The sequence below is a fragment of the Podarcis muralis genome, chromosome 2 (assembly GCF_964188315.1).
Source record: "Podarcis muralis chromosome 2, rPodMur119.hap1.1, whole genome shotgun sequence".
NCBI classification, from domain to species: Eukaryota; Metazoa; Chordata; class Lepidosauria; order Squamata; family Lacertidae; genus Podarcis; species Podarcis muralis.
Window position 1 is genome coordinate 96,837,245 of NC_135656.1, and position 288,358 is coordinate 97,125,602.

General features: G+C 44.0%; 2 protein-coding genes across 6 annotated transcripts in view; both read left to right on the top strand.

Moving 5' to 3' along the window:
- EOGT (EGF domain specific O-linked N-acetylglucosamine transferase) overlaps positions 1-35,803 on the top strand; it is a 37,029-nt gene extending 1,226 nt beyond the window's left edge. For 3 of the 5 annotated variants that reach the window (XM_028719438.2, XM_077925050.1, XM_077925051.1), the window contains exons 2-17: positions 259-407; positions 2,923-3,147; positions 4,702-4,802; positions 5,446-5,554; positions 5,666-5,760; positions 6,928-7,032; positions 9,796-9,902; positions 10,784-10,887; positions 15,044-15,136; positions 16,200-16,271; positions 16,496-16,582; positions 17,937-18,005; positions 18,148-18,209; positions 19,805-19,924; positions 22,132-22,234; positions 22,643-27,301. In XM_028719438.2, coding sequence (XP_028575271.2) covers positions 2,938-3,147; positions 4,702-4,802; positions 5,446-5,554; positions 5,666-5,760; positions 6,928-7,032; positions 9,796-9,902; positions 10,784-10,887; positions 15,044-15,136; positions 16,200-16,271; positions 16,496-16,582; positions 17,937-18,005; positions 18,148-18,209; positions 19,805-19,924; positions 22,132-22,234; positions 22,643-22,789 — 1,584 coding nt within the window. In that variant the 5' untranslated portion in view covers positions 259-407; positions 2,923-2,937 and the 3' untranslated portion in view covers positions 22,790-27,301. Of the gene's footprint in view, positions 1-258; positions 408-2,922; positions 3,148-4,701; positions 4,803-5,445; positions 5,555-5,665; positions 5,761-6,927; positions 7,033-9,795; positions 9,903-10,783; positions 10,888-15,043; positions 15,137-16,199; positions 16,272-16,495; positions 16,583-17,936; positions 18,006-18,147; positions 18,210-19,804; positions 19,925-22,131; positions 22,235-22,642; positions 27,302-35,641 lie in introns of those variants that run through there. The other 2 variants (XM_077925053.1, XM_077925052.1) reach the window with 2 other exon arrangements.
- A 26,080-nt stretch (positions 35,804-61,883) lies between these two features.
- LOC114591851 (uncharacterized) lies at positions 61,884-203,528 on the top strand. The gene is made up of 6 exons (XM_077925055.1): positions 61,884-62,380; positions 120,905-121,040; positions 123,485-123,600; positions 183,446-183,601; positions 196,431-196,514; positions 200,808-203,528. The coding sequence occupies exons 2-6, from the start codon at positions 120,961-120,963 to the stop codon at positions 201,173-201,175; spliced, it is 804 nt and encodes a 267-aa protein (XP_077781181.1). The 5' UTR covers positions 61,884-62,380; positions 120,905-120,960; the 3' UTR covers positions 201,176-203,528.
- The last annotated feature ends 84,830 nt before the right edge of the window (positions 203,529-288,358 follow it).

The following is a 288,358-nucleotide window of genomic DNA, read 5'->3' on the forward strand; positions in this document are numbered from 1 at the left end:
GAGGGATGTGAATGGGGTCAGTACACAGGTATTCTGGGATCCAAGCAATAAGAGGCAGCAAGAGAGAAAAAGTCGGGCTGTAGAACCTGTAGCTCTTTATGTGCAGACCATATATACTAGATCCAGATTATTCTAGGGTGTTGGGTGAAAGATTCCTGCATTGCAGAGGGTTGGACTTAGATGACCATCATGGTCTCTTCCAACTCTGTGATTCTATATTATACATATGCTCAGAAACACTTTTCTTTATTGTTACAGGTATGAACCCTGGCACTGAAAAATATTGTGGCAATGAGCCTTGGTGCAAATTAAGTCCCGTTTGAAAGCTTTGCAGCAGGCGGGGAGGCTGACAGCATCTCTCTCTCTATCTTCCCAATCCTAAGGACCCAGAGCCATTAACCACAGAGGTAAGGTTTGTCAGGTGTCTTCCAGCATAAATGGACATAGAGATCAAAATCCAAGAAGATACGGAGTTGCTGTACTTGATTATGTTTTTCATGGAGACAGAATATAATGCTAACCCTATGCATTTTGTGGCATGGTGTGGAATAGGGGCGAAGCTTTGCATTCATAAAACTTTCAGGAGAAGGAAGTTCGGTTTCAAAAAGCTCAAAAATGTCCAGATTATGGTAGAGAGAATTGCGTTAGGCAATGTAGTCGATAATAAACAGTATGCATTGAAGTCAATATATACTTTACTCCAGAAACTACTTGTGTGGTCCTTTTTCTTCCTCTTAGTACAATTAGTGGGCCATAGACACTTTTTTTGGATGAATAGCTGTGACCAACTGGTATGTATTAAATTTGGAAAGGAAAAGAGCATGCTCTGAAATTTTTAGCACAGGAAAGGCATAACCGAACCTGAATACGCACTCTTCTTTAAGAGCAGAGGAATTTCGACTGCATGCTAGTGTTTCTGTCAAGGCACTAATCTCATTGTGCAATGGTGAGATGGGTGAGATTATCCACATGATCTCCTGAGTGTCCTCTCCATCATAGTGCAGCTGCAGGCACTGAAACAGGTAAGCCAGTAGCTAGAGCACAGAGCTTGGAAATCTCACAGTGAATCCCACTGAACGGAGGTGCTAGTGAATAATTGTACCATGTGGCAGTGGCCAAGAGAGCCCAAGTAATTGTCCAGCTGAGCTTTCTGGGGTTGTGAAAGGGTTGTTTGGTTTGAACTTGTCTTCAGATACAGTCATACCTCATGTTACGTCCGCTTCATGTTACATTCTTTCAGGTTACGTCCTGTGGCAACCCGGAAGTACCGGAAAGGGTTACTTCCGGGTTTTGTCGCTCACGCATGCGCAGAAGTGCAAAATGATGTCATGTGCATGCGCAGAAGTGGCGAATCGCAACCCGCGCGTGTGCAGACACACCGCTGCAGGTTGCGTTCTTTTCATGTTGCAAACGGGCCTCCAGAACGGATCCCGTTCGCAACCAGAGGTACCACTGTATGTATAAGGCGGTACCCTTGACCTAAGTTGTTCGGTACTTTGTGCCGTAGTACAAGAACCCTATAGAATCATAGCACTGTAGAGTTGGAAGGGACCCCCAGGGTCATCTTGTCCAACCCCCTGCAATGCAGGAATCTCGACGAAATCATACATGACAGGTGGCCACCCAATCTCTGATTAAAAACCTCAAAGGAAGGAGAGTCCACCACCTCCCAAGGGAGACTGTTCCACTGTCGAACAGCTCTTACCTTCAGAAAGTTCTTCCCGATTTTTAGTTGGCGTCTCCTTTCTTGTAACTGGAAGCCATTGGAACGAGTCCTTCTCCCCCCCCCCCCCCAAGAGCAGAAGGAAACAAGATATTAAGATATTAGAAGATGGCTATCATATTTCCTCTCAGTCTCTTCTCTAGGCTAAACACACCCAGGTCCTTCAACCGTTCCTCATAAGGCTTGAGTTCCAGACCCTTGAACATATGCACACATTCCAACTTGTTAATATCCTTCTTAAATCAAGGCACCCAGAACTGGACGCTATTCCAGGTGTGGTCTGGCCAAGGCAGAACAGAATGGTACAAGCGGCGACCATTTTAGGCATGTCCAATTGATGCTCAACTGCTGACTCATGGGCCCTTTTTGACCCAGAAGACATAGGAATGGGGGCAGGGTAGAGGTGTAATGGGGCGTAACATTGGCTTATGCATTGACACACGCGGGGACCAGGAATGGAATCCCTGTTCAAAATGGTACACTGTTTGTACTATTATTTCCCTTGATCTGGACACCATACTGCTGTTGATGCAGCCTAGATTAGCATTGCCTTCAACCTGGCCCAGTAGAAAAAGGTCCATGTGGATGATCATCCATCTTTATGGCTTTACGTTTCCATATTAAATTCCCACTTTTTCTTACATGTTGCTTTAGCTATGGTATGATTATGTTCCCATTTGTTTGCGTACACGAGAAACATTTCAAAAACTACTGGGGTAGTGGAAAGTTGTATCAGAACTGCCTCTCACCCCTTGACTTTTAAGAGGTTCTCAGGGACAGAGTTTGAACCATGAAAGCACTAACCGCAAAATCCCATGAATTCCACATACACAAAAGGCAATGTGGCTATCTGATCCGGCATTTTCTGCCCTCCGTTTGTTTTGGTTTCCATTCTTTTCTTGGATGCAGAGGAAGCAAATCCCTCGAGAGTCCTGCACCGTTTCCTGACTTGAGTTCCCAGGCATCTCTTGGGAGCAAGAGTTTCCCTTCGCCTATTGGCTCCGCAACTGCGACAGCGATAAATGCTATATGAACACATGTTTACGCCAAGAGGAGAGAGTTTCTTGCCAAGAGATCTATAGCTGCATGCTTTTAAAAAACACACATACACAGACTTTAGGTTTATGGTTGAATAGAATCAATTAACTGAAGTCGTAGGTATGTCATTCTTAAACCGTTTTTCTGTGTGTTTGCTTTAGGTTTTCCAGATTGCCATGTTAATGCTGCTTGCATTTGGAGTCCTACTTCAAGAAATCTTGGCCAGGACCCAAGGTGAAAGTCTTACTGATGGCAGCAACATTCCACGAGTGCCATTGTATAGCTATGGAAACATCAACTTGCCCGAAGAACATATCCCATACTTTTTGCACAATAACCAGCCTTTTGCCACAGCCTGCAAGAACGATCTGCATTGCCCATATAAAGTAAATACTCCTTTTTTTTTTAGTGGAGCCTAATGCCGATTTGTTGTGTTCTTAGAATCAAAGAGGTTGAAAGTGATGATAACTGGCTTCTTTTCCAGAAACCATGATGGTGATGATTCCAGACTCCATGTTAGGTCACTGCCTTGGTTGGGCTATCCAAAATGTCACAAAATAGTGTGCAAGCTTTCAAGTTCTCCATAACGCTTAATGAGGCTTGGAGTTAAAAAAATGTAAGGTGCCAAAAGAGGGCGTGGGAAGAGAAAGAAATACATTTGACGGGTGCCCAAGCTATCTGTGTCTGCATCTGGTAAGAATATTAGGATGGAGTGCACAGGGAGGCAGCATCAGCCCGAGCCGATGATCAGGGTTGACATCTGGAGGGCACTAGGTTGGGAAAGGCTGCTCTAGAGCCTTTAATCTGATACATGCTTCCATGTGTGTTTAATTTCCTCCGTATTCTCTTTGGCTGCTGCTAACAACATACTTGTTTATCCAACCCTACCCAGATACATAGGGACGCGGGTGGCGCTGTGGGTTAAACCACTGAGCCTAGGACTTGCCGATCAGAAGGTCGGTGGTTCGAATCCCCGCAACGGTCCCTGCTCCTGCCAACCTAGCAGTTCGGAAGCACGTCAAAGTGCAAGTAGATAAATAGGTACTGTGCCAGCGGGAAGGTAAACAGCGTTTCCGTGCGCTGCTCTGGTTCGCCAGAAGCAGTTTAGTCATGCTGGCCACATGCCCAGGAAGCTGTACGCCGGCTCCCTCGGCCAATAAAGCGGGGTCCCTTTACCTTTACCTTTTACCCAGATACATAGAATGCTGGTGTGTTTTTAATTTATTGCTGGTTTTAACTTTTAGAACGCCTTGATTGCTTTTACTGACAATCTTAACTGTTTTTTTTAATAGTCTTTATTGATTTAAATTACGCACATATAGAAAATATTTGGAAAGGATTTACAATCTCATATTGCAATTATATAAGATCATATTGTACCAACCATACCATATTAGCAGAACTCGAGTGATAAAGGTAAATAAAACACATAACAAATATTGCTTTTGGAGTAAATAGGAACAATACTAAAGAATATGAAACTGTGTGACAAAAAGAAGGACATTATAAACAGTACAATGAGAATGATCGGAAAACTTGTTTTGTCAGAAGTCTTTTTATTTAAGTGTTTATTAAGACGTTAATAGGAAGCTTATGTATGTAAATTTGTTTCTGTTCTCTTCTTTTTCTCTTTCTTCTGCAATTTCTTCTCCATTTTCTTTCTCAATTGTTTTTCTTTCTTGACAATCTTAACTATTTTATTCTTTTCGTAAACAGCTTTGAGGTTTCCTACAGTCAAGCAGTATATAGATTTTATGAAATAAACACCTTGATTGACTTACAGTATGTCCATGTGTAGAACTGGAAGTAGGCTCAAATCTTTAGAGGCAAAAAGTACACACAGGTTATTTGTAGATCACTTGTGCATTTTTGCAAGCTTGCTCGTTCGGCAACATGGCACCAATATCCAAAGCAAAGTTGGCATTTTCCTGTGTTTCCAGAAATACTTGAAGAAATTGAAAGCCTGTTGGGGTTATGAGAAATCATGCAAGCCTGAAAACCGTTTTGGATATCCGAGATGTGATTATGCTGAGATTGGATGGTAAGCACACATTCCACGCCCCCATGCCTCCTGCAAACTCAGGCCCAGGCCAAACCCAACACTCAGTTGCATATAGAGAACTTCTGCTGGTATTTATTTGTTTTGGTACATGAAACAAGACCCAAATTAGAGCAAATGCCTCCCAATTTATATGCTGCCATTTGTTTTTCCAGAGCCACAGGTTCTGATAACATATACCAGGGATATAGTAGTGCAACATTTTAATTTATAATAGATAGATAGATAGATAGATAGATAGATAGAGATATAGCTATAGGTATAGATATGCATATGGGGTCACAAAGAGTCGGACACGACTAAACAACATATATATATATATATATATATATATATATATATATATATATATGCGCATAATAGTGCTAACATCTCCACTACTGATCTATTCCCATCCCAAATGCCAAGCAGGCGCCCCTGTGCCTTCTTGCAGATCAGTTAAGTGGTACCCTTTTTGTGCTAGGCAGAATATGTTGAAACTCGCTCTTGTTCATTGTTACACTCCGTAAACCTAGCTTATAAGGCTGTGCAGCGGCATTTATTAACCCATAGACTGGGTTTATTCCCATAGTTAAAGCTTGATGTTTTCTCAAATGGACACACTTGCATTATTTCACCATGTAAGGGCTAACACCATTGAGGAGGCCCAGCATGTGTTCTGGAAGCAAGCTGACTTTGGTTATGTTAAGGAGAGGATGAATGAAGTGAAGACTCACTGCAGACCTCAGGCAAAGGTAAGTATGCTTGTACGCATTCAGAGAAAGTTGTTTCCTGATGCTATGCTCCACTTCCCCCTAATTCTTCTTAAAATATATATATATGTTGCTTTTGTCATTTTCTTATAGGGAGATTCTTCACTTCAATGTTCTCGTTACCTCCAGTATTGCAGAGCAACAAATCTATACATTGATTTAAGAAACCCCAAAAGAAACCATGAGAGGTACATACCTTACTTACATTTCAACAGGAGTAACAGACACACTAAATATCCCTACAGAGGTATCTTGGATTACAGATGCCTCAGGTTACATACTCTTCAGGTTACAGACTCCGCTATCCCAGAAATAGTACCTTGGGTTAAGAACTTTGCTTCAGGATGAGAACAAAAATTGCATGGCAGTGGCAGCAGGAGGCCCCATTAGCTAAAGTGGTACCTCAGGTTAAGAACAGTCTCAAGTTAAGAACAAACCTCCAGAATTAATTAAGTTCTTAACCCGAGGTACCACTGTATTAAGCAATTCTGCTCATCTATAAAAGACTTCTATTTTTTTTAATACTTCTCCAATAGTCATTAACAGATATATGCCAGGACTCAGAAATCTGCATAGGTTTAATCATCCAAGAATGATGTCTAGAAATCTCTTCTTCTTTTTTACTTTTTAAAGAATCATTTGCTGGCCCTCATGATTGTAGAACAGACATGGGGAACCTTGAGCTCTCCAGGTGTTGCTGAACTACAATGCTATAGCAGGTTCTGCAAACATCTTTCTGAATTTGGAAAAACACAGTTATTTTCTAGTTGGCTGGTTTTATTCAGTACTTGCTTTAATTCACGAAGCATGCTTTTGTTCTTAAGTTTGTTTCGGTTTTACGTTCATACCGTCAAAAGTATGTCTATATATAGTCATTGTATGACCGTTACACTTATTTCTTGAGAACCTTAAAACATTTGCAGCTGTGTTGATTGAACTGTAGGCTGGATGCATGTTGAAGCAATGACATCACCATTTTGGTTCACGCAAGACACTTCAGGGATCCATGCAACCCATGTTTCCAGTAGATCACATGCAGTGAAATCCTACGCTTGCTTACTCAGAAGTCAGCCCAGCGATATTCAGTGCGGGGCTTATATGGAAGTCACGGTGTTTAGGACCGTAGCCTTTGACTGCAAGCTTGTGCTCAGTGATCTGGCAGTGAGCTTCATTGAATACCACAGAGTTTAATTTTGAGTGAGCATGCTCGTTGTACAGAGTGACAAGTTAAAGTGTGATGATGAATCAATGCCTTGATGTACATCATTAATCAAGAGAGTGCTCACAAGGTAGTCCAGTTTAGAACTGACACTTGATTTCAACTTCTGCTAATAATGTTTCCCCTCTTTAAACAGATTCAACGAAGACTTCTTCCAGAAGGGTGAAATTGGAGGCCACTGCAATTTAGACATTCAAGCTTTCCTTGCGGAAGGGCAGCGGAAGAGCCCTTTACAGTCTTGGTAAGATTTGTAGCTGTCTGCTATTTCTTGTTTCTCTACGATAGACATATTTGCAGAAAAGCTCAGCTCCCAGTACTGTGCTCAGCTGAGTACTCCCCTTCTCTCCCACCAGGCACACCCATCTATGGGGGCGGGGTGGAGGCCCCCCCCCCCAATTTTCAATGTGGGGGCCAGGCCCCCTCGGTGTTCCACAGGCAGGCGGGTCCCATTGGGCCCTCCCGTGGCACTGCAGGCTCTGTTGGGCCCTCCTGTGGGCCCCATACCACGTCATGCGCACTTGCCAGGCGCATATGGGGCAGAACCCAGTGTGCTTGGCTCCCACCACATGTCACAGCAGTAGTTAGGGGTGCAGTTGTTTTTTAAGGAAGAAACAGGCTTCTGTGATGGTGGAGCAAAGGGACAATGACTGAGATGATGGTTATTCCGGTCTAGAATGTTAGCAACGAAAAGCAGATCATTGTGGCTGCATTACACATAATCAGCCTCGGTCCATTATACCTGAAGGAGCGTCTACACCTCCATCGTTCTACCCGGACACTGAGGTCCAGCTCCAAGGGTCTTCTGGCGGTTCCCTCGCTGTGAGAAGTCAAGTTACAGGGAACCAGGCAGAGGGCCTTCTCGGTAGTGACACCCGCCCTGTGGAACGCCCCCCCACCAGATGTCAAAGAGAAAAACAACTACCAGACTTTTAGAAGACATCTGAAGGCAGCCCTCTTTAGGGAAGCTTTTAATGTTTAACAGGCTACTGTATTTTAATACTTTGCTGGAAGCCGCCCAGAGTGGCTGTGGAAACCCAGCCAGATGGGCAGGGTATAAATAATAAATTATTATTATTATTATTATTATTATTATTATTATTATTATTATTATATTCTTTTCTATGCAAACTGTTTTTTTTTAACATGAAAATCCGCAAGTAACAGGGGAACCTGGGAAATGATGTGGCCTGTTTTGTATAGCCTGTATCAAGGGTGGGGAACCTTTGGTCTGTCAGGTGTTGCTCCCAGGTCCACAAGATCGAGCGTTATGAGAGAGGGAGAAAATCTTACCTACTTTCTACTTTCCCCATGCCATGTGTAGTTCTTCTGTCATGTTAAAGGTAAAGGTAAAGGTACCCCTGCCCGTACGGGCCAGTCTTGACAGACTCTAGGGTTGTGCGCCCATCTCACTCTATAGGCCGGGGGCCAGCGCTGTCCGGAGACACTTCCGGGTCACGTGGCCAGCGTGACATTGCTGCTCTGGCGAGCCAGAGCCGCACACGGAAACGCCGTTTACCTTCCCGCTAGTAAGCGGTCCCTATTTATCTACTTGCACCCGGGGGTGCTTTCGAACTGCTAGGTTGGCAGGCGCTGGGACCGAACAACGGGAGCGCACCCCGCTGCGGGGATTCAAACCGCCGACCTTTCGATCGGCAAGCCCTAGGCGCTGAGGCTTTTACCCACAGCGCCACCTCCTGCTCATCTTCCCTCTAAACTAAAAAGTCCCAAATGCTGCAGCGGTTCTTCTTAGTGGGGTTGTTCCGTCCCTTAGATAATTTTGGTCGCTCTTTCCTGGACCTTTTCCAACTCTACAATATCCTTTTTGGGGTGAGGCAATCGGATCTGTACACAGTAAAGTGGCACCTCGGGTTACATACGCTTCAGGTTACAGACTCCGCTAACCCAGAAATAGTGCTTCAGGTTAAGAACTTTGCTTCAGGAAGAGAACAGAAATTGTGCTCTGGCAGCAGGAGGCCCCATTAGCTAAAGTGGTGCTTCAGGTTAAGAACAGTTTCAGGTTAAGTACGGACCTCTGGAACAAATTAAGTACTTAACCTGAGGTACCACTGTATTCTAAATGCAGTCACATCATAAATGCCTGATGAGATCTTCAGTTTTGTGTTCAATTCCTTCCCTAACGATCCCTAGCATGGGATTTTCCTTTTTCATAGCCACCGCACACTGAGTCAGCACCTTCACTGAGCTGTCTGCTACAACCCCTGATTTGGTCAGTCCCCACCAATTCAAGTGCCATGTCTGTAGTAAGATTTACAGGCCATTCACTCCGTTCGGAGACATGCATTGGAGCTCTTCATCGTTCTAACTACCATGAACAATTTGGTATTGTCAGCAAACATGGCTACTTCACTGCTAACTCCAACTCTAGATAATTTATTAAAAAGCCCTTTCTCCATTTAGAGAACTGCCAATTCATACCTCCTGCTACTGAAGCAATACCTGATCCAGAAGAGAACCCTCTCCTCTTAGTTATCATCTTCTAGAAAAATCTTGCAGGGCTCATGTTCCATTAGCTGAGCCCAGTACAAATGGTATTACGTCATGGCGGAGACTTGCTAGGCTGTTAAATGGATCATGCTAATTGGTCTTGTACCTGCAGTCATGAATAACTTGTGTCTTTGCTGAGATGCCTTTAAAATCATGGTCAGTGCACTTGGCATGAGCGTAGATATATTCAAATTAACTGGATATTGGTAACGCACGGACAGACAGATTCTCTCTCTTGAAACTTTTCCCAGCTCTTGATTTATAGATCAAAGAAGCTGCTTGCTCCTGAGATCAAAGGCAGAGTTTAACCTTTTGAAGCCTTACTGAAGAAGCTTCAGTTACAATTAAAAATAATTTTAATTGTCAAACTTTGTCTAACTTCACCAGCATTGTGAAGAGAAGTCTGCATGGTGCATTGCTTAAATTACTGTCTTTGGATACGGGTGGTTTTTAAAAAAAATAATTATTTGCAGCTTCTATTAAATGACTGTAATTACAGGTTTGCAGAACTCCAGACATATACGGAACTGAACTCCAGGCCTATGGAGGATGGTAGTTGTGATGTTATTATTGACAAGCCAACTTATTTCATGAAGCTTGATGCAGGTACAAGCCAGTGTGGTTTTTGTATGTGCAGACCTGTATGACTCCAGGCAGTATGTCAGGATGATATGTTTGGAGGTGATCATGTAAAGGTCATTGATATGCACAGCATTCTGCATGTATTGCATTATTTTGTAGCGTGCTCCAGCAAATTGGATATTGCCCCAGCACACCTAGGGGCAGGCTAAAAGCCAATTGTGATCAGATTATTAGTAACTCTTAGTGGCTTCATTTGGTTAAAAGGACACAGACAACTTGGAGATACAATCAAGACCTGCATAAATTGGGGGAAAAAGTTTGGTCCTTTTATGGCTTCTCTTAAATTTCTATCATGTCACCACTTCCTTTTCTCAGAACTAAAGAGGCCCAAATTTGCAACCTTTCCTCATAGGAGAGTTGCTGTATTCCCTTGATCATTTTGGTTGCCCTTCTGCATGTGCAGTCTTAGTGAGGTTTGTTTCTGGGTGTGTAGCCTAATCTTTTCAGATGCTGCAAATAATTGTCTCATGCAGATAATGTTGATATGCACACACACACACACACACACACACACACACACACACACATACTGTATCTTATGATGGATTGTTAGCAACCATGAAGATCCACAGGGATGGAAGAACACGATAACAACTGTTTTCATGGGTTAATAGTCAGAAAAGCTCACAAAATCCAACTGGCCAAAGACTCATCCTTGCAAATAAGACTCCGAATGTGACATTCATAGTCATCTTGGGTCTTATGCATTCATAGAAACAGTCATAAATGCTAAAGATGGGCCTGGTGTAAAATTCTTCCAGTGAAATGAGGAGAAAGTATTAAGAGTACTCAGAGGTTTTGAAATGAAAAACCATGACAAGGTTCGTTTTTCTTTCTTCTCTCAGGTGTTAACATGTACCACCATTTCTGTGACTTTGTCAATCTTTACATCACTCAGCACATTTCCAACTCGTTCAGCACGGACACCAACATTGTCATGTGGGATACCGTGAGTAAGATCTTCTATTCAAAACACACTGGTGTTCATAGGCATAGTGTATTCACTGTCTGATGTAAACCACAGTATTAGCAAGGAGCATAGTTACTCCTACCTGTGCCAGATGCTCTGTGCATAGACTGGTATAAATCATTGTCACTAGCGAACTGGATTAAGTGAACTATCCTTCCAACAGGGTTGTATAGGAGGGATACAGTCAGTGTTCAAAATTAGCCAGACGCCAGGCACCTGGCTGTGGACCACTTTGCGACCAAGTGAAAATGCCTGGGTGCCAGGATGGCTCCTGCCATCTCCACCATCGGGGGATCATTGGATCCTGACTGTTTCCACACACTAATACCCCACCCTGTAGAATTCTATCAGCTTTATTTTATCTGCACCATCGGAATGAGTTTCTGGAACCAAATTGCTTTTTCTGCACAGCAGGAGCAGGAATCACCATTAGGAAAAAGAGGTAGGAATAGGCCAATATATACGTGGACTGTCCCAGGTTCAAGTGGCTTTTCTTCCTTTAAGTTCTCAAAGCTCTTAAGCTACCTCAAGGTTGCCGTCTGAATAGCCAGATGTTTAACTGTGAATCAACCACAGTCATTTGAAAAATAAGACTCGAGAGCCATCTTGCCCCAAAATGGCAACTAGACATTCCGTTATGGCAACTGCAGCCTTGGTTTCAGGAGCCATTTGATGCCTAGTTTAGATATCTTATACAGTGGTACCTCTGGTTACGTACTTAATTCGTTCCGGAGGTCTGTACTTAACCTGAAACTGTTCTTAACCTGAAGCACCACTTTAGCTAATGGGGCCTCCTGCTGCTGCCACACGATTTCTGTTCTCATCCTGAAGCAAAGTTCTTAACCTGAGGTACTATTTCTGGGTTAGTGGAGTCTGTAACCTGAAGCGTATGTAACCCGAGGTACCACTGTGTATCAGCCAGAGTGGGTGGCTGCCTTCTGTCTTAGCACTTGAACATTACTTCCTTATGGAGGCTTCTCTTTTTCCCTTTTTGGGGGTATAATTTTTATTAAGTTTTTCTATTTTACCTTTTAGAATATTCATTTAAACAACCTTAAAATATCAATGACTTCCCTTCTTCTCCTTCCATGGTTCAGTTTTCATGCCATAGATCAGGCTTCCTCTACCTCGGCCCTCCAGATGTTTTTGGCCTACAACTCCCATGGTCCCTAGCTAGCATTACCAGTGGTCAGGGATGATGGGAATTGTAGTCTCAAAACATCTGGAGGGCCAAAGTTGAGGAAGCCTGCCATTGATCCCTGCATATTTTACATAAACTAAACCATTCAGTATTCCGTTTCTACATCCATCAAAACTTATTTACACTGTTGAATTTATCTTAACGCTGCCAGTGTTTTCAAATGTACACAATTTTCATCCGTATATTCATTAAACGTTTTCCAATCTTCTTTAAACGTATATTCTTAGTGTTCTCTTATTCTATAAGTTAAGGCTTCTCTTTCCACCACCCCCAGCCCCAGCCCCTGTTTTCGACACCACCATTTCCCTCCCCTTCCCACAAAAAAATAAAATAACTCTTAGGTTGTAAATATACTACAAACAGATGCACTTCATGATTACTAGCACATCTTTCGTACCTACGGGACCGCCTCTCCTGGTATGCCCCGCAGAGGACCTTAAGGTCCACAAATAACAACACTTTGGAGGTCCCAAGCCTGCAAGACAGGGCCTGCAAGACGGAGCTATTCCGCCAGGCCTTTGGTTTGGACTCAGTTTGGCCCTTGTGTTTCCCTCCCCTGATGGTTCTGATTTATGGGCTACCATTAAAACGAGGCTGCATTTTAAATTGTATTTTAACCCGTAATTTAATAAACTGGTTTTCTTTTTCCCCCTCCCCCCCCCAATTAATAACCCCGTTTTTGTAATTTTATTGGCCCTGAGCCCGGCTCTGGCCGGGGAGGGGAGGGGAAGGTATAAATAAAATATTATTATTATTTTCTACCCACGAGTCACTAGTTCGACAGTGTTTTAAAGACTGTGTGTATATTTCTGTATAGAATCATTACGTGAATATCCTGCAGGAAATCACTGCATGAAAGACTGGAGTTTCCTGTTTTTCTTGTGTTATGCTCCCTGTCTCTCGCCCTCCTCCTGTCACCAACTGATGCTTAAAATAATTGTGTCCCTGCCACCTACTGGACAGTTCAAGGAACTGCCCACACCCTTTTGCCAGGCCTACCAATAGTCTTCAGAGTTCTTTGCCACCAGCATTTGCTGGATATTTTCTTCACAAGGCCACTTACAGCAGATTTTGTGCCACTGTGAGAAAAGGATGCTGGACTAGATGGGCTTATTGGCCAGTTCCAGCAAACTATTCTTATGGTTTTTCTCCCCCCTGTACTGAAGCTGCCTAATCTATCTAATATATATCTAATTTCAACTCCCACCAGCCGTAGCCAGCATGGCCTATGGTCAGCTGGTGGGAACTAGTGGCCAAAAATATCTGGAGAGCCACAATGTCTTTGGAAAACCAGCAGTACCTGCAATAGAAGCAACGGGGAACCCATGCTTTATTTGCTAATGGTGCTGATCCTTGGCATAGAAAGTGGTGCTCCAGGGTGGAATCTACACACATATGAAAAATGCTGCAAAAATGCTTTTAAAAAACCATTTTAAAAAATACATTGAATTTCCATGGTTCACTGTCGCCATCTAGTTTCACATTTGTATATTGAACTTTACAACACACTTAAAAACATTTTTATGTACACCTGTATATCAGAGTCCCTGGTTTCATCCCTACCCAGTCCAGCTATACTTAGCGCTCTCCGTTCTAAGACTGTCAACTGCATATGACGTGGGTTCCCACCGCACTACCTTTTCTTGGGAAGTGGCTCTGTTTAAGAATGTGTGCTGCTTCCCCGCAGTCACTCTGAAATTCTGTAATGCCATTCTGAGCGACAAAAGAGATGCATTTAATTCCTTGCGTTGCCAGACGGTGGTGCCAAGTAACTGCTTAAACTAGCTGAACAGAGGCGGTGAGGCTTCCCCCCACTTTATGCAATGCATGTAGCTTTTGGCTCTTGCAAAATTACAATTCTTACTAAATGTTACTTTATTTATAAGTGAGTGAAACAAAGCAGGAACTCAATGACGGACATGTACCCAGCATGTTTCCCAACAAACAAACAAATGTGGCAAGGTGCACAATGTGTGTGTGTGTTTGGTGGGCTGGGGGTCATTTTACTACCCAAGGGCCACATTCCTTTCTGGATAATCTTCCGAGGGCCACAGTGCCTGGGGAGGGGGAGGCCAGAGGTAAATGCGGGCAAAGCAATGAATAGGATGATCAAAGTCCCCCCTTTTCAAATTTTGTATGATCCTCAATTTAAGGTTCAGAGACACCCTTGTTATAGCAGTTGAAAACGTTTCCCACTGTGTGGTCGAAATTGGGATCTCTAATTCTTTATTCCAACCCTCCCTCAGTACCTGTATGTCAAATTGGTTTGCTCATAACAAAGATTTATATAATGTTGATGGCCTGTTTTTTTTGTTGCATAACAATCAATCAACTGCTTCAATATCTCTGGGGTCTCTGAGGCTGTAAAAGCTGCTGGTCCGTAGATGGCAGTTAGCAAGTGTTTTATCTGGAGATATTGCCGTTGAACATTTGTAGGTAATCTGTATTTGTCTCTTAAGATGGAATATGTATAAAAAATCCATCCTCTTTGTTTATCAGCTGGTCTAACGTTAATATACCCAAATTCAGAGTTAGGATCTACCCTTTAATTTTGGGAAACGAAAGAGCAGGATGCTGGTGATTACGGACTGTTCGATGCTGTGCATGCTTTCTTGGGAGTAAGTTCCATAGGGCTTGTTGGGGATACTCTCTATTACAAGGATGGGGAATGTGTGGTCCTCCAGAGGTTGTTGGACTCCAGTTCCCCTCAGTTACAGCCTGCATGGCCGATGCTCATGAATGATGAGAGCTGCAGTCCAATACAATCTGGAGGGCCACAGGTTGCTCTGCCCTGCCCTGCCCTGCTCAGTGTGTTTACGATTCTAGCCTTAAGGCAGGAGGGTTATAGATAAGCCTGAAAGCTGTGAAAATAATCACCAGTCGTTTCTCACTAAAACCTCACTTGCGCTTCCATTTGTTTTTGTTTTTTCACAGAGTGCCTATGGATACGGAGACCTGTTCAGCGAAACGTGGAAGGCATTTACAGACTACGAAGTAATACATTTGAAATCCTACGATTCAAAGAGAGTGAGGAATATTTTCCGTTTTTTTAAAAAACAAACAAACAAACTGATGGCTGTACCCAGAAGTCAGTGCTTTTGGTTCAGTTTTGTGACCATGTTACCGAATATGTATGGGTCCTTAAACTACAGCTGAACCACCCTTGCTGTAGAGCAGGGACATCCGACTCCCAATGCACTGTGATCTACTCACAGTATAAAAAAACGGGCAGTGATCTACCCATTGTTGTTGGGGGTGGGGAGGGGATCACAGAGATCTACCGGGATCTACCAGGAACACTGCACGATCTACCAGCAGATCTACCTGTTGGACAAGCCTGCCGTAGTGGGTTTTAAGATTTTCATTCATACTATAAGGTTACACCTGCACGGTCCACTTCCGCAGGTGCAGGTGAGAGAAAAGTACCTTGCAGCAGACCTGTTGCGCACACACAGGTTTACGTTTATGGTTCTGCATAGGATTAAATAGGAGATTCAGTAATCTGGACAGGAGCACCAAAGGATTCTGCACATTTTATGCTTTCTCAATTTGCCGTTCGTTAAGAGAAATAAAAACAAAGGACGCTAAAGAATGACTTCTAACCTCCTTTAAAAGAGTGTGGTTTTAACAGCAGTTACCCCGCCTAATTCTAGGCACGTAGTCTAAGGGTGCTGTGCATATGAGCATAGGTTCAGGACCTCTCAAACCTTTGCATGTCTGTGCTCCAGGAATGTCGGAGAGGGGCTCCACTGCCACCCAGGGGCAAGCTGCCATTGTTTTCCATTGTGTCTGCTGCGCTTAATTTCCCCTTCCCCTTTTGTTTCATGTAGCCCCATCAGGAAAGTTTTCACCTTGCCCCCCCCCCCCCCATTATAAAGTTTCCTCATCTTACCCTCTCGGGCCTTTGTGTCAGATGCTGTTTCTGTTTCAGTCATTTGTTCAGTGCTTAACGCAAGGGGTGGGGGGGAGGCTCAGATTGGTGCTGTGATCTGGCTTCTGTTGCAGTATTAATAGGTCCTGCTTTATATTCACCTCTTTTAATTATATATCAGGAGTTCTGCTGTAACTTGTTAATGATCTCCTTTTTCAGGTATGCTTCAAAGAAGCAGTTTTTACACTGTTGCCTCGAATGAGGTACGGCTTATTTTATAATACACCATTGGTGAGTAAATACCTTGGGTGCTACACCCAACCACCTTTTTTTTTTTGTAATAAAAAAAGAAATTTTGAATAAGATTTGTGAGCTTCTTAAATAGATATGTTAAAGAAGAAAGGACTTCAATGCATAAAAGCTTTGTTTGGAGGTGGGGGACGGTTTGTTACTAGCAAAAAAATATTAACATTTGAGCACATAGGTGCATTTTATTCTGTCTGCTGTGATTTCAGATATCCAGCTGTCATGGTACAGGATTATTCAGAGCCTTTTCCCAGCATGTGCTGCACAGATTAAATGTCACACAAGAAGGACCCAAGGTATTAGTGATGCTCTGCCGTTCTGTAAGAATCGCGAATGAAGCTTGAGTTTGCATGCGCCCTCTCTCTTGCTTCGGATCGTGCTCACAGCTTGAGAAGTTCTCTTTTCCGATGCCCACAGTCCTAAGTTTCATTGTAGCTTTGAGCCCTCCTGTTTCCACTGACTTGCATATCTTCCTGACGAATGAAAGCTCCCTTGCAATGGCGAAGGGGATGCAAAGAATTTAAATACTGAGGGAGATGCCTCTTGCCTGCAGTACTTCTGTGCTCCCTGCGGCGTCTTGTACATGCAGGGTGATAAATGTACACCAGCTCTCTCGCCGTAGCGAATTCTATCTCTTTATGAAGACAGGAGGCATAGCTCTGAACCCTTGAGCCATTTCTGCAGTTGCATGGTTTGCTTGGTGCTGCCAGAACAAGTTTTCCAGCAGCAACAAGCCCAGCAGAGCCACCCAGTAAATCCTTGGCTAAATCAGGGGGCGGCATTTGCTTTTTGTCCAATATCTGAATCCACAGGAAGATGCTGGCTCCATTAAAAGGGCTACAAGTGTGTGTGTGTGTGTGTGTGTGTATTCACAGGGTGTATACTGGGGGGAGGGAATCAATTTGGCTGCTTTTGAGTCCTTTAAAATATTTTCTGGAGAATATACTTTCATGCTTATCACAAGGGGCTGGTGTTTTCGAGCTGTGTGCAACCATTTGGCCCTAATTTCCTGCTGGTATTAATAGGTGCCATGCAGTTAAACCTTTGTAATTATTTCTTTCTTCTTCTTTTTTACACAATTTACCCCCGAGAGTTCGATGGATTTTTAAATTGGGAAGGGAAATAATAACCTTGTTAGGTGGGCTAACACCTCCCCCCCCCCGCACCCCAATAATTCATCGACATATAAAGCATACTGTGTCTGTCTGTGTGACTTCCACTTTTTCAGATACTGCAGTGGTTTGTGGTGGCGTGGGCCATTTTGTCTTGAATAAAACAAAGGGGTTTGGAAACCTTTGCTGCTGGTAGCGCTATCAGGTTCTCTGTGGTTTCATTGGGAGTTGAGGGACTTGATCAGGTCCATAAGGGGGACTCTTAAATGACTTACTAGTTGTTGGTTGCAAATACTGCTTTTGGGGAAGGAGGATCGACAGAAAGTGCACATTAGAACAATCCATTTTAAGGAATGTGCCTCTCTCCTGTGTGTGATATAAACGAGGTGATTAAAAGGAAAAGACATTTTAATCACTCTGCTAATTGTTTTTACATCAAGGGCACTAATTTATTCATTGTCCGTCAGCTGGTCTTTCTCCTCCCCAGCTTGCAAATGGATTCATTTTGCTACTTTTTGTTTTGCTTGTTCCCCAACAGGATGGGAAAATCAGAGTTACAATACTCGCCCGGAGTACAGAATACAGGAAGATATTAAACCAAAATGAGGTTAGATTATTTTCTGTTGAGTAAAGGCTTCCAAAGAGCAGTGGGCACAAGGAAGCCGTGGTTGGGTACAGGAAATGGATGGGAGATAAAAACAGCAATTATCATGCAGAAATGTTGCTTTCCCCCTTCCCTCCCTCTCTAGCTTGCCAACGCTTTGAAAATGCTGCCGTTATTTGAAGTCCGAATAGTGAACTACAAGTACAAGTAAGTACACCTGCAAGGCGTAGCAGATCTGCAGCTGTTCCTACCTTGATTTTCACCTTTCTGCACCTGCATGACGGGTTGTGGCCCATGGTGGTTTTGCACTAGCGGAACGAGCTTCTGCTTGCTTCAGGTGATGCACTCAATTTTGTCAGAGGAGTTAATTTTGAGGGAGCCCAGAAGGCTACAGGAGATCAGTGAAAATGGCCTGCCCCACCTTGCCATAAGGAGAACTGCCTCTTCCGCTCGTGTAAAGCCATTACTGGATACAGACTAGTTTCTTGTAAGTAAATCCTGTTGAAATCTTTGGAACGTTTGCAATCCCAGACATAGTTAGAGAGTACAGTGGTACCTCGCAAGACGAATGCCTCGCAAGACGAAAGGGTTTTTGGTTTTTTGAGTTGCTTCGCAAGACGATTTTCCCTATGGGCTTGCTTCGCAAGATGGAAACGTCTTGCAAGTTTGTTTCCTTTTTCTTAACACCGTTAATACAGTTGCGACTTGACTTCGAGGAGCAACTCATAGCACGCGGTGTGGTAGCCTTTTTTGAGGTTTTTGAAGACTTTGGTGATTTTTGAAGCTTTTCCAAAACTTTCCCGAAACCATGCTTCGCAAGACGAAAAAACTCGCAGAACGAATTAATTTCGTCTTGCGAGGCACCACTGTAATTCCCACTGAACGTATTATTAGGACTTGCAAACATGCATAAGTGTATGCTGTTAAGGATCAATAAAGAGAACAATAAAACATTTCCCCCCTCCCAGCCTCAGCGCTTTGTGGAAGGGCAGGGCCACGGCCACATCTGCAGCCCTATTGCTCCCGGTGACTTGGGCAGAAAAGGGGCGGGGAGAGGATTGTCAGCCCCTGGTTGGGACCAATAGGGTTTCAGGATCCAGGGCTGTCTCAGCCCTGTCCTTGCCCCTTCCTCTGGCTCCTGCCAGCAGCCCACCCGCTCACATGTCCAGCAGAATGAACAAAGGAACACCTCTGCCTAATCTAGAGCTTTTCTTGTTGGTGACACACTTTTTAGACGTGCATCATTTCACGACATGGTAATTCAGTTTTCTTAGCAATCTGGAGCTTAAACTAATCCAGCCCCGGGAGGAGCGCAGGGAGTGTTTGTGTGACACACCTACACACTGCAGCCGACACACTAACATGTCGCGACACACAGTTTGGAAATCTCTGGCCTAATCTAGTCTCCCCTGCCCCTCACCCAACCCAACATGGAGGGCAGGTCGGATTGCTCTGCTGATTGCCCTCTGAAGTACAAGTTTGAAAACTATGAATGAGCTGTACGTTATTGATGTTGAGGCTAGTAATGGATTTGAGTTTGAGTAACATTTGTTTTTAATAATGTACATTTCTTTAAAAAATAAAAAAAAGGACTAGACTGGGTGCATTTGCATGGCAACCTTTTAATTTCTCCATTGCAACAATATGCTCTCCTAAGATCTTGAGCATCACCAGGAATTTTATTTCGGTGTATAGCTTATTTCCTCACCCAATAAGATATCCTTGACCTATCTGAACAATGATCTGTTGTTCTATTTACACATACCCATGTTAGAGCCATTCTTATTATACGTTTTCTCTAGGGAGCTCGAATTTAAGGAGCAGCTGAAAATCACGCACAATTCTGATATATTCATTGGGATGCATGGAGCAGGACTCACCCACCTTCTCTTTCTGCCAGACTGGGCTGTCATCTTTGAACTGTAAGCCTCCATGTGCTCATGTGTTTAATAGCTCCTTTTTTTGTATTTGCATGAAAATTGGGCTGCCGTGTCCTGATCCGAAGAAGGGCTTATAAACCGTGCTTTTAAGCAAACACATGTCACAGAGGGTGAGATGGCGCCTCTATATTTCCATCAGAGCAGATACTGAACTTCCCTCGGTCATACCGTTAGAAGAAGCATTCCTTGATGTGTACCAGGTGGAGTGTGACAACTCTGTTCATTGGCCAACTTGTCTGGGCAGAGGTTGGCAGCTGGAAACCTCCACTTTAAACCCAGCCAGTGATGTGGAATGCCCCGGGGGCAAAATGAATTAGAGAAATAAAACCATAGAGAGCTGAACAAGTCCTTAAAAACTTATAGTTTAATTCCTTGCCCGAGGCCTGTTGATACGAACCCACAGAAGTTCTATAAAGATTTCTGACAAAGTGTATTTTCTTTGCCAGTGTGGTGTAGTGGTTAAGAGCGGTAGACTCGTAATCTGGGGAACCGGGTTTGCTTCCTTGCTCCTCCACCTGCAGCTGCAGGGTGACCTTGGGCTAGTCACACTTCTCTGAAGTCTCTCAGCCCCACTCACCTCACAGAGTGTTTGTTGTGGGGGAGGAAGGGAAAGGAGAATGTTAGCCCCTTTGAGACTCCTTAGGGTAGTGATAAAGCGGGATATCAAATCCAAACTCTTCTTCTTTACTGTATCGATCTGGCCTCTCTAAAGTTTTCTTCATGAGGATATGGTTCTTGGATTACTGCTTGTTGCTCTAAAACTGTGTATGGCAGGTCTACATTTCCCTCCTCGCCATCTTATCTTTAAAGCCATTGCTTCCAGCTGAGTTTCACCTTACTAATAGGAAAGGGTCTTTATTATTTGAAATAACCCTCCATGGTATAGAAGCCAGACACAATGAAGCGTGCCATCATTTTTTGGAGTCCTAGGATGGGGGTAGCTGAACCCTAGATTTAGAGGTACTTTAAAGCCCAGTTTTATCTAAATTATCGTCATACGAACTGTAACTTCCATGTTACCATGCACGTACGCAGGTCCTTGACCTCTGAGCTGTATGTTAGTAAGTTCAAAGTTACTGTATTAATCTACAAAGCTTGGATCCAGGTTATATTAAGGACCACCCAATCCTTTGTGTCCCTCCCCAATCACTGAGATCTTGAGGGTGTGGGTGTGTGTTGCTGGTCCCCAAGACTCAGGTGCATGGCTTTTCTCCACTGAGTCATACATTCAGTCCTATGGGCCTGATTGAATGAATGAATTTATTAATACGGTCACAGACCAGAATGGGCCTGATTCTATGGAACGCTTTCCTGGCTGAGATTAGGCAGCCCGCTCCTTCCCCAGTTGAACACTGACAAAGCCCTTTCTTCAGCAAGTATTTCAAGGATGTTTTCTGGGAGTTTTGTATGAACCATCATGATTTATTTTATCCATTGCATGCTTTTAATGATTTTTATATACACTTATTAGAGACTTTGGTTCATAAGTGGTAAATAAATAAATAAATAGCACATTTCCAAGCCCTCCCCAAAAAAGTTTGAATCAAAGGGGGTGGGGAGGGAGAGAGACAGCTTGAATGCATTCCTTAATGCTTGTTGCAGGAAATGCTAGAGCAAAACCCAAGTATCAAGGGGATTTGGTTCCTTGGCTCTCTCTGTAAGGTAAAAGACCCCTGGATGGTTAAGTCCAGTCAAAGGCGACTATGGGGTGTGCCACTCATCTCGCTTTCAGGCCGAGGGAGCCGCCGTTTGTCCTCAGACAGCTTTCCGGGTCATGTGACCAGCATGACTAAACCGCTTCTGGTACAACGGAACACTGTGACGGAAACCAGAGTGCACAGAAACACTGTTTACCTTCCCGTCGCAGCAGTACCTACTTATCTACTTGCCCTGGTGTGCTTTCGAACTGCTAGGTTGGCAGGAGCTGGGACAGAGCAATGGGAGCTCATCCCGTCATGGGGATTTGAACCACCAACCTTCCGACCGGAAGCCCAAGAGGCTCAGTGGTTTAGACCACAGCGCCACCCTGGCTCTCTCTGTAGCAAGAGCTGTAACAGGGGAAGCCACAGCCCACCTGTTTCCAATTGCTAGTAGAATGATTCACCTTTGCGTTTCCTGCAGGAGAAGGGCAGGCACTAAAGAGGACCGTTGCTCCTTTTGCTAATGAATCCCCATTATTGCCTCTCCAGGTACAACTGTGAAGACGAGCGCTGCTACTTAGACCTTGCAAGGCTGAGAGGCGTCCATTACATCACCTGGCAAAAGAAGGACAAAGTGTTCCCTCAGGATGAGGTAGTGGGTGGGATGCAAAGGTGTTTTGGTTCTGTGTGTTGTTTATTATTATTATTATTATTATTATTATTATTATTATTATTATTAAAAATGTTTTACCCATCTCAGTTCTTCCACATGAAATATGATTCTTCTGCTTCAGCCCAAATTAAATTCTCTGCTCTGATTAAAGGATCATTTTATATGAATAGCTGGAGGAGGGAGAGAAATGAAATTAATTGGCCATTAGTTCAGACTATCAATAGCAGTGCTGTTAGGTGTTTTCTTACTGACGCTGCTGCTTTAGGGAGGATCGATAAATCAGCGGTTATGAATTCAAATGCGTGCTCAATTTGCTGCTTGTTTTCCAGGGCAAAAGAGCTGACTTGTTTCGCTTCCTTAAAACCATCTTAACTCCCTTTTCTTCAGGGGCATCACCCAACACTAGGAAAACACCCGAAGTTTACAAATTACTCCTTCGACGTGGAAGAATTCGTCCGCCTGGTGCTTTCGGCGGCTGATCGTGTATCGCAGCATTCCAAATGGCCGTTTAGGAGAAAACGCGACGAATTCTAGATTAATTGCCCAATTTCACAGGGTATTTTAAATACAGCAGCGTTATAAAATGTCAATTGTTCTGATACACAACTATAAATTCTTAATTTTTTTTTCTCTCTGGAGGAAAAGTGTTAAAAGGATTGGGAGTTGCATATCACGGTTCCCACCCTCACGCTGTTATTTCTCTGTGTGTGCCCCACCCAATAATGTTCTCAATTCCTTTCCTAATTTTACTTGAGAAATTTGCATTTTGCAAGGTGTATTTATTAAGATGACTAATATTTGCACTGCTTCCCTCCCTATTTATTTTAGGGGGTTTGGCCCCATTGCTAAAAAGAAGGGTGAAGTTACAAATAAGTGCAGTGGGTCCGTTTTCCTTCTCTCTGCTTCTTCTTCTTTTTGTTTAAGACTTCCAGGTTGAAACATACTTGTCCCATTTAACTCATTGAGACTTACTTCAGAGTAGACTTTTATAGCATCACACTCCTGTTTTTGCAAGGCACTCCACAACACTAAGAGAGACCGTGGAAAAAGAACTCAGCTGAACCTGGGAGGCCTAACTACACATTACAAACAACGTGGTTTTTAAATGCGAGCTTAAACTAAGCACAGGGCCACCAGGAGGCAAGCAGTGGCTCGGGTGAGTAAGTGGATTTTTAGTAGGAACCCCGTGCAGGGCCCTGATCCAGATTAGGAACCTTCTGGCTGCTTTTTCTTCAGAATAAAAGTGGTTACCTAAAGCATGCTTTCAGGAAAAACTGTGTTTATCATAACATATTGTTTGGTCCTGGTGTATTTCTCACTCCTGCGGGTTTTTAAGCAACCCTAATCTGCTTCCTCATCTTTTCAGTTCTGTTACTTTGTTGTTGTTGTTTAGTCGTTTAGTCGTGTCTGACTTCGTGACCCCCTGGACAAGAGCACGCCAGGCACTCCTGTCTTCCACTGCCTCCCGCAGTTTGGTCAGACTCATGTTTGTAGCTTCGAGAACACTGTCCAACCATCTCGTCCTCTGTCGTCCCCTTCTTCTTGTGTCCTCCATCTTTCCCAACATCAGGGTCTTTTCCAGGGAGTCTTCTCTTCTCATGAGGTGGCCAAAGTATTGGAGCCTCAGCTTCATGATCTGTCCTTCCAGTGAGCACTCAGGGCTGATTTCCTTCAGAATGGATAGGTTTGATCTTCTTGCAGTCCATGGGACTCTCAAGAGTCTCCTCCAGCACCATAGTTCAAAAGCATCAATTCTTCGACGATCAGCATCCACCCATTTCAAAGTTAAGACGAGTCATGTGCAAACTGAATGAACTAAGATATCAAGCAGTAGTGCACTTGGGGCAGGGAGTGAGGTGCAGTCATGGGGCAAATGCCAAATTGCTGCGTCCCTGCCAAGAAACCTTGAAATTCAGAACTGCTGAGCTTGATGGGAAGACATTTCCTGGCCAGGAAGTTGGGTATGTCGTTGTTTTTCTTGGTAGTGCCTTTATTTTAAACCGTCCTGCTGTTACGTATGAAAACTATGGCTTAATATATGAACAATGTTTGTCTCCAAAGCTTTGAACTAACTTAACTTTTCATAATTCGTGCTTGCACTAAAATAGTGCCTTGAAAGAAATGTAACCATGTGTACATGTCTTCACGCAATCGCTTTCAAGCAGCTCCTGTTGACTTAATCAGATACATCTGGTTGAATGCTTGTGAGCCAAGTCCTTGTGCAAATCACAGTTATGCTGCAGATTGTGGTGGAGTCTCACTTGTGTGTACCAACCCATCGCCCTTGCCAGCTGTGCTTCTATGCCACAGTTCTCCCTCTCTGACATATGTTACATTTCAGACCATTCTTGTCTGGCCTACTTAGCTGCAAGTACCTGGTCAGTGTTACTTAGCATGTTGCACTAGGCAAGCTCAAAGAACAGCAAGACAAATAGGGCAAATGACAGCAGAAGTGGTTTGTTCCCCACTCGTTTTGCAACGTTTGTCATCTCATTGGCTGGTTCCCTAGCTCTGCACTATAACAAAACAGATACTGTTTGTGTCAGTGGGTTGGATCCAAGTGCATGGGGCAGGCTGGAGGATGCTGAGCTCCTCACCCTCCTCCCTCCTGCATAGCTCTCCCAGTCCTCCTGAATTCCTCTCCTCAGGTAGCCCTGCTAAATGGGGGCTGCAGCATAGGTGCTAAGAAAAAAGGAAGATCCCCAAAATCAGGTAGAGGCAAGCTGCCAATTTACTTTTGTTTATGTCCTTTATTTTCCTAGTTTGGGCAAGACTCGCCCCTCTTGTGGTCTTCTGATTTGTCTAGTTAACCGCACTGTTATCCCTCTAGATTTACGTGTGCCCTTTCTAACTTTTTCCAGAGAGGCACAGATGTTTCTCTGTTGTCACAAACACAGCCAAGAGTCTTGTGCCTATAAAACTACCAGATTTTATTTTGGCATAAGCTTTTGTGGACTCTAGGGTCACTTCCAGACTAGCATTATTTTATGAGGGGGGTTCAGTTGCACTCTGGTGAATTCATTAAAGTGGGTTTGCTGCTCTTTTGCACCTTTGCATCTTTTTAAAAATAAAGAAGGTATATCTGCAGTAAGGAAAGTGAAGGAAATTGCAGTGGAAAACACAGGATAACAATTGTTAGATGCAATGCTGTATAACCTACCTGAAAACCTATAAGAATGAACGAATGCTCGATAAACAGAGCATCTGGAAGCAACCCAGTCCACAAAAGTATATACCATAATAAAATTTGTAAGTCTTTAGGATGCCAGAAGACTATTGTTTTCTAACAATTAAGTACCGTATTTTTCGCCCCATAGGGCGCACCGCCCCATAGGACGCACCTAGGTTTTTTTGGGGGGGGGGGATAAAGAAAAAAAATTATTCCCCCCCCCCCAGGCGTGGGGGAAGCCCGAGCTTCCCCCAATCCCAGCCCCAAGAACAGCCTGCTATCCGCAAGCCTAGGGAGGCCAGCGGTAAGTCGCACCGGTCTCCCCAGGCTTCAGAATGCAGGCAGCTCTGCGCAGCCATCGGGAGGCAGGCGCGACTTCGCGTCCGGCTCCGGATGGCTGCGCAGAGCTGTGCTCGCCCCGGGACTGCAGGCAGCTCTGAGCAACCCTCGGGAGGCGGGCGCGAAGTGGCGCCGGTCTCCCGAGGGTTGCGCAGAGCTTCCTGAAGCCTGGAGAGCGAGAGGGGTTGGTGCGCACCAACCCCTCTCGCTCTCCAGGCTTCAGCGAAAGCCTGCATTCGCCCCATAGGACGCACACACATTTCCCCTTCATTTTTGGAGGGGAAAAAGTGCGTCCTATAGGGCGAAAAATACGGTACATTCTGTTTGGGCCTCTTGTTGCAATAGTTTTACCCAATTGCCAGGTTTCTAAAGAGATCTGACCTTAACTTTACAAACGCTCTAATTTGCAGAAGAATTCCCCCCCCCACACACACGTATTTTATTGTGAGTTTTTCATTAGGCATTACAGTGCTGCACCGGCTACTTGTAGCCCAGGAGAGGAGGCTGGTTTTAGGAGATCCCTCAGCACAGAGCTGCTGTGTACTGAGTTGTGTGCAGTGTCTTGGGGGCTAAATACAGCTAGCTGTCAATCACATCAGTAGTATAGTTGTCCCTTGTTCAGGATCGAAATACTGTACGGCACGGAACTTGATTTACAGAGCAACCCTGTGCATGTCTACTCAAGAGTAAGGCCCATGAGCTTCAATGGGACTTACTCTCAGGTAAGCGAATACAGGATTGCGGCCCTGTGCTACTTTTGTGTGCACAAAAATAGGAGCACAAAACGCCCCTCCCCCCAATAAAGTTATGTTGGTGCAAACGTGCGTATGATTTGAGCTTCTGAAGTGAGTTGATCAGCAGATATTGCAGCCTAGAATCAGGGCACTGAGGACAAGAATGGTATGCAGAAGCAGGAAGGAGAGTGTTATAGTAAATGTAAATACTTGAGTGGTATGTACCTGACAACCATGGCTATTATTGACATCCATTTTCTAACAATCATGAGCTAATTTATATACTGTGGGGCCTATTTGCCGCCTTGCCTATGGAGGATGAAGAGAATGAATTACTGTAAGAGTAGCTTACACATAGGTCTCTCGTGACTTGAAGTACTGCAGAGGTTGAGCTACAGATCTCTGAAACCTATTATGATATTTATCTTCTCCTTGGACCAGGGCAAGTGATTAAGAACTCGAAAGGAACTGAAAAAGTGTATTTTTTTGCATATGGAAAAAAAACTTTCTGAAATGCACTGGTTTTTTAATAAATATATATATATTGCATTGATCTGTAAGCTTCATTTTTTAAAAAGCAAATTTGTACCATTAAATGTTGGGGGATGGTGGGAGTTCAAGTCCATCTCTGTCTGCAGGGCCACAGGTCCCCCCCCCCCCCCGCTGCAAATACCTTGTCCACCATCTGTAAAACAAAGTACTGGCAAGAAGCCTATGCTTAAGGACTTCGCTTGCTAGCCTTTGAAGTAGCAATAAATAATGAGCTGTAATGAGAATAAAAAAATGGTAGCATTCAGTTTTTCATTTAGTGTGTTGGAAGTTTTGTTTGGATGAACAACTGGAGAAGGATGCTGGAAAATGGGTTAAGCCTGTCTGTGTGTTTAATTAAGCACTAAATGCAAAGGATAAGTATTGCCATGCACTTAAGAGTTAAGTGGACCATTCTGCCACAGTTTAGAATAGGAGTAGTCAACCTTTTTATACCTACCACCCACTAATGCATCTTTCTTGATGGTAAAATTTCCTGACCGCCCACCAGTGCTTGATGGAAGGAGGATTCAGCTTGTGCCATAGAACCCCCTACTGCCCACCTAGAATCCTGAAACGCCCGCTAGTGGGCGGTAGGGACCAGGCTGACAACCCCTGGTTTAGAAGAATGGATATTTTACAGGGTTATTTTTGCAAAATCATTTACTGTCTTGAACAAAGGGCATGGCACTTAATGCGCATCTCATTCCAGTAGAGAACTCAATTCCTTGGGAATTTACTCAGTGATGCTTTGGTTAATAATAATAATAATATTTCTACCCTGCCTATCTGGCTGGGTTTCACCAGCCACTCTGGGTGGCTTCCAGCAAAATCTATAAAGATAATAAATATCTGCTCTACATCTACAAATATCAACGGTGTCTCTGCTCCTGATATCAGAACTGGTTCATCTCATCTACAGGGATATTCATGCGCTGCAGCCACACCTGGAGCGTATTCATCACACTGCAAGGTGTGCTGAGTTACCACATTTGATGAGAGAAAGGATAGCTCTGGGACTGTAAGAATACCTCTTCACCCAGTAGTCTCTGCTGAGGCCAATAGGCTGCTTTGCACGTGGTGCTGAACTACTACACAGAATTCCACTTCACATGTTTACACAATCCCTACATAGAAGGAAGGCATAGGAACTGGAAGAGTTAATGTACATGTAGATTGCGGTGTGTGCCATCATGACTGCATGGACGCATGCCGGCACGCCACTGTTAACCACGTTCCCAACCCGTGTACATGGCAGTGATCCAGATATACATAGGATCATGGCTAAGGTATGGTCTATATGCATAAGATAGTGTTCCTTATGTGGAAGTCCCGTCTATGCAAACGTTTTGTGATATGTAAACCAATCTGAACTCTTTGAGGAATGGAATAGCTCATTTTTTGATTGGTTAGAATTTGGGCTTGGAAGAGGTGATAATGCATTCCAAAAGCAGTGTCCTTGATTGTCCTGCACAACTTCTGAACAAGTCAAATGAACAGAAAGTATTATTTCATTACAGTGTCCAATAATCCTTTTGTTTCTTGTCGCTGAAATCTTGACTGTTAAATTTTGACTCCAGTTTTGAAATAAAGTTAAACGTTTTACTTTTCTGTCTCTTGGTTGTGGCATTTAGGATATCTTCTGCTAATGACTCGTTAACTTTTTTGAAATGTATACAAAGTGTTATTCCGTGAAATAATTTCTCTGTCCTCACTGTGAACACTGAAATACAGCATTTTTTTAATTAAAAAAAAATGAATTGATGAATAAGAAAATTCCAACCGTTGACAGCTTTTCTTTCCAATTTCCAGTTACTTCTAAATCATAGAGGTTAGGACAGTAGGTGGAGCTAGAATACTGTCAAATATCACATCTGTATGTCCAGCATCCTCAAGGAGTGAAATTTGGGAGCGAAAAAGCATGCTGTAGAAGCATTAGTTATTCAGTTATTAACTAGCTGGTCATATAGTTCATTTGATATATTTCAGATTTATGCTCCACCTTTTAACCATCTAGGTCCTCAGGGCGTCTTAGAAGCATAATTTTAAAACTAACATACCAAGAATATCAACCCCCCAAACAAGATAACAGATTAAATAGCACATTGTAATGTATTTAACGGCAGATTAAAATGCTAGTTTTAATTGGAACTGTCCCTGTGAACAGATGTTCAGGGCTGATAGCCTTGTTACACGCAACTTCTGTACATCTCTTGATTCTCAGGTAGAAATACGTTTTCCAAACAATGCCTCAGACCCATGCCATACATTTAAAGCACACCCAGCACCCATTTAATTACCTGACTTTCCCTAAAGAATTCTGGGACTGTATTTAGTTAAGGGTGCCTTGGATTGTAGTTATGTGTGTGAGAGAGATAACTACAGTTCACAGTATTTGGGGGGGGAGAGAGTAGTATGCTTTGAATATGTGTCACATGCTTTGAATGTTTGAGAGCCAATGCTTACCTTTGTTAAAGTAGCTCAACTTTCACCTGTAGAGAGGTGCTGTAATAACATTAATCTTAATGTAGCGATCCTAAACATATTTACCAATGAAAACAAAAAACCTGCTTCCAAGTAAACACACATTATGCTTTTAGAGCAGTTTTCAGATAAAGTCTTTTCCCCAAGTGTCAGACAACCTGACTGACTTGTGAGCCAAGTGGGGTTGTTCGTTACACGACTTGTCCACATAGCTGGATTAAGGGCAGGTAGGTTTGGCCTACGTAACATGTTAGTATTTCATTCCTGTTAGCATTTCCCTCCTCCGTTGCGGATGTGTGACTGTTACATCACATGTCTGTATTTACTTTCTGGGCTTGGAAAGCCTGAGAACGGAAGCTAGCCTTATCTCTTCCGCTCTGTTGTGTTTTTGTACTTTTTACTTTCTGTTCACTCTCAGAGCTGAAGGGAGAGAACGCCATGTTCGCTTTGTCCTGTATATACTGCTTAATAAAAGCTTAGAATGAGCACACCAATCTCCACTTTCTTTCTGCTAAACTCTGCTGAGTGTGTGTGCACATAGGCATCTGCTAAGTGTCGCTGGAACGAGCTGGGACTGTTTTATGGATGTCCCGGAGCTGTGCAACTTCAGGAAGACGCCCGGAGAGGTTTGTCTCATCTCGGGCGCTGCGTGGACCCTCCAGTGTATTCTGACATAACATAGTCCCCCAAAGCAACTGCATTGCTTAAAACGACTTGGGTCCAGGACACCTCAGGGATCTACTGAATGCTTATAGGTAAAGGTAAAAGGAAAGGACCCCTGGACTGTTAAGTCCAGTCAAAGGCTACTGGTGTTGCTGCACTCATCTCGCTTTCAGGCCAAGGGAGCCGGCATTTGTCCACAGAAAGGTTTCCTGGTCATGTGGCCAGAATGACTAAATTGCTTCTGGCACAATGGAACCCCGCAATGGAAACCAGAGCGCACGGAAATGCCTTTTACCTTCCCGCTGCAGTGGTACCTATTTATCTACTTGCACTGGCATGCTTTCGAACTGCTAGGTTGGCAGGAGTTGGGACAGAGCAATGGGAGCTCACCCCGTTGCAGGGATTCGAACCACTGACCTTCTGATCGTCAAGCCCAAGAGGCTCAAGAGCAGGCTGGTTCTCAGAGTTGGTGAGGCTCGTTTGACAACAATGAGAAATCAGTCTTTAGTGTCATTGGTCCAGTCCTGAGGCATACCCTGCCACTAGAGATTCAGCAGGCACCTTCTGTTCCAACTTTTAATTGCCTGTCGAAATCACTTCTGTTCTGCCAGGCCTAGGCAGACAAATTCAGACAGAATGGTCTAGTGGTGTTTGTTTTTGGTTTCTTTTTGCTTTTAACTTTTTATGATTTTATTGTCTGGTTTTTAGGTTTTTATATTGTTGCGATATACAGTGGTACCTCGGGTTACATACGCTTCAGGTTACATACGCTTCAGGTTACAGACTCCACTAACCCAGAAATAGTGCTTCAGGTTAAGAACTTTGCTTCAGGATGAGAACAGAAATTGTGTTCCAGCGGCGCGGCGGGAGCAGGAGGCCCCATCAGCTAAAGTGGTGCTTCAGGTGAAGAACAGACCTCCGGAACGAATTAAGTACTTAACCTGAGGTACCACTGTATATTTATGATACAGGGGTATTTAAATATTGTTTTTATAAATAAATCATCAGTTGGTTAGCTACCGTCTGGATTTGGCCCTCAAGCAGGGACAGGGAACCTGTGAATCTCCAGATGTCTTTGAACTACAACTCACATCATATTTGACATTTACTATGCTTACTGGGGCTGATTGGGTTAGAGAGTCCAACAATGGGTTTTCCTTCAGCTGCATAGGCCCACAGGGTGCCTTGTGGACAAGACCAAAAAGGGTGTCCAGCCACTAGTACTGGCTCTCAACATGGTAAACTCTTTGGCCAATGGGGGCTATACAGACTTGCAACCAGTCAGTAGCTTCATGTGATGCCTCCATTGCTGGATTGGGCCTCCAGACACAGAGGATTACAGACAATGCTAGTCCTACTCAGAGTAGATCCTTTACGATTAATGGATGTGACTACCATTATTTCCAGGGGGTTAGCTTGCGTACAGGACTGGGTGTAGGCCAAGGGAATTTCATATTTGAATGCTCTTGTCTTTCATATTTAAAACTCCCTGTGCATTCAAAATGAGCATGTTGCGAAGATTTGTTTCAGAACCTTCCTGACATGCCAGCTTTGTATGTGCAATGAATTTTTTATTGGGCCAGGGGAACAGCTGAACATCTGGTATCTCACCTAGAGTCTGCAGTGGAATAATCCAGCAACAGAGACATCAGATGGGGCTCCTGATCATGAGTACTGCAGTTCTTAAAGTGGGGCTTAAGCATCCTTTGTGAACCACCTACATCTCCCTCATGAGGTCCTTGCCAGTCAATGAAAATCAAACAGCTGAAGGTACCTATCAAAACCCCAAGCCCCAGTATGGTGTATTATGTTGGTGACTGTGTGTCCTGGCACCAGACTATGGAAACATGTTTAAATCCTCTGCTTAGCCACAAAACTCTCAGGAATGCCTTGGGGGGCATGCAACAGTCAGCCTAGCCTACCTCACAGGGTGTTGTGAGGATAAAATAGGACACACTCTGCAAACTCCCATTTCCTGCTGCATCCTATTGAAACGCAGTCTGTGCTTGGAAAGGTTGCACGATGTGATTCCTTGACAAGTCAAGTGGCCTGTTTCTTTGGAGTGATTCCCTTGGGTTATTTTTCAGGAAAGAATGAAAGTTTGGCGTGTCCTGAACATGCTTTTCAATTAAACAGAAAGTAGAGAGAAAGAACAAATTGGTGTTTTCCCATGTTCTTTGTTAAGGGGTTCTACCTGCCCAGCAGGGACGCGGGTGGCGCTGTGGGTTAAACCACAGAGCCTAGGGCTTGCCGATCAGAAGGTCGGCGGTTCGAATCCCCGCGACGGGGTGAGCTCCCGTTGCTCGGTCCCTGCTCCTGCCAACCTAGCAGTTTGAAAGCACGTCAAAATGCAAGTAGATAAATAGGTACCGCTCCGGTGGGAAGGTAAACGGCGTTTCCGTGCGCTGCTCTGGTTCGCCAGAAGCAGCTTAGTCATGCTGGCCACATGACCCGGAAGCTGTACGCCGGCTCCCTCGGCCAATAAAGCGAGATGAGCGCCGCAACCCCAGAGTCAGTCACGACTGGACCTAATGGTCAGGGCTCCCTTTACCTTTTACCTTACCTGCCCAGCAAAAGAACAAACCCAAGGTTCTAAAAATGTATAAAGTGAATTGAATAGGCAACACTCTTCCTCAAGTTATTCTACTATCAAATGATAGCCTGGGAGATGACAACAAACACTATTCTCTACAGCGGTATAAGTTGCTACATGATTATAGAAGATATTGCAAATTTTGATGGAAATGCTGTGAAAATACCATGGAGTGTTTCGACCATCATATTTGATGTTCTCAGTTGAACCCATCTTTGACTATATCCAAAGCAACATTATCCAAATAGCCTGGTTATCAGCTTCAGCCGGTCTCTGCTGTTAGGCTGAATGGGGACTGGCTTTGATTTTTCTGAGTATCTAAGCATTAAGACACACCTAAGGTAACTTGGGGCAGTTGCCAGAACCAAAAGGAACAGAAGTGAGCTCTCCTTTTCATGGCAACAATTTTACAAAGCAAAATGAATTTTTGAAGAAGGCAGTTTGAATATATTTAGTCTTTTGCATTACTCAAGCTTGGTAGATGGGGAAAGCCTGCAGTAGAGAGGGAAGAAAAAGTGAAACCATTAGAAATGAAATTGATTTGCATAGACAGCTATCAAGCCTTCATTCGCAGTTGCATAGAACCCAGATTGGTAGAAAATACCCTTCAAGCAAAAAGTGAACGTTTCTAGAGGAAAGTCAAATGGAAGTCAAGAAATGAGAGAAAGAAAGGAAAAGCACCCGTGTGTGATGGAACTGAGTGGACTTTGCATTATCACAAGGGGAAGAGTTGAGCATTGTATGTTAGCATGGATTCCACCAGAGCTCTCCCTCTGGAGAGTACTGTAATGGCATTTGGGGAGTTGGGATCCATCATTATGTCCAGTTTTTCTATAAAAATTAGACTTGTTGTGCATTGTTTGCACAGTTTCTTCCCAGACTAGCACCAGTTGGGAATGGCATACCACATTTCCCCAGGACTTGATATAATTTAGGGTGAAGGCTGATGTAATGTAAAAGGAGGACTTGGAACAGATTTTTCAGCTGTGATGTGAGCCTGTTTTCTACCTGGATTCTAGTTGAAAGGATGGAATTTAATGCTAATATAGCATCAGATAGACCCCACCTGGGAAGGCTATAAGTCTTTTATATTTTTTTAAATTAAAAGGTGTTTTATTAACTTTTTTAAAAAAGGAAATGTCTTGGAATAGAAAAACTGGTGCCATGTGTGTGTTGTCTAAGTGACATCACAGGTGCTGGCCAATCAGCACTACACACAGCCAGCTTCTGCTACAAACCTGCAGAACTGAGATATTTTTGCATCTTTTTGAATGTTTTCCTTTAATGCAAGAGAGGAAACGGACAACTGGATTGGAATAAATGGATAAAAAATGGTTGCATCATCAGGTTGCACTTCTCGTTATTACATTCACCAGCCATGTACAGCAGAATCCTGTACAAGTATGCTCTGAAGCGAGTTAGGTTGAGTTAAATGCGTTTTATGAACAGGGAAGTGTTATAAGCTTTGAGCCTTAAGGATGCCATCACTCATACACGGGCCAAATGCTCATACAGTGGTACCTCGGGTTAAGTACTTAATTCGCTCCGGAGGTCCGTTCTTAACCTGAAACTGTTCTTAACCTGAAGCACCACTTTAGCTAATGAGGCCTCCCGCTGCCGCTGCGCCGCCAGAGCACGATTTCTGTTCTCATCCTGAAGCAAAGTTCTTAACCCGAGGTAATATTTCTGGGTTAGCGGAATCTGTAACCTGAAGCGTATGTAACCTGAAGTGTATGTAACCCGAGGTACCACTGTATAGACTTGTATTCCAACGCATAGGTCTGCCAGCAGTTTGTTCCATCTTGACACTGGAAACCGACATTATAGAGATGACAGTAGATGCAAAACAAAGAGTGTGACTGGGATGTGCAAGCAGATAATACCTCTAATACAAAGCACTCACCACCATAAGTTTAAACACAGTTAAATCACATGGTCCCCCCTCCCCAGAATGCTGGGAACTGTCATTTATCCCTCACAGCACCTTTAGCAAACTACCATTCTGCTGAAACTTTGGGGGAAGCCCTGTGCTTTTAATATATGGCGCGGATGCGACCAGAGTCTCTCCAGTCCTTCACAGCTGCAAGTATGATGTAAAGTCACTTTGTGCTGCATAACCTTGACGTTTCAGATGCCACCTGTTCCTCTCCCGCCTACCTCAGGCAGGCTAGATGGCTGCCACAGGGCCCAATCCCAGCTTCACCGGGCTCCAGAAATCACAAGGCTGTCCTAGAAACCAAGTTTCCGTGACACTGTCCTTTCCTGCCACTCGCCATGCGGGAACAGAGCGCTGCCTCCACTTCTTCTGACAGGGCTTGCATCTTTAGCCAAGCTTCTGCACACCCTGTCGCTGGCTGGCTGATTCTGGCAAGGCCCATTGGATGCTCCGCCTAGCTGGAGATTCCACCCACTTTAATCAGAGCTGCTTATTATTATTCTTATTATTTTTTCACTGGGCTCCCAACGCCATAGGCTAGAAAGCAGAGGTGCCGTCTGCTGACGGAAGGACGCGCCTGTCACCCTCTGACGATCACAGCTTGAATTGTTTGTCTTTTTGCAGAGCAGGTTAAATAGATTAGCAGGCAACAAGCAGCAGCTAACCTCTTGGATGCTGTTCTTCGGTGAGAGAGATCATTATGGCTGGGATGAGGAGCTTTGCGCAGACTGGGTGTGCATGGAAATGTTTTCATTTATGGAGGGATGTGATTCTTGATGCTGTAATAATTCTGTCCGTTGTCAAAGTCGTCCTAACTGCATTTCTTTGGTTTGCAGGGCTACGATTTCATCGAAGGGAAGCAGCAATTGCCCGCGCAGGAAGTGACGGCCATCTTAGGTCTTTTATTTTATGTAAAATGCTGCTCTGTTCTTAATTTCAGGGCACTTTCCAGTGAATCGAGAACATGACGAAGGAGAAACTCGGCAGTGTAGTAGGGCACAGCCCTATCAAGGAGAATCGCAAGAAACAATTTAAAAGCCCCGTATTGCGAAAGGCTCAAAGCCCCAACTCTTTCATGAAGCGTCAAGGTTAAACATCAGACAAAATAGCCACAGCGGTAATCAAAGCACCACGAGCGCGATTTTTAAGTGTCTTGGTGAATAAAAATGTGTTTGTTATTTATGCATTTCTGAGTATCTGTACTTTCACCCTTTCCAAGGCATTTGCATGGCTCTTGTTGCAAGGCAATCCTTCTGAAGAAATAAAATAATAGCATAAAAATGGAAACAGGCTCAGAAGATAAAAAAACATTATGACATGAGAGTTTCCCCACAGGCATGGGCAACCTTTGGGCTGTCAAGGGATGCACTGCATCTGGAGCAAGCTGTTTGGGGACAAGGGAAGGGTCCGAGTCAAAAGGGGAGACACAAAGAGAACAGCCTCAGCTGATGATCTGAGCAGACATGGAAGTGGCTCCTCCAACAAATGGACCATGTTTCCTTTCCTTACCATTGACAGCAACTGTATCTCAAGTAAACAATCTTTTGGCGAGGTACTCAGAGTGGAAAGGCCACCTCATAAGACTATTCAGCCTTCCCCAATCTGGTCTTCTCCACATGTTTTGGATTACAATGCACACCATCCTTGACCATTGGAGCTCTAGAAGGCAGCAGGAAGGCTGGCTTAACTAGTGTGTCAGCCATGATATTGCTACTATTGATAAGGCCTCAAGAGCGCTATGTAATGCTGGTTCAAGGCCCTGGCATGGAGATTTTCTGCACCACCTGGAAGATCCCAGATGCTTGCCCTGGTTTTAATTTTACTAAAATCTGCTACAATAAAAAGATTAGGGCTGCCAGTTCTTTGCAGGATTCTTCACCTGCCTCTTCATTGACTTTTCAGTGTGACTAAACGTATGTGTGATTAAAGCTTTGGTTACTACTCCGTGGTAGAAGGCAAAGCCTTCTTTGATGCTTCCTTCTTCAGACCCAAAATAGCTTTTATATTTGCCCCTCACTGATTAAAATCATCCGACCATTAATCAACTCGAGCTTTAATTGACCAACCTTCAGATTTATACACCTTAAATGTTGCAGCCCTACAAATACGAGAACGTCAAAGCCATTTTGTACACTAGTTCTTTTAGGTGACTGGGTAATGCTCAGGTGAGCTAGGATCCAAAGCTTCTTGCCAGAGTTCCTTAACCTGCCATGCCACAGATATTTTGCCCTGGACAGGAGAAGAAAGAAAAGCAGGCGGGCTCCGATTGAAGAGCTGTGAGACTTTTTGCACAGACACAGGCAGCAGGAGGCGAAGCTGTGAGTGATCATTAATGCAGGCAAGGCTGCTTTTGTTTCCTACTCAGTCGGGTCACAGGTGGCGTCATAGCCTGCTTCCTGAAGTGCATTAGAGAAATGGAAAGGTACTGAGGAGATCTGAACAAAGGGAAGGCTCTTTAAGTGAACTGTGATGCAGCCAAATAAAGCAGCGGTGGGCAGAAAGAGGATTGACATCCTTTGGTAGAGCTCCAGGTGGTTCTCAGTAGATCAGTGTGGGTTTCTGACATGCAATTGTTTCACAATAGCAGCATCTAAAAAGTAGTAATAGGAGTAGTATTAGTAGTAGTGGACAGCTGGAAAAAAGAGTTGGTAGGGAGTAGACTTTGGAATGAAATAGTTTGTGCGATTGGTTCTGGCTCCAATCACCAATTTGTGGACTGCCTACCTGGCTGAGTCACTGTTTGGCACCTAGTTCTAGCTGATTGGACCCCACCTGGAGTTAAGAAAATAAGAATTGTCCTGCTAGATCGGGCCAATGGCCTGTCTAGTTCAGCATCCTGGCCAAGCAGATACACGTTTCCCACAGGTGAAGAAACCCTTGCAAAGTAGATTCTGCAAGTGAGGTCTGAACATCCCAGTCGCAGAGTCATTCAAATCAAATATGTCCTGGTAAGAGGACACGATGTTTCCATAATGTACCCCAAAACCTAAGGCTATACTGATGTGACAGATTGCACAAAGGTGAGCAGGGATGCTGGTAGAATGGCATGACTCCAATGACCACATAGGGGCTGTTGACCACATGGAGAATCGGTCCTCAGATTTCTAAGTCCAAGTGGAGGAACTTATAGTATCTAGAATTAGCTGTGTATTTGGATGGACTCCGAAGTTTCCTGTTGCCCTTTGTTTCTTTTGAAAGAGACAAAGTTCTTCTTGCGATATATGCTTTCTCAAAAGAGCCTTACCTGACCATGTAGTCTGTTGCCTTTTCTGTGTCAGTTTTCTGTGTCTGCTTTATTTGCCCAAGGATATTTAGTTCTCGCTGCTGCTGATTTAATTAAGTTTGTATTCTGCCCTATACCAGTAGATCTCAGGGCAGTTTATTGTTTGTAAGAAGAAGAGTTTGGAATTTGATATCCCGCTTTATCACTACCTGAAGGAGTCTCAAAGCGGCTAACATTCTCCTTTCCCTTCCTGCCCCACAACAAACACTCTGTGAGGTGAGTGAGACTGGGAGACTTCAGAGAAGTGTGACTAGCCCAAGGTCACCCAGCAGCTGCATGTGGAGGAGCAGGGAAGTGAACCCGATTCACGAGATTATGAGTCCACCGCTCTTAACCACTACACAACACTGGCACATCTACATCACTACATCACACTATAACATTGATCTCATTCCCCCCCCCCCAACACCCCCCATCTATTATTATTTTTTAGCTGCTCTTCTTGCTTCTGTTGTTGTTTTGTTTTTACTGCTGTTTCATTGTGTGTTGGATCCTTTTTAGCCGTTTGGAGAGTCTTTGAAAAGCGGATTAGAAATTGTCCTGTTAAATAAATGAGAGCTACTCATAGGAGAAGAAGAAAATAGAAGTCATGCTTAATTATTAAGTGCCCATTTGGAATGGCAGTCAAGGAGGACTGCCTTTCTGGTGATTATTTTTAAAACGTTTGCAGGAAGACAGGCAACGTTGCATGGGTTGAAGAGGCTGTAACTCCTGCTTGGCCATGGGTTTTCCTCAAATATTCAGCTTTGAATGAGGAATCTGGAAACCCCTTTCAGTAGACTTCTTGCTCACCCCCTTTGTGCAGCGTTAAGTTATAGTCTCAGCTGGAGAAGTGGGCAGCAGCGAAGAGCCCTCTTGGATCAGGCCCAAGGTCCACCTAGTCCAGCATCCTGTTCCCCCCGTGGCCAACCAGATGCCCAAACACTCTCTCCACTTGTGATTCCCAGCAGCTGGTATTCATCTAGCCCTATTCTCCACTAATTTGTCTAACCCTAAAGTGGCCAGTTCAGCAGCTGTCACTGCATCCTGTGGCCACTAATTCCGCTGCTTAACTGTGTGATGTGTGAACAAGCATTTCCTTTGGCCTGACCTGAATCCTTCCAGCATTCATCTTCACTGGATGAATAAGGTCTCTGCATGGCTGGGGTAGAAATGATTTCATTCAGCAGGGTGGTTGGTTATATATAGAAAACAAAGGGCTGAGTCAGACATAGTGCATATTTTTGCAGGGTTTTTGTTGTTGTTGTTGTTGTAAGCCACAAAACACCTGCAGAAGGAAATATTGCATGGAACCTGCAAGTTTATCTAGACAGCTTTGTAAGCAGGATTCCAGATTCCCATTATTCATGAAATGGAGCTCCAGAAAAAGTAGCCCTTTTCTTTTTGTGTAGAAGGACTCAAAGCATACTTTTTAAATTCTTGGAGTATGAAAATTACACCGTCGCAGGCTCAAAGTTTCCTTCTCACTAACCTCCTTTACATGCAGGGTTGTACTAAACCTTTCTTATAATTTATTTACCATGGTGTTAAGTTACTTTAAAATACCAGATCTGCCCTATCGGCCCTTTTACATCTCTTTCCTTTGATGCATCATTATTCATTATTAAAGAGGCCTGGATCCTACTTGACTTTTTCAAGCTTTCCTCTCCCCTTGTAGTTTAATGCTGTCACTGGGAATTTGCATAGTAATGTTAAAAGCATTTTGGCAAGCAACAAGTCCTGCTGGTTAGTAATGGTCTCCTTCCTTTAACCTATCTGGTCCTGGTTGTCCCCCACATATCTCCTGTTAGAAATGATACATCATCAGGGGCCTTTGAGCACATCTCTCTCTCTCTCTCTCTCTCTCTCTCTCTCGCTCTCTCTCTCTCTCTCATCGTAACAACTATACACTTGCAAAGGGGTACCTATGGGATGCTCTAGCCTTGAAAAACTCCAGGATGAATGCTTAACTTCATGTTATGTTCATTTGCAGCTCAGTGGTGGAGCATCTGCCTTGCAGACGGATGGTCCCAATTCCAATCCTTGGGCATCACCAGGTAGAGCTTGGACCAGGGGTCAGCAAAGTTGACCGGCCATGGGCTGGATCACTCCCATGGAGATTGTCCGTGGGCTGGACTGGGGCAGCACAACACTGGAAATCACATCTGCGCATGTCCACAGCACCGGAAATTGCTTCTGCGCATGCCCAGATGCCAAAAATCGTGCCTGCGCAGAAGCAATTTTTGGCATCTGGACAAGCGCAGACGTAATTTCCAGTATCTGCACGTGCACAGACGTGATTTCTGGCACCCCTTGGCAAGTCCCCGCACTGCACTGCGCCGGTTTAGCGCAGCACGTGGGGGATTCACTGAGTGGTCGGTGGGTTCGGGGTTGGCTCGGGGGCCGGTAAAACGGTCTTCTGTTGCCGGCCCCTGGCTTGGACTGTCCCGTCTAGCATCTTGAAGACTTGCTGCCACTTGTTGTTGTTTAGTCGTTTAGTCGTGTCCGACTCTTCGTGACCCCATGGACCAGAGCACGCCAGGCACTCCTGTCTTCCACTGCCTCCCGCAGTTTGGTCAAACTCATGCTGGTAGCTTCGAGAACACCGTCCAACCATCTTGTCCTCTGTCGTCCCCTTCTTCTTGTGCCCTCCATCTTTCCCAACATCAGGGTCTTTTCCAGGGAGTCTTCTCTTCTCATGAGGTGGCCAAAGTATTGGAGCCTCAGCTTCAGGATCTGTTCTTCCAGTGAGCACTCAGGGCTGATTTCCTGAAGAATGGATACGTTTGATCTTCTTGTAGTCCATGGGACTCTCAAGAGTCTCCTCCAGCACCATAATTCTTCGGCGATCAGCCTTCTTTATGGTCCAGCTTTCACTTCCATACATCACTACTGGGAAAACCATGGCTTTAACTATATTGCTGCCACTAAGTGTAGACAATAAGTGTAGAGCCAGTGTGGTGTAGCGGTTAAGAGCGGTAGACTCGTAATCTGGGGAACTGGGTTCGCTTCCCCGCTCCTCCACATGCAGCTGCTGGGTGACCTTGGGCTAGTCACACTTCTCTGAAGTCTCTCAGCCTCACTCACCTCACAGAGTGTTTGTTGTGGGGGAGGAAGGGAAAGGAGATTGTTAGCCGCTTTGAGACTCCCTAGGGTAGTGTGAGACTCCCTAGGGTAGTGATAAAGCGGGATATCAAATCCAAACTCTTCTCTTCTTCTCCTCCTCCTCCTCCTCCTTCTTCTTCTTCTTCTTCTTCTTCTTCTTCTTCTTCTTCTTCTTCTTCTTCTTCTTCTTCTTCTTCTGTATTCAGATAGCTTGACCAGTGGCCTGACTCAATATAAAACAGCTTCCTACCTTCCATCCATTTTGATGATAAACCTCCAAGTCCACAGAATGCTTCCCATCTTTGCTGAGGTTTCCCTGCTGTTTTCTTTGTTCCCAAACACGAGCTTCTTGTGCTTTAGAGGCTGCTCCTGGGATTCCTCCAAGTTTCGGAGTTTCTTGCTGAAGAGCAAAGAGAAGGACCCTTCTGTGGGAGATTAGCAGCCAAACCTAACAAATACGTATTCTTGCTAGATAGCAGGAGAAGTTCACAGAGATGTATTGCTGATAGGCAGATACTCAGACCATAGAAATACAATTTGTAGAGTGGGCTCTGTGTGATGTCATTTCCCTTGCTCTTCTGGAGAGGAAGGAGCAGCTTCTAACCCCGTAAGGGACAGCTGCATATTTCTGCATTTCAGATGGTTGGGCTAGATGATCCTCAGGGTCCCTTCCAAACAACTCTGATTCTATGAGAGATGAGCATATAGTACTTCCTGTCTCTCTCTTCTTGTGATGAGCCATGAGCGCAGATGTGCCGTGTGCTTGCTCCATCTCAGGCATGTGCCTGAAACTGGTTATATTGACAGCTGGTTATACTTCCAAACTGAAAACCTAGCAGTTCAAAAGCACACCAGTGCAAGTAGATAAATAGGTACTGTTGCGGCGGGAAGGTAAACGGTGTTTCTGTGCGCTTTGGTTTCTGTCATGGTGTTCCGTTGCACCAGAAGCGGTTTAGTCATGCTGCCACATGACCCGGAAAGCTGTCTGCGGACAAACGCCAGCTCCCTTGGCCTGCAAGCGAGATGAGCGTTGCAACCCCATAGTCGCCTTTGACTGGACTTAACCATCCAGGGGTCCTTTACCTTTTATTTACCTATATTTACAGTATATAAATATACTGTATTTTGTCCACATAGTTTTTACTGCCACTGTTGCTATGAGCCAATGCATGATTATCAAGTAAGCAAACTTATTTTAAAACTTAGTTTTACAAATTGTTGCCTGGTTCTTTGTTAGATGGGGAAGTCAGCTTTCTTCTGTATTTCTGCTGTATTGTTTTTAACACGTGATTGGAAGCCGCCCAAAGTGGCTGGGGAAACTCAGCCAGATGGGCGGGGTATAAATAATAAATCATCATCATCTTCATTAGCTGGACTTGTTCAGAACAAGGTTTTATAGCCTAATTCCTTTGCTATTAATTTTGCTGCCATTAAAAAAAAAACTTCTCTATACAGAATTGCCTTCAGACAGCCCGGGGTTTGGAAAACTGCATACCCTCCAACATTTCTCCAATGAAAATAGGGACATCCTAAGGAAAAGTGGGACATTCCGGGATCAAATCAGAAACCAGGACGGCTTCTCTAAATCAAGGACGGCCTGGAAAATAGGGATACTTGGAGGGTCTGCAATCCTTGGTCAACAACACTCTTAACCTTTCCTCTTTCTGTGGATCAATAACAGTTTAAGCATGAGTGTTTGGAAATCTCTCCTCCTTAATGCTTGTAAAGTAGACCAGGATCTTTTCAGTGGAAGGCATTGTTATCAGGGTATTAAAAGCATTGTTTTGCTATAATTAATTACTCGGTAAGATAATAAGCATCATCTGGGGGAGAAATGCTGAATGTGTGTCTTGTCAAATCTGAGAGCAGTGCATTAGCATAACGCTGGGATTTCACTTAGCAATCCAGGTTGTCTGTGGAGCACTGTGGCTGCATTCACGTCTCACAACTTCCCCCTAACTCTTCAGTTCCACATTATATTGGAGCTTTCACATGACATAAAAGCCACTTCTGGAAGCTCAGTAGACTATAAAGCGGATATATTCATGTGATTTGCTTCCAGAAAAACCCCCGTTTGCAAAGAATATGGAAATAAGTTCTAAGCTTGTGCTGCATTCCACTGTACAGTGGTACCTCAGGTTAAGTACTTAATTCGTTCCGGAGGTCTGTACTTAACCTGAAACTGTTCTTAATCTAAGGTACCACTTTAGCTAATGGGGCCTCCTGCTGCCGCCGCGCCGCCAGAGCACGATTTCTATTCTCATCCTGAAGCAAAGTTCTTAACCTGAAGCACTATTTCTGGGTTAGCAGAGTCTGTAACCTGAAGCATATGTAACCTGAAGCGTATGTAAGCTGAGGTACCACTGTAGTTCTGGAAGTGGCTGTGAGAAAGCTCAGATATAACGTGAAAAGTACCTGGTAGGGAAGTGGTGTGAACATGGAATAAACTGCTGTGTGAATGCAGCCTGTGGTTGCATGAGGAACAGAGATGGCTTTCCTTCAGCGCATAACTTGAAAACTCCATCGGAGACATACATGTAAGAAGGTTTCCAAACTGGATCTGAATCCCCTTACAATTTGCTTCATCTCCTCCCCGTTTTCCCCACTCCGAGAAGAAAGATCTACTGCCAGAATCCTAGGCAGAATATTAAGCATTTCATTAAAATACTGCTAAGTATCTGTGCAGAGGAGCACAGATGCTCTGAAACCTCCTTCCAATGCCCTTGGTTACAATATTGCCTTTGATATGATCCGCTCAGCATTTTTAGCATTCAACCCTCAGACAAAAAAATGGGAATACGAGACCTTTTAATTCGGGCTTCAAAGACAACACTTCGGAATGTTATGTAATAAATCAATCATTACTACACTTAATAACCTTAATGCTTTTCTTTGAAGTGAGGAATCCAGGAGAGAGTTTTGAAACACACAAAAAGAGAAGGGGGTGTGATATCATTCTGGTCATTTGATGTAAAGCTGTTTCATCGATCAGATCAGAAGAAGTATTTGAAACTAGCTGTAGGTAATGGCAGCAATTCCTGAACGCTGGAGAAAATGTGAAAATCTACCTATGCTCTAGAACCTAGATCAACAGAGGGTTCAGCATTATCACATCTAGGGGGCCTCCAGACTGCTGCAGTTTAGAAGGCTGGTTTTCAAGTTGCATACTGTAAATTTTAACCAATGCAATTAAAATGGTTTAAGGTGCTCTGTTGCCTTAAGTGCAACACTTTTTGAAAAAAGAAACCGACATTTTGCAGTTAGGAAAGTGACAGGGAAATGCATTGAAAAGGAATGACTAAAGGGAAGTTGAAACTGATGTGGAGACCATCTGCTTTTCATATTTCTTGACTTGTATTACTGGAATCACCACTACAGGGTCACTCAAAGTGAGAGCTACTCCATTTGCAAACAAAATCAAAAGGTGTTCTTTGCTGTTCACCCAGTAGTACCCTTTAATTACTGGATTTTGTTTTGTTGCCACCAGAGGCTGTAAAAAGGGATGCAGAGCAGCAGGGTTAGGGGGAGCCCTGCTTTGTTCCTTGATCCCAAGGCACTATTTTCTACCACTGCTGTATTGCTTTATAGACTTGTTCCCCAATTGATACGTTTTCAATTTCTAGATTAGAAATCCCCATTCTAAGCAATCAAAGGCTTTATAAGCATTACCAATACTATGAGACTGCTAGTTTGCTTACTGTGCTACGTAGACTATATTAAGGACTCACTGAATGGGATCAGAAATTTAGTGGTCTAGTAGAAACCCAATTTGATGAAAGTGAATACTTGAGGAGACAATTTGACCTAACTTATTTGGCAGTATTGAAGTGAAAAATGTTTTTATCTTGATTTCATAATGTAATAGGGTGGTAAGAGCCCATGTACATTAAATCCTGGCCAGGTTTGGGAATAACTATTATGCATGAAGAACATTCTTACTATTATTATTATTATTATTATTATTATTATTATTATTATTATTATAGAAGGGCCTGCGGGATCAGACCAGTGGCCCATCTAGTCCAGCATCCTGTACTGACAGTGGCCAACCAGATGCCTATGGAAAGCCCACAAGTAAGATCTGAGTGAAACAACATTCTCCCCTCCTGTAGTTTCCGGTAACTGGTATTCAGAAGTGTTAGCGCCTCTGATCATGACCCGCAGACAATTTCATGGAGATTGTGGACTCTCCTTCCTTGGAGGTTTCTAAGCAGAGGTTGGATGGCCATCTGTCTTGGATGCTTTAGCTGAGATTCTTGGATTGCAAGGGGTTGGACTGGATGGCCCTCAAGCTCCCTTCCAACTCTATGATTGATCCCAATACCGATCCTTGGGAGACTCCGCTTTCCTCTTCTCTCCATTTGGAGGAGTGTCCATTTATTTCTACTCTTTGCTTCCTGTTCCTTAATCTAATCCCTGCTTCCCAAGAGGACCTTGTTGGGAATCTGAATACGTGCAGCTACTCACACAGAGTCAATTAAGGTTTGGCAAAAGGTCATGTGAAGGAGTAAGTCTGCCTGGTGATACAGAGGCATGGAGACAGCTCCATGATTGGTCAAGCTCTCTCAAGGGAGTGATAATTAATGGCCTACTAACTGTTAGTTCAGTGTGTCAGTGTAGGAGTTGTGAGTTGTGTATGAGAGAGCAAGCTAAAGATCCGTGTTCTGTTTTGTTCCTGTAAATAGTCCACTGTATATAATAAACACCTAACTACAAGTTCCTGGTTCCTGCTTTGTCCATCCTGTCTGCAGCCAAGTTGCCAATTGCTTCCGTGGATTCTGTGTTTACTCTGCTAGGTCTGGCTAAGGTCCTGCAACTAGTTGGAAAGTTGCGAAACACCAAATAGGTTTTGCCAATAGACCTCGCCTCTTATTTCATGACTGCTAAGCTCATTCAGGAGCCTTGGGGAGGTACTTCGTCAAAAGCTTTTGCAAAGTCCGAGGACACTATGTCAACTGGATCACCTCTCTCTATATGCTTGTTGACACTTGCAAATATCTCTAATAGGTTAGTGAGGCAGGACTTACACTTGTAGAAGCCATGCTGATTCTTTTTCAGCAAAGCTTTTTCTTTCATATTTTTTGTTCTTTTATCTTTAACAATACTTTTCACCCTCGAGGGCAGATGTTAAGCTAACTAACCTGTAACATCCATCATCCCTTGTGGAGGCCTTTTTAAAAATTGCTGTTACACTGGCTACTTTCTCATTCTCAGGTATGGAGGTTTATCTTAGCAGCAACTTTAATACATTTTTTTGTTAGTAATAATAATAATAATAATAATAATAATTTTTATTTATACCCCACCCTCGCCAGCCAAGGCCAGGCTCAGGGCGGCTAACAAGCAATAATAAAAACAAGTTGAATGAATACAACTTAAAAACAAGATTAAAATACAACATTAAAATATTGAAACATTAAAACATTAAAATGCAGCCTCATCACAGGAGGAGAAAGGAAAAAGAAAAAAGAAAGAGGGGGAGGGAATCAAATTGGCTCCAAGCCAAAGGCCAGGCAGAACAACTCTGTCTTACAGGCCCTGCGGAAAGAAATCAGATCCTGCAGGGCCCTGGTCTCATGAGGCAGAATGTTCCACCAGGCCGGAGCCAGAGTTGAAAAGGCCCTGGCTCTGGTTGAAGTTAATCTAACTTCCTTAGGGCCCAGGACCACTAGGGTGTTGCTATTTATGCACCTTGAGGCTCTCCATGGGGCATACCGGGAGAGGCGGTCCCGTAGGTACGAGGGTCCTAGGCTGTGAAGATAAGTAGTATCTTATAAATAGTAGATAAGCTATTTCACATATGACTTCTCTGAGAACACAAGGGTGGATGCCATCCAGACCCACCAATTCACCAGTTTTCAGTTTGTCTAGTAGTGATGTATGGCATCGCATAATAGAGCCTTCTGCTGCACCCCTTTTCCAATGCTGAAAACAGTTTTTGAGACAGAGGGTTTCCCCCCCAAAGCAAATTGGAATACAGAACTGGGGCCTGTTGTTCAAAAGGAAAGGGGGGAAAATCTAAAAAGAAAATAAAATCTTTCTGAGCATGCACAAGCCCTTGAGTGTGTGCTTAAAGTCATCCTTTGGATCCCAGCTTTTATGCAAAAGCATTCTGCAGCTTTTAAAAGGCCTGTTTGAACGGCCATGTACATTTTCAATGAATATTTACTTGGGGGGGGGGAGTTGGGGTGGGAAAGGAAATCTGTGGCTAGTTTGTAATGCTATAAGCATTAATTTCCTGGGGTTAATTAAAAGATAATGTCATTGAAATTGAAGATTGCAACTTAGTAACAGGCTCCAGCCCTAAGATTAATGCAACAGGAATAAGCAAAGGATTTGCAGAAAATTAATGCAGAGGAAAACAGCTTGTTCTCTGAAACACTGAGCTTTGGTGCAAGCCACAACGGAGGCTGTGTGATAGCAAAAGAAACAGGAACAAAAAAGAGGGATGGGAGAAGAAACACCGGCTGCAATCCTAACACTAATTACCTAGGAGGTAATTCTGTTGGACTTGACATAGTTAGGATTGCAGCTTTAGTTTAAAGGGGGGGGATGCTCTTTCTCTAACATTTTATTTTATTCTGTGAACCGCCCTGAGATCTTGTGGTGAAAGGCAGTATATAAATCTAATAAACAACAGCAACAGCAGCAGCAGCATGTTTTGCCTAAGATTTTCCTGGCTTTTTACTTGGCAATGAAACATTCCATTAATATCAGATGGTTTCGGTTGCTAACCACTTGGATATAACTCCATTGAACTGAGAGCCAGTGTGGTGTAGTGGTTAAGAGCGGTAGTCTCGTAATCTGGTGAACCGGGTTCGATTCCCCGCTCCTCCACATGCAGCTGCTGGGTGACCTTGGGCTAGTCACCCTTCTCTGAAGTCTCTCAGCCCCACTCACCTCACAGAGTGTTTGTTGTGGGGGAGGAAGGGAAAGGAGAATGTTAGCCGCTTTGAGACCCCTTAAGGGGAGTGATAAAGCGGGATATCAAATCCAAACTCTTCTTCTTTACTCCAGGACTGGCGCTTCTATATAGCACATGTTCCGGCCAGGCAAAAACACTGGGGATGCAAAGCAAGGCTAGTAAAGGGTGTGCCCTGGGGAGACAGAGAGGCATGGAAGACTGTGTTTGCCTCCACCCTCCCCAGCTCTGAGATTCCTCATCACTGCTTTCAGCTGCCACAAGCACCTTGTTGTTCTTGCTGCAATGGATTAACACTGTGACAACCTTCTGGAAACTATTTAGCAATATTTGCACACTGCTTTTCAGCTGTAATGTTTCTCAAAGTAATGTTTGATGCATTACTGTATTTTAATATTTTGTTGGAAGCCGCCCAGAGTGGCTGGGGAAGCCCAGCCAGATGGGTGGGGTATAAATAATAGATTATTATTAAATTATTATATTCTCAATAATGAACCCAGTTTTATAAGCAAGTGATATATCCCTTAACAGCAACATACCTGGAATACCAGGTGCTGAAGCAATGGGACTAGGGAGTCCTGGCTCTGCTCCCCTGAAAGATGGTGGCAACTAAGAGGCGTGAACTTGGGTTGCCATATTTAGAAGAGCAAAAAAGGGATGCTATGATGACTCTCATTTTAAATACCCTTACTATACGTAGGGGGACGCGGGTGGCGCTGTGGGTTAAACCACAGAGCCTAGGACTTGCCGATCAGAAGGTCAGCGGTTCGAATCCCCGCGACGGGGTGAGCTCCCGTTGCTCGGTCCCTGCTCCTGCCAACCTAGCAGTTTGAAAGTACATCAAAGTGCAAGTAGATAAATAGGTACCGCTCCAGCAGGAAGGTAAACGGCGTTTCCGTGCGCTGCTCTGGTTCGCCAAAAGCGGCATAGTCATGCTGGCCACATGACCTGGAAGCCGTACGCCGGCTCCCTCGGCCAATAAAGAGAGATGAGTGCCACAACCCCAGAGTCGGCCACGACTGGACCTAATGGTCAGGGATCCCTTTACCTTTATTATATGGAGGCTATAGAAGCTGTGATATATTGCTGAGTGGGGTAGGAGAAGAGAAGAGGAAAGCAGATCTTCAACCATCAGTTACATCTCTGTCTCACCAGTATAGCCAGAGACATTTTGGAAAAAATTTAAAAATCCACCTGGACAGAAATTTTACCCCTGAAAAGGAGGACATGTCCTGGGAAAAGAGGACACATAGCAACCCTGGACATTCCAATAGACAATGCACAGGGAAAGTTCAGTTGCTTGGCAAACAGAGGAGCAGAACTGCCAAGTTCAGAGGTGGCAGCATAGAAAACCTCGTTTCATCTAGTTTGCTTTGGTTCCAATCTGCTGATATGAAACAAAAGTAAGAGAGGTTTTTGTGTTTAGGAATGCACCAGTACTCATTTTCTTATAATTATACTTTTCACGTTGGTTCTTATGAAAGTATGTAGATTGCACTCCAACTCAAGAACTTTATATTTGTGAGAGTCTGAATTGGTGCGTGCGGGTGCTTGCAGTGATCCTTCTAATGTAATCATATGAGCTAGAAACTTAAAAAAAAAAAAAAAAAAAGAAACCTGAGATTAATTCTAACTCAATATCCTCACTTATATTCTAACTCAAGAATCTTGAATGTGTAAAGTTTTTAATTGTGTGCATGTGTGTATTGACCACTGGGGTCTTGAGGTGGTTTTTTGTGTTTTTGTTTTTTTTTTTGTATATAAGAGATAACTGTAATTTTGTGTGTCCAGCTACATTTAACGAAATGCGAAGACTAATGAAATGCTAGCCTACCAGAAACAGCAACAGACTGCCTCATTTTAAGTTCTTAACTAAGATCTCTAGAATTTACTCATGTGCTGGATCTGATGAATGGCTGTATTTAATGAGTTCATGTGTGGTCATTTCTCTCTGTGTGACTCATGCCTTGTTTAGTCCCTTGGGGTTTTACAATTTTGCAAACTAATGTCTGTACTTAAAGGTATTTTTTTGCAGATGCTCTTCCTTTAAAAGGTTGTATTAAGGAGGAAAAAATCACTTGGCATTAAGGTTTGGATTGTGTGATGAATATTTTAATAGTTAAACATCTAGTAAGAGAGAAGAGATGAGGGTTAATGTGGTAAATAAATCTCTTTGTGGCTTTTAATGTGCAAAAATGGACAGTGGTGGTTTTAAAAACTTTCGGCAAGTGCTTAGATCTGTACTCTAGTACCCTCCATATATGTTGCCAGGAATGCTGTAACTTTTAAAAAGTTGCTGCAGGAAAGTCCTGTAGGAACTTTTCACTCTTTGCTTTAGCCAAAGTGGTGCCCTTCAAATGTTGTTCTCCATTAGTCGTGCTGGTTGCAACTGACGGGAAATGGAGTCCAACAGTATTGGTAATAGCAATGGGTATACAGTGGTACCTCAGGTTAAGTACTTAATTCGTTCCGGAGGCCCGTCCTTAATCTGAAACTGTTCTTAACCTGAAGCACCACTTTAGCTAATGGGGACTCCTGCTGCTGCCGCGCTGCCGGAGCACGATTTCTGTTCTTATCCTGAAACAAAGTTCTTAACCTGAAGCACTATTTCTGGGTTAGCGGAGTGTGTAACCTGAAGCATATGTAACCTGAAGCGCATGTAACCCGAAGTACCACTGTACATCCAGGCCCTGTCAGAAAACGACTTTGAATAAAAAATAAATAAAAATAAAAATGCATCGACGGGCACAATTCTGTCAGAATTACAATCATTATTTTTTGAAATTCCATATATTTCGTTAAGCACATGCTAAATTCTGTGCTTAGAAGTGTTCAAATTTATCCAGGTATTGGACTAAAGAGCAGGTAGAGCATACAAGGGGGAAGAGTGGAGATGAGCATGCTAACTCTCCCATTCTCCATCGATGAGTTTGAGGGCAGCCATCTTCAGTGGTCTCCATCTTCAGCCTACTTGTGGTGTCTCTCCCACATGGCATAGAAACCTGAGTGTTCTGTTTTGTGCCAAAAGCTGGGCAGTGCCCCCACTACGGAGCAGTAGCAATATTCCAGGGGATTCCAGGTGCTCTCCCAGCATCTATGTTCCTCTGAGAATCAAGACGTGGCAAAAATTGCCATCGCTTCAGGAAATTGTGAGGTAGGTAAGACATAGAGGCAGAGAAAGAAGCTGGCCCAAGGTGACACAGTGGGCTTGATGTCTGAGCAGGGATTTGAATCCAGGTCTCCTAAGCCCTTGCCTTGCTCTCATAAAGGTCTGGGGTTTATGCCTTCTACCATCAGAGGACCTAAATGGTTAAATGTCCCTCTCTCCCAACCACCATTAATGAATGATAAACTGCTGCTCTCTCCATTAGCTGCATCCAGGGAGACATTGAACAGTCTTTCCGGTTTGCTCTTCCATGTGGGTGTCATGTTGACTGAGAATAACTCATGCAGTTTCATTACGTTCTGTATAGTTTTGGGACCCTCCCTGGAGAAACTGACTAAACCCTGAACAGATGTAGAAGATTAAGATTAAATGCAGGATTAATAGCAAGATAGTGATCTGGAAGAGGGAGGGGGGGAATGAAATGGGTGACAAGGGGTTTGTCACATGGCCGGACGATTATATAATACCATTTGATGTTGTACTTAGAATCTGTAAAAGTTCATAGGGAAATGAGATTAAATAATGGCAATATGGTGGGGGCTCTTTGTCTAATATCTCAATCACAGAAGAGCTTGTTCTGCAAAGGGGCATATTTAAAACGGTCTGCCTTCCACTAGCGCTTATTCCCTCCCTTTCAGTGGAGTTGCAGTATTTTTTGTACACGAGGTAATTGAGAGCGGCTTTTGATCCCTGGCTGTTCTCATTATGCATCTCCCTTAAGAAAGGAAGATTGGAAATAATCTTACTTTAAACCAAGCGGCTTTAATCACCCAGGACAGAGAGCACCAAAACTGCGCAGAGGGGACAAAAAGCAGATATGAGAATCCTCTAATCTTAGGTTTAGTTGTAATGAAATTGTCCAGGATAAGAAGGGAAGCAGATGGATCCTGATTAATTTCTCACCAGCTCCCCAGCCCTGCCATACATGGCCCTCAACATCCAGCAGCAACAAGTGTGGCAAATGAATGACCCGCAAGCATCCGGAGCACGGATGCTATTGCTGCGATGATACGGCATATTTCATTGGTACATCAGATATTTAACTCTCAAGCGCGAGACTGTACTTACTTATCCTTTGCATTTAGTCATTAATTAAACATCCAGTTGCAGACATAGCTAAACCCCTTTCCGGTGCCTTTCCCCAGTTGTTCATCAAAGCTGGACTTTAATAAACTGAATGAAAAATTGAGTGCTGCCATCTTTGCTTCTCGCTGTGGTTCATTATTTATTGCTAGCTACTCAAAGGCTATTGAGAAGAGAGGTGGCTCCCCAAAATAGACAATTCTGCTCTCGGCAGTATTATGGACAAGGTGTTAACAAAAGGTGGTGCTGGGAACCTGTGGTCCTTCAGATATTGTTTGGCTCCAACTCCCATGTGCCCCTGCCAGATTGGCCAGTGGTCAGGAATGATGGGAGTTGTAGTCCAATGACTACATGGTGGAGAGGCTACAGCTTCCCCACCATGGATGGAAGAGGTTAAGCAAGGTTGGCCTGAGATCTAACAGAACTTGGGTGGGCTTGAACCACCAACAGCCAGATGCACTGAGCCACTGATGACAAGGTTGGTGCCAGGCAGGTCCCCACGGGGAGATCATTCCATCAGGAGGCACATGACAGTGTGGCTAAATGGGCAGCCCCACATTGTATTCATGTTGTTCCTACATTTGAGAGAGCTACTCATGGAAGCAGATTGCTGGGTCTCCCTGGGCAGTGCATCCCATAACCTGGAGGCTGCTGCCAGGAAGGCCTATTCCCTCATATCTGAGGGAATGAGGGCAATGTTTTCCCTGACATTTGGGTCTTCCGCACCTCCCAAGGCAGGGGGATGTGGAATGGATTCTCTCTTTGTGACTGCAGTGTATCCTTTTCATTTTGTGGTGTGAATCACCCTTGTTATTCGTGCTGTGCACTGCTTTAGATACTCGGATGAGAAAAGCACTTAATGGGTGCATTTTATAGAGAAACGTAAACAATAAAGATGTGTGTCTGTTTTGAGGAGCAAAGGAAATAGAGGTCATGACAATAGGGGGCAAATATGCACCTACGCAGTTACACTTATTGAGGCTTTTGTCAAGTTCTAGGTATTTTTTCTTATGCTGTGATATAACACTGCAGTCCAAATGTAAGAACTGTTGCGTTGATCCATTAATGTTGGAATATGTCCAGCCAAGAGTAACCATGTTGAAGCCAGGATATGATGCAGGTGGGCCACAAAGGCAAGGATGCTTTGTTCCGTTATCTGAATCATCACACCTGGGTGTCCCAATTATGCTTCTTACAAGCAAGGAAGAAAACTGTCCTGATAGGAACAAATGGGGTGGGATGCTCGATGTAACGGAGGAACGTCTGTTGATTTCAGTTAGGCTTACAGCATGTAATTGAATTATTTTGGGGGGAAAGTATAGTTCAAACCTTTTGAATTCTGCCCCTCTGCTCTTAATTAATTAGCCCCTGCTAGTCCTGGCAGATGATTATGCTGTTCATTAGCATTCAGTGAGGCTACAGGAGTCGGGCTTCTGAATAAAACGCCATACAAAAGAGAAAGGGTGCTTTTTAGAATCTCCTTTGTTTAGTTGTTTCTTAATTGGCAATTCTTTAATAATCATTGTTTACTTACAGTCTGCGTCATTTCGTTTAGCAAAGAGAAAATCAAAATAGAGGCAGTAATGAGTATTATGATCACTCTAACCTTCTTGAAAATAATACCAATAATAATCCCCATCCCTGCAATATGCATGTACACTCTACATTGTCTCCTCACTGGTTCCTACTTGCTGGTAAAGTAAATTGCTTCCTTTGAGCTCTTTGTTCCTTCTTCTTCTAGTTTATTTAGTTCTAGCTGTTTAGTATGAGCTAGTCTGTGTTCGCGCATCCATCTTGGTCACATGTACCTAGAATGGCTTTGCTTACCTCAGTTATAAAACTTACCGTAATCTTCCTTTATCCTTTCCACTAGCAGCCTTACCAGACTATTTCTCTCCACACATCACTACAATATAGTTACCAAACTCGAACACTACATGCCTACCTTTATATATGGACAGTTACAATCTGTGTTTAGAAAAAGTGGGGGATTCTGAGTAGAATGGTAGCCATTTTGTCAAAGGTGGAGTCCTTTTCCTTTATCTATACAAAAATGAATGTAGGTTGCTGCTTGGTGTTGACCCTGAAACTGTTTCTGACACCTGGCTCCCTGGGCCTGATTCCTGTTTGGGTCCAAAATCCCTTTAAAACATGGCAAGGATTTTAGGGAAAGGGAATTTAAAGAAGCTCAGGAAGTGAAAAGCGCCTTCCCTTAATTTTAGAGTAAAATTCCGCTAAATTGGGGGCCCTGTGAAGTAAGAAGAAGGGAGAAACAAGCTAAGAGGAAGGCACATTTGGCAAACCCTCAACGTGATCAACTCCTGCCCAGAAACCTGTGTCCCCGCTGTGGAAGGATGTGTGGATCCAGAATTGGCCTCCACAGTCACTTACGGACATACTGTTAAGACCATATTCATGGAAGACCATCTTACTCGGCTATGAGCGATTGCCAAAGAGAAAGAAAGGGAAGAAGAATGTTTCAAGAGGATTCGTTGGCAGAAGCTCCAACTGCAAGCAGTTGTTGGTGCAAATATACAAAAAGAGTCAGTGCATATTGATGCTATCACGTCTTGAGAGTGCCAGGCATCCAGTGACCCACTTCTCCTTGAACCATGACCCTTGTAAAACCTGTGCGCCTTGAAACATATATTCCGTGGAGAATACGACTCTGAAGACTCATGCTCTCAATATCAATACACCGCTTGCTAAAAGATGGTGCGCATGACAACGCAAAAGATGCACTTAAGAATAATTTGACAGCTGCATAGATAGTATTGACATAGCGTCTGGGCTCTGATGTTAAGAACGCTGAACTATCTAATATTGCGCTATTACTTCATGTCTCGTGTACCCTGTGGTTAGAATAGTCTACAAACCCCTTTTAAAATCCGAACTATATATGATTGTAAGTGACAGAAGATCAACAACGAACAGCAGCAACAGTCTGCCTCTTTTTCAGTTTTGGACTTCCCAAACCATGATTTATGCACCAGTCGTAATGGTGCAGAGAAAGGTGTGCCAATAAGGACGCGATCGCTGTGTTGCGTTTGAGCTATTATCCCATGAAACAGTACCAGGGAATTGGCTCACATGGTGAAAATCAGGGATGGTGAACCCTCTTCAGTCATTTATCCTCATGTCTTTAGTGCAAATACTGAAGGGAGGTTTTAAGAATGTTCAGCAGTTGCCTCCCTGTGATCATGAACCTTGCATTATCATAGGGACACAAGAAGGGCCTCCTGGATCAGCCCCCTGACCCATCTAGTACAGCATCCTATTGTCACAGTGGCACCAACCAGATGTGTATGAGAAACCACAAGCAAGATCTGAGAGAAACAGTTCTCTCACTTCCTGCCGAAACACCAGCAACTGATATTAAGAAACATGGTGACTCCAACTATGGAGGTAGAACACAGCTACCAGGGTTAGTGGCCATTAATGTCCCCATCCTCCATGAATTTGTCTAATTCTCCTTTAAAGCCACCCATCAATGCCCAATGATGGTAGCCATCAATGCCTCTTTTTGGGCTCAATTCCATAGTTTAAGCATGCACTATGTGAAAAGCACATACCGTATTGGCCTGAATATTCCCCCAAATTTCCAACCGTGAAAAGTTAAAAGCGCGGCATAAATTCGTGATCTTACAAAAATCGGCTTTTACAATATCACTGCTGAAACAGACATACAGTAAAATGGAACCAAAAATGTTTTCTTGCCAATTTGTGAACTTGAGACTGTTCGTTTTCCAGTGAGTGCCTGCAGAATTGTAGCAACTGAATAGCGATTTGCGATTTTAGCGATTGTACGGTAACTGTTGCGGGCTTGCACGATCAAAGGTTTAAATTGGCTCGGAGTTACAATTCTACCGACTGCAGATTTTCATCCTGTAACCCAATTTTAAGGGAGCAGTTTATATTCGGGTATTGTCTTTTTTCCCTTCCCCCCCTTGAAGTTTAAAGGTGCGGCTTATTTGCGGGTGCGGCTTATATTCGGGCCAATACGTTACTTTTCTCTCTCCCCAATCCTCCAAATGTTCAACTTCACTGTATGCCAGAATTCAGAATAACATTTATTGTGTTAGTACATAGACCACAGCAGAGTAAAGCAACAACATACAGGACAATCACAACTTTCAGAATGGTAAAGAAATCACAATTAAATTTAGTACACAAGAATTAGTACATAAAATATCTGCATGCCCTTGATGTAAACAAAGCTTGACTTGTAAAGCAAATGAACATCACTAAAACAAAAATCAGATAAAAACTTGACGGGTGGCATGAACAGATTTTATCGGGATACAATCACGCTGCAGTCACTCCTTTGTCATTCCCTTGAGCAACCAATAACCGAACGGGGAAGTATTTTATCTGGCTTGCGCTATGTCATTCTGCTTAAAGATTGTTTCACTGGTTTTTATTCTGTATTCAAGGCTGCTACTTAAGAAAAGCACCGAACCTCTCCCCACCAGCGTTACTGCCACTGAATCCTAAGGAACTCCTGCATTTGGCAAAACAGATGCCTTGTAAAGGATTAGTCCCATTAACAGAGATCAGGTCTATCAGTAGTATTAGCAACAATACCGAAATGGAACTTCCAAGTCCAGAGGCGCTATATCCCTAAATTCCAGGCGTTGAGGAAAAACAACCAGGGAGGTCTGTTACCTGCATGTCAGGCTTGTCATAATCTTCTCATAGGTATCTGACTGTCCAGTATTAAAGGATGGGGGACTAGTAGGCCCCTTGGTCTGATCCATCAGGATTTTTTTTTAATGTTATCTGTCATCCATGGCAAATATACACACTGTTTTTAATTATTTTATGTGTAGATTGCCTTGGCATGGTGGTTTAAGTGGCAATTAATAATAATGATATACAAGTGTCTGGGATATTTGAGCCAGGTTTATCCAGCCCACCCTATATAAGTTCCCTGGGCATTCAGAACAACACAACATCTCCCTATTACTACAGGACGAAAGCCCAGAAGTCACATATTCAGTCTCCAGATTCTGCACTGCCAGGATAGATACTTGTCGAAGGATGGTCTATGCCAGTGTTTCCCAACCGGTGTTCCGCGGCACACTAGTGTGCCGCGGAACGTTGCCTTGTGTTCCGTGGGAGGGAGGCGGGCGAGTCGGGCGGCGAGAGGCGGGGCGGCGAGCGAGCTCCCTCCCACATCCCATCGCCGCTCGCTTCGGCCGGCCTACTGGAGGAAGGCGCGAAAACCTCGCGCATGCGCAGGCCTTCCGCCTGCGACAGCCCAGTAGGCCGGCTGAAGCGAGCGGCGATGGGATGTGGGAGGGAGCTCGCTCGCCGCCCCGCGTGTGCTCGCCGCCAGACTCGCCCGCCTCCCTCCCACGGCACACCAGCCTACCTCCGTGGGAGGGAGGCGGGCGAGTCGGGCGGCGAGAGGCGGGGCGGCGGCGGCGAGGAGAGGCCGCCCAGCGCGGGGCTCTCGCCGTCTGCCTGCCTGGCTGCCTGCGAGCTCGGCGGGCAGCGCTTCCGCCCGCAGCGCCCGCCTCGCGGCTCTCATTCCCTGCCCCTGCCAAAGCTCACCCAGCCAAGCCGCGCTCTCCTTCCTGCCTCGCTTTGCTGCCTCCTCCCCCCCCACCCCCAAAGCTTGGAGGTTCCCCGGCAGGAAGGAGGGAACTTAATCCTCTCCAAGGGCTGCGGAAAACAGACATGCAAATGGGGGCTTGCCAGCTCTTCAAGCGCCGCTGGCTTTCTTCGGGAATTACCGCCCGCCGAGCCCGGTAACGCTGACAGGCCGAGCCGCGGGGCTTGGCAGCGCAGCCGGCAGAGTGTGGGAAAGGGCGGCCGCCACGCGCCGGGCAAGGCGAGACTCGACGGGGAGGACACCGGCATCAGCGCCCCCCCCCCCCAGAAACCCGCTCCGGGCAGGTAATTCACAGAGAGTGGACAGAAGGAAGCCTTAAAGGGCTTCAGCCTCCCAGAGTGGCGGGGAATAATAATAATAATAATGATAATAATAAAATTGACAGGGGGTGTTTTTCTAGGTGAGGGGGTGGGGACTGTAATAACAAAAAAATCAGCTCTATATCAACCACTGTTTTGCAATGAGGAATTGCAAATAAGGAAGATCAAAAGGAGAATGTCTTTTTGGGGGGGACTCTCTTCCTCTTCCTCCTCCTCCTCTCGTTCTTGCTCCTCTTCCTGGCAAAAGGGCTGCTGAGACCCCTTCTCTCTTGGGTGCCGGTAGGTGCTGTGACGTTGACGCTGCTGTGGCAAGTGCCTTTACTTAGCAGAGTGCATTCCCCTTTACACAGGAGGGGGAGGGAAAAAAATTGAAACTTACACTTTCGTGCGTCCCTCCCGGCACAACGCTGCGCGCTGACGTCACAGGGCTGTAATGGTGGTGTGCCTCGAGATTTTTTTCATCAAACAAGTGTGCCTTTGCCCAAAAAAGGTTGGGAAACACTGGTCTATGCTACAAATCAGTCCTAAAATGAAGGCCCATAATGTTAGCTCTGTATCATTGAAGCCCCACTCCATATACAGTAGTACCTCGGGTTACAAATGCTTCGGGTTACGTGTCTTCAGGTTGCAGACCGTGGGAAACCCGGAAGTACCAGAAAGGGTTACTTCTGGGTTTTGCCGCTCGTGTGTGCGCAGAAGCGCCAAATCGCATCACACGCATGCGCAGATGCGGCACTGCAGGTTACGAAAGCTGTGGGTTGCAGATATGCCTCCATCACAGATTATGTCTGCAACCCGAGGTTCCACTGTAGCTGTTTTAACTGGTCTTTTAAAATTCTTCTTTTTAGTTTTTATTCACCCATTATTTATGCTTAATCAAGTATTCTATGTATATGTTTTAATGTACGGTTGGTTCTTGCTCCCATTTATTTAATAATTATTCGCTTAGATTCATACTGTTATGCTGTTTATTTAGATGTTTTGCTTATGCTGGTCTGGGACCAAATAAAGTAAATTCATTCATTCATGTGTCTGGGGAAGGGAGCAGACTGGTTTCAGGAGTGCTTTGCTCTGCTCTGCCTTGTTGCCTGTACTGCCATTTGAGTCGTTCTTTCTGCCAGAACACAACCCAGTGTCCAGAAGTGGAGAAGCAAAGGTAGGGTAAGGGAAGTGACAGCATGGGGTGGGAACGGCTATGGAGGGAGAAACGGTACCCTGATCAATTGAGTCCCTTCTTCCTGAGTCATCTCTCTCTCTCATGCTCCCAGGCTCCAGCATGGAACTGAGCAGCCGGGAGGACATCAAATGATATAAAACAATTTGGAAAGAGGGGGAACACTATTCTAGCCAATCTGCTCCCTCTCCTCTCTCTCTTTTTTAAAATGATATTTATTAAAGTTTAACAATTACAGAGAAAAGAAGATCAGACAATAAAAAATTACAATACTTCAAAAATAAAAAAGAGAAATACAATAAAAAACAACATTACAACAAAACAATAAAAAGAAGAAAAACAAAAACATTTAGAAACAAAAACATTTTTTTTAAAAAACCCATCCAGTATTTTCATATCTTTATCTTTCATTTACTTATTTCCTTGACTTCCTCACACCTCCCTTTTTTGTATTCTAGTTCAATTAGTTGTTTCAGCAAGTCCTTTCCATCTTTCTCAATTTTTGTTCTGTAATTTACCTTAACACAATCTAACCTTAAATTTTACACTTAGGCCCATTAACAATCCATTATTACTTAGTTCTTTATAGCGTTTTTGCTAAAACCATGTAGCTTCATTCCAGCATCTTTCTAACATTCATTAATTTTACAATGTTTCTGTAAATATACTTTAAATTTTTTCCAATCTTCTTCCACCGACTCTTCTCCCTGGTCTCGGATTCTTCTGCTCCCTCTTCTCTAGCAATTTGCAAATTTCAAATACACAGATTTGGACTGCAAACATATCGCTTCAATTCAGATAGCACTGCGATTTTTTAAAAAAACAGGTAGCAACCCTATAAATGCTGCAAAATCTTAATTCTTGAATTTACCATTTAAGGTTTAAGATTGGGCAACACGCTCAGACTTCTGCCATGCAAGCTTGACTTTTGCTATCAAATCCAAGCTATCCAATGATTAACAGAGAGAGTTGCAAATGCAGAAAATAACTTATAGAGCAACCATTGGTTGTGATCAGTAAAAGAACCTATCACCAGCAGAGGTAAAGTTAATAAAACTAAAGGGTATTTAGAATAAAAATAACACAATTACTACAGTGAGTCATCAGCATATAATGTCCTCAATTAAAATCAGATTAGATGACGTTGGAGAAAGGTTCACGCAGGGACTGCAGTCCTGTGCACTCTTATGCAACTCAAAGTGGGACTTAGCATCTGAGTAAACATTCTAGTCTTATTTCAAAGGACACCCTACAATGTATCCCCTACGACAGAGAAGGGGAAACAGCTGTGGCCATCCAGATGTTGCTGGACTACAATTCCCATCATCCCCACTGGCTAGTGGCTGGGCCTGATGGGCGTTGTAGTCCAACAACAATGGGAGGGCACCAGGTCCCCCACACCTGCCCTACACTATATAGTTTCAAGGCAGCTTACATGAAAATAACAAACGCCAAACAATAACCAAGAAATGAAATCCTGAAAAACTGCTGCTAAAAGATTAAAGAGGATCCACCTGAACATGTGTTGAGGATTTGGGCTGCAATTCTAAACACACACGTAATTGGTAAAGACCCACATAAATCCATGTGCCTTCCTGGCCTTCCTAATGGAGCTTTGAACAGTGTTTTAAGTTACAATCGTTAAGCACACAAACTTGTAGGTAAATTCCTATTGAAATCAACCAGGTATTGATTTCAATGAAGAGGCGGCAGGAGCACCTTTCAGCCTGGGTACTCCTAGCACCATACTGTTGCATGCCACCCCAATCTCCAAGTAGTGTGAGATGCCAGGGCTTCCAGGCGCTTACCCAATGTTTGGTTTCCTCAGAATGAGGGACAGCGGAGACTGCAGTGTCTTTAGGACATATGGTTTATTTACACATATATACAACCTGAGTTTAGGATACAGGGGCTCAAAGCATCAACACCCCAAAAGTTCTTGCTTCTCCTAGTTGACAGCCTTAGATTCTAGCAGAAATCAAGCATCTCTTTCTCTCTCTCCCCCCTGGCTGCTCTCAAGGTCTCTCACACGGGTTTTTCTCAGTACCACCCATGTGCCCTCTGGCACAGGGCAACTTCTTTCGTTATAGGAACAATAGTCCATATGTCCATTAATGCCAAAGGAATAGCCTGACTAGTTCAACAACAGAATCCTCCATTAGATTTTAACCCTTGCTGGATCCACGACTCCAGGGATTAGTAACTCTGGCATCAAGCCATCAGACTAACCAGACTCACAACATTATATATTTCTTTATCTGACAACAGAGGAGCGCTCTAGGCCCATCATGTCCAGTCCTCACAGTGGCCAACCAGAACCCCACAAGCAAGAGAGGAGTCCCAGCCACTGTCATTCCGAGTCCTGATCCTCACCCCACAGTTCCCTCCCTTGGACTGGGCGATCACGGTGACATAGCCACGTGGGCGCGCCTTGGGGGGAGGAGCCTAAGTTGCCGTCCCCGTGGGGTAGAGGAAGATGAGTGACAGCGCCCGGAAAGGGGGCGGGCAGCCCTCGCCCTCCGCCGCCCTATCAGGGCCGCCCGCCTCGCAGCCCCTTGAAACAAGCGAAGGAGAGGCGGCTGGGAGAGCCAAGGAGCCTCGCGGTAGTTTCCAAAGCGCACTGGTGGCGCTCTCCTGCCGCCGCTCCCTTGCCAGCAGAGCCGCGCTGGGATTCTCGTGGAGACGCGTGACCCCGTCGAACTTTCCGTCGGGTTTCATTATCCCTCCTTCGTTCCCCACCCTCCAGCCTTGACGTTTTCCTCTCTCTCTCTCTCTTCCACGGATCTTTCTTGCGGGTTCCTCGGAGCCTCGGCTGCTGGCTGAGCTTTGCCTCCAGCTCCCCTCCACCCGGCGGGCGCAGGTGGCGCTGCCTGCCTCCTGGCCCCGTGAGGAGTCGTAGCCGGTGGCACATAGCGGTTTCCTAATACTGGAGAAAGAGCGCGGCTTTGGATGGGGCGATCGGCGCGCTTGCCTTTCCTCCGGCGGAGCGGCTAGGCTAGATTCCGGCTCATCTTTGCTGCTGCGCGCCAGGTAAGGTTTGCCGACGCTGCGCTCTCTAGGGCGCACGAGGAAGGAGGTTTTTTCCTTCCCGCCAGAGGGAGGAAAGCGAGCGCCAACCTCCGCGGTATCTATCTATCTATCTATCTATCTATCTATCTATCTATCTATCTATGGTGGGGCTGTGCAGTGCAGCCGGCCGTTGGTTGTCTTGCTCGGCGTAACCTGTGCAGGGAGCTGTCCCGGGGCTGGAGAAAAGATCGGACGGAGCTGGTGACAGAGAGATCGCCTTCCGCTCAGTTACCCGCTTCCCACAACCAGGTCCGCTACGCAGCCTGCTTCTTCCCGGATCCTTAGGAGCCGGGAAAGTGGAAATTCGAATCCACGCTCGTGCCGTGGGGAGCGAGGCGGTGAGGAAGTGAAGCGCGCGTGATGCGAGCTGAAAAGCACCAGCAGCAAACGTGTATGCGCGCGGGGAGGGGGGGGCGTGGAGTGGAGCCCTTAGGTGATCAGGCTCTGGATTGAAAGGGGTTTTTTTTCTCTCCCCCTGTTTAGATGGTTATGTGTATACGTCGCATACTTCAAAATGCCCTGCTGCACTTGCAGGCCTTCCGCTAAGTGGGGCTCTGGACTTCTGCCCCGACGGCATCGCTAGTTGCGCTTGGGCGTAAAAAGAGGGAACTTTTGTCGGTTTTTTGAGTCGTGGGAGCGCTCAAACTAGTCTTCCAAGCAAGGGGATGCGAGCAACTCTTACGTTTTGCCTAAGCACGCTCGTCTGCCCATCAGGTAGAGCGCTGTAAACTTGACCTATATTGATACTGTAATGCTGCCCGCGCGTGCACACACACACGCACTTACCTGGGAGTAAGCCCCATTGAAAAGGATGAGATATGTCACGTATTTCCGAGGAATCACGCACATGGTTGCTCTGTATCCGTTGTTTTCCCTTTCGCGATTCCAGAGGCTTGAGAGGACTAAATACTGTATCTGAGGCGCCGATGCGCCCGCAAACTTTTGGGGACCAGTACTCTGTCGGGTGGCGCATTTGGAGACAAAGCTTCATTCAGAAGTTAATTCCACAAAGTTCAGTGGCACTTGCTCTCCAGGCAAGAGGGCGCGTAAAATAGCAGTCCTTCCTAGGGGATTGGATAGTTGTTTTTGGGCAGGTGTGACTGGAAGCTACCTCCCTCTCCCTCTCCCTCTCTCCCTCTATGTGTGTGGGTTGTGTTGTGTTGAGTTCTGGGGCCAGATGTAGGAAGCCGTGGGGGCTGTTTTAAAATCGATGAGCTTGGAATAGTTGCTGGAGAGCAGAAGCTGGCGGAGCCAGCCACAACTGAAGTGGACCGCTTTGTGGGAGAGCCTGGTCGAGCAGCTGCCCGTGGCACTGGGAGGCCGGGAGAGCGTTTGTGCCTTGGCTCTCTGGGAGCCATGTGGCTGGCTAACTGTGATGCCCAGCCAAGTCCTGGCTGGCCAGCGCCTCTTCTGTCGTAGGAAGGGTTTAACGTGCGGAGCTCAGTCTGTTTGGAAAGCCAACGCGCCGCATTGCACTAGATCGGAGCGGTGAGACCCGGAGCATGTGCAGAGTGCACTCAGTCGCACAGAACCATTACCGGCCCTCCTACGCGCGGCCGGAATGACGAGCCAAGGTGTTTCCAGTTTACGCAGAGTGCGAGCGCCTTCTGGAGGGGCCTGGGGAAATGTTCTCGAGCGCAGCACTTCGGAAAAAGCGCGATCGTGTTTGTCCGGGAGGGGCGCGGGCAAAAAGACCTATCTTCGCTGCCACCTCCCTTGTGCAATTCCTAGTCTGCTCGAGACGGGAGTGTAAAATAAAGTCTCCTTTGTGCGTTCAGCGGCGAAGCGTGGCAACCCTGTAAAGGAGTGAGGATCCATCAGCGAGAGAGACAGAAAGATGGATGATCTCTTGTTGGTCGAGATCGGGGTGCGGAGTAACCGGGCAGGCTCTTCCCTTCCCATCCGCTGTCGCCTTTCCCTCCCTCTACCGCCGCATACGGTTTCATTTCTTGCCTGAAACCTGAAACCTATCCAGGATAAGTGGAGGTGTGAAGAAGGTGCGTCGAGAGGCAAAGACTCCCCCCCCCCCGGAAAGAGTGAAATAAAACTTTGTTTTGGATTCTCCTCTCGCCGCCTGCAGCGCACGAAGTGGGTCTCCTGCTGTTATACTCCTTTATCCGCAGACAGCCCCAGCCAAGCGTGGTTAATATGGCTGATCGCAGGAGATAAAGTGCGTGCTCGTTCATTTTATCGGCGGACGAAGAACTGTGCTTTAACAGGAGATCGTTTTAGAAATGTAGTACATGAGACGGAGGTGAGTGGAGAGTTCCCTTCTGTGTGGGCGCGGAGAGAAAATCCTTCTTCCCGTTTAGTCTTTCCATTTTGTAAGTTAAAAACAGCTGAAAAACAGAATAAAACCCACCCACCCAACCGCACAACTTTTGAGGTGTGTGCACATCAGAACTATAGGAACGTTTTTTCTCAAGGGGGAGCGGGACAGATTGTACTGTGTTGCTGCGAGGATATGTATTAAGGGACAACTTCCCTTAACATAAGGTGCATCTGGAACCACTAGCCCCAGTTTATTGTGACAGTGACTGATGTCATCACGCCTCTAAAGCCTGCTTGCTACCTGGCCTGCGTGAAATAAATTCTGCATGCATTCGTTGGCATTATTTGCAAACTGTGTACTACAGCCTGGGAGTAGAATGACTTAAAACGGCAATCTTATGCCGTATTTACCTGTGAGTAAGCCCAGTTTAACATAGTGAGCTATCTGGCTGGAGCAGTGGAAGTGTTGGGAGACAAGAGAGGGTGAGAGGGTGTATGTGCAAATCAGGGCAGTGTATAAAACTAATTGCTAGAAAGTCCAAGCCACAGATATATAGACCTGATCAGTCCTCACTTTTGTATTAGCAGTCCGGTACCCTGACATTAACATGCTTAATTGTGTTGTGTCCTTTGCTTAACGGTAAGTGCAGGTGTCTGTGGCTAGGAAAGCATTTCCTGTCCATCATACTCCTTAGTTTTCAGGTAGCCAGCTGAGATGTTGTGGGCTGCTTGCTCCCCCCCCCCCCCCCCCGATTCCACACGCTGTAAAAATAAATAACTCACGACAGCGTATTCCCAGTATGCCACTCAATATATTCCAAGGTGCGCACACAGTAATTGCATGCAAACCTTTGCACAGATGTGTTTTCAAATTGCTTTGACATACATTTTCCCTGGCACAAGTTGTATTTGCGTAGCTGGCATTCTCTCCGTCCTCCCTCCCTTTGCATGTTTTGATGGGAAGTAACTGAATTCATTTGTTTTTGTTTTAAAAAGAGCATAATGTTTTACTGATATGCTGTAGTCTTCTGGTAAACCTGTGAATATAGAGACCCATGAAAGGGTATTCTTCTCTCTTTCTCTCTCACCAAATCATTGAAGAGAGGAAACAGTTACCCCTCAGCCCAGGGAACAATACGAGTGGGTCCATTGTGGCGACTTATATTTATGATGATAATATTAAGTCTAATTAAGGACAGCAACACAGTGACCATCTGGGTGTTTGCAGTCTGTCTGGTCTTTGTAAGAAAAAAAAAAATATTGTGGCAATTCATTTTAATATTCAAAAGATATACTTAGAATCTTGAGTTTTATCATGTTCTGTTTGGATTAGCCTTCTTTTGTTACCACCATGTACAAGCAGTGGTGGTTGATGGCCATTGAGACTGGTGGAGCAGAATTCAGGGAGGCCAACAGTAGGCGGAATGGGAGCCAATGAGAGGCAAGGCCAACTACCGTAATTCCAGTTTTGTCCTCATCTTTTCCTTGCTGTAACTGAGCCTAAGTAAGAAGACAGGCAGCTGAGGTTTGGTGGGGCAGTGCCTCATTTGCCCTAATGGACCAGGCCCCACTTTTACGCATAGGCCAATGTGCTTGAAAGAATCCAGTTTAGAGATTATTTTGTTTATACAGAAAGTAAGTATACTATCATATACTCCATGCTGCCTGGTGACAAGTGCGCTGTGAGCCCTTGCTAGAAAAAAATGAAATTATACAAACCTCTTGTTGCAACATGAACTGGCTTCAGGTGCTGAATGTCAAGATTTCTGGAATAGTTGAATTTTCAGAAACAACATCTTCCCCGAATGAGGTTCTGGAAAGAAAGATGCTTTTACAAGTGGCCCTCTTAGCAAAACACCAGTTCAGTTTTGAAAATGAGGTTTGAAAAACTGCCCTTCACGTTTCCACATGTTGGTTAAGATCCTGCTACTTATGGCAGAAACTCCTATGCTAACACTTTCCTTGAGGAGATGTGAGTGATGTTGAAACTACATCCACTAGAGATTGAGTATGTGCTTGACGTCATTGCCAGCCAATCAGGTGTTTCGGAAACCACGCCCTGGCCAAAGCCATATTGCAATATGCATTTGGTGGTTTTGTTCCACTCCCTGTAATTGCGTCAAGCGTACAGATAACATCTCAGTCTGAGAACAAGTTCTGAGTGCCATTCCCAGCACCACATGCCCCCCCCCAAAACAAAAATATGTATCTGGCAATTCAGTCCCATTTACATGGAAGTATGTCCTGGGGATTTCTGCACTGCTTCTAAGTCAGTTAAAGTTATTTAATGGTAAGCAAAGTCCTAAAGGTCATGGGATCCCAAAGGATTGCCTCCTCCCAAATTAGCCGGTCATCTTTGGAGATCCACCTCCGAGTCCCTTGATGTTAGGCAGATAGTGATCAAAGAGGTCCTGCTTAGTTTATATGGCATCCTCAATGTGGAAAGCCTTCCCAAGATAGGTTAACCTGCAACAGAGTCTGATGTGTCTACCAGAAAGCCTTTGTGTTTACCAAGCAGAACATCCAGCTGTCCTCTACAGATTTTACTGACTCTTCCTCTTTGATCTGGTGCTCTTGTTTTGCTGAGTTAATCCCATGCATTATATTTTGTCACTTTGTATTACGCTACCAAGCCAAGTGTAAGCTCCTTGTAGGAATTCATAAGACCCTTAACGGCTTGGCTCCAGGATGTCTTAAGGACTGCCTGATTCCTTACATCCATCCCTGATCAATGGAATCTTTGAAGGAGTTTCTGCTAGTGTTTCCCAATGGCTCAGATCCACCAGGAGCTGTGTGTTTATGATTGTGAGCGCGACTCTGTGGAGCTCTCTTTCCGCTAAGATCAGACACTTTCCCCTTCTCTAGGTGCGTTAATGAAGACCTTTCTAGTCTAGCAGGCATTTTAAGTAAGTTGCATCATGCCTAATTTATTGAATTTGTTTTTACTGGTGGTTTTTGTTTGTTTAAGCAACTTGACTGATGAGTATTACTTGACTGATGAGTCCCCCCACCTCTCCGCCCAATCGTTCTGTGAACTGTGTGGTGACCATCTAGGACCAAAAGCTGCCTATAAATATTACAAACAAACAAACAAACAAACAAACAAACAAACAAATAAATAAATATAATTGATTCAATCAGCCATATGTTAAGCACCCTTGGGTTTTTTGTTTAAAAAAGCTGGAGGGTAGAATACCAATACCTTGGATAGATAGATAGATAGATAGATAGATAGATAGATAGATAGAAGGTAAGTTTGGCTAAATCAAAGATTCCATCTCTTGATTTAAGGACAATCATAATTTTCCTTTTGTCACAGTGATTAGAAAAGTGGACCATGTTAAATAACTAAAGATAGTTCCTGACACCATTTCAGCATCCTCTCTGATTCTGTTTGTCCATGCATTTTTGTTTTGGAACTAATTAAATTGCACCAGTGCTGTCTGAGCTGTCCTATCTAACCTATATAGTGCAGAACAGATATGTATAGTGTGGCACACTACCTCAATCTCTGAGTGGTGCGAGATTCCAGGGGTTTCCAGGGTTTGTGTTTCTTTCAGAACGAGGCACAGCGGAGACTGTGGTGTCATTAGGATATATGGTTCATTTGCACATATTTACACATATATACAACCTCATCCTAGGATGGAGGGTTTCACAGCATCAACACCCCAAGAGTGTTCTGTCTTTCCCATCTCCATATTCCAGCAGAAATCAGGCATGGCTCTCTCTCTCTCTCTCTCTCTCTCTCTCTCTCTCTCTCTGCCTTTCCATTCTGCAGCTTTTGTATCAAGCTTCTATCTCACATAACTCAACTCACCACTCTGGCCTTTTGTACTTTATTTTTAACTAGCAGACAGTGGAGGGAGGGAGTCCTACCCATTTGCGCCTTGCACAGAGCCACTCCCTTTGTTATCTTAATGACCCATGCTATGTAGTAGGCCCTTACCAGGCTGGCCTGGCTATTTCAGCAATTGAATCCATGCTGGAACCAGGAATTAGAAGGGAGGCTCAGGCATATATCCTACTCCCCTTGCCAAACTCACAACCAAAGTTTGGTCTGCTGACAATAGTTTTAAAGGCTATTCCTATAGCGAAGGGTCACAGTATGCTTTTATTGCCCTCTATTTTCACTGCTTTACTCTAGTTTATTAGTTCACCCTAATATTTTTTTTTTTTTTATAAATATTTATTAGGGTTTTTAGAAAGAAGAATACAATATTAATAAACATTGTTACTTTGTTTTAACAAAATTTCATAATATCCTTAAACTTCCTCACGTCTCCCGCTCCCACTTACATCATTAATAAGTTTTTGTCAAGCAAATTATAATCTTATTTCCAAATCTGTAACCACTTACTTAAATACAATAAAATAATTCTCCTGCAAATTTGTTTCTCTTAATCTCTCTTATCATCAATTCCTGATCTATTTTAGTGATGGCCAATTATTTATAACCAAGCATCCTTTTTAACATTCCACTAATTCACAATATTTCTGTAAGTAAGTCTTGAATTTCTTCCAATCTTCTTCAATCCTTTCTTCTCCCAGGTCTCGGATTCTGCCAGTCATCTCCGCCAGTTGCATATAGTCCATCAGTTGCATCTGCCATTCTATTAGTTCACCCTAATATTTATCCTCCCGTTCCCCACTGTAAATTGGGAAGAAAGCTGGAGAGCAGACATTGAAGGAATGGTTCCAAATATCAGCCCAGTTGTGGTGGCCTTGGACAGGTTGCTGTCTTCCAGTGAAATGAAGAGATGGGCTGTCCTCACAAGGTTGATGGAAGCATATAATTAATTAGGACCATGAAAGAAGGCTATTGACAAGCTGGAGCGTGAGCAGAGCAGGGCAACCAAGGTGATCAAGGGTCTGGAAACCAAGCCTTATGAGGAACAGTTGAGGAAGTTGGGTATGTTTGGCCTGGAAAAGAGGAGACCGAGAGGAGATATGATAGCCATCTTCAAATATCTGAAGGGCTGTCACATGGAGGGTAGAGCAAGCTTGTTTCTCCTGCTTTGGAGTGTAGTACCTGAGCCAATGGCTACAAGAAAGGAGAGTCCGACTAAGCATCAGAAAGAACTTTCTGACAGTAAGAGCTGTTTGGCAGTAGAACAGACTCCCACGAGAGGTGGTGGACTCTCCTTCCTTGGAGGTTTCTAAGCAGAGGTTGGATGGTCATCTGTCATGGATGCTTTAGTTGAGATTCCTGCATTGCAGAGGGTTGAACAAGATGACCCTTGGGTCCCTCCCAACTCTGAGATTCTATGATTGTATATAATTCAGGGATAGGGAACCTGTGGCCCTCTAGATGTTGCTAGACTACAACAACTCCCATTGTGAAGGTCTACCTTGCAATGGTTGATGGAGCTTGTTTTTTAAAATAATAATTTGTAAGCCATTTAGAAACTTGTTTTGGCATTAAGCAGTATATACATTGAATAATAATAATTCCTGACCACTGACTATGGTGCCTGGGTCTGATGGGAGCTGGAGTCCCACAGCATCTGAACAGCCTATCTGATGTAAAGCTTCATAAAAACAACAAGCAGCATTCTACTAAGGAAAGAAAAAAAGAGCTACTTACTCTGAACAAGGTAATACTGCTTTCAAAAGTGTGGTGCCCTCTAGAATCTTTGTACTACAATTCCCATAATGCATGTGGTGAAGAGGCTGATGGGAGTTGGAAGTCCAAAATATCTTGAGGGCCCCTTGCTGTTGAAGGCTGAGACTGTTATACCAGTAACAGAAGATATTAAAGGGTTGCCTTGCTTCCAAAACTGTTCTAGCAATTATAGTGCAACACTACATTTGCTCAATGCACTAGTACATTTCAAGGCCTGCCCCGATCCCACTCTGAGTTCATAGGAAGAAAGATACTAACGATTTTGCAGGCCACAAATTAAAGTGCATTAGAGTATAATCCTATGCATGCTCCCTTGGAAGTTAAATATACCTAGAGAATTCACTACTGAAGTGAGAAGAAGACTGTTCTGTCCTCGCCCTCAAACTTTGCAGGGATCTTTTGAAAACATTTACAAACTTACTTTATCTATTCTATTATGAGCTGCCTGGGAGAAGCTCTGGTTTTGAAAAACAGCATTCTATCTGCATATTTATTATTTGCATATTTGTTGTTGTTTAGCATAACCTATGGGATCATTAGAATTGTTTAGCATGATTAAAAAGGGGTAATTTTCCATCATGCTTTATGTTGCTGCCAATTTATATATATACTGCCGATTTGTATACTGAAATAAAATGAACCATATGGATGACTGAAATGTTGCCACTGAATTGTCGGAGAGAGAGAGAGAGAATGTATAATTCACTTTGAGTTGACATAAAATGCAAGATGTGCATGTAATGAATTACTTTAAATTAGAAAACAGTAAGCAACTGTTTAGGGAATTAGGAAATATTCAAATAAGTTGAATAGTAATGATCTTTTGATCTATTGTGGCATTAAAAAAAAACACTTAGAAAATTACAAGGGCTCCTGCTGATAAAGAAATCATCAAGAGGATTTAGATTATTTTAAAAGATTTTTAATTGTGGCATACTTTTTTGGTGTTTGGATCTTGTCCCATCAGATTTATGTATCTAATATTGTTGCTTATGATACCCAATTCAGGCTAAAGTCCAATGTGTGTATGCATATGGTGGTGCAAGTCTTAGAAAGGCAGTATTGTAGCTCAGTGGCACTTTGGGAAGGTGTTGGTGTGTCTGGATTAAGCCCCTTCCCCCAGTTGAAAATGTTGCAACTCACTTTGCAGTGGTGAGATAAGCTTTGTAGTTTTAGCAGGTTGTCAGTTAATCTAGAAAGGTTAACTGATTAAAGTTCTTTTTTAAAAAATCATACAAATGAACTGGCCCTTAGCGTTATGAAAGTCTGGAAGCCAAGAACAAGAAGGGCATGTTATCAGACATAAGATTATTAGGGATACATGTGGGGGTTCATTCAATAGAAGTGTTACATCGGGATTTTGGCACTGGTGACTTCAAGCTTGGATTACTGCAATGCACTCTGTGTGGGGCGTCCCTTGCACGTGACCCAGAAACTGCTGTTGGCACAGAACGCGACAGGAATGAGACCTTGTGAGCATATAACACCTCTGCTCAGAGAACTGCGCTCCTGATTTTTGCACTTGTAAGAAATCAATATTTTAGTATGGCAACTTTTTTGTGTGTGGGTAAACCGTTTGGAGGTTTTACTGTAATCAAGCGGTATATAAATTTTGATAAATGTAAGCACTGTGCTATTCATGTACAGTGGTACCTCTGGTTACGTACTTAATTTGTTCCGGAGGTCCGTTCTTAACCTGAAACTGTTCTTAACCTGAAGCACCACTTTAGCTAATGGGGCCTCCTGCTGCTGCGCCGCCGCCGGAGCACGATTTCTGTTCTCATCCTGAAGCAAAGTTCTTAACCCGAGGTACTATTTCTGGGTTAGCGGAGTCTGTAACATGAAGCATATGTAACTTGAAGCGTATGTAACCCGAGGTACCACTGTATTTTATTTATGTCCAGAGGTTTCCAACGATGGCCTGGGACCAGGGGTGGGGAACTTCAAGTCTTGGTGCTAAATTTGATCCCCCTGGGAGGAGAAAACTGCAGTAGAAGTATCCTGATGCAATCTAATTAAATAAGTGCAAAAAAAAAAAAATGTTGTAAAAGGGAGTACCCCTGTTCTGGATACTCCATTCCATTTCTCTTCTCACTATATTCTCCTTTCCCTGCCCACTAACAGTCAGTCAGCATTCCGGGGACCCTGTATAACTCAGGATGCTTCCACATTGTCGCTACTGTCAGGTGGAATTCAATCACAAACCTGCAAATTCAGGTTGTACAATTAAAGTTGATTTGGTGCTCTGTTGATGGGAGAAAGTGTGGGAGAGCAACTGCTTTACACAACGTAGTATGTCTCCACACCTGAATCAGAACAAATGTTTAATCAACAGGTAATCTGTGAGCAACCTCAGTCTTCACTGGGTTGCTTTGCATGTGCTTCCCCCTTTTAGGGGTCCCCCTCTCAAATATTTTTTTGTACTTTAGCAAATCTTGGTGGTTCTCCTGAGTCTGCGGGTACATCCTCCCTTTCTGTGTATTTCCCCATTTTGGCTATAAGACACTCAGAGAATTGAGATAGCAATTAGTAAGTGCCTGTAAGTTGCAAAACATTGAATGTATTGACACTAGTAGTAACTTAAGTTTCTTCTTGTGTTATAAAGAACAAGGATATTTACAACAGGGACGGGTATTTGACCAGTCTAATGTTGACCAAATGTTGCATTTTAAAAGTATTAATATTATAACAAGGAAGATAATCTTCAACAGGTTTTTTTTTTAAAAAAATAGATATTTGTCACTGTAAAATGATTACAATAACTTAAAAAAAACCATAGTTAATTGTTTTATTGTATTTTATTTCCACCCTTTCTGCAAGGAGTTCAGGGTAGCACACACAGCCTATTATTTAATCCTCACAACAACTTTGTTAGGTTGTTTGGCTGGCTTGCGGATCACAAGTTGTGGTTAACGTGTGAACCCAAATACAGTGGTACCTCGGGTTACATACACTTCAGGTTACATATGCTTCAGGTTACAGACTCCACTAACCCAGAAATAGTGCTTCAGGTTAAGAACTTTGCTTCAGGATGAGAACAGAAATTGTGCTCCGGCGGTGTGGCAGCAGCAGGAGGCCCCATTAGCTAAAGTGGTGCTTCAGGTAAAGAACAGTTTCAGGTTAAGAATGGACCTCCAGAATGAATTAAGTACTTAACCTGAGGTACCACTGTACCCTTCTTTAACCATGGCTAAGGAAGCTGCAAAAGCACAAGACAAGCGCAGCAGGAAAACAAGCCAAACTTTGGAGAAACAAACCATGATTTATGTGATCCTCCATGGCATACATGATATGTTAAGCAAACCATGGCACACTGCCTTTGTGCAGTTGTGTTCACACAAACAAAGGCAGTTCATGCTGAGGATGTGTCTCACATGTGTATACTTTGCATTTGCTTCGTGTGCAGGCATGTATTTGTCACCCTTTCCTCAAGAGTTCCAGCAAATCCTTGGGAAGATACTCTAGCATTCTCTTCTGTTTGTAGCTTTGCTCTTCCTTAAGGCATGCAGGTTGTACCATGCTGGGCCATTCATGGGCCTAAGGCATATTTAGCCTGTTTTATATCCTATACAGTCATACCTTGGTTCTTGAACATACTCCGTTCCGGAAGTCCATTCGACTCCTGAAAACGTTCAGAAACCAAGGTTTGTCTTCCGATTGGCTGCAGGAGCTTCCTGCACTCAATCGGAAGTCGTGTAAGCCATGCTGGACGTTTGGGTTCCAAATAATGTTTGGAAACTGGAACACTTACTTCCAGGTTTTTGGCGTTCAGGAGCCAAAACGTATGAGTACCAAGGCGTTCGAGAACCAAGGTACGACTGTACTTTCCCCTCACTGAGGGGAAGGTATGCTTCAGCCCTCACATGGTAGTTCACAGAAACAGCTTCCATCTGGCTCCATTGTGGGGGTGTACATGTGAATCTTCCTGACTTGTTGGGAGCTGCTGTAACTGAAAACTTTTGGTTCTAAGCAGGGATGCCAAGAGGATCTGTGGACATGAGGAAAGTGTTTTAGCAAACATACCCCAATACCATCCTTTATCCAGCTGCTTCTGTTCTGGGAGGGGCCCGTCCTGAGTCCCAGATGGGGTTGGTGATGGTCAGCATGCCTCCTGAAACATTACGGCTGCCTCCACACTTTGTCCTCTAACTTTCTCCAGAAATGTCTGGTTGACTTGTTTTTTTAAAAAGAAAGCTGCCCCTGCTGGTATGGGGTCAGTACAGCTGTACCCTATGTTAGAGGCCCTGGTTCTACATGAACTGCTGTTTGGAAAATGCTCATGGCAGTGAAATATTCTCAAGCTGTGGTCTGAGTCCTGTCTACTAACCGTTGTGCCCTCCTGAACATGATACAGCTATAAAAGTCTTCCTGTTTGAGCATCAAGGCCTGCCTGGGCTTTGGCACCTCAGCTCTGTCTCAGCTTCTGGCTCCTGTCCTGTTGCTCACTTCTATGGCTGAGCCTGGACATAACTATGGGCTGTTAGCACTGCATATTCCTGGTGGTTATGCCTAGTGCATAATATTCCTGTTGGTTGCTGGAATGCCTGTGGAGACTTGCCTGTATAGAATCAGCCAATGATAGCTCAGTTGGTAGAGCATGAGACTCTTAATCTTAGGGTTGTGGGTTTGAGCCCCACGTTTGGCAAAAGATTCCTGCATGCAGGGGGTTGGTCTAGATGACCCTCATAAGGTAAAGGTAAAGGGGACCCCTGACTGTCCAGTCGCGGACGACTCTGGGGTTGCGGTGCTCATCTCGCTTCACTGGCTGAGGGAGCTGGCGTACAGCTTCTGGGTCATGTGGCCAGCATGACTAAGCCGCTTCTGGCGAACCAGAGCAGCACACGGAAATGCCGTTTACCTTCCCGCTGGAGCGGTACCTATTTATCTACTTGCATTTTTACATGCTTTTGAACTGCTAGGTTGGCAGGAGCAGGGACCGAGAAACAGGAGCTCACCCCGTCATGGGGATTCGAACAACCGACCTTCTGATCGGCAAGCCCTAGGCTCTGTGGTTTAGACCACAGCGCCACCTGCATCCCTAGATGATCCAGACATAGTCCCTTCCTATTCTTCAATCCTACAATTCTTAATGTGAGAAATTCCTCAAGGGAGGGAATGAACCTGTCTATCTGACCCTACCTCAAATCGACTTCTACCTCAGCTAGCACCCTAGTTCTGTTAAGATTTCTCTTCAGGCCTCATTCTCTTGAGGAATGAAATGCTTCTTTGTAATAATCCAAACAACAACAACAACAGCAACAACAACAACAGTTAGAACATAGGAGGTGATTCTCCAGAAAGCCTTATTGGAGAAGTCATAGCAGCTTTCCTTCTGCAATAGAACTAGGGCTTTTCTTTTTTGTAGTCAAGAGTATGGGATGAGAATAGAAAGTCTGAATAAATAAGTTTCAGGAAAAGATTAGATAGGATACATATTTGCAAATGAGTAGAGCGTTTGCAAAAGGAATTAAAATTGTTTGTTTGTGCATGGTTCCCGTGTCGCGTTCTGATGGAGTTAATACTTTATACCCATGTAGTTTCAGTCACAGTAGGGGTCACTTTTCAATTGGCCCCTTGCTGCTTCTCCAGTAAGGATAATATATTAATAACGTAATTTATTTAGATTTACCTCTTTTAAAAGCATGCACAATAGCTGTGAGCTGTCTGACTACAATGTTCCGTAGTGTAACAATGGGAAAATCTCAGCAGGGTGAGGTACTAATAATATACACAGAAATTAATTCTGCTTGCCTCAAGCATTAAATAATCGGAGGTAATCGTCAAACTCACCCCCCCCTGTAATACATTTAAAGAAATAATAATAATCAAGTTTTTTCTTTCGCCATCTCATTCACAATTCACAGTGTCACTTGTTCCAGTGAATTGTCACATACCTTTCAAAATCTACCAGCACTGCAGGAGTAAACAAAAATGTACCCTGAATAGTCCAAGTTGCATGTGTGAAAGCCAGTGCGCTTAAAGGCTAAGACCAGGGAGAGCAAGGTTCAAATCCCCAGTCAGCCACGATGCTCACCTTGGTAGTGTCACTATCTCTCAGCCTAACCTACCCCACAGAGTTGTGGTGAGTATGAAATGTTTGGGAGAGAACAGTGCATTACAGCTGGAGCTCCTTCAATCAAGTGTGTGGCTTTAATACCTAGGCTATAAGGCTGTGTGTGTGTTACAGCCCCTTGTTCACACCTTGTTATCTTCCAGTATACCCTTATATACTTCCACCGTTGTTTCGGTTCAAGGTGCTAGGAGTCAAGCCATGCCATTTGGCAGCTAGATGCAGGCTATCGTGGTGCTTGCCAGAAAGGGTTGGCCTATCTGCTGTTGGCTCAAGAGGGGTCTGCTGATAGAAGGGATCAATAATCTGATAAAGCCCCCAGACTCTAGTGTGACTCCTCAGTTCCAGTTGGGGTGAAGATTAGGGTGCCCCTACTTGCCTCTCAATGTATTGCCTTGCTATCTCTCTTGCTTGCAAGTCTAGCAGTGAGCCAGCTCACCTGTCCTCTCCATTCTTGGCCTTGATACACCTCCAGACCACTAGCCCTGGCACTAGGCTCTTGCCCATGGCTCATACTACAATATACCAGCTAAGCTGCAATCCTCTACACCAGCCTCCCTTAAACCTGGTGTCCTCCAGATGTTTTGGACCACAACTCCCATCATCCCTGGCCACTGACCATGCTGGCTGTGGCTAATGGAAGTTGTAGTCTAAAATATCTGGAGGGTATCTGGTTGGGGAAGAGCAGATCAAGATGCTTTTGCCCAAGTCAAGCGCCACCTGTGTGCTCTGGTGCATACTATGAGGTTCTGTCTATGCTGACATCTGTATTCACTTCACTGGAGAGGGCTATCTCCATGCATACAAGTTTTTGCATGTCTGAGATGCCAGGGATGTTAGCTGGAATGCTTTCCCACTGACCTATGGTCCTTTCCCTGAAAGATGTACATCTTTTTCACCTATGTTGGCCTATAAAGTGTGCACATATTGATGGCACTGCATAAATGGTGACAAAAGAAGAATGAGGCCTACAAGGAATGAAAATCACAAGTGTGGCATTCTGGGTTTTGCAGGTACTCTGGCAAGCTGTATATATACTTGCCTGGACCCTGACAACATCTTCAAGTGCCATTTTCCAGCTGCTCCAATGAGATGAGGTGGGTGGTTTCCAAGGAGAGGAGCTGGTCATTGGTGGCACCCCAATTGTGGAAAGCCTTCCCCAGTGTCATGAGAAATTAAAGACTCAATATCTAGTAAGGGAGCAGGAAGAACAGAGGAGGGTACTCTATCTTACTTCAGATGGCTGAGAGAAGATCTGAGAGATTAGGCCTTATCTAATCTCAGATCTACAAATGTTTTATGTTAATGAAACAAGCAGAGAGGTTTGCCTGGTGCTTGTGTGGCAGCAGAAGTCATTCTCACAAGATGTACTGATGGCCATAAACTTGGATGGCTTTAAAAGAGGATTAGACAACTTAATGGAGGATAAGGATTTGTTCTGCCTCCACTGACAGAGGCCTTTGGGTCCCAGTTGTTGGAGCTGCAAGTGAAAAGAGCTCAGGCTTCCCATAGGCATCTGGTTGGCCACTGTAAGAACAGGATGACAGACTAGACAGGCCTTTGGCCTGGTCCCTCACAGCTCTTCCAATGTTCTTGCACTGCGGTTTCATTTGTGTTGGGTGAAGACCTTTTTATTTTCTTTGGTTCTTCAGTTTCAAAACACGTTTGAATGCTTTTTAGAACTTGGGCACTTCTGGTTGTTGTTGTTGTTTTTTTAATCATTTTTATTGATTTTCCAATAAAAAACATCCAGTTAATATATCCAATCATAATACTCCAATTAAAATAAGAAACTAAAATAGAAAAGTCCAAATTATAGTCCAAATTATAATTATCAATTTTTTGGAGCTCCCCACGGTCTGGATCTCTGAAGCATATCTCCCCATCTCAGTCCTTCCTCTCCTCGCTGTTTCCACATTTTCCACATCTCGATTTTAACGCTTTATAATTATCTGTCCCTGAGTCTACGATTCTCAATCATGTCAAACATCATATACCGGTACTTTCATCCGTCGAATACAGCTTTATTAGTATATATTTTTCCAACTGCCGTTTTATCAGCGCAGCTTCCTCTGACTCCATTCCAATCCGGGATGTTGTGCAAGTCTGTTATCTGAAGTTTAATGGCGCAGCAACTCTCAATCATTAATTGTCCAAACCTTCCTTTTGAGCTTTATTGAACCAGTACCTTCCAAGGCACTTCTAGTTTATCCTGACGTTGTTTTTAACTGGTGCTTGATTTTATGTTCATGTTGCTGTATATTTTTTAATGGGTTTTATTTTGTTTTGTTCAAGATCTACATAGGCCAGAGAACTCACTGTTAATGCGTGGTAAAAATGCCACAAACAACCAATCAGGTGTGTGTGGGGGGCCCTTCTTCCATGCAGTAGCTCACTTAATGTCCTTTTGCATCAGGGCCCAATCCCCACTGCTGTTCCAGGAGAAAGACAGATACAGAAAATGAGTGAGCTGTCAATGGCAGCTACTGATCACTCCCATTGCTTGCTGCTCTCCCTCTGGGCCAGAGAAACGGAGCCATTGAGCAGGTGGTAGTGGCAAGAGGAGCAGTGGTGCGCCCAGGCCATCCAGGTATTCCACAAGGAGACCCCTGCAGATCCTTAACCATGCCAATCTGTCATTGGCCTTCCCTGGAGCAAGCTGATTGACAAGCAGATCATGTGCTTCACGTTGCCTGTGTGGCTGCAGTACATATATGGAGAGAAAGGGCAGCACGTGTCTCTCCTCTGACAATTACTTGCAGCCAGGGATGGGGAACTTGCAGCCCTTCAGATTCTGTCTGATTGCGACTCCCATTGTCCCTGACCATTGGCCATGCTGGTCACGGCCAACAAAAACTTGACGGTCACAAATTCCCCATCATTCCTGCCTCCTCATATTCTTATTTGCATTTCAATTCATGTCTGAGCAGCAGAACTGGTTCCGCCACAAATTACTTTACTACTCTTAACTATTTTGCTAGGGTTGCCATCAGTTACACACCATGCGTCAGCCCTGCTGTTTGCCCCTAGAGTTCAGTCATAATGAGGCTCTGCTGTTTGAGTTTTAAAAGAATCCCAGTTTATTGTTTTTAACGATTCCTTTCCATTTTTGGCTTTAGATTACAGAAACCCAAACATCTATTTTGATTTCTGTGCCTATTTCTGTCTGTCTTCCTGTGGAAACAAGTAGAGTTCCAGTTAGCTTAATTTTTTTTAAAAAAGGTGTATTTATATGCAAATTTAAATGAAGATAGAAAGAGAATGCCAGCAAGAGTTGGACTTATAAAAATGCTGTACTAGATAGCAGTACCAGGATTTGATCTTGTATACATTGAATCAATGTCAAATAATCCACTGATGATGATTAATGGCAATGGGGCAAAATTGTCAACCTATTTCTGTTTTTTTTTGGGGGGGGGAATTCTGACTGCTTAGGGTTAATAATATTCCTTGGAAACTGGGATCAATTTTTTTTTTGGGGGGGGGGATTCTGACTGCTTAGGGTTAATAATATTCCTTGGAAACTGGGATCAATTTTGTCCAATCGCTTGGATTTTGCAGATTTTTTTCATTTGCAGAATTAGCACTCATAACACTTCGCCGGGTTACAGAAACTAGTGGAAATGTATTTTTGTTTTCCTTATCACCCGAATGACTGCCCATAAGTTGAACACACACATTTCTCTCTTAAATTGGACCTTTGGTGGTGAATAAACTATGAATGCTAAGTCTAGTTTGGAGCGGTAGCAGATGATGGCTATTTGTAAGAGACTGGCTTTCAGAACATTTCTCTCTGCAAAATAGGATCTTGCCCTTTTGGATTTTCCTCCCTGCCAGATAGAACCCAATTGCTCTATTGAAAATACATTTCCTCCACACAAATAACACTTTACGGATAAAAAGTAGTCTGGATTTGTTGAGAATAATCTTGCTTTGCTTATAAGCACTGGCCTCAAGCAAAAGACGTAACAAAGGACGACACATACTTTGAAATTTGCTCCTGGAATTGCTGTTTGCTTATTGTCGAGGAGGTTTAACAAAAGAGTTGCTGTTAGAGAAATGTATTTCCAGGTGACTTTACTAATAATTAGAGTTTTACCTGTGTCAGTGGATTCTTTAATTAGCGTGCAATGGCTTTTGAAACATTACAACAACTTTGACTTTATAAATGCCACTAACCCAATGCTAACTGCATTATTGCAAGAAGTCCAAGGGAAGCCGGAGGATATTGAGATGATGTAGTGTCTTAATCCCACAAACAGGAGTTGATTTATTTATTGATAGTGAGGACACCTTCCCGTCAGTTTATAGAATTAACAATTGATCAGTTTGTTAGGTCTAAGTCCTTCATAAGCACAGCATGTTTATTCATTATGGTCATTACCTAGCAGGAAACAGCTGAGATCACAATTAGCAATGCAAAATGTCAAAGCGTCGAGCTATACTTTAATATTTCAACTTTTTTCCACTGTCCCACTCATCACGTGAAATATATTGATTTGCTCTTTGTACAAATAAGCACGGTTTTTGAGCAAAATGTTTTTATCCATTTGCAGGCAGAGACATGGCATAATTTGTTTTTCCAAATGCTTTAGCCAATGTCACAAGATGTACGGGTGCAAAACCTTCTCTGCAAATTGTATTAAGCAATGTCTTGGTCAGTGTAAAAATATGTAGATGTGTGAAATTACAGCTGATGCACAAAACCATTAGAGGAGGGAAAGGTGTGTGTGTGTGTGTGTGTGTTTGCGAGATCGCTTTCCAGCAAATGTATTCATGATTGTTTATTTGTCAATAAATGAAACTCGGTCTAAATCAGCAATGACTTAAAGCTTGGTTTTCTTTTTAAACAAGAGGGTCCTAAGAGATTTCTCTCAGTGCATTTGTCTAATACATTAAAGATGATAAATAGTCATTATGACACCCGTTGAATTGAAAACACACACACATACTCAAGCATTTTACAAATATGAAAGTTAAGGTCACCCTGAAAAGAAAAGGACACTTAGCAATGGCTAGGAAAAAAAAATCTGCTGAAGAAACCAAGATTCAAAGTTTACTGTTTTTCACAGTTTCTTTTACAAAGCTTAAGTATCCCAAGTGTAAAAACCAGAGCGTATTTTGATGTGCAAATATTGCAGAATCCTATAGGGCACACAGAATGAACATACTGGCTTTCAAGCAGAGCTATAGATTAGTTTAAAAATGCCTGATTGTACCTCCGTGTACCAAACCTAATGGTTTTTCTGAAAACTACATTAAGGACAAATGCTGTACTATATTTCATTTAAGAGAATATTTTATTTTATTTGAATGTGCCCTTATTAAAGCCAAGAAAGAGCATCATGTTTTAATCATACAAGCCAATATGTAAGCAGAAATACATAATTCAGCCGTCTGGTGGGAAAAAAGAGAATATCTTAAAAACAAAACAAAATGACCAAGAATTTTATTAAGGTTTCGTTAATGGCACATTTTTTTATTATGGAACTCCTTATCTTAACTAACAATTGCCGACTTATTGAAGCCATAGAAAATCAAGATAATATTGATTTTCCTTAAGAAATGAATAATGGCATTAGTCTTTAGTATGTAGATGAAGATCCCCCCCCCCCCAAAGTCAAAAGAGGTGGTGTATTAGCTGCTTAACTCAACAGAACTCCTTAAAGTTTGACCCCAGTTTTTGTATTTTCAAATCGAGTTTTTAGGCATCTACATAATAGGGTTGCTACTTGTTCTGGGGTGCCCCTGCCCCAAGAAAAGCTGCCTTAAATAAAGATGGATATTATTTCAACTAAATTTAATGTAAAACAACACTGAAATAAATTTTAAATCAGGCTGCATGGTACATGTTAATTGGATGCTTCAACATACACATATTGGGTGGTACTCAGGCAGATATTCTCCCCCTTTTTTTTTAACTTCACTGAGTAATACAAGAACTGCTAACTATTATTTTGCAACTGGAAAAGTAACTACAGCTACAAACGTATACACACTTGCCCAGGTGATAAGACACATTCAACTTAGGCAGACACAGGGCTGGTGCTCAACAGCTATTTCTGATACTTTGTTTCATTATGAGTTGTATTTATTGAATTGTATTAATTGTTTAATGGATTTTGTTGTTGTTTTGGTTTTTTTTAATATATGCAGCGTTCAAAATTCACCAGGCACATTTTGCACCTGGCTATTGGACACTTTGTGTTCTGTTTTGGCTCCTTGGTTGAAGGAGCCATTTGGTGCCTAGCTTATATATCTGAGTTTCTAACATTGTGTATATGCTACTGTGCTTTTGATAGTGTTATAGTGTGGATTGTACGGTATGGATTGTAACGTTTGTTAACTTTCAATGCTATTGTTATTGTGAGTCTCTTTGAGCTCAACACGTTGTTGGAAAAGCGGAATACAGATATTAAAATCAAATCAATAAATTAGTGCTAGTGCAACAGGACTTCCCTCTCTCCTCCCACATGCAAGCCCCACCCCACCCCAGAATCTGCTCTGGAAGGTTGGGGGGAAGTCCAAGAACACATTTAGAGGTTGTACAGCAAGAGGAGAGAGAACCTTCTGTTGCACAAGGAGAAATCCTTGCACTGATAGAACACCCTCCTTAATGCTTTCGTTGACTGCAACCCATTGCACACAACCATCTTTTGTTGAGCAATAACATCACACGTGATGGCAAATACGTAGTTGGCTGTAATGATTACTGTAAGGCTTATTGATCTGAAAGCAGAGTTCATTTCTCTTAAACTGCATGATGACTGATATGTAAAGAAAATCCAGTATATTGTATTTTGCATATGTTTGCTCATTGTGTGTAAATTATTATGGCCCTCCTAGACTGTGATTGCACAGAGTTCTGCTTGTGTTAGATCAGGAGTTGCCAAGGTGGGACCACCAGCACTTCCAGTTTTGTGGTTGGCATCCATCTGTCTCAGGAGACAGCGGAGGAGTGTGCCTTTGGGGGTGAAGTCAAAACTGTTGGAAGGTTACAGTGCCTGCTGTGGCTGTAGAGACTGATACAAGGCAAGACATGTTTTGTTGCAGCTGGGGCAGATGAGGGCATCTGATTGTGCTGCCACTGATGCTCTGTGCTCCTCCCAGTGGTCATTGCTCCTCTGGTCACTGCTATGGATGCATGGCCTGACTGTCTGTCTCTAGGCACTGCGGTCATCCGCAAAGCATTGCCACACGGTGGGGTTGATAGGATAACGTAAAGGTAAAGGGACCCCTGAACATTAGGTCCAGTCGTGGCCGACTGTGGGGTTGTGGGGCTCATCTCGCTTTATTGGCCGAGGGAGCCAGCGTACAGCTTCCGGGTCATGTGGCCAGCATGACTAAGCCGCTTCTGGTGAACCAGAGCAGTGCATGGAAACGCCATTTACTTTCCCGCCAGAGTGGTACCTATTTATCTACTTGCACTTTGACATGCTTTTGAACTGCTAGGTTGGCAGGAGCAGGGACCGAGCAACAGGAGCTCACCCCATCGCGGGGATTAGAACCACCAACCTTTTGATCGGCAAGCCCTAGGCTCTGTGGTTTAACCCACAGGGCCACCCGTGTCCCATTGATAGGATAGTGACCCTCAAATAACCCACAAATCCATGAAAGACAGTTTGCTCTTCCTACGCAATTGCAGCTCAGCATCTCTTACTTGCCCACGTTTCATTGGATGCCAGGATTGGACACGCATCCCATCCATTCCGAACAAATGAGTGGTACAAAGTGGTGCCTGGAGTTGGGTAATGGGGGGAGCCAGTGTGTGGGGAAGACTGCTGCAAGCTATTCCACCTGCCTTGCCCCACTCCTCTGCCCGGGACACTTGAAATGTTGTTATTTAAATCCATATTCTTGCTCCCTCTTAATGTTTTCCTGGGGAATGATCTGTTGCATTTTTGGAAGGGAAATGAATGTATTTTAATACTTTGCATTGGCAATTGCTTTGTTATTTGCCTTGCTTGTGAGCCGCTTTGGGGACCTTCTCCGGCCAAAAGGTAGCATATAAACAAATAATAACATAACAAGCACAACACGTGCTTGAATTGTGTAAGCTAAGGAGGCAGGTTGCTGAGCCAAACGCTGTCAAGCTCCCCATTTCACCAGTGCTTCCGTAAGAGGTTGCAGAGTGCTCTTTTTAATGGCTGGAAATCCTCTTCATGCTTTCTTAGTAGTTTCAACACACTGTAATCTAGAGCTCTCTTCCCAAGCTAGACCTGACCAGCAGCCATTAAGTACTTGCCTCGTACCAAAGTTGCTGCAATAAAGCATTTCCCTGCATCCCTGAAGGCTCTCGTGCTTTCTCTAGAGTTGCCCCTTCAGACTTGGTTGAGATGAGGGTAGGATCTGACAGACCAACTGTTTAGGGGTTGTTCTCTCATGCCTCCTTTCCTTTTTTTTTTTTTTTTATAAATTTTTTATTGCGTTTCTTTCCATAATTTTATAGGTTACAAACAAATAACATAATTGCAAGAAACAAATTTTCCCTTTTTTTAACAACAAAAACAAACAAAAACAACTTGGACTTCCCCACCCCTTCCGATTCTGCGTTATTTAAATTAACAATGTCAGCATTTTGTTACCTTATTTCATGCCTTATTGTAGCTTTCCGATGTTATGTACCCAAATTCGATATATTGTATCTCAGATTCAATGCCTTTAAAATAAACATAACATGTTCGATTCAAATTGTCTCCTTTTCTCTTTTATCACTTATTTTACAATTTACTTAATCATAATTGCAGAAGCATAACTTTTCCTAATCATGCACTATCTTAAGATTCATACAGCTTGTAGTATTTTTGCAAATAGTCTTTAAATTTTTTCCAGTCCTCCTCAATTGTTTCTTTATCCAAATCTCGGATTCTGCCGGTCAGTTCAGCTATCTCCATGTAGTCCATCAACTGCTTCTGCCATTCCTCCAGCGTGGGCAAATCTTGTGTCTTCCAGCTCTTAGCAATGAGTATTCTTGCTGCTGTGCTAGCGTACATAAACAAGGTTCTGTCTTTCTTTGGCAATTTCTGGTCCACCATGCCCAGCAGGAAGGCCTCTGGTTTCTTGGGAAAGGTATACCTAAATATCTTTTTCAATTCATTATAAATCATTTCCCAGAAGGTCTTCACTTTTGGGCAGGTCCACCAGAGATGGAAGAAAGTCCCCTCTGTTTCCTTACACTTCCAACATTTATTGTCAGACAGGTGATGTATCTTAGCTAACTTGACTGGGGTCATGTACCACCGGTATATCATTTTCATAATGTTTTCCTTCAAGGCACTGCATGCCGTGAATTTCATTCCGGTGTTCCATAACCTCTCCCAGTCTTCAAACATAATATTATGTCCAACATCCTGTGCCCATTTTATCATAGCAGATTTAACCAACTCGTCCTGTGTGTTCCACATAAGCAGCAAGTTATACATTCTAGATAAAATCTTGGTCTTTGGTTCTAACAATTCTGTCTCTAGTTTCGATTTCTCCTCCTGGAAACCAACTTTTTTATCCATTTTAAAAACCTCTTGCATTTGAGCATAATGTAACCAATCTCGCACCTTGTTTTTTAGTTTATCCTGGCTCTGCAACTTCCAACTGTCTCCAATTTTTTCAATTAATTCCCAAAACTGACAGATCAGGTTTCCCAACATACCCAAGCAATTGAAAAATTGCAAGGAGCAACAGAAGAGAATCGTAAATTGGCAGGGGAAGCTGTTCAAATTGCAACAGCAGCTAAAAAAGAGGTTGAGGAAGTTAAAGCAGAAGTCAAGCCTCTGCACAAACAGGTAGGGGACCAACAAACCTACCTTTCCTTGGTGGAATTGAAAAATCGCCAGACCAACCTCAGGCTGAGGGCGGTGCCAGAAATCGAACAAGGAGATTTGATTGGATTTTTGACAACAGAGTTTTCAAAGTTTTGGGGCCTAAAAGAAGATAGTGATTTTAAAATAGTATCGGCTTTTCGATTGGGAAGATTGGTAAGAAAAGATAGATCAAGAGACTGCTTAATAGCTTTGAGATCAAGAGAAGAGAGAGACAAAATATTAGGCCTACATTTTAATAACTCAATTGAGATACAAGAGAAAAGGGTGGAAATTTACCGAGACATCCCTAAACAGTTACTGGATTCGAGAACCACCTATTCAGAATTGGCCAAGCTGTTGAGACTCAACACAATTCCTTATAGGTGGGAATTTCCACAAGGACTATCATTTACTTACAAACAGAAGAAGGTTAAAATAAGAACGCCAGAGGACCTACAAAAGTTCCAGCACGACCACGGAGAAGATCTCCAAAAAGAAGCAGCAGCCCATTGGCCTCTACCTAAACCAGGACCCATTCTGCCAGCAGGCGGAGGGACGCCTATACCCTCGGAACCAGAGGAAAAAGAAGACACACCGCTCTAGGTGTAACAGAATAGTTCAGGATGTCTCTGCAGCTACTAAGTTGGAATATAAATGGCGGAAATTCCCCGGAGAAAAGAAGGAGGCTATTTCATATATTGAAGAAAGAGCAATTGGACATTATTTGTTTACAAGAAACCCATGTAACCAGGCTCCACAGGAAAGTTTTGGTTAACAAAAGACTAGGCCAAGAGTTTATCTCTTCAGATAAGGTGAAGAAAAGAGGAGTGGTGATCTACGCTAAGGAGAGCCTGTCACCTAAATTTCTATTTAAAGATGAACATGGAAGAATTTTGGCAATTGAAATTCAGACTCAAGGAGAAAAAATATTGTTATTAGGAATTTATGCTCCAAATGACGGGAAATCGGAATTTTTCAAGAAGCTGCATGAGACTTTGTTGGACTATCTGGACTATGCTAACATCATAATGATGGGAGACATGAATGGAGTGGTGTCTACACATATGGATAAGTCTTACAACCAAAATTTAACATCAGACGGCAGACTGCCTAAAACTTTTTTTGAAATGACTGACAATCTGGATTTGATTGATATTTGGAGGACAAAGAACCCCCTAGGTAAAGAAGGCACTTTCTTCTCTGAGGCCCACCTGTCCTGGTCAAGGATCGACCAAATTTGGACCTCCAGGGGGCTGGCACCCAAGACCAAAAAGGTGGAAATCTGCCCAAAAACATGCTCCGACCACAACGCTCTGAAAATAGAACTCAGACTAACTCAACCCGGTTCCTTCAGATGGAGAATGAATGACACACTACTAAGAGATCAAGAGATTGTGAAGAAGGCCCAAAAAACACTAAAGGATTACTTTGAGATAAATTTGAACACTACAGTAGAAAAAAGAACAATCTGGGACGCAAGCAAAGCTGTTATGAGAGGGTTTCTGATACAACAGAATACAATTAAGAAGAAGCTCTGGAATGGAAAGAAAGATAAAATATTGGAGAAAATACGCCAGGGAGAGGAAAAATTGAGAACTAAACCAAAGTCAAAGGAACTGCTGAGAGAAATTAAATTCCATCAAGCAGAATATTCAAAATTGACTAACCAGGAGATTGAATGGAAAATAAAACAGATGAAGCAAAGATCTTTTGAATCAGCAAACAAATGCGGAAAGCTGCTAGCCTGGCAGCTGAAAAAAAGACAAAAGCTAAATACGATAACAAATCTAGAGATTGAAGGAAGGATGGTACAGAAACCAGAAGAAATTAGGAAGTGCTTCCACAGATATTTCAAAGAACTCTATACACAGGGGCCTCAGAAAGAATCTGAGATAGATCAATTTTTAAAGATAAATGGACTATCAAGAATAACTCAAGATAAAAGATCAATCTTGAACTCTATAATAACTACTCAGGAAATTGAAGGTGCCATTCAGAACATGCAACTAGGCAAATCTCCAGGCCCGGACGGGCTTACCTCCAAATACTACAAGACTTTGAAGGATTATTTGATACAACCTTTGTTGGAGGTATGCAACCAGATTTTGGATGGGAAGAGGGCACCAGAAACGTGGAAAGAAGCCTTCATCACATTGATACCTAAGACAGAATCTGAAAAGACTCAGCTCAAGAACTATCGCCCCATCTCACTCCTGAATGTGGATTACAAAATATTTGCAGACATTTTGGCAAGCAGACTTAAAAAAGTCTTAAATGAAGTAATTCACAAAGACCAAGCAGGCTTTCTCCCTGGTAGACATTTATATGAGAATACCAGAAACATCATTGATATTTTGGAACTTTTACAAACCAACATGAACACAAGGGCGGTGTTAATTTTTATTGATGCGGAGAAAGCATTTGACAATATATCTTGGAGGTTCATGAAGAAAAACTTGGAAGGGATGGGAGTGGGGCGGGGGTTTGAAAATGGGTTACGAGCAATTTATTCAGAGCAAAAGGCTAAATTAATAGTGAACAATGTGGTGACGGAGGAGTTTAAAATTGAAAAAGGAACACGACAAGGGTGCCCTCTATCCCCTCTTTTATTCATTTCAGTCCTGGAGGTGCTATTGAATATGATAAGGAAGGACCGGTTGGTACAAGGGATAGAGGTCGGAGTGAAACAATACAAATTGAAAGCCTTTGCAGATGATCTAGTTTTGACATTGCAGGAGCCAGAATCCAGTACAAAAAGAGCTCTTGAACTTATATCTGAGTTTGGTCGGGTGGCGGGATTTAAGTTGAACAAGCAAAAAACCAAGGTTTTGACCAAGAATTTGACACTTACAGAAACAGAGGGGTTTCAGAGAGAAACAGAACTGAATGTGGTAAAAAAAGTGAAATACCTAGGGATCTATTTGTCTTCCAAAAATTTGAATTTATTTAAGGACAACTATGAAAAATGTTGGTCGGAAGTTAAAAAGGATTTAGAAATTTGGTCAAGATTGAAACTTTCCTTGTTGGGAAGGATTGCAGCAATAAAAATGAATGTGTTGCCGAAAATGTTATTTTTGTTTCAAACCCTACAGATCGTGGACAGAGTGGAATGTTTTGGAAAATCTCATGCCTCCTTTCCTTGTGCAGCTCCTTCACTGGGAACAAAACACAGCCCACCGTATCTGCCAGCAACGGCCACAGCAGCCGGCGGGCAGCAAACTCTTGCTGTTGGCTCTGCTTCCGTCGCAGCCTGCCAGGCACGGGTACCTGTCCAAGTACCAGAGATTTGAAATTGAGAACTGGCAACTGCAGGCTGCTATGTCCCTCATTAGGTATTATTATTATTATTATTTACAGGGCTGGCCCAAGAAAGGTTGACGCTTGGTGCAAAGCACAGGACGGCTCTCTGTTCCATGTACTAAAGCTGACCAAACTGGCAGTCGAATCTGATTTCAGCACTGGGGGACTGGACAGCGTCTTCTGCAGCAGCTGGGGAAAGTAGGTCAGGTTGGGTGGCACACACAGTTTTGTCCTCCGACCCCTCATGAACCTCCGCATCTGCCTAACTCTGCCTAATGATAGGGCTGGCCCCCAATGTTTACGTTTTGCATCCCTATCTTCCTCCCAAAAGCTCAGGTGGCACACACAGGACTGGGTGGTGCCAAACTACTACTGCCGTGATAACGGCATTGCCCAATAACCCCACTTATTGGGACGGTGTGGGGGGAAATATGCTGGTGAGAACAGGTGGATGGGCAGGAGTGCCAGATTAACGCCACGTGTGCACCCTCACAGCCCCAACCTTGCTGCTTCCCTGCCCCCCCCACATCATTTCACTTTGTGGCAGTGATATCACTTACCTCTCCTCAGAATACATATCCCCCTCTTTTGTCCAGATGACAGCCCTGTGAGGTTGCTTACCCTTTCTCAACCTGACCGATCCAATTGAGCTGCAAGGCTGTGGAGGGATTTGAACGCAGGCCTTCCTCGTCAGAGCTCAACACGATAGTCCCCACACCACGCTGCCTCTCTCTGCCAGTGGGATTAAGGGGCTGAATATAGCTCTGGTTGTTAGTTCCAGCACTGCTTTCCTTCTTCCTCTTTCTATTATGCTGGCACATCTCCCAGCTCTAATTTTGATTAAACATATATTTGGTGTCAGCGCAAAGAAGTAATAAACACCTGCTACTCTAATATGGATTTAGCTACAGCTGAAGCAACAGAATGGGAGTTGATGTTCTTAGTTCAGAGAAACGGAAAACTGCCAGAATCAAAGATGTAAATAGGAGCTGCTGGAAATTAATTGTAAACCTGTCAAGTCTAGTTTGTCACTTTCCCCCCCAGTTATAGGAAGCACCATTTCACAGATAATGTTAGAGAAGTAATACAATAAAGGACCCCCTCTTTCTCTCCTTCCCCCCAAATATAAAAATATAGCTGTACAATAAATCTGTGTAAAGCCCATGAATTAATATCTGCTTTAGGTATTGTTAAGTTGCTTCCTATTTTTTTTAAAATAGTTTTTATAACACTTCTTTGCTCAAATACCTTGCTGCATTTGTGAATCAGTCTTGTTGGTGAAGAATTAGAGTGGATTATTTTTTCACGAACTAGATGACATTCAGAGAAGTCGGAAATGCCTTGTGTTCAGAATGTAGTCTCTGTGACTGCTAAGAATTGGAAAATCTCTTTAAAAGCTTTACAAAAACCAAGCCTGCTTGCTTGGAGGTAAGTCTCACTGTGCTCAGTGGCGCAATAATTCCCTGGTTAAACGCGTTTAGGGTTGCAGGCTTAATATGATGCACTATTTTGCTCATTTCCCTACCAGAGCAAGGACCATGGGTTGAAGTGGGAAATGAAATATTGAAGAGGGAAGGCTTTAGTAGAGGGAGGGGTATGGCCAGGGATGATGCGCATGGTGCCAGTGGTGGCTTGTGAGGGTGTACGCAAGCAGCAGTTCTGCACTTTTGGGGGATGGGGTAAGGTGACGGCAAGGTCAGGGGATCCCTGGGTTGGTGGCAACCATGCCAGAGCGCACACACCTGCTACTGCTACCAACTTGGTACATCCCAAACATCACTGCAGCCTCATTTCATCCACTTACTGAGAAAAGCAGCCCCACTAAGGCTGGGAGAATATGGCCCTTCTGTATAGTTCGGTGACATCTGGTGGACCACAAGTTGCCTATCGCAGGCCTTAATAACTCCCTGCTATTGCAGATATTTGGGGTTACCTACAGTTCCAGGATTTCAAGTATTCTGTTCCTCTGCTAGACTGTCAGAGGTAGCATGCTTCTGAATACCAGTTGCTGGAAACCGAGTTCTGTTATGATCAGGTTCTGCATTTGGACTTCCCACACGCATCTGTTTGGGCCTTGTGAGAGCAGGATGCAGAACCATGTGGGCCATTGGCCAGCAAGCTCTTCATATGTCCTTACATAAAGAATGATGAAGTACATCGAAGCCCATCCTGTATTGCTTAGCCACCTTCTGCCTTTTGAGATATTACTGGCTTTACTACATATTTTCAAGGCTATCTTAATCATTCAGCTCCCCCCCCCCCCGGAAGCTGAATTTTATTCACAGCAGCAATTTCTCAGCTTAGATCATGGGATATCTGAAGATGGTGAATGGGGTTATCTTTAGCAGTCTTCCCTAAAAGTGTTTCCTGATAAGAACCACAGATTTGTCGCATAAGAACCTTTGTGTTCTTTTTTTATGGGTCATTTACTGGCTGAGGTCAGGTTTGGCGCTCTGTCCGATGTGAGTGTCTGCGTGAGTGAGAGCAGTTTTGGAGCCTGAATAGACAAAGAAGAAGAGGTTGCAGAAAGAAACTGAAAGAGAGCACCTAGGGAGATCTAAGGCAGGGCAGTATGGTGACTGGTGATTTGCTGCCCAGCATAGGAGTGCTTCTTGCCTCCACCGTCTTTCTAAATACAGTCATACCTCTACTTACATATCCCTCTAGATATGAAATCTTCGGGTTACGGCCACAGCAAATTCCGGGTTTCGCCATGCGCGCATGTGCAGAAGTGCTCAATCACACCGCACATGTGTGCAGAAGCACGCCTCTATTTACATTATTTTCAGGGTGCAAACGGACCCCCGGAATGAATTAAGTTTGTATCTGGAGGGTCCACTGTAGTGTCTCCAGGGCTTTCTCATTGAAAGGAAACTAAAATTTATTGCATACAACCATAACACTACTCACCATTCAGATGTCAGCGTTGCACCTGGAGTCCTGTGTCCAGTTCTGGGCACCACAATTTAAGAAGGATATTGACAAGCTGGAACGTGTGCAGAGGAGAGGAGAGTGAGCAAGATGATAAAAGGGTCTGGAAACCAAGCCTTATGAGGAACAGTTGAGGGAATTGGGCATGTTTATCCTGGAAAAGAGGAGACTGAGAGGAGATATGATGACCATCTTCAAATATCTAATGGACTGTTAAATGGAGGATGAGGCAAGCTTGTTTTCGGCTGCTCCAGGAGCAATGGCTTCACGTTACAAGAAGAACATCGGGAAGAACTTTCTGATAGTAAGAGCTGTTCGACAGTGGAAGAGGCTCTCACGAGAGGTGGTGGGTGCAATTAACTTTATTACTACATGTATTAATATAAAACCTCCAAACATAACACAATATCAAACCCCCCTATTTGTCTGATCTGTTCTAATTTTTTAAGCATGTGTTGGGTGGCCACCTGTCCTGTATGACCTAGTTGAGATTCCTGCATTGCAGTGGGTTGAACAAATTGACCCTCGGGATCCCTTCCAACTCTACAGTTCTATGATTCTATATGATAAGGTACAAAAAAAGGTAAAGGGACTCCTGACTGTTAAGTCCAGTCATGGACAACTCTGGGGTTGCGGCGCTCATCTCGCTTTACTGGCCAAGGGAGCAGACGTTTGTCCACAGACAGTTTTTCCGGGTCATGTGGCCAGCATGACTAAGCCACTTCTAGTGAAACCACAGCAATGCATGGAAACACTATTTACCTTCCCACCGGAGCGGTACCTATTTATCTACTTGCACTTGACATGCTTTCGAACTGCTAGGTTGACAGGAGCTGGGACTGAGCAATGGGAGCTCACCCCGTCGCAGGGATTCAAACTGCTGACCTTCTGATCGGCAAGCCCTCGGCTCTGTGGTTTAACCCACAGCGCCACCCGCGTCCCTTCTATATGATAAAACTCATGCTGACTTCAATATAGATGGATACAAAGGATTTCCTTTTCAAAATCTCAAAAGACACAGGACAGTTGGGAACCCGAGTGTCTGAAATAAGCGGTGTCATGACAGCCAGAACACGGTGTAGGTGCAAGTGTGCCTCATTCCATTTATTTCAGAACCCTTTTGCACACCAGTATATCCTGGATTGTAACCTGTCTTTTAAAGACAAGCGCCTAGCATCTGATTCATCAGAGCTCTGGGTATTGTTGAACTAAAGCACTCTATTATTTCTTTTGACGATGGTAGCACATGCCAATGAGAAAGGCATTGATTATGTGCAAGTAGCTTTTATAATGATCTTGCCAAGAGGCCTCTCAAATGTAAGAGGATTTTTTTTTAAAAAAAGAGAGAGAGAAAATGAAAATCTAAAACAATTTACCTGAAGCTTCTTTTTTTACAATTATATTGCTGTTTCACATTTCATTAGTGGCCACAAGTACAGCAGAAGGTTTAACAAATTTCTCTCGCAGTCAGCGACAACACAGCTCAGTTTTAATAAGAGCAAATTTTCATTCAAATAGCTTTGTTACACTAATGGTCCTTTCCTTGGTCTGCCACTTGCCTGTATTAAAATAGCATTAAAGTACCTGCACACATGTTATAAACTTTGTGTTTGAGTTGGCGATATCTGCTTCCCAAAGCTTATTTATTTATTTATTTACTTTAAAAAAGAACAAAAAAACACACGATGCTCTCTTGCAGAACTTGAGCGTTGAAGGGAATTCAGCAGGGAGCAGTTATAACGTGTAAGAGTTTCACTTTTGCGTTCCACTACATCAATCATTAAAGGAGACAGTGGCAGGTTAAGCGGGCCTAATTGGCTGATTTACAAGAAGAATCACCTTCTTAAAAAGAGGGTTGCAGTTCATTTGCAGCATGAAATTAAAAACAAGAAAACTCGCCCACACGCTGGAGTTCTTGCTAGATGGTGAATCAGCTCCAATCTTTGTCTCTCTAAATGATGCTAAGCACCAGAACCTCAACATAATACATACATACATAATTTTACATGTATACCACCTTTCCACAGTTCAAACCATGCTCAAGGCAGCATACAACATGAAAAAAATTATTACCTCTACATAACATAGGCACCTCCTCCTAAGGGCTGAGGCAGTTTCAGCTCCCTAATTTTTTTTTTTTGAGGGGACCAGGCCCCCTCAATGTTTGGAGGGTTTCAGCTCTGCCCCCTGGCTCCTTGTGATGCTGTGTGTGCAACTCCAGAAAGTTGTGTCGGGCCCCCTCAATGCTCTAGAGAAAATGGCGCCTCTGCTATATATCAAAAGTAGTCACTGTGAATCTCACTTTTATTCATTCGTACTGCATTCATGAGGGTTTAAAAATGAGTGAGGTGGTTTTTGAAAACATAACTTGCCTATTGGGTTTATATTCTTCCCTGTCTTTAAAACAAGAAAGACTCCCGATGATGCTATATTTCATTGTCAATGTGCTGTAAGACAGTAGTGTCAATGCAAGACTATTTTTTAAAAAATGGTTTTTCTCTGGGTCTGATTAACTTACAACCTGTTGCAGGGAGATTGTCAAACACCTAGGAGGCTGCAATACATGGTTGGTGGCCTGTATTTTCCGTGGTGGGCTACAAATTCTTCTGACTGGTAAAATAATGGGTTTTAACATGGATACTATTGATCATGGTCTTCTGACAAGTGGATTGTTGGTAGTTTTGAAGACAGACATAAGAAAGTACCAGTTCATATGTTGCATAATCATCCCATGGGATACAGTAGACGTCCACTGGCTTAAAAACAAAGCAAAAAGCAAACATATTAGGCCAGAGGTAGGTAATGTGGTGACGGCCCAATGTTTTTAGATCCCAACTCCTGTCAGCCCCAACCACTGTGGCTACCCCTGGGTCAGGGAAATTCATGGAGGTTAGCTATCTATATGGCTATTGGTCATGGTGGCGATATGAAACTGCTGGTTTCCAAGAAAGTGTGCAACTGGGTACCATTTGCTGAGGGGGAAACAGCAGGCGGGAGTTACTGCCTCTCTATACTGTTTTTGGGCTTCCTGGAGATCACTGGTTGCCCACTGCAGGAATAGATGGTCCATGTTTTCCAGTTGTGCAGGCCTGACCTCTAGGCTGAGTATGCAGATTATTTCTAGGAAGATTTAAGATCTCCCATCTTCAACAAAAGTATCATGTCTTTGTGAAAACCCTAGTCTGTGCCTTATTATTGCCACGTGAAGGCAACACACAGCATATGGCTCTCTCAGCTATGAAAAGTCTCCACGATGGATGATCCAGGTGGAAGCAGTGAAACTCTGTGCAAACAGACTAGATCAATGTGTTAAGGTGCTGCAAATGTTACAGCATATGTATGTGCCACAAGAGGGAGATGTTTGTAAGTACAGTAGCTTCCTCCAGCAGCTGTATTTAAACCAGATTGAAAGTAAAAGCAGCATGATGTACGGTATTTTTTTTTTTTTCATTTGTATTCATTCAGTCGACCTTCCTAACTGTAATGTTAGCACCCAAAATGCTAAAATGCCTCAGAGTATTTTAAGGCTAGATAGCAGATTTGTCCTGCTTCCTTTGTAAGAGCTAATCTCGGTTAACGTGCACCTTATCTCATGTAAAGCTAATCTTTTGCAAGATCAGGTTTGATATAGTACAGCAGTTCTGGGCTTCTCAAGGTGACCTATAAAAATGACACCGTTCATGGATGATAGGTTTATCATTAGATATTAGTCACAAAGAGCCATACTGAGTCTCTGTTATGAAAGGGACTGGACTTTTAGTTATGGGGTGCTTTGAGCTCACAATAGGGGCATAGATACAGCATCCTGTCTAGGGCTCCCACTCTTGGGGAGAGAATAATGGCTCCAGGAGGGGAAACCTGTGGCCCTTAGATGTTGTTGGCCTCCATGTCCCATCAGCCCCAACCAGCATGGCCAGTAGATAGGGATGATGGGAGATGCAGCTGAACACAGGTTGCCCATAGGAGCTGTAATCTGACCCAGCGAGACATGCTTTTAAAACTCAGGCTGTATAGAAAAGCTACCACAGGTTGCATAGTGAATAATGGCTTTGCAACTCATTTGAAAAACGTGTTGTACCTTAACTTGCGTAGACCTGCAGTCTTGAAAGGAATATGGGTTTGATCATTGTGCAGGAAACCACAAAGAAGAAACACACAGCTTAGGGCTCGGCTACATTCGCAAAGATAAAGCGCTTTATTTGCGTTATGGCATTATGAGACCAGATGGCGCTGTGGAGTCCCATTTTTCGCCAACGGGATTTCCCTGTATGAAGTTTACAACGCTATAGTTTGAGTTCCTCACTTGTAGTTTTGTAAATCATTTAATGTGTCAACACGAATAGAAGTTATGAATATTGCAGTTGTTGTATAAGAGATGATTATTATGACATGAATGTAATGGAAATTAATTAAGATCTTGGAATGCAGAAATAAAGCAAATAATTAAACCATCAAATCTAGCATTCAGGGGGGCACTTTGTTTGAATTATATACTTCGGTATTTGAACGATGGGTGTTAATAACTGTATTATAAATTGGTATTGTTATAATGAGGCTATTATTGGATTGTAATTGAAAGCTAATAAAATTATTATTATTATTTAAAAAGAAGTTTACAATGTGTTTAACTGAACCGCTTCTTTGGTGTGTCTAGATCCAGCCTTAGGGTGCTCTAGCTGTAAGAAGGACACCAGGGCCTCGTCTTAATAGTAGAATGTCTGGCATTTGGTGGGCGGGGCTTTGGCGTTCTGCTCTGGAGTCGGCCTCTCCCTTTGGGTATTCAGTTAATTTTATAGAGAGGCCAATGGCTATTCTTGCCTCATGTTGTTGTTTTAGTTTCTCACAGATAGTTGGCTATTGTGTTACAACGATGATGATGATGATTATAGCTTTGTTTGACGTAGGCGCGAGCAGTTTAGTTTGCTGAAATAAAAAGAAACTCTGATGAAAAATGATGGAATATTCTAAACTGGGTGAGTGGGGGGATATTCCCCGTCTGATAGGAGGATTTATTTATTTATTTTTTCATCACTCCACCCTCCACAACACTAGCCAAGTTAGAGGCATACTGTAGCTGATGAGCAATCTCTCTTCTCTTTCCTTCGTTTCCAGATCTGTAATATCTACCTTTCACAGCATGAATTCCATAGCTCTCAAAAGTCTTACATAATGTGTGTGTGTGTGGGGGGGGGGCAAACATAGTTTAGCTTTTTTTTTTTTTTAAAAGCAGGCTTCTATCATGAGTCTAAGAAATGAAATGAAATGAAATGAGCTTCCCGCTGTCTGCCCAGAAAGTGGTATTCAGCGACACACTGCTCTTAATGATGGAGGTTCCATGAATTGCCCAACCTTCAGCAAAAGCAGGTGAGCTAAGTGAAACTCATTCATGAATAGATTCCACTAGTCAAGATTTGTAAACTTTGTGGACTAGTGGCTCAATCCTATTCAGAAGTGAATCCTATGGAATTGTAACCTCAGTGGCCTTTGATGTACCTTCTAATCTTTTGGCTCTTTATTGGCTCCTGCCTGAGGGATGATTTACAAATCTATTTGTCAATGTGCGTAACTAACCACAAAGCGACGGTTCCCTGTGGGTTTTTGTGTGTGAAACGAAACTGAATGTGCACCCAAGTGGTTTCCTATGTCTAAGAACACAGTTCCTAGTTTTCTAGACCTTCTTGAAGTTCAATTTTAAAAATAAAAATAAAAATCAACTCTGCTGTCCTGCTGTCGTTGGTATACCCCCGTGAAACTAATTTGAGTTGAGCCGTGTGTCACGAATACTACCTCAGAGGTGGCCACACACTATTGCATCTATCCTCTGTCTTTTTAAGGCCATGGAAACATTTCCACAGTCTTCGGTGGGCACTGGATGAAGCCCACTGTGCCTTCTTCTCAGTACTCGGCTAGAAAAAAATGCCCCAGGGATAGCAGTATCTGCACTATCAATATTCAGTGTCTGCCTCCTGCAGTTAAGACCCAGGGAAAAATCAATGTTCCAGTGAGCCATAATTTTTGAAAGCACCCATGTAACATTATCCATTGTTGCCCTGTCTGGTATTGGTAAACCAGAAAGAGGTAAAGATCTGCGGGAACCCTTTTCTGAATGTATTTTTAGCTACTTAACTAGGGAAAAGATTGGACGAGATTGGGTTAATCTTTTAAGTGCAATTATTTATTGATCGGGCTTTGAATCATCACACTGGTACAAATGCCCTTCTAGCCTCTTAGCTGTGTTTTGCTTTCAGTCAGTGAATTATAGAAAATGAAGAGTGACATTAAACAAACCATTTTCAGGAATAATTACCAAACTGCAGAAGATGAAGAAGCGGTAGAAATCGCCGTCAAGCCTCCTCCTCCTCCAGTTGCAGAAGATGCAGAGACTTTAGAAAGGCATTTAATTTTCAGAATAATTTTATGAAAGGATCCTCTGAAATGATAAATTATTCCTCAGCGCTAGGAAGAAAACACGTTCCCAGTGAGAGCAGTGCTTCCCCTAAAGAAATAATTTGAAAGGATTTGGGTTGAAAGAAGAGGATAAGAGAGCAGCCGTCTTCCATCATTTGATCCTATGATTTCCTCCTTTCCCCCCGTTGATAACGCTCATCATTGCCACTTAATCAATGTTTTCCTCTGCCACTGAAGAGTCCTTCTTGCCCTGTGGAAAAAAATAACAACATATTGTAGCATATATTTTAAGCCCATTTCAGAAACAGGCAAGTGCCCATATTTCTCGAAAGCATGAGAAAGTCCCACTATAGCACATATTTGTTATGCTTATTTAAAAAAACAAAACAACCAAGAAAGGACACGCTCTTTAGCATCTAGCTTTTTCTGCTAAAATGTAATGTGAGGTCAATACTTAAGGGTACTTTCTGATATGCTGGTTTCTCTAGGGAAAGCCAAATGGCGGCCTCAGTGGAGCCAGTGCTTAGTACTTTATTAAGTGCTCAGTACTTTATTAAGGGTGGTAGTTAAGATGCTTTATAAAATCCCAGAAGTAGGTTTCATACATTAGCATTACACATCCATTTCCATCTGAAGTATAACAGTTATCAAAGGGTATGATTAAATTGGGTCCATTGATTTCAGCGGGTCTACTCTGATAGAGCTTAGTTGGAGACAACCCAGTGATTGGTCAAAAAATCCTCAAAACAAAAGTTGACGAGTCTTTAGGGATGCTGTTAGGAATGCTTCCCTGAATTCATATGTGGAAATACTGCTGCATGCCACCCCAATCTCCGAATATTGTGAGATTCTAGGGGTTCCAGGATTTGGTTTCCTCAGAATGAGGGAAAGCGGAGACTGTCGTGTCTTTATGATATATGGTTTACAGTGGTACCTTGGGTTACAGACGCTTCAGGTTACAGACGCTTCAGGTTACAGACTCCGCTAACCCAGAAATAGTACCTTGGGTTAAGAACTTTTCTTCAGGATGAGAACAGAAATCATGCTCCGGCGGCGTGGTGGCAGCAGGAGGCCCCATTAGCTAAGTGGTGCTTCAGGTAAAGAACAGTTTCAGGTTAAGAACGGACCTCCGGAACAAATTAAGTTCTTAACCTGAGGTACCACTGTATTTACACTTGTCTGGCTATTCCAGCAATTGGATCCTTGTTGGATCCAGGAATTAGAGGACACTCCCCCCCAAATTGCCCCCAAATTCTCAAATATTTAAAATATTAGTTTGAGACGGCAGTGGCATATAAAGAGGCTGGTGTTTATATAAAAACACCAAGGTGAAAAACTTAGAAAGCAATGAAATTATACTCTGAACTTTTGCAACTGGGCATTATTTATGGATAACAATGTTAGGCTACCATAGGAACAATATGACATAGACCCTTCACCCAGGTTTTCCATGACCCATAAGACTGGCCCCTCTGTGAATTCTCTGAATTTCTGTTTTATTAACTTGTATGTGTTTTTAGAGTGCTGTTTTACTAGCTTTAGGTGCAGCTTTTAATCACACGATATTGCTTTTTGGACTGCACATGGTTTAGAGATTTTGGAAACATTAAGAGGTATATAAGTGCTTTTGATTAAGTAATAAAATAATGATATAATACCCAGGGGGCTGAATTGTGCTTTTCTTTTGAATAGCAACAGTAGACCAAGTAGTTGCACATTCTGTTGTAAATTAATTAATTGAAATATAGATAGCCGGTGCTCTTTTTGAGGTGGTACACGCCAGTATCCTGTACTGCCACCTCTTTTCTCCCCCCCCCCCGCCACCATCTCGCCCCTGCCACTCACCCGCCCACTTGTGGCACCTTTGCCACTTCCTCTGCTGGTTGCCATTACTTCCTCTGGCTGCAGGCATGGCCTCCCAGAGGCGCTTGGGTGCAACCTTTTTATGATCATCAGGCACCTTTCTGGCCAAAGCACCTTCGGGAATCTGTGTCTGCAGCCGTGGAATGTTGTGGCAGTGGAAGCAGCAAAGGTGTGAGGTGGAGAGGAATCCAGTGGGTGGGCAGGCAAGCGGCTGGCGGGGGGATGGTAGTGGCATGCTGCCAGGGCCGGATTTAGGTTTGATGAGGCCCTAAGCTACTAAAGGTAATGGGGCCCTTTATATGCCCAGCTGTCCTTTGGCAACAACCAATTGTCGCTGTTTTGTGTGTGTTGAATATATGCTACATGGTGATTTATGGACCTAATAGGTATCTGAAGTCATTTGCACAAAACAAAATGCGTATTTTATCAAAGTAATTGTTGAACTGAAATACAATTAAGAAGAAGTTTATCTTATATTTTGGAAATGTACATCCAGTTCTTTTTCCTTTAAATTTTTTTGGGGCCCCCAAGAGAATGGGGCCCTAAGCTAGAGCTTGTTTAGCTTATATGTAAATCTGGTACTCCATGCTGCATACTGGCACCATTTTTCTTGGGGGGGGGGGGCACTGTAACTATCTACTGTAAAAATACAAGCATTACCTTTAAAATGTAGCTATGGTCATAATAATTAGTGCAAGGGTTCCCTGTTTTTCACTCATTAAATAAGCACATGAACACTTTTGGCTGAAAAAGTTTCCATTCTGGAAATGTTCAATGCATATTTTTCAAGTGTTGTGTACAGACTTCTACATTAGTAGAACTTTTAAAAGTCATTTGTATTAAGATGAATGAGGTTTTAAAATGGGATTGTTAAGAATACAAGGTTTTATGGACACGCATGAATAAGAATAAAACAATGGAACCAAGGGGGGGAGTGGAGGGTAGTCAATTGAGTTGAGATTTATGATTTGAATTTTTGTTTGTGATGTGTGTTTTTTGTCATTATAAAATTAATAAATTGTATTTAAAAAGAAGAAGATGAAAAGGTTTCCATTCTGACTGACAGTTTCTCTGTACACAAGCCCTTCACTGGGTTTGTATCATGTCTTGAGAGCAAAGAATCTTTCAGGGAACCCTCCAATTTGACTCCATAATGAGACCCCTGTACTTCCCAAACATGACCTCCTGCCTCTTGAAGTCTGTGATAGATATACAGTGGTACCTCGGGTTAAGAACTTAATTCGTTCCAGACGTCTTTACTTAACTTGAAACTGTTCTTAACCTGAAGCAGCACTTTAGTTAATGGGGCCTCCTGTTGCTGCCGTGCCGCCAGAGCACAATTTCTCTTCCCATCCTGAAGCAAAGTTCTTAACCCGAGGTACTATTTCTGGGTTAGTGGAGTCTGTAACCTGAAGCATATGTAACCCAAGGTACCACTGTACAGCTGAATGAACCAAAACCTCTTCTCTTATGATATGCAAGTGAGGTGCTGATTTCTGGTACAGTAGCCTTAACAATGAACAGGGGCTATCAGTGTTGACTTCTCAAGTTGTCCACTTCCCATTTGTCTGTAGGATGATGAATTATAGATGTGCTTCTATGGAACACTTGAGTCCCCCCCAAAAAAGCACAAATGGAGGTTTGCAGCTTTGAGTCCCATTAGCTATCTGTAGGGCCCGATTGCAATTCTGTGATCTCGCCTTTTACTGGGAGAAGATGCACTGGTTTTCACAGGAGGAGAGGATGCACTTATTTTTGCTTGCCCTCCTTATTCTCTTTGATCCCCACTTCCTATTGTTACATAAAACTACTTACTGGAGTTCTGTGTTTTAAAATGGCATATTACTACTTTAAGCACATCACCTTGATGCCTCTATTGAAAGTGGCACGAAAGTTGTTGCTGATGGCAAAAGGGAAGCAGAGGAGGAAGCAGGAAAACGGGGGAAGCAGGCGGCCTTTCTCTCACTGCCCCACTAAAGAGGCTTTCTGGGCTGCCATCTGGAAACCTCAGAGCATACCTGCTATTTGTATGAACTGAGATATGAGTGGTGGAGCTGTCGCCAGGAGATTTGGAGTGAGATGTCAGCGATATATGGATGACACCAGCTTTATCACTCTGTTCCATCTGGATCAGGAATAGTGCTATTTTTCAAGAAGAAGAGGAGCCAGAACTCACCATGAACACCTCCCTTGTTCTCTTATAATGGCAATGGCACCCACTTGAGAGGTGACGGAACTGAGCTCCGGTGAGTTCCGGCTGAAAAAAAGCCCTGAAAGGAGAGAGGGTCAAGGTATTTGTTTCATTCTCTGCTTCTGGACATTATGGCATTCACATACACCCTCCTTGTGCCCGCCAAGACTTCCTGCGTATTCCCTACCCCACCTTTTAAAGCAATGTTTGGGGCTTTTTGAGGTGGCCTGCTTTTTTCTCCGTATTTCATTTGTTTTGATGTATGTCTTGTCTGTTGCTTGGGAGTGGGGGTTTTGAACATTGGAAATTTTTCTTCTGCCGTATGGATATTTTGTGCTGCCTTCATATATTTCTATGAGTGTCCCTGGACTCAAAAAGTTTGGGGAACCTTCCTTTAATGCACTGTGATGTTTTCCAATTCCAGGGACGTCTGTGCATCTATCTCCTGTCAGTAGTTTAAGACTAAACATATAGGGCCTGATTAAAACTGATGTGTCTTTCCTACATACTCGCATGTACACACCCCTTCATCATTCCTCCACGCTTTAACAAGCCATCCAAGAAAACTCAAATATGATGACAATCCCCAGATAGATTGCACATACAGTCAACCCAGACTGCAAAGTTCTGGTGCAGTGTTTTTAAATGCTCTCCTATCTATACAAAATTTTGAATGGCACTCTAGGATGCAGATTGAAGTTAAGCTGAATAGAAGGAAAATAGAGCTGAGTTTTGAAGGACAGAACTAGAGAGAGGTGTTTGAGCTTTAGGAATATCTGGTTAAATATTTGCCAGCAGGGAAGGCATTGTGCAGAGCCCTTATGAGTTCTAACATTTCAGCATGCGGGCATTTCCATAAAACATACAAAGCCCTGGGCAGTTGCCTTGTCTGGTCCATTGCTAATCTGGCCTCAAACACATTGTCCGGTTTGGCAGAACTGACTTTTGAGATTCACCCAATGCCTTTTGGCCTTCAGAACTGGGCCACATAGATTCCTTTATTACCTAATTTACATCATTCTCCGTGGGCTGCAGTGCCAATTTATATAGAGAAGCTAAAGCGAATCTTGCTTATATGAGACCACTTCCCTAAACCGCTGGCTGGGCTTCTATAGGGATCTGAAGGGACTGTGGACTTGGGTTGCAGAGCTGTTGCTGAAGGCAAGGGATAGATAGAGTGGAGGGCGAAGGGATGTAAACATGAGGCCTGCAGTAATTGTGAAAGACAAATTGCTACCTTCTTCCTCCCGCCCTTAATATGTATCCTGACTGGAGTGTTTTCAGCTGTTGCTCATCATCTGGCTTGTCTACATTGGCTTGCAGCTGCTCTCCAGTGCTTCTAATTAGGGTTGTTCTCTCTCTCTCTCTCTCTCTCCCCCCCCCCCAGTCCTGCCTGGAGATGCTAGGGATTTAACCTAGGGCCTCTGTATGCAAAGCAGATGCTCTGCTACTCAGGTGTAGTTCAATCGGTAGAACACGAGACTCTTGATGTCACGGATGTGGGTTCGAGCCCACATTGGGCAAAAGACCCCTGCAGGGGGTTTGGACAAGATGACCCTTGTGCTGATAACGGTACATGTAAAGGGAATCTTAAGTGATCCAGCACAGACTGGAACATAATCAGGGTTCCTACCGGGTGAAATTCCATGATGAAGAGTGTTCCTCTTTTAGGGAGCTTGCCATATACTACTACGACGACTAATTTATTATTATTTATACCCGCCCATCTGGCTGGGTTTCCCCAGCCACTCTGGGCGGCTCCCAATCAAATACAGTGGTACCTCGGGTTAAGAAATTCATTCATTCTGGAGGTCCATTCTTAATCTGAAACTGTTCTTAACCTGAGGCACCACTTTAGCTAATGGGGCATCCTGCTCCCGCCGTGCCGCTGGCACGCAATTTCTGTTCTTATCCTGAGGTAAAGTTCTTAACCCAAGGTACTATTTCTGGGTCAGCAGAGTCTGTAACCTGAAGCATCTGTAACCTGAAGCGTCTGTAACCCGAGGTACCACTGTATTAAAAACACAATACAGCATTAAACATTAAAAACTTCTCTAAACAGGGCTGCCTTCAGATGTCTTTTAAAAGTAGGATAGTTGCTTATTTCCTTGACATCTGATGGGAGGGCGTTTCACAGCGCGGGTGCCACTACTGAGAAGGCCCTCTGCCTGGTTCCCTGTAACCTCACTTCTCACAGTGAGGGAACCGCCAGAAGGCCCTCGGAGCTGGACCTCAGTGTCTGGGCTGAACAATGGGGGTGGAGACGCTCCTTCAGGTATACTGGGCCGAGGGCCTACTTTCTCTCTGAAACATCTCAACAAGCTTATCTCCAGATAAGATGAGGTGTTTATGTGTGCGCACATGTGCACAAATATTTAAATATAGTGATTGGGTTTTTTGCAATGAAATTTTGGTATTTTAAAAGATAAATTTTAAAAATGTGCTTTCCCCCCTTGGGGTGGGATCTGCAGTCTGCAGGGAGGGAAGCTTAGCCCTTCCTTCTCCAACCACAGTCTCAACAAAGTTTGCCTCCCTGAAGCTGCTATTAGTCCCCATCAGTAGTTTCCATGCTTAGCACTGGATATATTTTGCCCCCCCCCCTTGCTGAGTGCCTACAGAATGTGTAAAGAGCATAATGTTTTCCTCAGAAAATTTACTGTTTTTAACTGGTGCGGATTTAAGGTGTTGCTTGGCAAATGGGCAATTATTACGAAATCCATATTGATCAAGTTTCTCGAACCAAAATGCATCGTGTGGCATCATCTTGTCTATTCTTGACCTTCAACTGGTTTTTGCATCTGTCCTGGGATCCCTGTTTTATCTACAGGCCCTCTTGCGGCATCAGTCTAGTACTGTTTTGAAGCAATCTCAAGGATGTTTATAGTGTGTGTGTGGGGAAATCTGCTCATTTTCCTGGGCTACTTCCCAGCTGACACTCATGCATTATTGCGCTATGCCAACATCTTTCGCTTTTTCTCTTCCATTCACTTTGTTTATTTGATGTGCTTTCCACAAGAAGTGTTGCGCTTAGGATGCCTCATCGACTCATCCCAACCAACTCCATCAGAGCATCAGTGTGTGCAGTTGCTTCTTACATGGGTTCCGGGCATCTACCTCAGAGATGCTGCCTTTCCCCCTGTCATTGAAACTCAGGAAGGACTGTTCAGATATTGTCAGCAGACCTTCCACTGAATGGCTAACTTCAGCAGGGGGCAGAGCCAGCTGGTATGCTGCTATTGTGTATGGGACCAGTAGGTGTGTCTTTACTTCCCAGTCCAGTGAGCAGAGTGAAGGGCACATCTGAAAGGAGTTGTGAGCGAGGCTGATGCCATGACTCTTCCCCACTCAACCAGCCCTTTGGTGGGTGCCAAAAACCCATGCAGTTAGTCCCATCTTGTGCTGCACGTATGTTCTGCATCCACTTGCGACTGCGGCATAGGTAAAATGGCTCCCATGTGGGCAGGTGAGCATGCCGACTGACTGCCCCCATAATGTTTGTGACCTTTTGACAAGAGAGGAGGCAGTAGGGAGAGACAAACACAGACCTTCCATTTGTTTTCTGTGTATCCAGAATCCTAAATAGATGCAACCAGTGTGGGGACAACCTTGGGGCCAGGATGCCATAGACCTTATTTACAAGTTGTGCAAGTTAGCAGCCATTGCACAGGAGCCATCTAGTTGCTTTGGGATCGCAGATTCCTTTCTGGCATCGCCTGTCACTGTTTTTTCGGATGGAGGCCAAAAGGTGACGTGCTGGAAGGGAATATGCCCTGTGGACTTCAGCCCAAATGGCTGTTTATTGCTCGCCGAATTTGAGTGTGCTTCTGCTGAGGATAACAGAGGCCAGCGACTCTGAGGAGGCGAGGGAATCTGTTCCCAATAATTGTATTTATTTTGGTGCGGCACATTGAAGACAATGAGCTCTGGGGCTTGGTCAGAACAGAGAACGGCTGTGTGTGTGTGTGTGTGTGTGTGTAGGCAGATGTGTGGCTGGAAACCTGTGATGCCACAAGCTTTGGTGTCGCAGAAAAAGAGGATGAATTGGAGGCATCCGTGACATTGGCACATTAATATGATTAATGACACAGCTTAATTTGCATGGGTGATTCATCTGTACACAAAAGAGAATTCTCAAATTAGTGGCTTTCTGGCAAAGGCAAGTGACTTTGAAAGGATTTGTCTGAGAGGGAAAGGCAAGAAAGGAGGAATTATTATTATTATTATTATTATTATTATTATTATTATTATTATTATTGAAAAATTAAGAAAAGGAATAGTGTTGCTGTGCATTCTTCTGGATGAGATCTAATGAGATTATGACCCAAATTGGAAATATTTAATATCTTTTATCACTATAAATTATGTATGCACAATCTGCTTAGCTGCCTTCCCTCCCATAAGTCAGGGATGACTTAATTTGACTCTAAGACAGGGATTAATATCATTTAGGCCTTTTCTCTGATTACTTTAAAAACACAGCTGAAATTATAATGAACTGCCCAAGTCAAACAGATACAGCCAGTGATGCTGTAACTTGACTGAGAAATCTCTTATGTAAGCCACAAGAGGGCACCCTTGCTACGCTAAACCCAGACATCCACATCACATGCTTGCGGTGTTTACTCTTAAAAATATATATATATATTATAGAAATGCAGTTATTTAACCTGCTTTTGATTTTTGTAAATAAAAAACCCTAACCCTTAGCCCCAGGGTTGTTTGAAACACCAGTGATCATAGGGTTTATAGTTATATGCTGCCCCTGGGTAGCTTGCTTTCGATGCAATAAAAGAAACCAAACTTTTGTATGTGGATTCTGTATGGAGTAATGCCTGCTATGTGCTGCCAAGGCAGACATCATACAGCAGCACAGTGGGCAGATAGGTGCAAGCTGTGTTCCTTACAAGTGTCTTCAGGTACCTTGAGAACAGTGCATGAGATTTCTGTTCCTGCTAAAATACAGAATGGGCTTTCCTTTCACTAGCTGAGGAATCGGACCACCACTGGTGATCTCTGAACCATCTTGGAGGTGGAAGAGGGGCACAGCTCAGCTCAGGGACAGGCAGGTTCATCCGTTTCTGCTCAATTTCAGTTTTGCTTGTGTTCATAAATCTGTTCCATCCCAGACCTGGTCCTCTCCGTCTCAGGTGAATGTAGCATACTGCATGGCTGAGTGCTAGGCAGAACAACGTAATGTATGACCACACAACTTGAGGATTTCAAGTACAACAACTTTCGTACTCATGGAAAGAAGAAGAAGAAGAGTTTGGATTTGATATCCTGCTTTATCACTACCCTAAGGAGTCTCAAAGCGGCTAACAGTCTCCTTTCCCTTCCTTCCCCACAACAAACACTCTGTGAGGTGAGTGGGGCTGAGAGACTTCAGAGAAGTGTGACTGGCCCAAGGTCACCCAGCAGCTGCATGTGGAGGAGCGGGGAAGCGAACCCGGTTCCCCAGATTACGAGACTACCGCTCTTAACCAGTACACCACACTGGCTCTTAAAATACGACCCAGCAGGAAGCTCAAAATAGGACCCAGTAGGAATTGCTGTGGTAGAAAGTTGCATGCTTTTTGTGTAATACTCAGCAAGGGTACCAATGTGGGTGGTACACAATGGAATTTATAGAGGACAGAGATAAGCCAAAGAGATAAGCCATGAAGCTGGTGGACTCTTCTTTGTTAAAGGTTTTAACAAGGGAGACAAATCAGGTGATTTCCTACTTTGACAGAGGCTCAGGCTAGATGCCCTTTGAGATCTCTGCCAACTCTGTGACAGCTAAAAAGAAAAGTAGCCACCAAATTCAAAATAAATATGGCTTTGTCCACTATGTGCTGTGGTCCAGCGACCAGGAATTACCACCAGATTTTACAAAGTGAGCTTCTCCAGGTAAGCCAGCTGGCCATTATTCATGGTAGAGGGCCGGCCCTACCATTGGGCAGAATGAGGTGGCTGCCTCAGGCGGCAGAGGTTGAGAGGCTGGGGAATGGTGGTGAGGTGTTAGAAGACAGAGCTACGTGTCCCCTGCGTGGCTAGTCTTCCAGTCTCAAATCCAGTGTCCTATCCCCAGTGTTGAAACAACGATTCAGCTGCCAGTTCTGCAGGCTTCCATGTGTGCTTTGTTTGTGTGAGGGGCACCTTGCCTTTTGCCGACAAGCCAAGATGTCTTGTGTTGCCCCAACTGCGTTAGATGTAAGCAGTTCTTAAGCTCCTTAATTCCTTGTTTCTACTCAATGGGAGTAGCCACCCATTGAGACAACAAGTTCTGAAATCTGGTAGGAACATACGACACTGTCTTACACTGGGCAGATCACTTGTCCTCCCCAACTAGCAGTGTCTACTCCAGCCAACATGGCGCCCTGTTACTGGACTCCAGCATCCATCTAGCAGGCCATCTAACCATCAGTTGGTCAGAGCGTGGTTCTCCTAGCCCAAGGTCGTAGGTTTGATCTCTTTATGGGATAGCTGCGTATTCCTGCATTGCAGGGGGTTGGACTGGATGAAGCCCAGGGTCTACAATTCTGTGATTCTGTGATCAGCCTGACAGTTGAGTCAGTGGTCAGGGATGATGAGAACTGTAGCCCAACAATATCTGGAAGAAGAAGAGTAGAAGAAGAGTTTGGATTTGATATCACTATCCTAAGGAGTCTCAAAGCGGCTAACAATCTCCTTTCCCTTCCTCCCCAACAATAAACACTCTGTGAGGTGAGTGAGGCTGAGAGACTTCAAAGAAGTGTGACTGGCCCAAGGTCACCCAGCAGCTGCATGTGGAAGAGCGGAGACGCGAACCTGGTTCACCAGATTACGAGTCCACCACTCTTAAGGCAGCATGTTGGCCTTTGTATGTTCTGGCTGGCAATGGCTCTCCAGAGAGAAGGCTTTTTAGGACTCAAGATTATCTAAACAGAAATGCTAAGGATAGAGCCTGAAATCTTTCGCGAGCAAAGTGTGTGCTTCAGACAGTCTGAATCATGTTGTGTTGTGTTAATTGTGTTGCCAAACCCACCAGACAAAGATGTCCAAGCAGTTCAAGGAGGAGATAGCAGCTGAACCTACTTTTGCTACAAGCTTATACTTGATTCAGAAGAGACATTATATTTGAATGATGTTGGCGCATGAGGATTACAATGGCAAAAGCGAATAATGCACAGAGGTTATGAGCCCTCTCTTGTTTACTCACGAGTAGTCTTTCTTGGGCATTCAATGGGATTTATTCATTGTATGTAAATTTAGGGCCAAAGTCCAATTAAAAAAAGCCAGTCCGGTTTTTGTTTTTTTTAAAGTAGAACAAAAACAGGGATAATTAGGCCTTTAGGGATTTATAGCTAAATATCCATTACAGTTCACATTTGTTTAGCCCATTTAAAAGGGCAAACTCGGTTGGACAGCAGGTTAATGGTAAGTGGGTTTCCGTTTTTTAATTCATCACTTACTTGCCTTGATGGTTTTAAAATCTACCTGATCAGCAGCAATTTGAGGTGTTTTGTCTCCCATCCTTTGCTTGTTTCCTCTGAGCTCTTTAGAATGTTTAATTCATTTACATAAAAGTTAAGCAGTAATCCATATCTTTTGTGCTCTTGTTTTAACAGCCCTCATTCTGTAATAGTTAAAAACGCAGTGTGCCTGTTTATTTCATTGATATAAATAAGGATAAGTAAGCAGTTCTTAAAAGGGAGAGGGAGAGAAGACGGGGCACTTCTTTTTAAAGAGGCACACAAGCTGGGGAACAATTTAGAATTAAATCCACATTCATAAATTCCTTAATTGGCATAGTCATCATCTTTAATTGCTCATTATAAAGGATACCATAAAATGTGATGGGAGTAAATTGTTAGCAGATGATATTATGGGGGGCTATAAAATGCATTTTGTAATATGTAAATATTGATGGGGGGAACGTTCGGCGTTTAGCGGGAAAAAATAATGTGATTTAGAAAGTGATTGTAATCAAAAACTAAACTGCAGCTCTTCAGCTATGAGCACAAGTCATTTCATTGGAGAACTGGCACCGGAATCTCATGAGCGGCATTGCAACTCCATTATCTTTCTAGGGCACAAATGCACAGTTGTTTGTGAATCCCTTTGTCACCTGAATGCCCGCAGCTCTGGTAAGCGTGCGATGTCAATGCAAAGGGATACAGAAAACTGTGTCACACGGTCTCTTATGTATTGAGCATGCTGCGCTGTGATCAGGCTTAAAGTAGCATTCTAAATGCCCTGTAGCTGTGGTGGCCAGCCATACAGAGCAGACGTCTCTCAAAAGTACCACTAAGGAGAGAATTCAGTCCTCTTATAATGTGATCTCCCAAAGTTTAACTCCTGGAGTACGACCTCGAACTAGTGTGCTTTGAAGCCATGGATCCAGCACATTGACTTTTCCTGTTGCCGTTAAATCGAGTTGTTGTGCATCTCTGGGTTGGGCTCATGGAAGCTGTGAATGGAGCTCCAGGTTCATATATTTCCATAGCATGGTGTCAAGGCTGTAGGGCACACTTCCCCAACTTGGTGCCCTCCAGACACTTTGGAGGGTGGCTGCCATCAGCCTCAGCCAGCGCTAACAGCCCCAGGTTGTGGACACCTGCTCTAGGGAAGGGCTGTGTTTGCAAACCGCACTGCCCCAGTAGAGTTCTTTGCTATTAAAAGGTCAGGTGTGAGCTTGTTGTTTATGCTGTGTGTTAGTCAATACAGTGGTACCTCGGGTTACATACGCTTCAGGTTACAGACTCCACTAACCCAGAAATAGTACCTCGGGTTAAGAACTTTGCTTCAGGATGAGAACAGAAATCGTGCTCTGGCGGTGCAGCAGTAGTGGGAGGCCCCATTAGCTAATCGTGCTCTGGCGGTGCAGCAGCAGCAGCAGGAGGCCCCCATTACCTCGGGTTACATATGCTTCAGGTTAAGAACAGTTTCAGGTTAAGAACGGACCTCTGGAACGAATTAAGTACTTAACCCGAGGTACCACTGAATTGGGCTTCCCAGAGTCACTTTGTCTGATGCCTTCCTGGAACAGATGGCCAAGCATGCAAAAGGAAGGGAGATAGTAGTAATGGGGGACTTCAATTACCCGGATATTTGTTGGATGTCAAACTCAGCCAAGAGCATAAGGTCAAACAGATTCCTCACTGCCCTTGCAGACAACTTCATTGTCCAGAAAGTGGGAGAAGCAACAAGAGGAACAGCCATTTTAGATCTGGTCCTAACCAATGTTGATGACCTGGTTAGTGGGGTAGAAGTGGAAGGATCATTAGGCGCGAGTGATCATGCTCTTCTGAAGTTTACTATACAGCGGAAAGGAGCAGCCAAGCATACTAGGACTCAATTTCTCGACTTTAAGAAAGCCGACTTCATAAAGCTTAGGGAAGTGCTGGGTGAGATCCCATGGACAGTAATACTAAAAGGAAAGGGAGTTCAAGATGGCTGGGAGTTTGTTAAGAGGGAGATAGTAAAAGCACAACTTCAGGCAATACCAATGAGACGGAAACATGGAAGGTGCCTAAAGAAGCCAGGGTGGCTATCTAAAGAACTTTTAACTGAGTTAAGATTAAAAAAGGATGTGTACAAAAAATGGAAAAGGGGGGAAACCACCAAAGAGGAATTCAAACAAATAGCCAGCACGTGTAGACACAAAGTCAGAAAAGCTAAAGCACAAAATGAACTCAGGCTTGCTAGAGAGGTTAAAAGCAACAAAAAAGGCTTTTATGGGTATGTTCGTAGAAAAAGGAAGAACAAAGAAACCGTGGGGTCACTCAGAGGAGAAGATGGTGAAATGCAAACAGGGGACACAGAAAGGGCTGAACTCCTCAATGCCTTCTTTGCCTCAGTCTTCTCCGATAAAGAAAACAATGCCCGACCTGAAGAATTTGGAGCAAATGATTCAGCAGAGGAAACACAGCCCAGAATAACTAAGGAGATAGTACAAGAATACTTGGCTAGTCTAGATGTATTCAAGTCTCCAGGGCCAGATGAACTGCATCCAAGAGTATTAAAAGAACTGGCAGATGTGATTTCAGAACCACTGGCAGTCATCTTTGAGAATTCCTGGAGAACAGGCGAAGTCCCGGCAGACTGGAGGAGGGCAAATGTTGTCCCTATTTTCAAAAAGGGGAAAAGAGAGGACCCAAATAATTACCGCCCAGTCAGTCTGACATCAATACCAGGGAAGATTCTGGAGCAGATCATTAAGCAAACAGTCTGTGAGCACCTAGAAAGGAATGCTGTGATCACCAATAGTCAGCATGGATTTCTGAAAAATAAGTCATGTCAGACTAACCTGATCTTGTTTTTTGACAGAATTACAAGCCTGGTAGATGAAGGGAACGCAGTGGATGTAGTCTACCTTGATTTCAGCAAGGCATTTGACAAGGTGCCCCATGATATTCTTGTAAAGAAGCTGGTAAAATGCGGTCTTGACTATGCTACCACTCAGTGGATTTGTAACTGGCTGACTGACCGAACCCAAAGGGTGCTCATCAATGGTTCCTCTTCATCCTGGAGAAGAGTGACTAGTGGGGTGCCACAGGGTTCTGTCTTGGGCCCGGTCTTATTCAACATCTTTATCAACGACTTGGATGATGGGCTCAAGGGCATCCTGATCAAATTTGCAGATGACACCAAACTGGGAGGGGTGGCTAACACCCCAGAGGACAGGATCACACTTCAAAACGACCTTGACAGATTAGAGAACTGGGCCAAAACAAACAAGATGAATTTTAACAGGGAGAAATGTAAAGTATTGCACTTGGGCAAAAAAAATGAGAGGCACAAATACAAGATGGGTGACACCTGGCTTGAGAGCAGTACATGTGAAAAGGATCTAGGAGTCTTGGTTGACCACAAACTTGACATGAGCCAACAGTGTGACGCGGCAGCTAAAAAAGCCAATGCAATTCTGGGCCTCATCAATAGGAGTATAGCATCTAGATCAAGGGAAGTAATAGTGCCACTGTATTCTGCTCTGGTCAGACCTCACCTGGAGTACTGTGTCCAGTTCTGGGCACCACAGTTCAAGAAGGACACTGACAAACTGGAACGTGTCCAGAGGAGGGCAACCAAAATGGTCAAAGGCCTGGAAATGATGCCTTATGAGGAACGGCTAAGGGAGCTGGGCATGTTTAGCCTGGAGAAGAGGAGGTTAAGGGGTGATATGATAGCCATGTTCAAATATATAAAAGGATGTCACATAGAGGAGGGAGAAAGGCTGTTTTCTGCTGCTCCAGAGAAGCGGACACGGAGCAATGGATCCAAACTACAAGAAAGAAGATTCCACCTAAGCATTAGGAAGAACTTCCTGACAGTAAGAGCTGTCCGACAGTGGAATTTGCTGCCAAGGAGTGTGGTGGAGTCTCCTTCTTTGGAGGTCTTTAAGCAGAGGCTTGACAACCATATGTCACGAGTGCTCTGATGGTGTTTCCTGCTTGGCAGGGGGTTGGACTCGATGGCCCTTGTGGTCTCTTCCAACTCTATGATTCTATGATTCTATGATTCTATGATTCTATGAAAGGACAGCCTCACAGATTGTTAAAAGGAATGTTTCCCCCTGCAAAGGAAAGAGGCATTTTTAAGGCCAAGCTATCTCTCCTCTCACTTTTTTTTGCCTTCCTTAGGTACCTTTATGTAATGAAAATCGGGGGGGGGGGGGCAGAGAAGAGAACTCTTCCACTTTATAATGGCAGAGGCAGCTTTAGGGGAATGTGACTGGCTCCCCTGCTCAGGGTGCAGGGACTAAGGGGGCACCTTTCTACCTCCTTCCCAAAGCCTACTACAGTGGTACCTCGGGTTACATACGGTTCAGGTTACATACGGTTCAGCTTACAGACTCCGCTAACCCAGAAATAGCACTGCGGGTTAAGAACTTTGCTTCAGGATGAGAACAGAAATCGTGCAGTGGCGGTGCTGCGACAGCAGGGGGCCCCATTAGCTAAAGTGGTGCTTCAGGTTATGAACAGTTTCAGGTTAAGAATGGACCTCCAGAACAAATTAAGTTCTTAACCTGAGGTACCACTGTATGTTCTTACCTCTAGAAGAAGGCATGAGGGCTCTAGGACCCTGCCAGAGCCTTGCGCCTCCTTCCCAAATGTATTACTTAGTTATTTTCAAACATTTATCTTACTGTAACTAGTTTTTAAGACTGTTCTGCAGCAGAAGTTTGGAACTCAATTCTTGTGGGTGAAAGAATTCATTACTACACAAGAATTGAGTTTCAAACTTTTGCTGCGGAACAGTCTATTGTGTGTTACAATACACATGCAGAGTTTAAGAATGCACAGTATTTGGAGAACGGGAGTCACAAGTTTCAAACGTGCTAACTTTTGAGTAAATGTCTGTTTCAGGATCTCTATGTAATGCTAAGCCAGTTCTGGCATCTGCTGTGCTATACAATAGAATATTTGCTTTCTATTGGCTTTGGAAGGAGCCAGAACATGAACATACATTATAGTGCTACAGTAGTTCTGTTGTGAGCATTATGTCTCTGAATACCAGTTGCTGGAATCACAGGTGGGGTGAGCGTTATTGCGCTCTGGTCTTGCTTTTGGGCTTCCCCTAGCCAACCAGTTGGTCACTGTGAGAAGCGGTTGTGGGACAAGATGAGCCATTGGCTTGATCCAGAAGGCTGTTCTTAGAGCAAAGTGGCACCAAGGTTATAGGAGCTGGCTGTACAGATTTCTTGCATAAGATACATAATCAAGGTGGGCGCTGTTGATGTAAAGCAGAGTTCCGTGCCCAGCGGAAGGATGAGGAGTACGTACTACATACTCAGTATTGCTTTATTTACAGTTCAAAGCAGTTATATTACAGAAAGACATCTTGCCTCTGCCGGAGCAGAAAAAGCATCCTCTCTCCTCGACAGCTTGGAGAGAATCACACAGTGAAAAACAGGAAACCAGTGTACGTCACATCCAGTCTCCCTTTCGCGTGAGAAACTCCAACAGTACAGACTGTGGAATGTAAACACCTGTCTCGTGACAAGCCCTTTCGCTGCACAGTGAAGGAAAGCAGAAACCAACATCCTCCCCCTTTCTGTGAACATCACTGGGCAGCGTGTTCGTACAACATCAGTACAAACCCAACTTCTGCACATAGGTACAGTGTTGATCCTTTGATACAATCTTGGACAATACATCAGCAGGAATTTCATTACCTGGCATATAGGACACCGTTACGAGTCCCTTCTGAATACATTCCCTAGCATGCTGCAACTTTAATTGCAAGTGCTTCGTGCTTTGCTTACAACCTTCAGACTTCAGCAAAGCCAAACATGCTCTGTTGTCCTGGTAAACCTGGATTGGACATTTGACAGGAATTTTCATATCTTTGCACAATTGTATCAACCATTCACAATCCTTTAGTGAATAAGACAGTGCATTCAGTTCTGCTTCACAAGTACTTAAGCTAATTGTTGTTTGCTTCTTGCATGACCAATCAAACAGACCCTGATTGTACATGTAGCAAACTCCAGACGTACTTTTCCTGTCTGTAGTGTCACTTCCAAAACTTGCATCTGCAAATATCTCAAGACCACCAGACTTCTGATTGTTAAATCTCAGTCTGTAATGCATAGTGCCTTTCAAATACCGCGCTATGCGTTTCAGAGCTTTCCAATCCTTGACACTAGGATTGTTGACTTGTCTGCTTAGCAAATTACAGCTAACAGCAATGTCTGGTCTTGAACATCTGGCAATGAAGTTTAGCTTGCCTAGCACACTTCTGTACAGTGTAGTGTCAGAAAATGCTTCTTCAGTGTCATCTACCTGATAACCTGTTGTCATCGGTGTGTCTACAGGGTTAGCATCCATCAGGTTTAGTTTGCTTAACACATCAGCAATTTTCCGTGACTGGTGTACTAGAATGTTACCATCTTGATCTCTCTCTATTTCTAGAGATAGGTAGTTGCTTACCTCACCAAGATCTTTCATGTCAAAGTGCTCTTTCAGTTGAGCTAGGGCGTTATTGTACATTGCGACATCTTTCCAAAAGAATAATAAATCATCAACATAAAACAAACAGTACAGTTTCTTTTGCCCCTCCTCTTTGACAAATACACATGGATCAGCTTTCCCTTGCTGAAAACCTAGAGAAAACAATACTTCAGTGAGTTTTGTGTGCCAACACCGTGCACTTTGTTTGAGACCATAAAGGGATTTCTTCAGAGCACAAACAAATCCCTGTTTTACCTGTACGCCATCAGGTGGAAGCATATAAAGTGATTCATCTAGAGATCCGTACAGAAAAGCTGTATTAATATCATGGTGACTAATGTGTAGATTTTCCTCTGCAGCTAGCTTGAGCATAAGCCTAATGCTTTCATACCTCACTGTGGGTGAGTAGGTCTCGTGATAGTCTTCACCTGGTACTTGTGCAAAACCTCTGGCTACCAATCTGGCTTTGTGTCTGACTATCTTGCCATTTTGATCTGTCTTCGCTTTGAAGACCCATTTGCTTCCAAGCAGTTTCATTCCTGGAATTACTGGAACTAGCTCCCATGTTTTGTTCCTTTCCAAGGAATCAAGCTCAGCCTTCATGGCATTTAACCATGGCTCAGCTTCCTTTGAATCCAAACCCTGGATTTCTTGGAAACTTGAAGGTTCAAATACCTTCTTGGAGCTTTTAACAGCTGTTACTGCTATCGTAGCAAACTCATCAGCAAATCTCTTTGGAGGTTTGCCTTTTGTGGCTCTCTGTGACCTACGAATTAGCCTTAAGTCTTCAACACTCTCCTCTTCCTTCTTAGGAGAAAAACGACCTATTGTGAACAATGGTTCCTCCAATTCTTCTCGATCAGAGCTTTCAGAGGGTCGCATAGAGGCTTTCGCACTCTTGAAATCCTCTGAATCACCCGATTCAGTTTCAGATTCAGACTCAGAACCTTCATCAGTGGGTTGTTGTGGTTGCTTTTGATTATCCTCAGTCTCATCACCGTCATCAGGATAACATTGGAAAATTCCCACATTCTCCCCCCACTTTGCATTGTACTCAACACTTCTCGTGAGCTTAATTGTCTTAGAGTCAGTCATCATTATTCTGTAAGACCCTTTCTGATAACCTAGAAAGATACCATGCAATCCACGCTTGTCTAACTTGGAATTTTGTGGTGAGTGAACCCACATGTCAGAACCAAAAATTTTCATGTGTTTGATGTATGGCTTCTTGCCAAACATCTTCTCATAGGGGGTACAACCAATCGCTGAAGATAACCTGCGATTGTAACTGTAAACAAAACACGAGAGAGATTCGGCCCAATAACTCTCTGGAAGATTGGCATCATGCAGCAAGGTTTTTAACCCTTGAAGCAATGTCTGATTTGCCCGTTCCGCAAGTCCATTCTGCCATGGCGAGCGAGGACTAGACAAATCGTGTTGAATTCCTTTCTCAGTCAGAAAAGCTTCAAACTGCTGAGAAGTGAATTCTCCCCCGCGATCACTGAAAAGAGTCTTTATCTTCTTACCATGCACATTTTCCAACCAAGCACAGAATTCCTTGAACCTAGGAAAAGCCTCTGATTTCTGCTTGAGATTGTACACAAAAATATATCTCGAAAATGCGTCAATGAGAACCATGAAGTACCTATTTCCACCCAAAGAGGGCGATAGTGGTCCAACCAAATCAGCATGAACAATTTGGTATGGTTCCGTAGCTTGCCTACTAGACACCTTACCTTTCGCAGCCATTTTCACCTTGTTTGCTGCGCATGCTTTGCACTTCATGTGGTACTTGCAGGGTTTAATAGTCATACCTTCAACCAAGGCAGGCATTTTAGATACTGCCTCAAAATGCAAATGTCCAAATTTTCGATGAAAATCATGAATACATTCTGCATGCAAACTTTTGTTAGAACCTGCAATGCAACAAGTGTCATCCTGCACAACATCATCATAATACAAAACAAACAAACGATCAACATATTCAGCATGCAATTCATAGTCATTTTTCTTTGTGATGATGCACTTCTTGTTCTTGAAGGACACGTCAATGTTCCGCTCAATCAGCTGTCCAACGCTGAGCAGATTATGTTTAGCGTCTGGCACGTAAAGGACATTCTGTATCGATAAGTCCAAACTGTGAAGAACAACAGTTCCGTAGCCTTTACTGGGAATAGTGTGGTCATCCGCCTGGTGAATCGCACCTTCCTGCGGTGTAAAAGACACAAACAGTCTCTTATCATTGCACATGTGGTGGGTCGCCGCCGAATCAACAACGAAGAAAGATCTAGACGTCTTCTGGACCTCTGCAACCTTTGGAGTGAAGCGTGAAACCATAGCCTTGTGCTGCGTTGTCCTAGACACCGGACCTTTGCCTTTGCCTCGGCCTTTTCCGCGCGATGAGCTTTCGCTGCGCTGCTCTGTCTTGGCCTTGGGATATCTGCATTCCCTCTTCATATGGCCTAGACGTCCACACGAGTAGCATTTCACTGCCTTCAAAGCTTTGGCGCCATCTGGTGGTTCCACTGCACTATGGGACGACGTCTGTGAAGACTCCCCCTTGCCCATGCAGCTAGCACCCCGGCGATCTGCTTCATTCTGAATCACGGCAGTAACAAAGTCCACTGTCAGCTGAGCGGTTGGCTGCACAGCAATCTGGGTTGCAACAGACTCCCAACCTGAACCCAAAGATTGTAGTATCATGAAAGAATACACAGCCTCTGGAAAGTTGAGTCCTCTCTGTTGCAGCTCATGTCTCAGATTTTGCATCTCCATCAGATGTAAACGCACATCTCCACCTTCAGCAAGAGCCATATTATGCAGCTTGTTGAAGTAAAACATAGTAGATCCAGCTTCTGTCCTTAAGTGAGCCTCTCTCAAAGAATCCCAAATTTCTCTGGCTGAGGTCTTATCACGCAATAGACAGAGCTCTTCTGGGGATACTATCAATGTAAGTACTCCCCGTGCTTTGGAATCCTTAGCTTTCCATGCATCTGTAACTGGAGCTGGGGGGGTTTCTGTAATCACCTCAAACAAACCCTCTTTCCGCAGAATTGCCTCTGCATACAGAACCCAGTCCGCATAGTTATTCTTGTTGAGCTTAGGAATCCCACAAGCATCCTGAAGGGCCATCATGACTCTGGCATTAGCCTTCAGCGTTATATATGCTGCTTTAATTCTTGCTGCGTCACTGCTGCAGCTGCCTCATTCCAAAAGCGCACTTAAAAGTTACTTTCGATTTCCCCAGCATAGTAACTTGTGCCTGGGAGCCTTTTGCGTATTCCCGGCAAAACGGCTTTAAAAGTTCAAAGTCCAGCCATAAAGCCATTAACTAGAAGCTGGCAGGCTGCCCGGAGCAGTAGTACATACCTCATCAATCATGTTTACGCGCAGAGCAGATTCCGACCCGATCTGACCCTCTGCATTCCGATCCTTTGCCGGCACTCCGATTCGACTTCTGGGCCCATAACCACGTGTTGATGTAAAGCAGAGTTCCGTGCCCAGCGGAAGGATGAGGAGTACGTACTACATACTCAGTATTGCTTTATTTACAGTTCAAAGCAGTTATATTACAGAAAGACATCTTGCCTCTGCCGGAGCAGAAAAAGCATCCTCTCTCCTCGACAGCTTGGAGAGAATCACACAGTGAAAAACAGGAAACCAGTGTACGTCACATCCAGTCTCCCTTTCCCGTGAGAAACTCCAACAGTACAGACTGTGGAATGTAAACACCTGTCTCGTGACAAGCCCTTTCGCTGCACAGTGAAGGAAAGCAGAAACCAATAGGCGCAGATCAGAAAGAATTACCTGTTTTTAAGCTGGGGGAGTGCATGGGTGCACCCTTTTATTAACTTTGGGAATATCTTTGTATCACTGATACAAAGCTCTTTGGGTGTATAACTGGAGTTAAAATTGAATAGGTACAAAAATTGATATTGCCGAGTCAATTACACTGCTGTTAAAATAAGGCCTATAGACTTTCTTCATAGAATGTTGCTGTGGAATTGTCTTGCTCTGAAGACGTGGCATAGTGCAACAATAGTTTTACAAAGTTTCTACCAGCACCTGTCTAAGCCCTCGTTAATTGCTGCCTAATTTTGTTTTTTCTCTAGACCCTGGATGTGGAGGAAAGCTTGGGATATGCAGAAATGCTTGTGCCTATTTTCAAATGGGAATTTGGATTTACTGCAGGATATGTACACTGATAAATCTGTTTAACTACAGTCAAAACCTGGAAAAGGTGCTAAGGTAAGGGGAATGCTTCATCTTTTTAATAGACTATGAGGATTCCTGGAATGTCTGATGGGTAATATTAATTACCTTCAATTGACGTTACACAGGTAACTGATTTGGGAAGGTGGAAAAACATGATTTGGAATGCATTTTTTTGGAGCGCTGTTATTCAGCTCTGATAACCTGGTTCTAAAGATTCAATCCTCCTTTTTTCAGAGTTGCTTCTTGTTCCTGAGAGATTTCTCTTCATATTCCTGGGCTACAGCCAGGACCAAATTTTGAAAATACCAGTGTAAATCTAGAAATATTCTCCAAGCCCAGATATATCAGTACCTGGCATCCTTGGGCAGTTATCAGAGCACCTGAGCCAGACCCCAACACCAGGATCTGCTGCCCCCATGGATCCTGCTGCCTGAGGCAGTCACCTCACCTTGCCTCATGGGTGGGCCGGCCCTGGAGGAACTATTACACAATAGACATTATAATTGTTTTTCTGGCCTGTCACTCTGAGCTGCACCAAGTGGCTGGATCTTGGCACTCCTTTCCTTTCTGACAATGTTCCCAACCTAGCATCACTCTGAGGAGCTCTGGGGAAATTGAAAGGTTGGCTAGACTTAGTGTTGCTGCCCCAGCCAGGTGTGTCCAATAGGGTCCTGACAGAGGAGGATGACCACTGGAGGACACTTTGTCCAGGTCTTCTTCAAACCTGGAGCCAGCCCTGTGCATGGCCTAGTTACTCAGTGAGGGCGAGGCACTCTGCAGATGTCCAGAGGCGCTTGCACCTTCATTATGGCATTACATGCTGAGTCCTGGCCTTAAAATGCATTGCAGAGGGGTTGAGCTCTTGTTAGCGCTGTCCCTGGCTCCATACAGAAAGATTGAGCAAAGCCAAAGCTGGGACTTCCTGGGATTCACAGAATTTATGTTCTCCAGTCAACTGCATGATACTGCTTAAGAGACAGCAACCCCTTCCATCTAGGGGCCTGACCTCCCATCTCACCACCACACTCATCGCAGGTTATAGTTCTGGTTCATGCCATGGAATATCTAATTCATATTGTGGCCACATTGTTGCTTGGATGTAAGCCAGTGTCCTGTTCAGCCAGAAGGTCCAGATGGCAAAGCAGCAATCTTTGGCCGGGGTCCAGAGCAATGGTACTTTGGATGTTTTCATGCCACACAATTTCCATTCTGTCCTTTTAAAATCTCTTTCCCTCTCTCTTCCCTGTGGCATCATTTCTGTAATTTAAAATCAGTGTCGTTCAGGTTTTCTAGACCTAGGACTAGGGATAATTCAGATGAAAATGGAAATGGGAGCACAAATTCCCCATCTTTACTCGTTTGTCCCATGTCTGGACTGCAAATCAACCCAGTGAATATGATCAGTATTTGCTGCTGCTGCTGTTGCTTTCAATCTGCCACTGAATTTTTTATATGTGTTGGAAGCCGCCCAGAGTGGCTGGGGCAATGCAGCCAGATGGGCAGGGTATAAATAATAAAATTATTATTATTATTATTAGTGATGTGTAATTGATTGCACCCCCCCATCTGCACTGTGTTTCCTTTGCCTTGAAATGGGTTGGAATAATGTCAAAACTTATGTAATCTATGTCTCAAATTACATATATTATGCTGTTATGTAACTTTTCCACAGCAGACATCAACATGAATAGCATAATTCTTGACGGAATACAAACTGCAGCAGAAAAGAAACAGCGCTGCAAGTGATGAATATAGGATAGAGTGGAAAATGATGCCCAACCCATAAATCCAACCACTAAAATGAAAATAAAAGTATCTCTCTTCATCAGGGGTTAGGAACTAGTGTCCCTCCATGTGTTCTTGGACTACAGCTTCCATCATCCTTGACCACTGGTTATGCCGGCTGGAATGGATGGGAGTTGGGATCCAACCGCATTAGGAGCACCACAAGTTACTCCCCTCCCCCCTCTCTCTCACACACAAACCACTTTTCGTCATCTTTCATTTCCCCAGAAGATAGTCATAGCAGTGCTGGTTTGAGCTACCTTGGCTGATCCGTTGCAGACCAGTGATTTGAATGGTCTGTTCCAAAACGTTACTTAAAAGAAATCCCATGTACTTTATTTGTATGTGTGTGTTGTAAAGATCTCATGCTGAGCCATGCCCAGCCCTTCGAACAGAATCACACCCAGAGACCCTTCCAGCTGTGTATATGGAGGAAGCATCAGCTGCTATTCTGAATCCCTTCTTATTATGAGACATGGCTGGTAGCGAATTGATCTTGGCTTAGGTGCAAATGTGATTCCACCCCCTTAAGTATTTTTTTTTTTTAATAATCCATTCCAATTAATTTCCAGTCTGTCACCAGCCCCCCTCCTTTGCAACTTTCCCTTTTTCTTTTACATTACTCCCAAATTATATATTGTCCGTCTCACTCATTGTCTTCCTTTCCCCCACCCCTTCCCCGCTGCCTGCAGGATGAGGTCCTGTGCCAAATCAATGCTTCCGTCTCAGTGGCTGTTCCTGGCATATGTGTTAATGGTGTGCTGTAAATTGTTGTCCGCGACTAGCCACCATCCCCGGGGGCACCCAGGTAGGAGCTTTTAAACTCATTACGCGCCGCCGAGGCCAATTAATAACACTCTCTGAATGTTAGCGTCCACTTTTTAGCCATGGATAATTGATGAAGCTGTTGACACTGCGCTGCAATCGGAGCAGGAAAGGTTATGAACACATGTGTACGGAAAAAGAAAGAAAGAAAGGGATGAGTTATTGCTCATATTTCAAAAGAGTTCATGGTAACATTTATGTCGGGCAGTTTCCCAAGTGATTTCAAAACATCTTCCCAGTTTGGGGTGTTTTTCTTTGTTTCTCCTTTGTAGCCAAAAGCAAAATAGATCTCAGTTTCATATAGCAGAAAATAAACCCCTTTGTTACAGAAAATGAAGGTAGGTAGGGTGGGTGGGGGGGAATAATAATAATGATAGCTTACTAGTGATGTTTCACATGTTCGTTTCCTCTCCTTTATGTGATAAGCTGATTACTCTAACAAAATAAATTCCGTTTTTAGAACAGCTGTGACAGCCCTGCACAGTTGACAGGCTCTGTAGGATGTGAAAAACAGACCGGGTTTTCCCAGATGAAGATATCACTTATGGGGGAGGGGGGGGGAGAGATGCAGTACCTGGGTTAAGGAATCTTCCGAGAGAGGGTTTGGTGGGTAGGAACCTCCTGAGACCACTTGCTCACCAACCTAGGGATTTCAGCCAGAATCATATGCATGCCCAAATCGGTTGAATGTGGAAGACTGTGTCTCCCCACAGTGTCTCTTCTGTGGGCTGTGGGAACCGCCAGCCTGCCGAAGCGTGCTCCCTTTCTGTAAATGAAAGCTACTTGGCTGTAGAAGGTTTTGGACTTTGAGCCATAAGTGCTTGCCAGGCAGTTCAGAACCATTTTGCTCGCTTCCCAGTAGGCGGGTTGCTGTTGCTTACCAGGAGAAGGCAGGGTTAGGTGGCAAAAATGGGTGCTCTGCAAGCACACTGCCAGGAGCGCCAGATTGGCTCTGCTGGTGCATTTGCGCCACGCTGACCTCCCTGCTGCCATGCCACTCCTAGTAATTAACAGGGACCCCTACCTGCCAGGATGGTAGCATGGCAGCCCTGCCCCACCAGGATTTCTGTATTTCCCCTTCTGTTTGCTTGGCCTTTCCTGGGGTTCAAATCCCTGTGGACTGGTAAAGAGTGCCTTGAGCCTCACTTGAGTTGCAGGGGTTGTTGTGGGAATAAACAAGACAGACTTTTCAAAGTCCTTTGTATGGTGTGTGTGTGTGTGTGTGTGTGTGTGTGAGAGAGAGAGAGAGAGAGAGAGGGAGGAAGTGCAATGCTCACTCCAATATTCTGAGCAGCTCTAAACTCCAAAGGTGCAACACTTTCCCAAGTCTGGTTTCTTTTGGACGATGTTCACTGGAGGTTTGTTGTTGTTTGAACTTATTTGTGGAAGCACAGTAGCCACCAATAACCTTTTCCTCCATTAATTTGTCCGGTCCTCTTTTCAAGCCATCTGAGCTGATGATCACTACTACATCTTGGTAGTGGGAGCAAAATTCTATAGTTTATGTGCAGTGTGAGCAGGGCAACTGCCCCGAATCTCCCAACATTCAGCTTCATTTGGATGTCTACAAGTTCTAGAGTTACAAGGGAGAGAGAAAAGTTTTTCTTCTTTCACTTTCTCCACCCCATGCATAATTTTATACGCTCCTATCATGCTCCCCCTTTATGTGTCTCTTCTATAAACTAAAAAACACCAACCCAAATGTTGTAGCCTTTTGCTCATAGGGGAGTTGCTCCATCTCCTTGATCTTCAAAGACGTGAGTCCAGAGTGGTTGTCCTTTTTGTTTGCTAATATGGGATAAAGATGCTTTTGAATTCTGGTGCTGGAGGAGACTCTTGAGAGTCCCATGGACTGCAAGAAGATCAAACCTCTCCATTCTGAAGGAAATCAGCCCTGAGTGCTCACTGGAAGGACAGATCCTGAAACTGAGGCTCCAGTACTTTGGCCACCTCATGAGAAGAGAAGACTCCCTGGAAAAGACCCTGATGTTGGGAAAGATGGAGGGCACAAGGAGAAGGGGACGACAGAGGACGAGATGGTTGGACAGTGTTCTCGAAGCTACAAACATGAGTCTGATCAAACTGCAGGAGGCAGTGGAAGACAGGAGTGCCTGGCATGCTCTGGTCCATGGGGTCACGAAGAGTCGGACATGACTAAACGACTAAACAACAAGAAAGTGGCATGATTAGCTTAAGTCAATAAATATGTCCCTTTGAGTGATTATCTCTTTTGAAAAACCTTTTCATGTAAGAAGGTTTCTTAGATCAGGCCATACTATTTACCTGCTTGGTCCACTATTGTCTACTCTGGCAGGCACTGACTCTCCAGAGTCTCAGGCAGGGACTAAACCTGGGACTTCCCCCACTGGATGCTCGTTTGTGTTAACACTGAGTGCAGCCTGGGTCCCTAGAACTGCATCCTTGTCATAAAAAAACATGCTGACGATAAACACTCCGGCCCCCAAGGAGGAGGGATCCTGTTCCTTGTTCTATGACATAATGCTGTGCAGTACCTATGAATATAAGGGGACGTGGGTGGCGCTGTGGGTTAAACTACAGAGCCTAGGGCTTGCCGATCAGAAGGTTGGTGGTTCGAATCCCTGTGACGGGGTGAGCTCCCGTTGCTCGGTCCCTGCTCCTGCCAATCTAGCAGTTTGAAAGCATGTCAAAGTGCAAGTAGATAAATAGGTACCACTGCAGCAGGAAGGTAAACGGCGTTTCCATGTGCTGCTCTGGTTCACCAGATGCGGCTTAGTCATGCTGGCCACATGACCCGGAAGCTGTGCGCTGGCTCCCTCAACCAATAAAGCGAGATGAGCGCCGCAACCCCAGAGTCGGTCACGACTGGACCTAAAGGCCAGGGGTCCCTTTACCTTTACCTTTACCTATACCTTTACCTATGAATATAGCACTCTAGCACCACCTTGTGACTATTTATAATCATCACAAGTGTTACTCCACAGCACGTTTATTATTTTCTGCATTGCTACCCCATTCTTCAGCCAAAAGGGTTCCCAGAGCCAACTTACAGAGGAACAACAACAACAACAACAACAACAACAATACAACCCTTGCCCTTAGATATACAATCAAAGAGACAAGGCACAAAAGGAAAAGGGGACAGGGAAGGAGGAGGAAAAAACCAATCCCAGGCAACAGTTCTTCACAAAGTTCTTAAAAGGATCAGCTGGGTTGGAAATAGCATAGGGTAAGGAGGAGGTAAAAGCATCTTATGTCTCAGCAGAGCCAATGGACTGGCCCTGCATCTCTTCTGTACCTCTGCTGTGGCTTAACGGAGGAGCTGTCGCCAGGCCAGCATATGAGAATTTGCATTTCTAAACCGCAGTTTGCGTTCCAGTCCAGGCTACCAACCACAGAAAGAAAACCATTTATATAAGATCACATCAACTTAAAACAGGAAAGGTCTTGACATCCTGGTTATTCTGAGAAACCTGGAAAGTTTCTCCATACGCTTAGGGAGTATGGAAGGGGTGTGTTTAGAGTGGCTGCCTGTGTAGGGACCCTTCGTTGTTACCATGGCAACGAGAAGAATAAACAAAACTCCCAAACTTTGAGCAGTGAAAATCTGCCAAACAAATGGTGGGACCAAAATAACCTATGCAAATGTATGCAAATCTGTTTCTTTAAACATTATCCCAGTTGCAGAAGTGGGGGGCCCCAGAATAATTTAGAGCTTAACTTGGCTGCTGCACAAAAACTGTAGTTTTTTCCACATTTGTCATGTTTACATATAGTTTCATGACAATTCAGCGTTCAGTTAATTAGAGTGGTTTTGGGGTTTTTTTTTTATATAAAAAAAATCTGTACCATCTGCTTTGGTACCATTTCTGAAATCACCTCATTTAGAGGCAAGTTTCCATGTTAAAAATAAACTCTTGGGAGCCTCAGTTATTATCACATTGCAACAAAGAAATATATGAAATTGCTGGCATCAATTAGCACGTGAATACCTACTACTTTATCCACAAACACTCCACAACTGGGAGCCCAGCGACATGGTGATAAGTTGCTGGCGATTTCACAAGGTGGTGATTGGTGCGTGAACAATGTCTGAATGTGTAAACTTACACGAAGCCGTCACTTCGTGGTCTCGTTTTCCTCCCCGTCCCCCCCACAAAAAAGTCAATGGTGGCTATTTATTTCTCGAAAATTTCCAGCTACAGTTAATGAGCAAAATTAATTTGCATATTTTGAGCACACCCGCAACCCCACAGCCCATCTTGTTAACCTCAGTTTCCACATGGTCTTCCAATTCCGTTCAGTTTGCATTTTCCGCCATGCAAGAGAATTAGCAGTGGCAAAAACATGTTGACTTTGGAATTCGTTTCCAACCTAGCATTCAATCACGCCCCTTTAAAATTCATTCTCCATCCATTCCCAGGGGAAATACCTGTGATGGGAAGATGATGATGATTCTTTTGTGTGCATGCAAGATGAATGCTCATTACGCACAGCGCAAATTCTTTAACTTTTACCGCTCAAGACTTTGCTTGTATGTGGGGTTGTGCTACTATTATTTTGGTAGGGTTAAGATTGATTTTTAGCCCTCTCAATAGGCACCCTCTTAATATTAAAGTGTTTGTGAAGTGACAACAACTTTATGTGAATGAAAAATAGATGACCGTAAGGTAATTGCTTCTGGAAGCCTCAAGGAATATAACAAGCGATACCATGTTGCCGTTGTTAATTTTGTTCCTTCTGAAAAATTGAAGCAAACTTCAATTGAAGCAAACTTCCCTTGAACAAAAGGGAAGACTGATGTTTACCTGACATTTTCTGTCTCAGAGTGTCCACACCATCTTGACTAAGTTGCTGTGATGTCACAGAATGTTCACAACATTCTAACTGTTCAGAATGCCGAAAGACCATGAAACCTTTGCAAATGAGGAGCCCAGAGCCATTGGCAGACAGGAGGTGTGGGTGCTGAGCTATGCGGGAGGCTTGTGGTTAAAAGTTAAGTGAGAAGAGGCCCCAAGATCGAGAGGAGGTAAGGGACAGGGGAAATCTAGGAAGCGTGGTGGCTGAAGGAAGGGAATGGGGCAGGCTATGGACTGAGAAGCAGGGGAAAGCAGATCACGGAGGGGAAGGGCAGGAGGCATTGTATGATGTTGGCGAGATCATTGAGGACAGGTGAAGGAACTCTGAAAACTGGGGATTTTTGCACTGTGCGCCTAAAGGCAACAAGTAAAGAGAGGTAATAGTGAAAATGCTGAAAGTCACGTTTTGATTTGTATGACTGCCATTACGCAGGTCTACAGGTCTCTAGTTACATATTCTGTGGCTGCATATAGCCATACAGATGCAGCAACAGACTTGTATAGTACACTTGCTTGGTACATTGTAATTGTCTTCTGAGTATTGCAGCTAATATGCGTAGTAGGGATTTCTCAGGGGTTTGAACAGGGACACTTGCAATTAGGATTGGGGCAAACAGTCCTGCTTTGATGGATATAGCTGTATATTACGGACCCCTGTGAAATAGTATAGTTTAGGATCTTCTGAGAACTGTTTCACAGATCGTAACTGTTAACGGAGAAATCCGAGGGCTCCCTTGGACAAAAAAACAAAGAAACCAACCAGGACAATTTGGAGCAAAACAGCAGCCTGTAGGCTTGGCCTTTATTGGAAACTGTCGCGACGGGACTCCCACCCACAACAAGATGAAGCAAGATGGAAGCCCAGAACAAAAGAAGACCCCAAATTTTATTAGTTACTAATCCCCCAAACTACACCCCTAGAACTACATCATGACTACATCATTGACACATCACAAAAAGTAGGGGTTGAGGGAGGAGTTGTGGAGGTAACCTGAGTATCTTGTCACCTGGCTGGTTCCTCCTTTCCCGCTCCCCATGAGTCATTTCCAGAGTGCAAAGGGGAGTTGGCAGTTTCCTGCCCCCAGAGGGAAGGTCTGATCATTGTCCTTTGTTCCAGTCCGTGTTGAATCCACTCCCATATGCAAGTCCTTTGTGACCTTGATGGTCTTCTGTTTGGGGCCATCAAGGTTGTCATGCCAACTAGGTAGGGCTCCTGAGTACGTGTTGGTACGCTTAAGGGATTATGGCCATCCTGTATCAAACCATCCCCCTTTGAAAGTCCTTCCTTCATGGAGCAAAATAAAAGTGGACTGGTGTAAATCTGATGTACGGTTGATTTACTATGAATTTATAACAGAAACGCCGCATATGTCGTGTGTGAGTGTGTGTGTGTGTCGTATTTGTACAAATTGAATGATTTGAGGGGGGCAGTTTCCTGCAACAGTAACTTGTAAGCAAACACAGTTTGTGACATTGCACAACAGCACTGCTGATAATGGGGTGTATCTGTTAAGGCATTAGCTATAGCTTCCAATTTCCTGACTTTGTGGAGCTTAAGTCAAGATGAGATAGACTTAACTCTGTTCTTAATCTGGTGGGCTTTTAAAAAATTATAATTGAGTAGTATCTGGTGAGGACTGATCCTTCTTTCTCAAAGTGTTCCAGTGTGTTAGATCAGGGCCTGAAGTGAACTCTGTGTACATATCATATATTTAAAGCATATGACGTCCCTTAAAGAAAACTGGGAACTGCAGCTTGTTAAGGGTGCTTGGAATTGTAGTTCTGTGAGAGAGAAACTACAATTCTCAAAGAATCTTGGGAATTGTAGTTTACCTCTCACAGAACTACAGTTCCCAAGATTCTTTGGGAAAGTTATGTGCCTTAAATGTACGGTGTGTGTACAGCCCCAGTCACTGTTTCCACGACATTGTGAGGCCATTCTTTGCAGCCCCCCAACACAAAATCAATTCACATAATTGGGGGGAGAGGTGTTGGGTAAAAATCCTGTTGTTGATACTCAGGTTTCAAAGCAGCGAACAGAAGGAGGGCTGCTTCAGCAAGACATAAAGGGCACAGCAACAGACCTGAACCTATAGCTCAATTCTCCCTTCATCATCTAATCAAACAACCACATCATGACATTGACATCTGGAGATAGGAAATATGTGTCATTTACAGGGCAGGGGGTGGGGGGAACTGCGCTGCAGTGAATGTCACCTTCCCATCCTCCTCCTCTGACTATCTAGAAAAAGTACCAACATTTGATTTCATAGCCTTTCTCCACCTCCTTACTACCAGTCTGAAGCTAATTTAAAAGTAAGAGTTCCACGTGATAACTACACTTCTCTCTCATTTGTAAATCTAGGGGGAAATGCTGTTTCTGCTTCTCTTTTTTAAGGTGGCAATGACATTCTGCGATTTCATGTCATATTTCATGAGCAATAGCAGTCATAACCTTTATAAGGCATTTAAAACACACACACACACACACACACACACACACACGACTACTCTAATGATTGTTGAGTGTTACTTTTTGATGTAGGTTGCTTGTTTTAAAGTTATGTTTCATTATCACATTTTTGAATTGCATTAGATTGTTATAAGATGTACATTTTTTGTTTCTTCAGCTTGTAAACTGCCTTGAGTATTGTAAGATAGAAAGACGGTATACAAATTAAAAATGTTGACGTTGTTGTTGTTGTTGACTACCTGAAGTCTTTAGACTTTAGGCAGTAGAGCTCTTCTGTTACTAAATGCAGGACTAAAATCCAAGGTTCAGGGGATCAGTCTAGCCTGAACAAACCCTGAACCGGTATTTCCCTTTGCTTTCTTGGTTGTCAAGAGCCATTGTTGTTCCCAAGTGAAAAACCATCTTTAAAGGGGAGAAGCCTTTGAGATCCCGCTAGAGGGCTCTGCAAGACTAAAAACCGTTCACGGGCTGCCAAAGAGAGACAGAGCTCTCTGTCTAATGATGGAAGTCATAACTCTGCAATTTGCTAATCAGAGTGACGGGTCCTTTGTCTTTTCATGGGTCAGACATGAATGGCGCGCAAATATGTTCTAGCCTTTTGTTACACTTAACTCCACTTATGTCTTAATGTTTTATTCAGTGTGCTCTATTTATGGGTATTATTGCCTTGCTTCCTTCTCTCTCGGAGGCTGGCCACAGTGGAAGGCTAGGTCTGTAATCTCTTCAAGTGAGACAGTGAAAAGAGCACATCAGTAGAACAAAAAGGACTCTTTTAAACAATATAATATTTGGCTTGAGAATATGCATGTTGCCAAACAATACAGACACGGTGTGTGTGTGTGTTAGAGAGAGAGAGAGAGAGAGAGAGGAGGGAATTCATAGTTTTATCTTCTTTAAATACTATGGGGAACCGTAATACACACAGGATAGGTTTTGACAAAGTCTTCAATTTAAATGCATAGGTATGCTTTCCTTTGGGAGCAATTCAATGTTAATTTGGTCTTTTATAATGTAAAATATAGCCCCTGGTATAGTTTCTCCATGAATGTGCACTTTACAAATGCATTCCTGTATGAATGGATTTATGTATTCAAGGGAGCTGGAAACAAATTACAGATTGGATGATTAATGTGTAGCTTTCATGGGCCAGGATTCTTAATGATCAGGAAAAGAATAACATTCCTTATAGAACAGTAGGGTGGACTTCTAAATTATCGAGCCCCAAGCAGCGAATGAATGGCCAACGCTGTTGTCCCTCTGGTGAGTGGACTGAACCAAAGTCCTACCAACCAAACCCCTACGCCCCAAATAATATGATCCTATTCTATAACTGCTTCAGGGAAGCTTGGAGAAATGCAGGCCTCTTTGGCTCAGTGCACATTTCCTCAGTTTACATGGACAGCACTGTTATTGGAGCTTGATATCTGTGGTGACAGGGATGGGGAACCTGTGGCTCTTCAGGCTATATTGAACTCAAACTCCCATCAGCACCAGCCAACATGGTCACAGTTCTGGGACCATGAGAGCTAAGGTCCAGGATCATCTGGAAGACTAGATGTTTCCTACCTCTGCTGTAATGGGAGACAGCCCTTTGATCGATATCCTATCCAGAAGTTATGTAGCAGATGTTTCTGCAGCTAAACTAAAAGCATTTATGCCTATGCACTGGCATTTCATGCATTTGTTGTTGTTTAGTTGTTTAGTCGTGTCCGACTCTTCGTGACCCCATGGACCAGAGCACGCCAGGCACTCCTGTCTCCCGCAGTTTGGTCAAGCTCATGCTGGTAGCTTCAAGAACACTGTCCAACCAGCTCGTCCTCTGTCGTCCCCTTCTCATTGTGCCCTCCATCTTTCCCAACATCAGGGTCTTTTCCAGGGAGTCTTCTCTTCTCATGAGGTGGCCAAAGTACTGGAGCCTCAGCTTCAGGATCTGTCCTTCCAGTGAGCACTCAGGGCTGATTTCCTTAAGAATGGATAGGTTTGATCTTCTTGCAGTCCGTGGGACTCTCAAGAGTCTCCTCCAGCACCAGAATTCAAAAGCATCAATTCTTCGGCGATCAGCCTTCTTTATGGTCCAGCTCTCACTTCCATACATCACTACTGGGAAAACCATGGCTTTAACTATACGGACCTTCATGCGTTTAAGCATGGAATAAAGACTATCATGGATGGCTTGGCAGCCAACCATCAAACCTTGTAAGGTGCTGTAGGCCTGAAGGGCCAATGCGTTTGTTTGTGACTGGCTGGCTGGCTGGCTAGCACATAGATATGTCTTTGTGGGGTATGCCACAAAATAGTGAACATGCTAACCCAAAGGTTGCCAATTGTCAGCACATTTGGATTTCTGGGTGAGCATCATGGGTGCCATCCCCTCTGCTCAATTCATCTCCTTATTCCTTGATTGCTAAGCTGACTCAGGAGTCTTGGGTGAAGGACCTTCTCGAAAGCTTTTTGAAAGTCTACATGCGCAATGTCAACCAGATCACCTCTATATGCTTGTGGGCACTGCCAAAGAATTCTAATAGGTCAATGAGGCAGGACTTAGCATTACAAAAGCCATGCTCATTGTACTTCACAAAGACGTCTTCTATGTGCTTGGTAAATTTATGCCTGACAGTGGTTTCCACCAGTTTTCCCAGGGCTGACTTAAGCTAACTGGTCTGTAGTTTCCACATCTAAGAGAGAAGCTCCAGATCTAAGAGACAAGTTACATATTTCATTAGCAGATCACCAGTTTCACATCTGAGTTCTAGGATGGATGCCATCTGGATCTGGCTGAGTAAAATGAGATTCTCCCTTGCACATGTGGATAATTACTGGTATAGAAAAAAATGGAACTGCCTCTGCACATAAGAGTTTCTTTGTGTATTTGGAGGACTAAGAAAGTTGGATCTCATCCATGGTACATGTAAGTTCAGAGTTTACCAATAGCAGGCTTAACCTCCACAGCTCCCTTTAGCCTGCATTGCCAATGGCTGAGATTATGGAGATTATTGGCTACCCTTGTCCTAGAAACAGCCCACACTTCAGAAATGACCCATTCATCACAACCCATTTCTCTCTTGTCATTTCCGCTTCTATTCCATGGATGACGTCTTTGAAACAGTAGGCAATTTATAGCATTCATAGCATTTTGAGTTGGGCTCCCTTCCAATAAATTCCTGTGAAATCTTCCCTTAAAGGAATTTCTTGATTTTACTGCAAGCAGCCTGTTTTGTTTCAGAAAAGTGACCAATTGGAGGGCTGTGCCTTCTTAAGGCAGGAGATTAGACATCTCATCTTGTGCTCTGCTGGGTAATCTCTTCTCATCATGCTGGAAATGATACCTGTCAGAACAGAATGGAACCAACATTTGGTATTCATTAACTTTCCGGGATAGCAATCTTTAACAATGCTCCCAAGAAGAAAAAACAAATTATGAGTGAGAAGCTCAAGGATCAACACTTGCATTGCTTGGCATCAGACCCTTCCTTTCTCTTGCGATTTCATCTTCCATTATCCTGCTGTGCAAGATCCAAAAAGAAGCCGGTGATAGCTGTTGTTTCGCTTTCCCATGTTTCAGCCTTCAGCTAAATTCTCTTGGAGTTCATGTGTACATGACAGGTGTCCAATAGGAATGGAGGAAGCCATCTCATGCTGAGTCAGACTGTTGGGTCCTTATGACCCATTACTATCCTTTCTCAACCTTGGACTAGATGACCCTTGGGGTCCCTTCCAACTCTACAACTCTGTGATTCTATACAGCTTGCATCATCCCTGACCACTGGCCATGCTGATTAGGAATGATGGGAGTTGTAGTCCAATAACACCTGGGGACCCAAGGTTGAGAAAGGCTGGTCTACACTGACTGTCAGCAGGTCTGCAGAATTTGAATATGGTATCTTGTGAATGCAGGACACAGGTGGTGCTGTGGTCTAAGCCACAGAGCCTAGGGCTTGCCAATCAGAAGGTCTGCGGTTTGAATCCCCACGACGGGGTGAGCTCCCGTTGCTCGGTCCCAGCTCCTGCCCACCTAGCAGTACAAAAGCACTTCAGAATGCAAGTAGATAAATAGGTACCGCTCCGGTGGGAAGGTAAACGGCATTTCCGTACACTGCTCTGGTTCGCCAGAAGAGGCTTAGTCATGCTGGCCACATGACCCAGAAGCTGTCTGCGGACAAACGCTGGCTCCCTTGGCCTATAGAGTGAGATGAGTGCGCAACCCCAGCGTCATTCGCGACTGGACCTAACTTGGTCAGGGGTACCTTGTGCATGCAATGCAAATGTTCTGCCACTGAGCTATGGTAGTCCCCAATAGTGGAGGTGAAGGGCTACTCTGGGCTGTGGGTGGGGGAAGGGCAGGTCCCTGCCCCAAATAATTTACAGTTGGGGTTAAGAAGCAAGCTTAAATGTGAAGCAGATTTAAAACCAAAAACAGTCATGCTTATATGGTAGGAATTCCTCACCCACCAACCCACCACTTAAGTGTGGCTTCTGCCCCTTGGCATAGTCCACAAGAGATGCTATATCTTTCTGAAGTCTTCCTTCTATGAGCTTATCCTATACTGGTTCCAGCTAGCCTTACTGGCATAAATAACAAGACTGCGACAGATTTAGAACAATTTGCAGTGTTTCTTAGTAAGGATCTAATGCAGCACTTATTATGTGTAGAGCTGAGCAACTTCCTCTAGCCAATTAATCTAGCCATAGAGATAGAACTCACTCAATATTTTAGTATGTCTGGGACTAGGGATGGAGGAGGCCTTTGTTTTAAATGGATTTAATCACCAAATTTGGTGGTTCTGACCAAATTGAGCTTTGCTTGCATCAAATTGCCTCTTGCATTGTGCATCTTCATGTCTGAGCCACGGATGCAATTTTTTTTAAAAAAAGCCTAATTATATGCAAAATTATATGGAATAAATAAACATACTATAAATACAATGTTTATAAAAGAGTCAAGTCCCAAGCTGTGCCATATTTCCGCAGCATAATTTTATAAGTATACTAACACATTTATTTTTATATAGTTATATACATCGCTGTAGGCATCTGTTTGTACTAGTTACTTTAGCATCTCTATGTATATAATATGATATGTATAGTAATGCATATAATATGCAATAGTTGTTTGTATTTTTAGTAGAACCGGGGGGCGGGGGGGGGAACCACTACTTTTCATTGAGATCAAGGAGCAAGACATTAGAAATTAGAAAACAAAAATCTGTGTGAATATGCTTGCCATTGAGATTTTCTGAAAATTCAGCCCTTATCTGCAGTGAGAGCTTTTTGCTTCTTTCTTCTGTTCTCTTTGAAAGTTTGTGCTTAGCTACTGCCTGTTGACAATGCATACTGCTTTGTTTTGTCACCTCCTCTAAAAAGCCTCTTTTGTAGGATGCTTTTCATGCCTCTTGGCCTAAGAGGGTTTTGATCCTTCGAAGGCCCTTGTTGAGTAGTAATCATCTGAGCTTTCCCTGAGCAATAAGTGCCGGCATCTCTGTAATAATGATAGTCCATCCTGCTCTCTTAGCCTTAATTGCTGAGAGCATTTTGCTCTTAACAAAATGCCAATTGAATTGGAAGGTTTCCCCTTAGCGAGATTCGGAAGCGAAGCAGCATTCCAAGGCGGATCGTCGGTGCCTGGAAAGTTTGGCGAACTTAATTGCTTCCTCGTCCTGACCTCGCGGCTTGGGTTGTTTTTTTGCTTGAGACTGAGAAGCAGGAGAAGGGAATCGGCAGAGATTGGATTGACTTTTCCTGCCAGCCCCCTCCTTGTACTTCACGTGGCCCTCCTGTCCTCCATCTGAACTCTAGATGGAAGGACATTTGTGTGGTGTTTTTGTTAGCAGATGCTTTGACAGGTGTGGGGGATCCTTCTTACGTCTTTTCAGCTGGGTGGGATGCTGCCAGTGAAGGTCCTGTGGAAGCTCAGAAGAAACACCAGCCTCAGCAAAATGCTGTTTATGGCAAACGAAGCTCCAGTCCCCAGACGAGGAGCCAACATAATTAGTCTGCAGCTTGCGAATAGCTCTGTTTCGCTAATGTCAAGAAGCCTTTCCTTTTATCAGAATGAATCGCTTGGATGCTGGTGCCAGATGAGGGAGAATGCCATTTGCTCTGAAACATGCTCCCTTGTAGGGCCTTATAATCTACCCAAAGAATGTATCTGTGACCATCAGTGGGGCAACAAATCCCAGAAATGTTCCTGCGAATTCCACTTTTTTTTTGCTTCCTCCAAGCACTAATTTATCTTTGCTGTTGTTGCTGATTCCTTTCAAGGGATCAGAGTAAATGGATAATAATGCTTCTATAAAGGAAGTGTTTAGAAACACATAGGGAAGGAGGGCAGGGGCAGTGCAGGAGAAACAGGGCAGAGGAGGAAGAAAGAAGGTTCTTTTTACTGCTTACTTTCCATACCAGGGCTGGCCCTACCATTGGGCAAAGTGAATCAGCTGCCTTAGGTGGTGGATGTTGGGGTGGGCGGGCAATGGTAGATGCAGATCAGTGGCAGAGCATCAGCATCAGATGATGAGCTAGAAGGATCAATGATCTGACTTTGTGTAACACAGCTTCCTGTGTCCCATCTCTCATACCATTCCCCCTGAGACTCCTAAACTAGCCTGCCTCGCAACCCACTAAGCTAGCCTGCTGCCCTCTGGTGTAGTATGGGGCAATGTCCTGTCCCTGGTGTTGAAGTGAGAGTCACCTTGGCACTGTGCAGGAGTGTGATGGCAAGTGTGGCAGATTGGCTCTACCGTGTTAAATATAATTGTTTAATGTACATTGAAATGGAAAATAACTCTGTAATGTGTCTGTATGTATACTGTGAAGCATGGCATGGAAACTTCTACTGAGCAGTCCTGAAATTAAAAGACGCCTGCTTCTTGGGAGAAAAGCGATGACAAACCTAGACAGCATCTTAAAAAGCAGAGACATCACCTTGCCGACAAAGGCCTGTATAGTTAAAGCTATGGTTTACCCAGTAGTGATGTATGGAAGTGAGAGCTGGACCTATCCATTCTGAAGGAAATCAGCCCTGAGTGCTCACTGGAAGGACAGATCCTGAAGCTGAGGCTCTAATACTTGGGCCACCTCATGAGAAGAGAAGGCTCTTTGGAAAAGACCCTGATTCTGGGAAAGATAGAGGGCACAAGGAGAAAGGAATGACAGGACGAGATGGTTGGACAGTGTTCTCGAAGCTACAAACATGAGTTTGACCAACCTGGGGGAGGCAGTGGAAGCCAGGAGTGCCTGGCGTGCTCTGGTCCATGGGGTCACGAAGTGTCGGACACGACTAAAAGTCTAAATAACAACAAGAGCTGAGAAGAGAGCCTAACAAGTTAATCATTAAGTGGGGCTGTATCTGTTGGCTCATTCACATGAAAGAGATACTAATACAAGTCTGTGCATATATAGGTCTTCATCTTGGGTGGAGTGGGTCTTTGTTTCTCAAGCTACTGACCAGAATGGACATGCTAACCTCTTCTCTAGGAAAACAGCCTCAGGCCAATGAAGGCTGGAATGGAGAAGAGACAGATCTTTGCTTTTTTTTAGCTCTTGAAGGAAGATCTCTATAATCTAGAGTATTTTACCTATGCTGGGACCAGTATGCAGCTATCTGGATGTAACTTTCTTTGTTTCAAGTTGCTTTGGAGTAGAGTTCTGTAGTAAAGCTTCTGAACCATATTTTTGAACTGGAGACTTTTTATTTCAAAGAAGTCCATTTTTATTACTCTCATTTGCTTCCATATGCGCAATATTATTAACCTCAATATGAATAACCACTGCACTGTGCGGTGCTGAGTGACACGCTGCTTTTGGAAGCAGCAGCTCCCCAACTACACCACCCCACCAGCCGACAGCTACTGCAGTGGAAGAAGAGGTAAATCTCCTCCCCAACATCACAGTCTTGATCCTCGATTGCTGTCTCTCAATACGACTTCTGTTGCAACTTAAAAAACCAAAGCCTAATCATTGCACACATCGAATCCCCGCGACGGGGTGAGCGCCCATTGCTTGGTCCCTGCTCCTGCCAACCTAGCAGTTCGAAAGCACGTCAAAGTGCAAGTAGATAAATAGGTACCGCTCCGGCGGGAAGGTAAACGGCGTTTCCATGCGCTGCTCTGGTTCACCAGAAGCAGCTTAGTCATGCTGGCCACATGACCCAGAAGCTGTACACCGGCTCCCTCGGCCGGTAAAGCGAGATGAGCACCGGAGCCCCAGAGTTGGTCACGACTGGACCTAATGGTCAGGGGTCCCTTTACCTTTACCTAATCATTGCACACATGCAATTAATGTAGCATGTGGTTGTTTGACCCTAAGTACATACATTGCAATCATTAACACCAAACATCTGCTACCCAACTTAGCATCATTTTAATAGCAATATTATTATTTTAGGCTGCAATCCAATGCCCACTTGCCAGGGAGAAGGACCCTATGAACTCAATGGGATGTCCTCCTATATGTAGGCTTGCGTGATTATGTGATTGGTCTACTTGATCTATCGGCAGAACTTTGCAACCTTAGTTTGAAGAGATCGCTGTGTGGCTGATTTTGCCTGCTTTTTATCCTTTGATCTGTATTTCCTGCCTTTTGAGAGAGTTAGGTAGGACACTTCCACAATGCACTGGTTTGTGATACTGCAACATGCAGCAAATAAACCACAGACTGATGTGGGGAAAAGACAAGAGAGTATGAAAATATACTGATAAAGCAGGGGACCTTGAAAATGCTCTCTATATCAAGGATGCCGTCCAATTCTGGAGAGCTCTCTGCCACTATAAGAGCCATTCCATGTTGTAATATTATTATTGTTATTATATATAGTTCTGGCATAAATCTCATGACTTAAACTCTCTGCACTGTGAAATGGAGATAATGTCAAGCTGATTGATAAAGTGAATAGGACATGACAGTCTGCAAGGAGGGAAAAGGGAAAATCATTTTCAGCCGAGACAGGATCTCATGATGTTGTTTAGTGCTTGATAAGCAGATTGAGAATCAGAAAATCAGATTTAAATTACCGGGTGATGAAACGAGATGGAGATAAATAGGTCTGCTCTAGTGATGGCATCTCTTCTTGACTGAAATAAGAGATTAAGGCTGCAGTCCTTATAGCCACTTACCTGGTGGGTAGACTCCTTGAATTTCTTCAGATTTACTTCTGAGTTTTCATATTTCGTTTTGCATAGCATGGTTGCAATCCTATGTCACCTGTGAATAAGCCCCATTGAACTCAGTGGGATTTACTTCTTAGAAGACATGCATAGGATTGTGTTGTGAATAATGTGCAGTATTGTTACAGTTAACTCACTTTCCTGGTATGCGTGTTTTCTCTTCAAGAAATGAAGTTTGAGTGGCGAACTATTCTAAAAACAACCTGTGTAAAATGCGCCAGGTTAATAATGTATTCTGTGACTCTTCTGTTAAACACCCAGCCACACAAACACACTAAAAACAAGGCATGCAATAAAATGTTGCGGTATCACAGCACTTTTTCAGTGAAGAATTTAAAATGGAACTACAGTGTTTGCCCAAGCAACCAACATTTTGACCCTTTGCTCTTGCAAAACCAACCACTCATTTGATAACAGAGTAGAAGACAGCTCTTGAGGTAGTTGACCAGAACGAAGTTCTGGTTCAAAGCAGTGGCAGATGTTCTGCTTGAACAGCATACCATGAAATAATGATGAAGACTTATTTTCCACCCCCATCACCACCACATGGACACAAGTTACATTCATTCATTCATTCATTCATTCATTTTACATTCAGCCACTATTCTTTCATTATGGAACTTCCAGTGGTATGCATGATGGCATCCCAATAGTCACCTATCTATATACAGACTAAACCAGGGGTCAGCAAACTTTTTCAGCAGGGGGTCGGTCCACTGTCCCTCAGACCTTGTGGGGGACCGGACTATATATATTTTTTTTGGGGGGGGGGGGAATGAACAAATTCCTATGCCCCACAAATAACCCAGAGATGCATTTTAAATAAAAGGACACATTCTGTCCTAGATCTGGAAGGTTTTGATAATGCTTTTGGTTGGCATGCATATTTGTGGTATGACAAGGTTAAAGTTCATAAACTGTTCAAAAACCATATTGTCAGAAAAGCAATTTTTGCAGTCTGGATGAAATATAAAGACTTATTAGAGAGTAAAACCCCGAGGTGGCTATCACCGATGGAGGCCAAGGCCCGAAAAAGGCCCAATATGGAGGCTCATTGGCCGAAGTATTGGGAAATAATTGAAAAAATTGGAGACAATTGGAAGTTGCAGAGCCAGGACAAATTAAAAAATAAGGTGCGAGACTGGTTACACTATGCCCAAATTCAAGAGGTTTTTAAAATGGATAAAAAAGTTGGGTTCCAAGTGGAAAAATCGAATTTGGAGACAGAATTGTTAGAACCAAAAACTAAGATATTATCAAGAATGTATAACTTGCTGCTTAAATGGAATACACAGGATGAGACAGTTAAATCTGCTATGATAAAATGGGCACAGGATGTTGGACATAACATTATGTCTGAAGACTGGGAAAAGTTATGGAACACCGGAATAAAATTTACGGCATGTATTGCCTTGAAAGAAAACATTATGAAAATGGTATACCGGTGGTACATGACCCCAGTCAAACTTGCTAAGATATATCACCTGTCAGATAATAAATGTTGGAAATGTAAAGAGGCAGAAGGTACTTTTTTTCATCTCTGGTGGACCTGCCCAAAAGTGAAGGCTTTCTGGGAAATGATTTATAATGAATTGAAAAAGGTCTTTAGGTATACCTTTCCCAAGAAACCAGAGGCCTTCCTGCTGGGCATGGTGGACCAGAAAGTGCATAAGAAAGACAGAACGTTATTTATGTATGCTACTACAGCAGCAAGAATTCTCATCGCTAAGAACTGGAAGACACAAGATTTACCCACTTTGGAAGAATGGCAGACGCAGTTGATGGACTACATGGAACTAGCTGAAATGACCGGCAGAATCCGAGATTTGGATGAAGAATCGGTTGAGGCGGATTGGAAAAAACTTAAAGACTATTTGCAAAAACATTACAAATTGTATGAATCTTAAGATTGTGCATGTTATTGGAAATGTTATGCTTTAGCAAATATGATTAAGCAAATGACAAAATAAGTGATAAAAGAGAAAAGAAGACAAAGTGAACCAAACATATTATGTTTATTTTAAAGGTAACAAATTTGAGATACAATGTATTGAATACGGGTACATAATAATTGAAAGTTGTAACAAGGTTTGAAATAAGGTAACAAATTGCTGATATTGTCAGTACAAAGAATGCAGATCTGGAAGGTGTGGGGAAGTACAATGTTTTCTTTTGTAAAAAAAATCAAAAATTGTTTCTTGTATTTGATTTATTCTGTATGGTTTGGAATCTACAAAATTATGAAAAGAAACGCAATAAAAATATTTAAAAAATAATAATAAATAAATAAAAGGACACATTCTACTCATGTAAAAACATGCTGATTCTCGGACTGTCTGCAGGCCGGATTTAAAAGGCAATTGGGCCAGATCCAGCCCCCGGGCCTTAGTTTGCCTACCCATGGACTAGACCCAGACCTGCTTAGCTTCAGCAGGATGGCTTCATGTGCTTGCAGACCATACCCTGGATCTGGGATTGTTGATATTTCCTTCCCCGACCTTCTGCAGTAAGGACCAAAATCTCTCTAAATGCTTTTCTCTCCTCGCGACTCGACTGGATAATAATAGTTAATTTTCATATCTATGAAGTTCTGGAAAACAAACACGTGGAAACAATGAGCCATGGAGCAAACCAAGGAGACTTCTTGCTGCCAGACCTTGTTGGATATCGTTCCCATTTTCCTCATGTTCCATGTCTCTTCGGCAGTCACCAACCTTTCGGGGCCTGCTGGCAGTCTGGAAATCAGAAAACTGTGATGGGCACTGCAAACACCTTGCAACCAAGCTTACCCTGCAGCCTATTCCATTGGCTACCATATAAGGCTTATTTCAAACCTAATATCAGTGGGGCAAGGAAGGTCCCTGCGGATGCCATGGAAGGCTTATTTCAAGCCAAATATCAGTAGGGCAAGGAAGGCCCCTGTGGTTGCCTCTGTGGGATTCTGTGTGCCTGTGGGTGCCACTTTGGTGCCCTCTCATTTTAGACTGAGCCTGAGTGCAGAGACCATCTTAGTACTGCTATCTGTGCACTGCTCTGACAGCCCTTTTAGGCAGCAGAGGGAGAAGTGTAAATGCCTTAAATAAATAAGTAAATTTAGACCCAGTCTTAGCTGTGCCAGGTTTGTCACTGACTTTTCCCGATTTCTGATTGCCAGTGACATGGCCTCATGAAAGGGTTTAACTTGACTTTTTTGAGCACCTTCTAGCTTGGTGATTCACAAAGATATAAAAAACATGAAGAGTTTTTAACAGGTTTTAATATCAATGAAGTTTGTGCTCAGATTGTGAGGCCTGCATTTTTTAATTTTTATTTTTTGGAGGACCTGCTGGCTTTCATTTTAAAATCCTTTAAAGGCTCAGGGAAGTGGGTAGTGGTGAGAAGGTCTCCATTTCCTTTACTTCCTGTCAGTAATACCGCTCAGTAATCACTGAGCAATCTTCTCTGATCCCCAGAATAAACTCAGCCTTGAAACTTCTTCTAGTAATCCCTGCGCTGAGCCTGAAGTCTCCTCGGAGATGGGATGTGCGTATAGCCAGGTCTGAAAGACTGGAGCAGCTGTGGAAGATGTCCTGAAAGCTAGGCATGCCAAACACTGCTTCCTGTACAGTGGTACCTCGGGTTACAGACGCTTCAGGTTACAAGACTCCGCTAACCCAGAAATAGTACCTCGGGTTAAGAACTTTGCTTCAGGATGAGAACAGAAATTATGTAGTGGCGGTGCTGCGGCAGTGGGAGGCCCCATTAGCTAAAGTGGTACCTCAGGTTAAGAACAGTTTCAGGTTAAGAACGGACCTCCAGAACGAATTAAGTACTTAACCCGAGGTACCACCGTACAGTGCTGCAGCCATATGCAAACAGGACTATTATTATTCCTGTTATTGCAATCAATGTATTAATTGCTTTCTAAGCTGACGTCTCAATGCGATTGGCACATAAAATAGTTAAAGCAGTTAAAAACACACACAAAAACAGCCAATACGTCTGAAACAAGACTAAAACGTAAATGGACACTGATGCCAAACACTCAATCGCCCAGCTGGGAATGAGCTGTGGGAACAAAAACGTCTTCAACTGTCTCTGGAAAGTGCAGAGAGTGCGCACCTGTCTTTTGATATTCCACAGGACAGGGGGGCAGCCACACTTAAAGCCCTGCTCCAAGTTACTACAGAACTGGTTTCTGACATCTTTGTTTAGTGCACAATAATAACATTAAGTCATGCATGTGATAGGGTTCCATATTTTTTTTTATAGTGGCAGCCAGCCACGGTTACTTTTATATTCATCCCGGGCAGAAGATGGCAGTAGAAGAACATACAGAAAGCAGATGCTCTGGGATTTTGTTTCGAGGTGGAATGAAGAGTTTACACCCAAATTACCCCCCCTCTCCAACTTTATGGGTGATTTTGTGTTTCCTTGCTCCCCCCCCCCCCAGTTTTGGCCCTGTGCATCCATAAGATACCACTAATGCCTTAATTTAATAATTGTTGCGAGGATCAGAAAAACAGACATTTCTGTGTCTGTTGCTAAAGACGCAGGTGGCTGAATCGTACATCGTCTATTAGAGACATGCCAGGATGCATTTCATGGGTCATACTCCAGAAATGAACAGCCTAGCCTGGTCAGAATCCTACAGGGGGTGGGGAATGGTTTCCTATCTCGGTTTATATCAAGCTGCTTCAATTAAAATGGATAGAGATTTTGTTTCCACTGAGCTCAGACAAATAATTTGATTTTTCACTTAAAAAAATAATAATCCAGTAGCATACCTTCCAAGTTGACCTTGTAAATGCATTTGTCCTTCATGTGCCTCGTGTTTCTCATGTTACTTACTGGAGATCCTTCCATTTGCGACAAAGTGTTATGCAACTTTGCACAATCGCATTGCGTCGTAAAATGTTTCACAACTAAAAGCTGGTCTTTTTGAAATAAAAATAATTTTTATTAAAGATTTTCCTCGTTTACCAAAGCACATGCATTGTCTCTTTCTTCAGGTTGTGTTTTCTACAGATCAGTTACATTTGTTGTGAGACACTGGACCACATTCTAGACCATTGGGTGGGGTTAATTTCATAGCCTATGTCGTCCTCCCATTGTTTTTTCATTGCATCAAGGCGGTTTGTGGGGCTTTGGAGCAGTGTTTTGTATATTGTGGATACCATCCCCTTGCCATGTCCCATTGTTGTTAGGAGAAGGTCTCCGAAGGTGGTCAAGGGCCTAGTGGCTGTTGATTTTACTACTGGATTGCTTAAGAAGGCATGTAGTTAAAAAGGTAAAGGACCCCTGACAGTTAAGTCCAGTCACACACAACTCTGGGGTTGCGGTGCTCATCTCGCTTTACAGGCTGAGGGAGACAGCGTTTGTCCGCAGACAGTTTTTCCAGGTCATGTGGCCAGCATGACTAAGCCGCTTCTGGTGCAACGGAACACTGAAACTAGAGCAGTGCACGGAAATGCCATTTACCTTCCCGCTGGAGTGGTACCTATTTATCTACTTGCACTTTTTGGCATGCTTTCGAACTGCTAGGTTGACAGGAGCTGGGACAGAGCAACAGGCGCTCACCCCTGGGCAATATAGGCCTTTGGCTTGCCAGGTGTTTATCTGAAGATTTTATGCTGTCTCGTGGAATAGTGGGTGGTGAGCCAGGGAGATTAGTGGGCATGGGGTTGGGGACAGTTCGCCGCCTTCTTCCTTGCTTGCTTTAAGCATGGTCTGTGTGAACCTGTTTAGTGTTGTGGGGATTTTCCTTAATTTGTTTTGGAGGAAAGGGTATTCTGTGGTGGGAGTGTTTTTGATTATGTCTGTCTACAAGTGTTGTCATTGTTTTGTCTCGTTTTCTATACAGTGGAACCTCTACTCACATACAGAATCTGTTCCAGAGGTCTGTTCGTGAATCGATCTGGGTCACTGGGAGAAGTGCCGTTCTGCACGTGCGCATTCAGCGACAGCGCCGTTCTACACATGTGCAGACGGCGGCAGCCGCTCCTGCGCATGTACAGTTGGCAGAAGGCGCTTCTGTGCGTGCATGAATCGTGGCAAACCCGGTATTTCCTTCCGGGTTTGCCATGGTTGTGAGTTGGATTGTTCGCAAGTAGGGGTGGTGGTGGTAAGTCGAGGTTCTACTGTAATGTATGGGTTTATGTGGTGCACTTGGTGCACGATGTAGTATAGTTCTATGTTGGGGATTCCCCATCTTCCTTCTGAGATGGGGAGATGCAGGTGTCTTGGGCTTATTCTTGGCTTTTTGTGTGAGAAGATAAACGAGTGTAGTTTTTTTCTGCTATTTGCGGAGTTGGGTTGGTGGAATCCAGATTGGAAGGGTTTGGAATAAGTAGGTTAATTTTGAGAAGGTGATCATTTTGATTGTGGCTATTCTCAGTTCCATGTCCCTCAGGACCCATTTTGTTTTTGGACCTTTGTCATCATGGTGTGTGTGTGTGTATGCTGTGATCTCTTTGCTGTTCATCATCTTCCTGGTTGGTGCTATCTCTATTGTCTTGGTGGTCTTGGTTTGGGATGGGGTGTTGTGGTTTGGCATTTAGGTGGTAGTGGTTCTTGGGTGTTGTGGAATTTTAGGGGTGTACAGGCGTTGATTGGTGGCTTTTTTCAGAGTGTCGGGTTAGGCACTCTTGTCTGGGCTGTGATTTAGTGATTTATTGTTCTCCTTTGGCGGTGGTGGTGGCAGTGGTAAGTTGATGTGCGACAAATGGTGGTGGCTCTGCTTCATTATTTGTTTAGCTTCGTAGGCGTCTGGACTCTAGAGCTTTGTTGGGGCACTCTTGGTCCCAGTGGGATCGGGATCATCTGGGGAGAAGGCTCTGCACAGCCTCTTCGCTTGTCATTTTGGGCTCCCCAGGCTCCCCTTTGATCGCGGTGGTGGCAGTGATGGTGGCGCAGGGAGCAGCCAAGCAGCTCGGTTGGTGCTGGTGGTCCCTAGGAGTTCGGTGCAGCCGTGACACTCACCATCTTGAAACACAGGCGTTTTATACTGATTGCTGTGCAGTAGTAGTTGTTGTGGACCTGGAGTTCTTGGCTATAAAGTACTAGCTTTGAAATGATGGCTTTGTAGGCCTCTGAAGTTAACAATCCATTAAGATGAAAGCGGGGGAGTTCACAATGAAGCTATATTTTCCGGCATCCTGCCGAATCCACAGAACAGTAGGGGAGAGATTGGTACAGTAAAGGCCATCGCCCCACTTACATCAAAAGCTTCCAGTTTCATGAAGGTTAAAATTCAGAGGATTATGTCAAATCTTGGCATTACACGCCGACATAAATTGGAACATATGAAGCTGTCTTGTACAAAGTCAGAACATTAGTCCATTCTAGGTAGGGGTAGCTGATGTAGTATTCTCCAGCTGTTATGAATCACAGCTTTCACCATTCCTGACCCCAGGTCATGCCACTTGAGGCTAATGGGAGTTGTAGTCTGAAACATCTTCTGGAGGGCACTGTAGACTGTGACTGGAAGCAGCTCTCCATGTTTCCCAACAGAGGTCTTTCCTAGTCTTGCATTGTATGAACTCCTGGCCAGTTGGCTCAGTTGGATTGAGCATGGTGCCAATAGCGGCAAGGTTGTGGGTTCGATCCCCATACAGGCCACCTGCATTGTAGGAGGTTGGACTAGATGGCCCTTGGGACCCCTTCCAAGTCTACAATTCTGTGGTTTTATTATCATTTTAAAAAAGGAATCACAAGAGATTGAACCTAGGACCAAAGCATGTGCTGTATCTCTGAGCTATTAGATAAGGAAATCAACAAACATTGGTGCCATCTATGCAGGTGTTCAGCTGTTTGCAGTGATCATATGAGAGACAACCTACCACACCCTCAAGCTGCAAGTATTCGATGTACTGCTTGCATGGTCTTTAGAAATATGAAAACTGTATGTGCATCTGGTTATCCATGAGACTGCATGTGTAGATTGAGGCCAGGCCTGGTTGAACATAGGGCTCAAGAATTCTCTTACTCTTCAGCTGCTGGGTTCTTCGTAGTTGTAGTCTGGGGAGGTCAACAGGCTCCAGGCATTTAATTGCTTGCTATTGTTCATTTATTCCTTCTTGTTAATGCTTTACTTTTTCATCCTTGCTTCAATCTTTTGACATATATAACACATTTTAAGTATTATATGCATGAAGGGGTTTTCACATGGTTTCAGGGGAGCAGGACATCACTGTTGGTCTTGCCCCCCAACCCTACATTTGTGGAGTACACATGACCAACTGCAGGGAGAAGGCGTAGTGTGTGAGCCTCTACATTGCTTGATCATGGTTCCTGGTCTTATAGTAGTCTATATGCATAGAGGTCCATGTGTTTACCTATGAAGACATCTGTCCCTAATGTGTGGTTGCTGAGGATGGGGCTGGTGGAAACTGTGTAATGTTAGGAGCAGGGCTTGGTGTGGCCTAGTAATTGTGTGAAGACCCCTTCATGGATGTAATACATGGATGTCATCCTTGTTTTGCAGATAGGAGGTGAATAAACTTCTCAGGACCATCCAGCTGAATTCTCAGCATGGCATTAGTGGGGAAAATAAGGGAAGCAGGTGGCACTGTGGTCTAAACCACTGAACCTCTTGGTATTGTCGATCAGAAGGTCAGTGGTTCAAATCCATGCAACGGGGTGAGCTTCTGTTGCTCTGTCCCAGCTTCTGCCAACCTAGCAGTTCAAAAGCACACCAGTGCAAGCCGATAAATAGGTGCCGCTGTGATGGGAAGGTAAACAGCATTTCCATACGCTCTGGCACTCATGATGGTGTGCCGTTGCACCAGAAGTGGTTTAATAATGCTGGCCACATGATGCTGAAAGCTGTCTGTGGACAAATGCCGGCTTCCTCAGCCTGAAAGTGAGATGAGCGCTGCACCCCATAGCTAACTTTGACTGGACCATTCAGGGGTCCTCTACCCTTTACCTTTTAGTGGGGAAAATAGCTTTGGGTCAGGAAATCGGATGATACCGCTCACATTTCTGTTGCAGCGGTAATTCATCCACAGTTTCATCAGGTAGTTTTGGAACAACTATATATTTTCCCCCCAAATAATTTTTATTAACAGGCCAATCAAATCACATTAATTCCAAATCACATTAATTCCAAATTACACAGCCAAATTTTTAATTTTTTGTTGGGGGTACCCATGCTTCGAGCTCAGAAAGGGATCCAAACATCTCTCTTGCTGCTGCTTTAATGTACACAGTTCTGTCCAAATATTATTCACAGTTCTGTTCAATCTTCAATCTTCTCTTTGTTACTTTCCTCATCTTCTTGTTGTTACCATATATTCCTCTTTGTGATCTCTGATAGTCTCCACAAGCGGGTTGAAAACAAACATTGTTATATCCTGTGTGGATTTTACACTCCTCCAAGAGCCATATCAAGATAGACAGACGCCATTTCTGCACCTCCGTACAAAACATTCCCAAAGTCTGTCCGTTAATTTCCACAAGCCTGCCAATCTCTCCTCAATTTTTTCAGGGGGCCCTGCCAGGTCAAACGCACAGTCTGATATAATAACAAACCATGGTCCTCCTCTCCCTCGATATCCTGTGGCCAGGCCTGCCGTAACAAATCTCTTTTTATTGCTGCGTCACAAAGAGCTTTCATTCCTTTCCTGATATTCCCACACGCCATGTCTTTGATTAGTAAGGTATTTCCACACAGTTCTTAATCATCCTGCTTGTAATCAGTAATTGCAACGGTTCTTTCTTGGGGGGGGGGGTTATTGGGTACTCACATAAGATATAAAAAAAGAAAAGTCCCCCCTCCTTTTCAGCCCCGCTCTGACATACCAATCCTTTGATGAATCTTCTTCCTGATTTATTGTTGAATCCAGCCCGTCGCGCCACTTCACAGAGATCACTTTGTTTAGCAGTCTTTATCTCCCGATCTTCACTTGAAATATGTGCATTTGCTTCTCTCTAATTGTTTATTTTGAGCTCCTGCAGCCAGGCACGCGATTAGAGACAGCTTCAGGGAGAGCAGTCTCGCACGAGAGCTGTGTGCCTAGTGCTGTCACCCCCTTCTTTCGAATCTGGGGGTGATTTATGGCAACCGCAGGCAAGGCAGTGTTCCCCATATCCTTGAGGTAACGAGGGAGGCTGCATACTCCCATATCAGCCTCTTAATTGCCTCGTGTGAGCCGGAGAGATGGTATTGTCAGCCATCTTCCAATGCGCCCCTAGCGGCCCCCCCCCGGGAACAACTATATTTTTGGTGCTGCTAGATATTTTCTTGGACAGAGCAAGCTGGCTATCAGTTTCTGGGAGTCACAAGCAGGGAGAGTGCTGCGTTTGGACTTTCCACAGACATCTGGTTGGTCACTGTGAGAACAGGATGCAGGACTTGGTGGGCCATTGGTCTGATCCAGCACGAATGCTCTTAGGGGTTTGTAAAGTGGTATCTTGGGTTAAGTACTTAATTCGTTCTGGAGGTCTGTTCTTAACCTGAAACTGTTCTTAACCTGAAGCACCACTTTGGCTAATGGGGCCTCCTGCTGCTGCCGCGCTGCCAGAGCCCGATTTCTGTTCTCATTCTGAAGCAAAGTTCTTAACCCGAGGTACTATTTCTGGGTTAGCGGAGTCTGTAACCTGAAGCGTATGTAACCTGAAGCGTATGTAACCCGAGATACCACTGTAATGGGAAAGCAAAACTGACAGAGACCTGGATAAACACTTCTTCTTTTGCATGAACAGCAAGCAGACATTAACCAGAGCAAGAGATGCTCAAGGGCGATTTTTAAACCTCACATGTGAAAAGGCTCCGAATCCCAGTTTCTACCACCTGCTGCGAGGATTGGTGCAGGCAAATGGGTTTCTAAGACTCCCCCAGGCCTAACATTTCACCCATGGGATCTTCTTATTTCTTTAGATGGCAAGGCAAGTATCACTTCAGCAGGAGGACACCGGGAGGAATTAGCAGATTTGTGGGGCAGATCCCACCGGATAGGAAGCTGGACTTAATTCAGATTCCTAACTACAGCCTGCTTCCTGGTGCCCTCCATATGTTTTGAGGCCACGTTGGCCTGGGTTGGTGGGAGTTTTAGTCCAAAGCATAGGGAGACCACCAGGCTTTGGGGGAGGCTGCTGTAGAGTCTGCTGGTTTCTGCCCTTCTGTTTCATGGCAAAATAGGCTGGGCTGCACTATGTGAACCCGTCTCACAGGCTGTCTGGCAGGACAGCAATAACAAATAAAAATAGTGATAATGTTACAAAACTCCTTTTGCGAGAATTTATTGATGTGCGAGAACGTTCTTTGGGCTACATAAATTACCCGGCGCTTCACCGTGGAAAGTTGAGCTGTTTGGTATTTAAGACTGTTTGAACTGTCTAGCTCTTCTGATTAATTTAATAAATCCAAAGGTAGAAAGGTGTAAAGCACACACACACACACACACACACACACACTGTTTTGGAAGGAAATGGAGAGAGAGAGAGAGGGAGAAAATCTCTTTATTAAGATTAATTGTGTCATCCAGCTAAGATAACTTGTTAATGCTATTAATGCTTAGGCTGAGATGGGATCTCTGTTTTGCACATCAAGTGGCAAATGAGGCCCACAAAGGAGAAAGCCTGGCTCTTTTGTGGTCAGTAGAAATCTGTATGGAGACACAAACAATATTATTAATAATTTCTATAGTTCTTTGGCTGTGCAAGGTGCTTTACAATATGTATCTTATTTGTCAGCAATCTGTAAGATAAACCTGTATTTAGTACCAAACGAAGTGCTGAGCGCCAATCATGTTGAAAGCAAAATGATTTTGGGCCACCTGAAAATAACATACAGTGGTACCTCAGGCTACATACGCTTCAGGTTACAGACGCTTCAGGTTACAGACTCCGCTAACCCAGAAATAGTACCTCAGGTTAAGAACTTTGCTTCAGGATAAGAATAGAATTCGTGCTCCAGCGGCGCAGCAGCAGCAGGAGGCCCCATTAGCTAAAGTGGTACCTCAGGTTAAGAACAGTTTCAGGTTAAGAACGGACCTCTGGAATGAATTAAGTACTTAACCCGAGGTACCGCTGTAGTTGTTTCTGCATACTCAGGAGACTCCCAAGGTACACAGAAGGATATAAGTTTTGAAAACCAACAAACAAACCCCCAAATGGCCTGACAGGGCTCCGTGAGCTTCCAGGACACAGAGGATTTGACTTGTCACTTCAGAGGAAAAAGGGAAACTGGAGATGGATGGTTGCTTCTAGGCAACCTTTTTAAAAAAAAGGTATTCTTTATTAATTTTCAGTGTTGTATTACAATATGTTTTACAGTAACTTCGATAAACAAACCAGCAAGAAAAAAAGTCACCCATCACCTTGAATTTGAAGTAATAAAACACCAAACCAGAAAATTGCCAATCCTGATGACATAATAAAAATAAATGATAGATGAAGACATAATAAAAATAAATATGACAATATATTTTTCTGGAGAAAAGAGGAAGTTTCAAAGGGAAAGTGGTGGAAAATAAAAGAAGTATAAAACCAGATAGATAATATTCAACATAAAAACAACATTCAGCATCACAGCAATACTGAGTTGGGGGACTGTGATCGTGTTCTTTATTGTTTATGTATGTAATAAAAGAGTACCAAACGGCAACAAATATGTCAGATTTTGAAATGCCATGCCCATTTTTGAGTTACTTTCACCATGAATGCTAAATACCACACTTTATGGTGCCAGTATTCTAATGCTGCCCCCTTCAAACCTTTCCAGTGTTTCACTATTGGGCAGCTTTTAACAAGTGACCAACCAAGATTTTGTTATTTGTTTCACTACTGGACCCTGAGAAGAGGGTTAGTAACATTATCCGTAGGGTTCTGTCAACGGGCTATTGTATAATTTTTTGAATTACGTCAAAAACCATGTTCCAAAATACTTGCACTCATGGGCAGGACTGCCACATATGATGATAAGTACCAAGAATTGTGTCAAGTTGAGACACATTCAACATAGCTATATAGGGGTGCAATATCAAATGTGTGTCAACTTAAACATGGATTCTTTAACTTGGTTAGAGGCCATGTGTACTAGTGGCTTGTTCCAGAAATAAGAGCACTTGCTTTCCTCAGTTCACCCCCCACCATCCCACTCCCACATCCATTTAAGACTGGATATCTCCCCACTCCTTAGATAGCACTCCTAGTAAACAGCCTAAAAGATTATGTCTTGTGTTCTGTGTCTGGCTACCAGTGTTACTGGTTCAAATGCAGTTAGATGCTTTTCAGTTTGCGCCCTAGTTTGGGGGCAAGTGAGGAAATCATGTAGCTACCTCTATTGGATCCATGTAATTGGGTTTCCCCCCAATTGAGTCTGTAATTTCTGTTCCATGATGGGTCTGCTATGAACAAAAAATAATCTCATAGCCAAACATAAATAAATAAATCTCCTTTGACCTCCAAGGCTGCCAGGATACTTCTCCTGTGCTTAGTAATGTAAGAGAAAGTAAATTGTGCAGAAATCAACTGGGAACCTCTATGTTTCCAAAAGTTAATTAATGCATTAGTAAATGGATTTTCTGCCATTTGTTGCACGGTAAGTTTCTTATTAAGGCCAAAAAAGCAATGCACTAATCGGAAGACCATTTATCACTTTATTCTCCAGCTGCACCCATCTTTCCCTTGTGCTATCCAAGCGGAGGGATATTAGATGTCAAAGTTGATGGGCATCAAAATATGTTCTTAAATGAGGAACTCCCCACTCACTGCTTTTGTTGATATAACAGTGGCCTTTTAATCCTAGGATTCTTCTTTTCAAAAATAAAACCCACTGTTTCCTTTTGCCAAATTGCCAAAAGTGTATCAGATATCCAAACAGGTCATACATGATAAAGCAAAGTAATTTTGAGAACAGCAGTCATTTTCACTGCTACAACATTTACCAAAAAATGCCTGTTTAGATTATTCTAGGCAACCTGCTTAACAGAATCATAGAACTCCTGGAAGGGACCACGAGGGTCATCTAGTCCTACCCCCCAGCAGTGCAGAAATATTTTGCTCAGTGCTCAGTGCTCAAACCCACAACCCTGAGATTAAGAGTCTCATGCTTTACTGACAGAGCAATGCTAGCTGCCATGCTGGAGTGTGAGAAGGTGACAAGGATCAGGAAAAAAGGAAAGCTGATGGTGAGAGGGAGAGGGAATGCACTCACCCGAGAGCCCCATTGCATTCTCCTATAGGGAGCCAAATAATTTCCATTTTTCTACACACAGATTTCAGTGCATCTCATTGACGTCTATGAAGGACAATCACTGTGCTCTATGTGGGACTATTGAGGGGTAATAGCAAGGAAGGAGGGTCCACAACCTCTTGAGGGAGTTCATTCCACTGTCAAACAGCTGTCAGAAAGTCCTTCCTGATGTTTAGTTGGACTCTCTTTTCTTGTAACTTGAATCCATTGGTTTGGGGCCTACCTTCCAAAGCAGAAGAAAACAAGCTTGCTCAATCCTCCATGTGACAGTCTTTTAGATATTTGAAGACAGCTATCGTATCTCCTCACAGCCTCCACTTTTCCAAGCTAGATGTACCCATTTCCCTCAAGCGTTCCTCATAAGGCTTGGTTTCCAGACCCTTGATCATCTTGGTTGCCCTCCTCTGCACACATTCCAGCTTGTCAATATCCTTCTTAAACTGTGGCGCCCAGAACTGGACACAGGACTCTCACATCTGAATGGTGAGAAGTTCTATGGTTGCTGAAGCTGCCAGGTTCAGTCTCCAGGTAGGGCTGGGAAAGTCCCCTGTCTGGAACCCTGGGAAGCCTCTGCCATTCATTGTAGACCAGGCATAGGCAAACTCGGCCCTCTAGATGTTTTGGGACTACAACTCCTATCATCCCTGGCTAACAGGACCAGTGGTCAGGGATGATGGGAGTTGTAGTCCCAAAACATCTGGCGGGCCGAGTTTGCCTATGCCTTATGTAGACAATATTGAGCTAGATGGACCAATGATTTGATTTAGTCTAAGGCAGATTTTCATGTTCTTATGAAACTGGAGGCAGGTGTTCCCACTTTTGCCATATTATTAATAGTAGCCCCTTGCTTCCCCCCTCTCATTAGTTCCATTAAGATCCACAGGAGCAAGGAAATATGTATTTTGTATTGCATATGTAAATAAATATTGCATATGCAAATAGATAGGTATAGGCTTGCCATATGTCAGGAAAATTCCTGACATGTCCCGGACGTATGACAACATGATGGAAAAAACATCGAAAACAGGTTTCCTCTTAAAAGTTCAACAATTTTGGGGATCTTCCTAAAAAAAAGCAATAGGTATGTTGCATCGACAGCCACTTTGCTAGCAACTGATTAGGTAGTTGATGTTTTGGGAACCTCTGTTCAATCAGCCTCGTGCCATCTATGTTGATTATTCCAGTTATGTCACTACTCGATCCAAGCTGTGTATGTTGGGGAGGGGAATAGATGGATGGACAGCAGCCTGTTTGTAACGTATTTCCCTTTTAATCAAGCTCGGGCTTTGGTGCCAAGTTTGCAAATTATATCGAACCTCAATGGCACCCATCATTCCAAGACCAGGGCACAGTCTACATTGGGAGCAGGGAAGGGCTTTCATCTGCTAGGATCAGCACGCGATAACCAGGCTGCAAGTGCGGGAGCTGTGTAATAGCTCCGTGCCACTCTTTTGAAAACCCAGCAGGCAAAAGGGAAAAGCCTACCCTTGGAACCTGAAGGAGTCTAATTTGAGGAGTCTTGCGGATTTCTTTCTGCAGCGGTTCTAAGCATCCTTGCCCCTAGTGACCTAATTATGTCACCTGCATGCCGAACGAAAAACTTTGTTCTTAAGCAAGACTGCCACAAGGCTTGTGGGCTTTGTAGCGAAATTCCCCTGTAAATTGGATTTCAACTGCCTGCAGTTGCTGAGAGCTGCTGACTTCATCAGTTTATCTAAGGTTAGGAAGCTCAGCTGGGGTTTTCTGTTTGTTTGCTTGTTTGTTTTTAGTTTTGCAGTTCTCCTGCTCCCTTCTTTTCCAAAAGGCCAAGGAGGCAATGATAAAACCCATTTGTCTTTTTAATCTTTGCCTTGTAATTAGAGCCAAGAAGAGTAGGGACGGAAGATGCCAAACAAGAGCTGCTTCCTTTCCCCCTCTTTAAAAGTTCTTAAAGCCTGTCATGGAGCCTCAGGAGAGAGGAATGAAAAGAAGGGAAGACAATCAGGGACAGAAAAAAAAAGAATCGCCCAGCAAAATGAAGATTTAAACACGCTAATTTTATTCCGGTTGGAGAGGGAATCCCCACTTGCACTAAATCCCACCTTTTAAAATAAAAAAATGAACCACTAATAGTTTCTAAGAAGAAACTTCTGATTGCACTTCTCCTTTATTACACACAGCACAAGACCCCAGAGAATTTCATGGTGAGTCTGAAAGGGCTTTTCTACCTGTTTTTTATTTAAGAATAAACATTCCTATAAGTATCAAGGGCCCTGTGTTTTTAAGACTCTGTGCATTACAGCTGCTCTGTGGTGCAAAATCTCTTCAGGATGCAAAAGGCCCCTATACTGCCAGCCAGCATGACCATGTACTTCATAGTGAATGTCTTGGAACACCCAATCCATATCATTGATATCCTGGCACAGCAAGCCTTAATTAAAATCTCCATGTGTTAACCAGCTTGAACGGTTTGTTCTGTGGGTTGAATGATCCAACACAAAGTTTTGAGAGATTTTTGTGTGTGTTTAAGAGGAGCACTGCCATCAGAATCCAGTCAGGTAACAACTTTTTTAGGACTAACCCAAAATGTCACAAAATAGCGAGCAAACTTTTGATCACTTCAGACCTAAGCATCAATGTCTGTGATGTAGGGGGATGGTTTGGTGTTGAAGACATAAAGTCTCCACTTATTCCCAATCTCCTGTGAAATGTATTGTAGTAGTAGTAGTAGTAGTAGTAGTAGTAGTAATAATAATAATAATAATAATAATAATAATAATAATAATAATAATAATAATGTAATGATAATACCCCGCCACTCTGGGCAGCTCTCAACAGAATATTAAAAATACAATAAAGCATCAAACATTAAAAACTTCCTTAAACAGGGCTGCCCCCAGATGTCTTCTAAAAGTCAGATAGTTGTTTATTTCCTTGACATCTGGTGGGAGGATGGGTGCCACTACCGAGAAGGCCCTCTGTCTGGTTCCCTGTAACCTCACTTTATTGTTTTTACACATTTTTAACCTGCCCTGGTGTTCTGAACAAGGAAAGGCAGGATAAAAATTGGCTCGCAAAACAAGTGAATACATACATACACAGATAGTGGGAGATAAATTCTTTCCTAGCCCAGGACATTAGATTTTTCAGGTTCAAGAACAGGCTGAAGTCCTCAACTATCATTTAAAGAACAATAACATAAGCAGGTTTCGTAAGGTTTACCTTACCAAATATTATGGTATGCTTGTGTTTGTTTTAGATTGTGTAGATTGTGTTGTAGATTGTGTTGAGATTGTGTTTCCTTGTAAAAGTGATAAGTACATTTACAAAAACACCTTAAGGCTTCATTGTTACAGTGCAGTTGTGCACTTTGGGGTGAGGAGGGAGACATAATCTAACAATAGCTATTAGTCAAAATGGCTATGTGGAACTTCCACGGTCACTGAATATTAGTTTCTTGGAAGCCCGTTGCTCTGTCCCAGCTCCTGACAACCTAGCAGTTCGAAAGCACACCAGGGCAAGTAGATAAGTAGGTACTGCTGCGGCGGGAAGGTAAACATCATTTCCATGCACTCTGGTTTCCGTCACAGTGTTCTGTTGTGCCAGAAGTCATGCTGGCCACATGACCTGGAAAGCTGTCTGTGGACAAACGCCGGCTCCTTCGGCCTGAAGTGAGATGAGCACCGCATCCCATAGTCAAGTTTGACTGGGGTCCTTTACTTTTACCTTGGAATCAGCAGAGCAAGTGGCAAGGGTCTCTTGCCTTTAAGTTCTGTTACTGGCCTTACGGGGGCGGCAAATTATTATTACTATTCATTTCATTTTTAGGAAACATTTCATTTTTAGGAAAAAATCTCCAGTGTGTTTAAACAACACATTAAAATTTCACATAAAACAACCCGGAATAAAATGTTGCTGAATAACGTTAAATATAAAAGATACATTCAAAGCAACATAATTAACAGGAAGCTAAAATGTTATCTTAAAGATTTCAAAATAAAACATTGCAAGGGAGGTCAACTACACAGTACAGTGGTACCTCAGGTTACATACTGTCAGAGACTGCCTCCAGGTCCCAGCTCACAGAGGACCAACGCTAGCCAGCGGTAATATACAAAAGTCTTTATTAAAGTACATTATCCATTTCCAAACCCTAGCGTGCGTCTCTACGTCTGGACACTAGACCGGCGAAGCTCCGTCTGAGTCTCCGCCCCCTGTACACCAGCTTAAGACTCTAGCCTTACTCCACCTTTTCCGTCTCTCCTTCCGCCTCTGGGTCCTACCACCCCCCGGGGTCCCTTCCTTCCTGGACGCTTCGGAGGCGGACCCCTCGGACTCTTCCCCCTCCCTTCGGCGGGCTTTAGGACCTGGCTCCCTATCCGGGCTGCTCATTGCGCCACCCTCTTGTACATTTGAACTTGGCGCGCGCGCGCTGCCTCCGACCTTCCTTTTGACCGTTTCCTCGCTCTCTGATGTAGGCGTGGCTAACCCTGACTCATGTCCTTCCGCTGACGGAAAGCTGCCTGCTGCCGATGCCTGGGACTCCTCCCCCCTACTGCTCTCCGGTGGGGAAGCTGGTCCCGATTTCCAGCTGCTGCTCTCTGAGTCCCCTCTGGCCCCTCCTTCCTGAGGTGTTCCCTCTGGCAACCCCCTAGCTCTGACCACGGGAGCCCCTTTCTGTGAATCCTCCGATTCGCTGGAGAGACTTAGAGACCTCGGGCGGCTCTCCTCGCTCACTTCCCCCTCGGATTCCTCCCCCTCGGTCTCTAATTCCTCCCTTTCCTGTCCCTCTGCTCCTGAGCCCCTGACACGTTAAATATAACGTTAAATATAAAAGATACATTCAAAGCAACATAATTAACAGGAAGCTAAAATGTTATCTTAAAGATTTCAAAATAAAACATTGCAAGGGAGGTCAACTACACAGTACAGTGGTACCTCAGGTTACATACGCTTCAGGTTACATACCTTTCAGGTTACAGACTCTGCTAACCCAGAAATATTCCTCGGGTTAAGAACTTTGCTTCAGGATGAGAACAGAAATTGTGCTCCGGCAGCGCGGCGGCAGCAGGAGGTCCCATTAGCTAAAGTGGTGCTTCAGGTTAAGAACAGTTTCAGGTTAAGAACGGACCTCCGGAATGAATTAAGTACTTAACCTGAGGTACCACTGTACACATTTAAATTGCGCCTCCTTAGGCGCCCGATTGGCTTGCTCCCCCGCTGGAGACAGGCAAATGGCCACAGCAGAAGTGGGCTTCTGGATCAGACAAACCTTTGGTCTGATCTAGGAGGGCTCTTACTCCATGAGAAGGGACTCATGCAGCTAGATGAATTACCTCTGTTGGGGATGCCACCATACTGTGAGCTCAGTGCATCGCATGTGCACACAACCGACACTATTTGCCAGTTGCCACTTAGGAAGAAGCAAGGGCTTAAAAATGCACAGATGTCTGCTGGGTAACATTAACCTCGTTCAGTCTCTGTGCTGAATAATTAAAATAAACTATCTAGCCTTAAACTATATGTATATAGACTGTTAGCAGAAGTCATTATTAGTATACTGTCCTGCCACGCCGGCGTAAACCTTTCTGGACCTCAGCATGCCTGATTAAATATTTAACAAATATTGTTCTACCAAAAAATTAACAGTTTTCATCTCCTTCTTTCTTGCAACTGGTAGTCTCCAAAGTCCTTTTAATCCTTAAATACTGGCATCTCTGTGTATGTGTGTGTAAAAGCCAATTTGGAACAACATGTCACACTGAAAAGGCAAGAGTGGCCTTGACTGTCAGGAGCAAACAGCAGGTCTTGTCCACTAACCTAGTTATGTCTGTGAGTGCATCCCTTTATTTTCCCCAAATCGGTGAATGGACGGCATTCACGCCTAAATGGAAAAGTGAAGTCTAGCCTCCATCTTTTAACACTGGAGTCCTTTCCACATGGTCTAGAAAATGTATAATGAGCGCATGGAATATAAGCTGCAGTCTCCACCCATTGCATCTTCATGCTTAGAAGCTTTGTGTGCATAGCGCAGGCATGTTCAGGTTATAGATATAGTTGTTACTGCATACTGTCTTTGAAATATTTTGTGGTAAACACCCCAGGGAATGTGTATTTGTAGATAGCTACATGCAAAAAACTAATAAATAATGTGTGATAGCCAAAGTGAGTCGTCCTCAAAGTAGACCCATTGAAATCAGTGGGCTTAAGTTATACATGTTAATTTCAGTAGGTCTACTCTATGACTTAGATGGAAATCACAACAACAACAACAACAACAACGATAGCCTCTCAGAACATTTCTTGGGAGAGGAATTGCATTGCACCGACTATCTATGATTTTTAATTTATTCTCTGCCTTTTTCTTTTTCTTCTTCTTTTTTGTACCACAGCATTTTCCCTGCATTATTTCCATGCACTCTGATAACTGGCCGATATATCTCCTGTGGTGGCTGGTTCCACTTAATCATCTGGGATTCACCGTGGTATTGAAAATGGTTTTGTAGATTCGGTGTTTGATGGGAGAAAAGGTTCCTCTTTTGGGCACCATTGCGGTTCTGCTCAATCTATTTCCCTGTGTGTGTGTCATCATGGCAGAAGAACCTGAGGCAATTGCATGGTAGATTCTTTGCTTTTTCTTGTGTAGTGACAATTCTAATTTTATCTCTGCACTCCTGGAATGTATTAGAGTGAAAATTGACATTAAAGGATGCAGCAGAAGGAACTAAAATGAATATAACTCGACTAGCCTGTGGCAAAGATCTGTACCTGTGCAGACTAGCTAGCTTCTGACACATCCATGTCATGAGGGGAAGAAGGAGGGAATGGCTGAGGTATTTATTCATTTTTTCTCTCTGTGAGAACACAGTAATTTAGGGGTAGGCCACAAGAAGGCTTCAGCTTTGAAGGCTGCGCTCACAGGCTTATTCTTTGTCGTGATTAGATTCCCAAATATCCATTGAAGGTGTTTGACGCTTTGCCATATCCTCTTTTGAGCCCTAATGTAATTTTGAATGTTGATCATTGGCATAATATTTATTCAATCCTTGTATAATATATAGACAATTATTTCAGGCCAATCTTAAATGCCAGCATAGGGAGACAGATGATTGTAGTACTGGACCTGTGGGCACATTACATTCCTTTATGTGGAAAGACGTTTTGAGTGTACACCTTAAAACACAAAGTGTGAATGTGACAAGCACATACACAAATGTCCCTTCAGCTATTGTTACACCTCCATTGGCTGGTGGCTTACATTTTATCTTTCTTTTGAGGGCCATTCATTTGGTGTTCATATCTTCTTGGGTCAGGAGTTGGGTGGCAGGAAATGAACTGCTTCGTCTGTAATTTCACAACTCCAGTAAGTCTCCGGAAGACTTGTGTTGTACAGGGAATGTGTCAGTTGTGATTGGTTGCAGGTGCCTTGATTTTTACACCCAGCACCACTTTGTTTAAAGTTTCCATCTGTTTCCGGGCTATGGGTGCACATAAAACTAGCAAGGAGAAGTTTTGTGCTAACCCTCATCTCTAAAAGTCTGACTCTCCACTCCCGTAAACAACCCGAGGGGCATGTGGGGTTAATGACAGTTCGGCAGTGACAAGCTCCACCCTAGCAGTAAATTCAATGCAGCTTTTCTTCCACCATCCCTTCTTCCATACAAATTTGACTTCAAAAACGCTGATGTGTGCTAGAACTTTAGAAGAGCTCTGCTGGATCAAGGCAAAGGCCCTTCTAGTCAAGTATCCTGTTTTTCTAGTGGCTAACTAGATGACAGTGGGACGCGGGTGGCGCTGTGGGTTAAACCACAGAGCCTAGGACTTGCCGATCAGAAGGTTGGTGGTTCAAATCCCCACGATGGGGTGAGCTCCCGTTGCTCAGACCCTGCTCCTGCCAACCTAGCAGTTCAAAAGCACGTCAAAGTGCAAGTAGATAAATAGGTACCACTCCGGCAGGAAGGTAAACGGCGTTTCCGTGCGCTGCTCTGGTTCGCCAGAAGCGGCTTAGTCATGCTGGCCACATGACCCGGAAGCTGTACGGCGGCTCCCTTGGCCAATAAAACGAGATGAGCGCCGCAACCCCAGAGTCGTTCACAACTGGACCTAATGGTCAGGGGTCCCTTTACCTTTACCTTTTTAACTAGATGACAACAGGAAGCTGATAAGGAAGATCTCCCCACTTACAGTTCCAGGCAACTCACATTCAGAGAAACATCTTTAGCTCAAGCTGCCCATCGAGGTTTCAAAGTTAAGTGAAGAACATGACATATCTTGTTTTCCTGCTTTGGTCAAGCATTTTGTGTGTTAGCCGTGCTGGTAATACACGCAGTTATCTTTCTGGACGCTGTTCAAATAAGGCCGTTTCCTGGAACTTACATATTTATGATAACCTCAGGCCATCTGCTGATCTGCCACCAATCTCACAACCCAGATAAATATATATATATATATCTAACAAGAGCCTTTCTTATCATAAAAACACTATTTCTAATAATATGTCTTATATTCATGAGGTTTTTTTATTAAATGAAATGAACACTTTTTAATCTCTTCACACCCAAATCCAAGCTTGGGGATGAGAATAAAAACTATCAAATTCTTTTCTTGGTCTGTGCAACATAAACAAGCTGATAAACAATATGTAAATGAAGATGTTTTAAGGCACTGCACATGCATGTGTGTGTGTATATATGTATAAATTATATAAAAATTAGCCATCATGTAAAAAGTATTGAGAAAGCTATTACTTTTAAGCCAGACATGGTCTATAAGTTGACTGATAAAAATATATGCAATTATGCTAATGCGGTTTTGAAGCTTTAAGAAAAATAAATGACTTCTGCTCTTAGATTATGAATAGTAAAAATATGACAGAAGCTGTAGGACTTATGACACACCAGTTCTAAATATTTGACAGCGTGTCTGTCTTTGGGGTATAGCATAGCATCTCTACAATATTAATATGAAATAATTAGTGCATTATAATTAGTGCAACTACAACACAGTGGTTAGTGCATCCCATCTTAAGCATTGATGCTGCAAGTTAGGAGATGGAGCGAGTTTGGAGATCAAGGCCTAAAAAGATTATTTTCTAACATATTCAAAAAGAATGTGACTTAAGATATAATAGCACTCTTTCTCACTCTGCATGGGTGTGTGTATATGTGTGTGTGTGTGTATGTATGTGAATAAACAATACAGTGGTGCCTCAGGTTATGAACTTAATTCATTCCGGCGTCCGTTCTTAACCTGAAACTTTTCTTAATCTGAGACACCACTTTAGCTAATGGGGCCTCCCGCTGCCGCTGCGCCGCTGCCGCTCTATTTCTGTTCTCATCCTGAGGCACAGTTCTTAACCCGAGGTACTATTTCTGGGTTAGCAGAGTCTGTAACCCGAAGTGTCTGTAACCTGAAGCATCTGTAATCCAAGGTACCACTCTATCCTGCCATGTCCATCAATCTTAAAAATGTCCATCAATCTTGAAAAGCTTGAAAGAAGCACAAATGTGGGATACTGTCACCTCTCTTGAATGTGTGATGTACACAATACATGGGAGTAGTGCTTCATCTGATACACCTCAAGTGGAGGACTGACTGATTAGTTGAAGCTTTGGCATTGATGGAAGCTATAGCTGTTTTCATAACTTGGGCTGTGAATCTTTGGATGCAGGGCTGAGAAACATTCACATCTCCTCCTTCCCACCACAGGGATAAGGACGTGGTTGGAAACTGTACTGCTGGAGTCATCTCCATGGCCTGTCGGCTTGCCAGGCTGCTAATACCTTGGCATCACCATCAGAGCAGGTGCACAGGCATCCAATAGAAAGAATGTAAAGCTCTCTGTTGTCCAGGAGTAAGAGAAATAGAGAAGCCTGCAAGATGCAGGCAGGGAAGAGGGTGTGGATAAAAGAAAGTCCTTTCTTAGACTGGGTGATGGGACTGAGTGGCAGACAGTTTGGTAACTGCCTTCTGAGACTTCATGTCATTCATGTCAGTCTCAGTAGCCCTCTTCAGTACAGTACAGCACGTGCGCACCCACCCACACACCCATAATTATTTGGGGATAGTAAACCACAGAGCCTAGGACTTGCCGATCACAAGGTCGGCGGTTCGAATCCCCGCGACGGGGTGAGCTCCCGTTGTTCGGTCCCAGCTCCTGCCAATCTAGCACTTCAAAAGCACGCCTGTACAAGTAGATAAATAGGTACCGCTCTGGTGGGAAGGTAAATGGCATTTCCGTGCACTACTCTGGTTTCACCAGAAGTGGCTTAGTCATGCTGGCCACATGACCCAGAAGCTGTCTGTGGACAAACGCCAACTCCCTTGGCCTGTAGAATGAGATGAGAGCTGCAACCCCAGAGTCGTTCACGACTGGACCTAAAGGTCAGGGGTACCTTTACCTTTAAAATAACTTGCAGAGCCTACACACATAGAGAAGGCTCCCTGCAGCATATGTTCAACCTTCAACATGTGGAGATGAGGGCATGTCGTGGGGCTGGGGCAATGGATTCATTCTCAAGACTCTGCCTCATACCACAGCATGTGGGTTTATGTGCACATTAAGCTGTACACCCAAAGAAATCAGAGGTCCAGCTCCAATAGATGTGGTTCCATTGCTTTCTCCACATTCAGTCAACATGTGGAAGGAAAGCGTGAACAGGGCTAGAGTGTCCTTCCTCACACTTCTGGATTCCCGGGACAACAGGCGCTTGGAGCAGCTTCTCATTTTCTGGATGATGTGTTGGACCAGGATGGTTTCCCCCTTGTCATGATGTCTTGGAGGGAAGAGGGTGTGACCTCTCAGTGGCCCTTGATCCTCTGGCAGGTGGCAGGAGTTGGAGTGCTCTTCCTCTTGCTTCTCCAGTTCTCAGGGCAAACTATGTGTTAAAGTCTATCATTTGTTTAGTTATTCATTCATTAATTCAGAACTAACACATTGTAAGTAACTAAGCTACCTTTGCAATACTTTTATGGCCTGAAGATTCCTGTGGCTTTGAGAAGCATTTCTGCCATATTAACAAGAACTTGTTATTCCTTAACGAGGCAATCCAAGACAAACTTCTAAATAAGCGAAATACTTATTTGTGTGGAGAATAGCCATTTTAATTAGATATTTCTAGAGATAGTGGAATAATGTCCATTGTATCAGGTCGCCTTTAATCACATCCAGGAAGAGGTGTTTGAAAAGCTTGAGGCAATGCAAGCAGGGCCATGTGTATATTAATGTTCTGCTTCTACATGCCAATTTCTTAACTCCTGCAGCTGTTCCAGAAAAGCACTGTCCCTTAATCTAGCCCTAGTTGCCCTTTTGGCCTCATTCTTGTGCCCTACCTATTTAATGATCCTTCTCATTCATCTCTATCCCTTCTGTTGGTCGCAACAGGGTTTTGGGGCGTGAGGGTGGGGAATCCACTCAGTGAGGGAACCTGTTGATTTCAAGGGAAACCAAAGGTTCCTCAAACCTGAGAAACTCCTCTTAACATTTAGCCACCAGTCTAGCTTTAGGTTCATGTACTGTCTTTCACCTGTTCTTTTATTTGTGTGTATCAAAGAAGGATATCAGGATCTTTGATTCTGATTTTAAACAAAGAGCATTTCCATGTTGCATCTGAACTGTGGTTTTAAGGCTAGTGACTGAGAACACACCAGGATCGTGCTGTGGTTTCAGTGATTGGGAACTATAGTTTGTTTAAACATGGGTGTACTTCCTGTGGACAAAAACAAAGAGGTAGCAACAGGAGGGAGAAGTATGCAAACCTAGTGCTCATGCAAGCACAGAGCAAGAAACCATGGTTTCCTGCTATGTCAGAACTAGGCCACCAACTAGGAGCCATTGATAGACTTCTACCTTCTCTTGCTGTTTTTCATCTGTGACTGGTTTTCAGAGGCATGGTGCTTTTGGTCCTGGAAGTGGTATACAGGCATTATGACTTGCAGTAATTGATAGCCTTTTCCTCCATGAATAGCTCTCTTTTTAAAGCCATTTAAGCCAGAGGCCATCACCACATCTTGTGGCAGTGAATTCTGTAATTCGCCTCAGGCGCTTCTCTTCTCACCTAAATTACCTGAAGTGCTTTGTAAGGATTTCTTTCTAATATGCATGTGTTAGATTGAATGGATTTTCAAAGGAGGAGGAAATAGGTCTGTGCCCTTGTCAACCTGAGAAAAATAATTTAGTTTCTTCCAAGGTATCACCATTATAAGCAATATTGTAATTGTAAAACTTGTCCTTATTTTTTAAAATCATTTTTATACCACTCTTGATTTAAAAACAAACAAAACCAAGATGGTTTGCAGCACATAAATATCCATGGTATGGAACATGCTCCCTGCTGGCTTTTGTTTAAACAGGCACTCCCTTGAACTGAGCCTCCTGTTTTAATTGCTATGTTGTTTCAGCTGGATTGTTTTATTGCCTATTTTAATTATGGGTGTTCATATTTTAATGTTTGCGTAACTGTTTTTTATACTTTGTTAACCATCTAGAAGCCTGTTTGGCAATAAGTGGAATGAATATATAACAACAACAATAAATATCAAAATCCAATAATTACAGTAAATACTGCAGCAGCTGCAGTAGCTGGACAATTCTCAGTAGCTTATTATTGAAGGCCTAGTTGAATAAATGCATTTTTAGGAGGCGCCAGAAACTCAGCAGAGTTAGCACCTGCCTTATTTCAAGGCGGAGATGATTCCACGTGCCAGCTGCCACAGCACAAAGCCCTGCCCCACAGATGGAAAGTCAAGTGGACTCTTGCAGGCTGTGACACAGCCAGGAGGGCCCAGTATACTGGAAGGAGTGTCTCCACCCCCATCGTTCTGCCCAGACACTGAGGTCCAGCGCTGAGGGCCTTCTGGCGGTTCCCTCGCCGCGAGAAGCAAAGTTACAGGGAACCAGGCAGAGGGCCTTCTTGGTAGTGGCGCCCGCCCTGTGGAACGCCCTCCCACCAGATGTCAAAGAAATAAACAACTATCTGACATTTAGAAGACATCTGAAGGCAGCCCTGTTTAGGGAAGTTTTAAATGATTGGTGTTTTAATGTACTTTTAATTTTTTGCTGGAAGCCACCCAGAGTGGCTGGGGAAACCTAGCCAGATGGGTGGGGTAAAAATAATAATAATAATTATTATTATTATTATTATTATTATTATTATTATTATTATATCATCATCATCATCCTGAGGTCTCACAAATCAGGCAGGTCTGTATGGGATCAGGGGCTCCTTAAAGTAATCAGGTTGCAAATTGTTTTAGGACTTATCAGTGACAGAACCTTAAACCTGGTCGAGTAGCAAGTTGGCAGCTAGTGCTGTTCTTTGAATGATGATGTCACCCGTTCACAATGCTGCTCCAGTTGACAGTCAAACTGCTGGGTTCCCCTCAGGCTGCAGCTTCCAGATCATCCTTCATTTATACCAGCCATTCTAGAAGGGTGGTTTATAAACTACAGGTGAAGTTAAATTTCTCACACACCGCTCCCAAAAAAATGCTCCTCAAAAATTTGTAGAATTTTTGCTTTTCATTTAACATTGCGATGGTATTGAGCTTTTTGCAGGAATTGATGGCTAACAATTTATGAAGTCTTGATCCATGCCAGATCAAAGGAATTCAAGACGTGCATGTCTGAAGCGCTTTGTTTTGAGGATAACATTTCACATTTCTGGTTTGAATTCAAATTCCCAAGGCAAAGTGAAATTTCACACCAACGTTTTATGTGACGCAATTGGGTGAATTTACTTGGATTACTTGTGAATTTGTCTCTGGTTAGAACAGATTAGTTTTGCAGGAGGGTTCTGCCTCCATGGTCGGAAGCAGTCATGCTTCTGAAGGCCAGTTGCTGGAAGGGGCTGCTGCTTGAGGGTGTCTCACAGGTATCTGCTTGGCCACTGTGAGAAAAGGATGCTGAACTAGATGGGCCATTGGCCTGATCCAGCAGGCTCTCCTAATGTTTTTATGTTTAATAATAATTGTTAAGTTGTGGGTGAACATATCAGACGACACAGCGATTCTTCAAACAACTCTTGTTTATTCAGAGGCCAGAACAGAACTGAGCTAAAGGCTCAGTCAGCCTGCTTATATAGAGCTCCAGTACAACGTTACTGTAGCAACTTTCTAAAACTATCCAATCACTGAACGTCACTTTCGATCCTTCATTTGCATAACTATCTACAGTATCCCCCTGCTGGCCCAGGGTGAGAACTTCAGTACATAACAATAATAATAAAATGTTTTTATTTATACCCCGCCCTTCCCGGTTCAAAAACTGTGCTTAGGGCGGCTAACAACAAATTTAAAACACTTAATTGTAAAAGCAGCATAAAATACAGTATAAAAACATGGATAACAATAAAATTCAAAATTCAGAAATCAATTTAGGGGAAATAAACATTAGAATAATCACAGGGGCTAGCTGGCTAAATTGGTCCTACTTGGGCCAGCGAGGAGGCCAGGGGAGAATTAGCTGTGGGGTCTCAGAGCGGGTAATCTTCATAAAAGGGGAGGGGGAGGGAAGAGAAGGGAAATAAAAGATCAGGCTGAGTTCAAATTAAAGGCCAGGCGGAATAGCTCTGTCTTACAGGCCCGACGGAAGGAGGTTAAATCCTGCAGGGCCCTGGTCTCATGGGACAGAGCATTCCACCAGGTTGGAGCCATCCCTGAGAAGGCCCTGGCCCTGGAGGAGGATAGTCTGACTTCTTTAGGGCCCGGGACCTCTAAACTATGGTTATTCATGGACCTTAAGGTCCTCTGAGGGGCATACCAGGAGAGGCAGTCCCGTAAATGTTTGTGGAGTTATGCTGCGGAATACTGTTTGCCTGTGGCAAACTGTATCCCCTACCCCTTAAAAATTCTGCTTTTCAAAATCTCTCTCTTTACACATGCAGAAGAGAGCCCTAGGTAGGTTGGCTACATGGAAAGGAAGCCTTTCAGCTGCTCTGCGCTTTGCTCCAGAAGTGGCTAAGGTGTGGCCTGTCAAATTGTTGTTGGTCTGCTGCCCCCATTGGCTGGCCAGCTTGCCCCATGGTCCTTGGACTACAGCTCCCATCATCTGGAAGGTGGTGGACTTTCCTTCGCTGGAAGTTTTTAAACAGAGGTTGGATGGTCATCTGTTAGAGATTCTTTAACTGTGATTCCTGCATTTCAGGGGGACTGGACTAGATAACCCTTGAGGTCCCTTTCAGCTCTAGAATTCTATGATTCTGTCCCAGACCACTGGTCATGAAGACCAAAGGTTAACAACCCCTGCTTTTAACCCCAAAGAGGAACAGCTGGTCATGACCTTTGGATGTCATCGGATCAGGTCCTTGTCCAGGAGCAAATACAGGAACCCTGTAACTTTGGCCACTTTTTAAATTAAACTTCAGAGCCATATAACATTACAACGCAGGATTCTAATATAAGCCTGTGAGAAACTGTGGGCTGCTTTTATGATTCTTGCAGCATTATCTGTCTCTGATGATGATTTTATGTAGCTCTTGATTCATGGCTGCAGAATGGGATCCAGTGGAATGTAAAATGCCAGTTATGTTTTTAAAGCCATAATTCAAGAGCGGCAATAAAGGAGAAAGGTTCGTTTCCTCTCCGCTTGCATCTCCACACATGGGCCTGCATGAAAAAGAATATATAAGCATTCAGTCTTTGAATAGCCATGCAAGCAAGGTGGCAATATTAAACCTTTGAAAGTGTTCTTTCAGATTTCTTTTTTTTAAAAAAAGTTTTTGGGTTGTTTAGACTTTATGGGTCATTATTTTATGGTAAACAAGTGGATTTTTAAACTTGGAACAGTTGGGATATTGTTCTCATCCGTTTCATCTGAACAAGCCCAAGACAATTGTGAGAAGCGATGTAAGGCCTGCTATAAAAATGAGCAAAACTCTGAAAGTAATTAAACAGCATTTTCAAGGCCGAAGGCCTTTCCGGAGGATTAATGACTAGCTGAGAAGCACTTGATAGCCTCCACCCAGGACATTAAGCCAGCCTGATTGCTTGAAACATCTTCCGGCAGTCCAGTCATCTTAGATTTTAATGCATGCCTCTCATATTAAAATGTCATTTCTTGTTTCCAGACAAAGTAGATTGCTCTCGACGAAGCCACCTCTGCTGCCTTTGCAGTTCTATAAAATGCATTTGCAGATTATCACATCGTTCTTGATGAACGAGGAGGGAGAGAGAGCAGTTGCTCATGTTGTTCCTCTTGAGAAATCAAGAATAACTATGGGCTCCCTTGCGCTGATCTTTGCTACCATTCATCTTGATTTGGTGCGACTTTAGCCCACATTTTTTTTGCCTGCAGTGTCTGCACAAGAAGCACATCTCGGAGGCGGTGTGTTCCATTACGAATTCCATTATGAATTCAATTATTCTCGAAAGAATCCCATTTTGAGAAGAGATCAAATCAAACTTCTAGTGTTACAAAGTATGCACTGAATTATCTTTTTAATTAATACTGGGACTTCTGTGGCTCAGTCATGTCCTTGTGCCCTCCCTCGAAAGCATTTGTCAACTCCCCTTATACAAAAGGTAATGCATGTACTCAGATGAGCCAATGTTCCACTGGTTTGTTTATAGATAATACTCAATTCATCTCTTGATCCTTTTGTCCCAGGACTTTTTAAATGGATGATTTGCAGGGTTAAGTAGCAAGAGTGGCCCTTTAATGCATCATCATCATCATCATCATCATCATCATCATCAATAAATAAATTTATAGACTGATTTATGGCATAAAGCTGTAGGAAGAGATTCACAGGGTGAAAATAGAATAAAACACAGAAACACAAACTCTAAGAACAATAAAATCTATGCAACAAATTCTAACCCAATAAAGCCATCCATACAAATTCTAAAAGAAAGGAAAACATTTCATCAAATATAAAATTGATCTTCCATAAATGACTCGGTTATACCTTACAGAAAGCCTTCCTAAACAAAAATGTCTTTAGTGGGCACCTAAACACCACCATGCTAGGTGCCTGTCTAATTGAGGCTGGTAGCAGATTCCAAAGAGCTGGAACTGAGATACTAAAAGCCCAGTTTTTAACACAAGCAACATTCACTTCAGGGGCAATGTCCCATATCATGGGCAAGGCAGTCTCCTAGATACCTGGTTCCAAATTTATGGCTTTAAATGAGCTCAAGGGTAGAGCTGAGTGGAATGAACTGAGAGGCAGTGGGGATAAAATGAAGGGATTTAATAATGGATGTATGGCTCAAGACACGGGATCATAAAGTAGCTAGGACTCCTTTCTCAGGTGTAATACAAAAAGATTTCAGATGCAGTTCTACTGTGGTGGTGGAGAACTAGAAGCAAGTGAACCATTTTATCCAGAACTTCCATTGGCAAAGTGGAAGTGAGGGTGGATGTGGGCTTTCATGCTTCTCCACCTGTTTTGCAGGTTAAAAAAAATATCAGGGAAAATCTCTGTCCAAGTTTGGGGACATGTGTGGCTGATCTAAACCATTCCTTCTGATGCAAACCATTTCCTGGTCTTTCCCTGGTATACCCCTGAACCACCCTGATACCCCCCACTTCCTTGATTCCTACCAAGATCAGAGCTTGGGCATTTGCCAAGACAAGGCAAGTGAGGTCTCTGAGGCAACAGAAGAGAGGTATCAGACATCTCCCTCTCTGGTGGTGGAACTCGCTCCCTGATGTTGCAAAGAGAGATCCAATATATTTTTGGGTTCAGGACATCCAGAAGCCCCAGTTTTGCAGCATAAATTCGGTTTGTGCTTCTAAAGGACAGAGATTTGGTGGCCTTAGAGAGAGGTATGTGAACAAATTGGTTATGGTCACTTTGTGTGAAGAGGATACAAACCATAGAGGTTTCAGCTTATATGATTGCCTTCTGGAATGTTGTATCCATCCCAGACCTTTAGGGATAGGGGCAAGTATAAAACCAAACTAAACACATCAACAGGTTCAGAATCAGAAGAAATGCATAAGGGCTTCATGGTGAAACTACGTAGCAAAGAGCCCTGCACCCTTCAAACCTGTTCTTTTAGAGTAAATATTAGGACCTAAAAGATTTGTAAAACTGCATCATGACGCTTATCTCTATTCAGAATTGCATTGTCACCTCTATACAATAATGTCCAAGATGAATCAAACTGAACCCTTAAAATAAGGGCACTGGAACCTTGAAATAAGATCACAAAACATTGTAGGAATGGATGTCACACGCACAGGGCATATTTTGGAACTGGGCCAGCTCCCGGCACCCTGACAAAAGAGATACCTACTTGTGTATTAAGTTCTAGCTGACCTAAGCTGGCAGAGATGTCCTTAGTTTTATTTTTCATTTCTTATGGGTCACTTCCCACCCAATTTCTATTTGTATACAACAAGTCTCCACTTTGCCGGCTTGGAGCACCCACTACTGTCAAAGCCGCTTTGATTAATCGACCACTCCAATCCAGTGCTGTGCTCCTTTTCTTGGTGAAGATTTTGGCTCATATCTGATCTAAGGTCACCCACGCTACTTATTTTCAGGGGACTTTAATCTCCATACAGATGTGGCCTCTGACACCCACCAAAGAATTTAGTGTGCTGTACAGTCTGCTCCTGTGTTGTCAGCATTTTCCTTTGCTAGTACACATGAAAGGTCATGGTTTTGATTTAGTTAACTTCTTGGGTCTCTCATTACCAGAACTTGAGGTCGCACACCTTGATTTCAAATACACTTCTAGTTTATTGCACCCTTATGATTCCACACCGATAAATTGCTTGTAAGACGCAGGTGGTTTCCTCAGCTTGTCACTTTTCAGCATGAAGGGTAGCAAAGTGGATGGGTATTTGTTTTCCACCTATAATACAAGCACATGGTAAATATAAATAAAATCTCCACACCTTTGTCATGCTAGGAACCTCGTCCCTGTCAAACTGTTCTTTTGTCTTTAAACTCCTTCTTGATATTCTTCCACAAAGATACTGAACTTCACAGACTCTCCCAACTCACTAAGCCCTGTTTTCAGCTTACTGGAATGCAGTACAGTGGTACCTCGGGTTAAGTACTTAATTCGTTCCGGAGGTCTGTTCTTAACCTGAAACTGTTCTTAACCTGAAGCACCACTTTAGCTAATGGGGCCTCCTGCTGCTGCCACGCCGCTGGAGCCAGATTTCTGTTCTCATCCTGAAGCAAAGTTCTTAACCTGAAGCATTATTTCTGGGTTAGCGGAGTCTGTAACCTGAAGCATATATAACCCGAGGTACCACTGTAGTAGTGGCACTATAAACTTTTTGAGTGCCACTGTGCCTTATATTTAAGAGGTTAATCAAGAACACACTGTCTTCCACCCAATTTTAAGGACTTTATTCTTCAACATGCGAATTTATAGCGAGCACCTTCCACTTTCTATCCTTCCCTGATATCTCACGGAATTCACTCTCTATGATCTTCTCCATTCCTACTTCTCAGCTGCACTAGCTTGCTGAGTTGTGGCACACTGATTACAAGATGCTTTGAGGCTATTCATGAGCTGGTCTCTCCTGCAGTAAAGCTCTGCCATTCAAAGAAAGAGCTGGAAGCTTTTGTTGCTTGGGAAACGATTGGGTGTCAAATGGGCGGGAGAGGAAACCCACCAGCTTTCTTTTCTGTTCATCCTTTTTGAAACGCTCTGCCTTGGAGCACTTGACTGCAGGCTGCAAAACAGGTAGCCGACATTGGCAGCTAGCCTGTTTGCTGAACGGATGGCTTTTGGCATTCAAAGGTTGTAAGCCGTTACTCCAGATCCAGAACATGGGTGAGACAAAGGCATGAAGAGTGATTGTGCTGACTCTGGGCTTGCTCACTACAACCAAGTATCAAAGAGCGAACATGAAAAAATCATCCAACCAGGGGATACTGCAAATTATGACAGCTTGGTAGCCAAGCGCTAGCTTTTACTAGCCCACCATGACAATGAGTGACTCTAGAGCTCCCAGCTGAGCAGTGCTCATTTCATCTCCTCATTAATAACCTTCGTAAAACCTTTCTGTTTAGCAAGGCTTTTGGAATACAAATGGTTTTAAGATCCTCCATTGATTTGTGTTTTAACTTGCTATACTGAACAGTTTTTTATCCCTGGACAATGTCTACTTGTTCTAATGGCTGCCTTCCCCCTTTTCGCATTTTGTTCCTTATAGTAAGTTTGTTGTTGTTTCCTTGAGTTTTTAAAGGAGAGATAGAAATGTTTTAACTAAATGAAAAGAGAGCCAGAAATGAAATATTTCCCCATAGGGGAATTACTCTACCCCTTTAACCATTTTGCTTGCCTTTTCCTGCACCATTTCCAGCTCAAAAATATTCTTTTTGAGATGAAGCAAGCAGAACTGTTTGCGGTGTTCCAAGTGTAATTAAACCATGGATTTGTGTAGAGGCATTACAATAGCAACAGTTTTATTTTTCCTCCCTTTCCTAATGACTCCTGGCATGGGGTTTGCCTTTTCTGCATCTGCCACAGGCCGAATCAACATTGTTGTCAAGCTGTCCTCCACAGCTCCACACACTGGATTATGTTTCCATTGAGTTATCCATTACTACCCCAAGATTTTGGTCTATCGTCACCAGTTCAGAGCCTGCTAGTATGTAGCTAAAGTTGGGTTTGTTTCTTTGTGGTCCCTACTTTACTCTTACTGACACTGAATCATATTTCCCTTTGGATTGACCATTTCCCAGTTTGGAGAGATCCTTTTGGAGTGTTTTGAACTCCTTTATGTTTTTAACATCCTGAATAATTTGGTAGCATCAAACTTAGCCATCTCAATGTTCACCCCTGAATCTAGGTTATTCCCGAGCAAGTTGAAAAGCACCAGTCCCCACAACTTAGCACACTAGCACACCTCCACTGTGACAACTGTATTCCTACTCTCTGCTCCTTGTTCTTTAACCATTGATAAAGTCGAGCTGCCTTTAATGAGCGACTTTGTCAAAAAGCCTTTTGAAAGCTGGAGGATATAATGTCTGTTAGAACATTTGTATCCACATACTTGTCAACACTCTCAGTGAACTCTAAGAAGTTAATGAAATGGGGCAGAGCTTCGCAGAAGCCATGTTGATTCTTCTCCAGCAAACCTTCTTTGCTCAAGCGATCTGGCTGTGTCTTTACAGAAAATGGGGGAAAAGGTATTTGACAGGGTTTGTTTTGAGTTGGCATGGATGGGCACTTCCTGACAAGCCCAGGGTCTTAGATGGGCCCATCGCCATGCCTACCACCCCCACAATGCCCAGCACTGCTGCTACCTGCAACACCACTACATATCACCACTGTCAATCATTCACCTCCATCATTCCTACTGGGCTGGGGCTTCATCTGCACTATACAGTGGTACCTCGGGTTACAGATGCTTCAGGTTACAGGTGCTTCATGTTACAGACTCTGCTAACCCAGAAATAGTACCTCGGGTTAAGAACTTTGCTTCAGGATGAGAACAGAAATCGCGCGGTGGCAGCAGCAGCGGGAGGCCCCATTAGCTAAAGTGGTACCTCAGGTTAAGAACAGTTTCAGATTAAGAATGGACCTCCAGAACGAATTAAGTTCTTAACCCGAGGTACCACTGTACATGTAGAGTTGTATCATCCCATTTTAAACAGCTCTGGCTTCTCCCAAAGTACCCTGGGTGCTACGAGTTGTTAGCTGACTTCTGTTCCTCCCCACAGAGCTATAATCCCCAGAGTTCTTTGGGAAGAGGGATTGACTGCTGAACCACTTTGAGAACGGCTGTTCTGTGATGGGAATTGGGGTGTGTGTGTGTGTGTCTCCTAACAACTCTCAGCAGGCTTAACAAACTACCTCTCCCAGGATTCTCTGGGGGACACCACGACCACTTAAGTGGTATGATACTGCTTTAAGTGTATAGTGCAGATACTGCTCAGATTGGTAGAGTGGGATGAATTTCTCCAGCCTTCCCCTCGCATGTTTCCTTGTACTCTTGTCAACTGAATGCCCCCTTAGGACACACCACATGCCATACCGCATATAAGACCCAGCCAATGACATCTTGTTTTCTCCCTTTTGGCACATCTGCAGTTCTCCATTTGTTAGTTTCTCCAACCGGCTCTCTCCCCCTCCCCACATTACTCTCTGCAGACAGTTGTTTTGAAGTGCCTCTGACTTATGGGAGACCGCAGCTGTCATCTTCCAGCATTCAGCTCTGTGGTGAAGCACAATGCTCCCATTGCTGTAATTTATCTGCACTTTAGCTTTCAATGTGAGTTGTTTCAATTTCATACAATACCTGCCGTAAATTTACCCGGTGCTCAGTGATCATAGTATATATCCGTGTTGATACCAAAATGCATGTGTAGGTATGGTTGGTGCTGGCAGGAGGTGGGGGAGAGCTATTGTCCAAGCGGTGAATCAGTTGAATGGCACATATCTCATAGCCAGGCCTAAGCTTTTCAGTGACCTCTGCAAGCAAACCAAGAACAATGGCTTTACTCAAATTTTGCTTTCAAGGCCTTTCTGAGAGGAGAATAGGAGCAATCAAGAGACTATTTGATCTCACTGCAGAAAAAATAAAAATAAATGATGGTCCAACCAAACTTATCGATAAGCTCCCCAGTCTCTGAGCAGTGAGAGATCTTGAGGGTTACAAGCGCTTTTCCAGGATCCAGTTCCCTCGGAATGAAGATCAAGGGTTTCTTTAGGGAATATGGGGTATATGGGGTGTTATGGTAGTACCTCTGGCGGGAGACACACCATGCTCCTTCTGGGGTAGTTTGTCCACCTTTGGTCCCCACCCTACACTCAGCTCTCACCTGTGGCTCCTAGAAGCTGCCAGCATACAACAGCGAACAAACCCCAGGAAACTGCTTTTACTGGCTGGCTAAATCAGGTGAGGGTAGCCAATGGGTCTCAAACCCTTGGTGGTTTAGGGACTTCCCCTGCATACAAAGACAGGCTCTGGCAGATTGAGTGGATGAGACCAATCGTAGGTTCAATGGTCAAGAAGGAGGTTTCTGCACATGATTTAGAGGGAGGTGAGGGGCAGATGGGGCTTGTCAGCCTGGTAGGGTAGCCCATCTAGGAGAAGGAAGACTTTGATCCTAAACCTCTGCCCAGGACCTCCACACACACAGTCCAGGATTGTGTACCAGAGAGGTTACTTCGGTGCTGCTAACACACCAGTTTGACTTCAACTCCAGAGGTACATTCCATTGTCTCTTGAGACAGATGGATGCCAACAACAGTATACCACTTGACCATAATGCGAATGGCATTAACAACCCCCATAGATCTTGCTTCCCTTTCAGGTAACCATGAGAGCTCCCAATTCCAGTGCAGAGCAAACACATCTCTCTCTGTACCTTCAGCCTGCTTTAAGGACCACACCTAGCAGCAACGCTGGCTATTTATTGTTCTTCTACGTAGGATCCCACAGACTCCAGCCAAGTGAGGACAGTGGGGAGTAGTGACTCCCATCTTTCTTGGAGAGCACCAGCACTTAGTTCATTCTTTGATATGCTGATGAGCACTTAACTGGCCAGCCAAGCCATTACCTGGAGGAAGGAACTGGTTTGACAAGCTTCTCCTTTTACACTCTACCCTCTGATACAGGATCACAAGGTCTGGATCCAGGATTTCATCCAGACTGACACCCCCACCCCGTATCACAAGCACACTAAGACCCAGTTCGTATGTTAGAAGCTGTGGTTCATATGAGAAGTAAAATACAATTTTAGAGAAGTCAGTGAAAGAAGATATACAGCCCAGTTTGTTCAAGTTGCCACAGTGGTGCCATGCTATTTCCTGCCTTGTGTGTTACGCTGCTTAGCAAGCAGGCCGCTATCATAACATCACGACAAGCACAAATATAGATGTATGGATAATCTCTAACAAGGAAATCAGTTCCACTTAAATAGGATATTCCAAAACTGATACATGATACTGTGTAAGATCTTCTAATCTAGGCAGCACTAATGTTTCATTGTAATTATATTTTCATACCCTTTTTGAGTATCTGGAGGTCCTCATGGATTTTGAGGGTCATTAGGACCAGAGGCTCTCAATGTTTCTTTTTCTTTAAGTACAGGCGTCCCCCCACTTATGTGAGGGTTACATCCCGGGCCCCTGTGTGCATAAGCGGAATTGTGTAAAGCCTCTAAATACCTATTTTTCTCTGCTCTCCAGCTGTCTCTCCAGTCCAGACCAAAATATATAGAATTTAAGGTCTGGAGATTGCTGGAGGCAGTGCAGCTGCTCCTACATTATCTCACATGTCAGCAGTTTAGCAGGGAGGCTGAGCAGCCCAAACAAACCCCACTGCGCCTCTGGTCTCCTTGGGGCTTCCTCCACCCTCAGTGACGTCCTCTCGGGGCTCGGGGAGAGTCTCCGCATGAGCCATGAGGACTCTCCAGCTCTCTCCCACCACTTCCTGACATGATTCTATTTATTTTTTCCCCAGGGCCACATATATGTGGTCATGTGTGAGAATGTGCATAAATGGGGGTGGGGTGGTGGCTAATATTGTTATATGTTCCTCACTTTCCTCAGTGGTGGCATCCCAGGGACACTCTAATAAGTTTAGTTGCCTTTGGAATGCTGCAAACTTCATTGGGTTGTAGCAACATCTAAAGGTAAAGCCGCCCAGAGTGGCTGGGGAAACTCAGCCAGATGGGCGGGGTATAAATAATAAATTATTATAATATTATTAAAGGGACCCCTGACAGTTAAGTCCAGTCACGAACAACTCTGGGGTTGCGGCGCTCATCTCACTTTCTTCAAGCATAATTTTTATTAAGTTGCATAGTACAAAATACAAAATACAGAAAAAGATTCAATTCTCATTTTCACAGACTTTTGGTATGACTTCCTTCAGCCTTTCCACAAATCATCCGTTATAATCTTTATGAAGGTTCGCATTTCCTGTTTTATATTGCCATTATTCATCACAGTTCTTACAATTCTCTTTAGACAATAACCTTTTCTTTTTACAGAGCTCCTTTAAAGCCCACTAGTGTTATCTGTCCGTCACTTAGATTTTCCAGATATTTCGTAAAGCTTTCCCAATCCTTAATGAACCTCTGGTCTTTTGAGTATCTAATTTTCCCTGTCATCTTATCCATCTCCGCATAATCTAACAGTTTTGCTCTCCATTCCTCAATAGTCGGTAAGCCCTCTGATTTCCAGTTTTGAGCTAGTAAAACTCTTGCTGCTGTTGGCGCTCATCTCACTTTCAGGCCAAGAGAGCCAGTGTTTGTTCGCGGGCAGTTTTTCCAGGTCATGTGGCCAGCATGACTAAGCCGCTTCTGGCAAAACCAGAGCAGTGCACGGAAATGCTGTTTACCTTTCCGCTGGAGTGGTACCTATTTATCTACTTGCACTTTTTGGCATGCTTTTGAACTGCTAGGTTGGAAGGAGCTGGGACTGAGCAACGGGAGCTCACCCCGTTGCAGGGATTCAAACCACTGACCAGCAAGCCCAAGGCTCAGTGGTTTAGAGCACAGCGCCACCTACTTAATATAAACAGATCTTTGTCTACTGGAAGCAAGCGGAATCCTAAAAGCAGGCAGCAACCTTGAAGGTGTGGCACCTAAAGCGAGCTCACTGCTATAAAACTCCCTGTCTCTAATTCTCTCTTGGAAGTCGACATGCAACCTCCTTCAGACTTTCTCTGCCCCATCCACTAAACTGGAAGGTGCCACTTTTCCAAATTCCAATGATGATAGAGTGGCCACTTCCGCATCAATCACCCTCTCCCACAAATTGAAATGCTTCGCCAAAATAGAGGACAAAAGAGGACACAGGTTTTCATAAAATTTGTATATGCTTGTGTATGTCTTGATTAAAATTTCAAAGCAATTACTGTAATTTAAATAGAAACACATTACATCACTCCATACTGGGGAATAATGTGAGCAGATGGCCTTGTTTCCGTTAAGTCCACTTTCTAGGTGTTGATGGGGGAACTTCCAAGCTCCCCCCCCCCTTATGGTTATTGACCTTTAAACCAGATTTGCCTTGGTCAACCCTTCAAATAAAGAACTCTTTCAAACAGAGGATTGTTCACTTCAAGGTAGGAGTCCCTAACTGGGAATTATAGCCTAAAAACTTGAAAGAAGAACTCTTACCTTTCAGGAATCAAGGAAACATCTCCTACCATTAGCTCCTATTGAGGAAACATCAGCCAGTCATCCTTGACTATGAGAAAGCCATCTGCCCAACAGAATAGTCTCCAGTCTCCATAACAACATCCATTCTTGATAGTCATGTTGTTGTTGCTGTTTGCACAATTTTAATCTTCCGTTTATTAACGCTTGATAGTGTTCGCTGGAAGATTTTAGGGATTGATCTTTCGGAACAGAGAAGGATGCAGCCGTGATCTCTTCTTATTCATTTCTCAACTTACAATGAGTGCCTCTGTTTCCCAATGGAGCCCTTTTATTGCTATTACTTAGGTATCAGGCCCTTCCATGAAAACACACAGCCTGCCAATAAACATAATACAGGGGCTGTGAGAGACACTTTTATGCTGTGATCAACGTTTTTCCAACTTCCTGTAAAATGCATTATGCATCTCGCAGCTGTAGCATATTTTGTTTAAAAGTACAGTGGGGGCAGGGGAGGGTGGAATAAAATCTTACATTTTTAAAAAATACATTATTCAGCGTGAAAACGGAAGACTACATTTCCCCTTGCGTAGCTTTCAGCCCACCAACCTTGGTCTGCATGCCAGTTAACAGATCACACCTTATTACAGATATGGAAGTTATAGAGGCAGAGGATCCCAGTGGCTTGGCCTTGGATCTCTGTTTAAATCCCAGAATGGCACGACCTTGCATTATTTTGGGCAAGTTGTTTCCCTCCCCTGCCATACGATTAATATTAGTGTTATAGTAAAGGTAAAGGGACCCCTGACCATTAGGTCCAGTCATGACCGACTCTGGGGTTGCAGCGCTCATCTCGCTTTATTGGCCGAGGGAGCCGGCGTACAGCTTCCGAGTCATGTGGCCAACATGACTAAGCCGCTTCTGGCGAACCAGAGCAGTGCACGGAAACGCCGTTTACCTTCCCGCCGGAGTGGTACCTATTTATCTACTTGCACTTTGATGTGCTTTCGAACTGCTAGGTTGGCAGGAGCAGGGACCGAGCAACAGGAGCTCACCCCATCGCGGGGATTCGAACCACCGACCTTCTGATCGGCAAGCCCTAGGCTCTGTGGTTTAACCCACAGCGCCACCCGCACTAATAAGTTAAGATAATGTTTTAGATTGTGGGGGGAATCCCCCCCCTAGAAATTAATAACCCAAGAAATTAATAAATGATAGGAGTTTATTATTTGGGACGTGAAAAGAGAAATACCAACTGCAGAAGCGTTCCTGAGCTAGCTTATGCAAAAACAACCTGACCAAGTTAGGGCCATTAAGAAACAATACAGAGGCATTGGCAATACATTGGGCTCATGCTGTCTAGTCACGGGACAAGCAGAAATGTAGATAAGCCCAGTGCATGTACATTCCACTACTCTGGATTCCTATACATGCCTATGTAGAAGTAAGTTCCATTGATTTCATTGAATCTTGTTCCCAGGTAAGTCTGAGCAGGCTTTCAGGCTTTCAGTGCTTATTACGCACTCCTATGAATGGATATTCAGAAATAAGTACTTTGGAGTTCACTTTCAGCTGAGTGGGTATAGGGATGCAGCCTTAAGTACTTAGCTCTCATTACGGTTTCCTTTGGTGAGCAGACAGTTAGGGGGCCTTGACATTTTGTTCTGTGTAATGAAAGGCAAGAATAAAAACCCAACAAAGGACATTGCCACAGTTATCCAGCGGTGCACTTACCCGAACAAGTCCAGGATGCTAGCAAGACTAACTAGCAACACATTTGGAAGGAGGCTGCAGTAATAGAGAACTTCCTTGCACGTAAGATAGGAAGTGCTTCTATTTGACGCCCCCGCGACAAAACAAAAGCAAGCAGTGCTTTTGGCTTAACCTAGCCAGACATCAGTTTAATATGATGTTTTATAATACATTCCTACCACTGAACTCAGTGGGACTTACTTCTGAGGAGATGTATGGCTGTTCAATGGTGTGAGATTAGGGACGGGGGTTGTGCCATGAATTCCAATCACATTGCTCCTATGAATGGTTTTGTTGGTTGTCAAAAAGAGATCTGAGAGTGTCAGCGTGGGCGTGGCTATAATAAGATTGCTTAGAATTTGACACTAAATTGATTTTTTTGGGGGGGGGGTTCACCTTTGTTGTTGTTTAGTCGTTTAGTTGTGCCCGACTCTTCGTGACCCCATGGACCAGAGCATGCCAGGCACATCTGTCTTCTACTGCCTCCCGCAGTTTGGTCAGACTCATGCTGGTAGCTTCGAGAACACTGGGGGTTTCACCTACTCTGTGCCTACTCCAACAGAGATCCAGAGAGTCCCAAATGTTGGATGGTTTCCTCTGGAAGCGAATAACAAAGTTCTTTACCAACACCTTTTCATCCCATTCTTGCTGTTCTGATTTTGACTATGTATTCCCACCCCACCCCAGTTTGGTTTAAATAACTGGATTGTATTGATTAAAGTAAAGGTAAAGGTACCCCTGCCCGTACGGGCCAGTCTTGACAGACTCTGGGGTTGTGCGCCCATCTCACTCTATAGCCCGGGGGCCAGCGCAGTCCGCAGACACTTCTGGGTCACGTGGCCAGCATGACAAGCTGCATCTGGCGAGCCAGCGCAGCACACGGAACACCGTTTACCTTCCCGCCAGTAAGTGGTCCCTATTTATCTACTTGCACCCGGGGGTGCTTTCAAACTGCTAGGTTGGCAGGCGCTGGGACCAAGCAATGGGAGCACACCCCACCGCGGGGATTCGAACCGCCGACCTTTTGATCGGCAAGCCCTAGGCGCTGAGGCTTTTACCCACAGTGCCACCCATGGTGGGTTAAATCCAACAGTCACTGAGCAGACATCATTCTGCTCATGCTGTGACATTTTTCCTTTCCCTGCATCCCCCCTACCTCCCAAAATCTTATCCGGAGTGTTGCGGGAAGCTGCAGAGCAGATCGGAGGTGTGTGGCTTGGGGCAGGAGGTAGTTGAATGAGCCGAAGTAGTTCTGTTTCCACAGTGACTTCACGGGACCCCACTCAGTGTGTTGCACTGCATTTTCCATGTAAACTGCTTTGATAATTGGTCACAGAGGTGAAAAGTAGCGTATAACTTCTCCAAATAAATAAGCAAACCAACTGCAGTTGGCTCAGCAGAACGTCCCTTTGTCGTCAACAGGCCACCACCAAGTTAAGCAAGGGACCTGCGAAGTGGTGGCAGTGCATCGGTGCTGCAACAAGAACAGGATTGAAGAGCGGTCGCAGACGGTCAAGTGCTCCTGCTTCCCGGGTCAGGTGGCTGGCACAACAAGAGCGCAGCCCTCCTGCGTCGAAGGTAAGCAGCTTCGGCCCCATTTGTCACACCGGCTTAGAACCCCCCCCAAAAAAATGTCCTTGATGGTTTTGATTTCCTGCTGTCTGGAAAAATAATAATAATCCTCCCCTTTGTTAAATTTGGACACATTTCTCTTTGTTAATGATAATGAGTATGTGCCTGAATCATGGTGCAATTAATCTCCTTAATTTATGTACTCGCCCGTTTGGTGCCAGGAAGATTTCTTGGTCGGTTTTATTCCCTTTCTTGTAGTTTTGAACTGAAGATTGTAAAGCAGAACTGGAACCGAGGGAATTCAGTTCTCGCTTTGTTGTTCTACCAGGGAGAGGCAGGTGATCCTCATGACACAGGTTTTCTTGTGCCAAGCAAGGGCAGATCAACCCAAAGGTTAACTACACTATGAGGGTAGTCTCAACCAAAATCAGGGCTATAGTTCAATTATCAGTGAGCTGTGCTGTGTGGTGAGTGGGCCTATCCTTGCCCTTATGCTGGAATTTTCCTGAACTCATTTTCCCTTGCCACTAATAATAAAAAATACTTGTGCTTTTTAGAATATGAGAAAGAGAACTCTCAAGCTATAAATAGTATTCCATTTTGGGGGCATTAGCAGACCTGTTTTGAAGAAGGGTTAATTCACCCTGTGAATTTGTAAATTCTCAGCCACGCTCCTGACATCACACACTCCAGCGCCACATTCACACCATACTTTTAAAGTGCTGTGATGTGACTTTAAAAGGCCACGACTCTCCCTCCAAAGAATCCTGGGAACTGTAGTTTTTTTAAGGGTCTGAGAATTGTTGGGAGACCCCTATTTCCCTCCCAGAACTACAATTCCCAGAGAGGTTTAACAGTCAATCCATCATCACAGGGAGCCCTGGGAGCTGTACCTCTGCGAATTGCCCCTCTCAGTCCAGGACCTTGTTCCCTTAGAACTAATTTATGCCGTCATGCTACGTGCGAAACTGGCATTTCTGTCTCAGCACAGCTACATGAGGAAATATGGCACTGGGAGAGATGGAGGGACCCCAAAAGTTGTTCCATGTAAGATCCCAGGGCACATTTCATTAAATCTCAAAGCCACGTGCGAAGCTTTTAAAAACACACACAAACGAACAGATGTTATGATGAACATATAAATAAACAACAGCAGCAATTGTGACAAGAATGGGAGAATGAAAGCCTCTGAAAAGATCAGATACCTAAAGGCAAATGAGGAAAAAAGACACAATTTTGCTTGCCTGGGTACAGATGTCATTATTGCTAATAACGGAATATATGCAAGCCTGGTTATAATTGCTGGTAATCATCAGAGTAGTGCTTGGGCAGGTAAACATCCTGATATCATAACTATTATTAGAATTGCTGCACCGGTTCTATCCATGGCCCCTTTGATGAAAACATGAAGGTGTTCGCTTCCTTGGGTTAAATGCATGTTTATGGCTGAAATTTAGCTTGCTGAAAAGATTCAGGAAATTGCTCAATATTTCACTTTTCCTTCCCGTTCCCTCCAGCAACTACACAGTAGCATATTTCCCTTTTTACGGGATAGCTTTATGTTAAGAAATGGCACCTATAAGTCTTAATTAGGGTTTCTGTCAGCACCAGTGGAAAGAATCTTAAGATGTAAAATGTGGTGAGATTTACATTTAAGGAAAGGAGTTCAATGTTTTAATAGCTTGCCGCTAATTAATATTGACATAGAAATCATATTTGTTAATCCACATGGAAGAGACTTATCTTCAGTTTTCATTGCTTTCCACACAAAACCATGACCTTTAAAAGTGAAATAACAAAGAGCCCCGGGTTTTTCCTAACTTCCCCTGACGTTTTAATTCTGTGAATTAACCCATAAATAAATGGAAACTCACAACAAACACCCCACGCCCCAAACACTGTAATAGCACCATCATCACCACCACCAATCTGTACATACATAAAATCCATGTATGAATTGTATTACTGCACAGATTAATTCGGAAGAGAAACCAAATGTGCCTTGAAGCCAATATAGATGAGCAGATGCCTCACTGCACTAAATAGGTGGGGCAAGATTATTGGCAAGTGGATTTTGAGGGAGGGGAATAAATTTGTCAGCACTGGGGCCCAGGAGAAGCCAGCAGGACAAGACCACAGGGAAGGAGCAGATGAAAGGAGGTGTAGTAGAGGGATGAAACGTCTGCTAGAAGGGCTTAGGATGAGCGGAGTCATAGAATCATAGAATTGCAGAGTTGGAAGGGACTCTGAGGATGATCTAATCCATGGGTAGGCAAACTAAGGCCCGGGGGCCGGATCCTGCCCAATTGCCTTCTAAATCCGGCCTGAATCAGCGTGTTTTTACATGAGTAGAATGTGTCCTTTTATTTAAAATGCATCTCTGGGTTATTTGTGGGGCATAGGAATTCATTCACCCCCCCAAATATAGTCCAGCCCCCCACAAAGTCTGAAAAAGTTTGCTGACCCCTGATCTAATCCAACCACCTGCAATGCAGGAATATGCAGCTGCCTCATACGGGGATCAAACCTGCAACCTTGGTGTTATCAGCACCGCACTCTAACCAACTGAGCTATCCGGTCCCCTCTACTTCTGAGTGTACTGGATGCCTTTTCCTCTCTACCTTGGTCCTCAACAGCTAAGGCATTTTTGTTGAACACAGCCAATTTTCTTCATTGAATTTATGCTGCTCTGTTCCATTTCAGAACTGTTTTACATGATTTAAAACCGGGCTAATTTTCTATCTGTTTAATAGTTGTATATTCTGTTTGTTATATCTCACCCTGGGACCTCACGGTGAGGGACAGGTAAATAAACAGTAAAGGAGAAGGGGTGATTTGTGCCTTATGCCTGCTGGATCAGATGAAAGGCCCAGCTAGTCCATCATTCTGTTCTCCCAGCAGCCAACTAGGTGCCTATAGAAAGCCTACAGGCAGGTCATGGACACAGTAGCCCTCTCCTACTCTTGCTCCTCAGCGTCTGGTACTGGAGATAATATAGACATCACAACAAATCTAGCTTTTGTTAAGGAAAAAATCAGGGGTGAGAGATTACTCAACAGCCCAGCTCGTTGGGGTGCAAGTCCCCCGTGGGTCCATGTGGTCAGTGAAAGAAGGAAGCTCCAGCCAAGTAATTTGGAGCAAAACTGTGGTCAGTAGACCATAATATTTATTGTTGCGCAACAGGTCCCCACAGGAGTAAGAACCCCAAGCATGGGGTGACATCCTCTTTTAAAACTTCCCTCTTTCCCCCAGAATACACTTTGAGCAGCTAAGTTTGTTATTGGTATGAGCTTTCGTGTGTATGCACACTTCTTCAGGTACATCAGAAGTGTTCATGCACACGAAAGCTCATACCAATAACAAACTTAGTTGGTCTCTAAGGTGCTACTGGAAGGATTTTTTTTATTTTGTTTCGACTACGGCAGACCAACACAGCTACCTACCTGTAACTAGAACTTTGAGCAGCATAATTGATACATCACCACTACATCACTAGCATGTCACAAATGGGGAGGGGTATACAATGATTGGGACGCGGGTGGCGCTGTGGGTTAAACCACAGAGCCTAGGACTTGCCGATCAGAAGGTCGGCGGTTCAAATCCCCGTGACGGGGTGAGCTCCCGTTGCTCAGTCCCTGCTCCTGCCAACCTAGTAGTTCGAAAGCACGTCATGTGCAAGTAGATAAATAGGGACCACTCTGGCGGGAAGGTAAACGGCATTTCCGTGTGCTGCTCTGGTTCGCCAGAAGCGGCTTAGTCATGCTGGCCACATGACCCGGAAGCTGTCTGCGGACAAACGCCGGCTCCCTTGGCCTATAGAGCGAGATGAGCGCGCAACCCCAGAGTCGGTCACGACTGGACCTAATGGTCAGGGTTCCCTTTACCTTTATACAATGGTTACACAAGCTCAACATTAGGCCACTTTATCAGACACCTTTTCCAACACCTCTTATGTACCCATCACTGAAAGAACAATAAAACTCTTTACACATCCTTGCCCTCAAGACTTGTCTGAAGATGGGCTTTCAGAACATCTGACTTGCTAAACTGCTTCTGCCAATGTCTGTTGTTGCCCCCCCCCTGTTCACTCCCCAGGTGGGGTGCCGTGTATGTGCTCTCACGCTTGGGGAATTATGGCAGGATGCCCTGTTCCTGCTTCCTACGTGACTTCCTGAACACTTTTAAGCAGTCCAAATTGGTAGCCGTCACACCACCTTGCAGTAGTCAGTTCCATATTTTACATGAATAAGTACCTCCTCTTGCTTGCCCTGTATGTTCTTTGGAAAGCTGTTTGTCCCAGCCTTTTGCAATAAATCCCCAGCTGTGTTTGGGGCGTGTCTTTTTGTCTCCTGCCATTGCTTTCACCCTTCAACCTTGGAAGTTGCGCTAGTTGGATATAATCGCACAATAGATGGGCTTCTTGAAGGGGAGGGACAGGGAAAAGGTTGACGTGTGTAAGTAGAAGTCTTATATTTATCTGATGATCTAACCCAGCCTCTTGTGGGGAAACCTCTTGTGGAGAAACCCCTGTAGCCATGAGAACAGAGGTAAAATTATAGAGTTATTAGGGGGCAGGTGGAGAGTTTCTGCACCTGATAGACCCACCTGGGTCCTCTACCATGTACTCCCATGTGACCTCACTGTATTATGTTGTGCTATCCAGTGCCAAAGGCTTCTCCAGCCTTTTGCCAATGCTCATTGCTGTCAACGTTTCCCTTTTTTAAAGGGAAATTCCCTTATTCCGAATAGGATTCCTCACAAGAAAAGGGAAAAGTTGACAACTATGCTAATGATTCTCCTACAATATGGAATATGGTGATGTCGCAGTGCATAAGGCTGGATACCAATAAATGGTGGAGACCTTCTTTAACATGTCCACTGTTCACTATGGCATCAAACCATAATGGATGGCGTCTCTGAGCACTGTGGATGTGGCTGTACCCAAGGTAGTATGGTGCCACCTTGGCAGTCTAGATCTCCTCCCTGCACCTACAAAAAATTGCAACTCAGGAGTTGGGTGGGAGAAATGTTTTTCATGAGCTGCCCAAGCATTTGCTGTTTGAAGACTTTCTTCAGATATTTACATATTCTCTATGCCACATAGCCTCTTCTTTTATTTAGAGATTAGATTTGCCTTGATGCTTACATTTTTCATACCGTATTATGTGTGCATGCAACTCAGATTTAATTACTCAATATACATTATATATATATGTGTGTGTGTGCGCGCGCGCACTGAATGCTAGGCAATGCCTGCACATTTTATGCTATGTTCCCTGCAACACTAAAGCAGGACTTTATGGTGGACAGTAAATAGATGTTTACTAAAATATGCATCAGCGTAGGAAAGGTAGAGCTCTTGGCGTTTGTGACGATATCCTAATTGCAGGGGTAAACTGGACATTACATCTATTTTGTCAAAACAAATCCTTGCTGAAACAGTTTGGTGCCTGTACTTTAGATTTTAATAAGGAAAGCATTATGGATGCAAGAACCAGAGGTATAAAAGCAGACACCCCTGTATTTCCCCCTGTAGTGTGATGGCTTAGCATACTTTATTTATACTGTAAGCACTAAGGTAATTTATTCAGGTACTTTAGGGCAGAAACCCATGCATGTCCATTTACAGTTTGCAATTTTTTATTTTTTATTTTTTGTGTGATCTAACCCAACCCTGTGGAGGCTTCCATGCTGCAGAAGCCTGAAGGAGGTTTTTAATTAAGCTTGTCTCCGCCTGGCCCCACTTGTGTAACTAATTATTTTCAGTATCATGAAAGACTTTCATTATTCATTTCCCTTTCAAAGAGCTTATCCCACCCCCGATTTGCACTGTGTAACTTGAACCTATTTTGTAAATGATTTTTTTAAAAAGAAAAACATAGCTGTTTGGCTTCTTTGGAATGATTTCATTTTACTCTCTCTCTCTCTCTATCAATAAATGTAGGCTATAGTCATGCTTTTTCATATATGGCAGTGGAAATACCTGGAATGCCCCCAATATGCAGGGTTCACAGGCTTTGGATGGAGAAGTCATCTTAGAAACTATGATAGCTGGTGGTAATGGGTGCTCCAAAGCCACTGAGGTTACCTGGGCGTCTAGCGACATGGCTCTAGAACAGCGGTCCCCAGATGTTGTTGGACTACAACTCCCATCATCCCTGAGCTCTGGCCTTGCTAGCTAGGGATGATGGGAGTTGTAGTCCAACAACATCTGGGAACCCACAGGTTGAGAACCGCTTCTCTAGAAGCACACCTGAGTGATACACCTGGTCCTTCAGAGAGAGTCCAACACTATTCAGGGCAGATGAACAATGCAATTCATAGACCTGGGAACCAACCATCCATAGGGTCTCTGACTTGTCAGGTTTCACCCTGATCTAACCCATAGCTACAGTTAAAAAGGTAAAGGACCCCTGACAGTTAAGTCCAGTCGCGAATGACTCTGGGGTTGCGGCGCTCATCTTGCTTTACTGGCCGAGGGAGCTGGCGTTTGTTCGCAGACAGTTTTTACGCGTCATGTGGCCAGCATGACTAAGCCGCTTCTGGTGAAACAAGAGCAGCGTATGGAAATGCCGTTTATCTTCCCCCCGGAGTGTTACCTATTCATCTACTTGCACTTTGATGTGCTTTTGAACTGCTAGGCACCAGATTAGGATATGCATAGTGTCTCCTGATTCAGATGTTACAGATAAATAGAGCTGGGTGTCATCAGGATACTGGTGAAACTATGCTCCTAATCTCCTAATGACTGCCTTTGCGGGCTTTGTTAACTAGCATTGGGGACAAAATCATGCCCTGTGGCAGGGGCGGACTTTGGTCATCTTTTCTAGTATGCCATCCTGTGCAAGGGCAAAATTTGGCATCACCAAATGGATTTTCTCAATTATGGATCTTCTCAACTTTGCGCCCACTCGGCTCAGAGCCCTGTGCAGCAGAACTGGCTGCACTGCCCTAAATCCAGCACCCTGCCAGGGTGCAGAGGCACAAGCACCCAATGCTCATATAAATAAGAGTGAGCACCTTAAAAAAGTGTCCCCAACTTGCAGAGATGGACCAGGAAGGTCCTGTGGTTAAATGTCTCCATCGTTGTTGAGAGATCAAGGGCAGTGAGCAGTATCACACTCGTCCTGTTCCTCTCCCTTCCCCAAACTGAGCCTGAATCCAGATTGAAATGAAGTTTCATCTGAAGGTGTCTATGGCTGAACTACCTGCAGGATTGGCAAGGGTTCAAAATCCAGTTTGTAAGCTCTCAAGGAATTCATGGATTCAAACAGGCCATAAATGCCTAAGCTGGACAAACTTTGGTTACAACCAAAGAGATTTGCACTGTTTTGATTTAAATAGGATAGGAAACTTTGTTTAAGTAGATTGTCAGGCACTAATAGCACTCACCAGGAACAAACACAAACAGTAATTAAAATTTGAAATCCATCCGGCCCAAAGCCTTGCGTGCCGTAAATAAGTGAAACGCCAGCCTTATCCATCGAGTCTTTCCTTAAGAACTATCTCATTTGTGAAATGGGTCTAATAATAGTCATCATGTTGCAAGGCTTAATTGACGTTGGTGCAGCACTTTGCCGTTCCCCAGTTCAGCTACGAAATGTAGATAGTGATGGAAGTAAAAGCAGCTCATTAAAAGAAAAAGGATAGCAAGGAACAAAGAGAACAGATGAAAAATTGGGGGTAGTTTGAAACTGCTGGCAGGCCCTATTGATCTGCTTCTCGGAAGGAATTCTTCACCCCCTCTAAAGATGCTGGGGTCTACGGCATCTCTTTCCCATTACAGGTCTCAGTCTACTCTCTGGCCACGCTCTCCTGTGGATTGAAAACAGGCCAGAATCTTGCAAGCTACAAAATATGGGAAAGAAGGGCAGGCGAAAGCATTGTCCGAGCAGTGGAACAGGACACGCCACTGTCTCCGAGCTCCTTACAGGTGGACCTACCCCTTTCCGCTTCCTAGGGGCTCCTTGAGTCTCCAGAAATGGGCCTGACTCATGCTTCTCCTCCCCACCGGCTGACCCACAGATGTATCGATCTGCTGAGCTCTGGAAGCAGCGTTGCAAATGAAAAGGGAGAATAAAACATGTAACAGAAAGGGAAGGGATCGCAGCAGCTTTTAACTGCCTTTGCGCTGCAGTTGCAGGAGTCCAACAGAGCCACACACTATTGTGTTTCATTAAAGGTCAACCTCTTCTGTGTTACTTAAACAAGCGGCAAACACTTGACTTTAAAGCGATCATCAAGGGATTTGGCTTTATTCCCCCCCCCCTCTCTTTTGTGGGAATAAACACTCTCGGGTTAGTACCTGGAACTTGGCTGGCAGCCGCTAAGAGAAGATAAAGCATTAATAAGCCTTGTGTAACTGCCTTCTCCCAGTGTGTAAAATGGGGCTGTGAGTAAATCTTCCCAAGCCGAAGTATTCCGTGTGCCAAAGGACTTTGAAGGGTGGTACACTCTGCACTAACAATAGTTGCTTTTAAAGAAAACTTCTGTTTCATCTAGGGAACTAGAGAAACCCAGAGGATTTAATCCCAGAATACTGGTAAATCTTCGCCTTCAAGATGTAGTCTTTTGTCAAAACGAAAGCAGCCTTCTGATATCTTCATTCCTTAGAAAACCGTAATTAGGAGAGCTTCTCTGAACACTGCTAGCGAGACAAGAGTAGTTCTAAACCCCATCGGGATTCCCTGACAAAAAAAAGTGACAACAGATGTTATCCTTAGTGTGTTTCTAGCTGTGAAAGAAAAAACACACACACAATTTAGCCTGCAGTCCTATAGCTAGGAATATGCTATGCTGATCTCAAGAGGACTTACTTCTTGATTGATTGATTGATTGATTGATTGATACATAAAAAGGAAAACACAAATACAAAATTACACACAAGAATAACAATAAACACAAAATTTTCTTAACAAACAATAAAACATAAATTGGTCTTAGCACTATAGACCCGACCTCCTGTCTAGTCCTTATTTCAATTTTATATTACTTATTGCCAATATGCACTTTCATCATAATTTAAGTTTTTCTTAATATATATCTTAACTCTCATGTCTAACTTGCAACTATTACTGAAATTCCTCAAATGCTGCGAGTGGCTGCCACATCTGTCACCCCATTGATCGCCAGGGTTGATTCGGCTGATCTGGCTGGCTAGGCGGGTGTTCCCTTCCTCACTGCTCCATGTGTGTCCCTCCCGAAGCTGCGTGCTTGGTGGAAGAGGATGACCACCACAGATAGAAGGAGTGTACCGTTGAGAGCCAGTGTGGTATAGTGGCTAAGAGTGGTACACTCGTAATCTGGTGAACCGGGTTCGCGCCTCCGCTCTTCCACATGCAGCTGCTGGGTGACCTTGGGCTAGTCACACTTCTCTGAAGTCTCTCAGCCTCACTCACCTCACAGAGTGTTTGTTGTGGGGGGAGGAAGGGAAAGGAGAATGTTAGCTGCTTTGAGACTCCTTTGGGTAGTGATAAAGCGGGATATCAAATCCAAACTCCTCCTCCTCCTCCTCCTCCTCCTCTTCTTCTTCTTCTTCAGTCAAGGGTATGCGATAGCTGTGCTCCCCAGCTAGAACCTCCGAACAGGACTTACTTCTGAGTAGGCATTGTTTAGGACTGCACTGCTAAACCAGTAGCTGTTTGCATAAGCCATGGTACCTAGGATGAGAGAACCTGCTCCTGGAAAATTAGATGTTTGTGGCATCTGGGAGATCAGCAAAAGAAGTCATTCAAGAGAAATTGTTTATTTATTGTTTATTTAAAACAGAGTGGATACCCTCACAAGGTATGTTCCAGATTTAGATTCCCAGTTTTGTAGCAAGCCCTAACAAAGGAGCTTGCAATAACTTCTCAGACACAAATATCATTCAAAAGGATCGCAACATTTAAACAGTTTCATAAAGGCAACCTAAGCATAAAGCTACAAAAACTAAGTAGCAGCCAACTAAGGAACTGGAATAAATATTTGCTGGTAGCATTATATTATGATCTGGTAGATTGTATGCATATTTTATTAAATGAAACTTCAGGTAACAAAATTACAATACATAATGATAGACTCCCATCCAAAGACACGCCTGTTACCCACATTGAAAATGCATAGCAGAAATGAAATAATTGAATCAGTATCAAAAGCTACTGAATTTACCACTGCCAACCTGCTGTTACATAATTTATAGGGGGGGCACCCTGTGAGATAATAGTTTGTTTTGTCCTTTACATGTAAGAATTGTGGTTTGGTATGCTACTGTAGAGTAAAGAATCTATGTATGTCTACCCAGAAATAAGTCCCACTAAACTCAGTGGGACAGACTTCCAGGTCAGTGGATTTTGGATTGTCACCTTAATCAGCTATACACAGTAAAATCATGTTAGATAACAGAATTAACATTTATTTCCATATTTTAGCTTGAAATTCAATTTAAATTTGTAAAGTAATTTCATATGAATTGATGAATTGCACCCACTGAATCAAATCTAATAAGGGATGTATAAATACGCTTTATGGGGTCTCCCTGCACAGGAAAAAAAATATGAAAATACTAATGATCACATTATGAAAATGAAAGAGAAGACTGATGAAGGGCAACTGTCTTTGCCAGCAATCATGTACAGAGGCTGCTTGAATCTCATTGAAGTTAAATGGGTTTCGGCTGAAGCTCAACACAAGGAAACATACTTGAGTAAAAGTGCACAGGATTGCACTCTTAAGCAGCCTAATATTATGCAGGAATGCATCATGGGCATACAACAGCATTACTTAAAAGAAAGAGACGTATCTTACTAAAATCTCTGTTCAGAATATTTTATTACTTACTTATTTTGTTCTTTATAAAATGTCCAGTGGCCAACAATGGTTCTCATAATAGCTTAGAAATAAAATTAGAGATGTGGTACCATATGAGCAGAATAACCTCCATTGCCAGTCCAGCTGGGTTAGTGCTCCCTGGGCTGGTCGATGGATGCACTGAAACAGCTGCAGCACACCAAAACAGGGAATTTCAGGCTGGTTCTGGTGGCAACGAATACATCTCTCCACCACCACCACCACCTGCAGAGGAAAAGAAATGGAAAGGCTTTGTGTGAGATGGAACACAGACTAACAGGCCTACACACTTTGTCTTGCCATGTCTTATGTTTCTGGCAGGCAAAAGAAACCAACAATGGTGTGCAGTAACAGCAGAAGCATTAGTCTAGCGCAGGGGTCAGCAACCTTTTTCAACCGTGGGCCGGTCCACTGTCCCTCAGACCATGTGGTGGGCCAGACTATATTTTTTTTTGGGGGGGGGGATGAACAAATTCTTTTGCCTCACAAATAACCCAGAGATGCATTTTAAAGAAAAGGACACATTCTACTCATGTAAAAACACGCTGATTCCCGGACTGTCTGTGGGCTGGATTGAGAAGGCGATTGGGCTGCATCCAGCCCCCAGGCCTTAGGTTGCCTACCCCTGGTCTAATGGTTCTGGCAATGGAGACAGCCCTCAGGCACCACCATGCAGACCCAGTGATTGGGGAACCTGTGGCCCCTCAGATGTTGCTAAACTGCATCGCCCATAATCCCTGAACATTTGCCACATTGGCGAGGCATGATGGGAGTTGAAGTCCAGCCACACCTGGAGGGCCACAGATTCTCCACCCCAGACGCAAGAATGTGATTAGCACAGCACCAGTGTCACAATCGCAAGGTGATACTTAATTGGCTGAGATAACAGTAGAAGGGGTTCAGACTACCCCTCCCACACACATTAAAATAATGTGCGAGAAGGTCATGGAGCCACATGGGCTAGCCTTCTGCATCGTTCCTGCCACGTTCCCTGTTCGTGAACCCACTAGTCACACATTTGACAAGCACGAGAAGCAATGTACATGAAGAGGCCTCCTCTGCATAAGGAGGGATCCTGATTAGCCCATTCCACTGAGACTCATTGCTAAGAAAGTAAAACCAGGTGCTGAATTTGGGGTTTTACAAGGTGTGGCAGAGCTGGCCTGGTCCTTGGGTTCAGCTGACTCTGTGCTTAGTCAGGTGGTAAGACTAGGATTGCTGTCTGCTATCATTATTATTAATTTCATTTATATAAGACAGCTACATATATAAAAACAGTTAAAGCAATATATGCAATTTTAGTGACCTACAAAAAGTATCCCACATTTCCCACATTTTTGATATACAATCTTAAAACCTTTTAACACCCCCAAAATAGTTGCATCTGTTAAGTCAAGGATTTATATTTCCTGTGGTTTGGGGTAAGATTTGTATTTTATGTTACGTGCAGGTATGACTCCTATTTTCAGAAAAGCCTTTTACTCCTATTTACAAAAGCGATAGATAGTCTGACCTTCAACTGCTTTGTTGGTAAAGGTCCATATATTTCTAGCTTGTTACACCAGGCTTTTGCTTTGAAAACCATTCTTCTGCTTCTGAGTTTTCAGTCCTGGCAAGTATGTTTACGTTGACTTTAGCAAGACTTACTTCTGAGTAAACGTGGTTAAGATCCATCTATGAAACTATTTTTGGAGGAGTGATCCTAGAATGACTTTTGCACGAGGTCTATATACTCAGCTTGAATTAAACATGATGATTGCATTCAGATGCCATGTTCTCAGTCTGCGCAGTTGCTGTATGCTGCCAGCTTTGGAGGATCAGCAACGGCTTGAAGCATCTCTCCTGCCCCTGCCTTCTCCCCTTGATATAATCCTTTCTAGTTTCATCAAACCACAGTTTCCCATGAGAATTGAACTTACTCGGTTGGCATTGCATTTGCTTATAAATCCACGTGATGGCACTTTTTCCATTTTGCTCTTTAACAAGCCATTTCCTTTTTGTCTTCCAGCTGCCATTGTCATCCAGAAGTGGTGGTGTCATATGAACCCTTGCCTGGATGGAGAAGACTGTAAAGTGCTTCCAGATTACTCAGGTTGGTCATGCAGCAGTGGAAACAAAGTCAAAACTACCAAGGCAAGTTCATGTACCCTTTTCATTCCCTATCAGTGAATACTAGGTCATTCGATAACATGGGTAAATCTTACCAGTACAATGCCCCTGGCCAAGGGGAGCAATCTGCTTTTCCCTATAGGAATGAATGGCTTCAAGTACAGGAGTACACTCAGGGACATCTTCCTGCTGAGAATGAAGTTTGGGTTTCCAGCGATGAGCCATCAATATGCTTGAAATACTCTCCTTGCCGCATCTGCTGTAGACAAACCTCTTGTGCCTAATGCAAACTTCTCTGCATAGCATTTTAAATACAATGCAGTCAAACGTAGCATTTTATGCATATTAAAGTTATATCTTTAACAGTGTGGTCATCTTTTGGGTTCTGTTTTGGAGTCATGCTAGAGTAGCCTTCATCAACCTGCTGTTGTTAGCAGAGGCACTTGAATAATGCAGATGGGAGACGAGAGAGAAAAATAAACATTTACCGGACAAAACAGAATATATCTGCTGAGCAGAAAAAAAACCAGAGGGGTTTTGCTTTTCTGACAAGGCTTGTTGAGAGCAGGATTCAATTCAACTAAACTTCCCCAAGAAAACTCCCTCAAAGCTTGGCAGTCTGTCAGAGTACATACTACCTCACCAAAGAAGGAGGAGGAGTTTGGATTTGATATCCCGCTTTATCACTACCCTAAGGAGTCTCAAAGCAGCTAACATTCTCCTTTTCCCTTCCTCCCCCACAACACTCTGTGACGTGAGTGAGGCTAAGAGACTTCAGAGAAGTGTGACTAGCTCAAGGTGCATGTGGAGGAGTGGGGAAGCGAACCCGGTTCACCAGATTACGAGTGTACCGCTCTTAACCACTACACCACACTTGCTCTCACCAAAGACCATGCCACTTTCTCTAGTTGCTTTGCAACACCTTAAATTAACAGAATTAACCCTTAAACCACACACTGAATGATCTCTGCTGTTTCACTTCCAGCACATTGCACCCTCTAGCTGTTTTACACATACAAAAGCCCTGGGAACAACCAACACAGCACAAATGATGATAGAAGCTACAGGAGCACAGAAGCAGCTGTATTCTTGATCATGAGAAACATCCAGCAGTGCACCTGCTCACAGAGAGAAAGGAATAAGGAAGGAACAGGTGACCAGAAACTACTGGAAGTCTATGTAGAGCCATTCCGGGGCAGTTGGGGGGGGTATAGGACTCAGCAGAGCTTAGGTTGACAATGAGCAGGAACTGTTCTTCTTCACATGTGTGGAGTATGGAACACAGACATGGCATAGGGAACTTTCCAGTTCAGATTTAGGCCTCTGCACACATTTGAGATCAACTACTGTGCTGAATTAGCACCCAGGAGTGCCCTAAACTGGCTTTGCCTCATTAAAGTAACAAGCTATTAACTCCCCTCTTCAAAGAAGAGATTCCCCAAGAGTGCAATCCACATCCCATCGAAGTCAGTGGCAACGCTTACTTTGATCTTAATGGGTTAGCATTGCACCCAAAGGTGCTGCAAGCATCTTTAATTTGATAAGAGGCCTTTTCCATTTTCTTGTTATCTTGTGGAGTATACTTTTGTGGAGTGAAAAAGCAAGGGCAAGGGATATCCAGATAAGGCTCAAAAGCCACCTTTTATAGTGTGAACTCATGTATCTAGGGTATAGAGGCTCCAGCTTTGGGGAGGGGGGGAGGAGGGGAAGAGAAATATAAAATTTTGATTTTACTTTTGACTCCCCAAAGTACAGCCACTGTATATGGCACTTCTGTAAGTTAAAGAAGGAAACAATTCCCCAAGTCACCATGAAGCAATATAAGGTCTTTATTATCATCATCATTCTAGATTCATTAAAATGTTGCTGTCAATCCAAGCAAAAATGCCCAGCACTGTATACCATGTTTTAGTTCTGTGTAGGAATAAGATTTCCATAACAGTAAATTCATTTGGGTTATGGGCAGTCATAAATAGTTTCTCTCTCTCTCTAAAAATGATAAAGGACGGTACTGCAGACGCTGACTACTGGTGTCTGGTACATAGCTTAAATATATAATGGTATAAAGTTAGCCAGTTTATTGATACATTTATTACTTCACTAGGCCAGCTGCTGGTTCTAAATGAGCTGTCTGGTTGATCTCAGCCAGAACTTGTCAAAACTGCACTTCCAAAACAAGGTTGCGGCATTGGTAGTAGAGAGACAGCAACCTTCTCCAGGTGTTTCCTGAATGGGTTGAATAAGCATGCAAGGGGAGGCAGCAGGGATGAGTGCTCCCACACAAAGGAGGGTGTCTGAAGTGGAGAGCTGGTCTGTGCTTGTGGAGGCTCCCCATGTTGAGCAAAGTATCAGGAAACTGACCTGGGGTACAGAACAACCAATGGTAGGTTGTAGATAGTGGATAACAACTAGTAGATGAAGACCTGCATGGTGTTTCATATCCCCAAGGAGGACCTTGGGGAGTGTCTGGGGGATCTACAACTGCAATGGGATTAATGTGGCAATGCTCTAGCTGGGATTCAGCAGAAGGTGGAGTTTGAGATGGAGGTCATTCATTGGTGCCTGGGTACAGATCCAACAGTACCAACAGGATAGTGAGTGGTCTCAGGTCACCAGTGGGTTGTTGGGCTCCTCCTCCACAATGTCTTTCCGACCCTTCCTGGGGTTGGAGCCTGGACGTTCTTTCTGTTCCTCCAGAGAAACATTTGTGGTGAATTTCATTTTAAGACTCCAGTGAAGTACGTGATGGCTCTGGTTGGTTTGTGGCATCTGACTGCAAATCACCCCAAATTTTGTGATAATGATTTCAGGACGTTGAATTAATACGAATTAATACGAATTAATATGGCTAACCTGACCCAACACCCTAGCCTGCCTTCCTCACACAAATAAGCCACATCACAATCAACTAAGCACAACCAACCAAGCTTGGGAATCCCTAACCTCGCAATATCGATAAAAATAAATAAATATACAATCATTCTGACACAACCCTCCGACGTTAAGCATAGGCAATAGAACGAAAGAACAATATCCCCATCTCTCTCTCCCCCCCCCTTACCTTTTCCCCAACTGCAACATGTATATGACAAAAATGTCTCTCACCAAACATAAGCAAACTGTGAAAAAGACTATGAACTGAAAGTGGAGGCAATAGGTGTTAGAATTCCTGCTCCATGATTGCAGTCATAGGATTTTTGTCTTTCACATGACGCTGTATGTTTTGACTCCACAAAGTGGGAAGAGACGGAGACAGGATGTTTGTGTTACTGTGTTCCGTGAAGTGGGACTATTGTCCTTTGTTCTTTTTCTCTTTGCTGTCTGTTGCTAGAGAGAGAGGGAGCCATGTTGCAGTGCTCTCTGTGTGTTTATATGTAAATAAAGTAGATTAGCCAAAATGCTGAGTTGCTGAGGTCTGTCACGCAAAGTGCGCAAACTCTGTGGATCTCTAAGTGTGCCGGCGTCGGTCGCTGTGATGTTTGGGCTGAAGAAAGCTTATGAAGCTCCCGGACGATCGACCTGGAGGGAGGGAACGTGCCAGTTGGGCATGTGTCTCTACCAGCATCCTACTCGAGTGTAAGCTGAACTCCTGACAATAGGTGTGCCTTTCCCTGTTTATCTGTTTGCATTGGTACAGACACACACAAAAACCCCTAATAAAAACCAATAAAAAAAGAATTGTTTTATTTGAACAAATATCCGTGCAATTGCTGCAATGCATAGAAAAAACCAATTGTTGCCATCCATCTGTCCTGGGAGACAATGGAAGAGTGTGCCTCCGGGGATGAAGCCAAATCATTGGAGAGTTACAGTGCCTGCTGTGGCTGTAGAGAGACATGTTTTGTTGCAGCTGGGGCAGATGAAGGCATCCAGTTGTGCTGATGTGGGTGTACCATGGTGCTTCTTCTTTCTGTGCTCCTCCCAGCACTCATTTCTCCTGTGGTCACAGCTGTGGATATATGACCTGACTGATTGTCTCCAGGTGCTGTGGTCGTCTGTGGTCATACATAGAAAAAGCTGTCACCAATTGGCTGTTAATACTGACTTGCTTCCCAAAAGCAGCTCCCTCCTTTCTCTATTCCTGTTTCTGTATGCATGTAGAATGCTTACAGTGCTCAGAAATGTGCATAATCTAGCAAGTAGAGGTCAGCAGTTGAAACCCTGAACGTGTGGGAATTTATGAAATCTCTGGAGAATTCATCTCCTCCTGCCAGTATTTGCCACTATCAAACTATTTATACACAATTGTCACTTTCCTCTTTTTCTTTGTTTGCAGGTAACACGGTAGCAAAATGTAAACATGTGCCAAAGTTGGACCGATGTGATTTACAGCTGCGTTGCCCAGAGACGTTCATTTTGTGGGAAAAAAGTATCAAGTCTGGACTGCCAACTTTTCAAAACAGCTGGCACAAACTTGAGCAGTGCTCCTTTTTAACAAGGAGACCACACTTCTCAATCTATGACTTTCTTACAAAGAATGGAATACATTTTAAAGACAGAAACTCCGAGTCTAACCCTTTCATGCTCAAGATGAACATCTGTAACCAGAACTCCTTCCAAAGTGCAACAGAGATCTACAGGACTTTTCTTCATGACTTTGTAAATCCTGAAACCTTGATTCAAATTACTTGGCAGGAATGGTGAGGTTAAAAACCAAGGGTAATTTAGATGAAGGAGCCTCGCCATGAAAATGATAGGGAAGACAATCGAATTGCTCTTAGAACACCCGCATCAATATATTTTTACCTGCGATTTACTAAGTATCAAACAAAGTAGGGAAGTCAGTCATGATGTTTAATAAATAAGTACCCCTTGCCAATCTTCATATTCTGTTATAGTGTGTGCAATTATGTTTTCCCTCCATTTTTTCAGTGTTAAGGACAGTAATGAAAACACTCATTCGAAAAGTAGATAGATTTTAGCACGCCAGAGAATTCTGTCCAGCAGAATAGAAACCGTTGCTGCATTGCTGCCAGAAACTGAAAGAAAATGGAGCCATTAAATTGGTATTTTCACCCAAGTCAATGAACATTTGGGTCACGGCTTCACATTCTCCTACGTACAAATGTGAGCTGCGTCTTAAGCAAGTCTGGTACCATTTTGCTCTAAGACAGCTCCACCAATGGGTGGTAGGGCTAGCTAGCTCACTAGGTCATCTCTGCAGTGAACCCTGTTGGCATTGTGCAGTGGCGCAGGACTGAGGGACGGACGAAGCTCCCTGCCAGCCTGGAGTACAAAGGTCAAAGACACTGGAACTGCACACCCCACAGGCACAATTAGATTCTTTCCCGCATCAAAATGTATAGGGCAAAGGAGAAAATGAAGCACGCTATACTACTGCTGTATGAGTTTCCTTCTAATCTCTTAACTGTCACTTGTCATGTACTTGTATAGATGGCTCTGGAGCATCAGGAAAGTCTTTAGGGTGAGGCCTTAGCATCTTAGGTTCTGTGCTACTCTAGAATACTGTGCATTGGTGCTTTGCTGCATCTAGGTAGGCCGGCTCTTCCTAGTGGCATTGACCTGGCTGCTGCGACATTGTGGTATCTCTGTGCTGGTCCCGAGGGCTAACCGTGTGGCGAGGTCCGAGTCCAGTCCAAGGTCGAGGGTGCGGTATGGAGGCTGTCCATCAAAGCTGAAGCGGGGTCCAAGGCAGGGAGTTGGGTGAGGTCAGGAACTCTGGCAGAAGAGCAGGACAGGGTGCAGGCAGGAACAGGCTACCAACAATGTTGCTCCCGCAACCTGAGACTGGGCTGGCTGGCTTTTATCTGCCCCGAGGCATAGGGCGGTCTCGGTTCACAGTGACTCGCCTCTCCTGGCCTAGAGGCAAGCACTCCTCCTGCGGGAACTTAGTTCCCTCCGCCTTTCTGCCCTGAGCCTCTGCAGCTCAGGAGAGGCTGGAGGGTTACCGGACCCAGAGGCAACCTCCTCTTCCCCTGGCAGGGCTGAGAGTGGAGCACCTGCAGGCAATGGGTCCTCCATCACCTCAGGGGCCAGAGCAGACTCAGTTGGTGCCTGCACCTGAGGATCCAGCACAGGTGAGGACCCTTCAGGCTCAAGCCAAAGCCCCAGCTCAGCTGGTTCTGGAGACGGGGACTCCTGTGCAGGCTGGGATTCCTCAGGTTTAGCCTCCGAATCCAAATCCCAGGCCATCACACCCTCACATCAGCACATGGCACAAGCGCAGTAAAATGGAGAATGCAGGACCAATTGCATAGCACACTAGACTTGGGATCGGATTGTCAAGACTGTACCAAGGAAGATTAGTGGAAGACATCTGGATTTTTGTTGCTCTGACTGCATCCTAATAGGGAGCGTATTAAACGCTCATGAGCAAAGTTCTGGATAGAAAGGGGATCTTCACTTTCAGTTAGCTGCTATTTATAATGATTATAATAATTAAACGTCCAGTTCCTTGACAGACCACATTTTCTAGCTCATACAATTTATGACATGTAATTGTTTCCTATTATTTTAGTTGTATCTCATTCTGGTTTCCATCTCTCTCCTCCCCGCTGCCCCCGCTAAGTGCTACACATTTTTGTTTTGTCATCAGCCTGCATAAGTGGGAATGTAAAAGGAGGTGAATTTATAGCCCGTCTGTTCCTGGTTACATCATTTGACTTTAAGATACGTTGGAATGTATTCAGATGCAGTGATGCACACATATCCCTCTGCAGATGAACTGTCACTGACCCAGCCATTGCTATGCTTTATGTAAATTCCACTGTGTTAACATAAGGCCGATTTTTAGAGATCCAGAAATGCCAAAAAAATGGAGATGGTGTTGCACTAATTTATTTAATTGTGCACAGGATGTCTTCGCTACAATGTGAAGTTGTCTAGAATAATAGTCATTGTTGACTCTTATTCCGTAAGGAACATCTTGAAATATTCATACAATGTTCATTCGGTCAAAGATATTTGTAGATCTTTTTTCTCTCTCTCTCCTTTCAAACCAGAATAAAGTCCTGCTTTTTTTTGTTTCACATCCTTAGTTGGGGTTACTGGTGATTATTGCATTTGTTTATTAAATACTTTCTCTCCACCACCACCCTCCCCGAGTCAAATGCCTTGGAAGATCATTCCAACCTGGAGCCAAAGTTTTCTGGAGACAAAGATGGCCTTTGGGGAATGGCTGTAGCTCAGTGCTGTTGCCCAGGCATCAGCAAGGTCCCAGTCCAATCGTCATATTCTGGAAGAGACCTCTGCATGAAACCCTGGATAGCTGCTGCCAGCCAGTGTAGGCAATACAGTGATACCTCTGGTTAAGAACTTAATTTGTTCCGGAGGTCCGTTCTTAACCTTAAACTGTTCTTAACCTGAAGCACCACTTTAGCTAATGGGGCCTCCCGCTGCCGCCGTGCCGCAGCTGCGTGATTTCTGTTCTTATCCTAAAGCAAAGTTCTTAACCTGAGGTACTATTTCTGGGTTAGTGGAGTCTGTAACCTGAAGCGACTGTAACCTGAAGTGTCTGTAACCTGAGGTACCACTGTACTGAACTAGATGGTCCAACAGTCTGACTCATATATATAAGGCAGCATCTTGTGCTCCTCTGCTTCCCAGCATGCATCACCTTGTTAGACTGTTTGGAGCATTCTTTTACTTTCAACCGGCTCTAATTGTCGAAGCAAATGACCACTGAGAAAACAATATATACAAAACTGTATGCTAAAAGATTTGTGTATACCATTTTGCATCACACGTGACCCCCAAAACAGTTTCCATGCAACAAGTAAATCAATAATAATAATAATAATAATAATAATAATAATAATAATAATAATACACTTTATAAGTTAAGGGCATAAAAAGAGCATGCTGGATCAGGCCAATGGCCCATCTAGTCCAGCATCCTGTTCTCACAGTGGCCAACCAGATACCTGTGGGAAACCAGCAAGTAGAATTCAAGCACAAGAGTACATTTTGCTTCTGTGGTTTCTAGCATCTGGTATTCAGGAGTATTTCTGCCTCGGCAACAGGAGGCAGAGCACAGCCATCATGGCTAGTAGCCATTGCTAGTCCTCTGTTCCTTGAATGTGTCTAATGGGTTGCCATGCGTCCGGATTTCCCAAGACATATGTGGAATACTGAAGTTGGCAGCAGTGTCCGGGCAGAAATCAGGAAAATGGAAAAATACAGATGTATGGCAGCCCATGTCGGCAATGCCGTTTTTGCTGTTTTCCCATAAAAAAGCATTTTTTTTGTGATTTTCCCCAAGAAGCTCAACAACTTTGGGCTGGGCAAAACTACAAAAACTTCGGCCAAAAAAAGCTCAACAACTTCTCTGTCCAGATTTTCACTGTTTGAAATATGGCAACCCTAGTAATCTTCTTTTAAAGCTATCCAAGTTACAATTAAAATGTTAGTATCAACAATGAAAGCAAACAATGGAAATATAGACGAGTAGCTAACTGAACTGAACTTCCAAAAGCACGAGAAAACAAAAATGTAGTCACCATGTGACAGGATCCCATAAATATTGTCACCATCTTAGAAGGCGGAGCTCCAAAGCTACAGAGAAGGCCCTTTTCCACGTCCTCATAAGATGAGCTACACTCATCGATGGGACTCCAAGCAGCCCCCTGCCAGCTGGTATAAGTGGAATGGCTTTTTCAAATATCAAAGTTCCAAGTCATCCAGGGTTTGGGAATAAGTCCCACTGAAAACAGTGGGATTTACTTCTGAGTAGTCATGTATAGGTTTGCATTATACAAAATGTATCTCTCATGCTGAATTCCATATAGGTTTCATTCTCTTGGATCACAGAGGATAGGATTTAAATGTGTGTGCAATTAAATATTTCGGCTCGTATCCAACGTAACTTTTGCACAGAGTAAACCCACTGAAAGTCATGGACTTGAATTAGTAGTGGTTCATTCATTTCAATGGGCAGAACTGATATTGGCTCAAACCCCTCATCCCATAATATTCTGTTTGAAGAAACACAATAAGCCTTAGAGGTTCTGCAAAGTGGCTACAATTGGCCGTGTCATTTCAGTTGATTCTCAAAGAAAGAACATCGCGTCCCACAAGACTAGTAAGTTTCCACATAAGGAACGGCTCTGTTAATGTTCTTTAAATGGCTGACTTCTGCTAAGTCATATGATCCTGCTAAACTTTGGACAGAATTTCACATTAGATAATAGTTTAAAATAACAGCCTGAACCAACCTTCAGAGACCTTTCTGTTTTATGCACCATTATATAGTTTTATTATAGGCATGAGGGAAAACCTTCCCAACAGAAAGAATTAATATTACAGTTCAAACACTTAAGGGGCTAATCTAGCCTTGATATGTGCACTTTTAACTCTCCATAATACTAACAGCAATTACGTGCCGGTTTTACAAAAGGAAGGAAAGGAAAAAGCTGTCGGATAAAACAGTGTTTGTGTCAGGAAGCTATACCCGAATAATATGAAATAAAACTGCCAGATTCTAGATGGACCTGGAGATTTCTAGTGCTTGGATATGGCGGTATATTTTCCACAAGGAAGGCAGATTAATGCAATTAATTCTTCTTTATATTCCTGGGTAGGTTAGCAGAGCCACCAGAAGTGCAAGCCCATGAACTATGCTCCACGCCATGTAACCTCATATGGATCAATAACTGGTTATTAAAACAGAGAGCAGAGTGTAGGAATAAATGGATAGTTTTCACACTGGAAGTAAGTAAGCAGGAATCCTTCTCAAGGATTTGTACTGGGACTGGTGCTAGGTTTTTCAAAAATGGCATGGAGTTCGCCAGGTTTGTGGCGAGCAGCAAATTATTCATAATGTCTGGAATGACATCTCCAAACTAGGTGGAAAGGAAAGAAAATGGGAAATGAAATTCTATGTAATTGCTGTATAATAAATTAAAAAAACCATATTGTTAGGTGTGAACTGGCAAGGATCGTCCAGGGAAAGGATCTTGGGCTCATGGCGAGAAGGTCACTGAAAATTCACTGCGTCGTCCTATAAATGTCTAATTAGCAACATGAATGGTATGGAGATAAGTAGATCTCATAATACTCAAACGACAGCCTTCCAGTTAAATAGGTTTTCAGGAGTTTCCGAAAGGACAAAAGGAAAGAGTATTTCACAAAACACACAGTTAACTCTCATAACTGTCATCCTGTGGCGGTAATTCACCATCCAAGGATGTGAAAATGACCACTGACTTAGATTGCTTTTAAGAAGAGGTTAGACAAATTCATAGAGGGCAGATCTGTCAACAGCTAATGGCCATGATAGCAAAGTGGAACTTAGGGGGTGGAAAGTAGGTTTTCTTTATAGCTTACCGGAGATCTCTGACCTGTCGTGGTGAAAACTTGATGCTGGATTAGATGGGCTGATAGAACAGGGTTCTTTTTATGCTCTTGCAAGGACTGCTGCTGCAAGCAACTTCTCAGTCTAGAACTGTCCAGTCCCGTGAGTGCTGAAGACTCAGACAGTGACAAGTCAGGTCTAAGCAGAAGGCAGATTAAAAACAAGACCTCGGACAGCTCCAAAGCGGCCTTACTGGCAAACTGGAACCTTATGCAGCTGATAAGACCTGGAGTATGCTAAACCCTGGGACGCGGGTGGTTCTGTGGGTTAAACCACAGAGCCTAGGACTTGCCAATCAGAAGGTCGGCGGTTCGAATCCCCGTGACGGGGTGAGCTCCTGTTGCTTGGTCCCTGCTCCTGCCAACCTAGCAGTTCGAAAGCACCTCAAAGTGCAAGTAGATCAATAGGTACCGCTCCGGCAGGAAGGTAAATGGCGTTTCTGTGCGCTGCTCTGGTTTGCCAGAAGCGGCTTAGTCATGCTGGCCACATGACCCGGAAGCTGTACGCTGGCTCCCTTGGCAAATAAAGCGAGATGAGCGCCACAACCCCAGAGTCGGTCATGACTGGACCTAATGGTCAGGGGTCCCTTTATCTTTACCTTTATGCTAAACCCTGCTTCCTTTGAATGGATCGTTAAGGGCCACAATTTCAGTCTCTGACTCCTGCAAAGCTGGAGAGATAAGAGGACGAGTCCTCTGCAGTATTTTTTAACCATGGGATGGTAGCAGGGCTGTGGCCCTTGGCCAGGAGGGCCCTGAATAAAGTACCAGTGGCTCCCCACCACAGGAAGCAGCCTAAACACCATTAGAGTCCCCTGCCGTACGCTGCCTGGTACTTGAGTCATAGGTTATGGGTCATCTGTTGTGCTGGTGCATTGGCACAAATCCTTTGTTTGGCACAGTCATAAGCTGAGTGAAGGTTTAGGAATCAAGGGGCTAAGAGGAATGCTTAAAATGACAGCAAGGCTGAGTTCCTCAGAAGGAGAAGTGGACAAACTATGGGTTTCAAAGAGATGAGAGGGATTCCAGGGTGGCTGAAGAAGGATGGCATGCCAGGAAGTCATCTCAAGTCTGAAAGGGGGACTGTTCCCTTAGGAGTTGTGTATCACAGAGTGGCATATCAGACACAGCATGCAACCACATCACTGTGGATGAAAGGGGCTAGTTCTGTCGGGAATTAGCAACCACAACACTGTGGAGAGCCAGTGTGGTGTAGTGGTTAAGAGCGGTAGTCACGTAATCTGGGTAACCGGGTTCGCGTCTCCGCTCCTCCACATGCAGCTGCTGGGTGACCTTGGGCCAGTCACACTTCTCTGAAGTCTCTCTGCCTCACTCACCTCGCAGAGTGTTTGTTGTGGGGGAGGAAGGGAAAGGAGAATGTTAGCCGCTTTGAGATCCTTCGGGTAGTGATAAAGCGGGATATCAAATCCAAACTCTTCTTCTTCTCTTCTGTGGGGTGAAGGTGCTTTTTCTAGCTAGGCACAAAGCAGCCACCTCACAGGTCTGAACTGCTGTGAAACGAAGCAAAGTGCCATACAGAACGCTGGCACTATAAAATAAACAGATATATAACCATCAAACCACCTATCTGCACACAGAGGAACCTGTTTTGCCAGATTAGAAAAGTATTCCTCTTGCTTTTATTTAGTGAGTTTTAACACCAGATTTTTATTCTTATTTTTTTTTTTTACTCCTCATGGTACGTGCCGGGAGAACAGCCGATTTATAAGCAAACAAGCCTGTTGTTTGCTTACCCTTTAAATTAAGCAACCCTCAAAGTAATCTACTGTAGTGGCAAAATCAATGTAAAATACATTAATCTAAGTCCCAGTGTAGTAAAAGTAGAGCTCTTTGAAACAACACTTGCATTCCAGATGACGACATTCTGCTTCCAGACTTCTGCAAGGCACTGAGTTGACTAGGATTTACTCCCAGGTAAGTGTGCCTAGGGTTATTAGGGAAAAGGTTGGGAATTTATACTGTCAGTATCATAATGCAAGTTACAGGTGCATAGCCATGTTGGTCTGCCGTAGTCAAAACAAAATAAAAAAGTTCCTTACAGTAGCACCTTAGAGACCAACTAAGTTTGTTATTGGTATGAGCTTTTGTGTGCATGCACACTTCTTCAGATACCTTAAGATATCATAATGCAGTTGTAGAAAAGGATGGTTCAGTAGCATTTGAAATAGCGCATAGTTTTGGCCACTCCATCCGCCAGAAAAGGATATCATACAAGGAGAAAAGGCAGAGTGGAGAGAGCTGTAACCAATGCTGTGCAAATGGAGTTCTGGTAACACAATGGGAATTCTCCTTCCACTCCCAAAAGCTGCTCCAGAGGGTCCCCCAGGCCTGTGGAACAGATTTCAGGGATGCACAGGAGGAAGGAGAAGACCTGTAACTGTTGTGTGAGTGAAGCACTCGATAAAACCCACGTTAACTAAGTTTACCAGGATGTTTGAGCATCCTCCATGATGAAAGGCTGGAGGATAGTTCTCATTCTTTGAAAACAGTCCGTCGATGAGTGCTTTTTTCCTTAGAAAAAAGGTGCTGGTGCTCACCACGATCCTTTTCCCTCCCTTTTCTTTCTCTCACGCACACTCTCTCCCGTCTCCTTTCAATTATTTTTTTTTTTTAAAAATCTCTTTTATTTGATTTTACAGATTTATAACAAAACCAAATACATATCCATAGAGAGAGATTTCTCTGAATCTCGAGACGTCCCCTCATCCCCTCCATGGGTCCTACTGCCAACGTTTTCAACTGCATATTATTTCATAACCTATATTTTATATCTATCCATATTGTCCATAGTTATTTGTTAAATCAAATCCTGCTAATTAAAATCCTGCTAATGTTTTCATCTACTTACAGTGGTCTCCATTCTTTCTTGAAGTTATTATCTTCTTGGTCCCTGAGCTTTCTGGTCAGTTTTGCCATTCCAGCATAGTCTAACACAGGCTTCCTCAACCTCGGCCCTCCATATGTTTTTGGCCTACAACTCCCATGATCCCTAGCTAGCAGGACCAGTGGTCAGGGATGGTGGGAATTGCAGTCCCAAAACATCTGGAGGGCCGAGGTTGAGGAAGCCTGGTCTAACAGCTTGGTTAGACCCTTTCAATTAATTAAAGTCCCACTATGTGTGCCTCCCTTTGTCAGCCTCCTCCCCCCACCTTGCCCTGTCTGTTTTTCGCGACCAGCCAGCATCCTGACAAACCCCTCCTCCTTCTCCTCCACTCGTGGTGCAGTGAGTCAGTGGCATAGCAGTACGTCCGGGGGGAGAGCGACGCATTGAGGGGCAGCCGAGGGGGGAAGGGTGCAACCTGTTGACTGAGAGCGGCAGCTACAGCCTCTCATTTTCCTCACCGCCAACGCCTCAGTCTCCTGTCTTTTGCAACTCCCCTTTTAGCCAAGGTTGCTTGCTTGCCCACTCTCCATTTCTCATATCACAAGATTTGAAGGGGGGAGGTGCCAGTATGGTGTACCATCACCTTTGACTGGACTTAACCATCCAGGGGTCCTTACCATTGAGTAGGACCAGGAAAAAAGCACTGCCCCCAGTGATCAAAAAGCATTAGCAAACCCATTTAGAACATCTGCGCCAATGTAAAGGTTTCAAAGGGACGCGGGTGGCACTGTGGGTTAAACCGCAGAGCCTAGGACTTGCCGATCAGAAGGTCGGCAGTTCGAATCCCTGTGATGGGGTGAGCTCCCGTTGCTCGGTCCCTGCTCCTGCCAACCTAGCAGTTAGAAAGCACATCAAAGTGCAAGTAGATCAATAGGTACCGCTCCGGCGGGAAGGTAAACGGCGTTTCCGTGTGTTGCTCTGGTTCGTCAGAAGCAGCTTAGTCATGCTGGCCACATGACCCGGAAGCTGTACACCAGCTCCCTCGGCCAGTAAAGCGAGATGAGCGCCGCATCCCCAGAGTCGGTCACAACTGGACCTAATGGTCAGGGGTCCCTTTACCCTTTACCTTTAAAGGTTTCAAAAGGATATTTTAAATAGATCACTTGTTCCCATAAGCATTTTTTGATTCCTTAAAGCCTCTAGGTTGTAATAAGCCTCTAAGGTAAAGGTAAAGGTACCCCTGCCCGTACGGGCCAGTCTTGCCAGACTCTAGGGTTGTGCGCTCATCTCACTCTATAGGCCGGGAGCCAGCGCTGTCCGTAGACACTTCCGGGTCACGTGGCCAGTGTGACAAGCTGCATCTGGTGAGCCAGCGCAGCACACGGAAAGCCGTTTACCTTCCCGCTGGTAAGCGGTCCCTATTTATCTACTTGCACCCGAGGGTGCTTTCGAACTGCTAGGTTGGCAGGCGCTGGGACCAAACGATGGGAGCGCACCCCGCCGCGGGGATTCGAACCGCCGACCATGCGATCGGCAAGTCCTAGGCGCTGAGGTTTTACCCACAGCGCCACCCGCGTCCCTAATAAGCCTCTAGGATTTTTAAATTAAAAAAAATACAAGATCTTTTTTATTATTATTATTTAAAAATCCTAGAGGCTTTTTAAAATAAGCCTCTAGGATTTTTAAATAAAAAAAATAGATCTTGTATTTTTGAGGAGTGATTAAGGTGAACCGTGTCCTGCTAAACAGACAGGTCTGTGCAAACAACTGCTGTTGGATGAGCTGCTAATCCTGCTCTCTGTGTTTAAAAGGCTGCTTTTAAAAAATCTGATCATTCAGAAATAAAATAGTCCCCTCCCCACCTCTGGACTGCAGCTCTTCCGTGTCCCATTCCTAGACATCATGTTTGCCTTAATTCTGTATCCTTTAGTTCCTAGCTTTGTAGCTGGTTATTTCCATTGCGTCTTTACGAGTCAACAAAGGAAGGGTTGGGTTTACTATTGACAGACTCTCCAGTAAGGAATGAGCTGGTGTTTTTTAAGCTCTCTAGAAAGCCTCGCCCAGCATGCAGTTGTCAGCACAACTGTTTGCTTCAAAGCAATGCTGCTGCTGCTGCTAAACACTCTTTGACTTTTTTGTAGCACACCAGGCATGCCAAAACTCCTCCAAAGCCATTATCCAGCTTCAAATCAGAAACCAAAACAGCAGGAGACAATAGCACAGGGCTGGTTTCCTTTTAGCGATGTTATGGCAAGGCAAGTGCTTTTTGTGATTCTGTTGATCAAATTTTTATTTTGCAAAGCAATTCATGTCTATAATATTCAAGGCTTACTTTACAGTTATATTGAGACATAGATCAAGGCTATGTCATTATCTAGCATTAAAATGCAACAAACTGAAATTCAGAGGAGGAGAAAATTATCAGGCACCCAGAATTTTTTTTAAAATGGCAGTCAGCTAAAGAATTATGGTAAGCTGAAAGCTACAATTTTTGCAAAGGCATATTTTGCTTCTTTTAGCTGATTCTGTTCCTACAGTAGATACAGAACCAGCAGCTGAGGAGAAAACAGCTGTATTATAAAAAGAAATTTCAGCTGCAAAGTGATCTGGGCTTTCCCCGATCTTAACAATTTGAATGATGGACATACATATCAATGACTCTAACTGGTTTGACTTTTGGTTTTTCCCCTCCTTCAAGTTTCAGAAGGCTAATCACTGTAGAATTTGTTAAAATGTGTCACATATATGCTCTCTCCATTATTTGCCTCTATAGTTTTCTTCAGAGACATTCTTGGTGGCATCATTGATACCAGCCAATCTGTCCAGAACTGGTTTCTATGGCAAATTTGCAGAACTGGATTTCCCAGTGCTTGGCTAATGCAGAATAAGGGTGTTGCGTGGCGAGTTCCCGCCTCCCCCCAGTGGAAATAATGACACATGACACAATTATTTAGGTTAATGGGCTAAAATGGCCACAACTTTATTGGCTTAGGCCTTGGTCCTAACCAACTATCTGGCTTCAGCCTGTCCGCTTGAAGTCTGGGAAGTGTTAACCACCAGTAGGGTGAGTCCTGTTGATGCACATCAAATAGGAACTCCCCCGGGCTCACCGCTCAGGGGCGTGCCTTAGGCCCTCACCTCCATAGGCTTCGGACAGGGCCATGCCCCCCAGAATCCTTCATTGGGCTACCCTTCAATATGTGGGGGAGGTGATGGCGCTTCCTCCCCCCTTCCATCTACATAACAATACCCATACCAATGCTTAACCACCAATGCCGAGGAAGTTGTGATGATTTGCTATTTGGTAGGTGAAAAACCAAGTGGCTGGTGCCAATTTGCCAAGTGGAAAAAATTCCTACCAGGCCCCTTAACGGCGAGCAACCGAGGTCCATAGCAAGGTCAAAAAGAAACCCTTAAAGGGTGGGAGGGTGGGTAACCAGAGCAGCTGAGGCGGCCAAAAGAGGGAGATCCCCGGCCGCGCCAGTGCTAAATAGTGCAGGCCACACCCCCTAGGCCAGCCAATTGGCTGGGAATTCCCTCAATTGCGTGGAGGCTGAGAGCCAGCCCCCATGCATGTGGAGGGGGCGTGAAGTCCGCAACCCCACCTCCTCTTGAGCTCAGACGTGGCTTTTTCGGACTGAGCTCGCTGAACTTATAAATTTGCTTCCATACTCTACAATGTTGATCTTCACCCTGAATTCAGCTGGCACCTGGGGCAGGGGAAATTGATGGAGACACAAAAGGGGCAAATTGCATGCCTAGAGGGAGGTGAGCTTCATCCCATATTTTAGATTTATGAAAGAAAAATGGCAGTGTATTTCACAATAATACTCCATCCTAAAAATAATAATAACAATTTTCTGAAGCCTTAGTCATTTTGGTGTGTTCTCATTAAGAAGCAACATTTTGAGAAAATATAGTTCCCCAGTAGAGTTACTAAGTTCATTTTACAGAAAGCATGTCATGTATGTTGTTGAATGTCATGTATTTGGCTCAAGAGGAGAGAATCCGTTAGAAAGGCAGTATTTTATTTTTTTAACAAACCCTGACTTTTCAGAAGCAGGAAAAGTTAGGTCTGGCTACAAATGTTTGCAAGTAAATAATGGTCTTCTAATGAGCTAACTTATTACTTTCATCTACAGTTAAGATGGAGTACTTAGATTATAGCCAGTTATAGTACAATTGAATTTTGTACAACTAAAGGTCATGTTTTTGAACAGCAGGTCTACAGATCAGCCTGACTGTCAATATTTCATTATAATTAGATTTTTTAAAAGCATAGCATACGGTCCAACATTTGATGGAGGAAAACAAGTGCACTTGCTGGATTTTTGTGCTTTTTTTAAAAAAGAGTTAACACGGAATTATTTTTATTACACCAAGCAAGCCGAAAAATGGATTAATTCATTCATGGTAATCTCCAAGAAAGTGCTGGGCTGATGGACCCTTATTGAAATTGTACGTTGGTGCCATTTATATGGAATTGTACTTTGGTGCTATTATATGAACCTGGAGTGTAGCAGCTATGAAAAAAGGGGGTAGGGAATTCATGTAAGGGATCATTAGGAATGGGATTGAATGTTAAATTGCCAGTGTCAGGATGCTGTTATACAAATCTATGGTGCAACTACACTTGGCATCTACAAAAGGCAGCACCCCCTGTATGCTAGGAGTTACCCTGCCCACTTCCAATATGGTGGTGGAGGAGACAAAAACTATTGCCATTGGGGTAGCGACAACATTTTAAGTTTTCTTGGTACGAAATGCTAACTTCAAAATCCTTCTAACCCAGGGATGAAGAACCCACAGCCCTTTAGGTCAGGCATCCCCAACCTGCGGCCCTCCCAATGTTTTGGCCTACAACTCCCATGATCCCTAGCTAATAGGACCAGTGGTCAGGGATGATGGGAATTGTAGTCCAAAACATCTAGAGGGCCGAAGAAGAAGAGTTTGGATTTGATACCCCGCTTTATCACTACCCTGAGGAGTCTCAAAGTGGCTAACAATCTCCTTTCCTTTCCTCCTCCACAGCAAACACTCTGTGAGGTGAGTGAGGCTGAGAGACTTCAGAGAAGCGTGACTAGCCCAAGGTCACCCAGCAGCTGCATGTGGAGGAGCGGGGACGCGAATCCGGTTCACCAGATTACGAGTCTACCGCTCTTAACCACCTGCTCTAGGTGTTGCTGAGCCAGAATTCCCATCAGCCTTTGCTCTTGGGAGTTAGTAGGGCTTTGGGAGATTAGGAGAGGAATGTGACAAGACCCTCCCTATGTGCAGTGAGGGAAGTGTAGATTGAAGAAGAGATTCTAATATGTGCGTATTCTTGTGTGTGAAGGCATTCAACAAATCATGATGCTGATAATGATTCTCCGTGGTCAACAAAAGTCTGTTTCCTGTATGCATATGCATGTGTGTGCGTGTCTGTAAAAAAATTGTGTGCAACAGGATATTTAAGCTCTGTAAGCTCTAATGGTTCAAGCGACCAACAGCAAAGGCTAATCTGATCCCTTGACACGGAATGCAAAGATGACAGATGTGCTGTCAAAATGCAACACTGTCAACTTCATCATACAAAGCCATCTACTGATGCTTTCCAGGAGATTAGAGGGGAAACAAGCATATTAACTCACAGAGTAACCTTGTAAACAGGAACTTTTAACAAGAGGCTGAGGTTAATAATTTATAATTTGCAAGAGCACCGCACAAGCAGACTATTGCCTGGAGATTCCCCCTCCCTCCATATTACAGTTAAACAGTTTCCAGCTCCCGACACATTAAAAACAGCTTCTGACGTTAACAAACCAAAAAATAATAAAATCATTCAGGTGTGCAACAACACACCTGAAAATCCCCACAGCAGCAGACAGTGATGATGTCATCTGACTAAAATAGCAGATGGCAGAAATATCATATTAACGGTAGTATCCAATGCATGACTACTCAGAAGTAGGAATGTATAGGATTGCAGTCGAAAAGGCCAAGGACAGAAAAGTACCAACAGAAATATCAATACCAAGTGGTTGGGGGGTTGGTGGGGTGGGAAAGAAGTCTTCAAGAGCCATTTAAAGGTCATCAATGTAAAGAAAAAAGGAGCATAAGACCATTAAATTTGGAGTCTAAAATTATCTAGCAGAGCAACCCTAATTACATGAAGCTGGCATGACTTATCCTTATTCCAAAATCTCTTCAGGAGCCTCTGGGAGGGGCTACTGTCAGCTGAGCTGGGCCTGAGTTTTGAGGATTGGGCCCTAGGTCAACCTATGACCAACCTGAACAGGTTTTGGAATAGGTCTAAATCTCTTCTTCTCCCATTCCATGCCACCCTACCCTGCCACACACCCTTTGCTTTACTTACACTGGCTTATGTTATGCCAGCAGACCTGGGCTCAGCTGTGGTGAGCGATTTAGGCCAGCATGGCCCTAGAATGTCTAAGATCTGTCAAATCCAAACTCTCGCATCCCAGCAGATCTTGGGTTTGTTTTGCAATATAACTGGCAACTTGACCAAGTGTTACCCCAGGCACCCAAATTAACGGGGAAGCCTTTTTCTATTGTGTTCTTTATACCAGCCTAAGACTCCAGATTAGAGCTACTGGACTGGGGTAGCTGCCTTTGTTTAAAAAGAACAATACAAAAGTGAATAGAAAACTTGCTGTTGCTTTAAAGCTGCAATTACAGCAGAGAGGCTCAGACTAGCTTACAAATGGTTGTTGTTATGCATTTGTAACCCATTCTTTATTGAGTATTTCAATCCCGGAATGAGGAATAAAACAGCACTAAAAAGATACAGAAAAAAGATAAAAAAAAATAATTACAGAAATTACAGAATCCATAAAAACCAAGTTAAACAAAACTAAACAGCAGTGAGGACAAAAGCTGGCATTTCCAATTTAAATTAAATACTATCCAACTGGATAGAACAAGCAAATGGTCTTAGCAACGGTTCCCATTCCACTTATCACCTGGGGCAGCCCAATCCCTTCCTCCAAGTATCTCACTCTCACCTCCATGGAGATATTGCATGTTCTTTCCTCATGTGGAGACTTTAAAGCAGTCAAGGGTCAGCAGAACACCACCATTAAAATTTGAGAAGCATTGGATCCCTCACAACTTTCAATGATGGTATAAGAACTGATGAAGAATTTCCAGGAAATACGCTGTGTCCCATAATTTCCCATTTCAGAAATAGACTGCTTTGATCATTGTACCTTTATTAAGAGTTCAGATAAAAGCTCTGCTTTTTTTAAAAAAAGCAAACCCCTAGATATCCAACTGGCTTGGTCCTGACTTCAAGTGCTTTGCTTTTATCATTCATTCCCCCCACTTTCCCTATACCTCTACAAACTCCTAAGCCGGGGCACAAATAGCCTTGCTGCTTTTCCCAATGACTGTCAAATGCGGCAGAATCCACTTAATTCAACTGATCAAGGAAGTGAAGATCTAGGGAACGAGAAGCCTTTGAACACAGCTCTGGAGTATTGCTGAGCAATTGTGAAAAATATGTTAGAATCTGCTTTTGCCAATCAATGTGGTTCATTAGCCGAATTTATGTGAAGAATGCACACAATAGACAGCCATTCATGACAGAGGCAGATGTTGAATAATGATGTTGCATAATAAATCAGCTACAGCTCAACAGTATTTCTGCATCTGGTTGCATTTCCAGCGCCAGTGCGGCCCGTTTATTCTAAACAACAACAGCAATATAGGGAGCAATCCTATATCACACAAGAAGCTGGTGCAAAGACCAGCTGGTGTAAGACCAGTTTAAAGTTGCAACAGATCCAAACCCCATTCAGCAGCGGGGCTGTTGCTAAGCCTAAGCCTTGCCAAGGGAAAACAAGCCTTTAAAATCTAGTTCTCTGCTGGGTTGCCAGGTCACGTGAATGAGATGAATGGGCTTAGGAGCCAGCCTAAGTCCCCCCTCTCCAGTCCCATCCCTCCTCACCCCTAGAACACCCCTTTGGGGGACTTTCAGCTGAGCAAGTGATGCTGGTGTATCTCCAGCTGAGGGATGGCAATGGCAATTTAACACTGGATGAGCCACGAATCAGCTGGCTGAGCTGGAGATCCATTGCATCCTAAACTGTTCATCCTAATAGATCCCGGCATAGGACTGTCCTCAGAAGTATGCAAAATAATAATACAGTGGTACCTCAGGTTACAAACACCTTGGGTTACAAACACTTCGGGTTACAGACTCTGCTAACCTGGAAGTAGTACCTCAGGTTAAGAACTTTACCTCAGGATGAAATCGCGCAGCGATAGCGGGAGGCCCTATTAGCTAAAGTGGTACCTCAGGTTAAGAACGGTTTCAGGTTATGAACGGACCTCCGGAACGAATTAAGTTTGTAACCAGAGGTACCACTGTAATTCCAAAAACCCATCAACTCTACCACCGCAAAGGTAAGTCATGTTCCGACTGCAAGTAAATCGTCAAAATGATGTCCCCATGCCTTCACTTTGGATTGCAGTTTGTTACGGTTGTCATATGTCTGGGAATTCCTGGACATGTTCTCTTTTGGGGGTTGTACATGTCCTTCTGGGGGGAATTCTACATTTTAAAGCAAATGCCCTGGATTTTGGAGTTTTTGGTGTGGGCGGCTTGGGCTCGGCGATTGCCCTAAAAAAGCTCAACAACTTTTTGTGTCTGGATTTTTACCTCTTGAAATAAGCCAACCCCATGGTTTGTTGAAGGTTGAAGGCAGGACAATTGCTTCATACTGGATCAGGGCCAGGCCGTTACTGGAATTATAAAAGTTATAGATATCACCAGGTGCTTTCCTTCCAATGTTTTCCCCTCCTTGGCAACCCAAGATCAAAATTCTAGTGGATGGCTCTGCAAATCTTAACTAGTTCTCAAGCATCAGTAAGTGTCTTTATGTATATTAGTGACATGAGGATTTAATCACTGATATGAGATCGTGTCACGGGGTCATGGTTGCAGGGGCCATTTCTGTTGGAAATAATTACCCTGAGCGGCAATATATTGTGTTAATAAAATTGCTTTAACCAGGCAAGCCACCCTATTAACATTTGCCACTGCTCTACATATATCTAGCTGTTTCATTAGCAACTTAGTTATCATTGTTCTGAGGCAGCTCAGAGCTACAGACAGACTTGGCACATGCCATTCAGCTCCAACTCGGACATTGGTCTCCAGCCTTTAGATTTACCCAGTGGAAAAGACGAGGGACACAAAGCATTGCCTGATTCAGAGATAATGCTCTATAACCAGTTTAGCTTCAGCCTAAGCATATGGTCATTTAGACCCCCTTTCAGTTTTGGGAAATACTTACAAATGAGAGTGAGCACACAGGTTGCAGTTACCACTCCAGCGACTAGAAGGTATGTTACGGCTATGTGCAATCCCATGCCCTGCAAGTGTCCCGAAAACACTGGGACATCCTGTTTCTTCTTGTGAGAGAACGGTGGCCATTTTGGATGCTGCAATATTGTGTGATTTTGCACCAAGATTTCCCCTGAAAAAGTGCTTTTTTTCCAGAGCCACAATCTCGGGTTTTTGTCAGCAAATTTCTAAAATGAAAACTTTGGGCTCTATGTCTGTCTGAATATCACACCGACTGACTCCACATCCTTCCCCAAATCTGGAAGATAGTCACCATAATCTCAGACATGAGAGGATTATGATTACTCCTTGGTGTGATGCACACTGCACATGAGCAGAGATTATTACAGTTGTATCTTGGTTCTCAAACACCTTGGTATGTGAATGTTTTGGCTCCTGAACGCTGCAAACTCAGTAGTGAGTGTTCTGGTTTGCAAATGTTTTTTGGAAGCCAAATGTCCGACGCAGCTTCCACGGCTTCCGGTTGAGTGCAGGAAGCTCCTGCAGCCAACTGGAAGCTGCACCTTGGTTTTCAAACAGTTTCGGGAGTCAAACAGATTCCCAGAGCGGATTAAGTTCGACAACCGAGGTGTGTCTGTACTTCATATTTTCAGGACAGAGCCATGCATTGCAAATTTGTTTTGCTGTGCTCTGCTGTGCCATGGTTCAAATGAAAGAAGCATTCTTTTGGCTTGTTGATTAGAATACTTTGTTCTTTTAATTTAGAGAAAGAAGTGTTTTAGATCACGAAAAGTTACAATGACTTTCCACATGAAACCACATGTTCCTCATACTGTGTGAGTTTGGTTTTCTGAGAATGGATGCGTTGGTGTAAACAGTATATGAATTCTAAAACTTAAGTCATGTGGAATGGCTTAATTTCTAAATAAGAGGTGCAGAGTTTATCTGAGGCGTGCATAAAAATGCATTGCATAGATGAAAACAACTTATGAAGATACATTATATTGAGGAAATTTCCTTGCAAAAGTGTATATATTAGTTAAATTGCAGATGAGGAAGTATCTATTGTAAGAGATTCCCACTCAAATGCTGATGGATGTTCATGAGGACTTTAAGAAAGAAAAGAATTTGCAAACAGATGTGGAAATGAGGAGAACTGAACTTAGAAGTGGGAAACTTGAAGCTGTGAAAAATGGAAATTGACAGCTTTGCGCATCTCTACATGAGAGTAGTACATATATTATGGAAGCAACACTGAGCAGAAACCACTGTGGGTGGCAGCTGTACAGTCTGCTGAGCCACGAAGTGGGCCTGCATGAAGCACTTGTAGCTGAGTTGTTATTTTCTCCACCGCTTCAGAAGCCTATTCTGCAACGAGAGCTATCACCCCCCTTGAAAAGCATGAATCTCATTTAATTAAATATGAAGCAATTATACAAAGCATTATAGCTATAATTTGATATTCCCGCAGTACTTTGGTTTTATAATTAGCTTGTTGGCATGAAAATCATTGGCCGATAACATCGAGGAATATTGAGAATTTTTTTTTTTTTGTCAACGCTGACTACCCAGAGCCATGGCTGCTGTGGTTTTCCATTACCGCAAACAGCTTACTTAGTCCTATCAACAGTGCAAATTAGAGTAAACTTCACAGGCAATTGAGATCGGCTCCTTTCATTGTTCCACATTTAATTCCAGAGGTTTTTATTTATACAGTCATAAATGCCAGAGCCGGGTCTGGCACAATGTGGGCCTCTGACTGCAAAAAGAGCCGCAATGATAGTGCACTGGCCTTAGCGGGCGCACCTCATAAGCTTTAACGGAAACATTCTGCGCACCTGTGTGATAGGTGATGGATTGTGCCCGAATTAAGAACGACACGCTCTGAAGGTTGCCACCGTGTTTTCTTTGCCCCCGACATTAGGGCAACAGGAACAGCAAATATCTGAGCTGAAACGACGACAAAAACATCGGTTGCTGCTGAGTGGCAATGATTACGTTTCGTCTGAGATCGCCAGTCCCGAGGTTTACGAGATTATAGGGAAGAGGCCTGACCCTGGTGCTCTTGCCGTGAGAATGTTTAAATTAAAATTGCCGGCTCTCTGAGAAGGGGAGCTGTCACGGCTTAATTAAAAGCCCCTTTCCTCTCTCCTCTGCCTTGACTTCTAATTCCAACGTGATGTGGGGGATGCAGCGCTTTGTCTTCCCAGCTTGTAATTAGACTTGGTAATGCGGCCGTCCTGTTTACAGTGCAAATCCCACTAATGATGAATGGAGTAGGCTTATGAAGCGTCCCCGACAGCACTTCAGGCGAGCCAAGTGGAAGGGCTTCACAAACATAGCTGCGGTGCGGCAGGTAAATCATTACCTATTAATGACTCCATGGCAGCCGGGGAAGGTCATAGCCTGGACTCCCAACAGGAAGCGGGAACAACGCTACATCAGGATTTCAGGATACCGCTTTTAAATACATGTAATCTGCTGCTGCTGCTTTTAAATGGCTGTCTGCGGCCGGTTTTGATTTCTCTTCATTATCATTGTTTTACAGTGCAGAAGCTGCCGCGGCAACGTGTTTGGAAAGGCAGGGGTAGAAACACCGGGAATAAACAAATAAAAATGGCAGGCAGGCAGGTCTAAAATGTCATGTTGAATATCTTAAAGAGCTGGTCAGCAACAGGGTGGCAAAGTCGAGAGGCACAAAGGCAAGGAATGAAATGGAGCTGAAAGTAAAACACCAAAAAGAAGATGGGGGGAGAGATAGCTTTGGTGAGCTGTGGCCATAGCTGTCAAGTGTCCCTTATTTGAAGGGACAGTCCCTTATTCCAGCGCCATGTCCCACTGCTGTCCCTTATTGATGGATGTCCCTTAAATGTCCCTTAAATGATGTCCCTTAAATTTCAAAGGAAGCAGCTCCTCTCCCTCCCTCCCTGCCAGCCAGGGAGGAGGGAGGCTCCAACTGTGTTGCTTGGCTGTGTTGCTCACCCAATAAGAAGTCTAAGAAAGACTGGGGGGTGGAGCTTGTATGCCTTGTGTGTGGCTAGTTAATGCAAGCTGAGGGGTTTTTTGAATGCTGGACGCCATTTTGTTGCACGTGCTGCTGCAAACTTTGCAGTGCAAAGCCAGACCAGGGAGCCATCTTAAGTTGAGGCTGCATAGGCCTTGTGGTGCATGTGATTCAGATTCTATACAGTTGAACCTCTGGTTACAAAGTTGGTTGGACAGAGTTCTCAAAGCTACCAGCATGAGTTTGACCAGACTGCAGGAAGACAGGAAGACTGGAGTGCCTGGAACAGGTGAGGCTGCAGGTCCCTTATTTTGGCTGCTGGTCCCTTATTTTCAAGGCTGCTGGTCCCTTATTTTCAAATCTGTAAGTTGACAGCTCTGGCTGTGGCATTAATGTTTTCCCAAGCCTCGCCTCCTTGACCCAGTTGCCCCACTTTCTTTGAGGAAGGCGGGAGGGTGATGGACAAAGCCTGACAGACCCATTTTTGTTGTCTACTAAAGTGGACTGCAAGCAGTTCTCACCAGTTCCTTCCACATCTGTCAATTGATGTGGCACTGGCCACTCAGAAGCCTCAGAGTGCGTTAGTGGGGTCTGCAGTTGCTGAATCTTAACTTAAGTACAGTGGTACCTCAGGTTACAGACGCTTCAGGTTACAGACTCCGCTAAGCCAGAAATAGTACCTCAGATTAAGAACTTTGCTTCAGGATGAGAACAGAAATTGCATGGTGGCAGCGGGAGGCCCCATTAGCTAAAGTGGTACCTCAGGTTAAGAACAGTTTCAGGTTAAGAATGGACCTCCAGAACGAATTAAGTTCTTAACCCAAGGTACCACTGTATAGAATTATCAAGCATTCAGAAGAACCAGCGTTGCTGAAGAAGAACTAGCCTTGCTTCTGCAAGGATAAGGCCTGTCTCCATAACCTTTAGGAGTACTTTGGGAGTGTCAAAAAGCACACACATAGATAGAGGGGATGCAGTTGACAGAGGACGTAAGAGAAAGAAAGAAAGCCTTTCAAGAAAATCCCTCACCCAAGACTCCTGAGTATGTTTATCATGGGATATGAGGTTATCCTATGATCCTCTTCTGGATCTGTGACTGGCTAAGGAACAGGGGGGAAGGACAAGATGGTTCTCTTAATGAAGGGATGCAGAAAGTGTCTACCTGGTACGCAGGCTGAGACCCTACCTGCCCGCGAACTGTCTCGCCAGAGTGGTGCATGCTCTAGTTATCTCCCGCTTGGACTACTGCAATGCGCTCTACGTGGGGCTACCTTTGAAGGTGACTCGGAAACTACAGCTAATCCAGAATGCGGCAGCTAGACTGGTGACTGGGGGCGGCCGCCGAGACCACATAACACCAGTCTTGAAAGACCTACATTGGCTCCCAGTACGTTTCCGAGCACAATTCAAAGTGTTGGTGTTGACCTTTAAAGCCCTAAACGGCCTCGGCCCAGTATACCTAAAGGAGCGTCTCCGCCCCCATCGTTCTGCCCGGACGCTGAGGTCCAGCGCCGAGGGCCTTCTGGCAGTTCCCTCATTGCGAGAAGCAAAGCTACAGGGAACCAGGCAGAGGGCCTTTTCGGTAGTGGCGCCCGCCCTGTGGAACACCCTCCCATCAGATGTCAAAGAGATAAACAACTACCTGACATTCAGAAGACATCTTAAGGCAGCCGTGTTCAGGGAAGTTTTTAATGTATGATATTTTAGTGTTTTTTGGTTTCTATGGAAGCCGCCCAGAGTGGCTGGGGAAACCCAGCCAGATGGGCGGGGTATAAATAATAAATTATTATTATTATTATTATTATTATTATTATTATTATTATTATTATTATTATTATTATTACCCTCAGTGTCAGAGACAGTATGCCCCTGTAAACCAGCTGCTGCAAATCACAAATGGGGAGAGTGCTGTTGTACTTGGCTCCTTTTCTTAGGCATCTGATTGGCAAATGTGATAACTGGCTGCTGCAGTAAATGGACCATTGGTCCCATAGCAGCAGGGCTCCTATGCTCTTATGTGATGAGAGCCACTACACATTGTTGTGTGCTTATTTTGGGATGCAATTTGGGAAGCCTTACTCCATCCTTCAAAACATAGGGCCCTATCCAATGCTACAGATCCACTGGCAAAACAGAATTCTGTGTGTGCAAGAAATCTTCATCTTCTTCTCCCAGTGGCGTAGCGTGGGTTGTCAGCACCTGGGGCAAGGCAAGTAATTTGCGCCCCCTAACCCGTGAATTTGCACCCCCTAACCCGTGGATTTGCGCCCCCTAACCTGTGGATTTGCCCTAACCCCAGATGTTGCGCCCGGTGCGGCCGGCCCCCCCTGCACCCCCCACGCTACGCCACTGTCTTCTCCTGTCCCCTCCAGCCAGGCAGCTATGGACTGTTGGGGTTACCCCCCAGAGATCTAATAAAACTAATATATATAGCAACTTCTCCCCAAAACAGCAACATGCAAAACAATTGTCTTTTGTTTTTGTTGTTGTTAGTGGCAAATGTTGGAGGGCAAAGTAGAGACTGTGACTGTCTAAAGATCTATCAAGTCCTGGCTTATAATCCCACTTCAACCATGTTGCATGCCCAGTGCTCACCCCCCCTGGTAAACAAGGATCTGAAGGGTACCAGTTTCAGGCTGAACATCATCCAAAAATTCCCTCCAGGTAAACTCCCTCCAAAGGAGTCTAGCCTAGCCTTCTTCAGCTCAAGCTATTTTTCTAAGTCCAGAGATTTGTTGATTATTTGTACAGGAGTATCCCATCAAGCGACCTCCAGTCTAAAGCAGTGTTGTCCACACACACACACACACACACACACACACACACACACACGAATCATCTCAGAGGGCCCATCCACAATTCTGTTTGCCCCGCCACTTCTCCCCAGGAAAAACTGTGGTGTACCACTGAATCAGACCAAAGAGCAAGTGAGTTTTCTACAGATGGCTATTTGTTCTGATTCAGCTGTAAATAGTGTCTTTTCCTGGGGAAAGCTGTGGGGCAAATGCAGAACTGCTCAGACCTGTGTCTAGAAAGCTTGGGACGAGCAGAAAACCTTTTGTACCTATTCTTTCTAGGCATGGCACAAACATGTGTGGATGAGCCCAGAGAGAGAACGGACTCCGTTGCGAAAGGCATTATCTGACAGTGAATAACTCATGAGAACTTCAGTTACGGGGTGGTTGAAAAAGCACTGTTTGAGCTGGGATGAGGCGATAGGAAGGCTCTGCTTGTGGCGTTTGATCTGTGATGTATGTATGAGTCATTGCATACCAAGGGGATGGAACAACTCCCCTATGAGGAAAGGTTATAATATTTGGGGATTTTCAGTTCAGAGAAAAGGCGAGTGAGAAGAGAGACATGATAGAAGTGGAGGAGAAAGTGGAAAGTTTTTCTGCCTCTCTCAGAACACCAGAAACGCAGGTCCGCTGAAGGAAGCTGAATGTTGGAAGATTCAGGGCAGGCAAAGAAATTATTCACATAGCAGATAAACCATGGAATTTGCTCCCGCCGGATGAAGTGATGATCACCAGTTCGGGTTGCTTGTAAAAAGGATTTGACAAATGCACGGAGGAGATGGCTATTAGTGGCTGCTAATCTTGATGCTAAGGGATGCGGGTGGCGCTGTGGGTTAAACCACAGAGCCTAGGGCTTGCCGATCAGAAGGTCGGCGGTTCGAATCCCTGCGACGGGGTGAGCTCCCGTTGCTCGGTCCCTGCTCCTGCCAACCTGGCAGTTTGAAAGCATGTCAAAGTGCAAGTAGATAAATAGGTACCGCTCCGGCGGGAAGGTAAACGCCGTTTCCGTGTGCTGCTCTGGTTCGCCAGAAGCGGCTTAGTCATGCTGGCCACATGACCCAGAAGCTGTACGCCGGCTCCCTCGGCCAATAAAGTGAGATGAGCACCACAACCCTAGAGTTGGCCACGACTGGACCTAATGGTCAGGGGTCCCTTTACCTTTACGTTTAATCTTGATGCTTATGTTCTACCTCCACTGTTTGAGGCAGCATTCGAAGCTGCAAGCAGGGAGACGGCTGTTGTGCCCAGGTCCTGTCTGTGGGCTTCCCATAGGCTATTTGGCCACTGTGAGAACAGGATGGTGGACTAGGTGGGCTACTGGCCTGATCCAGCAGACTCTTCTTATGCTCTTACAAGATATCATGATGGACACCGATACGTCAATTAATCCTTCATTAAATCAATATTAAGCACCTCATGAAATATTCTTGTACTTTACTAAAGGGGCTCATACTTTTAGAGAGCTAAAAGGAAGCATGATTCTTACAACCTTTCCACATATATAGACAATGATTTATCATAGTGTTTTAAGCAAAGGGATTAGTTGTAGCAATGGGCAAAGAGTCCCTCTGAAGGATGCTTTTTGACCTGCTTGCTTGAATGGTATCCAGCGTAAGACAGATTAACCGTGTCAAAGTGTCCTAACACAAAACAGATTTATGATCTCATTCACTTAACTCCTGATCTCATCATTATTCTCGATTTACCAACATTAGCCTTTGGATCAGCTGCAGGTCAAATGACCAAAGAATCGCAATGCTTGGATAACTCAACAGCACCTCTGCACAAGACTTGGTACCTTCTACCTTACAGGCGGAAGCTGTTTCACAATGTGTTTATATAAGAATCTGACTGCAATTTTACACATTGAAATGTTGCCTGTGAAAATAAACCTCCTTGCACACAGAAAATTATTATTTCCGGAGAACGGCTCCTGCTTAAGTTGATGGAACACATTACTTTTCTATGTGAAGGGTGATTTTGGGCAAGGGAAAATTAATTTTTTTCAAACACAAGTGGGGTCTGCAACTGTTGCAGCACAGAGTGTTCCTGTTAAGTTTCTTCTATTTCCTTTCCTCCAGGTTGTCTGTTTTCTGTCCACCAGTATTTCATGGCCACGAAGCATGCTCAGCTTTCACTGGACATTTTTGGTGTCTTTGGTCTGGGGAGCTAGCACAGCTATCCAAAGCCAAACTTTAACAACAAATATCTAACATATAAAAATAATTATCAACCGATACCATGACTCAGGCCAGGTAGCACATCTGTGGAAGAGGCTGGATAACTGAACTTTTGTTCATTTGGCTCATTGCAGGGTCACAAAACAAAGGGAACTGGAGAAATAAAGTGGTACATGTGGATTTATGGAGTTGGTTACATGACAATGGGTTTTCCCCTCAAGGTCACCCTGCATAAAATGTATGCTTACAGTGACTCTATAGACGAGTATGCTATAAAAACAATAAAATGTGCAGCAGACAGAGGAGATGTCAGGTGGATTATTACTTTGACACTCTCCTGAGACTCCCAGTACAGGTGCAGCCTAACAGCAACAGATAAAATAAATGCTGACAGCCAGCCAATGCTCCCCAAGAGTAAGAATGGTAATACTCTGAGGAGACCACTCCTTGAGCACACACCGTCGGTGCACGCGTGGAAATTGCCAACGGCAACTTGGCTGTAGGAAAAGGTTTATAAGGTTGCAGGTGTAATAAAACACAATACTGTTTAGAAACAGTTTTAATGGCCTCTTGCTCTCTCTCTCTCCCACCTTTTGTCAAACCTCTTCTCAGAACCCACCCGCACTATACATTTAAAGCAGTATAATATCAGTTTAAACAGTCATGGCTCCCCCAACGAATCTTGGGGAAAGTTTTCTTGTTTAGGGTGCCTAGAGTTGTTAGGAGGACCCCTTTTCCCCGCACAGAGCTACAATTTGCAGAGTGGTTCAACAACCAATCCATCTTCCCAGAATTCTCTCCTGGAATTGTAGCTCTGTGGGGGAAATAGGAGGTGGTCAGTGCCTTTCACAAACTACAGTTCCCATGATTCTTTGGTGGAACCCATGACTGTCTAAAGTGGTATGATACTGCTTTAAATGTACAAAACCTGTTATGTACTGAAGTTCTCACCCTGGGCCAACAGGGGGATACTGTAGATGTTTATGCAAATGAAGGATCGAAAGTGACGTTCAGTGATTGGATAGTTTTTATGCAAATGAAGGATCGAAAGTGACGTTCAGTGATTGGATAGTTTTAGAAAGTTGCTACAGTAACGTTGTACTGGAGCTCTATATAAGCAGGCTGACTGAGCCCTTCAGTTCAGTTCTGTCCTGGCCTCTGAATAAAGAAGAGCTGTTTGAAGAATCGCTGTATCATCTGATATGTTCACCCACAACTTAACAAAACCTATTTCTTTAACCAGGCATTTCCTGGTCTACTTTACAGACATTTCCTGGCTCTTTCACTGCCATTTGGCTTAGAAAAACAGGAAGCTCATAGTGAGTTAGGCCATGGATTCCTCTCGTTCTCTACTGTCTACGCTGACTAAAAGCGCCTCTCCAGGTTTTTGTACAGGAGTCTTTCCAATGCCTACACTGAGATGCCAGGAATTGGGGTTTCTCTCTCTTTCTCTCTCTCAAACATATTTATACTGATTTCAGATGTAGGAAAAAACCATGCAAGGTAACATTAATTAACAAACAAAAGTCAGGTCCCCAATGTTCACATTTGGCAGTAGCATCAGTGGGGAGAGGGACTAGGCTGACCCAACTGCTGACGTCTAACACAGGCCTCTCCAGAAGCTGGCAGGAGACACATTGTAAAAGAACCGTATCTCTGTTCTTAATGTGGAACGGTTTGTTAACGAGTATGCCAGAGCCGGCTCTACAAAAGGCAAGAAGGGAGCCATTCTTCTTTCCAGAGATGTTCCTTGCAGAATTATGGCTAGTGAAATACATCCTAAGTGCAGATTTATTTTTATTAAAGCCTCCTTCAGCCGCTCTGTTAACTATTTACTCATTATATACCCTAGATTCTAATCAATGTACATTCATTCAGGCTACTTTGCAAAAAAAAAAAAAAAAAAAACCCACACAACAACAAAACACACTGAAACCTCTGGTGAAGACATGTTGCTAATTGGTGGAGATTTTAATTCTGTTATAAATCAGTCCACTGACTGATTTATAACGGAGCTAAAGTCTAAGATACCAAGACCCCCACGAGGTGTCTCTTTTTAGCAAGCTATTTAAAGAGCTACAACTTGGTGGATGTATTTTTCTCCATCCACTGTAGGAAAAAGATTGCACTTTCCTTCTTGATGTTCAGCATCCTCCGTTTCCATATTGATCATCTTCTTGCTTCCTCTCTTCCCTCTGGCTAGAGCCAGATTTATAATGGTGCAATTGTGCCAGAGCTCATGCCTGAAACAGGGTCCAGATATGGAATAGCCAATATGGAAAGCTTTCTGTGGACAAATGAGAGCTGCAACCCCATAGTCGCCTTTGACTGGACTTAACTGTCCAGGGGTCCTTTACCTTTTTTTTACCTTTTATATGCTACTCATTTTGCAGTTATAATAAATTGATCTTTCGTTGTTGCAGAGTCTACAGCTTGGAACGTCCTGCCTATTGACATCAGTCAGGCGCCTTCGCTGAACTCTTTCTGGCACCTTTTAAAGGATGCCTATCCAGACACTAGGATGCGGGTGGCGCTGTGGGTTAAAGCACAGAGCCTAGGGCTTGCCAATCAGAAGGTCGGCGGTTCGAATCCCTGCGACGGGGTGAGCTCCTGTTGCTCGGTCCCTGCTTCTGCCAACCTAGCAGTTCGGAAACACGTCAAAGTGCAAGTAGATAAATAGGTACCGCTCTGGTGGGAAGGTAAACAGCATTTCCGTGCGCTGCTCTGGTTTGCCAGAAGCGGCTTAGTCATGCTGGCCACATGACCCAGAAGCTGTACGCTGGCTCCCTCAGCCAATAAAGCGAGATGAGCACAGCAACCCCAGAGTTGGCCACAACTGGACCTAATGGTCAGGGGTCCCTTTACCTTTATCCAGACATCAACACCTACATGTTAAGGAAGCCTATCCAGACATGTAGATGTTGATAGGCTTGCTTAAAAAAATGTTTTAAGCATGGACTGTGGAGTAAGGTTAGAGGAAGACATAGCACCTGACAGATTTATATCTGTTCACAGGGCAAATGAATTAGTGTACAGGCAACTCTGATTTACATGGGAGTTGCATCCTGGGTCATTGTGCATGTCAGTGGTGCACACATAAGCAGCAGCGGAGTAAGCCGATTGGGCACCTGGGGCAGCGCGTGTGCCCTGCTTCCAGGAGCGGGGCCAGCTGCCCATGGGGGTGGGGCCAGCTGTCGGAACCTGCGTTGGACCGAGCTACTCCTTCTCCAGTCGAGTCCTTCCAAATCGCCTCCGACGATGATTAACGACCTGAGCCTTTGATAAGGCTCCAAGCATGTTCCCATTACGCAGAGTATCAAAGCAGCAGAAGTGATGAGATTTATGAGCTACATCACAAGGTTTTGTTTTCTAGCTATGAAGACAGAAAAGAAATACATCCTCTCTCTGTGAAAGCAGAGAGCAACTGAAACAAAGGAACAGGAAATCAGTAAACATCACATCCATCTCCCGTCTTCCGTGAGACTTCCGACAGTCTGGAATCCCTGGAATGTAAACAGAGTCCTGTGACTCCAAGCAGCTGCACAGTGGCAACGCACTGAAACCAACACCAGCTGGGGCAGGAGGCTTCACAGGGCTTCCAAGGAGTCTGCCTGCTTCCTTCCACTCAGCCACGCTACAGCTGAGGGAGAGACAGCGGACCGTTTGGGGCAGCGTGGAGCCTGCGGGTGCCCAAGCCACCGCGTCACTCCCAGGAGAGACGCGTGGCTCGGGCGCACTGCAGACCCCATGGTGAATGCCGCCTGGCATTTTGCCACCCCCCCCAGTGGTGACACCCGGGCTGACTGCCCCCACCGCACTGCCCCTTGCATAAGCTCACTCCATTCTATTACACCTCCTCCCCACCCCATCCCACCCTGCTCTGCCCCCTTTTCTGGCCACTTCCCTGTTACCGCAGTCACATGTCAATTAGACACACGTAAATCAGTTGTCACCTGTAGTTTTGTAGAAAGCAAAAGAGGAGACTAGAGATAGTTGCTGAAACAGTCACCCTAGAAATTAGACATGTGAAGTAATCATTTATTTATTTTTTTAAAAAGTTACAGATTATTATTTTCCAAAGGTAAACAAACGGCTTTTGATTTAAAGTCTCAGTGCTATAACTCACCAGTCATTTTCCAGGCAGAAAAAACAAAAACAAATTTAAGTTACTGGAAATAAACAAAGAAGAGCTTGCTTCTTTTCTGAAATCAGAGAGATCATAAGAAAACAGGCAGCTGATAACCTCTCCTGGCTGAAAGCCTCTCTTGGAAAATCGATATGGGAATGATTCCCATAATTAAAAAGCTCAAAAGATACTTACCTGACCAAATCCTCAGAACTAGATGAAGCATCTGCTAATTAATATGCAACCTTGCCTACTTTCCAGAGGCCAGCAACTGCTGACATTACAGAGTTTTTGCAAACTAATTTACCTAATACTATCACATCAGAGCAAACTGTTTTCCTTGAACTCCAAGTTGCACCTAGAGAGGTCCAAGACATCAGGCTGAAAACACAATAAAATTCCTGGCAGGGATGGACTCCCTGCTGAGTTTAATTCTTCTTTTTTCAAAAGTGTGATCTATTGGTTCAACCACTTCTTTTACTTTCTCTATTGAGCCATCAGGAATAATGCAGAGATCAAAGAGATTTGAAATGATAATGCACATCACAAGGCCAGGCTCTGCAAACACCCCAGTTCTTCATTTATCTGAAACTGAAATTTCTCCCCCCCCTATGCACCCACTAGCTGAGCAGTACAAAAATCAATTACATGCCTGGAATCTTGTCATTTAACACCCCTACTCAAAAAGACGGAACTGAATTCAATTTCATTCAAACAGGGTGACATCATCTTCACATATGATCTAATTCAAGTGACCAGGGCTGAATCCACAGCAGATGTTTAAAGCACTGCAATACCACTTTGACAGTCATGACTCCCCCCCCCCCAAATCCTGGGAAATGTAGTTTGTTAAGGGTTCTGAGAGTTGTTAGGAGACTCCTATTCTTCTCACAGAACTACAGTTCCCAGAGTTCCCTGGGAAGAAGAATTGATTGTTAAACCACTCTGAAGGGAATCTAACAATTTAACAAGCACCCTTAGCAAACTACAGGTCCCAAGAAGTTTAGGAAACAAACAAAGAAATATCAATGAGAAACTTGATTTACACCAGTCTTTCTTCTTGTCTTCTTACATCAGTCTTCAAATTGCTGGTTTAAATTGCCTCGCTCAGTTGACCCTGGTAGAAAGTAGGCCTGCTATGGCAGTGGAAAGGACGGCAAGTAGGGTTGCTAGCCCTCAAGAGGTGATCAGAAGTCTCCAGGTTTGCCTGCCCCTCTCCAGCTGGCTGGGGGAGGAATTGAATTTCCAGGTGGGCTAGAGTGCCTTATTTATTTATTTATTTATTTATTTATTTGCGTATGACTACAACTTGCAAGCTTCAGCCCAGCAGAAACTGGCTGCAAATTGCTACATAGACTTTCTAGGGGGAGTGATTTGCTTTCCTCCCCTCTCCCAATTAACCTCCATCTCCAGGTTTTAGTGGTGGAATGGAGTGTAGAGGAAGGACCACCAGAACCTGCCTCCGTGACATCCCTAGGTGACATCTCCTAGGTCTCAGGTTTGGGCATGAAATCTCATAGTCTGGGATGCTCCTGACCTGGCAACCCCATGACAAGCAAAACCACTCATAGCTGTCGACATGCAGAGGGGTTGGGAGGCCAGCTGGCAAGCCCAACTTGGACATCTCCTTCCATCGGCCCGTGCTCCAAAATAAAGCAGCGACCCGGACTTTAGAAGCCAGGGCACACAATTAGCAGAGTGTACTGCACACACAGAAGTAGGCGTGAGGCATATGAAGTCATGCTACAGCTACAGATTTATTAAACATAAATCAGAACAAAGAAACATGATGTCTTGGAGAGAACAGCAAAAGCAAAAGCTATACACAAACGGAAGTTCCCAGCATACTGTGCTGGAGTGTTAAACAGACATATGACATGCAACAATCTCATGCCTGTTCCTTAAGGTGGAATGGAAGTGTCAACAATGGCAGCATGCAGCCTAATTGACACACTTGGTACCTGTGGTTCTTTCCACTCCTCATTTGGGCTGTATAAAGGATGGCTAATGCTGCTAATCCATAATCTACCTGCTCCCTCTGCATCTATGGTAATATAGGAGTGTCACTGAAACCTCCTAATAGCAGTTATGAGCAAGCATACATTATATGTACTAGGAAAATGCACACAGTTAATGTTTTCAAGGCCTGACAGCCATCTCTCCCCCTCGCTGTTCCTTAACAACAAATAATGATGCTGCAGCAACTGGCTTTTTCTTCTCAGAAGAAAGATGCGAGGTGTCTGTGCCTGTAGGATCAGGGTGTTTTCCTTTTCTAGGTTAGAACAGGAACTTTCCCACCCACGTGTCCCATAAAAGTGAAATACAGGCAGCAAAATTTTGTTTCCCACCTGAGTGCGATAAAACGGGAGCCGGGGAGCGTGTGGGGCTGCAAGCTGCTTCCCTCGCTAGTCATGACAAATAGAAGCCTCTGAGGAAATGCTGGGGTTTGTCAAAAAGGAAAGGAAAGGAAAGAAAAACACCGCCCCGAGTCATTTTCCGTGCATGCGTAATTGCTAAGAGGCAGGGTTTGGAGACAGAGAGAATTAGGTTGCTTCCTAATTTGATGGCATGAACTTCAAAAAGAGGATCCCCTCCCCCCATCTCGAATCCTCCGAAAGAACTAATTAGCTAGAAATGTAGCAGCCAGGAATAAATCCTGGATAAAGCTGTTTCAAAAACATATCCTTTCAGAAGGGCCTGAGTCACACTAGGCTCCATTTGGCAAGCATTGGATAAAGAGGCTTCTCGCTCCAGTCTGGAGCTCCACATAGGCTGAAAGGTGGACGTGGAGCACCTAGGAGAGTGGGCTGGCCTGTTATGGAGAGAGACTTATCTCCATGTTGCTTCCAAATGACATGCCCTGTGCTGGATAGTGTTTCCTCGACAATAAAATGATTATTTGCTAACATACCTTGCTTTTCCATCCTGGAGAAGCTACAGGCGACTACCTATAAAGCAACAAAAACAGTAATAACCTTCATTCCCTGAATAGCAAGACTAAATCCACACCAGGTAAATCTGCTTGCTATTTGCTGCTGGTTTAATTGCTCTTGCTCTGTTTAATTGCTTTGTGTTGATATTTTCTGTCATTGTACAAGCTTTTATTGAACCATGGGTGTTCCAATTTTATTTTATTTACTTCTTGAATGTATATACCACCTTTCCTCATAAGATCTCAGGGCAGTTACTGGTTTATGTTACTGGCAAGTGCTCTGGAACATCAATGTTTTAAATGGACACCGTAAGGCACACACAGAGGGAACAAAGGTGTTTCTGGATAACCTGCCTATTGAACATTTGTCCTGATTAGTTTGCAGGGAGATTAGACAACGTTGGCTACTTCATGGGCATTTGTTCCAGTTTGTTTGTGGGGAGGTTAGACGACGGAGTGACAAAGCAAGTCTTATTCCACTCATTCCACTGAATTCTCCCATCACTTTCCTCATTGCAAAACCTTGATTATTTCCCATTTTCCACGCAATCTCCACTTCCACCCCCAATTTCTTATTCTCCAAAACAGCACTGGAATTCACATCAACCTTTCTTCCCCTTTCCCCTGTACCTTGACAATTACACCATAATATTCCACAGCAGTTTTTAATCTCTTCATTTGCATCCCCAAAATCTACACCACTTAACTAAAGAGTTCTGTACAGATCAACCCCCAATTTCCTGCATGTATTCTTTGCAGCAATTTACACTCGCAAGTTCCCTTCCAGACCCCATGCTCAATGGGCACCAATTTTCTAACCTCCGCTTGCGTGGGTCTTAAGGGATTTCAGTAGAATAAAACTGGCAATTTCCCTTAAATTGGATCCATCATAATTAAGGAATTGCCCACAGAGAGGTAAATGTGGAGGTAATGCATGGAAAATGCAGAGGTCCTTCTGAGTCAAAGAGAAAACTAGCCAATTCTTGCCAGCGAACCTCGGGGTCAGTAAGTCCAAATGTTCATCTACTCTGCCAAGGTGTTGGCGTATTTCTGAGATTCTTCTTTGCAAGCAGTCCCAAAGCAACAGGACAAGTGCAACTCGTAATTTGCAGTTTGCAGGACAGAGCACTGTAATCACAATACAAATATAATAAATAATATCAGATACACAAGCTCTGATTCCCCACCCCCTGCTAATTAACCATGCATATGTACACTTCCAATTCACTTTTTCCAAGGTGATAAGAGTCCAGAAATATATAGCCCTCCAGCAGAGCAAGCCGACTCAGTGTCTCCACTCAGAGGCTCCCCCCTCCTTGCTTCTGCATCAGGCATAGGCAAACGCAGCCCTCCATATGTTTTGAGACTACAATTCCCACCATCCCTGACCACTGGTCCTGTTAGCTAGGGATGATGGGAGTTGTGGTCCCAAAACATCTGGAGGGCCGAGTATGCCTATGCCTGTTCTGCATCCTGCAGGATTGAACCATTTCGTTCATATGAGTTACACCTGCCACAGATATAGCAAGGCTTGAGGAGTCTCTGATCCTGGTGGGCTATGAATGGGATCCACGACTTTGAGAACATTCCATAGTTTGGAGGATGAAATTAATGGACTATGCGGAGCTTGACAAACTAACGGGAAGGATCCGAAACCAGTGGGACCAGAAATTTACCGAAGACTGGAGCAAATTTACGGATTATTTGAAAAGTATATGTGATGATCAGGCGACGTTTGTAGGTTTACAAGAAGTTCTGTGAGGAATAATATTAGAAATATTGTAAAAATGGAGGAGAGATGATATGTTAAGAGATGTAAAGGCAATATTAAGTTAGGAAATGCATAAGAAGTGTTTAAGATGGAAGGTTATCAGAGGTGCTGATGGAAGTCCAATAAGAATGTATTTGTGATAAATTGTGTGGTATGTTTTATAATTTTGTATGATAAAAAGCAATAAAAATATTTTTTTAAAAAAGAATATTCCATAGTTAAGATTCTGACCTTGAAATTCCTTGGCAACTTATGGGCCAGTTTGCTTTCATGTCATAGATGCAGCTGTAGAAGTTGGGAGAATGAAACGGTCTCTCTTTTATCCATTGATACAGATGACTAGAGTTTCGACCGCCATGTTGATGGGAGTGCATTCTGCATTAAATATAACACCTGCTTCACTGTTTCCACTTAGCGAGAGGTGTTTGCTGTTGAGATCTGGGGATCTTTGTATTTCATGTTTTGAAAAGACCATGTGTATAGAGAAGTCTCTCAAGGCAAAACTACAGCAGCCAAACTTTATGGATCAGATATGAGGGCACTCTCAAATATTTGTACAGCATATATTAGAAATGGAGGCGTAGACACACACACAGAGGGGCTTGGCTATCTCACTGTCTGCCCTTGAAACAATGTTAGATAGTTTGTGAATGATGAGGATGTTAGCTTAAATGTACTGTTTCAGGAAAGACTGTGCTTGAACAGGGCTAAAGGTAAAGGTAAAGGGACCCCTGACCATTAGGTCCAGTTGTGGCTGACTCTGGGGTTGCGGTGCTCATCTCACTTTACTGGCCGAGGGAGCCGGCGTACAGCTTCTGGGTCATGTGGCCAGCATGACTAAGCCGCTTCTGGCGAACCAGAGCAGTCCGCAGAAACGCCGTTTACATTCCCGCTGGAGTATTTATTTACTTGCACTTTGATGTGCTTTCGATGGGCATTTCGATGATGTGCTAGGTGGGCAGGAGCTGGGACAGAACAACGGGAGCTTAGCCCGTTGCGGGGATTCGAACCGCCGACCTTCTGATCGGCAAGTCCTAGGCTCTGTGGTTTAGCCCACAGTGCTACCTGCATCCCATGAACAGGGCTAGTTTATGCTAAATATTATAGGAGCTCAAGAGCACTCCTACAGTTAAGGTGTGTAGCACAAACAAGGTTCTCTCCTTATAAGCCCCAATATTCTTATACTTTATAAAGCTGACATCTGTTGGACTAAGAACTTGAAACTTGGCATACACAATCTGATCTAGTGAAGTGGATCCAGCCAGCAGGCTCACTGCTGATATACCTGATGAGGGCTATGAAAGTGTGAAATTCTGAAATGATCCAATAAAAATTGCCACAGATATAGCAAGGTTAAAAAGTGCCGAAAACAGACACTTTGGCTGTGCACGAACCATATATTTAAAGCACGTTACTTCCCCCAAAGGATCCTGGGAAGTGTTGCTTGTTGCAGCTGCTGGGAACTGTAGCTTTGGGAGGAGTAAAATACAGTTCCTAGGATTCTTTGCAGAAAGCCATATGCTAAAAATATATGGTGCGTACACGACTTTTGATAGCTTAGTCGGTAGAGCACGAGACTCTGAATCTCAGGGTTGTGAGTTTGAGCCCTTTGTTGGGCCAAAGGTTCCTGCCTCTTCAGGCGATTGGACCTCATGGTCCATTCCAGCTCTATGAATCTATGATTCTATGACTCATTTCTCCTTGATTTTTAAGAACACATACCACATTTCTTCCCAATTTTGGTGGAAAACACTGACACACTTCATTGAGGCCCTTCCATCCCTGGGTCAGTCCTGCCTTCCACATTTGAAGCATGAACAACTGCAAACCCTATGCATGGGGCCAAGGCCTCTGCACTGTTGGGACATCTTGACAGTGTGGGTGTCTCAGTTGCATATAGTCCAGGCATAGGACTCAGTTGCATATAGTCTAGGCACAGGACTATGCCATGTTTCGGGACTACAACTCCCATAATCCCTAGCTAACAGGACCAGTGGTCAGGGATGATGGGAGTTGTAGTCCCAAAACATCTGGAGGGCCGAGTTTGCCTATTCCTGATATAGTCCCTGCATGGGAGCAGATGCTACTCTGTGCGTGTTCCTTTGCAGATGTCCATGCTCAACATGCCGATGTCAGAAGTCAGGAAATGCACCACTGCCCTATTCATGCCTCGCCACATGCGGCGATTACTGTGTGGCTAGATCTCATGAATCTTTGCGGTGGCATTTCAATTCAAAACCAATGCATCAGAGAAAAGGAACGACTGTGCATCATTTCCCATTCCCTTTGCCTCTTTACGATGACAAAGACTGAATTTAAATCGAGTCTTTCCGAAACCTTGTGGATTATAGCTAAGGTGGAAATTGGGCCTGGATGGCTTTCCTTGCTTATACATGTGCCACACCCACCAGCATTAGTTTGCATTTCATTTTCGCTTTTCTGCGGCTTTGATATGACATGTGCAATTTATTTAAAGAGGGAAGGGGTTCTTCCCATCATTTTGCTCTTGATTGATGTGATTTTTCTTTAAGAACAACTTTATAGGGTAATTTGGCATACATGCATGGCAAACCTAAATGGAATGCTTATCAAAATAGCCGACTTATCGCTTATCATGAGCAATAAATGCCTAAATCTTTCTTTAAGGTGAATTTAGCTTGGAGATAGATGATAATTCCCCACCTCCCGCGGGTCTGAAGGTGGTCTGCAAGTGGAATCAGGGTGAGTGATGAGTACAGTGGTACCTCGGGTTAAGAACTTAATTCATTCCGGAGGTCCGTTCTTAACCTGAAACTGTTCTTAACCTGAAGCACCACTTTAGCTAATGGGGCCTCCTCCTGCTGCCGCGCCTCCGGAGCACGATTTCTGTTCTCATCCTGAAGCAAAGTTCTTAACCCCAGGTACTATTTCTGGGTTAGCGGAGTCTGTAACCTGAAGCGTCTGTAACCTGAAGCGTCTGTAACCTGAGGTACCACTGTACTAATACAGCTGCCATTTTAAACAGAGGGGGGTTGGAATTTCCCCATGCTTCATGCAGACATTGTTCCTTAGACATTGTTCCTTTGGCAGCCTACCCAGTGCCTTTTTTGAAACTTGAAGATGCTTTTTCAGGACACGATCCCAGACAATCAGTGAATATAATATCTTTACCAAACAACTCAGATTAAGCTACACGATGACACGGTGGAGGGCAGACAAAACCATTGAGTTGCCCTCATTCTGAGTGTGTGCATGTCAGGACTTCAATCTAGCTTGAGGTTTGAGTAGCTGCTGCAAGATGTGAATGGGGATGCGCACTTGAATGCATGACCCATTGAAATAAACGCACTGTCTCAGCATTGGTATTCAGATGCATGCTCCTATCTGCATGCTACCCCTGATAAATGATACTCAAACAAATACATTTCTCACCAGCTTTTGCCTCTGGGAAGCAGACTTTGCAGGACGTTCTGAGTTTTCAACAGCCTGTTTGAACCAGATGCAAGAGAAATACACACAGAGAGATCAAGGAAGCCTCGGATCACCTTCTGTTTGCAACAGTTTCTCTCCATTCGTATTTACTCTGAGAGCAAAATACAGTGGTACCTCGGGTTACAGGTGCTTCAGGTTACAGACGCTTCAGGTTACAGACTCCGCTGACCCAGAAATAGTACCTCGGGTTAAGAACTTTGCTTCAGGATGAGAACAGAAATCGTGCTCCGGCGGCGCGGCAGCAGAGGGAGGCCCCATTAGCTAAAGTGGTGCTTCAGGTTAAGAGCAGTTTCAGGTTAAGAACGGACCTCCAGAACAAATTAAGTTCTTAACCCGAGGTACCATTGTATTGGCAAAACCGGGCTCCTCTCTCACCTCTGCCTTTTTCTAGCCTAATTGAAAGGCCAGTTCAGATGTCACATCCACAAAATCTAGTGTGATATTTCCCCTGATCTGACCCTGCAACCCTTTTCTTGCAGAAGTAGCCCTTCCCCATAGCTGCATAGATTTTGCCTGCCTGGGCAGCAGAAGTTGTATGTGCCAAAAATTGAGGCTCAAGTCCCTATGTGGCAAAGAAATGGAGTGAAATTACTCCCCCCCCCCCTTTTATGGCTAAACCTCAAGGGGAGCGTATTTCATACAATTCTCCACCTCAGATTATTTACTGGGAGAGCCCGGGACTCATTCATCATTAGTGCAGAAAAACAAAAACTACCTGCTATTGATTTGTGTATTTCAGACATGCAGATGGGAAATGGCACGGAAGAGGCTTGCATTGTGCTGACAGCTCTTTTGGCACAAAATGTGTGCTGCTCGCCATCCATTAAGAATCCCCAGGTGTCGTAGGGGGACATTTTTCTTCCTTTCCTGCCCACGTCGAGAAGCCCTGCTTTTCCTTTCTCTTTTACGGTTGGCAAAGAGAAGGTGTAATTCTCTTCGCAATGAGCCGGCACAACAACAGCCTTAAGCAAGAAGATTTCACAAAATAGGGCAGAACAAAATCTGTGGCTGTTTCCTCTGGGACGATGCAATCTCCTGCTCCTGGACTTTTTATTACTATTGCTGAGAAAGAAAAGAAAGCACCCTTATTATTAGAAAGACTGCAATAGCCCCATGTAGTTTGCAGTAAGCATTTGCAACCATGTTCCCAATCTTGGGTGTGCATCACAGAAATATTGGTTATACTAGCCCTTATTCTAATGGTGACTTATCAAGACACACCATCATCATATGCTATGTTCTACTAAATCCATCATGCTACCATTTTGTATTCCCAGGCCAAGATCTAGCAAAGCAGTACACATGTGCATGCTTTGTTTTCCCCATCAAAAGGAAGAAGCAAGAACAGAAGGAACTGCCTTATGCTGAGAAAGACCATTGGTCCATTACACTCTGTATTGCCTGCCCCAGGGATGGGGAACCTGTTGGACTACAATTCCCATCACCCTTTGCAGACCATGGCCAATGGTCAGGCATGATAGAAGCAGTCCAGCAACATCTGGAAGGCCACAGGTTCCTTATCCATGGTCTACGCTAGGGTTTCCCAAACTTGGGTCTCCAGCTGTTTTTGGACTACAACTCTCTCTTTTTAAAAAAATAAATAAATAAATCATTTTTATTAAATTTTCCACTTTAACAATCCAATCAAATCACATTAAATATTCCAAATTATACATATACATATCAAATAATCTGAATATTCTGCCAAATTATATTTTTTTAATAGGACTTCCCATGCTTCAAGTTTGGAGGGTTCTGATCATCTCCTACTGCTTTTCATAGTCACTTCCGATGGTTCCTCTGTTGTTAACCTTTCACAGTCTCTGAGTTGTTCCCACAAGCGAGTTAAAACAAGCAATGATGTGCTTGTGTGTGGATTTTATGTCTATGATTCCCCTCTATAAGTTCGCTGCATCTCCTCACACTCTGGTGTTTCTGCTGAATCAATCCAAAGGTCTTTGGACTACAACTCTCAGTATTCCTAGCTAGCAGGACCAGTGGCCAGGGATGATGGGAACTGAAGTCCAAAAGCAGCTGGAGAACCAAGTTTGGGAAATACATAGCTGTCAACTTACAGATTTGAAAATAAGGGACCAGCAGCCTTGAAAATAAGGGACCAGCAGCCAAAATAAGGGACCTGCAGCCTCACCTGTTCCAGGCACTCCAGTCTTCCTGTCTTCCTGCAGTCTGGTCAAACTCATGCTGGTGGCTTCGAGAACATTGTCCAACCAACTTTGTAACCAGAGGTTCAACTGAATAGAATCTGAATCACATGCACCACAAGGCCTATGCAGCCTCAACTTAAGATGGCTCCCTGGCCTGGCTTTGCACTGCAAAGTTTGCAGCAGCACGTGCAATAAAATGGCGTCCAGCATTCAAAAAACCCCTCAGCTTGCATTAACTAGCCACACACAAGGCATGCAAGCTCCACCCCCCAGTCGTTCTTAGACTTCTTATTGGGTCAGCAACACAGCCAAGCAACACAGTTGGAGCCTCCCTCCTCCCTGGCCGGCAGGGAGGGAGGGAGAGGAGCTGCTTCCTTTGAAATTTAAGGGACATCATTTAAGGGACATTTAAGGGACATCCATCAATAAGGGACAGCAGCGGGACATGGCGCTGGAATAAGGGACTGTCCCTTCAAATAAGGGACACTTGACAGCTATGGAAATATTGGTATACGCCAACTCTGCAGTTTCAGAAAGGAGTCTTTTTGAGGCCTACCTGGAGATGTCAGGGATTGAACAAGAGACTTTATGGAGACAAAACATGTGATGTACCATAGAGTTATGTTTCTTCCCTTAAAAGGAAGCACTGCTCACACTTCAGCAAACCAACATTAGATAATGCTACTTGCTGGAATACACACACACACACACACAGGGGGTGGCGGCTGCTAGTTGTTCTGTGAACCTGAGACCTCCAGGTATAGGGCGGTACATAAATTCAAGTGATAATAATAATAATAATAATAATAATAATAATAATAATAATAATAATAGTAGTAGTGTAGGAATTCCTAGTGATGAAGAGAGGAAAGGTCCAGTGATTTCTGTCTTTGTCCATGCATTTTCCCGAAGTAAAAGCATTATCCCAAACTCTGCATGTCTCCTTGCTTCTTCACCTGTAAATGCAGATTGCTTCATTGGGTTCTGGCACTAATCTGTAAATTAATATGGCTTAGAACTGCCCGTTACTGCAGCCATGTAGAAGATGATTAAGAAATGCATCTTCCTTGTAGTGGCTACACACAGGGGCTTATCAAATGCTTACTAGATCCCGCTGATTCATGTAGTATCTCACCATGCTTCTCCTTTCTTTAATACCTCAGTGTTAGGAACACTGCTCTGGTGCCAAACATATTCTTTCTTGTTTTCGTTATATTAGACTAACTCATCCTTACAGCTCCGGAATCCATTCACAGGGGCCTTTTTAGATAATTACATTGTTGGGAGAGGAGGGGAGGTCCTTGTTGGATAAAGGTCCTCATTTCTCCAATTTAAAGCACAAGGTAATTCATTTTGTGTTTTGCAAATAAACAAGGCTCTGAAAAGGCCACATGCATTCTCCTTTGAATAATAAGACTGGGGAAACAAAAATAAGTCACTTAGCTTTTAAAGCTCTAGGGTCAGTCAAGTGATTCACTCCAAGGAGAAAGACATGCATTCCAATTGCCAGTCTGGGCTGTATAATACATGCAAAGAAGAAGAAAACGCTGGTTTTCTTGCTGCTGAACATTGTGTTACATACGTAACATGACATGTTAACACAGTTTATGACTCCTTAGATGAGGCTGGAAAGAAATCCTGATTCACTGCCATTAGCAAAAGTGCTCAGACTCCTGGGAGTTCTTCTTGGAAGGCCTGCACAGATTCTCCATCTGACCTAATTTAAACAATGTCATGAATTGGAATAGATTGCTATCAGCTCTGTCATGCTTGTCATAACGTGGCAGTTGAACAGAAGACTGCCCTTCCCGAGAGAAATCCCTGCTATGGAACTGTATTATTTAATGGAGTTTAAAGATTTTTCCCTTCAAAGTTTCAGTAGGCTGGCTAAGAACCCCCACTTCAGAAGAAAAAGTATGTTGAACTTTTTACATCTTCCAGCATAGTTAAACTATGAAATTCATTGCCATAAGGCAGCTGGGGGAAACCTTTGGAACTCCAGAGGCTGCCGAACTACAATTCCCATCAGTCCCCACAAGCATAGCTTAGCTAATGGCCAAGGATAATGGGAGTTGTAGTTAAGCAACAACTGAAGGGGCAAAGGTTCCCATACCTGCCATGGCTGGATTTAAAGCACAGATCCAACATTTGTTTGTGTTTAAAATGAGCTGTTTGCAGACAACAGGTACACCTTTTCACCGATGTAATGTCTCTGTAACATTGCAGAATAAGAGTTCTGTTTGAATGGGAAAGCCGCATAATCTAAAGCAGTTTTGAAATATTTGATATCTTTGCCCACCTAAGCCTAGGGACACGGGTGGTGCTATGGGTTAAACCACAGAGCCTAGGACTTGCCGATCAGAAGGTCATCGGTTCGAATCCCCGCGACGGGGTGAGCTCCCCTTGCTCGGTCCCTGCTCCTGCCAACCTAGCAGTTCAAAAGCACATCAAAGTGCAAGTAGATAAATAGGTACTGCTCCGGGGGGGGGGGGAGGTAAATGGCATTTCCGTGCGCTGCTCTGGTTCGCCAGAAGCGGCTTAGTCATGTTGGCCACATGACCCGGAAGCTGTATGCCGGCTCCCTCGGCCAATAAAGCGAGATGAGCGCCGCAACCCCAGAGTCGGTCACGACTGGACCTAATGGTAAGGGGTCCCTTTACCTTTACCTTAAGCCTACAGCAGGTGTCCAACATGGTGGCTTCTAGACATTGTTGGACTCCCATCAGCCCCAACCAGCACGGCCAATGGATGATGGAAGTGGTACTTCATAACATCTAGGTGGCATTGTGCTGGCTTACAGTCACCAATATATATATATTTTAAAAAAATCAGTTCACGCAGTGAATGACCTCAGTAGCTATATTTTGGAAGTGTCTCCAGCTTGTCATGAATTGAGATTTCAGTTTGCTAAATTGTTTTACCAAAGTAAAATAAGAATGAGTTAGATGTTCTGGTCTTCTTATTTTTGGAATCTACATCTGTGTTTATGTCAAAGTCTACTTGGGGAGTTCTTCACACGTACCATACTTTTCTGTCGGAGGCAAATGTGGGCTGATTGCTAACCTACGGTTGTTATTGCTCCAGAAACACCTCACGGCACATCAAGAGCTCTGCCTCTAGGAATAGAAGGCTGATGAATCATATGGCATTTATATGATAAACAGAAAATGAACATTACGTTTGTTGTACTGAGCGATTTCCAAAATCTGTGAGGGAAACACTAGATTAATGTCTCTTCTGTCAACTCGGATATTAACAACTGATCTTTTACATGTATTTCATATTCTTCTACACTTTATCGTTTTGTTCCATGGAATGCTTTTAATTGCATGTCAAGGCATAAAGCTGCCTTCTACCCAGTGGAAATGAATGTGCCTGCATCCAACTCATCACAAATATTGGTGATGGATTCTTGACACTCCTGGAAGGTTATCCCAAATGCATAAAATTAACATTGAGGATACCCAACTGTTTCAGGAAGGAGCCCAGTTTGGGGGCAGGGGTGGGGAGATCCCTATAATCTCCACATTCAGTGAAGGGGTAGAATTTGAGCAAACTCATAAACTCTTGAATTCAGCAAGGGCTGGAAATAAGTCTGGCTAGCTTCCTCATGAGGCCAGGCTTACAAGGGTGGGGAGGACTCTATGGAGGTAGAACACAGCCATTGTGTTTAGTAGCTAGTAAGCTAGTACTGATACTTAACCTCCATTAATTTGTCTAACACCCCATCCCACCTGAAGACATCCATCTTGGTAGCCATGCAGGAAAAAATGCTTCATTTTTCCCCTGCTCCAAATCTTTCAACATCTGGCTTCACTGTATGTCCCCAGTTTCTAGTATTATGCGATAAGGAAATAACCTTTTCCCTATCTCATACCCTCCAACATTTCTCCAATGAAAATAGGGAATTGCTATTTAATACTACTACTACTGCTACCACTACTACTTATAATAATAATAATAATACCCTGTCCACCTGACTGGGTTGCCCCAGCCACATATATAAAAACATACAGGCTGCCTTCAGATGTCTTTTAAAGGTTTTATAGTTACTTATCTCCTTGGCTCAGGGGTCCCAGAACTCCATACCCTCCAACATTTCTCTGGTGAAAATAGGGGTGTCCTAAGGAAAAGCAGAATATACTGGGATCAAATCTGTAAATCTGGGACTGTCCCTGGAAAACAGGGACACTTGGAGGGTCTGTGGTTGGATCTACTAGACACATCAAAAAAGCAATTCAGTTAAACACATTGGAAACCTCATAAAGGGAAATCCCATTGCAAAAGACGGGACTCCACAGCGCCATCTGGTGTCACAGTGTTATAACGCATCTAAAGTGTTTTCTCGTTACCAATGTAGCTGAATCCTGTTATCCATCTTCTTCATGCAGCACATAGTTTTGTATATCTCTAGCATGTCTTCCTTTTACACGCCTCCTACAGCCCATTCCCTTATTGTAACCCAACGAAGTAAAGACAACAACAAAGCTAGATATGGCAGTAGGGTAAGGGACAGAAAAGGGCAAGCAAAATGGATTTTGACTAATGCACAAAATGTAACCAAGATATCTTGCAGGGCAGAGATTCATAGCCTGTGAGGCCAAGTAGGCCAAAGAGGGTGACCATAGCATACAGCCGGGAAAGTATTATGACCTTGAGATGGGCAAAGAGAGCAACTGAGATGAATGCTAATGCAAGCAGAGTCCAGATTTTGAAAGCCCTTTAGCTCAGGGGTGGCCAATGTGATACACTGCAGATGCTGTTTGACTCAAACTTCCATCAGCCCCAGCTGCCATGGCCAGAGGTTAGGGTCAATGGGACTGGCAGTTCAACAACCACAGAGAGGGCAACTCATTGGCTACCCCTTCTTTGGTTGATATCTGCTAAAGTGCTTTCACAACTCTGAGCAGAAGCAGGGGGAGAGGCACAACTCAGAGCTGGCAGAATATGACCAGAGATCACATTCTGTGAGCTCAAGGAAAAACGAGATAGCTGACATTGTTTTTTATGTTCTTAGAAACAATGTTTTTCAGGCGGACAGCTGTCCTTCTCTTCCTTAGATTTTGCTTTGTGAAGATCTCCAGCACAAGTATTTGCACCTCCCAAGGAAGTTACTGGAAAGACTGCCTGGGGCACCAAGGGAGACATTAAACTTGAGGAAATAACCAGGTGAACAAGTGCCATGGGGAAATGTTATTTGTCAAGATATATGGAGCTTCGTTGGGAGGAGAAGTGCACTGGGAACAAATCGACCCAAGTTCTGGAAAAGTAGCCTCGTACATGCAAATGTACCTCCCAGAAATATCCCCACCCCCGATTGTACTAGTTCAGACTGCAAAGTGGGGGGTAGTTAATCATTTCACTACAGTGGTGCCTCGCAAGACAAAATTAATTCATTCCGCGAGTTTTTTCGTTTTGCGATTTTTTTCGTCTTGCGAAGCACGGTTTCGGGAAAGTTTTGGAAAAGCTTCAAAAATCACCAAAGCCTTCAAAAACCTCAAAAAAGGCTACCACACCGCGTTCTATGAGTTGCTCCTCGAAGTCAAGTCGCAACTGTATTAACGGTTTTAAGAAAAAGGAAACAAACTTGCAAGACGTTTCTGTCTTGCAAAGCAAGCCCATAGGGAAAATCGTCTTGCGAAGCAACTCAAAAAACCAAAAACCCTTTCGTCTTGCGAGTTTTTTGTCTTGCGAGGCATTCATCTTGTGAGGTACCACTGTACATAAATAACTTCTGGCTGCACAGAAAAGAAGACGAGCGTATAAAGGATATGGATTCCAGCCTAGGTTTCTCCCTGATTCCCTAGATTTTGTTTCTCTATTGCATTTTCAACCCAGGTTTTTCTTCAAGGAGCTCCAGTTCCTCATTTAACCCTCCCTCCAACAGCCCTGTGAGGAAGGATAGGCTGAGAGGCAATGAGTGGCCCAAGGTCACCCAGTATGCTTCAAGGCTGAGTGGGGCTTTAAACCATGGTTGCCCAGGCCCTAGACCCACACTCTAAACACTGCACAACACTGTGGTGGAGGAATTTTTTTTTAATAAATTCTGAATCTTTCTTCTTCCCCGCTCCTCACATACTTGCTATATGAAGCTTTACTGTCCCAGTTATTTTTTTATTATTTCGAGTGACCTGTACTTTTGAATGGTTCCCTAGTTGATAGCAACATTCCAAGAACAATATTGGTCTGCAGTTACTTTGGCACTCTAGAGATGTGCCCATTTACCTGTTTACTATACTTCTATGGCACCTACTACTAACCAAAGTTCCCTGGGCAGTTTGCAACGTTACAGGGCCTGTTTCATTATGGCCATGAACCTCATGAACAAAATCCTGATTCATAAGATTCATGGAATAGATTGACAAGTAGGATGAACACTTATGCACTGACACCAGTTTGTGTAAATTGCATACCACTTGTATATGGCATTTGACATGCACAGAGGCAAGTGGAGAACTAACTGCTTCAATTTAAATAGAAACACAATGCATCTCGCTGTAGTGGGGGAGACACCATGTAACATGTAACCCAAATAGCCATTTCCTCCAATTCTGCTTTAAAGAGCGTGTTTTCGCGGGGAAAGCTCCATAGCAAAGAACCAGGTGCTCTGACGTGGAGCTTTAAAGCATGGGCCTGTGCCTGGACAGAGTGAGACTACAGGCAGTGCTTTTTTTCTGGGGGTACGAAGGGGTATGCATACCCCTAAATGTTTTGTGAATCTTTGTACTTTTGTCCATTTACTGTATTTATTTCCCCCCCAATTTGAACTAAAAAATGGTGGTTTTCTTGAGTCAAAATGGGAGTAAACATTTTTTAAAGGAAAAAAGCACCGACTACAGGTAAGTGTGGAAAAGGCCTCAGGCAGAGGCCACCTTCCAACAGAGAATGTCCCCTGACCAGAGGCATAGCAAGGTCAGGTGGTACCCGGTGTGGAAAATTTATTGTCACCCTCCCGCACATTCAAATTATTAAAAGAAGGAAAAATAAGATACAGTCGCAGGTGTTAATTTCTGGTTTATTTACTGAACATTGTGAGCATAAGCAGCTTTGGCTTAGCAGCCCAGGAGGTTGTCTGTGGCACCTGCGTGTCCCAGAGTCCAACCGCTGTTGGCGGCCTCTGCAGGCCGCTGCTTCCTCGGCAGGCCACCGCAGCGGCCCCCAAAAACCAACCATTGGGAAGTCAGCCTCGGCAGCACCAGCCCTTTCCTTGTCTTAGCCCCGCCCCCAGCCTGCAGCCGATTGGCCAGCTGGGTTGGGGGCGGGGTGAAGGTCCTAAGCCAAGGAGGGTGGCTTCCGCGTCCCGGAAGCCCCAACCACCTCTCGGAGAGGAGCTTCAATAAGTTTATTTTTAAAAGACTTATTTTCCCCAGATTGTCACCCCCCTCAGCAGTGACACCCGGGCGGACTGCCCCTACTGCCCCACCTTCCTACGCCACTGCCCCTGACAGCCTTTTGAAACAGAGCACTGCCCTTCACATGGCGACTCTATTGACAAGGCCTTTTGAGGTGCCTGATTGCGATGACCACCTGATGTGCATTGTGAGCTACTGGATATAAAACCTTCCTCTGGTGAGAGAGCCTAAAAATGTCTTGGGGATGCCTACCCACTTTGAACTAAGTGTAAACCAAGGTCTCCTTCTCTGGATCTTGCTCACCTTTTTGCACCAGTTATTGATGTGAAGTCTGGGTAGAAGAAGAAGAAGAAGAGGAGGAGGAAGAAGAAGAGTTTGGATTTGATATCCCACTTTATCACTACCCTAAGGAGTCTCAAAGCGGCTAACATTCTCCTTTCCCTTCCTCCCCCACAACAAACACCCTGTGAGGTGAGTGGGGCTGAGAGACTTCAGAGAAGTGTGACTGGCCCAAGGTCACCCAGTAGCTGCATGTGGAGGAGCGGGGAATCGAACCCAGTTCACCAGATTACGAGTCCACCACTCTGAACCACTACACCACACTGGCTATCCAATGGTAGCTACTAATCTTAATGACTCTGTGCTACCTCCATTGTCAGAAGCTGTATACTTCTGAATATCAGTTTCTGGAAACCACTGGAGGGGAGATTGCTGTTGAGCTGAGGTCCTGCTTTCAGGCTTCCCATAGGCATCTCTGGTTGGCTGCTGTGAAAACAAGATGCTGGCCCAGTCCAGCAGGCTGTTCTTCAGTTAAGCTAGTAAGTTCACGGTGGCATTTCTTCAATGTATTCTTCTCTATGATTTTGACAGGCAAAGGCTTCTTGTGCTTACACTGTGAAAGACTGATTCAGGAAGAAGTCAGAATGCCTTCCGCCTGCATATGCCTATTAAAAACTGTCTGCTTCCTTCTGCCCCAGTTCACCAGTCAGTTCCAATACAAAAATCTCAGCCTGGAGGCAAGTTGGAATAATCTGCTTTCTTATATACAGAGATCAGTCCGGATTTATTTGTAGATGAAACTCTCTTGATAGCATAAGGCAAAATATTAATCCACTCAGCCCAGGCCTCTCTAATAGCCAAGCCTGTTACTCTCACTGGATAACAAAAAGCATTTGGTTTGATTAAATCCAGGAACCGGGAGGGGGGAATTGTTATATTTCAGTCCTAGTTAATTTCGAAAGACTTTGATATTTCTATCTGAGGCTTAAAATTCCTGCAAGACGACCAGAAGTTTATACTTCAAATAATTAAATGTGGGCTCAGAGTGGTTTTACATCACTGCTCCATGAAGGTCAGCAATGCGGATGTTTGGGAGAATCAGCGTCTACTGCAGGGAGGGGAAATCTGTGCACCCCCTAAGTGTCATCAAACTCTAACTCTCATGATTCCTGACCATTTCCCGTGCTGGCTGGGACTCGTGAGAACTGGAGTCCTGCCACGGCTGAAGGGCCACAGATTCTTCAACCCTGCTCTACTGATTCCATTTCACAAAATCCTCCCAGGATTGTGCTCAAGTTGGGATGGGATATTTGGCCATCACTCCCAATTGTGTGAAAATGTCCTTTTGTAATAGACTGCCCAGCTCCAGGCTGTGCTGCCCTCCATCTCTCCTGCTAGGCTTGGTTCATGTAGGAACCAGCCAGCACATATTGATGTTATTCTTCCAGCTGGCATGTGCTGAACGGCCGTTTGAACTGTCTCTGCCACTCTGTTCCTCGTCACTGAGTTTAGATGATTGAAGTGAAACAGTATCAAATATATATCTCAAACCTTTGAAGGACAGAATAGCTAGCCAGTGGTCAGCAGGGGAACACGCACACCTCTTTTCAGACCTGTGATTTCCATGCTAGCAGGGGTGCCAGTTCCTGGGGGGGGGGGCGAGCTGTTTTGGGTCCCCTCAATATCGTTTGGGAGGAGGCTGGGCCTCCCCCAGTGTTGAGGGGAAAGAGCCAAACACGGCACAGCTCCAGTGGCTGGCTCCTTCTCCTTCTCTTCCTGAAAATGAAGGATGGAGAGGTGTGTCTGTGCACACAGGTAAGGCTGTTGATCTGCCGACATCCCTCATTTTTGCTGCACTCAGTCCTCAGGATGAACCCACCATTTCACCTCTGCCTTAGATGTTGCTACTGTTGCTATCCCAGCTGCTGCTTTTCGAAGATTCCATGGGGACCATGGGGGCCAATAGCACCCCCTCCCCAGTGCCTGCTAGAAACTAGGATCAGGTAGGGTCAAATGCTTTGGTCCTTAGGGAAGGGGCACCTCTACCCATGGGCAGCTGGAGAGCCTTCAGATCCTGGCTTACCACTTCCTGGTTGCAGGAGGACCCAATGAAGGAGTCATGGGGAAGATGTGGGAAATGTCCAGACGTGGGGAACCTTTTTCAGCTTGAGGGCCACATGGTCCTGTGGGAAATCTCCTGGGGGCCACGGGCAGGGCCTAAGGTCAATGCATGGCACTCTTACCTTCCCAGATGCCATATGATGGATTCCATTTCTGATGCTAATGCATTGTGGAGCTGCTGTTTCTCTTTAGGCTAACAAGATCTTTTAAAGCCTTGCTGTATTCTGGTCTTATGAGCTTTCTGACACTGTTTGGATGTAATTCTCCTAATGTTATTTTATTTGCTTAAGTAACTAGTCCTACATATGACCCCTTTTCAAAAAAAAACAAAGTCTAACAATGAGCTGTTTTCCATGTTTGCACATATGTGATTGACCAAGACTCCCACATATATCATCATCAGCCAAATAAGGCCATTATATTTTTCCAGCTTCGCCTCTTTGGGACAGATCACAGTGCTTAATAGAGACGTTTCCGGGTCTCTTCTGCTCTGTTTTCAAGCCAGATTTGACCCTGTTCTATTTCTCCCCGCTTTCCTTTGCTGTTTTTCATTTCTATATGAAAACATTGGTGCAATGTGGGAGAGTTTATCTCTATGCTTTAAAACTCATTCCAATCATTCTAAATTCTGTTTCAACTCTTTTCCGTTTAATTAGTTCTTCTTGACATGATCCTATATTGCATTTTCCTCCCACGGGGCTTTCACTTCCTGTTCTCAAATCTATCAATTTCTTTGCACAGCTAGGTACGCCTGCAGGTGACAACAGTGGAATAAGCAAGCACTGGAACAGCCTTGAAACAGCCACGCAATGTGTCTAGTGAACTGTGCACAAAGGGGGAGGGGGAGTCTCAGAAGGGGAGGGGGAGATTCACCATCACATCACCAGGTCAGAAATGTCACAGCTTTCTGTGCAATCCATGCACATTTATTCAGAATTAAGTCTCAGTATGTTTAGTGGGGCTGACACCTAAGAAAGTTCACGGCAGAGCCACAGATCATTTTCGACGGATAGAAATGCTGCAGTAAAATGTCACTCTCCCCAAAGTATGTGGCTTCTAGTTACCTGAGTTATGCTGGCATAAATATTCACACAAATGCTCAGTTGAATGCTATACATTCAAGAATTTCTCAAAGGAAACAAACAATTGAATCTGGCTTGCAAATCTGAAATGTTTCAGCTGCAGGAAGTACCCAAAGGCACTGCCAGGCCCCAAAATATTAAGTAAATGTCACCAAAGAAATAATGGTATTTTAAACCAATTTTTTAAAAATATTACAGGGGTTGCTATTAGCAACCTAGCACCTTGCAGCCAGGACTGCATCCATATACCTTACATCCCCAGTGCATCCAAGATCATATTTAGAGGAAGATATGGGGCCATAAAGATGGCCACACATGGTTAGATTATTGCTTTTGTTTGTCATTGTTACCTTTCGGTGCTGCTATCACTATTGTGTCAATGACAATTACACCCCCTGATGGTTGAAAGCACTGCCCATGTTACAGTAATAACAACCATTTTTTTCCCCTGGAACAACCACTTAGATTAATAAAATCCTATTCACCTGTGTCAGATGGCTGTTGCGGTTGCTCGAGAGTAACCAGGCAGGACTCCAAACCTGTGTTTTACAGGTTTTTATTTTGGTGCAAACTATTTACAGTGAAGAGCCCCAAAGCTCATTTCTGGCTCAAACAGTAGCAGAATCTGGGAGTGGTCTTTTCTTGGACCCCCCCAATATAAGAGTTTCGTTACCCCCAACCTTCTCCTTCCCTCTTTGCGCCTTAGGCTACTGCGCAGGATGGGCGATGGCAAGGGCGTGTTTCCCTCCTGTCTGCCTTGCCCTTGTGTTAAGGCTCCCACAAGCATCCTCTGGTCCTTGCACCTCTTTCCCACTAGAGGTGGGACTTTCCTCCTCCCCGGAAGAGGAACTGCTTCGCAAGATTTTCGGAGGCTCCCTGTAACACAACTGCCCTTCTATTCCTCACCTCTGAGCCGATGGCGGTTCCCTGACAACCTGTGTCATTCATTCAGCCTTTATTGGCATAATTTAGACAATAAAAAACATAACAGAACAGAGAAAAAAAATCATCCATAAAACATTGCTAATTCAGACAAATTAAACACACAAAACATACAAAATAATCAGTATGTCAGGGGCAGAGCTAAAGATGAATGGTGCCCCCCCTGAACCTTTCTGAGAACAAGAGGACAATATAGATTAAGAACAGTGGTTTGCAGAAGGTCATAGTTCAGAGGATGCAGAGGAGAGAAGCTGGGAAATATTGGAAGAGGAACAGCAGGAAGAAGAAACTCCAGGAGAGAGACAGCTGACAGACTCAGTGTCTTTGGAAAGCATTCCTGACCCCCCCCCCCCCTGTTCCTCCCAGGACCCGGAGTGCTTTGAGAGTAGTAGAACAGAAAGCTTAGAGACAGAAAGCACAGATAAGCCGGCACAGCAATGACGTAGAATAGGAGAGACGGAGGGAGTGGGACTTTACTCAGAGCAATGGCATTATCTAGGGAAGACTCCATTCCTTCGTCTCTCGCTGTGAATATTGAATAAATTAATTGGTAAGAACTTTTATTGTCTATCTGCTTCTTGGCTGCCACTGTGGGAGGGATAGGATTCCCTGAAGCCTGACCCAGTAGCTACTTTAAATAAAACTAAGTAGCTTTGGATTTGACTTTAAAAATCTCAGTTAAATATATTCACCTGTTCTACCCTCTCACCCTCGCATGATTGCTGTCACATGAGGGGCAGGAGAAGGCTCTGCCCACTCCTGTGTGCCCTGCCTGAATGTCTGCAGCAGGGAATTCCTTCTCCTTGAATAGATTCCCCAAACAATTTAGAACAGTGGACTTCCCAGAGTTATTAATCCTGCAGAGAACATGCTGCCCGCTGTAGCCATTTATCCCCCAGGAACTCCGATGGGGATGTGCCGGAGGGGTCTGGGCTGGCTGGGCCAACCTTATTCTCCCCCTCTCATGCGTTGAAAATGGGAAAATGAGCAAATAGGGCTTTATTTTTGTGTGGAGCAAGAAGTCCAAGAAAGAATATTTATATGTTTGGGAGAAAGGAGCAACTACGGCTCCTTTAGCCCACCATCTTTCATTATTCAAGCTAATGGGACTGTTGATGTTGCTGCCATTGCCAAGGAAGAGACATTTTAAAGAATAGGGGCCCAGCATATCAAAGGCATCTGAGAATCGTACTTCACCATCATGCTTTATTGAAATGCAGTATATAACTCAGAAACATACTAGGTGCCTCTGCTCTTCGTCCAACTAGCTCAAATATATAATAAATTTCTGGCGAGGGTGTAATGAAAAAGATGCATTAACTTGTGTTTTGTGACTGCCATAAATTATGCCAGGGGAGCGCGGTGGGGGGAAGAGGAGAGGGAATTGATGGAAATGATATAACTTACTGTACGGGCTGTTAGAACTATGCATGCAGAACCTGCTCCTGAGAGATATGAATCTTTAATACACTCTCCCTCTGAGTGCTGGATGCACATTAATGACAAGGAGGTGGGAAAGGAGAGATGAAGCAACTGGGGCAAACCCGCACCATTGAAATACGACTGCGTAGGCTAAATGCCCTGTCTCCGCTCAGAAGCACGTTACGCACCTAGGAGATTGAGGACTGGTTCTTAGGTTGCCCCTTGAATGGTGGAATGCGTGCAATAGGCAATCCAGCAATCAGGGCCTCCAACATCTAGGGTTGCCAAGTGCCCTGCTTCACAGAGGATAGTACTCTTGGCTGGCTAGCTCAGCTGCTTAGCTGATGATGCCAAAGCTGCAGGTTCAATCCCTGTATGGGGTAGCTGCAAATTCCTGCATTGCAGGGGGTTGGACTAAATCAGGGGTCAGCAAACTTTTTGAGCAGGGGGCTGGTCCCTCAGACCTTGTGGGGGGCTGGACTATATTGGGGGGGGATGATGCAAGAGCACCATGAGCCCCGGTGGCTGCTTACCTGTGTTTTGCAAGCGGCAGGGGCTGGCGGCGGGATGATGGGTGGTGTGCAAAAGGGCTCCAGAGAGGGCCTGCTTAAAATGGCGGCCGCTTGAGTGCTGCTGCTGCTGGTACCAACAAAGCCCAGCCCCCTTCCTCCTCTAGGCAGGGCAGTGAGAAGCAAGGAGGAGGGAGGGAGGAGGTGCCGGCGCCACCACTGTGTGAGGGAGAGGGAGGGAGAGGGAAAGAACACGTGCACTGGCGAGCCACGCAGTGATTCCTGGACTGTTCGCGGGCTGGATCCAGAAGGCAATTAGGCCTGATCCAGCCCGTGAACCTTAGTTTGCCTACCCATGGACTAGATGATCCTTCCAACTCTACAATTCTATGATTCTTTAGGGGTAGCCAATGTAGTGGATTTCATAATCCTGGGGCTGTCCTTGGAAAATTGAGACACTTGGAGGGTTGGGCATAGACAATATTGAGTTAGATGGATCTTGGGCTTACTCGTCATAAGGCAGCTTCCCAAGATTCCTCCGTAGGCAGGGATTGTACCTCTAGATTGAATCCTTGCTGTGCCCCCTTGCCAAGATGCATATGTTTAAATGGGGAGGACTAATTCCAAAGGGGGGTGGGTATTGAAACTAATATCCCTGACAACTGACAACTTCAGGGAAGCCATGGTAACATTGCAGAAGGGTGCAAAAAAATGGGGAGGAGGCAGAGAGAAAGTTAAAATATGGTTTGTCCTGATATATTCACCTGTATTTCAATTATATGGATTGGAGGGAGTATTCACCCCCCCTTTTTTGCAGTCATCAGTCTCTTTAAAAAGTAGAACAAAAGAAATGAAATTGTTTGCCACATATTGGAAGGGTAAGATGTACGATTAAGCAAGTGTGGGATGCAGGGATCCTTGGGAAAGGCTTTATAAAGGTAAGCAGCAATCTTATTTCACTTAGGAAGGACTCCTGCTGTGTTCATTAGGTATTAGATAGAACTCTTTGCGCCTTCGGTGAGACCTGTGAATGGGAGGCCTGTGACCCAACATAACCACAGCCATTTGGGAAGGTATATTCTTTAAAGTGAGGATCAGTGACATGCCATGCTCTAGTTATGGAACATTACTGTTACTAGTCTATGGATGTCTTCTGTTGCCTGTGCTCCAATGCTGGAGAATCTGCAGTATTGAATCTCTGGTAGCCTTCACAGTCAGCTGTAGGCCACAGACACGTTGCAAAGAAGATGATAAAAGGAGGCACAGATTTGCATATGCTACTTTTTACATAGAGACACAAATTCAGAAACGGTTGCTAGCATTATTTCATGGAACATTCTTGGAGAAGTGGGGATGCCCTGGGAGCACCCTCACAACATTGAGCAGTTTTCATCTTTCTGCATCAGTGGAACGAGGTTCACTAGCGCAATGGGACTTCCTTCCCTTTCCCCCCTCATGTGTGCACCTCTCCCCTTCTCAACCTACTTTGGAGGATTGGGGGAACGCCCATAAAAGGTTTAGGGGGTGCACAAGGGGAGGAGAAGGGTAGAAAAGTCCTCTCGATCCAGCAGACGCCATTCCACATCTGCATACTCCTACTTAGCGCTGTGTTGAATGCAACCCATTTGCTTCAAAATTTCCTATCTGTTTTCCAGGACTGCGTTCTGTAAACAGTTTACAGAATAAAATTTGCAGTAAACTTTGGTTAATAAAAGAAGTCTTGCAAGTGGCAAGCAGAAGGGGGGATCTCACTGGAAGTCTTTAAGCAGAGGCTTGATCATAATCTTTAGGCGGGAGATGGACCAGATGGGCCGCAATCTCCTTCTCCCACTCTCTGGATGGAATCCATCTTAGTCGTTGCACATGCAGAAAGGTCTTTGCTTATGCAATTGAACTTCCTTTCCCTCTTCTCTCTCTGTGCTTGCCCTCCACATCATCCTCAAATCTGCTCCAGGCGGTTGGGAGAACCTCCAGAGCAGATTTTGTTTAAGGCGGGGGACAGGGGTTCACATAGAGGGAGGAGAGGGCAGGGAAGTTCCATTTCATGAGCAGAGAACGTTGTGATTGTGCAATGACTTAGTTGGATACATCCCTCTGATTCTAAGCTGACGCACTGCCCTTCATGATGTCAACACAAAGCCTACTCTCTGAAAACAGTATCTCTCTTTTTAAAAGTTTGTCTTTTTATTTATAAAGTGAAGCATGAATGATTGTAACACTTTGAAAAATTAAAGCATGTGGATGAGGATCAAGAATTGCTGAGGCAGGTTTCATTTTGCTGGTGTCCATACCTGCAATTTCAGTTGCAATGCAATGTGAAGATTATACCACAGCTGAAAGATTTGTTGTGAATCCTTCATCGTCAGGGGGGAGGTCTAGAAACGGTTGCCAACTCACTTAGCGGCATGCTAGAGTGTCAATCAGAAGGAGTTAGAGAAGAAATGGAAATACACTGGATTAATTCAGGGGGATTCAATGCCCAAGCCAGGAAGATTGACCAAAGGACCACTTGAGGCCGTTTAATCTTTCAGGTTGCCCATCAATAGGGATGAAGGTTATCTTACTTTGAGTAGAATAGCTTTGGGCAAAAATCCTGTCTCTGGCAGAAGGCTGGACTTGATAATCTATGAAGTCCATTGCCTCTCATAGAATCATGTTCCTATTATTATATAAAATCACCACTCCACATGGTATATTACTTGCAGGTCCCAGAAGACACAGGAGATTTTTTCTCCCGGTGACGTACTAGGCTTTTCAATAGTTAATTTGCTCATTTCAGTGTATAATGTATCTATGAACTTTCTAAATTTCACACAGAAAATATGAAAAGTGGGCTACATTATCCAGTGGAGGAGCTGTAATAGAAAAACACTTTTGTATCATCAATTTTGTATTAGCTGAATGCAAAATGATATTAATATATGAATCAATGAAAGCAGCAATATACTAAGGTCCTCTTGGGAACCTGGGTTGATATTGATTAAAGATGCATATTGCCATTTATGAAAAGTACTTTGTTTTGTTTCTGTATCATTTGATGCACAACTCTACTCTTCTCGGAGTGTGATTATTTTGTTCTAAATACACAAACAAATCCCACTGTTTCCTGCTTATCATTAGTATTAATAGTAGTAGTATTCATCATTTCTACAGCATTACAATACACAAGGTACTTTGCAATCTGGATCTCATTTACGTAGCAGTCTGAGATAACTTAGGGTTCAACCCTGCTATCAGGCTTTAATTAGATTTATGCATGAATAACTGCATGCAGGACTGTGGCATTAATGAATATTTAAAGTATTAACAATACAAAGTTCATCTGGGTTGTAGACAAAGTGTATTGTTGCCATAAAAATGCAGAATATTCAAAACAACAAGAACAACATTTTATCTCACCGCCAAACGGTTAAGGCCGCTATAGGTTAAGTTCAACGCCCTACTCCAGCAGTTCTTAAACTTTTTTACAGTATTTTCAGACTATTAGTTTTATTTGGGGTAGTCCCTCCCCCTGTAGACCACATATTTTCTTATGCTATAGGTTTCTGAATGAAACGTCAGTGCCTTCTATACTGCAATGCAGCTGTACTGAATCTGTAGGGTGAAGGAAATGGGAATTTAGGTAGTAGATTAAAGATATGGGTGGGGTGGGAAATAGAGAAATGACAAGTAATGCAGTGGCGTAGCGTGGGTTGTCAGCACCCGGGGCAAGGCAAGTAATTTGCGCCCCCTAACCCGTGGATTTGAGCCCCCTAACCCGTGGATTTGAGCCCCCTAACCCGTGGATTTGAGCCCCCTAACCCGTGGATTTGCGCCCCCTAACCTGTGGATTTGCCCTAACCCCAGATGTTGCGCCCGGTGCGGCCGGCCCCCCCTGCACCCCCCACGCTACGCCACTGAAGTAATGAGAAGGTGAGGGCCCCCCCATCTTCTTCCACCCCCCACAACAATCGTTCACATAAGATGGCTGATTCTGTATTGGCATTGTGTGTGTGTTTAGGTGTGTGGTTGGTAGTGAGGAAATCTGGGGAAAATACACAAGGTCTGAGCACCACATGTTGCTAAGACTGAGTGTGAAAATTTCATATTTCCAGAATCTCAGGCAAAATGTAAACACAGCTTTGCACAAAGGAACAGATACTTTCAAAACTGCAAATGGAGAGCAAGGCTTGTCTGTTTATAGCCGCACCCAGAATTAATCATAGCTGCATCCAGAATTATAGCTGTATCCTGTGTTAACTGACAGAGATGAGTGTGGGTGCTGCAAAGAAAAGTTGTGAGTCTCACCTAATATTCCTAATTATACCTAGGTACAAAAGGTGAAGAAATACCAAGAGATATTAAAAAGACTCTTTATGTATGCGACAACTGCCGCAAGAATGCTACTTGCCCAGATGTGGAAAGAACAGAAAGTACCGTATTTTTCGCTCTATAAGACACACCAGACCACAAGACGCACCTAGTTTTTGGAGGAGGAAAACAAGAAAAAAAATATTCTGAATCTCAGAAGCCAGAACAGCAAGAGGGATTGATGTGCAGTGAAAGCAGCAATCCCTCTTGCTGTTCTGGCTTCTGTGATAGCTGGGCAGCCTGCATTCGCTCTATAAGACGCACACACATTTCCCCTTACTTTTTAGGAGGGAAAAAGTGAATCTTATAGAGCAAAAAATACGGTACCAACAAAGGAAGACTGTATTTTTAAAAAATGATGGACTATGCCAAAATGGCAAAATTGACTGTCAGGATCAGACGTCAAGATGACAAAAAAATTAACAGAGACTGGATAAAATTTATGGAATATCTGAAGGCTCACTTTAATTACATAGAAACATTAGCAGGGTTATTATAACAGTTATGCTGGGGAAAAACAGATGCAAAAATGGAGGAATTTGAGAATTAAGAAAATATAATTAGATGCATGGAATAAAAGTTTTCTTTATGGAAACCCGGGAGGGGTGGGGGGAAGTCTGTGGAGGGGGAAACTTTTAGTATTGTATAAATGGAAATATATGAATTGCATTATAAAAAATGTTGAAAATTAGATAAATAAAAATATTTAAAAAGCAAAGAAAAGTTTTGAGTCTCTTAGGGGTTGGTAGATAGCAGGGATGCCTACTTGAATAAAATATTGAAGGGGACAGGTAATCCCTGTCCTACATAATCACATGACATGGTGCACACACACTATTTGAATGGCAATGCCCACCAACTTGGTGGACGATGACAGCCCCCTCAAATATTTTATGGGGGGGGGGGGCAAAGACCCATCGGCCCCTAGGAGTTGGCTCTGATGGTAGATAGCTATGCCTCCATAGGTGCCTTTTTGGCCCAGTGAGCTAGAAGGTCTTTCATATTTTTGTTCTCCGGGGACAGTCCATGCTCAAGACCCTAAAAGCAGCTGAGGAGAATGTATTTGTTGTTGTTGTTTAGTCGTTTAGTCGTGTCCGACTCTTCGTGACCCCATGGACCAGAGCATGCCAGGCACCTCTGTCCTCCACTACTTCCCGCAGTTTGGTCAAACTCATGGTGGTAACCTCAAAAACACTATCCCACCATCTCGTCCTCTGTCGCCCCCTTCTCCTTGTGCCCTCCATCTTTCCCAGCATCAGTGTCTTCTCTAGGGAGTCTTCTCTTCTCATGAGGTGGCCAAAGTACTGGAGCCTCAGCTTCACGATCTGTCCTTCCAGTGAGCACTCAGGGCTGATTTCTTTAAGAATGGATGCGTTTGATCTTCTTGCAGTCCATGGGACTCTCAAGAGTCTCCTCCAGCACCACAATTCAAAAGCATCAATTCTTCGGCGATCAGCCTTCTTTATGGTCCAGCTCTCACTTCCATACATCACTACTGGGAAAACCATAGCTTTAACTATAGGGACCTTTGTTGGCAAGGTGACGTCTCTACTTCTCAAGATGCTGTCTAGGCCTGTCATTGCCCTTCTCCCAAGAAGCAGGCGTCTTTTAATTTCGTGGCTGCTGTCACCATCTGCAGTGATCATGGAGCCCAAGAAAGTAAAATCTCTCACTGCCTCCATTTCTTCCCCTTCTATTTGCCAGGAGGTGATGGGACCAGTGGCCATGATATTCGTTTTTTTGATGTTGAGCTTCAGACCATATTTTGCGCTCTCCTCTTTCACCCTCATTAAAAGGTTCTTTAATTCCTCCTCACTTTCTGCCATCAAGGTTGTGTCATCTGCATATCTGAGGTTGTAGATATTTCTTCCGGCAATCTTAATTCTAGCTTGGGATTCTTCCAGCCCAGCCTTTCGCATGATGTATTCTGCATATAAATTAAATAAGCAGGGAGACAAAATACAGCCTTGTCGTACTCCTTTCCCAATTTTGAACCAATCAGTTGTTCCATATCCAGTTCTAACTGTAGCTTCTTGTCCCACATAGAGATTTCTCAGGAGACAGATGAGGTGATCAGGCACTCCCATTTCTTTAAGAACTTGCCATAGTTTGCTGTGGTCGACACAGTCAAAGGAGGAGAATGTATAATCTCGTTATACTCATGAGTACAGTGGTACCTCTAGTTATGAACTTAATTCATTCCAGAGGTCCGTTCTTAACCTGAAACTGTTCTTCACCTGAAGCACCACTTTAGCTAATGGGGCCTCTCGCTGCTGCTGTGCCGCCGGAGCATAATTTCTGTTCTTATCCTGAAGCAACGTTCTTAACATGAAGCACTATTTCTAGGTTAGCGGAGTGTGTAACCTGAAGCGTATGTAACACGAGGTACCACTGTATACTCATGGATAATCATGAGCTCCAAGGCGGAGTTTGGAGGTCAAAATAGAACTTGTCTTGAGATACTTGGGCCAATGGTCAGAGGTGGCAAGGCTTCTGAATACCAGTTGGTGGAAGCCATAGGTGGGGAAAGTGCTCTTGTGCTCAGGCCCCGCTTGTGGGTTTCCCACATGCCTCTGTGAGGACAGGATGCTGAAGTAGATGGGGTATGGGCCTGATCCTGTGTGCACCTAGGATGGCCATTTACACATCATTAGAAGAGGGTATGCATCCCCAGGCAGAGAGAAAAACAAGGGAAGGCACTGATTTGCATAAAATTTGCTTATGCAAATTGCTTATGCAAATTTATAGGTAGCTATGCAAGTTTTCAAATTCAATGTCATTTAAAGTGAAATACTACACATCTCGCCATAGCGGAGAACGTAAGAATGGCCTGCTGGATTAGGCTACCCATTGATGGGCAACTTCAAGGGACCTTTTGTTTGTTTTTTTAAAAAAACATTTTAGCCAGACTTTTAGCCTTCAAATAGAGAACACTTTCAAACTGAGGAACTGCCATCTCCAAGATCTCTTCAAACAGACGCCTGCCTTCAAAACAGGAACATGGCCAGCTTGCAGTTGTGCTCCACGAGCCAAGGGTTAGCTGAGGCCTGACAATGTTAGTCCTAGTGCTGGAGGTGGTGGCAGCTCTCTGTTCAGTGACAAAATCATTTTTAAAAGCTAAGGAAATAGAGTTCAAATCATGGGGCAGTTTGTGTGGAGAGAAATGAGCAACCCCAGGCTGTTTCTTTCCTTTTTAAAAGACAAGTTTACATGTTTTCATCGTTTACCTTATTAAAACTGTTTTAAAAGAGATGAAAATCTGTTTCAGGAATTGTGGGAAGAGTTTGTTGCCTGGCTGCACTGGCAAGGTTAGGGCTGGCATATTCCAAAGAAGGAGAAGGAGGAGAGTTTGGATTTGATATCCTGGATATCCTGCTTTATCACTACCCTAAGGAGTCTCAAAGTGGCTAACATTCTCCTTTCCCTTCCTCCCCCACAACAAACACTCTGTGAGGTGAGTGGGCCTGAGAGACTTCAGAGAAGTGTGACTAGCCCAAGGTCACCCAGCAGCTGCATTTGGAGGAGTGGGGAAGCGAACCCGGTTCCCCAGATTACAAGACTACCGCTCTTAACCACTACACCACACTGGCTCCCGAACAAAAACCCAGACATAGGGCAACCCTACCAAACTCCCCCCCCCCCATTCTTTGGTTTCTGCCATCAGTTCTCCTGAGAGAAGCAGACCTGACAGCTGCCCCTCTCCTCAGCTGTGGGTTGCAACGGGGGGAAGAAGAGCAGCAGCCCTCCACACGCAACAAGCTGGAGACAGGTGGAGCCGACAAACACGCTGCTCCCCCCTCCAAGCTGAAGGGACTAGGATGGGTAGCAGTCACTGCTGAAAGCAGCGGAGAGGCATTAGCCCAAGAGTGGGAAGGTGTGCTGGGGAAGAGGTGCCCCTCACTCAGCTCCAAGTTTCTTTTTTTAAAAGTTTTTGAATGCTTTATTGGTTTTAAAACTGTATACCAGAAATAATCAATAGATGTTAAAGACAAAATAAAAATAAACAATCATTCATTCCTTAATAGACACTTGTTTTGTACATCGTTTTGTAATTAAATTTAACGTGACCTCCCATTTTCCCATTATGTTCCCGAATTAAATTCCTTGAATACACACTTAACTTTATTTTTCTCCACTTCCTTTAAATTTTATAAAGTTGTCCTATTATGCACAGAAACTCACAGAAACTTCTCAGCCCCAAGTTTCAAGAAAGAGGGCAGTGGGGCAAAGCGGTTCCGAGCCAAAAAAGCGAGAGAGTGGGGCAGACGGAGGCATTCGTGGTGTGCTCGCAACAAAACCAACGTGCCCAGTTTGGGCAAATAATACTGTTGCCCTATTCCAAAGGGCCAAAAAAGAAAAGAAATGAAAAGAAAGACTAAAAATACAACAGCAAACCTGGGGGAAGCAGTGCCAGGAGCTGCCGCAATCCCTCCTGGCTCAGGCTTTCTGGCCGTGGGTTGGCTAGGGTTGCCATATGTCTGGGGTTTTCCTGGATGTTTGCGCCATTTCTGGAAATTCCACCCAGACGCTATGTAGTATAAACACTGACAATGGAGAAACACTAGCCTGCGAGCGCTCCAATTGGAGAACAGCATTTACCAAAGTTGTCATGAGTTTTGAAGGTGCTCGAACTCAGGACCAAAGGGAGAAACGTGCTAAGAGGAAGGCACGCTTGGCAAATCCACACTGTGATCAACTCCTGCCCGGAGACCTATGTCCCCACTGCGGAAGGACGTGTGGATCCAGAATTGGAGTCACTGTTAAAAGTTCTCAACCTGTGGGTCCCCAGATGTTGTTGGACTACAACTCCCATCATCCCTGACCACTGGTCATGCTGGCTAGGAATGATGGGAGTTGTAGTCCAACAATATCTGGGGACCCAGAGGTTGAGAAACAGTGGAAAACCGTGTTTATGGAAGACAGCCGGAAGACAATCTTACTCAGCTACAAATGATCTCCAAAGAGAAGAGAAGAAAGAGATTGCACCTGGCAACATCTTCCTAGGGCTTTAGGCAGGAGCTTTCCACAGTGCTACCCATCACCTGGAAACTTTGATAAATCAACCCCACTGATGCTTTTGTTACTGATGATATTGAACTAACACTGCATAATAAAGCATATAAACTGCAGACAGAGACGGCCAGTTATAGCCAACCCTGGTTCAGTGCATTGACAAGCCATGTGGCACGAGGGTAAGAAAAAAGTTAAATGAAACTTTTCAAAAGTTTGAGTTGAATGCTTACTTATCCTTGAATCAAATCAGAGTTTTATGGTATTTGTAGACTTAACAGTGGGGAAGGATGATATTCCAGGCAAATGCCTACGTGTCAAGAGGGCTGATTTGCTCTGTTCTTGGTGATTTTATGCACCCCATAGCAGAGCCCAGCATGCAGCAATTGATTGGCTGGGAAGAACAATAGACACAATTAACAAACCACAACTCAAATTTGCCTTCTTGCTGTGATCAGGCCTAACAGGGCCTGAATGGATGCTGTGTCTGGGGAGCGGTAATAATACACCCGCAACAGAAGGGCAGCCTTGAGAGCAAACACCTGGACTGTTCAAAAGAAAGCAGTAAGACTTACAACTCTTAGGAACCTGTGATTTGTGTTTTGTAAAGATCAACCTTACAACAGGATCTTTACTGATTCATCCATACTCTGTGGACAGCCTTATTTGTGGCTTTCTTCTCCCTTTTTTAAAACATCCATTTCACACTTTTAAATGTCAGCACCATAGTTCAAGAATAAACTAGCCTAAGCAACATTTGCTAATGACAGCGCCTTTCTTTAAAAATGCGAAGTTCCAGCACTGTAAAAGTGCAGTCACATTGCCGTGAATGTTAATGACAACTTCAGATACCTTGCAATCTATCACCATTTATGTGTGATAAATGTAAACTCATAGACAGGACACCTTTGTCTATTTTCAAAATTAGCAAATACCTCCTCTCTTTTTATTTAATTTTTTAAAGTCGTCATTTAAGCAAAACGTTTCCTATTTTTCTTTTTAAAAGTTACTTTTAATTTTCTTTTATCCTCCTGCCACATGGCTTGTCAACACACCAAATTATTAAACCAGGGTTGGCTAAAATCAGCAACCTCTGTGAAATATACTCAGAGCTGAGTGCTGATTTCATGCTCTTTGTTTCAGCTCATGGTAAACAGTGAGTGAGTGCTTTCCCTCTGGCTATATATACATTATTTACACAATGGGTCCCATGTGATTGGCTGATTCAATTCCCCTCCTGGAGCCTGATTGGACTGTTCCTGCAGGCCAATCAGGTTGCTGAATCACTTCCTCCTGGAGCTGGATTGGGCGGCTTCAGGTTGCTGCCTTCTAGGATCCTACTTGCCTATTGTTCTAGGATTCAAGCTCAGTACATAACACTGTGCAGTTTACAGTGGCACCTCGGGTTAAGTACTTAATTCGTTCTGGAGGTCCGTACTTAACCTGAAACTGTTCTTAACCTGAAGCACCACTTTAGCTAATGGGGCCTCCTGCTGCTGCTGCGCCGCCGGAGCACAATTTCTGTTCTCATCCTAAAGCAAAGTTCTTAACCTGAAGCACTATTTCTGAGTTAGCGGAGTCTGTAACCTGAAGCGTATGTAACCTGAAGCGTATGTAACCCGATGTACCACTGTATATGCTTTACTTGAAAGATCACCTCGCCCTGTGTGCCCGTTTGAGTGCTTAGATCTGCGGAACTGCCACGTTTACAAGTGCCACATAAAGTTTGTTCTGCACTTTCAAGAAATTGATCCTGTGTTGTGGCAGCACCTAAACTTTGGAACTCCCTGCCTATTGTCTATGATTTTAGACAACATGTTTTAACGTTATTGCTTTTATTCTGTATTTTAAATCTGTTTTTAATTGCTTGTTTTGTATTGCTGTTTTTTAAATGAATACTTTAGACTGTCTGCTTATGCAAACGGCATAAAGGTCTTTTGTTCCAGTAAGAGGTTTGTAAATTCTGTTGAAACAAGCAAACAGTTCCATCTGCCAGTTTCTTTCTGGGCTTTCTGATTTTTCTAATAGACAGGAGACTCATTCAGAATCATTAGCTTACATACCACCCCCCAACATTTCTCCAATGAAAATAGGGACATCCTAAGGAAAAGAGAAAATAGGGACACTGAGCTTAGCTTGCCTAATTAAAATAGCAGACACAATTCATGTGATGCATCTTGTTTGCATTCACCCATTTCAATTCCTTCTCCTCCATTCTCCGTCCTAGAAGATGCCTCTGAACCCCTTTGCTTCTCATTAAGTCCCCCCCCCCCCCAGTTAAAAAAGCAGTAGGGTGGATTTGAAAAAAGAGCTTTTCAAAATGCAGCTCAAGGGACATTTAAACATACAAAGATGCCTTTCATAGAGGAGGAGGAGGAGGAGGAGGAGGAGGAGGAGGAGAAGAAGAAGAAGAAGAAGAAGAAGAAGAGGAAGAGGAGGAGGAGGAGGAGGAGTTTGGATTTGATATCCCGCTTTATCACTACCCTAAGGAGTCTCAAAGCGGCTCCTTTCCCTTCCTCCCCCACAACTAACACTCTGTGAGGTGAGTGAGGCTGAGAGACTTCAGAGAAGTGTGACTAGCCCAAAGTCACCCAGCAGTTGCATATGGAGGAGCGGGGAAGTGAACCTGGTTCACCAGATTACGAGTCTACCGCTCTTAACCACTACACCACACTGGTGGATTTGGGGCAGTACGAACAGATCTGCCGCACTGGGTGCCAAGCCTTGGGGGCCTCAGGGGTGCCACAACGATGACATAGTGAATTGAGCACAAAGGAAGGCGAAAGGCGGCAGGGGGAGAATTTTGGCCTTGCACAAGGCGCCACTGAAATATGAAAGACCAAAGCCTGCCCCTGGACAGGCTCTGATGTTGTTATGAAATTCTGCATACAAAAGCATACACTCTGCTCCTTAGTTATTTATTTTTTAAAATTATGCCACTTAATATAATTAAAAATCTCTAAGCGGTTTATTATGGCCTTTGCCAGTAGGGAAAACAGTAAGCTTCCGATTGTGTTTCTCTTTTGAAAGGATTAAGAAGCAAGGCAGATAATATGGCTTGAGCCCCAGAACTCTTCCTTTTAGAAATTGCATGTCATTATTGGATAGATATGGGGAGTGCACTGTGCCTGCATTTAGCTTGAGTTCCCACTGTGTGTATTTTCTATATGTACCTGGATCTGTGCTGTAGGAAGTGAGCCCCAGGGCTGGTTATGTTAAGAAGATCCCTGGTCAATTATGCCTTTCCGGAAGTATGCAGCCTCTTTTGCTCTCTATAGCAGGAATCAGTCCAAGGGGGTATGTTACTCCTCGCGCGCACTGTAGGGCACTGCATGACATTTCGAAGCAAGAAGGCTTTTCATTATTATTATGCTGTAATAGAGATCTTTACACAAGCTCATCACACTTAAAGCTTTGAAAAATGGAGCAGATAGGCTTTTGAATAGTCAAATGAGAAAAGACTAAGTGGGTCATTCTCGGCGAGGCTGATGCAAGCACGGAATAATTTGCCCGTGCTGCATTTTAATGTCGACATAGCAAGGATGCACAGAACGTTACATGCTTCTGGGCTTTAAGGGGGGAAAATGGAGAAAGCATCCAATTTGCTTTCTGAGATAAGCTCATGAGCTTATAGCTTCATATAAATCTGTAGATGCTAATAATTGATGATGATAACAATAAGCAAGTGGATTAAATTATATTAGCTCTAATGCCATTTTGTGTTCTGTATTCAGATTAGCTGAATCATATTATTGCTCTGCTCGCTTTTGTAAAGTAAGCTCATACACACACAACACACACACACACACACTCACTCACTCACAGGTGGCCTATTATAATATGCATTGCAAAAGGCATGTCTGTGCATCAACAAAGAAGAGACCAATTTGCATGAAATTTGTGTATGGTAATATCTATGTGCAAATGCAAATTTAAACAGAATTAATATAACTTTGATGGAAATACAACACACTTCATCACAGTGGGAAAGGCACCGGGTGACTTGTGTGCCTGCTCACTCATTTCACTGACCAGGTGCTGCTAACTGCTGATAGGCAAATTCAGGGCTCCTGTCCCCCCCCCCCCTTTCTAATCTTTAAACCAGACTTGGACTGGGTGGGCCTCAGACAGAGGTCGCCTTCAAAGAGAAGACTGTTTCCTGGCAGCCTTTCAAGTTGACCACATGGCTGGTCTGTCACGTGTGCATGGGCACCTACCCACCTGTGCCAGCTGGCCCTACTAAGGTGAACACCTTAGTATACCTGAAGGAGCATCTCCATCCCTATTGCTCAGTCCAAACACTGAAGTCCAGTGCCGAGGGCCTTCTGGTGGTTCCCTCACTGCAAGGTTACAGGGAACCAGGCAGAGGGCCTTCTCGGTAGTGGTGCCTGCCCTGTGGAATGCCCTTCCATCAGATGTCAAGGAAATAAACAACTACAGTGGTACCTCGGGTTACATATGCTTCAGGTTACATACGCTTCAGGTTACAGACTCCGCTAACCCAGAAATAGTGCTTCAGGTTAAGAACTTTGCTTCACAATGAGAACAGAAATCGTGCAGTAGGAGGCCCCATTAGCAAAAGGGGTGCTTCAGGTTAAGAACAGTTTCAGGTTAAGAATGGACCTCTGGAATGAATGAAGTACTTAACCTGAGGTACCATTGTATCTGACTTTTAGAAGATATCTGAAGACAGCCCTGTTTAGGGAAGTTTTTAATGTTTGAAGTTTTATTCTGTCTAATATGTTGTTGTAGTTGTATCTGAGTCTGCCGTACTGGATCCAGGAGCACTCCCAAGCTATGGAACTACTTCTTCCAGGAGAGTACAAGCCCTCCTTCGTCCCCATATCCAGAACAGGCCACCTCCTGCTCCCAATGCAGTTCTCTTAAAGATTCTCTTAAAGAATCTATGAGCTGGTTAAACAAAGAAGCAAACAAATAAATAACTGGGGGGATTCGGCCATGTTGTGTAGTGCCATGGGTCTGCACAGGCTGCTGAAAAGTGTTCTGTAATGAGGCTTCAGGAATCACGAAGTTATATTGAAAATGCTGGATTGTTGTAAAGGAAATCTCTTTCTCCTGGACCCCCTCTAATTGTGGCATCTATTCTTGTTTCCCAGCTCTTTAATGCATATGTAGGGAAGGCAAATTATAGTGCTGAAAAACGATGCTTTCTTACCCATTCACACTATTGTATGAAAGGACTAGTCAAAGTAGCACAAAACCTGAATTATTTATAAAGAGCTGCAGCGGGACTGTAGTTAAGGGTCTGTCAGCATTTCCAGAACACCCAGATTTACAGGAAATTAGCACTTGGGCACTTTAACATTTTATCAAGTGCAAAATGTAGTACAAGAAATGACATAATTTCTCTCTTCTTTTTTTTTTTTTAAGAAAAAGAAAGGAAGTTGTATCCAATGTTAGTTATATACAGAGGAGACCCACTCATTTCAATGGGTCTACACCGAGTAGAACTTCGTTGGCTACAGTCTATGACTGCACACACCACTTGCCTCTTCCCCAAGAGCACAGACTCCCTGCCTCCCCTAATGTTGTTTAGACTGACTGGCCAAATATCACAACAAGGATTGGCACCAGTATTAATAGTCCTTGCCAGGTACAGTGCTCTAACCACTGTATGCAGTGCCGAATTTATGTATAAGCTAAATAAGCTATAGCTTAGGGCCCCACTCTCTTGGGGAATAAAAAAACTGGATGTACATTTCCAAAATATAAGATAAAAAACACTATTAATATACTTCTTCTTAATTGTATTTCACTGTTATTATATTTATTCTTAATTGTATTTCAGTTCAGCAATTACTTTGATAAAATACATATTTTGTTATGTGCAAATGGCTTTAGATACCTATTAGGTCTATAAATTACCATATAGCATATATTCAACACAAAAAACAGCAACAATTTGTTGTTGACAAAGGACAGCTGGACATACAAAGGGCCCCATTACCTTCAGTAGCTTAGGGCCTCATCAAACCTAAATCCGGCCCTCTCTGTATGACACAGGCATTGCATATCAGTAGGAAACATGGACCAAAATCACAAAGCATAAATTTCAATTAACGGCACACAAATTCAGGCCTCTTTTGCCAGTAATCAAACCATGGGAAGCCCTTTTATTTCAGTGTGAGATATCAGTCACACTTAACTTTCATGAGGAAATTAATAGGACTTAACAATTGTCTTGAACTACACAATGAGAGGAGGAATTTGATGAAGGAGTAAGGCTGGTGGTCGTGTTTTTCAGTCTGAGGAATATACGCAAGCGCCCCCCTCACTTCTTGGTTCTAGATGGTACACTAAAATTTTAGGCTCAAGTTCTCTTTTGAGAGAAGCCTTACCAAGAACACATGGATATAAGAAGAATCAAAGGTCCATCTATCGAGATGAGCATTTTCTCTCTCACACAGTGGCGAATGAGTTCCTCCTGGGAAACATACAAGCAGGGCATGCCACCATTAATAGTAGGTCTCCAGCCTGGGTGTTCAGAAGTCTATAATACAATCCTGATAGATCATTCAAGACTTACCCCTATCCCAAACCAGTTTAAAAGTTACCCTGTGACCTTTTTGATCTGAGGTGCAACCAGTCTGCTAGAGTGTATTCCTCAAAAGCACATTCTGTTACAGTCCATGACCCATACGTTTTTATAAGATGACCGCAGTCTAGCAAGGTTTGCTATGCCAGCAGCACCTCCTTTGAAATACAGTATACTCTGTATCTTGAAGGCTTGATCCTTGGCAGGTCAGCAGACCTCCTGCTTATCTCCCTGTACTTCTCACTCCCTTCTGCTATTATTCAGTTCTTTTGCACAATAGGGCCTTTTAATCCGCTATAGCCTGCCCAAGACATTCTCTGTTAAAATATACTACTCCTCAGTGTTGTTGCTGTTATAAAAAAACACCAGCTGAACATCAGACTCTTGCATAATCCGAGGAAGGAGAAGAAGAAGAAGCTGACCATCAAAAGAAATCACGTTACCAATTTTATCAAGGAGACTAGATCACTTGTATGCTCAGAGGTGTTTACAATTGCTTGCCATCTCTTCCCACCCGAGGCTTGTGGCTTAATGGCTGCTGCTTATGCATCGGAGCTGCCTGTTCCAGCATCTGAATCAGAGGTTGCAGCTTCCTATTGACCTGTTCATTAGGAACTCGGTGTTGATTGCCATCGTATCTGACATGTTTGGGGATGTTTTGGATAAGCAGGGGTTGATAAACTGCTAGCTGCCTTACACCTGACAGTTTTGGATTCACACTGTTCACAACAGCTGTTGTTAATACCCCCCCCCCTGCTCCCCAAGGCTTCAGGGAAAGTAAGTAAACTTTCATATACCAGGAAAGACTAGATCTTGCAGCTGTATGCTAATAGTAGCAGCTGGGATCACAGAACCATAGAATTGTAAAATTGGAAAGGACCCTGAGACTCAACTAGTCCACCCCCCTGCAATGCACAGTGTTGCAATACACATCATGCTGCTTCTGGGTAGTTCGTCCACCATTGGTTCTCTACCCTGCACTCAGCTCTCACCTGTGGCTCCTAGAAGCTGTCACCAGTGGTCACACACCAGGAATGACATTGACTGGCTGGTTAAACGGGTAAGTTAGGGACTTGTCTATCCTCTGCATGTGAAGACAGGCTCCAGCAGATTGAGAGGACAAGAGCAATAGTGGGCTCAATAGTCAAGAAGGCAGTTTCTGCATGTGCTGTTGAGGGAAATGAGGGGCAGATGGGGCTCATCAGTGCGGGAAAGTAGTCCATCTAGAAGAACTCAGATCCTTGTGGAATATCTTTGGGAGAATAAATGGCTACAGAGTAAACCCTACACAAATCCGGGGTCCCAAAGACGCTTGGATGGCATCTTGTAGAAAATCAAGACTAGCACCCATCATTACAGAAGTGGTGTTTCATTGGATTTTGGCACCAGGTCCCAATGGTTCTGACACGAAACTACTCTGATGAATTAAAATAGGAAGAATTTCAGAGAATTCCCTCCCCCCCCCCCCTTCTCTCTCATAGGTCTTGTGTTGATATACAAAACCCTGAACACCTTGGGTCCAGGATACTTTAGGGACCACCTGAGCCTGATCACTGAGGTCATCTGGAGGAGCGCTACTATTTGTCCCCCCAAGTTGCAGAGGCCTAGCTGGCCTCAACCAGCAGTCAAGTGTTGGGTGTTAGTGGTCCCATGCTGTGGAACACGCTTCCAGCAGAGGTGCAGAAGGCACCCTCGCTTTTGACTTCCAGGTTTCTCATGAAGACTTGATTCATGACACCAGGCAGTCCTATGAAGGATATTTTGTGTGCGCGTAGCCAGTCATTTTAATGATTGTACATCACCCTGATATTTTGAGAAGGGGGTATATAAGCACACACACACACACACACACCTGAAAGAAAGGCAGGATCTAAATATTTAAAATAAATAAAGAAGTGTGCAGTGTTGTCCCAGCACGAGTGCAGAACTCATTCCATGATTACAAATATGTTTCCACCCACGCTCTCTAAATTATAAATATCTGTATGCAGCAGTGAGAAAGGCGCCAGCATAAAAATTACACCGCCATCCAGATTGGCTTCTATGTCACTTTCCATAGTCCAGCTGTGCAAACCCCATACTTGGGAGTCAAGGGCTTCTCCTTGCAGAGCCAAGAAGCTAATCTCGCAAAGTACTTTGGAACCCAAACTCTCTCTCTCTCTCTAACTGCGAGATTGAAGAATGGAATAAAACTGCTAGTGGGACTAAAGTGGGTTTTCAGCATTAGCAAATATATTTGGCGTTTGCTTAGATGACTGGCTGTTTCTCGGATAAAGAAAGCAAATACCTTCCCCTGCTAATTATGATGTATATGAAATTGCAATGTTCTGCTCTGTTTTGGCCTGGCCATGGTGAGGGATCATATTTACGATTTTAATAATCAGAGTTGGGTTTCATGCCCTACTTGAAAACCAACTGGAAGAACAGTCGTGGATACAATTCTGCTGGGGCTAACAATAGGTGACCGATGTTCCATACCACTCCACTGCCTTCTCCAGCTTTCCCCAGCCTGGTGCTGTCCAGATGTTTTGGACTACAACTCCCATCAGCCCCAGCAGCCATCGCCAATGTTCAGGCATGATGGGAGCTGTAGTTCAAAACAAGTGCAGAGTATCAGGTTGGGAAAAGCAGCGCCTGTCCCTTTGCCTCTTTGACTTGCCTGCCAACCAGTCCATCTTTATATGTTCTTTGACAAGAACAAATACTAATTCATAGTAGATAGTTGGCCAGGGCAGCTCATCCTTATACCTACACAGGCTGTTTTGAATGTTAAACTAGGATCAAAATTACCATTTGTTTGTAGAAGACCCTGTCTTGGAATCTCGGTGCTGGGAAGGACAGGTAGGAGACACCTGACAGCCTCACTGAGAGAAATGGTGAGCGTCTCAGGCCCTTTCTTCACAGAGGGCATATATCTGGATCTGTCTTTCCCAACATGGATGGCTCCTCCATCCAGTCATGCCAATTTGGTCAATGATATCTCAAGAGGCATCTGAGCAGAGAGAGAACATATGGAGAGACAGATGACTTTCCAAAATATATAGTAGATGTGCATCCTTGCAAACATTACTTGGCTGACAAATTGCACTGAAAAATCCAGAGTAGTTTATATTTTGAAGGATGGCTGTATTTAAGTTTGTGTCTTGTTTCAGAGAATGTGCATTAGACACATTTGCCTTTAAATGCAAATTAAATTGAATACAGTGGTACCTCGGGTTAAGAACCTAATTCGTTCCAGAGGTCCGTTCTTAACCTGAAACTGTTCTTAACTTGAGGTACCACTTTAGCTAATGGAGCCTCCCGCTGCCGCTACACCGCTGCCACACGATTTCTGTTCTCATCCTGAAGCAAAGATCTTAACCTAAGGTACTATTTCTGGGTTAGCAGAGTCTGTAACCTGAAGCGTCTGTAACCTGAGGCACCACTGTACCTCCTTCACCCCTAGGTAGTGGTAGTAGGGTTCACTCATAAAGCATTTGTGTCTTGTGCAGATGGGCCAAGTTTTGTCTGGCTGAGTCTATGCCCCCCCCTGCCCCCACACAGCCAAGCAAGGGAAACAAAAGCCCAGTTCTCATTCCACTTCGTTTTCAAGCGATTCCACAATTTTTAAAAACCAGCTTTGGACATTTTCTTTAGCTGTCATAGAAGCCATAGCTTTTTCTTCCTTTTTTGTTTTCTTAAAAAATCCAGGCAACACCTGTTGGGTTTAATTAAATATGGCAGCATACCCTCCTCACCTGAGTTTCCAATTCCTGTTCTCTAATAAGGTCATTTTAAGTACACACTGACAGTGTTTGGGCACTGGGAGCAGTTTTCTCCCTCCCCTCAAGAAGCACCTCTTTTGGATCCAGGTTTCCATTTATGATGAAGGAAGAAAGCAATGAAGTAACGAAGCAATTAATTGACATAGGCATTTTCTGCTAGAGCAACAAAGAGATGGTAGGTGATGGAATCGAGCAAATCCAGGTGTGTGTGTGTTTTTGTGTGTGTGTGTTTTTAGAGGGGGAGGAAAACACACACACTCATCCCCCTGCTTTCGCTTATTATTCCTCCTGCCACATTTGCAGTTTTAAAATGCTGATCCTGCTGGCAGGGTTCTCAGTGTAATGGAGAGGGTTGATATTGTAATTTTCTTTTTCACCCCCAACAGGTTCTCCTAGTTCAAACACATATAAGAGATGCAGAGGTAAAAAGTGCAATGAAAATAGTACAAAGTAGGGGCTGAGACTTTTGGATGGCTCTCTGCTCATTAACGAGACATCCGGGAACGAGCAAAAAAGAACTACAGCCAAGACTGACTCACGGGAGATCAGATGGCAGGAACCGCGGGATTATTACAGCGGATCACTATTTATGATTTGCGGGAGGTGGCACTGGAAAATGTACGAGTTTATCTTTAAAAGGGAAGTACTCTTTAAACTACCAGGGCAGTTTGATGTGGGAGCTTTGATGCCAGCAGGCTGAATGGAAGCTTATTATGAAGCAGCACCGAGGCCGGGAGGTGACTATGTAACGCAAAGGCAAGGGCCTGAGGGCCACCTTCCCTTCTGTGCCACCTTCTGGAGGCCAGAAATGGGTTGGGCCAGAGTTTAAAGTGAATGTGAGTCTTACAATGGTGCAGTAGGCAAGTCTTTACAGAGATTAGCTCAGTTAGCAGTGCATGAGACTCTTCATCTCAGGGTTGTGGGCTTGAGCCCAATGCTGGGCGAATGGATGGATGATGCTTGAGGTCCCTTCCAACTCTACATTTCTGTGATTTGATATCCTCTATCCATGCAAGCTTCACAATGATAGGCAGAGCCGACATCGAAGGATCAAAAAGCGACGTCGCTATGAACGCTTGGCCGCCACAAGCCAGTTATCCCTGTGGTAACTTTTCTGACACCTCCCGCTTAAAACCCAAAAATGTCTCTTGAGAGTCCCATGGACTGCAAGAAGATCAAACCTCTCCATTCTGAAGGAAATCAGCCCTGAGTGCTCACTGGAAGGACAGATCATGAAGCTGAGGTTCCAATACTTTGGCCACCTCATGAGAAGAGAAGACTCCCTGGAGAAGACACTGATGCTGGGAAAGATGGAGGGCACAAGGAGAAGGGGACGACAGAGGACGAGATGGTTGGACAGTGTTCTCGAAGCTACAAACATGAGTATGACCAAACTGCGGGAGGCAGTGGAAGACAGGAGTGCCTGGCGTGCTCTGGTCCATGGGGTCATGAAGAGTCGGACACGACTGAATGACTAAACAACAACAATCCATGCAAGCAAGGTAGAAACACTCAAGGAGGGTATGAAGGAAGGCCAACAAGGGTGTAACTGGGCAACAGGGAGGATGTGTGACCTGGGCCAGTTAGAGCACCTTGGAGGGGCACATTTGGCCCTTGGGCCTGAGGTTCCCCACCCCTGCTATTATATTTTAGGATAGCTTTCCCCCAGCTTGATGCCTTCTTGGTGCCCTTTGGACTGCAACTCCCACCAAGCTGGCTGAGGCTGATAGTTCTAACCATGCCAAAGATCTGGCGAGCTCCAGGTTCAGGAAGGCTGTTTCAGGGTGTGTCAAGGCCAACTTTGGGACTTCAGAAAGTCCCTGTCTATTGCAAACTAATGTGGAAACATAAGAAGATTCCTGCTGGATGAGACTGATTGGTTCCAGCATTCTGTGGAACAGTACTGACATGCTCTCTTTTAGCTGAAAAACAGAGTTGTTTTTCTATGCTTGTTCAAACAGTTTGGGGGGGGGGGGCAAAGTATTGTGATCAGGTTGTACAGCTGTGCATTTCCTCATAAACTTCCCCCACAAGCTTTGTCCTATCCAATCTCTCAGTACAATGAAATATTAAATGCTTATGATCTCTGGGAGCTCTTTTCTCATCCTCCAGTGATGGTCTCTCCAAAATATATTGGAACTTATTGGTAGGTCTTGGGAGAGCCAGCGTTCCCACTATTGCTTCAAGGTCTGATGTCTTTCAAACCACAAAGCTCAGTAAATAAGTGTAAGGAAAAAGGGAATCCGACAAGGCAATCTGTCTACATAAGCTTTATTAAAGTAAGCACGGCCATAGATCTTTGTTATTGCCGATACCTGGAGACTAAAGGATGAGATAAACTTCTGGGTTTTTTTGTGTGTGGTCTTTTCCCCCCTCTTTACAAAAAAAACCCTTGCCCTTTCAAATGAGTCCATCTTTCTGTCTGAGCATCTTCCCAATATATCTGAGTTGGTGTGGTTTTAGTTGATAAGAGCTGAGATCAGATGGTTCAAAATCTTAGCTCAAAAGCGATCTGGGCATCCATGTGCAAGTGCCATAAATAAAAGTACTGGTTACAGCCAAAAAAACAGAAAGCAGAGAACAAGCATCTGTGCTTGATGAAATGGATCCAGCCTGAGGTTCCCCACAGCAAAACCCGTGATGTTTGTTTTCATTATTCTTTTGCAACGTCTTTAGCTTATTCCAGCTTAACAAAGGAGACAACTTTGCAAAGGTCTCTATGGGTGACGGCATGAGGAACTATTGCAAATCCCCTGGTATTAGTTCCCAATCGAAAGGGTTCTAGTCCTCATGAATATCAGAAATGTTTTGGGGAAAGAATATGTCTGATTGTCTGAATGTTTCATGCAGGAAAATAGAACCTGTCTTCCAAACTCTGAAATATAACTTTGCGATACATAGATGATTTATAGCAGCTTGTATTAAAGGTGAAAAAAGTAACATCTGCAATTGCTGTACCAAACCTCAGCAAGTAGCCCTTCAGTTTCACTGTGTTGAATACCTACAGTACTTGGAAGTAAGTCCTATTAAACTCACTGAAAAGTGCATGGAAATGCATGCTCCTCATTTCCCAGCATCTTGCAGAAAAATATTAGTGAACCCTGGATTCCTCACAGCCTATAAAGTAGCAAGGGGAGCACATTACAATATGTTATATTTAACCATCTCTTCTTGACCATATATTTTCTTTTCATCCTACTCTCAAATGTCCTCTCATTATCACCTTTCAACTGCCTTGGTGCTGTCATGTGTCCTCAGCCCAAGAGCACATAATCTTTCTCATGACCACTCCTTTCATCTTAAACCATCCTTCTCCATCTTGGTGTCCTCCAGATGTTTTGGACATCTGAGGGAACCTGCTGGGGAATGCTGGCAAAGTGTGGACCAAGTTGTAAGGGTTCTCATCGAGGACAGCGAAGAGATGCTTCCAAATTTGAAGAGGCCTTCAGAAAGGGAACATAAGAACATAAGAAGAGCCTGTTGAAGCAGGCCTATCTAGTCCAGCATCCTGTTCTCACAGTGGCCAACCAGATGTCTATGGGAAACCAGGAAGCAGAATTTGAGCACAAGACCACTCTCCCCTCCTGCAGTTTTCAGCAGCTGGTATTCAGAAGCATTGCTGCCTCCAGCTGTGGAGAGAGAGCCTAGACATCACGGCCACTTTCAGAAAAGGTGGCCTCCTTTTACATCATATCTCCCCCTCATCACCAGGTGTATATGGTGCATTCACCATCAGCTGGAATTAGCACCATGACCAGCGCTGGACAGTTGGAAGCTGCCCACCCTTAAAATTTCTCTCACTGCCCTGACATGGTATCACTCTGGGGCATTGTCATGGTGTGAAATTAAAATTGGAGGTGCTTCTAGACCAAGCAGCCTGGCTAGTTGGGGCCCTTCTTGGCTAGTTGGGACCTCAGCATCTGTCTGAGGATGCTGGGTGCAGATGCTGGCTCTGAAAGAAAACTTTGAGACCACACACACAAATAGATGGTTGCTTGTCACAGCTGAAACACCCCTGCACCTTGATGTCAGATGCTTTGCATTTTTCTACTTGAGCATCATCTGAGAAGCTCAGGTGACTATCTCGGTTTCTCTTCCACTAGTCCAATCACTTTTAAGTGGGTCGGATTTCCTCCGGCATCTATCCCCACATAAAATTTGACCTTGGCAATCTGATGTCATTGTCACACCTGGTGCTTGACCCATGTCTTTCCAAGTGGTTGGTAGATTTAATTTATGATGCATTTCCATTTACAGAATAAAAAATATTGCTACTTTATAAGTCCACGGAGCCTCAGCAGTTTCAGCTCACCAGATGTTCCCTCCCTGTTTAAATAGTCCATTGAGCACGGCAAAGTACAATAATTTTAAAATGCAAAGAGGTTGGGGACATAGAGTGAAGACGGGACTTAGATAGAGCAGGGGCAGCTCATGCAAACAGAAGGTGAGGTGGCAAATGTGTGTCCGCTGTAGTTCGATGGGAGACATTTGTGTAGTTTGCCTTTTAATGTGAGCCTGTCCTGTTCACACTTCCTGAGCCAATGTGTGAACCAAAGCACAGCCATTCTTCAAAATACACACTTTTCCTATTTTGCAATGCAGTTTTCTAACTTCCTGCAAAAAACCCCACAACTGCTTACAAAAATACATTTATTGGGGGGAAGAGCTGGGCCAAGTGCATTTATGAATGAAAATATTTGAATAAAGCGCATATCTGAATGAAAATAACAAATAACCTTGGGTAGTTTGTTAAGAACGCTGGGAATTGTAGCTTGGGTCCCAGGAGTCTTTGGCAATGGCTATGTGCTTTATATGTATGTTTTGTGTGCAGCCTTTATCTGCAGCTCTGCACACAAAGCCTTGGCTTGTGGACTGGGTTTTTCAGAACTAGGACATGCTACATTTAGTTCTGTTTGATTGAGGCATGTGTCTTTCCCCTAAGATTTAATTTTCTAACAAGCAATTTGGGTGGAGTATTTTTATTTTATTTTAAAGAAGGGGAAATTTTCTTCTTTATAAGCAACCTTTTCTATCCAAATTCTAAATTCTGGGAAATGGTGACATTTAATGAAGACTTGGCCCCATCTTCCTGGCATTGAAAGATCCCTCTACAATATGCACACTGCTAAATGTTTCCTTATCATGCTATAAAGTGTGAATTAAATTATAATATGATTTGGGGGGGGGGGGAGAGAAGTTGCAGTTTGTAGTAATTCCAAACGTGGCAATTCTTCAGCAGTGCATAAAATTATTCAGTGAACTGTGGAAAACATCAGAGCAATTCAAGCCTTCAAGCCTTTCCTCCAACAACCCAAAAAGTGCCAAAAACAAGCAGGCATAGCTAAGCATTTCATCTTGGAAGCAGCTTATTGAATTAATAAGACAAGTCAATTAATGTAATGCTCTGTTGCTTCAGGATAAAACATGAAAAGGAGAAGAAGAAAAAAATATATGGAGCTGTTTACTGTAGTGAGATCGAGCAACCATGAAACTCAGAAAACGAAAGTTGCTTGCTTCTCTAAATCTTAAAGAAAGGATCACCTTGTATATGTACATATTTTATAGGGGTGGTATTCCTTCTTGGACAAATGGAGCTGCACCATCTCACCAAAAGAATAGAGCCAGAGTCCACACTCCATCTCTGATCCGCCCTCCAATATATTGTTGTCAATTAGATCATTCATTTGGTCTCTCTGAAATCCATAGTCTCTGTCTCCGACGGCCAATGCAAGCCACCACAAACAGGCATTCAATGAGCAATTGCTGTGTTTTGCTAGGTCCCATCCCTGTCTCATTCCTCCTCAAGCCATCCCTTCCCTCTGAGAGAAAGTCCCTGTGAATTTAGTCTAATATGCAAAAAAGGAAAAGAAGAAAAAGGGGAAAAAAGTAAGCTGATAAGTCCTATGCACTGAGGCGTAAATTCCCATGATCACAGTGGAACTTACTTCCAAAGGTACCTGCAGAAGCTCAGGCTGCAAGCTTCCCTCACGCCATTGATGTAGTCATGCAATGAAGAGCTTCACTGTTTAATTTCAGGCTGCTGTTAAAGGTGCAGGAGTGGGAGCTGTAGAAAAAGTGGTGGGAAAGTGGCTATGTTCCACTTGCTGTTTGCTACATGGTCCTCCACCCGACCAGGTCCAATGGCAACATCCACCACTATAGACTCATGTCCTTAAGGCTGGTCCTTTGCTTCCTGCTTCCTGCCCTCTCCTTTTGACCTAGTAGGAGAGTGCGAGTGGGTGATGGGGGAAGGAGACGGAGCAGTGGTTGCTGCTGTCTGCCTGCTTGCCTCTTTGCCCTAGGCAGCACTGACATTGGTCCCAGAGAGGGAGGGGGAGAGAGGGAGAATAAATGGGCGATGGTGGGGATGTGGCAGGAGTCCACTCCACATCCTGGAGCTCTGCTGATACATTTGCATGCTTTTTGTGTGTGTCCCAAATCGTAGATGTGGATTCATCTCAAGATCATAGCAATGATTGGACCAAAGGTCTGACTAATCCAATCTGCTTCTTCCTACAGTGGCCAACTAGAAGCTTTTGGGAAGCCCACAAACAAGGCACAATGGCGATTGCCCTCTCCTGCTGTGCTGATGCTTCTTTAAAACTGACATTCTGACACATGGAGGTCCCATATAATCCTTACAACCACAGACTAGGAGTGATCGTCTGTTAACTGGAGAAGAAACAGCAGCATAAGAAAAGCCTACTGCTTCCACTCATTGACAATGGGGGGGGGTGCAAGTCCAATTATGCACACTCTCCAGATTCCACCTAGCTTTACTGAAAGAGACAATGCATGCTCATTTATCTGAAAGCATTGGACAATGCCCTAAGACATCTGGATGCTTTATTTACGCAGATTATATTGACATGGTTGACCCTGAAGCGCTGGGAGTTTTGGATAAGCAAGGCTAATGTTTACTTTCCCAAATTCTCTTCAGCATTTAGAAGGCTGTCTTGTCTTACTCTGAAGAGCTCAAGTGCCAGAAAAGTTCTTGTAAATCATCAGCTTGCCTCTTTCCCATCACCCCAACAAGGACATCATTTTTGCCCATCTAAAATTGCACTCAGAATTTATGTTCATTCTCTTGATGGAGTGGATTTATGGAGTTGAGATCATAACAAAGTTGTTCATTCCGTTGGGCACAGGACTTCTTTTTCTTAAGAAAGTGATTGTCCTTATCTAAGGCTTACGCTTGACAACTGTCATGGTCACTAGGTTGTGTGAAACTTTTATCCCTGATCAGTTACCAAGGATATACCTTTTGTTGTTATGTGGATCATTCCATTTCAGAGTGTGCATTCGCTGTAAAGAGGGCTCCATGCATTCACACCCTGGTTCTAAAGAAGACAGCCAAGTAGAAAACACCTCTGTGAACAGGCACATGCACAGAGTGTGGTGGGCTTGATGGATTTGGACTTCCATTTTGCCATGTTGACCCTCCAGTTCCACTCCGGAGGCTCACTCAGTCTTCAAAAGCAGGGCCAAGTCCATAGGTTGCATTATTCACCCTTGAAACTTTGCAGGGCAGGCTCACGCTCACAGACGATGCAACCTTATGCCATTATGCCTGTTCAGGAGGGCTGTGCCCCGGATGCAACCAAAGCCCAAATGAAATCTGGCTGATTCGAGCAGTTCTAGGCTTCAGTTGAATTGGGTTGAGATTGCTCTAAGGGTGGGTCGGTCTACACGGAGAGACCCACGGCCAGTCCAAAGGCAGGGTGGCTGAGTGGCAAGATGGCCAGGCAGTGGACGAGGAGAGAAGGAGCGGCATACATGCATTCTTTAAAGCAAGCCCCTTTTATCTCACTCAGACTTCATTTCAGGTGAACATGCGCAGTGGTGGCAGCTGGGCTAGATGGCATTGCACCCCTGGCTTCCCAGTGCCACACATTGCTGCCAGTAACCAAAAGGGAGAGAGGCGTCTTGTTTACATGGCTTCCCAATGCTATGCGTCACCAGTTAGTGAGAGGGAGAAAGGTGGCGCAGTGGGGATCTCAGTAGGGTGCAGGCACAGTGGTCGGAACGGTGGACTGGCATACAGTTGCAAGTAAATCGACATTTAAAGAGGGCTCAAAAAGGATTGTGAGCTTGAAAGGGACCTGGGTGGGGCAGAGAGGAGAGCATAGAAGCCTGAAGATAGTACTATATACTATTAATAACAAAGAAACACTGACAAAGCCTTAACCTTATACAATACTAATGAAATCCCCTAGGGTTTTTTGGGGGGCCCATTAATATCTTCATTGAACTTTAAAATGCTATCTGTTTGATCTTAATTATGAGAGCCTTGAACTGCTCTGAAACCTTGGGGTGGGAATGGGGGAAAAATGCCGTAGTGGATCCCAAACTGAAAGAAAATATTACAAATAATTTCTTGCCGTGGCGCGTTTTTAAAAGTATGGGGAATCGTGTTATATATATATATAGGCCTGATCCATATGACATTGTCCAGTAAGCACTGGTTTCCACTTACGGAAGTGTTGTTGATGGGGAGGCAGATTGCCAGCAGAACCCGCCCCCCCCCCCCGCATGGAGCGGGTGGAGAGGGATTTTTTCTTCCTCCAACCTCAGGGGAAGGACCATAGTGAAATGGCAGGACACCTGTTTTGCACCCAAAAGGCTCCAGGTTCAATCTCTAGCATCTCCAGTTGCACATAGAGAGGCCACAATCTGAGACCGGTGAGCCATGGTCAGTCAGCATAAACAATCCTGATCTAGATGAGCCAATGTTTTGGGTTCAGTATAAGGCACCTTCCCATGTTCCTTGCTAGAGGAGGGGTTGGCCTCACACCAGATCTCCTATCTCACCCGGCTGACAGCCATGAAGAGCATACCCTCCAATATTCCTCAGATGAAAATAGGGACATTTTCATCTGAGGAATGTTGGGGGGGGTATACTGACCCTTTGGCGTGTGTGTTTCTGCTGCCACTGCCCCTCCTCTAGGAGAGTTTACCCAAACTCTTGTTGATATAGAGTTCAACTATATCAAGAGGGCCACACGTTCCCCACCTCTGAGGTAAAGCAAGTGGAGGTTGCTACAGTGGTGCCCCGCAAGACGAATGCCTCACAAGACGAAAAACTTGCAAGACGAAAGAGTTTTCCATTTTTTGAGTCGTTCCGCAAGACGAATTTCCCTATGGGCTTGCTGCGCAAGACGAAACGTCTTGCGAGTTCTTGCGAGTTTGTTTCCTTTTTCTTAAAGCCGCTAAGCCGTTAATAGCCGCTAAGCCGCTAAGTCATTAATAGCCGCTAAGCCGCTAAGCCGCTAATAGCCGTCCTTCGCAAGACGAAAAAACCACAAGACGAAGAGACTCGCGGAATGGATTAATTTCGTCTTGCGAGGCACCACTGTACTTCTTTAACCCCACTGCATTCAGAGACACCAGCTGAACAGGCAACATCAGCTGGGAGGAGCAGGGGCAGGGACCCAGATGTTAGCACTGGGCCCTCTGCTGTGGAGTGGGTCCTGGCAGGGGCCCAAGGATGCCAATCCTGTGTCAGAGTAGGGTAATTGGAGTCAACTGATTGGGCAACATTTTGGTTGAGTGGGAAAAGCTTGCATTCTGGGGAGCAAGGTGAAGAAGAAAAGGGGGTGGAAAGGAAAGGGGTAGATTAAGCAGGTAGCACAAACTTTTCACACAGTCAGTCCATGATGGCGGCAGAGGAGAAACAGGAAGGGTGAACATAGCAAGCTTCCCAATCAAGAGAGCCCATGAGAGTCCAAATTTTAATGGAGAACCTTTGGTGATTTCATGAAAACAAAGGAGGGTAGGATAGCACCGTGAGAAAAAGAAAGAGGGAACACATGCCCAAATTTGGAACATATGCAGAAAGATAATTGAAGTTGTTAATACTGGGAACAGGAAGCAAAACAATGCAAGAGAAGTGGGGACAAAAATTTATTCAAGGATTCATAAAATCCATAAAATCATCTTGGTATGTAAAGACAGTTAATGATATCTACTTTGCTGAATTAATGAACAAATGAATGAAGTTACTTTTTTAACAGTGAGGGGAAGGAAGATTTGGAAACAATAAAGGGTAAGTGAAAAGCAGAGGCTGGTCATGTGCATGTTTACTAAGAAACAGAATCAAAGAATCATAGAATTGTAGAGTTGGAAGGGACCCCGCGGGTCATCTAGTCCAACCCCCTGCAATGCAGAAATCTCAGGTAAAGCATCCACGGCAGATGGCCATCCAACCTCTGCTTAGAAACCTCCAAAGGAGGAGAGTCCACCACAATTTGAGGGAGTCTGTTCCACTGTCAAACAGCTCTTCCTGCCAGAAAGTTTTTCCTGATGTTTAGTTGGACTCTCCTTTCTGAAATGGGTTTCATTAGGCAACTCTTTGAGTAAGTGTTGCTTTCATGTCCCACAAAATGGTTCAAAGCAATGTTTAGCAAGACTGCTGATTGTGACAAACATTAGCATATGCTCCAAAAATCGAAAAAGCTGGTTGGATTTAATTATAGTAAAACAAAGCTATGGGATGTCGCAAAGGCATGTAGGACAAAACGAGCACGCCACACCAGTTTTTCATGGATCTAAACTCAGACAAATCTATGCTACGTTTGGAATATTTTGTACTGTTCTGGCACTCTGTATTCTCAGAGGGGCTGTCAAAAGAGCTGGGTAAGGTGTGAAAAATGGGCAAGGAACGTGTCCAGGAGATGGCACTCACCCAGGCAATCTGTGCAGGTAAGCATTCTTCCACAGGACTTCCAAGCCATTGCTAGATCCAGATAAGTGGTTCTTAGTTCTGACTCAAGACCCTTTGTTGCCTGAAGCAGAGTCCAAATTCTACCCTCTACCCTGCCGGGGGCCTGCACTTCAAAAACTCTTGCCAATTGCTGCCTTCCTCTATTAAGCAGAGGTGGGGTGGCCATCTGTCATGGATGCTTTAGTTGTGATTCCTGCATTGCAAGGGGTTGGACAGGATGACAATCAGGGTCCCTTCCAACTCTACAAATCTGTGATTCTATATCGCCAATTATTGCTTGAAGTGGGTCACTTCCCTCTGCTGAATGTTGGGTTTTATCCTATTCTCGGTAGACATTAGTCCTATTCAGGAATTCAACCTGCATTACCATAAAAGGTAGAGACATCATGGGTCCATAGGAAGCTGAGTCTAGCCATTGGTCCATCTTGTTCAGTATCCCTGGCATGTCCAGCCCTACATGGACATGCCAGGGATTGAACCTGGGACCTTCTGGGTGCAGAGCATATGCTCTCTACCACTGAGCTACAGCCCTCCCAGTTTAGGAAACCCTCATTGTGCAGTGTTCTTGATGGCCAGGAGGGTTCTAAGTGCATTTAGCTGATTGTGTGAGGAATCCCACTCCAGATTCGAAGAGTCGGTGGAAGAAGACTGGAAGAAATTTAAAGACTATTTGCAGAAATACTGTAAAATTAATGAATGTTAAAATGATGTTGGATTGAAAATAAGTGGTACTGGTATTAAGATTAACAAGAATATGCAAATATGGATTGATAATGAATGAAAATATATAGTTATAATAGGTTAAGATATAGAGTAAAGATGGTTGAAAGAGGGTAAGGATTTGCTGAAATGTCTTTATGAATGGGAATACAAAAAGGGGAGGTGAGAGGAGGTCAAGGAAACAAGTAAATGAGTCCAAAGATATTGAAAAATGGATATTTTTTTCTTTTTAGATTTCCTTTTCAACTTCCTGTTTTTCTTGCATTTCGTACCTTTTTTATTCTTTTTCCTACGTGTGTTTTTTCTTAGTTTGTTAACTGTTGTTATAATTTTAGTTTGTTAATTGCTGTTATAATTTTCTTTATTTTGTAAATTTACGTTTTCTATTTTGTAAAATTTGAATAAATATTCTTAAAAAAAAAAAAAAAAAGGAATCCCACTCCAGACGTCCCCAGCCAATGCAGGAAAACCAAGCATGGAGCTGGTGAGGGACAGGGATTTCCCATTGGCCAAAGCCACCACGTTTTATGCCCCAAATAGACCCCGTTCTTTCTAAGAACCTCCAAAATATATTTAAAAACTCTGTCACACCATTGCTCACTTCCCACCCACCCCCCCAAATTAGACAAGCCTAGTCCTCCAAACTTTCCCTTGTATTTTACTAATCCCCATTAAATTTATCCCGTTACTTTCACCAGCAGGTCCCAGGGTGGGTTACAATTTAAGTTTAAAAACAGGCATACGATCCTTGGCTTAAGATGAAACACATGAGAGAAGCGTGCTTATAGTACAGTGGTACCTCAGGTTACATACGCTTCAGGTTACATACGCTTCAGGTTACAGACTCCGCTAACCCAGAAATCGTGCTTCAGGTTAAGAACTTTGCTTCAGGATAAGAACAGAAATCGGGCTCCAGTGGCACAGCGGCAGCAGGAGGCCCCATTAGCTAAAGTGGTGCTTCAGGTTAAGAACAGCTTCAGGTTAAGTACGGACCTCCAGAACGAATTAAGTACTTAACCCGAGGTACCACTGTATTACAATGGCCTGTACTTTCCTTGCTTCTGTGCTAAGCTTTGCTTTGTACAACCTTGGAACTGAACTAATTCTGCATGGTTACACCTGCTGCCGTTTGTAATGTTTAATGAAAATAATGGGTGGGGGAAATCTTATTTATTTATTTAAAAAGCATATAAAATTTCAAAATTGAGAACAGTTAAAACAGATTACGACAAAAAGGCATAGGATTGCCCTGAAAACACACAACTCGGGTCAAAGACCAGAGTAAATAGTTCTTCCTGTTTTGTGTTCTGGGTCAGGGCAAGAAAGAAAGGAAGAGGATGAACATTCTCAGGTTCTGTTTCTAAAAATAAGACAGCGCCAGCATTTCTCCCCCTTCCTCTGTTTCCTTTCTCTCGCCACATCTTAAAACTCTTCCTCAGTTCAATTGAGGGAAGTGGATACAGGTCTTGTCATGAGGCAGGTGGGTGACAATAGCATCCAGTCTCTGTATGGTTCCCACCTAGGCTGAGTTCAATGCCGTCCTCTGAAGCCGTCAAGCCTTGCAAGTCAGGAATAAATAAATAACAGAGCGCAACATAAAAGAGAGGCTCCCAAAGGCTGTTCAAGGCACACATTTTGGGCCGCAGCACTTTTCTTCAGCTCCACCAGCAGCAGCTACTTAGTTTTCACACGTCTTCGAGCGCCTGGAGGCCGAGCCGTATAAAGTATTAAATGAAAAGGAAGCCGCATGAATGAGAAGCTGAAAAGCACCACAGCTCGAACGCTCATCTTAAATGCCTTTGAAGATCTCTCCCTCCAAATCTTGCCTGGGAAAAATAAAAAAAGCAGAGAGGTGGGGGGAGGGGGAGGGAAAGAAACTATGAAAACTTCGCCCACTACCACCCTCTCCTCCTGCCTCCATACCTCCAGCCCTGTGGGAGCGTTTCACGGAAACCCACTCAAGTAGCGAAACCAAGTAATTAGTACATCTCGCTCAATACGTACCTTTAGAACGAGGGGCAGAATCTACTAAATGCTGTGAAATTTCAATCATTTGCACCATGTCTGAATTAATTAGGTGCGTA

Bases quoted from the DNA above. Each gene is read 5' to 3' on its own strand.
- LOC114591851 (XM_077925055.1), top strand. From the start codon at position 120,961: ATGGGAATTTGGATTTACTGCAGGATATGTACACTGATAAATCTGTTT. The intron at 121,041-123,484 runs GTAAGGGGAATG...CGCTGCCTGCAG, and splicing joins AACCTGGAAAAGGTGCTAAG to GATGAGGTCCTGTGCCAAAT. The intron at 183,602-196,430 runs GTAAGCAGCTTC...TTTGTCTTCCAG, and splicing joins GCAGCCCTCCTGCGTCGAAG to CTGCCATTGTCATCCAGAAG.